Source organism: Rattus norvegicus, chromosome 1 (genome assembly GCF_036323735.1).
Source record: "Rattus norvegicus strain BN/NHsdMcwi chromosome 1, GRCr8, whole genome shotgun sequence".
Taxonomy (NCBI): domain Eukaryota; kingdom Metazoa; phylum Chordata; class Mammalia; order Rodentia; family Muridae; genus Rattus; species Rattus norvegicus.
In genome coordinates, this window is record NC_086019.1 from 57932051 (window position 1) to 58220408 (window position 288358).

The 288358-nt window shown below is 43.5% G+C and overlaps 2 protein-coding genes, 2 long non-coding RNA genes, 1 other non-coding gene and 1 pseudogene across 45 annotated transcripts in view; 4 read left to right on the forward strand and 2 right to left on the reverse strand.

Moving 5' to 3' along the window:
- Window positions 1-10758: 10758 nt before the first annotated feature.
- On the forward strand, window positions 10759-10862 carry Rnu6-395 (RNA, U6 small nuclear 395). Its single transcript, XR_005499988.1, has one exon. It is a non-coding gene; the product is annotated as a U6 spliceosomal RNA (small nuclear RNA).
- Window positions 10863-18350: 7488 nt separating this feature from the next.
- On the reverse strand, window positions 18351-24969 carry LOC134482820 (uncharacterized). The gene is made up of 2 exons (XR_010059400.1): window positions 22874-24969; window positions 18351-20121 (listed from the first exon to the last, which is right to left on the reverse strand). It is a non-coding gene; the product is annotated as an uncharacterized LOC134482820 (long non-coding RNA).
- Window positions 24970-37416: 12447 nt separating this feature from the next.
- On the forward strand, window positions 37417-38107 carry LOC108348481 (high mobility group protein B1 pseudogene; annotated as a pseudogene).
- Window positions 38108-57760: 19653 nt separating this feature from the next.
- LOC120100106 (uncharacterized) lies at window positions 57761-113456 on the reverse strand. 2 transcript variants are annotated; one of them, XR_005499870.2, is made up of 5 exons: window positions 110297-113456; window positions 89775-89928; window positions 70764-70948; window positions 66585-66842; window positions 57761-61788 (listed from the first exon to the last, which is right to left on the reverse strand). It is a non-coding gene; the product is annotated as an uncharacterized LOC120100106 (long non-coding RNA). The 2 variants fall into 2 exon arrangements; XR_005499873.2 differs by lacking the exon at window positions 57761-61788 and having other exon boundaries at window positions 61799-70948.
- Window positions 109015-238455, forward strand: Afdn (afadin, adherens junction formation factor). Of its 38 annotated transcripts, none has more exons than XM_063282476.1 (35): window positions 109015-109823; window positions 148219-148414; window positions 151196-151311; window positions 152899-153062; window positions 154583-154743; window positions 162898-163055; window positions 167025-167136; window positions 168388-168555; window positions 171045-171089; window positions 173914-174008; window positions 174714-174976; window positions 177130-177199; window positions 179929-180047; window positions 183946-184007; window positions 184104-184309; window positions 185986-186006; window positions 186731-186876; window positions 187172-187266; window positions 188604-188869; window positions 190177-190320; window positions 192466-192664; window positions 195865-195968; window positions 197715-197801; window positions 214160-214225; window positions 214559-214632; window positions 215089-215207; window positions 216464-216658; window positions 217256-217347; window positions 217814-218011; window positions 220286-221281; window positions 223258-223293; window positions 229015-229143; window positions 231864-232383; window positions 235176-235260; window positions 236478-238451. In XM_063282476.1, the coding sequence occupies exons 1-35, from the start codon at window positions 109719-109721 to the stop codon at window positions 236629-236631; spliced, it is 5766 nt and encodes a 1921-aa protein (XP_063138546.1). In that variant the 5' UTR covers window positions 109015-109718; the 3' UTR covers window positions 236632-238451. The 38 variants fall into 38 exon arrangements, with proteins under 38 accessions (XP_063138546.1, XP_063138551.1, XP_063138525.1 ...); XM_063282455.1 differs by having other exon boundaries at window positions 109016-109823; window positions 229009-229143; XM_063282461.1 differs by having other exon boundaries at window positions 109016-109823; window positions 152902-153062; window positions 229009-229143.
- Window positions 238456-286375: 47920 nt separating this feature from the next.
- LOC120100104 (sperm motility kinase Y-like) overlaps window positions 286376-288358 on the forward strand; it is an 8294-nt gene continuing 6311 nt past the window's right edge. For all 3 annotated transcript variants that reach the window (XR_010059411.1, XR_005499845.2, XR_005499844.2), the window contains exons 1-2: window positions 286376-287022; window positions 288170-288358. The exon at window positions 288170-288358 is cut by the window's right edge and continues 1404 nt beyond it. The gene's annotated coding sequence lies outside the window, so the exon portion shown is untranslated. The remainder of the gene's footprint in view (window positions 287023-288169) is intronic.

Sequence of the window (288358 nt, forward strand, 5' to 3'; positions counted from 1 at the left end):
ACAGCATGATGCAATGGGAGGGCCCATGGTGACAGTCTACTATAAAATGAAATTTATTTGAGGGCATGAGAAGGGGGGTTGAGAAGAGAGTAGAGGCAGAAAAAGAGGAGAGAGAGAGAGAGAGAGAGAGAGAGAGAGAGAGAGAGAGAGAGACCACCTGGGACTATATGAAGAGATGGGGTGGGGGTAGTGGGCAGAGAGGGAAGGAAAGAGAGAGGCCAGAGAGAGGATGAGAGAGGCCAAACAGTCCTGTTAGAACAAGCCAGGCTCCTTACCTGACTGTTGCTAGGTAATTGTTGGGCAGAGCCTAAAAGAAATGCTAACACCTAGTTCTGGCCCTGCCACACTCAGATTTAGGAGGGGCTTCCCAACACTCCAGTAGGGTTATATATTCATTTGGAAGCTCTGTAGCTGGGGAAGTTGCTCCTCATTGTAAATACCATGTTTCCCTAGATCTTCTCTGGACCCCTCCTCAGTCACTGCAAAGTCTTTGCTTGGCTCTCCCGGAAGACACCACTTGTCTCCAATGCTGGAATTCTGTGGACGCTTGTCTGCAGTTTCACATGTATTTCTCCAAACGCACAGCACATATCTCCTCCTGTTAAGATATCAGAGTTCCTTGTAGTCTGGCAAGGCCTGTAGAGGATTGAACTCCGTTGCAGAAGGTCTGAACTTGTTTCACACTGAGCTCAGAAGGTGGTGAGCCAGCCAGGCATCAGATGCGCGTGTACACTTGACTGAAGATTTCATCCTAGGCAGCCTTACACAACTCACACAATAGTGGCCACAACCTCTGGGATAGGCTGCTCACAGAGAAGACGAAAGATCCTGAATAATGTGTGTGTGTGTGTGTGTGTGTGTGTGTGTGTGTGTGTGTGTGTGTGTGTGTAGGTATTGGTGTGTGTATACATATGCATAGAGGCTAGAGGTCAACCTTAGGTCTCGTTCTTCAGGGGACGTTTATTGAGGTCTCACTGGCCTAGGGCTCCCTGATTAGACTGGCTGTCCAGGAAACCCCAGGTATCTGCCTGACTATCTGCACCTCGCAAGTGCTGGGGTTACAGGCACACAGCACCACACCCAGCTTTTACACAGGTGCTTGGGGTCAAACTCAGGCCTTCATACTTGCACATCAAGCACTTTACAGACTGAACTATGTCCGGAGTCCCGTGATGTGTTACTCTCTGCTGATCCTGGGTGTTCTCTGTCATACTCTAATGTTTCTGGGGGAAGAGGGCCTCTCATACACAGTGGAAGGGTTTGGGTTTTGTTTCCCTAAAAAGGAATTATTTAATCAGGGCACACCTTGCATCTATGATGGGAGGGTGTTGATAGTAACAGTGTAGCAAGACAAAGACTCCACCTGAGATCCCTCTCAAGATTGACGGTCCTTAGAATTGGCCACACCCAAAAGCTGTGCATCTTTCATCAGTAAAAGATCTTCGTGGCTTCCTTCCTTGAGTTTCTGCTTACAGAGTCCCAGGGGGTTGCTGTGGGATTCCCAGTCCCCGCTCTTGAAGGATGAGAAAAGCCAGGTAGACAGATCCCTATAGCCCCCGCCACCTATGTTCCTCTGCTATCCCAGTCTGTGAGCATACACACTGTCAGTGCTGTCTTAGCGCCAGCTGTGCGTGGGTGCGTGAGTACGTGTGGTCTGTGAACTGTGCCCTCACTCCGCCCAAGGAAACAGTGGGGACACTATAGGGACATGGAGACCTGGAGGCTAATCCAACCTTTAGAATGGTAAAGAACTTGCAACCTCCTGTGCAAACAGTGGGTTCTAATGAAGGGGGGATTCAGGATCCTCCGATCTGAACTTTCATTTCACAGCTTTATGAAGACAGTTGCTACCTTGTTGCAATTTCCCAATGAGCTCTTCTGACTGCTCTGGAGAACATTTAAGGAGGATTAAACAGAGTTACTTCTGTGTGGCTTCATCAAGGCTTAGAGGAGCCCTCTGGTCCCTTGTCTTTCTTTCCTTTCCTTCCCTTTCCTTTGAAGAGTCTAGGCAGGTGTGGAACAGAAAGCCTTTTCTCTGTGATGCCTCACCCTACCCTGACCCTGTGCTGTGTCCTAGTCTGCCAAGGGTACACTCCAATTATTCTGTGCTGTCCTCCACAGACTGGTAGGATTAAAGCCTGAGCCTGTGTCCCTGGATGCAATAGCTACTGGAACAGCTATAGGACAAAGAGCCAGCATGCTCACTAAGGTGGAAACACAAAGGCTGGGTTCCATCTCCCGGGACTGTCACAGAAGCATCGGCTCTGCCAAAATGGCCACAGATGAACCCACAAGGCAGGGAACTGAAGCGCTGTCCTGCTGGAGCCTGGGGCTTTATCAGATGCATGTCCACAGCTCTGCATCCAAGCTGAGAACACAGAGCCTGAAGGGACCTCCCCACCACACACATGTACATACCAAGTCTCCAGGAGCAAGTCTCCCTCTGTGAGGTATTCTACTGTGGCTCCCCTCTCCTCCCCAGGCCGGCCTTGATTTTCATGCATAGGCAACGCTTATGCTGCCCAGGAATCCAAAGGGAAGTCTTAGGCTGGTGATGGAGGCAGAAATTGAGAGCACAGACCTCATTTAACTTGGAGCTACTGTCTGAAATTGCATTTAGACATCATTTATCACAGAAGTAAAGCATGGCTCAAGAAACTGAGAGTCTTGTCCAAAGTCTCCAAACCAGGAAGCTGTCAGAAAACCAGCTGTGGCCAGGCCTCATGGCCCCCTCCCTGTCCCAGAGCTGAAAGTACAAATGTCTCACTTGCCTTCGGCTACCTGAGTGGAGGAGCCTGATGGCTACAAACTACCCACTAGGCTTCCTAACATCGCACCTGAAACACAGCACAGGGAGTTCACTATGGAATGTACCTTTTCTTTACAAGGAGGTCTCCCCTCCTCCCTCCCTCCCTCTCTTTCTCTCTCTTCTACTTCTCTCCACCCACACAGTCCACACACTCATACACCACACATACAGACTCATATCACACACGCTTACACACACACACACAAACACACACACACTCACATACACTCCAACACTCTCACTCACCACACACACAAACGCACACACACAAACTCACATACAACACACACATACACAAACTCACCTCTCTCTCTCTCTACACACACACACACTCACCACATACACACATATACACATACTCATTACACATACAAACTCACATACCACACACACACACCTTCACCACACACACATACACGCACTTACCACATACCCACATACACACACTCACCACACACACACAAACTCACATACCACACACACACACACGCCCTCACCATACACACATACACATACTCTCACCACACACACATACACACACACACACACTCAACACATACATGCAGGTCAGAAAGCCTCTTCATTGCTGTTTTATAAATGAACTTATATGACCCATACATAGGCAATGGTTTCCAAAACCTAGACTCGCACCAAGAGTAGTCAACCCTCCCAGATCCTGTTCTCAGAGCCTCTTGGACAGGAGCTGACTGTGGTCACTCCAGCTAAGAAGAGGCTAAATTCATTTGACTAAGCTTGGCCAGCACCCAAGCAAGGCTGGCCCAGAGGCTGGCCTGGTAAAGCACCATGCTTCCCTGCTTCCATAGCTCCAATACGGAAAGTCTTAGCACTGTGTAGACCTTTCTACCCTCATTTAGGATCCCTTCCTAGAGCCCAGGCCCAAAGCCAGGGAGAAAGGGAAACAGGGCTAGAGGAGGCTTTCCCCGACCTCAAACCTGCTTCCCACAGAGAGCCTCTGTCTCCCCTCTCCACAAGAGTCCACAGCAACCATCATGAAAGGCTAAGCATTTTCACAAAAGGGTGGAGCAGGCATTTCTTTACGGGGAAGGGTCCAGGGACACTGACGCTGAGCTCTGGGGTCTGAAGTCCTCTCTGATTTAACCCGGTAGCCTGGCGCCCCACCCCCTTCCCCATTCCCAGGCCGCCCACACCCCCTCCCCCAGTCACTGGCCCGGCTCTCAGCCTTTGGGCAGCATTTCCCTGCCGGGCTTATTTTTAAACACTATTCATGCGAGTATCCCACCGTGCACAGTGTGGGCCTCAGGCAGCTGCAAGCTTCCCTCTCGCACCAATTAAAGCCGAATTTGATGCTCCTTAGCATATGAATCAAGGCACCAGGCAGTACGTTTATTGCTTGCTCAAGCCCTTCTCAGCTCTGCAACCCCAGTCTCCGCTCCACCCCCAGCCCTGAGCCCGGGGTTGGCCCATTGCACCTGCATCTTCCTCGTGCCACGCCCCTCTGTCCAGAATGCCTAGGTCGCAGAAAATATATATAGCCTTCCCTGGGTCGAATTAGCTTTTGTGAATGCTCCAGGGCACCGGGGATCTAGACCAGTTGTAAGAAAGATATTTTTGATGAAATATCAAGATGAATGGGAAATACAGGGATTCAGCTGACTGGTGGGCAGGGCACCATCGAATTTGAATTCTAAACTAAGAAACCATTGAAGGGATTTTGAGATTTATGCGGGTCAGGAGACATGAGGAATTCTCCTAATGAATGCACTGCTCCTGTGTTTTCCATTTCCTGATTTAAAAAAAAAAAGAAAAATCTCGAGGCCAACACTGCCTATCATGATTTTAAGAGATTAAGGAAGATCTTTTCTCTGTGAATATGGATGCTGCGGGCTACTGGGAGGAAGTGGCTGGGTGTGCTCTAAAATGCAGTGACTGTATTCTCTGAGCACGCATGGCATCACAGGCTGGCAGCAAGCCCGGGGCCTTTGATATTGATCAATCCACAGGAATTAGTCAGTGGAGACAGAGGGTGCTACATGATAATTCTGAGATCCACAAACCCCCTAGCACAGGCTTTGCCTTTCTGTAAGAGGCTCAGAAACTGAAAGAGTCTGGCGGCTGTGTTATCTGAAGTCTACAGGACTTTTGGACAGTCCTTGTGTGTTTGCATGGTGTGTGTGTGCACGTGCGCATGCAAATGTGTTGTGGGTCACACACATGAATGTGTAGGTGCATGCTCCCACAGAGGACAGAGAAAGACACAGGATCTCTCCCTCTGTCGTTCTCTGCTTTATTCCCTTGGAACTGAACTGGAAGCTCACCCCCTTGGTGAGGCTGACTGGCTCTCCCAAAGCTGGGGTGCAGGCACACATAGTTGCAGTCATCTTTCTGTGTGGGAGCTGCACAACAAGCACTCTTCCCTAAGGAGCCATCTCCCCAGGCTTGTTTCACATTGTTGTACTTTTCACAAGCCAGGAGGACCTTTTAGAGACCCTGAACAGAATCTAAACTGAGCCCTTGGTTTGTCCGTGTGCTTTGATGTTTCTGCTCATTGTTTACCTGGCATCTCACCCAGCTCTGAGCCTTTTGTCCCCAGACTCTGCAGAGGTACTTAGAGTTACTGGAGAAACACTACAGGACCCTAATGGTACTAAACACCTCCCCTGTGTTAGGAGTCGGAAAGGGTGCCTTATGAACCTCCAGCCCTCCAGGTAAAATGCCCTCCAGGCAGATGAAGCAGGGGGCCCTCTCTGCCTGCTAGACCCTTCAACAGTGAAAGGAAACCAAGGACAGGACGGACCAGCTGGCCACCCGTCCCCCACACTGCTCTGACTGATACACAACCCTGATATGCTTGAACGGCAGAGTCAGCACTAATGAATGTCCACCAAGCTTCAACAGATGAGATTGGACACCCCGTGTGCCGGGACAGGGTCACTGACAGAGTCCTTCAGAAGTGTGTGTGAACTGTTCTGCTCTGCTGGGGGGGAGGGGTGGTTTAGAGAGAAATGCAGGACATCAAACCATCACTCTTTCCAGGGATAGGTTGTCCCCAGTCAGAATCAGGAGTCAGATAAATAGGTGTGGTGGGGACCCAAACAGAATGTTTTGGACAAACCTAATGAAGACATTGGCACAGCGTTGTCGGAGAGCAGTGGTTCAGCATTCTAATGTGGGGGTGGGGGTGGGGGGAGGGGCAGGGCTGTACTTGCTCTTTCCTCCTTGCTTGTCCATCAGCACTAATAAATACCTGTGTGATGGATGGATTGATGGTATTTAGTCCTCAGGGAGCAAAATCCCACAACTACTCAGGTGGAAGAAGGGAGTATTGGTTTTATCATTGCATCATCACCACCACCACCACCCCCCCCCGCATCCCCCAAAGGCTTGTTCTTCAAGCTGTCGATGCAGGAGGCAGGGTCTTGGGTAGTATGGTCAGATCAAAATCACCACAGAGCCCTTACGATGCGACTAGGGCCCAGATGATATGGGAAAGGGGGAATGGTTGGCCAAAGGAGGGCACAGGGAGGAAGCGCCCTCTGCATGCCAGCACAGGCTCCCCAGACATCAGCCAGGTGCTTCTCACCCTTAAACAAACAAATCCATAAACTGCCCAGCCTCTGACTTTTGTTGCAGCAGCCTCAGTGGGCTGAACCCATATGACGGCTTTCTATTCCACCAGAGTCTTAAAGGATCTGATTTCAAATCCCTAGTGCCCACATAGCAAGTCCAATGTGGCCAAGAACTGCCTGTACAGAGAGTCGGGAGTCAGAGACAGGAGGAGCATGAGGCTTGCTGACAACCAGCCTAATTCCAGGTTTAGGGAGAGACCCTGTCTGAAGGAGTTAAGTGGACTTCCTCCTATGGCCTGTATGGGGACATGGGTGCACACACCTCCATGCATGCACATGCAGAGGTAAGGATGAACAAAACTAATGAATAAATAAAGTTTTTAAAACAAAGAAAGGGCATAATGACTTCATGATATTAAATTAACTTTAAAAGCATAAATGTAGTGAACAGACAGCATTAGGGCCCACAGAAAAGAACTTGTGGCCAGGAAGGGTTTAGCACTCTGGGGACATTGGCCTGCGTATCCGCCTGGGTCAGCGTAGCAGCAGAAGAAGGCCATGTTCCTTCAAGCCAACTTGCCCTACTCCAAGGTCCACAGCTGGAGTAAACCCTGCCCTCTTTCCCTGGGATCCAGGACTGGAGGTGGCTTCGCCCACACTCCCTCCCTCTGGCTATGTTTGTTAAGTCACTGCCTGCTGGAGGACAAGAGAGCTTTGTTTCTTGTTGGCTTGGGAGGTCAAGGTCCACTGCAGTTTGCATGTGGCTTCTCTATGTGGGACAACTTTGCCATGAACATTTTCCCTCTGAGTAGATGCCAATCTCCCATCCCCATTTTGTGTGGGTGATGTCTGTGCCACATTATAGCAGCCAATCTGAGGTCCAGTGGCTCCTGTGAACAGCGTAGACACCAGTGACAGTCTGCTGACCCTCAGCAAAGACTCCAGGCCCTTAGGAACAAGTCGTTGCAGCAGAGCCTCTTGTCAGCTCTGGCTCAGGCATTGGTGAGGGAGCCTGTCCCAGCACCCATTAAAATTCATGCCTCAGAATGCATGTGTGTTTATATTCAAATAGTTCAGGTGGCAGGAAGTACGGCTGAGTTTATGTGGGTACAAAGCAGGAACTACATAGGTGTATGCATGCCAGTGTGTGTCAGTGTGCATATGGGAGTTAGAGGAGTAGCCGTCTTGCCCTTTTGTTCCCAGTGCTGGTGGAGAATGGCTGTGGTGTTTTTTCTAGCTCTTCTGCTGGCCATCAAAGAGAAACCAGACTCAGCATCTGTCCTCCTGCCTCTGGGCCCCTGCTTCAGTATGCTGCCGTGTGGATTTCACCATTAGGTGTGAAGCAGATTTCTCTCCTGGGAGTGAGAGAAATAAGCTGCAGAATTCATTTGGATATCTATTGGGAGTCCCGCTGCCCCCAACATGGCAGGAGCCTGAGACAGGAGAGCTGTGATTGATATCTTGGGATCCCATGCTGGAGAATTCATCCAGAAGCAGGAGGGATCCCTGACCCTTCCTGAAGTAAGGTCACATTCTCCTATGAGGGCAGCAGTGTGAGGTGAAGACAGACTTGGGGTAGAGCAATAGATGGTACACAAGCTCATCGTTATTTGGTGCTAGAAGAATCTGGAAGGTTTCAGAAAGTAGTGTCAGCAATCTGAAAACAAGCTCCGAATAAAAACGTTTATCATACGCAGCAAAAGTCCCCAAGGGTAGCCCTCTCCTAAAACCCTGGCATTTAAAAACTGTATGTATATATGTGTAGGTATGGGTGAGTGCAGCAGAAGGTCAGAGATCAACTTCCGCTGTGCATCTTTGAGTCCTGTCGACCTTGTTTTTTGTGACAAGGTTTCTCATTGACCTGAAGTTCACAGAGTTAAGTCTTGGACTGGCCAGCAACAAGTCCAGAGATCCTCCTGTCCCTTGCCTTCCTAGCGCTGATATTAGATGTGAGCACCCCTATGCCAGGTTCTCTTTTTTGGTTTTAGGGGTTGGGGGAAACAACGGCAGCGGCAGCAGGGGTGGGGTTGAGCTCAGGTTGCCATGTTTGCATGATGAGTGCTTTACTATTCATCCCTTGTCTTAGGGCTTTACTGCTGTAAACAGACACCATGACCAAGGCAACTCTTATAAGGACAACATTTATTGGGGCTGGCTTACAGGTTTGGAAGTTCAGTCCATTATTGTAAGGCTCGAAGTGAGTCTTAACTACTGGGAGACCCCTCAAGTGAGACATGAGAACGGAGTTCGATGCAAACGCAAGAGGTTTATTTTCTGGAGCGTCAGGGTCGACCTTCAATCACCCCCTTGTGTGTGGAAGACGACCTTGAATAGCTATAACCAGCAGTTTTTATGTTTTTTAGAGGTACAGGTTACATCAGCAAGGTTACAGTTTAAACTTATTGGCTAAAATATTGACCTTCAAATCTATTGGCTAGCAAGCATGTGACATGCATTCAAACTCTATCTGGGACCAGAGGGTCAGGTCATTCTATGGATTTTCAAGAATGTCCTTGCTCCTCCCAAGAACTGTGGGTAGAAAATGGAACTTGGCATAGCCTTGACCCAAGTGGGGGTGGTGGAAGCTGGTACTTGGTATAATCATGACTCGAGGTGGTGGGTGTAAAGCTGGTGAAAGCCCTTGGGGTCTCCATAACCTACTTACTTTCTACCAGGCCAAGCCTCTTAATAGCTCTTATGCTTCATTAAGAACTAGGGTCCTTTATTATCATCAAGGCAGGAACATGGCATCATCCAGGCAAGCATGATGCAGGAGGAGCTTAAAGTTTTACATCTTCATCTGAAGGCTTCTAGAAAAAGACTGGCTTCTAGGCAGCTAGGGCAAGGGTATGAAAGCCCACGCCCACAGTAACACACCTACTCCAACTAGGCCACATCTCCTAATAGTGCCACGCCCTAGGCCAAGCATAAACAAACCATCCTAGCCCTTCGGTTATCCTTTCAGCCCACACTTGGCTTCTAAACACAATCTGCTCCAAACTAGAACTCTTTATTCTGTTGTGCATGCTGCTTCCTACAATGAATGAGGTCTGCACATATATGAATGATTCCTGTGCACATAGGAATGAGGCATGTTCATGCTGTTGCCATGTGTACAAAGGCTCTAGGGGATTCTCTGATCAGAACTGTGAGTTTCTGAAAGAAGTGGTCCACGATCACGATCACGAACATAGCCTATTATAGGCCTCATTGAGTCTGACACTGCAACTCCTTGCTCCACCTTCCTCTCCAGAAAAGCACTGTGCACATGTCCCTCAGAGGTGTCTATGTGAGGCAGAATCTTCACCTCTGAGTGAGGGGCCTCTGTGGGCTCTTAGCCCTCTGAGCTGTTGGCCATGGACATACACATCCATATACAGTGGGTAGAAGGGCTTGTGTTAACCTTTTCTCCGTGACAATAGCTGTAGGCTCACGTTCACTGGAGACTCAAAGCTGTCAGGCAGCCTGGTATCAGAAGCTCCTGCTGCATACCTGGCACTTGGCTGCATTCAAGCCATCCGTCCTGCACGGAGGAAGAGGGATGTTGCTTGGCCAGGCATCTCTCTGTCCCTCCTGAGTTAGCTCAGGTTCTTCAGGTACCTTGAAGCATTGCTCCCAATGGTGGCTTATCTCACCAACACATACATGTGTTACCAGGTGGCACTCACATTCTCCAGCCACAGGACATTGTTTGTGAAGGAGCCACACAGAGCAAGAGGCTTTGGGTCGTAACATGATGTAATCTGGAAGAATAAGGTATACAAGAGCAATAGTTCTTAAAAGGGAGAGGAATGAGGCAGGTCTGGCCACAACTTCTCCATGACACCCATCATCTGGTACTGGGAGACATCTGTCACATATTCTTTAGGAGGGATGGTATATGGAGGTGGGATTTATGAGTTTCGGTGGCTCCCACCTTCCTGCTCATCCCAGCTTCCTGTCTGATTGTCTCCCAGTTGCCACTGTGTTTCCTCGACACAAAAAAATCCAGACATTTAGCTGAATGTTGTGGTTTGCATCCGAAATTTCCCATAGGTTCATGTTTGAAGACTTGGTCCCCAGCCTGTGGTGCTGTCTGGTAAGGTTATGGAATCTCTAGGAAATGGAGCCTTCTTTGCTGGAGAAAGTGGGTCACTGGGCACAGGTCTTGAAGTTTAACAGGCCAGACCACAATCCTGTTCACTCTTTGCTGATAAACTACAGTTAAGTGTGATCAGGCTGGCTCATCTCCTGCCTTTTCCACCATCAAGGTTTGTGTCTCCTCTAACTGTGAAACTAAAGTAAACCTTTCTTTCTTAAGTCACTTTTGAGTGTTTTTCTCATAGCAAGAAGAAAGGAAACTGATACATCACGCTTCCTTCCCCTCCATCCAAGCTCTGATCCTGAGGCCAGAATCCAGGGGTGCTCACTTTGGGAGAATATATTCTAAATTTGGAACAGTGCAGAGATTAGCCTGGCCCCTGTAGAAGGAAGACTTGCAAATTCCTGGAGTGTTCCATAAACACACACACGAACAACCAGAATCCAGTGTTAGAAAGCAGATTCAGAGAGGGGATCCCCCAGATCTTTGCTTGTGCCCCATGGACACCTCATTCCTCTCAAGTTGGCCTCTATCCATGGGAAGCTCCTAAAAGCCTCAGAAACAGAAAAGGGGCATTGTCCCAGACAATGTGATCTTCACCTGGGGGTGACTACTCTCCTAGTGATAGGCATGGCCTCTGTGCAGCGTGAGCTCTCTGCTCTTCTTCAAATCCTCAGTGCTGTGCTTAGCGCAAGAACACAGGGTTGCCGTTCGCTAGCAAGGCTAGAGGTCAAGATACAAAATCCCTCGGCACAGGCCAGCAATTCTCCAGGGAGCAACAAGCTGTCACTTGCTAGATACCAAAGTATAGTGTGACCGCAAACAGGGGCTGAAGGCAGGGCAGTCTTATGCGGCTCAGGGCTCTGTGCCCAGAAATAATGTCCTGGCCATGGTCCCACAGGGGACAATAGCACGCCCACAGAAAACCACAGTCCCCAAGGGGTTGCTGTCTGCCCTTAAGCCTTCTCCTGTGGGTCTAACATGGGTCAGTCTCCAGCCTGTAGATGTAGGCTACTTATTGTATGGGTGTGGGCACCCACTGCTGCTGTCATGACATGGGAACGATTTTTCAAACTTGTCCCATGGATCACTTACCACTCACCAGATTTCTGGGTCACTTATGAGTGAGTGACTTTAAATAGGAAACAGCTTCCTGTGTTGTTTGGAGGACAAAGTATTGTCCCAAGTTTAAATGAGCTATCTATTTTGACATCTCACCCATCTGGCAGAGAATGGAGTTGTGGGGTGCATTGGGGCTCACCTTCTCCCACCTTTCCCCAGCTGTGCGTTTAGGTGAAGATGGTTTGTTAAGTCTTCCTTCCACACTGGATAATGTGGGTGCTGCTCATGGGGGGGAGTGAAGTGTAATTTTGCAGGCTCCCACCTGTAGGAGCCAGGGAACAGATTTAAAGACTCAAAATAGACTGCAGTTTGCAGCATCACGGTGCACTGGCTGAAGCTGCTGTGTGCATAAGGTCCAGCTATACGCTTAAAGAGAGCACCAAATCTGAAAGGAGAATCTGTGATCGAACTTTCCCACCAACATCCATTGGCCAAAGTTCAGACCTAAACAACACACACCATGGTGGTCTGTAATCATTCTGTCGGCCCGAGACCTCAGTGTCGGCCCGAGATCTCGTTAATAAAGCTGCCTCTTGTTGTTACATCAAGATCGGCTTCTCGAGTTTCCTGGGGCACGCCGCCATCCCGAGACTGGAGTGAGAGTCTCCCCATTTTGGGGTTCTTTCACATTCACACACCTTTTATAGGAATAACGTTGGGTCATTCATTCTAGATTCAAAGTTTAGCTATGAGGAGAGAAGACCCTAATGTTTTGCCTCACCTATAGCTCTGGTTTTGTTTTCTAAACTTCATTTGATCTTTGAGATGGCCTTCAGTCACCAAATTCATCTCTTTCTTTATCTGTGGTACTAGGGATTGAACCTGGAACTTCATGTATGCCAAGCATGTTCCAAGCATGTGTTCTAGACTGAACTACACCCCCCCACACACCCTTTAACTCTTTATTCTGAGACAGGGTCTCATTAAGTTACCCAAGTTGGCTGTGAACTTGACTATACTCTTGTCTTGTCTTCCCATGTAGCTGGACGACAGAGACATTCCACAAAACCCAGATAAATCCATTTTGAAATACCAAGTACACTGAATCTCAGAAATTGTGGGAAGAATGACTCCAGAGTCTATTTGCAGAGACAAGTGTGAAGGAAGAGAGGAAGTGTAATGTTAAGGCAGAAAAGGAAAGAAAAAAAAAATCTGGATTTGGGCCTCAGGTGATCTGGATTCCAGGAGGAGGAATGTCAAACCCAGAAGCACCTGCTGCTGTCCTGTGACAGAAGGGGAGGTGCCACCAAAGCTTCCCAAGAGTAACTCCAAACACAGCTTTACAAGTTACTATGAACTGAGCCTTCAGACCATGGTTTAAAGTGATAGTCTCAGAAGAATAGAAGCCATTATGTTGATGTTGACAATTGTCTTCTTAACTGAGGTGGGGTGGGGCTGTGTGGCGGGGGCTCAGAAGAGTAAAAACACACAGAAGAGGCAAGAAAAACATGACCTGTTCTGAATAGGTGTGGCTCAGTGGCAAAGTGCTTAACTAACTGGGTGAGTCCCTGGGTTCAATGCCCAATACCACACGAAAGAGCGAGCAAGCGAGAGAGAGAGAGAGAGAGAGAGAGAGAGAGAGAGAGAGAGAGAGAGAGAGAGAGAAGAAAGCAAGAGGGGAAAGGGAGAGAAACTGAGAGGGGAAGGGGTGGTGGAAGAGGGAGAAGGAGTACAAAGGGAAGCAGAAGAGGACAAAGGGAGGAGGCTAAAATCAGGAAAGGAAAGGAACAAAGAGGGTGTGAACCACCAGAAACAAAGATCCTCACTTCACAGTAAGAGTCCTGGCAACGGAGCAGTTCGATTTTTCAACCCTGCAAAGACAGGCATCAGCATAAAGGGCTGGCACAACAGTTTGGTACAAAGCAGTGTTTCCTGTGCTCCTAACTCTACTTCCCTGGCCCCTGAGTTCTTCACTGAGCATTTCAGGGAGGGACTAGATACCAGGTAGACTGCACCTCCTGGAAATTTCCAGGTTTGGAATGTAAAGCCTTATTTGTTGTAATTTCAGAGACTGGAGACTCCCTCCCTTTCTGACTCCTGATGTTCAGCAGACCTCTGGTAACTTTTCAGCCTAGGCTGAACTGAGAGCACCAGGACAGGACCCGTGCCGGCTGGGGAAGGCAGAGGCCTGGTGTCTCCTGCTTATTTGTGATACTGATAACCATCAATGTGCCTCATTTTGAGAGTGGACCATAATGTTTTTTTTATTTATTTTTAGTATAAACACAACAAGGCTAACCCAGCAGGCAGGTAGGTGAAGGGAAGAAAAGATGTCTTAGGATGATGAAAACACAGGCATAACAAGAAACTGAGCCTTGGGTTTAACCCTAGTGGTAGGCAAAGAAAACACTATATAGAGAAACAAGGAACAGAAAGTCCTCAAATTGCATACCTTGCCTCATGCTGTTCACAAGTCAGAGCAGAAGAAATGGTTCTGTCAATTAAACACAAATTGTCAATTATATATAAATAAATAAATACTTATGAAGCCTTCCTCTAAAGTCCCCTTAACTTCAGTCATAAGTTCAGATGAGCACAAGGAACACACGTTCCCCCCTCCTCCTCCTCCTCTTCCTCTCCTCCTCCTTCTTCTCTCTCTATCTCTCACTCAATTTACTTATTTTATGTATGTGAGTACACTGTCTCTCTCTTCAGACACACCAGAAGAGGGCATTGGATCCCATTACAGATGGTTGTGAGCCACCACATGGTTATTGGGATTTGAACCCAGGACCTCTGGAAGAGCAGTCAGTGCTCTTAACCACTGAGCCATCTCTCCAGCTCATGTTTCCCTTTTTCTTTTTTTTTTTATTGGACATTTTAAAATTTTCATTTCAAATGTTATCCCCTTTCCCAGTTTCCCATCCATAAACCCCCTATCCTATCACACCTTCCCCTGCTTCTATGAAGGTGTTCCCCCTCCCTCCCACCCTCCCACCCTCCCACCCCTTCTCTTGTCCCTGCCCTGACATTCTCCTACACTGGGGCATCAAGCCTTGGCAGGACCAACGGCTATATAAGAAGCTATATGTGCAGCTGGAGCCATAGGTTTGTCCATGTGTATACTTTGGATGGTGGTTTAATCCCTGGGATCTCTGGTTGGTTGGTATTATTCTTATGGGGTTGCAAACCCCATTCAGCTCCTTCAATTCTATCTCTAACTCCTCCATTGAGGACCCCATTCTCAGTTCAATGGTTGGCTGTGAGCATCTGCCTCTGTATTTGTCATGCTCTGGTACAGCCTATCAGGAGACAACTAGATCAGGCTCCTGTCAGCATGCACTTCTTGGTATCGGCGATATTGTCTGGGTTTGGTTGGCTGTATGTATATGGGCTGGATCCCCAGGAGGGGCAGGCTCTGAATGGCCATTCCTTCTGTCTCTGCTCCAAACTTTGTCTCCATATCTCCTCCTATGAATATTTTTGTTCCCCCTTCTAAGAAGGATCGAAGCATCTGCACTTTGGTCATCCTTCTTCTTGAGCGTCATGTGGTCTGTGGATTGTATCTTGGGTAATCTGAGCTTTTGGGCTAATTTCCACTTATCAGTGAGAGTATACCATGTGTATTTTTTTGTGATTGGGTTACCTCACTCAGGATGATATTTTCTAGTTCAATCCATTTGCCTATGAATTTCATGAGGTCATTGTTTTTGATAGCTGAGTAATATTCCATTGTGTAGATGTACTACATTTTCTGTATCCATTCCTCTGTTGAGGGACATCTGGGTTCTTTCCAGCTTCTGGCTATTATAAATAAGGCTGCTATGAACCTAGTGGAGCATGGGTCTTTGTTATATGTTGGAGCATCTTTTAGGTATATGCCCAGGAGTGATATAGCTGAGTCTTTTTTCTTAAAAGTGTAAATTATCTTGGTTTAGGGTTAGAAGAAATAATACTTTTTAGAGTGTCTACACTACCCAGTACAAAACCACCATCATAGTCAATGCATTTTCTATTGAATTTCAAATAATATTTTTATAGAAATATTAAGTCATAAAATTCATAGGGGACCATTTTTTTAGAAGTTCAATAGATAAAGTGCTTAAACCCAAAAGAATAAAATTGGATAGCAATACTGTGCTTAAGGATATATTACAAAATTATAATAATACAAATAGCTTGAGAGTGATATTAAGACGGACAGATCAAACAAACAGAATAGAATCCCTAAATATCAAATACACAAGTTCATTAGCTTTTAAGAACTTTTCTCATCTTCGATTGTCTTTAAATAAATTAATTAATTTATATTTTTTCCTTCCTTTCTCTTTCTTGAGACAGTCAAGGAAGAGAAAGGGCAGTAAAGTCAGAGCGAGGAGTCAGGTCTTCGGAGAAGATCCCTAGCTTAGCAGACATCCAGAAGAACTGCATTGTGGGAAAGTGTCCACAGCTGCTAGCAACCACAACCTCCTTTGCTGGGGTAGAGAGCTGGGAGCAGAGGGCAGACGCAGACCCGGGAAGAAGCTGCTTTTTCCAAACCTTGGCTGCCAGGAGTGACCACAGACCACATTCTTGCCGTGACATGTGTGAACACTGTACAGCCTGTCCTCGTGGGCTAGGTGAAGCACGTGGGGTTGGCATGTCCTTCCTTTCCAGCTACTGGACAACAGTCCTCTGTGACTCTCAAGGAACAGAAAGCCCGGCCGCTGGAAATAGCAGAGCTCGCCTGGGCTCATCACTGGTGTGCAGACTTTGCAGCTGCTCTTTCAGTCTTGATGGTGTTGGATCCTTTAGTATACAGCCACAGCCTTCTGCCGTACAGATAAAGCAAGATCATGTGCCTTTCAGAATCATCCCTTAACCCCAGGGAAAGGCCACTAGGAGAATGTCTGTGGGTGGAAGAAGAGCCCTATCTCTCCACTCTTAGCCTCCTTTCGCTATAACCAGGATTACATTCTTCCCTGAGTTTTGTCCCAGAACCATGCGGAAAAACTGGGCGTGGCCAAACATGCACATGCAGAGACAGGAGAATCCCTGGGGCTTGCTGGCTGCCCCCCTCATCTCTGTGTTCAGTGATAGAATCAGACAGATAAAGCCAGACACCTGATATCCTCTTGTGGAGATACATATGCAACACACATACATACCAGGCATACACCTACACACACACACACACACACACACACACACACACACACACACACACGTGCACCCACCCACATACATACAAAAGGAGATGTCTGAAACAACTCACCATGGGTCCTGAGGGGTGAAGCAAGTAATACCATTAAGAAAACATTAGCAGAGGCACACGTGGGGTGTGATTCACCTCATGCTGCTGTGCTCTGTGTTGACAGAGGGCCACACACAAATGGCACTCCCAACGGGATGGGGTCTCTGGACCAAACACAGGCAGGAGGCAGAAATAATAGCTTTTAATTTTTCTAATTTTTTCCCACTTCCCTATTGTTTGGGGCTTTCATTTTAATAAGACTGTATTTACTTTGCAGACATGAGGAAAAGCAATAAAGTGAGTTTTTTTTAATGTAACATTGTCTTCAAATGAGTTTTAAAATTGCTATTGTTCCTTGTAATAAGATACCACTCCAATTCTGGCCTGTTTACCTACTCAGTCCCCATCTTCAGGGTTATCACCCAGTTAACACAATTCTTTCCTCCTTCCCTCCTCTCCCTCCCTTATCCATCTCAACCTTCAAAGCATGGACTATGAAGGACATTTTGGCAAAGGAGTCCTTTTATTTTGACAGAGGGTTGTGTTTCTATTCACACGAAAACATTCTGAAAAGCCAACGCAGATTTCTCTCTCCGGTGCACTTGTCTATGAATCATTTTTACTCTGGCGGAATAAACTGATGAAACCATTTAAGTGAGTTCTCTGCAATCCTTGTGACCTGTACACCGTGTCCGCGACTTTGAAAGACGTGTGCTTAAATGAACGACAGTGAGAGAGGCATCAGCTAAGATGGCGGGTCCAGGAACACTGACAGCCCTTGCCTCAGCAGGCAGTGTTGCTGGCAACTGTCCCCAAATGGCTGGCTTGGTCCCCCTCTCCACAAATCCATCTGCTGAGAGGAGCATCTGCTCCAAGCAGCAGCCCCAAGGCCTCACCCGTCAGATGGAGGTTCCATGTTTCCTATTTCTAACAGAAAGAGCCTTTGGCTTTTCTTCGATTCTGAGAAATGAGCTAGCCATTAAGGACAGAACGTTCTTTTTAAAATTTATTTTTGATTTTACACACACACACACACACACACACACTCTGAGTGGGCGTACATGCTTGTGAGTGCAGGTACCCTTGGAATCCAGAAGAGGGCACTACATTTCCTAGCACTGGAGTGACAGGCAGTAGTAAACTACCTGACAAGGTTGCTAGGAACTGAACTACATCTCTAAGTCCCAGGCTGCTTAAATGGCTCAGTCAGTAAGACCTTGCCTCACCAGCTTGAAAGCCCGACTTTGTACCTCCAACACCTATGTAAAACCTGAGTACTGTAGCGCATGTCTGCAAACCCATTTGCGGGCAAGTTAGAGACAGGAGGATTCCCATAGCTTGCTGTCCTGCTGTCCTAGCAGCTTAATTAGTAAGTGCAAGACTCAGTCAGGGTAAGTACTGACTTTAAAAATAAGGCGGAAAATGTGAGGGGGAGACAAACATGGTCCCCTGACTGATAATCCTGACTGCAGGATTATTGTGTGCACACGAACACACACACATGCACGTACACGACAACAGGACGATTTGTTCTTAGGTTTGAGCCTGAAAGATCCCACGCAGAGAGACCCTTACTCAAGTCTTGGGAAATCGCGGACCCCAGACACAGAGAGACCATTTTGGATGTAATAAGCAAAGGCGAGGTTTATTACGGAGACCTATTACAGAGATCTCCGGGCCGACACATATCCCGCGCAGGAGACAGAGGTGTCGGCCCCGAGAGGCTGGGAAAAAGAGTATTTAAAGGCAGAGGCTGTGAGCACCAGGGGATGGGGGATGTCAAAGGGGAATGCACCACAAGTTACAGGATTGTTTTATGGCTCCAGGAGATAAGGGGACGCCAGAAGGTTTTATGGCCCCCTGGTTCCTGGAACAGAGCTACTAAATCAGGAGAAGGGTAGGGTCTTCAGGTCCTCATTATTTTTAAACGTTTGTCAAAACTGATGGAGCATTTGTATTTGAAACACCTCTGGTTAGGCTTGGGCTGTCCGGTTTCCTGGAATGCTCTCTGTAGGACACAATGGCTGAAAAGCACAAGTAGGGGCTTATCAGGGTCTGGAGGACATCTGGTTAAAGTATGACTCTGAGTAAGCTGGGGGGATGTCTTTGGATGGTTTATGGCTCAGTCCTCGATAGCCTGAGCTGGTTCTTGTATTCCTTTTCTTTATCTTTATGGCCTGCTATTCCTGGCGGCAGGGCTTAGCCCTGAGTTTGTGGCTTTTGGGGCTAACTCTTTTAATTTTATATTTTTAAACCTAGAATTCGTATAATTTTCTTTTCATTCCCGTCTTCTCCTACTAAATAATTCTAATCTTAGAATTTTGATATCAAGTCTCGTATTTGGTCTCACCAGTTGTCCTAACTGACTGGTACTGTTGTCTCACAACATCAACCGCACAGCACCCACTCGATTTTTAACAAAAGTAATTAACCTGTTTGTCACGCAGGAGCCAAAAACTAAAACCAAGAAAATTATTAATAATGGCCCACCTGTAGCAGAGAGTAGGGTAGTCATCCAGGGAGATCTACTAAACTAGCTCTCGAACTATCTCTGATGTGTTTTTCTGTCTGTCTTTTGTCTAACCTTTTTCTAAGTTTATTTATGGAGTCTTTAATTACTCCTGAATGGTCTGTATAGAAGCAACATTTTTCTTTTAGTATAGCACACAGACTCTTTCTTTAAGGAATATCAGGTCTAATCTTTTTTTATTTTGAAGGACTACCTCTGAGAGGGAGGTTAGGTATTCTTGGAGGTCAGCTAAAAAGTCTTTTACTCTTTTTATATCTGAGTCAATGGCAGTTCTGAATTCTCTATAAGCCTTGTATTGTAGGGCAACAGCAGATGTCCTTGTGCTGCCCTTGTAGCACCTAGATAGCCCTAGCCCTAAGTAATTCTCAACTCTTTTTTTTTTGTCTCTTACTAAGTCTTTAGCATCAGGATTTCAATCTGGACACTATCTGAACCTATACACCAAGGTCATGACTGTCTTTCAGAACTTCTAAACTTATATAGGTTGTGATCCCTGAGGCACAGTCCCAAGAAGTGTTAGGAGTACTAACATATGTAATGTTACATCATTTGTAATAGAAATCAAGCCTATCCCCACACCTATCTCGATGGAACCCAGGACAAACATGACTGAATTTCTCTCTAGGTCCCAGCTCTCAGCCCTAACAGCTAGTACACGGCTGGTGAGGGCTGAGAATTGACGGCTGTCAGGGTGGTCAGCAGCACCAGGTATGGTCCTTTCCAGCGAGGATCGAGTGTCTGGGCTCAGTGTAGCTGCTTCCGACCTGGAACTGATGGGATGTCTCAGGGGTCTCCGGGGCATAGGCTGCTGTCAGCTGTGAGCAGATTTCTTTCTGTATCACCTGTAGGTCTTTTAGCCTGGCACACAAATCATTATTACTATGACATGTTGGTTCAGTAACATCATCTAATACAGTCAGGGGAGCTGAGGCCCCATATAAGATCTCAAAGGGGGTAAGGCTGAATCTGGAAGGGGTATTTCTTGCTCTGAAGAGAGCAAGAGGGAAGGAGTGTCACCCAGTCTGTGCCAGTCTCCATGGTCAATTTGTTTAGGGTCTCTTTTAGAGTTCTGTTTATTTACTCTACCTGTCTTGAACTTTGAGGTCTGTAAATATAATGTAATTTCCAATCGACCTCTAAATATTTGGCCACACCCTGGCTTACCTTGGCAACGAAAGTAGGACCGTTGTCTGACCAGATTACCTTGGGCATTCCAGACCTGGGGAAGATTTCTTTCAGTATCTTCTTGATGATTGTAGAGGCCGTCTCTCGTTTGGTGAGGAAAGCTTCTATCTATTCTTGAAAAAGTATCTACAAGCACTAGGAGATACTTGTGATTATATTTTTTTGGTTTTATCTCAGTGAAGTTCACTTCGACTTTTCACTAAACTCTCTAGGTCTCTTTGCCCTGTTTGTTTGTTAAGCATTTATTTATTGACATATCTTATACTTTTTACTGTCTCTCTTGGCTAAAATCTTAAAGTCTATTATATATATTTTAACTATTTGGACAAACTTCTTATCTCTTAAATGAGTCTATTTTTTAATTTGGCAAAGTGAGTCTTTTGTTTGTTCTTTGGGGAGTATAGCTTCCCCTCAAGTGTGCCATTGTCCTTTATCTTTTAAGCAATTTGGGCCTTTTCTAAGTGAGGCCATCCCTTAGTCTAATCCTAGTTCTCAGTGGCTGTCTCTTGCAGGCCTGTAACCAGGATAGGCTCCTGTATAGCCATTTCCCGAGCCACTTTATCTGTTTTGTCACTGCCCCATGTCACTGAATCTCTTCCCTCCTGTTTTCCTGGGCAATGAATAGTACTCACAGTTGTTGGCTTCATCCGGGCATCTAAGAGATGGCAAAGGCATCTGTGGCGCTGATGTGCTGGGGGGGGTAGAGGTTCAGCCATTCTAGATGACATTGTGTTGTCCACCATGGCAGCACCCACTTGTCTCTGACCTTCATTCATGAAGAGAACTGTTCCCATCTGTGGACAAGGTCCTCGGCTTTCAGCAGGGGTCAATCAGCCAGTCGCAGAGGTCTTTCCTCCACCCATGTGCTTCTGTCAGTGTTTGACACTCGTGCTGTGGTGGCTCCAGGTCCGGATTGGGCAGCAAGGTGACCAGATTGTCCCCAACCGGTGGAGAATCTAGTCCATGGCAGCTGACCAGTGGTCCCATCTTTGGACACTCTATCAGCCACTCTATCACAGTTTAAGTCCTGGATTGGGTGATAATTGTTAGTGCCCGGCTGGCAGGAACGGTGTGTTTCAGGCAGAAAAGCACTAAGCCATTCAACTCCCAGCATCAGTTACTGGTGTACTGAGACATGTCTTAAGCTCCACATACACAGTCTATAGATATGTATACACATGGCCTCATCCAGCCATTTCAGCCCACGCAAGCCAATTTGGAGAGCAATTTTCTCATGAGCAAGGGATGGGGGCAGTCAGGGATGACTATGAACTAGTGGGTTATCCGGCCCACGCCAAGGTCCACTGTTCTTCGGGCAGTCCATAAGTATTGTTCGTTGTCAGTAGCTCCTTGTACTCAAGGTCTTTGGATATTGGCCCACAGGGGGGCATAGGAGCACAGAGCATTGGGTCCCTGTATCCACAAAACAACTGGGCGGGCTTCCCTTCTATCTCTGTGTATAGCCAGCACCAAGAGGCTCTCCAGTGTCCCCTCTTGTTCTTTCTGGGGCAGTCCCTGACCCAATATCCTTTTTCTTCGTATTAGGCACACTGATCTTTAGTCAGGAATTCTCTTCTGTTGCCAGGTACTATCTTCCTAGGTTCCCTAACTACTGTGGCCAGTATATGTTCCTCTCTCGTCTTTTATCTCTCTAACTTCTTCTTCTTTTTGTCTCTTTTTTTTTTTTTAGCTTTCTGTTTTTTTTACCTCTTTCTCTGTAACTTGTACTAACTCTCAGCAACTTAACTTAACCCTTTAAATTTTTGTAACTTTTTCTTCATATCCTTTCTTTATCTTAGCCAGATTGGTGGGGCATTTTTTAGCCCCTCAGAGACCCACCCTTGGAGCCTGGCGGCAGACCTGGCACTCCCTACCTTTAGGCGTCTGAAAAGAGCAGGCAGAAGTGAGGGCCTTCCATCCATCTCTGGAACACTTTTTCTGGCCTCTAGTAGGATTTTGTCTTTCCTCGGTGGTAAAGAAGACCTGTAACAGTTACTAACAAGCATCTCAAATGGGATGGTGAGAAAACAAGAGAATCTTGAGAATAGAGGTCCACTGAAGAGGGCAAATAGCATTTAGTCACACAGCTAAGCCAGGAGGCTTTCTTGGGACAAAAAGACCTTGTGTCTGTGAAACAGAAAAGTGAGCAGAGGGGCAGTCTATCTGTTACCGGTTGTCTCTCTGGACTTAGATTTTCTCTTAAGGAGTACCTTCCTTTAGTGCCAGCTCAGTGGCTTTATCACTCAAGAGACCCATCCTCTAAATGGCACTAGGCTTTCAGTAACAACTAATAATAAAAGGATGGAGAGACGATAGAACCTGAGTGTTAGATACTAAGCAGCTGACAAAAGAATTGTAACCAGTTCACCTGGGGCTTCTTGTCTCTTATATCTAATAAAGAGATTGTTAATACTATAGTACCAACCTTTAATAAAAAAACTATAGCTCTCTCCATGTCTCTGAATATCAGGACTGTAGTAGTAGTCCTTTACCAAACTGTCTCAGTGGGCTAAGGGCCCATGGAAACGAAAACATTAATCCTGACCTCGGCCACAGCCAAAGCCTGAATTCTAAATTCAAACTGGCAAAACAAAACAAAGTTCTTTACAGTTTGTTGTAGATTCTTTGAAACTATTTTAGGGGCTTCTCTGCCCCCCAACCTGGGACATTTCTACCACAGGGGCAGGAACTGGCTGCTGTGGGGATAGGATCAAAGGCATTCTCCATGCTAATGATGACCAGTGAGAAAAGTAATTTAATGTTGGAGACTGACTCCTCTCTTGGAATAGGGCCAGCAGATAAGGCAGGCTCCCTAAAGAACTTTTCTTAATGAGCACTCTCTTTCTGTGAGCAAGAGTTGAAGGTCTGGCCACTAAAAGCAGAAATTCTTTTCTTGTTCTTGTTTTCTTTAGAGTCCTCTCCCACCTCACTCTCAGCCTTTTTAGATTATTCTTTATGTAGCATTTTTAACACAGCCTGTCCCTTTTTTATAGCCTGTTGACAGCATTTCTGATCTTTTAGGCAGCTATGTACTAAGTGTCATACCGGCTGAAACTCTACCTTTAAGATTCTTTGTTTCTAAGCAAAATTTAAATCCTTTTCTAGCTTATCTCAGCTGTCCACCATGAGATTCCCAGAGATCGCAAACCAAGGTGTAGTAATTCACTAAGAAATCTTTTTATAGTGTTTCTTTTTACCTTAAGCCTTTTTCTTTTAAACAGCTCCTGAAGAGCCAGAAAAATTGGGAGAGACTTGAGAAGTCCCCATGCTCGCTGCAGCAGCTCCGCAGCTAATTTCGCTCCCCCCTACTGTGTGTTTCAAGCACAAGCACAGATAAAACACTATGTTTTAAAAACTTAACATTGGCTATCAACCAACACACCGCCACTAGAGCGGGGTCCATAAAATTAAGTTTCTTACTCACTACACTTGTTTTATACCGGAGGCCTAATCTGGGGAACTTTTTTATTTACGAGCAGTTTTGTCCTCAAGGTTTTTGTTAATGTCTGTTTACACAACTGTTAACAGCAGCTAGGCTGATCAAGGGGAGTAAAGGGTGGCGCCTCTCTCCTTGGAGAGGAGGCTCAAGAGAGAAAGACAAAACTCCCTGGCAGAAAACAATTTTTCTCAAACAAATTATTTTTAACTCTTAACTTAAGCACCAAGAGGACCAAGTAAAACTCTTTGACGAACAAAGCAAACAGTTTCATGATTTCAAACACAGTCATCAGTCCAAGATTTTAAACACAGTCGTCAGTCCAAATTCGAACACAGTCGTCAGTCCAAAATTCAAAAACGAAACAAAAGCCAAAAAGACACTCGACAATACCACAGAAAACAAGCCAGACAAACAATATCAAGACAAAGCATCTTATAACCAACTTTCACAGATGCCTGGTACCTTCAGTACGTGGCCCAAACTGCAGCTTAACCTTAGCTGCTTTTGGGATGAGATGGACCATCTGATTCCACCTCCCAACAGGATTCCAGAGTGTCCTCTTGTCCTAACGACTAAGCACACTTGTCCGTGCCTATATTTAAATAGGCAGCCGAACTCGACCTCTGACGGAGTGGGATTCTTCGTCCACTTCCGCCTAGGTAAAAGGAGCATTCCATCTCCTTTGTTCCAGAAAACCAGAGTCAGGTCCTCCTGACTGTCCATAGCCGGGCTCTCCCGACTGTTCTCCGCCCGTGGAACGTCTTCCAGGGGCTGCAGCCTTGCGGGCCCGGGGCGTCCCCCCTTCCGCAGCCAGGGGGTCCTCACGGACCACAAAGGCAGCTGCACTGAGTGGGGATACACATCCACTCTCCTACAGGGCAGGAATACACATCCACCCTCTTACCACAGGGCAGGAATACCCATCTGCCCTCTTACCACAGGGCAGGAATACCCATCTGCCCTCTTACCACAGACCAGTACTAAGACACACATATATACACACACGGCGGAACCAAAACAGAGACAGACACAGACTGACAAATGCGGCGCCGCTCACACAGAAACACTCAGACAAACATCCAACTCACCTCCAAGGGGTCTTCGGAGTCTGGGGTAGTCGCGCAGATCCCGGACGAGCCCCCATAAATATGAAAGATCCCACGCAGAGAGACCCTTACTCAAGTCTTGGGAAATCGCGGACCCCAGACACAGAGAGACCATTTTGGATGTAATAAGCAAAGGCGAGGTTTATTACGGAGACCTATTACAGAGATCTCCGGGCCGACACATATCCCGCGCAGGAGACAGAGGTGTCGGCCCCGAGAGGCTGGGAAAAAGAGTATTTAAAGGCAGAGGCTGTGAGCACCAGGGGATGGGGGATGTCAAAGGGGAATGCACCACAAGTTACAGGATTGTTTTATGGCTCCAGGAGATAAGGGGACGCCAGAAGGTTTTATGGCCCCCTGGTTCCTGGAACAGAGCTACTAAATCAGGAGAAGGGTAGGGTCTTCAGGTCCTCATTATTTTTAAACGTTTGTCAAAACTGATGGAGCATTTGTATTTGAAACACCTCTGGTTAGGCTTGGGCTGTCCGGTTTCCTGGAATGCTCTCTGTAGGACACAATGGCTGAAAAGCACAAGTAGGGGCTTATCAGGGTCTGGAGGACATCTGGTTAAAGTATGACTCTGAGTAAGCTGGGGGGATGTCTTTGGATGGTTTATGGCTCAGTCCTCGATAGCCTGAGCTGGTTCTTGTATTCCTTTTCTTTATCTTTATGGCCTGCTATTCCTGGCGGCAGGGCTTAGCCCTGAGTTTGTGGCTTTTGGGGCTAACTCTTTTAATTTTATATTTTTAAACCTAGAATTCGTATAATTTTCTTTTCAAGCCAAGATGGCTGCATATTTCTCCCATCCCCTATCTCTGACAGGTGGGTCAAGCTCTCTGCATGCTGTCAAGGCACAGAGCCTTCTCAGGATCCTTGGTCTACCTTGATCAGCCTGTGACTGTGCCCATCTCAGGTGATCCAGGGAGTAGGCAACTCTCTCACAAGTCTCAGCTGCCAGGCAGCTATGATTTAATCTGAGGCTCACCACAAAACCACAAGAGAATTGAGATGTGGGTCGATGACGTGGCTGCCTGCGTCACATGGCCAGGTACACTAGTTGAGATCCGCACACACTGTCCTCTCTGGAAAATGGCTAGCTGTTCAGTTCCACAATACTCCAGAGCATAGGTCACCTTGGGGGAGACAGGAGGTAAAGCACATTCCATGGCAGATGAGCCACTAGCCAGATACTGCCTGAAATCCGTCAGGAATGTCTGCAATGCCTCCGGGCAGAAATAAAAAAAAAAAAGGCCTCCCAGGCAAAGCCACAGGGCAGAGGAAGGAAGAAGCTTGTGAACTGAGGGTAGGGTAAACCCTGGGGAGCAGAAGTGAGAGGGAGCATGTGGGAGTGGAGAGAACTGCTGAAGAACCGGTGGTTTGGATATTAGAAGAGCTTGCCCACACTGGGAAGCCTAGCAGTGTGTCTGAGACACTCACTCCCCATCTTGTCCCCACGCTCAGCACCCACAGCAACCAGAATCCTCTGCTGTTCTGAGGCTAAAGGAGAAGCCTGCTGGGCCCTGGCCTAAGATAGCCACATTCAGGAGTCTGTGTGCCCTGTATGCAGGAGAGGTGTTGCCTGAATTCGCCCTTTCTGCTCCTCCCCCTGCTACGAGGGATCCCAGCAGGGTCTAAGCCCCATGCCTCCCGGTTCTGGACTACCCTCCCACTGTCTCTACCTTACCTTGGATCACAGTCCAGCCCATACTCTGTCCTTGAGATATGTTGGGTTCCAAAAACAGCTACTGGACTCTGCACTTTGCCCAGAACCTCTGAGTCCTAGCATTGAAAGACGGTGGAGGCTCTGAACTCGGGCGCCACCCCCATTCCCACAGCCAATTTAGCCCCCCGGGTCTTTCCTGTACCTCAGAGGCTTGAGCGCCTCCATTAGGTCTCCTTGTGGCTCTTTTTCCCCCTCTTCTCCAATTAAAGGCAAAAGAGGAAGTGAGAATCTGCCTCAATGCTAACCAGAGACTTGTCTTGCTACACAGACAAAACCAGTTTTGTTCAGAGTTTTATTTGCCCCCTCCCCCTGTTTTTTTTTTTTTTTTCCCTCTAGGTTTCAGGGGTGGATCTGATTGGTCTCACCACAACGTTGACGAACATCAGACACCAGACACTCTGAGGATTGGTTAATTACAGCAGGCCAGCCCACCCCAGGGTGGGGCTGCCTATACTACTTACAAGTTGAATCCTTTCAGGACCTCTGCCCTGGGAGGGGGCAGAGTATAAGCCAATCTCTCACCGCAGAGGGTCATACCCATGACTGGGAATTGGGTCCACCACGGCAGCTGGTGCAACCAAGGACCCCACCCTGTATCTGCTTAGAAGTGAGGGCAGGCTTAGGCCAAAGCTCCCACTGGGGCAGCCTGGGGAAGAACAGAAAGCCTACCCAACCCGTCCAGTGCCTTTGTTAAAAGTTGATTCATCCCACTGGCAGGCCACACCTGCCCCACACTTCCTTTTTCCTGAAGTGTGAGGTGATCCATTTCCTCTTTAGGTTAAAGCCGGCTTGAGTCAGAGTTTCTGCCTCTCTAGCTGGGAGCACCACCTATTTCCTCCCATTCAGCACAGACCTAGAACCGCACAGTCGAGTGTGACGCAGCCAGACAGAGCCTGGGGTCAGTGACCTTGCAGGCCAGAGGGCCACATCTTCAAGGGACAGAGCACTACAGGCCATCTTAAAGTTTTGATTGGAATATTCTGCTTGCAGATCATTGGTGCAGACAAATGCTGTGTTGTAGGCCTATAACATTTTAAGTCTATGATTATAGGGCTCCCTAACACTGAGATTAGGAGGTTGAAAAAAAGGATATGTCAAAACACACCCTGTCTACCCTTAGAATAGCCAATCCAGATAGGCCAAAGAGTAAAGTCAAAACATTAACTTTTAGAAGAAACGCGTGCTCACACACACACACACACACACACACACACACACACACACACACAGAGGCACGTGTACACAAGTACACACCATGCACATGCACACATGCACTAGAATGCACTCACCCACGCACATGCTCAAACGCATGCCCAGAAAGGAAAGAGAAACAAGCAAGATGACCTCTGATCCTGCCCTCTCAGGCTGGCCATGGGGTCACAGCACTAGGTTTGAGATGAAAGCTGCCTCCGAGTCTAATCATGATTCTAAGTTTTAGTGAAGCAAAGTAAATATTGGAATCGCATAGCAGAAAAACAGCACTGAGTAGCAACCGAGTTGTGACCATGCAGCCTAAACCTTCCTTCCAGAAATCCAAACTGCTCCAGAGAGGATGGCTCAGCTGGCAAGGGCAACCATTGCTCCTCAGAGGATTGGGCTTCACTTCCCAGCACCCACTCGGCAGCTCGCAGACATCTCTAACTCGAGTTCCAGGGGACCCGAAGTCATCTTCTGGCTTCTGAGGGTACTAGGTACCTACGTGGCACACAGACACACAAGCAGGCAAATGGCCCCTACCCATAAAATAAACAAAACAAGTTCATGTTGTATATTTCAAAAACGAGAGTTAATAATTATTTTTGAAAAACCCAAGTATTCCACTGTAGTATAATCTAAAATCAGATGTCACTTTGTCAAATCCAGATATCACGACTGCCAAGATTCATCTGTGCACAGTTAAGAGAATCAGATGATGCTGCATTGTGCCATGGAGAGCAACAGGAAAAAGATGTGTGGTGTGGAGAAGCTCCTCATCTGGGAGACTTGTTTAGCTCATGTCGTGCAGCTTCCAAACTTTGGTAATTCATTTCCATCATCATAATCTTCTTTCTTTTTTAAAAAAAAAAACCTTTTATTGGATTGCTTGCTTTATAAATTGACATTTTTGTTTGCTTGTTTTTGTTGGTTTTTAGACAGGGTTTCTTCATTGTAGCCCTGGCCTGGAACTCATTTCTGCCTCCCAAATGCTGACTAAAGTGTTTGACACCAGTGGCCGGGCCTGACTCAATTTTTTTTTAACTGCAAAACAAAAGCACACACACACACACACACACACACACACACACACACACACACACACACACACACACGAGGGAGGAAAAGGAAAGAGAATCCTTTATCTTAAGTATAAACAGTTTCCAAACCAAGGGTCTGTAGGACAATCTCTTTTCCTACACATATGAAAATACCCTTCCTGAAGTTATTCCCAGGCACGCCATGGATATAAATGTAATATAACCAACCTCCCCCTGCCTCTCCCCCCCAGCATTTTGTAAAGATTTGGTCAGTGTCATTTATTTTCATTCTATTCATGGTAAGTAAAAAAGAACATGGATGGCTTTTGTAATCTTGTGGTTTTGAAATTTAAAGTTTTATTGTCAGACCCATAATCAACCATTAAGAATTACACACCAAGAAGGTATGGAGACCTTTGTATAAACCAAGAACAAGGGGCTGGTGGGTGGTTCCATCAGTAAAATGCTTGCTGCCCAAGCATGAGGACTCTTGGATCCACAGCACATGCCTAACACTGCAGCACGTGCCTAACAGATGCTGCAGCACCATGCCTAACAAACACCGTATTACACGCCTAACACTAAAGCACATGCCTAACATGGGAGCGCATGCCTAACACTGCATTACATACCTAACACTGCAACACATATCTAACACTGAAGCACATGCCTAACACCGCAGCACATACCTATAACCCAAGTATTGGGGAAATAGGGTCAGGAAGACCCTTAGAGATATTTGGCCAGCCATTCTAACTAAATGGTTCAGTTCCAGGTTCAGTGAGAGACCTTGTCTGAAAAATAAGGCAGAGCAGCTACGTGTGGTATTGCATTCCTTGATTCCAGCACTTAAGCAGAGGCGGGTGGATCCCCTGTGAGTTTGAAGCTAAAATGGTCTACATAGTTCCTGGTTCCAGAGCTATACAGTGTGGCCTTGTCTCAAAACAAATAAACAAACATACAAACAAACAAGACAGAGAATAATTGAAGCTACCTATCATGGACCTCTGACATCAACTCACACATGTATGCACATGTACAAAAACATACAAAGTCTCAATAAACCGAAAATAATAATCTCTGTCATAATTAGCTTCAACTGTCAACACACTAGGAAACTTCAATCAAGGAATTGCCTTTATCAGATTAACCTATAGGCATATCTGAGAGGTATTTTCTTGACTGCTAATTGATGTAGGAGGGCCCAGTCCACTGTGGGTGGTATCATCCCTAGGCAGGTAAGCCTGGGCTGTATAAGAAAGATAATTTAGAAGCAAATCAGTAAGCAGCACCCCTCCATGGTCTCTTCTTGAGTTCCTGCCTCCAGGTTCCTGTCTTGAGCTACCATCCTGGTTCCTCTTGATGTGAGAACATAACCCTTTCGTCTGCAAGGGCCATCTTTAGCACAGTAACAGAACACAAACTAGGACAGTCATTAGTTTCCTTCTGTTTCTGCCAGCCATGGAGCGTGTGATACCAAGACCTTGTCCACAGTGAATTGTGGTCAAGGCCCAGCCCACAGCACTAGTCCCGCCCCATCCTCTCATTACAGGTCCCATGTCTCTCCTGGGCTGTCTTTGAGTCATCCTTACCATTTTATTCCCTTTACAGGAAATTCTCTTCCTCTTTTGTCAACCCACAGAGCTTAGAATAGCGCCAGCCATGCTTCTCATCACGGTGTCCTCAAGGTCACGAGGCAGAGGTGGGTCAGAAACCATCAACCCAATTGTAGGCTCACTCCTTTTTCTTATTCGTTAGTGTTGCATTTCAGACCCGTGGACTATGAGGACTGTTCGCTCTCTCAGGCAGAGGCAGAGCGCATCTTCCAGTCTGAGCTACAGATTCAGTTTCCCAGTGGCTGATGGCAGGCTGATGGGAGAAAGACCCTGGACATATGACTGGCAGGAGGGCTTCAAAGCCAGCAGGGGCATGCGGTAGATCAGCAGTATGCCCTAGCTGCAGCAGATGCTTGCCCTAAACTGACTTAAACACTAGAAGCCATGAGCCCGTGAATAACCAAGAGCAGGCCATGTGAATCCCACAGGTAGGTGGTTTGGGGGTTTCAAGGCATCCTCAGGATCTTAGGCCCCTCAATGATGAGATTGTCTTATCCAAAGAGGACAATGCTCAGGGGGAAAGCACTCCTCCCCTTGAACAGTCTTCTTAACCCGGCCTTCCCAGGTCTGTCCTATGTAAAATATGCCCAGTATGTGCCAGAGCCTAAGAGGAAGTAAGTAGCACTTGTAACTGGTGAGATCCGCACCTGACTGTAGCATCAGAGCCCCCTACATTACTCAAGTACTCTCTCCATTCAATGTTGAGGGCAGCCCCTGCTGTAAGTGCTCCTTCCCAGTGCTCAAGCCCAGAGACATGAGTGAGGTCAAACTCCCCTGAGCCCAGGGGGAGCCTTGGTACTTGCATGAAATAGCCACAAAACCTCAGTGTATTAGCCTTGCTGAGCCCTCCCTACATCTGGAACAAGCCTCAGGCCTTAGAGGGCTCAGCAAGGCTCACTAGAGCCCCTTGTCAGAGCTGGCTGGTTTAGATATAGGAGTCTCCCCAGGGCTCCATTACAGACCCTCCAGAGAGCACCCAACCTGGAAATTAAAAGCCCCACGGTCTACACTGCCATTGAGGTTTTATGGTTGTTTGATATGTAAAACTTGGCTGGGCTCTGTAGACATGCTGCGACATGCTCTGTGGCTATTTTCCATGGTGCCCATGTTGCATGACCATGCCCCATGGCTATGCTCCATGGACACACTCTATAGTCATAGTTCAAAACTATGAGCATTGCTATGCTCCAGAGGAATGTTCTGTGGACTTAATTCATGGCCACGCTGTGTAGACATGCTCTGTGGGCATGGATTATTGGCTATGCTCCATGACTGTTGGGCACCCCACCTCCTACTGCAAACAAATCAAGACACAGGGACTCCAGAAGTAGAAGGAAGCACCATGATACACCAAGCTACATTGGAGCACAACCTGGAGCCACACAGCTCAGATTCCATGAGGGCAGGCATGTGGCCAGCTACGAATAACAAACCCAAGGAGAAGAGAGAAGAGAGTGACCCTGGAAACTCATTATTCCTCCTGAGTCACCAAGACAGATGCTACCCCCATGCATCCCCTCCATGCATTGCATCAGTACCATGGCCCTGTGTCCCTGATTGGAGGTACAGTTGGGGAAGTTAGGGCACACTGCCTGGCAGCACCCTTTGCAATGTCTTTGGAGTAGAAGGCAAGTGGTTCACTGCACAGTGAGCATGTTCTGCCAGCAGCCATCCAGGACCTGCTGCATTTCCTCCAGGGAAAGAACAGCAAAGGGTTAAGGCATGAAAATGCAGGGTGAGATTGCATATGTCATCCTTCAAGAGGACCTTCTAAATGGCCGCAGCATGACACAGAAGCTGCAGGCAGGGTGGGCTCCTCCCCAGTGCTGTTGACTGCCACAATGACTCTGAACCTTCAGGAAACTGCTGCTGAGGGCCCAGGCGGTTGGCGTGGGCTCTTCTGAAGCCACCTGTGCACAGGCATAAGCTGGGAACCTCAACACCTGGTCCCAACAGGACCTTCAGAGCTGGTGTCCTCAGGAACTGTGCTGTATGGGCTCAGTATTTCTTTCCTTCTGGGACAACAGTGTCTGCACTTTTCCTTGGCCTGGGTTCAAGAATGGATTAAGTGGCCCGTGCCCAGTGGTGTCTGAAAGGCCTTTATGTCTTCTATCATCCCATGAGGACTCCACCTCCCTGCAGGATGTTGGCCACGGGCAGGACACTTGCATGCACACCCAGAAATCTCCCAAATGCCCATCAGTCACAATCTTTGTGCCACAACTGGGAAGGGAGAGTCAATAGGAGTCAATCTCTGTCATTCACCCACGCCCATAAATTGTCCTTTGAACATGAGCTCTCCCCCACAAACACATAAATAAATATTTAAAAAAATTTTTTTTTTGTTTTTCAAGACAGGGTTTCTCTATGTAACAATCCCAGTTGTCCTGGAACTCACTTTCTAGACCAGCCTGGCCTTGAACTCACAGAGTTCTGCTGCCTCTGCCTCCTGAGTGCTGGGATTAAAGACATGTGCCACCATGCTCAGCTTTAAAATAATTTTTGTAAAAGGGAAATTCCAGAGTGTGAGCTGAGACCCATCTGGGGTAAGGGTTGTAGGTATAGCTTTGGAAGATGGAAGAAACTTGTGCCAGCCTTACTCCTCAGATTCCAAGTGGGAGGCATGGCTGTAGACACCAGAGAACCACATGACAAATACCATTTATTCGGAGAAAAAAACGAAACAAAACAAAAAACATGGTACCACATTTCTTAGACACTGGTTCCCGTTATAGGCATTTCCTGGAAATAATCTAAGAGGCTGGCATGGAATTAGTCAATGACTACCATTCCACAGAAAGACAGCTTTCAAGAGGCGTATGTCCTTTGCACTAAAGGGGCCAAGAAATATGTGGGGGAAAAAATCCAAAACCAACCCAAACATGGTCACCCACCCAATGCACAAACCAGACCTGGGTTTCTGAGGCCTGTAGGGAAAAGCCTCCCAGGAGAGGCAGCGGTCACAGGCCTATTCCTTTCCACCCTGAGCTCCAAGTAAGTTCATCAGCCCTCACTGGCCACCCCAACTCCTGTATGAGGGATTGGCTGAAGTGCCCAGTAGAATTATTCAAGTAGTTCGCACCTCAGAGTCTACAACAAACAGCCTAGAAAGAGGGTGGCACACATGTATATTTAATGTAAGCTTTATTTATGTAGCCTGGGTACCTTTCTGAGGAACAAGAATCCAAAGAAGCAGTTAGGTGCCCTCCTTTACCCTCTTCATCACTTCATTAGGGGACCTCAGTTACTGAAACAATATGAGGAGAGATTTCTTTCTTTTTTTTTTTTTTTCTTTTTTTCGGAGCTGGGGACCGAACCCAGGGCCTTGCGCTTGCTAGGCGAGTGCTCTACCACTGAGCTAAATCCCCAAACCCTTCTTTTCTTTTTTAAATGTCCTTTGGCCTGGGCATGGTGGTTTGAATACGTTTGGCCCAGGAAGTAGCACCATTAGGAGGTATGGCCTTGTTGGAGGAAGTGTGTCACTGTGGGAGTGGGCTTTGAGACCATCATCACAGATGTCTGAAGACAGTCTGCTTCTGGCTTCCTTTGGATGGAGATGTAAAACTCTCAGCTCCTCCAACACCATGGTTGCCTGGATGCTACCATACTCCTGCCTTGATGATAATATACTGGACCTCTGAATCTGTAAGCCAGCCCCAATGAAATGTTGTCCTTGTAAGAGTTGCTTTGGTCATGGTGTCTGTGCACAGCAATGGAAAGCCTAGCTAAGACGGTGATAAACACGTTTGATCCCAACACCCAGTCCACAGAGGCAGGAGGATTACTACATGACCAAGGCCAGCCTAATCTGCAGAATGAGTCTCAGACTAGCCAGGGCTACATAGTAAGACTATCTCAAAAACAGATGGGGCGGGGGAATCCTTTGGTTTGAGCAGAAGCTGGTCATTACAGCAATGGACTTTAATCAGGAAAGTGATCATCTGGCTAAATTGCAGGGTGTAGAACAAAACAGAAGGATGTGGGTAATGCAGTTGTGATTCTTGATTCCTCCCCCACTCCCAACGGCCTTCTCCCTTCTTTCCGCCCTCATATATCCTGGAACTTGCTTGGGAAGATACCTACATAGGTAAGGGAATACATGTGTGCTAATCCTTCATTTTTCCCTCATATTATACTTATTCTTCATCTCTCCACTATGTGTTCTCTCTCTCTCTCTCTCTCTCTCTCTCTCTCTCTCTCTCTCACACACACACACACACACACACACACACACACACACACACACACACACACACACACACAGAGTCCAGGTTAGCAGTGTGGACATCACAGCAAATGAGGTCATCAACCAACCAATCAGATGCGTAAGCTTCAGTGTGGAAAATGTCACACAGTGGCTGTGGCCCGAGGTGATATGGGAAAGGGACAGGGCACAGAGACAGACACTGTGTACCTCACTCACGGTTACAGGATCAGGTCTGTGTAACTAACAGTCATTCCTGTCCCTCTGGAATAAATCTGTCCTGTAGTCATAAGTCTCCTGGGTACCAGAGCAGCAACGTGCCCTTGTGTGAAGCAGTTGAGCTGTAAGGGGGAGACTTCCAAGACAGTCCTTTAAGGGAGGAAGGTGGAGTGTAGATAAATGGCTGCAGATGCCAGGAGGAAATAAAATATAGGGGTCAAAAGCTATGTGCTGGGGACTCTCGGCCTGAAAGAAAGAAAGGACCTGAGCCCTAGAGACAGAGAGCAATCAGCTGCTGGACTTGCAGTTTGGCTTCATGTAGGAGACATACCTCAGACGTGCCTGGTGCATAGGCTCTGCAAACCTTGAGGGACAGCTGGAGCCCCGTAGTAGTTGACTCTTAAACAAGATGGTAATTTTTCTTCTTCTAGGCCCTTCCAGAATTTATGTGTGTGCTAAATAATTTAGCAGAGAGCTACATGAGTATTTACTGTTTTCTGGCAAGCTGTGTGATAGATCACTCACTGCCCCCCTTTACCACAGGATCCTAACCCCAGGCATGGAAAAGAACATAATTCAATGCTCAACATTGGATGGGAGTTCTGGGTGAGACAAACCTCCCTCCCCCTTTCTGTGTGCATGGTCATGATGTCATGCTCAGAGAGAAACCGAGTCCCAAGGTTTGCTCTAGAATAAGAGAGGTCACAGGCCAAAGCCCTACCCCCAAACCAATTAGGATGAGCTTTGAGCTCACTAATGAGTGACTCCCAGTAGTGCCACCCATCCTGCCTTGTCACTGGATGCCACAGAACCCAAAGCCCTTTGGTCACCAGTTTCTATGAAAAAGAACAGTACTGGGTGTGATGTTTTTGAAAAGGCATAACAGTTAAAATAAACGTCTACTTTGTTCCCTTCTGTCAGATCTGAAGTGGGTATAAACCGGTTAACTCCCTCCTGATGCAGCTGCCTTCAGGGGGAACCAGAAAACAGAGTCCCTGTTCTGTGTTTCTTTGTAGCATGAGGGTCAGCAGGCCATAGGCTGACTCAGCCTTCCTCCCTGTTCCCTCAAGACTTATCCCTGGAGGAGGATAGAAGCTCATTGGTCCCTACATTCTCAGACAGACTAGCTGGAGGTCATCTCTGAGCATCTGCAGTTCTCATGCAGGGGTGTGGCAGTGGGATGGACAGGAAGTATTTCCCACATTCCAGCCCAGACAAGAGGCCAAGGGGACAAAAGGGACCATGGCTCCTGGGTGCCCTGCACTCGCCTCTTGAGAAGACTTGTTCCTGACCAACATTGTCTTTGTAGCCTGTGGTTCCTTCCACCCAGCCTTGCTCTACCCTCCTGCTTGCTCTCTGTGCTAAAAACTTCTAAAGACAAGTCATTTTGTCCTTGTGTGGCCACACCCGGCCATCCATCCCAGTGTTCTCTTTGTGTGTTGGCTCTGCAAGCCTCTAACCCCTGTGCCTAACGTTGCCACCTCCTAGGGCACCTGGGTTTTGTCAACGCCCAGAGCTAGCTATTTCTCTGCTAATGAGGACCTTCTCCACATCCTCCCTGATGACTGGTACGGACTTTCCATCTTTAGAGCCCACCCATTGGGCTCTCCTCTCTCCAGGCCTATAGCAGATTGACAAATCAGAAACGAGGTCACTCAAGGTGCTGCAGAATTCCCTTTGAACCCAAGGAAAGGACAAAGATGAACATACCCTCGCAGCAGGAACCTGAGTGCTGCCGGACCAGGGCACCCTGTGGTTTTTCCCTGGGAGAGCTTGCAGCTCCATCCGCCAACCCCACCTCAGAATGCCCTCCAAAGTTCCACACTGCCTATGAAGCTGGTGTACATCCTCACCACAGCCAGGTGCTTGGGACCACACAAGTGACCAGAGGTTCAGAGTGGAGACATATACCCAGGCCCCTAACATTTGCCCTGTAGTCCTCCCTCAAGTCAGGAGGCCTCACATGGGAAGGAAGTAACAGGGCAATCCAAGGAGGACGTTTACAGAATGCAACCAACAAACACAGATAAGGACAGCACGGTGCATTATTGTTTTCTGAGCCTTCCAAGAAACACAAGATAATCCAGTTCAATTCCAATTCCAGATAAGAACAGTTAGAAGGCATACTTAAGGGATGTCCTGTTTTGTTTTGTTTTGTTGTAAAAGTATGTCTGGCCTGGCTTATCCTGGATCCAACTATCCCTAAACCAGCTCCCAGGAAAGAGCTGGGATCCTGGCATCCTATTTGGTCCTCTGGAGACAGTCCACACTCCACCAACACAGGAGGTCATGTCTTTTTTTTTTTTTTAATTAACAGTACGTTTGGAAGTGGATAAGGCAGTATGTCTGTATGGTTGCTAGCATTTTCCCAGGATCAAGAAGCCACCTTGGTTGTTTTAAGATCTTCTGACCCATTGCAGTACATTGAGCTCCATAGAGACAGCGCCGGGGCAAGCGGGAGCCGGATGGGCCCTGGGTGACTCTGCCTCTCGGAGGAAAAGCAACTAAACGTGGGCAAAGGCGATCCTAAGAAGCCGAGAGGCAAAATGTCCTCACATGCATTCTTTGTGCAAACCTGCCGGGAGGAGCACAAGAAGAAGCACCCGGATGCTTCTGTCAACTTCTCAGAGTTCTCCAAGAAGCGCTCAGAGAGGTGGAAGACCATGTCTGCTAAAGAAGAGGGGAAATTTGAGGATATGGCAAAGGCTGACAAGGCTCGTTATGAAAGAGAAATGAAAACCTACATCCCCCCCAAAGGGGAGACCAAAAAGAAGTTCAAGGACCCCAATGCCCCCAAGAGGCCTCCTTCGGCCTTCTTGTTTTGTTCTGAGTACCGCCCAAAAATCGAGCATCCTGGCTTATCCATTGGTGATGTTGCGAAGAAACTAGGAGAGATGTGGAACAGCACTGCCTGGATGACAAGCAGCCGTATGGGAAGATGGCCGCCAAGCTGAAGGAGAAGTACGAAAAGGATACAGCTGCCTACACAGCTAAAGGAAAACCTGATGCAGCGAAAAAGGGGGTGGTCAAGGCTGAGAAGAGCAAGAAAAAGAAGGAAGAGGAAGATGATGAGGAGGACGAGGAAGAGGAAGGCAAAGATGAAGAAGATGATGAATAAGTTGGTTTTAGTGCAGTTTTTTTCTTGTCTGTAAAGCATTTAACCCCTTGTACACAACTCAGTCCTTTTAAAGAAAAAAATTGAAATGTAAGGCTGTGTGAGATTTGTTTTTAAACTGTACAGTGTCTTTTTTGTATAGTTAACACACTCCCGAATGTTTCTTTAGATAGCCCTGTCCTGGTGGTATTCTCAATAGCCACTAACCTTGCCTGGTACAGTCTAGGGGTTGTAAATTGGCATGGAAACTAAAGCAGGTTCTTGTTGGTACACAGCACAAATTAGTTATATATGGGGACAGTAGTTTGGTTTTTGGTCTTCTTCTTCCTCTTCTTCTTCTTCCTCTCTTCTTCTTCTTCTTCTTCTTCTTCTTCTTCTTCTTCTTCTTCTTCTTCTTCTTCTTCTTCTTCTTCTTCTTCTTCTTCTTCTTCTTCTTCTTCTTCTTCTTCTTTTTTCCATCTTCAGGTATCTCTGATGCAGCTTATAGGACAATAACTGTTGTTCTGTTAACTGAATATTACTCTGTAATTGCAAAAGAAAAAATGGCAGCTGTTTTGTTGACATTCTGAATGCTTCTAAGTAAATACAATTTTTTTTTTATTAAAAAAAAAAAAAAAAGATCTTCTGAGCCCTGTCCTCCCCGGCCATAGGCACCATCCCTGGGGTTTTATCACGATCTTCTTACAAACGGCAGACCTGGCTCAGTTGGACAGTCAAATAATCTCACTACTCACTACTTGTAAGACTTAAATGTCTAAGGCCAAATATGGTCAAGGACTTGAGTTTAGGAAGGATTCGCTGTTCATAAAGGTGTATAAAAACCACCTTTTGTTAGAACCAAATGATGGAAGCATGCTTTTTTTTAAAATTGATATTTATTTTTTAAGATCGAGTCTTGCTAGGTAGCCCAGGTTGGCCTTGTGTCAGACATTCCTGGCTCCTGGATTGTTTAGATGGCTCCATCAGACTGGATTCTCTAGAAGCCTCCATCAGACTACTTTATCATTGTATTTCCCAGTTTGCTGAGGGTAAGCGGCAGTCTCTGGCCTGCTGTGGCATATGCCACCACTGCATTTTAAACTTTTAAATTTCTTTAAATATTCCCATCAAGGCCTTGTGGCCTCTGAGATTGATTTACTGTTTGCCCAATTATCTAAACCTCTCTACATTCCTTCCTGGTTTAATATTGCTATGAAAAGACAATGTGTAGAAGTAAAAAGGAGGGGGCTGGAGAGATGGCTCAGCAGTTAAGAGCACTGACTGCTCTTCCAGAGGTCCTGAGTTCAAATCCCAGCAACCACATGGTGGCTCACAACCATCTGTAATGAGATCCGATGCCCTCTTCTGGTGTGTCTGAAGACAGCTACAGTGTACTCATATATAATAAATAAATAAAAAAAAAGAAGTAAAAAGGATATACTATTTACAGGCATAAAGCTTTCTTTGACCTTACCAAGGGTTATGCAATTCATTTGCATTTGGTTAGATGGTATGCAGATCTGTTACTCTGATATGTGAAAGTTCATCTATCTCAGATGGTTATATTCTTCAGTTATAATCATCCGATGAAGTAAATGTTCCCTATAAGTTCAAGGTCCAGAAACAAAGTGTTTAAGTTTAGGCATTGGCTGTTTTCTTCCACTAGAAGTCCTGGGTTGTTTTTCTGTGACTTCCCTGAACTGCAGTTCAGGGCTGATCTGCAGCCTGCTGGAAAAAGCAAGGTTGAACACCTGCCTGCAGCTGGGAGCTCAGGGCTTTCAGCCTGCATGGCTCAGGATTTCCCACAGCTTGCTCCTGTGAGAGCATATTCTGAACACCTGCTTCTCTTGGTCTGGTTCTGCAGGTTCCAGGATAACACTCAGGTGCCGACCTGCCAGTCAAAGCAAAACACTGGTTTGAGCTTTTGTGTGCATGTGTTTGGACTGTACACTATCCCTGGTTAGCCTAGAACTCACTATTCAGAGTAGGATGGCCACCTGGTGAGAGAGAACTCAGAGTAAAGGCCTAGGTCACCATGCCTAGCCAAAATTTTATTAAGAAAGAATTCAAATGGGGCTGGGGATTTAGCTCAGTGGTAGAGCGCTTACCTAGGAAGCTCGAGGCCCTGGGTTCGGTCCCCAGCTCCGAAAAAAAGAACCAAAAAAAAAAAAAAAAAAAAAAAAAGAAAGAATTCAAATATCAAAATCATCATCAAATATATCAGTCCTCCATGTCCTCACTTTCGTGGGGAGTGTGTGTTGCTTTAAAAACCATTTCCAGCTGGACGGTGGTGGCAGACTTTTAATCCCAGCACATGGGAGCCAGAGGCAGGCAGAGATTCGAGGCCAGCCTGGTCTGCAGAATGAGTTCCAGGACAACCAGGGCTACACAGGAAAAACCCTGTCTCAGACAAACGTAAAAACAAACAAGTTAAAAAAAATAAACGAATGAAACATGAAAACCATTTCTTATCCTGAGAATTAAAATATAACTTCAGGTGTTAATTTTGAACGTCTATAACAATGGTGTTTGTTTTTTTTTCCAGGTCTCTTCAAAATGTATTTGTTACATGGGGAATAGAAAGGAAGATGGAACAAAATCATTGATTAAAGGGACACAAAGACATGAACAATTACAAATTTTGGACATGTTAAAGAACATGGGTTAGGTGGCAAACAGGCAAAATAAAAAAAAAAAATCATGGCGTTTATGAAACCTGATAGCCTGGGGCTCTGGGCAAGCTCGCCCTCATGACAGCTTCAGTCTTGCCAGCCTTTGTCCGGCTTGGCTGAGCTGCTTCAGTTAGTGGAATGCTCACCGCAAACCTCTGCCTGGCTGAGTTGATATCTGCTGTGATGTCCGCTACTCTTTAGGTATCAGGGCTGCGGTGGGAGTTCAGACTCCAAGGCCCTGGCTCCAGTCTGTTATTCCCATGGGGGTTTGTCTGACACTGCTGGATGATTTGAGACACTACTCTGGGAAAGGGGCTCCAGGGACCTGTAGTTTGTGCTCCGTTTCCATCCACACAGAAGAAGTGGGACCATGTGGCTCCTGTTGACACTGAGGGTCCCTGAGCCAGCACTGAAAGTTGCTCAACTGTAGTAAATCTGCCTGTCTCTGGGGCAATGCAGAGAGAAAACCTGAGGTGATTGACAGAGCAAATTGGATCCCCACTCTCCAATTCTTTCCTCATTTGCAAATATATTAGTAAGAACCTGCTGTGGGCCACTGCCAGGAAGCCAGCAGCCTAACAAAGACCATGCCACCCCTTAAGACAATAAATGTAGAGGGTGCTGGCTCCCCAGCTACTGGCTTGGCAGGATTTTACCCAGTTGTGGAGAAAATAAATCCAGGATAAAGAGCCAAGATCTACACAGAGAGCTCCTGCCCACTGGGACAGGACAAGATGCTACTGACCTGGTTTGAGGTAACACCAGACTCCCAGCTTTCCCAGTTAAGAGTGACACAGAATTGTGCTGAGGAGTCATGTAGGAGAGACATCTGTGAACCCCTCTCTACTCTCTGTCAAGATTTCAGACTCAAACAGGATATAGTAACATAACTTCCTTAGTGTGGTTTCTAAACAGTAGTAGTGACTCCTTAGTCATCAGTAGACTGGGAGAGAGTAGTGTTCATGAACAGTTTCTGTGTCCACAACTGTTATGGCACCAACTAGTTACAGGAGACCATACCAGGTCACCTGAGCACTCAGGAGGGGACCTCTTCTACCCCATCTCTCACTCTCAGAATTGTCTCAAGAGAAACAGAGCATTTGAAAAGCATTTCTCATAAATTGTGGCATTACCTGCTTTCCCTGAGGGTCTCTGGGGTCCAGAGCTAGGCTGAGCTCACACATAGGTGGCAGTCAATAGGCCCAAAGCCAGCTGCTGGGACCTTAGCACCACGGTGAGTTTCTTAGAGTCCATAGCAGCCTTACTCTGGGGTCCCATCAGATAGCAGACACCTACACTCCTTCCTCCCAACCCCACTGGAGGAATTTCTCCTGAAGAAACTTGGAAAGAAAGACCTATTGGTGTACTGGGCTCCAATCCCAAGTCAGCTCTTTGTAGCCTTTGGTTGGGTTTCCTCTCACAAGGACACATGAAGTGTTGCTCAGAATGCTGGGAATGTTCTTGACATGAGCACCTTTTACCAGCTCTGAGTGTGAACTCTCCTTAACCCTTTCTTGCTCAGCTACGAAAATATCAGCTCCCTGCCCCTAGAGAACGAGGCATGGAAGGGAACTTCCCTGACTTAGTAAAGGATTCCTCCAGGAAGCCAAAGCTGCAGACCTAATGCTGAGGAAACCGTGAGCTCTGATTCCAAAGGAGTCGGAACTTATCAAGCTTCACTGGGCGCTCATGTAGTTTTATTCATAATCAAAAGTAACCCTGACGTTCTTCAGACAAATAAGCAAAACTGTGGTACGCCAAACCATGGGATATCATTGGATACTAAAAAGCAATGATCTCTCAAGGCATGACAGGAAATAAAAATCTCCCACGGTGAAAGAAGCAATCTTAACTTTAGCTATACAGTGTTTGGGCCTTAGTGAGGCCAGTGACTATCTGCTATTACATGGGAGGGAGTACCATGGCTCGGTTCTGCAAAAGCGTAGGTGTTGAAGGCATGGTCCTTGGCTTGGTGCTATGATGAGTCAGGCCTGGTGGGGAAAAGTTTGAGATTTGGCAGTGTGGAATGACTGAGGAATATTAGGACTTTAGGTTCTTGTCCGTGTCTTTGCTCCTGATGGGAGTAAGGTAAACAAACTTCCTCTGATACGTGGCCCCACCACAAGATGCCACCTTTGCAAAAACCATAGCTATCATCTTGAAGGAAATAAGAGATAGTTTGTTCTGGAGCTGTTTTGAGTGACCATAGTTCAGGAACACAGAATTAGGTAACTCCAAATTCCAACTTTCAACATGGAAGCAGTCTCATCAAGTCTTACAGTTTTACAAAAAAAAAAAAAAAATCATGAAAAAGATAGTCATAAATCAAGGCGACTTTAAAAATACATTGGTGGGGACATCAGTGAGGTGGTAACAGCAAGACGGGGAAGCTTTTCTGTTGGCCCAAAATGCTATGTGATGTCAGTCTTAGCTGTGGGGTTGGTGGAAGCTAGTAGTCTGTTAATAGATTTCAAAAGGTTCTTTTTTTTTTTTTTTAAATCTATTAGGCATAGGCTTTTTAGATCTTACACAGAAGTGGACAAGAAATGGTTGGCTGTTCCAGAGAGCTAAAGCTAGCCCAAGATACAGTGGTTGGCCTCTGGACCTGCAACATTCTAGTTCTGCCACAGTACTCTAAGCTTTAATCCATCAAGCAGTCTCTGCAGACACAGCTTCTTCTCATGAGTTCCTGTTCACAGCCCTCAATCAGCTGGGGACTCAAATCTCTAACCCTATGAGCCCAAGGAACCCTTTTCTTCCTTCCTAATATGATAATTGCAGGTAGTTTGTTACTGTTCAGGGCAGTGAGAATTTGCATATGCATAGACAAGTCTTTGTGCTCGAGAGAGACACCACGGGAAACCCTAAGCAAATGTGGACTGTGGGTGGATGCTCATTGCGCAGCAAGTGTACTAATTGGTTAGATTGTATTAGATTGGTTCTAATGCTTTGATTCAGTCAGGAATCTGCACATCCAAACATTAAGGGTCCTTGTCCCCACTAGTTTTTTTTATCAATCAATAGAGATGCCAGCAGCCAGTGGTTGGACAAAGGAACCCGGGGCAGGACCCTGAGAGTTGCAAGGGCTAGAATGGAGTTCGGAGGAGATGTGGGATCGCCATGACTCAGAAGGACGGGACGCAGGAGCTGCAGGAGAAAAAGCCAACCAGCCATGTGAGAATCCAACGGGGTAGCCACCGGCCACTTTCCCAACTGGACTTGTGGTGGGGCACAGGGAAGGTTTATGAGTGCCTAACCTTTGAGATAGCAAAGGTATTTCAAAAATAAACAAGGGGGGGCTGGGGATTTAGCTCAGTGGTAGGGTGCTTGCCTAGGAAGCGCAAGGCCCTGGGTTCGGTCCCCAGCTCCGAAAAAAAGAACCAAAAGAAAAATAAACAAGGTTGTGTGTGTGTGTGTGTGTGTGTGTGTGTGTGTGTGTGTGTGTGTGTTTCATTCTAGAATTCAAAGATTCCCTGGGGTGGGCAGCGGAAAGCTCCACCCACCAGGAACATAAAATGTTATAGCAAAAACTCGCCGCTACAACTGGGACGTTTGGGAAATGTCTTGGCTTTGCCTGAAGGAGTAGGTCCATGGGAAATTTCTACATCCTCCTCTCAAGTTTCTTTGGGAGACTAAAAGTGCTCCAAGAGAACGAAGTCATTTTAAAAGAGCACAGCCCAAGAGATGGCTTATTGGCTCTAGGCATATGCTGCCAAGCTTAACAGCCTGAGCTCAATCCCTTGGTCGTGGAAAGAGAGAATGGACTCCCACAGGTTGCCCTCTGACGTCATACACGTCATGGCACACATACACGAGTGCATGTAATTTGCTGGATGAGTAAGTATAATTAAAAACATATTTAGTGATAGCTGCCATTTACTGGGGACTATTTTGTGACAGACACAGGAACAGAAGTATATTGTCTCAAATCATATCCAATTAAATATGAAGTCTGAGTGTATTTTAGAGACTGGGAAACTGAGGGGCATTTGTGTCTGAGTGTAGCTGTGTCTCAACCCTCTCTCCGTGTAGAGAAGTCCTTCCTCTGTCTCGGCTGAGCCGTCCTTCATGTGGCCTGTCATTCCTCTTCCCTACTAGAGATCGGACAGGCAATACCCAGAAAGACCACTGTAGAGACTGTCCCAGGGGGGCTGTGTTGACTCTCTGCCATGTAGAACAAGGGGACAAAGCCAAAGTGGAAGAGAGGCAGGACAGGACACACAGCTTTCCTCAGTGGCTCTCCCGTGGCACGGTGTGTCTGAAAGAAACAGCTCACCAGTTTTACAACCCAGCACACGAACTCATGAGTTCAACTTTACCTCATTCGCTTGCCTGTCAGCCCCTCTACCTGCTCAATCCCACAGTCCTTCCTCCTGGGCAGACCATTCTGTCTCACCCTGGTTACCTTGTCATTCGTTCTAGGAGCTGCTCCCACATTTGTCCACCTGTGTGGGGAACTCCGGCTTGGAAACTGTCCCCAGGCTGTTGAGCAAACACAGCTCAGGGCGGGGATTCCCGTTGCATTCCCTGAGCAAGGAAGGAAATCCTGTGTGGACACACAAGCCTTCCTTAAACCTCTGACCCATATCCAGCCCCACTGTTTGATCCTCTTCCTCTGAAGTAAGGCATTTTTCAAAGAATACGACGAGGAATTGATACAAGAATTTTCCATGCTCCACAGTGGACTCGGCCTCTCTCTCGGTGTTTGCACAAGTGTGGGCTTTCTGGCCAAACAGCTCATTTTAGACAAAGGCCTAAATTCATCCAAAGAGGCTGACATTCAACCTACTCCACTCTATCTTTTTGAACTCTACTGTGTCCTGGACTCAGATTTGACATTGTGCAACTTCCTGACAGTGTCTGGCCATTATCCTGGAGGGAAAAGGCTATTTAAGTCCCTACTCACAGCCATACCCATTAGCCACAACAAAAACAGGCCTTTCAGTGCCCAGGATGGTGCCCTGAACTTGCAATGCCCTTGTGATCTGGGTTAAATTACAGTGCTTTCAAAGCTACTCCCCAGTGAGCTTGCAAAATGTGGAGCCTGCTGGCTCCGCCCTCTTCTATGGTTCACAGCGGCAGCTCCAATCCACTTGGATGAAAGCTGAGTGAATGCCAAGGGTGTGACCCAGTGCCTGGGGCCTTAGACCTAGAGGCAGTCTCCATAGAGCCCAACACCGAAAGGCTGTGGAAGATCCAATGGCGTTGGCGGAGACCTGAGCTACACTGAACCTTGAGGTGTCTGGAGCCGTCCAACTCCCCTCAGGACACAGCATGCAGAGATGGAGCTCCTAGAGGTTGCTCCAGGGCCCTCTGTCCAACACATATACCCGTGAAGCTAGTGAACAGGACGTCCTCATTTCACATGTAAGAGAACCCCAGAGAGTTTCTGTAAATTCCTTGGGATTCCAAAAGAGTGAGACAGCAGTTTACACCTTCTGCTGGCATCCAGCCCAGCCATGATGTCAGGGTCTGAAGAGACAAAAAAGTACCGTGAAAAACTCCTCAGAGCCCTCCTGGTTGACCCCTGGCTGCTCTGATCTCATGTCTACGAGCCCCTCCTGGGCAGACCCTGCTCTCAGTCCTACAGAGCCCTGGAACTGCCTACAAAGCAAAGGCCTGCCTGCAGCAGGCAAAGCAGGCTTTCTCCTGCTCAGGTGTCATCTGGTTACTCATCTCCCCTCTGATGTTAGACGTGAATGTGCCGTCCTCCACGTCTGCCCAGAAGGCAACTGGAAGTCCATGCTTCTTGGCTAAAAGAGCCCATCCTGGAGAAAGTCCAATGCACCAAGCACATAGGAGACAAAGTGAGGTGGGCTCCTTGAACCCTGGCTTGGGGTCTCACTGGGGAAGCTAGATTGTCCCCGTGCTGGGTACCAGACACAGATGGAGGTCAGAGCTGAGCTGGCAGCTATGCTAAGGACCTTCTCCACCAACGCTTGCTGCTGCACAGATGGAGGGTCCATGGGTTGTGTTTGTTTTAAGACTTAATTATTTATGTATATCAGTACATTGTCACTGTCTTCAGACACACAAAAGGGTATTGGATCCCATTACAGATGGTTGTGAGCCATGCCATGGTGGCTGGGACCTGATCTCAGGACCTCTGGAAGAAGAGCAGTCAGTGCTCTCAACCGCTGAGCCCCACCATCAACCATCTTTCTAGCCCCTGAGAATCTGTGTTTTAAACTGAGCAAATATTCTTCCCCTACTATTCCTCTGAAAAGATGGGCGACCTGAAGAGGCCCTCATACTTCTCTAGGGATTGAGTGGTGTGGGTGGCCCAAAGCCACTACTCAAACCAAGAAAGACTGTTGCCAGCATAGTCTGGGGAGGCAAGGATGTAAAAGCTCCCCACAGCCACGCCAAGAAAGGTCATTTGTAACTTGAATTGAAAAGGGAATTGTGGGTTCTGCCTGAACAGATACCACAGCTGTTACATGGACCCCATGGTCCTCCCAGCAACCCATTCTATATCAGTAAAGAGGACAAGGTGGAATGCAGTGCCTCGGAGTGGTACCCACAATATCTGCACTGCTTTGGCCAGATATTCATCTGGGGCGAGATGGATTCATTGCAAAGATTAAGGAGACTGCTACCTTCTGTACGATATACCATGCCAGCAAGTCTGCCTGCCTTGCTTTGTTTCAAGCCCCTCTGGTCAGCAGAACACCTATCCTGCCACGCTGACCAGAACAGCAGACGCCATTAAGTCAGAGCAGCAACACTATAGTTTGCGTTACTAATCAGCAGCGTCATCTCACAAGGTATAATTATGTTTGTGTGTGTAGAGGTGATATATATATACATGTTCATGTATGTTTGCATGTGCCTATGTGTGCATGCATGTGTACGGTCCAGAGGTTAAAATGGTTAGTCACTGTATACCTTATTGTTTGAGATAGAGTCTCTCACTGAACCTGGATTTTACCAAGGAAACTAGGATGGCTAGCCAGTGAGCTCTAGCTGTCTCCATTCCCTATGCCCCACAGCCAGCTTTTGGGTCACACACACACACACACACACACACACACACACACACACCCCACATAGCCATGCCTGGCTTTTACATGGATACTGGGAATCTAAACTCAGGGCCTCATTCGAGCACAGCAAGTACTTTACTGACTGAGCCATCAACCTAGCCCCTAAAAAAATCGATTGTTTGAATAGATTTTTCAAAATAAAATGTCCTGCCAGGAAAGTCTCCTCTGTCTAAGACACTGTCTGCCAGTGAATGAAGGGACCACAGCGACTGCTGGTAGCTGTTTGGTTCCCAAGTTTTGATGCCAATTCTCCTTGGGTTCTCCTAGCTACGCTTTCCTTGGAAGCCGCCAGGCTGTCCCTCTCTCGGGTCACCCTGAAAGGCATCTCCACGCTTGGGAGACGTTGGGAAAATACCTACCAGCACAAATGCTCAAGATCTTACAAAGTGTGGAGAGATTTTCCAATAACACACCCCCGTTTTCGTAAATGGTGGTACCTTCATAAGACGGAATTGCCATGCAGTACTTAAGCCTTGCACTGCAAAACAATACTCATTGCATATATCCTTTTTGGTATGTATTAATTATAAATATGTCGACATGGAATATACACTATAATCACAATTCTGAAGAAGGTATACTAGCAAGGAGCAGGAACCCAGGGATGACAATTGAAGTCATATTGGTTCATTTCCTTCATACACTTTTGTACACATTAAACATTTTTTTCTGCAACAAATTTGCATCCTAGAAGAATGGGGGTGATGAGTGCATGACAGGAGAAGCAGAACCTATTGAGCTATTTGCTGGTCCATGCTCACCCGGCTCTTTGGGTGTGAGCAACAGCCTCATATCTGGTATGTGAAGGACTGGCCTAGCCTGTATGTCACAGTTCGTGTACCTTGCTGCAGTTCTTCTCCTAAAGTCTATCTGTGAATCATGCTACCCAAGAGCTCATGAGAGGCTGGCAGCCCACAGCTGTGCTGCCTGTCCACCGCTGAAAGGGCTCCTGCCTTCCACAGGAGAAAAGTGGCCCAAGCTGAAGACAAGACGAAAAAGAAAAGGAGTCAAGCACTTCCCCATTTTCTCTCTTTGATTTATGTATCCTCCATGCAAGATAAACACAGAGGTCCTGCATGTTCCTTGGATTATCACTCTCCTGTATATCAACTCCAAACTCTATTACATCTTTGCAATCAAACCTTCCTCTGCTCTGTCCTCACAGCTCAGGCCTCTATGCGGATGCCCCACCCTGTCTAGCTCTCCACCTTAGGCTTCTCTGGTGCCCAGTGATGCTGTTGTTTATCGTTGCCATCTGTTACTTTGTTACTAAATGGTGTCCTACTGCTCCGAGCACCATGCTATTGGTAACTCACTTCCTGATTACTGGACATTTTGTTTCCCATTTGGGAATGTTTCCAGTTTGCTCTGCCTTGTAAATTCCAGAACAAGCCTTTGAGTGGATGCAGATTTCTCTGTCTCCTTGGGAGAAGGGGGGAATCGTTAGATCATAGGGAGGATGTATGTTGGGTTTTGGGGGACCTTTGGTTTGGGGAGATAGGAGTTGAACATGAGGCTTTGTGTGTGCTACGTGTTAGGCTGGAACCCCTGCTTGCCCCTGAGTTTCTTCCCTTACCCCCAACCCCTCCCTCACAAAGAAAACTCCAGGCTAACAGGCCATCCCTCCTCATCTCCAAGTTTCGAGCAATCCACCCTAGAGTGCCCACCCAGGGTCTCAGTTTTTGACCACATATGGGCACAATCCCAGCTCCTAGCTGATAAGTTATTAGTCCTCACCTAAGCTCTATAAAACCCCCTTGCTTTAGCCTGGATGTGTGACTTCACCTCTACCTGTGAGATCAGAGAACCCACAGAGAGCTGCCTCCTAATAAACCTGCCTTTATCTATGTTTGACTGAAGCTACAAAGAGTTCTCCCAAGCAGCTGCTGCATGCAGGCTCTCATCAATGTGACTATCATCCTAACGATGCTTGCCTCAGCTTTAATGGGTACCTCTGTGTTGACAGGAGATGCCAAGTGTCTTTTGTCTTCTTGGCTTGCTGTATGGTGTCCACGGCCTGTCTTGTAATGTGATTGATTTGGAGTTCTTCGGCCTGGATCCAAGTCTTGCAGTCGTGTGTGCTGAAGAGCTTTCCTCTCAGTCTTGCCTTGCCTCTTAATCTTCTTAATCTTTTGAGGTGAAAACAATGTTCATTTTCCATGAAGTTCAAAATCTATTTATCACCCCCCTCACATACACCTCTTGTCACCCAGTTGTACCCTGTGTGTCAAGGTGAATAACACCAGAGATAGTTACATGCCTGGTTTACAAGGATAACCCCTACACCTAGAAAAGTGCTCAGAAAATTGTTTTTTTTTTCTTTCTTTCCACTTGTTAAATAAGTAAATGAATGAAAGAAGGCTGAATGAGCAGATGCTGGGATGTGTGGATGACTTAGTAACTAAATGAATGAGACATTATGTGGGTGAAATGCAAATGTAAAAGAATAGATTCCAATCGTGTGTGTGTGTGTGTGTGTGTGTGTGTGTGTGTGTGTGTGTGTGTGTGCGTGCGCGCGCGCGCATGCTGCTGGGGTGGGCACAGTAGAAAAGCAGAAGAAGAGCAGATTCCAGAGGCTCTGCACAACCCCTTGGCTTTGCAATGCCCACATTCCTAATATTTTTGTTATTCCATTTGTTTCTTTATGACAAAAAAAAGGTCAAATGTGTTTATATTCATCCATAGCAAGAAAACACGGGCTACTTCCTTGTCTCGCTGCTAAAGAGTCAAAGAGTTGGCTCACTCTCCATTGCCTCTAGGGAGTCACTAACAAAATATTTGCTTCCTAGCTTCTTGACCTTGGCTCCGTTAGGACAGAGGCCTTGGGTCCATGGGGAGGAGTGCTTCCACCAGGGAGCAATGACAACAATGACTTCATTGAGCTGGAAGCTAAGATGTCATCTGGCTGCTCAGGGGTCCTCACGCATCTGAGTCAACAGGCAGAGAATGGGGGGACTGTGCTGGCTGTGAAATGATGAGGGTGGTGCCAGGGAAAGTTGGGATGCTTCTCCAGTATGACCAGGAAAAGTGAGCCTGGAATACAGCAGCTCCCTGCAGACAGCTCTTGCTACTACCATGTCTTGAGTTATAGATTATTGAAAAGCTAGACTTTAATTCAGTAGTGTAGCCAATGGCCTAGATACTTTAGAAATTTAACAGACAGCCAAGAAAGGTGCCTGATGAGAGCACAGGGAGCAACATGGTAGACTGCAGAAGAGAGGACGTCTTCTACTTATACCAGGAAGAGGGTGTTACCTCAACAAATCTATCATTAGTTCAAAACATTGGAAGTCAAAAAATACATTTATCTCAATGGTAGGGTACTTGCCTCTAGTATGTATGAGGGCCAATATTCAATACCAACATCAAAATAAATAATGAATAATTCACAAAGGTGACTAGGAAGCTGAATCATAGATCTTAGAAGGCTGAGGGAGGAGGATTGTGATTTTACTAAGTAGCCTGAGCTACTTAGTGTTACTGTGTGTGGAGATCAGGCTGTGCCCTGCTCTAAATTAGTTCATGTGCATAATGTACTCAGGGGCTTTCTGACTGAGTTGCAGCTAGGTGGCTGACTCCATTTAACATAGTAGTACACAATGACTGCATCTCATGGTGTACTGTGCACTGCCTGTCCAAGCACCAGCTATTATGAAGCACAGACTGACAAATAATATTCCTATCATTTAAAAGGGTACCACCCTATAAACTTATCACAGCTAGCCTGGGAACATATGAATATATGATATATTAAAATTATATCAGAAAAGTCAGGTCCAAGAAATTATCAAACACACCAAACCAACAACGGCTGTGACACCCTCACTTGGACCCAACTAAGAAAAACCCCCCAGCACTGGTGGTGACCTAGGTCTATCTCACCACCTGGTGTGTGTCTGCTCAGTGTGGTTTCTGTGATTCATGTGGTCCACTTGAACTGTCAAGATTGGCAATTAAAGGAGATTGCAACTTATAAATTACAACACCAGAAACCAACATAGCACATGAATTTATTGTAAATTCAATAAATTCTGACATTGGAGAAGAACACAAATGCTTCTAAGTCTCCTGGCACAGAACAGTCATAAGACTTTGTCTCAATAATCACAATAAGATAATAACACGCCTAACACACTGAGCATCAGGCTTAGCAACAACATGTTGGCTCTTCCTTTGTATCCATGCATGGCTGGCCACTGCACTGCAAAGCATGATAGGAAGATACCATAGCAATTATTCCCAGGCTTAGGAAAGGTCCTAAGACTCAAAGTGCAATTTCCACTGACCATCGAATGAAAATGGGGACATGAAGTTTTCAATGTATGGCTGAGGAGATTTTTAACATAGATATGAGGAAGCAAACAGCCAGTGGCATCTGGAACAGTCCAAATGGAATACGGCCAGCAGAATAGACCAGGCCATGGAAGGAGAGAAGAGAGGGGGACATAAGAGGGGACTAGGAGAAGGAGAACCAAGAGAATGAGGAGCTAGAGGCCACAAGAAAACCAAGAGAGCATGTAGCCAAAATGGCTGAGATATATAGAAATCAGAAGCTAGGGAAAGGGAAGCAAAGTTCAGTGGATGGAGGGCAGACTGCAGGGGTAAGAAGTCCTGAGAGGAGCCAGGACTCTATTTCAGGTACTTGAGATGCTGACAGAGCCTGGCCCCAGTGTCCTCTTTGATATCTTAATAGGCACCTCAGTTAGCCATTTGTCCTGGCTAACTTAACCACTTTCACACCAATCAAAAGTTGACTGGTCATGAGTCGGTGTAAGTCATGCACAATCTGTAGCTATAAATACTGATTTGAACCCCAAGACCAGTTAGTTATACTTGTGGGACTGCACTGTCATGGGACTTCTTCCTGATTTTGTTCTTAATGTTGGTATCTACACCACTCTTCATCTTTCCTGAGATGAATTGACAGCAAGCAACTATTGATGACAGTTTGTGACACACAGGCTGTCAAAGGGAAGAGCGACTCTCAGTCAATGTTTGGTGTGCTCCTAGAAGGAATGGTTAACTGTGTGTTTGGTTATAAATGATAGAACCATTGGGGACAGAAGAATGGCTTTGTCATTGATGTTGACTTGTCAAGGGCAGGCTGTGAGAGCTAGTTCATGTGTCATCTAGGTTGGGTTCAGCTCCTATCACTTGGGCAGACACTCTATAGATGCAGCCAACATTGGGAAAGCAACTACTTCAAATAACATCCATCATCATTGAGCTTTAGTGAGGTGCTTGGATCATCAGTTGAAGACATTCAAGCATGGACAGTTCCCAAGTAATAATGTCCTCCATCAACAGTTGTTCCACATTGTGACAATGGTCCAGCCTATCCTGTCTGGTGGCTTGCCCTGTAGAATTGCCCATCCCCAACACCACATAAACTAATTTCTTGCACTGTATCATGTCATATATGTCTACTGCCTCCTTTTCTCTGATTGTTGATCAACATGATTTTGTTTCCAGAAATGCAGGAAAACCAAAATGGCTAAAAGCTGAGAACAAAGGAAAGAGGGGGGGAACTGATCCTGTGTCACAGCTGCAAAACCATCTGTGAGCAGAAGGGCTCTGCAGCACGGGGTTCAGCCATGCCTCAGTTGCCCTATTACTGAGTATGGGGATCAACAGCATGGAGTCCTATGGACCTGAACTTGAACTTCAGCTCCGAGGACTGAAGAGTAAAGCATCTCTGGGTGGGAACATTGTTGTGGAAATCACAGCACAATGGTCACAATGTCTCTGGCAGGTGAGAACTCCTCGGACTGAGCTCTCTTAACTCCAGAGGCTGTCTACTCTCCATGAGAAGTAGCAGAAGACTCGTGAGTTGTCACCCACAGTTAGACCTCTGTCTTCAGGAGAGTTTGCTACAGCAATCATAGCTTCTGCCTGAACTTACTTCCTGCAGTTTCTAAGCTATAAACTATCCTAAGGCTGCATAGACAAGGCTAAAGCTAAGACTATTCTAGCATGAATTCCCAACATCTGTGATTGAATGAAGAAATTGGCATGAATTAGGCAGGCCTCTTTCTGGGGACTGGTTATGGGGAGGAAGGGGTTGCTGGCTGGTTGTTGTTGTAGTTGTTGCTGTGAGACAGGGTGACAGGATCTCTGTGCTGTCCTGGAACAAACAATGTAGACAAATTGGCCTTAACCTCACTGAGATCTACCTACCTCGGCCTTCCAAGTGTTGGGATTATAGACATGTGCCACCTTGCTCCGTTGTCAGTGGTGTTTTTCAACTCTGTTCTTAATGGAGCTGTAAAGTTCCTCCACGCTTTCCCCTTCCAGGGGTGAAGGGTTAAGAACCATCTTTGCTTATTTAAAGAAGCCTGAGCCCCTCAGCTCCTACCCACAACCTCTGCATCCCCCACCCTCACCCCCAGCCTATGGCCTCCACTTTGAACTGCCAATGTTTCCAGACAGTTTGGGACTTCAGACATTGAGTAATTTCAAAATGTTGGTCTTCCAGTTGCCAGGTTGCATCATAGGTAGTTTTTTGGTGATCCCCTTTTGTCTAAAGACATCACCAGCTAATGGAGACACCTCTGGGGCGGGGAAGAGTGCCTGCCTAGGAATGCTAGCTTATCTCCTCAAAGGCTTGCCTCCAAAGATAAGAAAGGCAAAAACCCAGAAGTGTTAAACAGCCTGCCATGGACAGAGGGCAGAGGGCAGGCCCTAAACCTGAGATCTGAGACCAGGTCTTGGATTCCAGAGATTACAAGGCTTTGGACCCAGGAGATAAAAGTGCAAACTTCTCATTGTGGAAATTAAAGGCTGATAAAATGGGAGGGGAGACACCTCTTCATTTGGCACACACACACCCCTCCAGCGCTGAGAAGTTTCAGTAGTGTTGCCCCCAAGCCTTGGGACAGGAAGTTCGTGTGGATCACACTTAGATGTGCTAAATTCCAAGCATTTTGTGAGGCTTCCACTTACCCTGTTCTGGAAGGCTAGCTGGCTTACCCTGTCAAGTACAATGATGAAAGTCTCCTCTGTATCCTGCTGGGGAAATCCCATGCTGTTTCTGATTCACCTCAGATAAGATAGACTTGGGTCTGGGCAGGATGGGAGGACTTCAGGATTCATGAGGCATGATTTCCCTGTGTAAGTGTGGCTGGCACTGATATAGACAGATATGGGGCTGTGGCAGCACCCTTCCCTACCAGGGAGCACTGGATTTTGAGCACTACTGTCACACGGCTTTGTAAATTTGGGGACTTAGAGTCAAGACCCTGAGTCAGAGGAAGCACAATGGACTTTACACACTACCCTTCTCTCACCATGGAGCAGTGGATTCCCACAAAATTGTCACATAGCATTGTGGGTTTAAATTCTAAACCCAGTTTCTCTTTAAATGGTGGGGTGATTGCATAGGCTCCTCTCTGTCAAACAGGGGGCTGTGTTCAAGACAGAAGCTAGAAATTATATCCCAAGGGACTGCTGGTGAGCTCCAACTGAACCAGATTTCATTTAAAATTCCAGGTTACTCATCTAGGTGGTGGCGCATGACTTTAATCCCTGTACTCTGGAGGCAGAGGCAGGCAGATCTTTGAATTCAAGGCCAGCCTGATCTACAAGGTGAATTCTAGGAGAGCCAGGGCCACACCAAGAAACCCTGGGTCAAAAAAGAAAGGAAGGAAGGAAGGAAGGAAGGAGGGAGGGGGGGAGGGAGGGGAGAGAAGGAGAGAAGGAGAGAGGGAGGAAAAGAAGAGAGGAAGGAAAGGAGGAAGGAAGGAAAAAGGGAAAGGAGGAAGGAAGGAAGGAAGGAAGAAGGAGGAAGGAAGAAGGAGGAAGGAAGGAAAGGAGGAAGGAGGGAAAGAAGGAAGGAGGAAAGCAAGGGAGGAAGTTTGAATGGTTTAAATGATGGACAGTGTGATCATGCATGCTTATTTTAAATGAAATAGAGAGCCAATTCTTACTTCAAACATTTCTTCTTGTACTGTTATTAGGTTGATTGGTGTCCTTGCTTGGGGAGGTTACAAAATCATGAAATCCTTCCTTCCTTCTTTCCTTCCTTCCTTCTTTTTTTAAGAAGCAGCCTAGGCTCTGCTTCCTGAACTACTGGCCTGTTAGCTGCTCCTGGGTTCACATTTTAGCCCAGGCCTGGAGATATTTCTGACCTAACAAAGCTGGTTTTCATGCCCTGGCTCTAGATGGGCCTGGCCCCTGCCACACTGTCTGGCTGAAGAAGATGGCCTTGTGTCATGGGACATGGAAAGGAACAGCTGGGGAAGCCTGTGCTATCTCCACAAAGACCGACAGCCACCTCCTGCTGAACCTGGAAAGGAACACGGGATTCTGGGCCCACATAAGCCAGGAGGGCCAGCCTGAAAAGTCTCCTCCCCTTGCTCACCTCATCTTCGGATGTGAGGAGGCACAGGCAGAGGTAGTCTGTGGAGTGAGGCCTATGTCGCCTGGGTGTTGGTTGGGTCTAAAGGAGGGTCTCGCAGAGGTTTCTTAAGACCATCAGAAATGTTTACATTACAATTCACAACAGCAGCAAAGTTACAGTTATGAAGTAGCAGTGAAGTAACTTTGTGGTTGGGGGTCACTACAGCATGAGGGAACTGTACTGAAGGGCCGCAGTGTTCAGAAGGTTGAACCACTGGTCTAGAGGGTGAGGCAGAGCTGTTAGACCCCACAGGATCTTATTAATGCCTGGTCAGACCATGGAGGAGTGTTAATGGTTAGACTTGCAAGACCTGTGCTCTGGGGATTTTTGTGAAGAGCAACTTCAAGTCAAATTGGGGGAGCTCCTTCCTGGAAGGTGAAGAAACACTCTGTGTCTGGTTCTTCCCTCTCTCCACAGTCAGTGACTGGTGTGTTCCTGGGAACAGGTCCCTGCAACACTCCCACAGCTCCTAATCCCTCAGCAGCTGGTTTTGCAAACTTCAGACTCCAACAGAATAACAAAGTCTTTAGGTCTGGGGTTTACCACAAGCCAAGAGCAGTGACGTGGACACGGACAAGGCCCTGGGCTGCCTCACTACCTCAGTAGGCAGAGGTGGAATATCCCTCCTCCTCTGGCCACTTGGCTGCCAGTTTCTCACACAGGCCAGTTTGACCAGGAGTGGCTATAACAGGGAATGAAGGCGGAGCCCTCAGGTGAGGTATGTCCTGAAGTGAGTTTGCATTCTCCTGTGAGTTACATTATTGATGAGCACACTATAAATTTTTTAACAAAATAAATAATGCATTTAGAGCAGGGCCAGTGTGTGCCAATTTACTAGTTTGAGTGGTTTAAACGATGAACAGTGTGACCGGGCTTATTTTAAATGGAATAGAGAGAGCCCAATTCTTACTTTCAAACATTTCTTCTTGTACTGTTATTAGGCTGACTGGTGTCCTTGCTTGGGGAGGTTACGAAATCATGTTTATTTAATACCTGTATCAGACGTGTTGGTAGTGTGTGCATGTGCTTGTGTCTGTGCACGTACATACTGGAAGGGGAGGGATGGGCTATGAGAAAAGTCACCACAAGGTTGTGTGTCCTTAGTCAGGTGGAAAACAGTACACACCTGTGCCCTAATGGGCTCTGTTACTCGGAAGAAAACCAGAAAGGATCCTGTGCTCTTGGCTAGAAGATCCATCAATTCCTGACCTAGGGAGCCCCCCCCCCCGCAATACCTATTCACAGAAGAGGGATCCACTGGTTCCCAGCCTACCTCTGAAGCTGAAGTTCCAGTGCAGATGGGGTACCCCATGAACTTCCCTGTAAAAGGTCCCCCAAATGAACAGTCCTGTCACCCAGGCACAGAACCTTCTTTCTGCAGTGAGAACACGCTCAAGCTGCAGCTGTAGAACATGGCTGTTTACAAGCTGCAGCTGCTGTAATTCATGTGTTGAGCAGATGCATCTCAGCACTTTGCTTCCTCTTCTACCCGTCCTCCAAGCTGAAGAAAAGCCATCGACCTGTAGCCCTTAGATTTTCAGTCACCTAAAGGAAACAGGTACAGACTGTGTCAATGGCTGGGTCTCCTGCTCCCGATGCCATTGGTCACCTAGAAGAGGGGCCCGCCCTTTGGTGAATCAAGTCACTTTCGGTGCTGTGGAAAAGAATGTTGCCCCTTAGTTTGACTTGACTGCTTAAAACACTGGCAGCAAGGCATGGCTGTTTACAAAATTCTGGCCGCTTGTTAATGGTTGCAAGCCATCGCCCTTAACCAGGGAGGCATGCCCGAGCAGAATCCACAGGGATAGCACCTAGGCCGCAGATGGATGGCTGTGAACATGGGGCTCCCGAACAGGGTTCAGGGCTAGGGCACCAATGAACATGAAATTCTTGTGGCTTGGGCCTATCTCAGTTGGTATAGTGCTTGCCTAGCATGTACAAAGCTCTGGGGTTCACACCACCTGTTCTGTCATAGCCACAATCTCAAAGACTATGGATCACAGAATGGAGCTTAGAGCAGCTCGGGAGCAGCACAATGTACCAGGCAGAGTGGTGCCATGTCTACAATCCCGGTCCTCAGTAGGTGGAGGTAGGGAGATCCTTAGCTACATACTAAGTCTGAGGCCAGCCTAGACTAAATGAGACCTTGCCTCGAAATAAATAAATACATAAATTAAAAAAGACAAAAACCCCTCTGAATCCTGCAGTACTGCTGTGGGGATTTTGTTTGCAGGCACATGCTTCGAGGGAAGACGTTTGGAACTTTTCTGGTCTTTAGGATTCTTCATCCTGGATTGATGAGGACTCTGGTGGAGAAAGACCTTAGATTTACTGCAACTCGGGACTTTTTCGAAGACAGAGGTAATGTAGGTTTTGAAGATGGAGAAAGCTTGGTGTGGGGAGGGTCTTGTCACTCTTCCCTGGGGAAGGAAACACTGGCAGCATTTATTTTTAAATGTGCCTCAGATTGTATCCAAGAGGAAAAGCTCACCACTTAATGTATTTTAAAAACAGAGATGCTTAGCATTTAACCTCACCCTCACGGGGCACTCCAGGTTCCAGAACACTCTGTTTCTTCCCTTGTACTGGGACTTCGATCTCTCACCCACTTTTCTGACTCCCACATGTCCTGTAAAACCTGTTTCTCTGTGTTCAGTGCAGTGCTGTCTGTTGGTGACTGCTCAAGTCGGTCTCAGTGCCTTTGGTATGTGAAGCACATAATATTCAACAACATGCAGCCTGGAGGTCCTGGGATAGTCAGTCCCTTCTCCTTGGTGGACATGCTTCCTGAAGTGTCAGGCAACATGCTGCTGTCCACTCAGGGAAAAAGGTCAGGGTGACTCAGACAGCAGCCTTACAGAAGCCTCACAGAAGGTAATCGGGCAGTTACCATTTTCCTTGATGACCATGAATGGTTTTCTATCGTTTTCTCCAGGAATCAAAAGCCTCCATCTTGGGAACTCCTAAGCCTTCTGCCTGCTATAAGATTGAAATTCCAGGCTCTCTCGGCTTCCTGTAGTAGCCTAGCCTGGTACTCAGAACCAATCACAGATGCTACTCTGGGTTTCTCATAGACAGAGAGGCCCAGTGGCACCCCTGAGAGAACAACCTGCATATTGCCAGAGAGCCTGGAAGAATTCTGCCTCCACAGAAAGGTTAGGGGTCCTGGACCTTCTTCTCCAGAGACAGCTCAGGGCTTCCCGACTCCCTTTTTTCCAAGTACATTACATCACCCTACTAGATTCCAGGGCCAGGTCCCAGGGGAACCTGTTGGTCTGCTTACAGCCTGGCCCTGGGAAGCCAAGCTAGTTTGTGATTTCAGTAGTAAGTTACATAACAGGCCCCGGCTGGCTGTTTGGCTTGTCAGGTGCACCTATCTGGATTCGTGCAGGGATTGTAACCTTGAGAGCATGGCTTCAAGGAGGATTTGTAGATCTGTTTATCCAAAATTAGGGTGCACAGGGTTGATCAAAAGCATGACAGTTGGGCCCATGCCCAGAGATTGATAATGGGACACTTGTGTCTGAGTCCTGGGGCTCCCTCAACCTCTCTGTCACCATCTTCTTTCCTGGAACATCCCTCATCTGTCATATCTACCTAGCTTCCCTACTTTAGCTGATCCAGAAGCCCCAGCGAAGGCTGTGGCTTCAACCCCCATAGCTTTGTAAAATGCAGGTACCTGGGTACAGCATACTCTCTGTGGTGCAGTGACCCTAAAACCCAGCAAGTACACTGGATGCTCTGGCAGATCATCATAGCTCTGACACTACTCGTCTCGGGCACTTGGGACAAGTTCTCCTGCCCCATGAGTAAATGGTCAAGCTTTCCCCTCTAAGTAGTGATTAAGAAAAGTAATTGAGATCCCAGCCCATCTCGAGAATCAATGAGGAGAAGGCCAAGTGGCCGTGGCTCTGGCACCAGTGCCAAGGAAGCCATCTTACCATCAATGATTGTGCTCAGCTAACCACACCACCTGTTACATCATAGCCACAACCTCAGACTATGAACCACAGAACTGGGGCTTAGAGTAGCTCAGAAGCAGTGTCCTGAAGTGGGTATGTGGCTCAGGGCAGGACCCATGTCAGCAGAGCAGGGTGGGCCTGGAGTCTGCTTTCCTGCCAGCTCCAGAGGCTGCCACAGTACAAACCATGTTGGGACGGCCCAGGGTGCCTCAGGGGCCTGGCTCTTGCTTTACACAAGGTGAAATAAGGACACCTCTGGAGCCACCCCAGGTATGACAAACATCTGGTCACCACAGTCCAGTCCCAGATGCCAGCTCCTCTAACATCTGTTAAATCTTATAATGACTTCAGTTGTTTTTCAAATTTAAAGCAAAACTCAGGTAAGTGTCCAGAAATCATTTTCTCTTTCAAAAAGGTCAGGATACTAAAGGTAGATGCAATGTTTTGTTTGGGGGTGAGCCACTGCCGTGTGTGGCACTTTCCACTCACTGGCTGTGTGTTTTCTGAGCCCAGTGACTTAATTTTTCTGTGTTTCTTTACTGCTCCTATGAAATGTGGAGTGCAGTGGAGCCTGCCTAGAGAGTTTCTGGGGAAATTAAACTTACAGGTACATGCAGTCAAGCATACACTGTAGAAGCTTCCTGTGAACATCACTGGTCAGGTTACTGCCTCTTTCTGCTTCTTCTCTAGGTTGTGGGAGGAGACATGCATACAAACACACTGAGCTTCATCAGCATGGGTCAGAGACTTGTGTGAGCAGGAACTGGGATATATCTTGGTAATGGTGGCAAATTTAAAGATTGGCACCAGGGTGAAAGGTCCCTGCTCTCACCTGAAAGCCATCTGGATCTCAAATGGTCAGTGTCCCACGAGTTACCGAGAGTAGAGAGTCCATGTCTGTGCTTCCTTCAGCTTCCCATAGAAGAGACCATGGTTTTACAGGGCTGTGAACCCAATTCCTTAAGGTTTCGAGTAGACGGAAGCTGAAATGGAATCTGGTGCCCGCCAGCTGTCTGCTTTCTGCTTTGAGGTCTCAAGCTGAGCAGCACTGCTGGAATGCTGTGTGACATCACCGAACATCATAAATCTTAGCACTAGCAGCCTGAGGTAACCTCAGCACTTCAGCTCATCCACACAGTCTCACCTGCCTGGGGTAAAGATGCTAACCTGTGTCTCCACTCTGCTCACACGGTTATCTCATCCACGTGGTCATTTCACGTGTCTCTGTGGCTGAGAATAGAAAGGCATTAATTAAAGTTCCATAATTAGTACCTCCGTCTACATGGCCTTCTGTGGACAAGGAGGGAGAGGGCAATGAAGATGGCTAGCCCGATGTCGGGACACCAAGGTTGCTGTTCTCTGGGACCAACGCAGGACAGATGTCACAGTGGAGAATGCCTGAGTGAACGTGACGCTTTAGTCCATGCAGAGACGGTGTTTGTTCCCATAGGTCTTGAGCACCCCAGTTTCTCCTAGACAATCTCAGTCACTAACCAGACTGCCAAGCCTCCTAGTGGCCTTCTCGAAATCCCCTAAATTATTCATCCATTCAGCAGATGTTAGTTGAGTTACTCGGTGCCAAGTGCTCTGATGAGTCACATTGAAGACTTCCCGGAGCGTGGTATCACTGAGGGGAGACAAGCAGGTTAATGACTGTTATATAAGCTGTGTGAAACAGACACTGTAGTAAACGTGCAGACTCTGGGTTAGAGGCTAGGACCACAGCTCGCTCTGATTAGAAGCTTCTGGAGGAGCCAGCATGAGAACAAGCCTTCAAAGACAGTCAGCAGAGGACACACGACCAGGACCTCAGGAGTTGTCTAATCTCTAGCCTTCTGCTGACCTAGATGTTACTTCACATTGTCCAAATTCTCATAGGGAGTTGAAAGATGCATGCGGCAAGAGGCCTCACTTCCAAGGACCCCCGATCTGTGCAACTCCCCCATTCCTTTGTCACCCTTGGTCCTCAATGCTTGCCTTTCTATCTTGTCACATAAATGCAAGCAGATGCTAATGCATTATTATCCCCCACTTTCTGCGTAGTTTTGAGCTTACTCCTTCCCTTCAAGTCCCAGGGCTTTCCACCTGCATGTGTATAGACCTCTCTCTTCATTCTTCTCTGTCAGCTCCGTATTCTTCAAGCAGACCTGGGGAGGGGGGGTTATATCTGAGTTGCCCTCAATCTTTCGTGCTCACGAGCTATGCCACCATGAGTGCTCCTGTGTACATGTCTGTCCGTAGGTGTACTGATCTCACGTTAAAGGGCTGGGGCTGCAGAGATGCGTGTATCACTGACGGTAGTCACCACGCCACCTGTCCTGCTGAGGTGTCCTGCCACCTCATCTGTCTGTCAGCAGCTGTGAAAGCTCTGGTTTCCAGACCACCTGAACTCATGCCTTCTGCCTTCCCACTGTGTGTCTGTCTACTAGGAAAGTGTTACTGCTTATTATTTGAGAGTTTCTTATTGGGGTGAAGAAAGCCCACCAATCAGGCCACCCACTCTGGGTCCACATAAAGCAACCAACATCTATAGAAACTGGGGTAACATCAATCACAAGATGTGGCTCTTTAACTGGGTTTTCCTTTCTGTTGAGCTTTGGATGGAGCAGCTCCTTTGGGGGTCGTGGGGAGTTGGTAGTACACTTGACAGGTGGTATAGTAACAAAGAGAAGCCTTTGAGACTTTCAGGAACAACAGACTCCGGTCCCAAGGCTGACAGTAGTACATGACATATGTGGGTCCCTTGAACACAACCTGGACCATAGGATCTCTCTTCTCTCTAATAGGCTTTCTCTGTATTCAGGCCCCAGGCAAGGCTCTGAGTGAATTGGCACAAGAAGACTCATCGACCCTTTATTGTGGGATCTGAAATCTTGTCCTCTGCTCACTCACTTCAGAGAACTCAGAAGAAGCCTGAAGCTAGGCCTAAGGATTGATGTCAGGTGCCCAGAGTTAAAAATAAGAAGATCCTTGTAACAGAATTGAGGATGGGTAAGTGGGACCCGCCATAGAGACAAGGCCTCTGTTCAGAGGGCATGCACCTCTGAGGCAAGTTGAACACAGATCCCTGAGGTGACCATGCAGAGTGAGTCCTGGCTTCCTTACATTCCACTGTTACAGCCCGTTCTTGCCCCTTTTGTGCAGATCAGTGAGGGGAGTGTGAATGGCAATCCTTTCAGTGACTTAACTATAGACCCAGCCATGGGTCCCACAGTAGGACCTATAGCATTCTCTGTCATCTACATGACCTGCCAGCATCTGTTCTGGATGCCTTTTGAGAGCTACACATATATCCTGGAACAAAGACACAAAACTCTCTTGAAAATACATCCCTTCATTTGGATCGCTGGGGGTGGATGGGTGTGTGCCCAAACAGCTGCCCTTGTAGAATAACAGCCTGGGAAGGGGAGTGAAAGATGAGAAGTGGGCTGCACAAGGGTCTTTTGCTTCTCCTCCCTGCTCACACAGAGGCTTAAAACTTCATAAAGCAATATCCTTTCTTTTGCTTTACTGTTTGTCCCAGGCAATGAAGAGGCCAGGGCCAGTGAAGTCTTGGCGTTGGTCCATTCTCGTGGCATTGTCCCACAGCGACCACAGACTCCCAGCCATCCCTGGAGGCTGGTACGTCTCTTTTGCATCTATCCAGTTGGGATTTTGTGGATATTGAACTCCATAAACACAAAGAGGCTGCTTGTGCTCCATTCTAGGTGTTTTCTGAAGTCACCAACATGGCTGATGGGCTGGACATGGAGGTAAAAGACAAGAATTTCAAGAATTTCAGGGTAGAGGGATGTATGGCTGGCACATCTGGGACATAGAGTAGGCTTCATCTGGGAAGGGAAGGATTCCATTCCAGGAACACAGTGTCGAAGGGTGTGCAGGCATCTGTACCCAGTGTGCCCTGCAGACATCCCTGTGGGTCTTGGAACAGAGAGGTGGGGCTGGAGCTGGAATGGATGGGGAGCACAGAGGTGGGGCTCAAAACCACAGATCTGGAGGTGCAAGGTAGAGAAGAGACCTGATCTAGAGCCAAGCCCTGAGATGGCCTGATGAGAGGTAGGCTGAGGAGTCCAGAAGACGAGATGGAGAAGTAGCTGCCTCACCAGGTATGAAGCAATCAGAACCCAGAGCCAATGAAGGATGGCCGCAGAAGAGAAGTCACCGTGACCCTCAGAATATGGATGGGAGGCATGAAATGAGCCCAATGAGTTCATGATCCTTTGGGGGGCAGATAAGAGATCACAACACTTCCATACATGAGCTAGACAGAATTAGCAATGAGGGGACAGACCCAGGACAGAAGGACAGGGACCCAGAGGAGAGGGATAGGGAAGGCAGACTTCTGTGGTCCTGTCTGAGACGATGACTGAGCATACAAATGAAGACAGTGGAGCAGACACTCTGCAGGGTCAGCATAATGACAGGTTCGATACAAGGACATCCACAGTGCAGGTGGGCACATATAAAAGGCCATCCCTTCCCAACCTGCCTGGCCATGGACCAGCGGTCTGCAGGTGTGTCATGGCTCCCAGGAGACCATGTTTTCTAGGATATGAGGTGACAAGGTGCGAACATGTGCAGGTATGAAGAGCCAAGCTAGGGCAACTGGCTGTGAGCTGGTGGAAGACACTCTGCCCCCACTTACTGTGGATTTCCTGGCACAGATGTGATGGCTTGTGGCCATTTCACGGCCCTTGCAGTTGTTTTCAGGCTGCCTCTGACCCCATACCTCTGTGTAAAGGAGATGCTGGTACCTCTTATTCTGAGACAGAAAATATCTAAGGGCACAGCCCAAGAAATAAAGATCTGAAGTAGGAAGACCTCCCATGTAGGGGTTCCTTATCCCCCTACTTCAGATCAGTTCATGTCAAACCCAAGAGGGCTGTCACAGTCCTCAGGGATGTCTGATCAAAAACCTGTTTACTTTAGCTGCTGGTCACGGCCTTGTATCCACTGTTGCCTCTGTCCTTCCCTCTATACAGGAGGACAGCCCTCCTTTCTGACCACAGTCAGGCTGCCTACTGATCTCCATGGAGTAGTCAAGTTTGGCTTCTGAAACCATCCATAGGAAGGTTCACCAGGTCTAGAATTTAGGAAACACACTGGAGTTGGGTCTGAGAAAGAGGAGGACAGAAGGAAGGGGAACAGCTATGTTAAATACCCACTGTTGCCTACAGCGCTATTCAATATTATGGTAGTTTCTCAGCTTATATTTGCTAAACACAAACCTGATTGCAGAACAGAAAACCAAACACCTTCTCAGGGTAGGATCTCAGGGTAGGAAAGCAAAGAGATGAACCCAGAGCTGTAGCAGGACATAGTAAGTTGAGAACTATTTTTGGGCAAGCAGCAAGGGCTTAGCAATCCTTTTCTGCAAGGATACTTGAGTGAGCACAGAGGAAGCTATGTGGGACAATGCTGGCCATGCAGTTTGAGGACTTTGGACTTGTGAGCCAAAGTCACACCAGAATGGGAAAAGCAGCTGGATGGAGTCCTCAAAACTTCATTCACCCCCCGCCAAGACCATAGTGCTCCATGAGGTTTCTTGTCAGCCAGGGTCAAAGGTGAGGAAACATTTTGAAACTATGAAAAAAAAATGCTGACTCTATCCCTGGCTTCCTAGGCCTCTGTCCAGAGGCTCTGTGATCTATGTCCTCGGAAAGCACATAGGAATTTTCTTCTGCCCTAGAAGCCAAGCAGCTGGGGGTTGTACCACTTAGTTAATGAGAGCAGGGATGGTCACAGATGCTGGGCATGCATCTAAGACTGGTGTTAATGCCTTGAGTCCTTTCCACAGCCTATCTTTATCCACTGTTCAGTTGGGAACACCAAGGAAGGTCCAGGTCTTACAAGGCTACATACTGAATGTGCTGGTCACTAGAACTTAAAACATCAGAAGAATATCACAGAGCTGGTTGCCATCCCTGGCTGTCCTTACTCCCTTGATGCTGTCTATCTTAGAGCCATTCACTGAATGTCCTTCCTTCTCTTCCTCTTTCCCTCCCTCCATAGACTCACTAAACCACTCACCACCTATGTATGCAGTTCTGGCACTAATGAATCTTGTGTGTTGCTACTGGTGGGGCAACAGTCCAACGAAGGCACTAGCAAAGGGAAGAAAGACATGGAGACACGATATCCACCAGACTGCCATGCAGATTAGACAGATATCCAGAGAAGGCAGGGACAGATGACTGAGATTGGTTAGGCCCTCTATGGCGTGGACGTCCCCTAGATGGCTTCCCTGCTGCTTCTTTGCTGACCCCAGGCATCATGCCACACTGGCATTACCTGGGGAAGCCCATCTCCTCTGAGTTGTCCTTTCCCCAAATGTCACGTTAGTTTTAGAGAAAACTACGTCCTTTCCAAAGTACAAATTTGATTTATGGAAGAAAAGCAATTGGGTTTCCCGTGACAAATTACCTGGACCAGAATGACATAAGGCCTTGATCACGCTGATTAAGGAATTACAGCCAGACACATCCCATCTTCCACAAGCTTAGTTAAGCACACACTGTATGATGAGGGAAGCCTGCTTCTGAGACAGCCTCTGTTGTAAATTTGCAAACTCTGAGCTCTTTCTTGATCTTGTTGTCACCAGCATAAAATCAAATGTCAGCACACGAGCTGCTGCCGGGAGACCATTCGAGTGCCTACATAATGCAGTCTTTGTGTTCCTATCTGGGGCAGGAGAAAAGAGAGTGGCTTTGATCAATAAATAATATGCACGGCAGTTGGGGGCTTTCCAAAACAGCTAATGTACACAGCCCTAAGACTGAGCTATGCAAAGCCACACTTGCTCAGTATTTCTTCTTACTGCATCTGATCTATCTAAGTTTCTATAGAGTTGCAAAAGCAGAGTTGAAGGCCCAAAACCAGAAGGAAAGAAATGAAAAGGCAAGCTTGATTTCTTCCAGAGCCTGATGCCCAGATACTGTAGCACCTATTGAGAACTCATGCCCAGGGAGTTCTTTCTTTGCTTTAGGATAGGAGTGGTCAGCTGGATGTTCTGGGACAAAACCAGCTAAGACTTAGGAATGAGGAACCATGGCAGTAGTTAGCATTGACATCCATTGTGGGCTCTCTGCATCTCAGGAAGGATTGGCTTTCCAGCCCTTTGTTATGGGAATTCCCATATGGAGAGGCCCCAGCTTGGAATGGCTACAATATCTATGCTGAACATGATGTGCTAATCTTAGACCCTTCGTTTTGTCCCCTCCTCTGGTGACCTGCTTTACCTGTCCTGGTCCTGGAATGAGAGCAAAGGAAACTACAGAACTCATGATGAACTCAGAAGACATGCTGGACAAGCAGGAGTCAAGTGAGTGAGACTTTCTTGGGCTCTGCAGTGTCCATCAAGTGCCTGGGCCTACTCTAGACACCCACTGTGTTACTAGGTGATTCTCAAATCTTCAGCCACGGGAAGGAACTCTTTCTATGCTCAGAACAACCACTGAGGTCAAGCCTACTCACCCCCATGGGACGGGTCCAGATACTAAGGCAGAAAATAAGGAGTGGCAGGAAGCAGAGCAGGGGACCATGAACATGTGTCCACCAACAGGAAGTAGAGTAGGGGGACCATGAACATGTGTCCACCAACAGGAAGTAGAGTAGGGGACCATGAATGTATGTCCACCAACTTTCTATCACTATGGAAAAAAACTTGAGATTCAAAGAGGAGAAATCAACTTTGGTTCAGTCTGGGTGGTTTCAGTCCATAGTTAGTTGGCACCATTGTTTTGGGGCTTGCAGAGGCATAGCATAGCCTAATGAGAGCATGTGGCAGAGGGGGGTACTTACGTTGTAGCAGCCTGAAGACAAAAGGAGAAGAGAGGAGATCTAGAATGGAAGAGGGGAGATCTAGTGTCTTGAAGGACACCTCGTCTGAACTCATGACTGGGATGATATTGTCAATTTGACACGATCTAAATAATGTAGGAAACAAAATTCTTATCATGCCTGTGAAGAAATCTCTAGACCGGGTTAAGTAAGGTAGGAAGATCCACTCTAAATGTGGGTGTCTCCATTCTATGCCCTGGGGTCCCAGGGTGAATTAAATGGGAGCTCAACACCAGAACTCATTTCTCTCTTCTTCCTGACTGGAAATTCAATGTGACCAGGCGCCTCATGCTCCTGCTTCCATCCTTACCCCTCCTAGACCCTCCCCACACACCATGGTGGACTGCACAGCAGTGGGAAACAACTAGAATGTCTCACTTCCTTCCACCAGGTCACACCTCTTGAAGGATCCGTTATGTTCAGTAGTGCCACTGGCTAGAACTGTGTGAGACTTGGATGCTTACTGCCCAGTAAGAGCGCTGGAGACTCCAAGTAGACGGAAGGAGGCAGCTTGTTTTATGGCTTTGCAAAGCAAGGCTTCAGGTCAAAGTGATTGAACACAGAACACAGTTTTTATAGCCCTAATGTAGGTCCCTTCTTCCCTCTCTTCATTGACTGAGTCATCAGGAGAATACTATCTTGCATGTTGTCTGGGTCTTATCTTTTGCCTTCCTTGTGTTTGTTTCTTAACAGAGACCCTGTGGGTTCACCCCAACACTTTGCATCCTGTTTACTTTTATCAGGCACACGCAGGCATTACAGGCAAGCATGGTTGTTAATTTTTTAATCTGAATGTTTAGTTTGGGTTGGGGGTGACTAGGCTAGCATAGATTGGGAGGTAGCTTGTGTTCGGTTCTCTGTAAGGATCCCTAAGCTGACTCTAACCACCTTTGAAAATGGATTAATATTTCACTTAATATATGGAGCAGGAGTTTAACACATGGATCTTTGAGGAGCATTCAAGATTCATGCTGTGATCTTAAATATTGTTTTATATTCGTAATTGAGCACCGTGATAGCAAAGTAATTTCTATGCTCCTAGAAACTGGCATGTGTTGGGAAATGTGACCATATGTCCAACAGTAAGCTGGGGACAGGCAAAGTACACTCATCTCTGGAGAGTTTAAAAGAGCACATGAGCCCCGGAGGTTCCTGACTGTGTCCTGGGTTTCCAGGAGCCGGGACTGGGAACAACACTGCCCTGGCATCCAAAAAGGCTGTCATCTGGGGACAGTACATGGTTCAAATTGCATACTAGAAGCCCTAGGTGTCCAAGGTACCATGAAAGGCATGCACAAGACCTGGCTCCACTCGCCAGAGTACTCCTGCTTCCTGGCTGTAGAGAATGGACCTGTAATTTACAATCAACTCTGGCTCTGTCTAAACCCTTCCATGCCATGTGCTGAGCCTCCACTGAGTTCTGGCCCCTACTCTCCTCATCTTAACTGCATCTATTTGGACAAAGGGTCTAATATCTCCTATTTTTGTTCTTTTTGGTGTTTTGTTTTATTTTGAAAAAGGATTTTCTACATAGCTCTGGCTGTCCTGGAACTTGCTCTGTAGACCAGGCTATCCTTAAACTCACAGAGATCCACCTGCCTCTGTTGAGATTAAAGGCATGCTGCACCACCACCACCACCACCACCACCACCACCACCACCACCACCACCACCACCACTGCAGGCCGGCATCCTCCTTGTTCTTGAAAGGCTGACAGTGTAAGGAATCTGGAGAGAGAGCAAGTCTATTTTCCTTATCTTTAAGATGAGTGGTGGGTAGATACTGCTATGCTCCTGGCCAGGCTGTACACAGACCAACCCTTTGTGAATGAGAAAGAGAGCCATGGGTGCCATGGGTGTCAACTTGGGACAGTTGACAGCTGTCCTGGAAGAGGTCACATCTGGACACAGCAAACATAAGAAAATTTGCTTGTTCAAATTCGGGTGGGTTTCTTCTTGGGGTCCCAGAGAGTAGACAGCAGTGTGTCTCCAGGAAAATAGACTTCCAATCTGATGTACTCTGGTGGCAGCATTTCTGCCTCGCCTTTTCCCAGTCCCAATGGATTCTGACTCTTTCGTCACTTACCTCAAGGACAGTCATCTCCAAAGGCATTCACTAGCCAAGGATATTTGAATTAATCATACATTTACACATCCTGGGCTCATCCTCATGCCCCAGGCTTTAAAGCACAGCTCCACACTTGGGAATGAGACCAAAGTATAAAAGCACACATGTCTTCCATGAAAGGGTATTTGCACACAAAAACTGAGCTGAATTGAATCAGGATTTTTCTGTCTTCACCTCTCTCACAAGGGCAATTTGGGCATGAATGTAAACTCCAAGAGTAAAATCTGAGGCTGGGCATATATTGTCATTACGGGTGCTTTGCTTCTATTCTGACCCAGAGATGAAAGCAGGCTTCTTTAATACTGAGTGTCCCAGTTTTTGCATCTTTCTATGCTTTCTCCTCCTTAAAGGCTGAAGCACAGCATCAATGTCGTGCTAGAGATGTGCTCAGAGCATTAGCTTCTGAGGTCAGCTGGAGCCAGGAGGAGCCAGAAAGACACTGATGGACATCTGGGGGCGGTGGACTCCAGGAAAGAGGTTCACATCTGGAATACCTGGCACCTTTGAGATTTGTAGGGTTAGATTTTTCAAGAACCTCTTTAATTATGGTTCTTTAATGATTCAACCTCTCTTCTAACCTACCACCCACCAGAGGTAGGAAAAGAGAAAAATGGATAGGAAATGGGGGTTATGGACCTGTTTAGAAGTAGTTCTTTGGGGGCACTGTCAGTAGTCCAGTCCACTCAGCAATCACCAAACACAAATCAGTATCAGCTGTTTGATCCAGAAGAAACCACGAGGCTCTGCTGATGCGGTGCAAGTCCACAGAAGCAGCATGAAGCAGTTGAAATACCACCGGAGGTTCCCTGGTATGTTTCTCCCTGTGAAGTCACGACAAGCCAAGATCAGCAAAGAAAGCAAAGCAAACCAATGCAAGGATGTCATCATCAAAGCCCAACAAAGACCAGCAAGGTGAACCAATGCCAGAGCCTTGTCTACCGTCCATTGGGTTATTACTTAAACCCTTTCCAAACATCACGTGCCTCTCAGGAGTCTGCTCCAGTAAATCACCACATGCCCTTTCACCAGGCAACTTCCCGAAATATACTACATGTCTATTCTCAGCTAAACATACTCCCAAATGCCTGCTTCAGCAAAAACACCCTCTCATATGACAGTTTCCAGAAGAACATCACATGACACAACTGAGTCTTCAACAAAACTAGAAATTCCCACTTTAGAGCCTTGCCACACTTTGTTGCACTCACTGAGTAAAGCTGGGCCCTCACTCTTCAGTTCCAATACTGACGAGGTTTAACGTTTTCACCTGGTGGCTTGGGTGCAGTTATCTGATAGAGAATCGATCGACTGATTCCACCAACTGGGGGCTGTAATTCTCTTTGGGGGAGGTTCTCTGTTTTGGTTTGAGTTATTGTTATTGTTGTTGTTTGACCACTGTAGTAGTTTGAATAGGTTTGGCTCCCATAGATTCATGTGTTTGAATGCTTGCCCATAGGGAGTGAGGCTATTAGGAGGTGTGGCCTTGTTGTAGAGGAAGTGCCTCACTGTGGAGGTGGGCTTTGAGGTCTTATACTCAAGCTATGTTCAGTGTGGACACAGACTCTCCTTGATGCCCGTAGATCAAGATGTAGAACTCTCAGCTTTGTCCTCAGCATCATGTCTGCTGCACACTATCATGCTTCCTGTTACGATGGTAATGGACTAAACCTCTGAAACTGCAAGCCAGCCTCACTTAAATGTTTACCTTTATAAGAGGTGCTGTGGTAACGGTTTCTTCACAGCAATATAACCCTGAGACAACAACCCTACTGTGCGCTCCTTCAGCTGTGCTCCAAGATGCTTTTAGACTCAAGTCAGCACAGAACTTTCTTCCCAGAGAGGCTGGAGGGGCTTCCATCTTGTGCCCTGTCAAGAAGAGGCAGACAGACCTCAGCTAGCTCTTTAGGCTGGCCCTCAGCTCCCTGTGGCCAGGCGCACCTGCCATATATATTGCTTAGCAGTTTGAAACCTCAGATCTTCTCCAAAAGTAGTGGGAGGTTTTCTGTGCTGTGGTTGTATGGGTGAAGTGTAAAGTGGCAGACAGCACCCAGTAGGTGCTTTAATTGCTATTGTGATTTCCTGGGAAGTTGGTTTATGTCACCCTTCATTTGGTCCTTGATGATCTTTACCTGTTAAGTGTTTATGGTGCTATGTGGTAACCTACCCACCCTGCTTTCCACATGGGATTTGTGATGGGGTGGGAACCTGCAGGGGTTCAGGAGTTCTCTCCCATGAGTGACTCCCAAGAGTGGCTAGATTGTCTGTCTTATGGAGAGAAATGCACAACTCCTACTAACCTGTGGAGAACCGACCACTGTCTCCGGGGCAGTCAGCATCCACCTCCCCATCCCCCAGCAAAGACTAGACTTTGTGATGTTTAATCTTTACTGCCAATTTGAGTAGGTCAAGAATCCCAGGGGAAACACACCTCTAGGTGATCTTTGAGGGTGTTCACTGAGAAGGGAAGACCCACCCTGAAACTGGGTAATAGAGCCCAGAGAAATACAAAGGAGAAAGCATGGGTGAGCACAGCATGGGTGGGCACAGCAGCACACACCTTTTAATCCCAGCCCTCAGGAGGCAGAGGAAGAAGGGTTTTAGTAAGACCTGTTTAAAAAACAAACAAAACAAAACAAAACAAACCCCAAACCCCAAACCAAACCAAACCACACCAAAACAACAACAAAAAAACCTAACCCAAAAACCAAAAGCAAAAAAGGGGGAAAAGCAGAACAGAGCACAGTGCTCTCTCAGTGTTCCATGAGTGGCTTGTGATCAGCCACATCCCATCCCTGCCTCACTTGCCCCTTCCAAAGCCACACCTGTGAGAAAAATGCAGATGAGTTGGCTTACTGCCAGGAGTGGCTTCCTTCCCTCCATCACATCTGACCTGGGCGTCAGTATCAGAGTCAGCAGTGGCAGCACCATTAATGTGAAAAGGATCATGGGATTGACCCCAGAGTTCCTGCCAGAGCAGTTACAGAGACCACAGATGAAGGTCTCTGAAGCATTCGCAGACCACACATGTCTGAGCAGATGGTCCATGGGGAAGGACAGGCCGCAGTGCCCATGTAATCCACACACAAGACAGACGCTGGCTCATTACCATCTTTCCACACCCAGGGTTCCCTGTGCCTTTCTGTCGGTGGCTGGGCATTTCCTCTCAGTTTTATTAAAATGGCCTTTAAATGCACACATTATTTTTCCATTTTCATTTCTTTTCTTCTCCAGGTTAAATTATGGCTCTCTAATTAGAACATGGACATATTTGAAACAATCCTCAGGGAAATTTTATTGCTATCATTTTCAGTGAAATGGCCTTATTTTTCAAGAGAGAGAGAGAGTGTGTGAGTTTCTCCACACCCGGTCTCCCTCGGTGATCATCAGCGTTGTATGCCAAGGTTCTATTTAGTTCTGCATGGGGACCAAATTTTAGCTGAAGGAAGAGAATGGTTGACCAAACTCAGACTAGGAAAATATAAGATTCAGGCTCATTTTTAACAAACATACAAGTTGTAACAAAACACAAACAAACAAACAAAAAGTCGTTTGTCAGGCGTTTCATTTCCAGTGTTGCTCCTGAGCTTGATGAAGATTTATTTTCTCCATCCTATTGAAACATCTTATATTTAAAACACATTGACCACGCTTATGTGGTAACCGTGAGAGAGACCCATATACATCTCATGGGCTTCACATAATGCTTCACCAAGACTAATGTGGAATGTTGATTTAGCTCAGTGGTAGAGCGCTTACCTAGGAAGCGCAAGGCCCTGGGTTCAGTCCCCAGCTCCGAAAAAAAGAACCAAAAAAAAAAAAAAAAAAAAAAGGAATGTTGAACAACAACAAAGAGAGGCAAACAGAAACCAAGGGAGGTCAGGCTCAGCTTTGGATCCAGAGAAGCCACACGAGACACAACCAAGATGCTAACAACACATTGGCAGATTTTCTGGGCAGAAGTTAGCATTCAGGAAAACAACAGCAACTTGCTGTAGGAGAAGGAACCACAGAGAAGGCAAGACCCTCAGGATTGACATCTCACAGGCGCCACGGTGCACGGGTCATCAGCGATGCTCCCTTTCCCACTTCTATTCTACCCCGTTAAAGGGGACAGTCCACAGTCAGGTTCTCTCATGTGAAATGGGATCCCATTGTCATAGGGGTGCCTGATACGGATGAAGCAGCAAGCACCTCTGCCTTTGCCAGCACGCACGCACGCACGCACGCACGCACGCACGCACGCACGCACCCACGCACAGAGCATTTCCCAGGAGATGGGACTCGCTGCGCATCAAGACTGTGATGTACAGCACCGGCTTTCCTCCAATGGCACCCCTAGACCATGATTCATATTCCCTCTTGGGAGAACCAGAAAGGTTCCAAGTACGCACACTCACAACTACAGCTGAGGGATGATGCTCCCTGGTCCCTCCCCAGAGCAGGACCTGAGGCCCGACTTTCCTCGGTGAGACTTTCCAACACTTGGCTTTAGCTCTGCTATTCAGACTCCAGCTTGAGCTGAAGCATGGCGCCTTAAAGACTCCACTTTGTATTCTGTTTTTCTGGACTTCACCTCTTCCTCCAGAGAGGAACCACAGCCCCGCCCCAGTCTCTAACATTTGCCAAGACCTATAGAGTTCAGACTTAAGCACATCACCCAGACGCATCTCCTCGCCTTTTATCATAGCATCAGCCTGAATGCTGTGTGGGTCCTTATTGTCTACTCCTTCCTTTCAGCTTCAGTTTCCATTCTGAAAAGCACTCTGAAGAGTTCCGTCTTCACACATCCCTGTTCCTAAGGTGCTAGGAGGCCCCATCTCCGTGTGAGCCCTCACCATCTTTTTGTCATCAGCACCTCCAACGCACATGCTCCGGTTTTGGCCTCCTGCCCAGCTGCCTTAGCCATTTGGTGTTGCTATAACAGAATACCTGGAGCTGGGTACTTTATTTTAAGAAAAGGTTTATTTATCCCATGATTGGTTCTAGAGATTTCAGGGCATGGTGCAGGCATCTACTAGCTGTGGTGAGGGCCTCCTGGCAAATGATGTCATATAAGTCAGGATTGTGTGTCAAACAGATCACACAGCAAGATAGGAAGCTACAGCCTCTGGCAAGGCCAGACTCTTTTTTTCTCACATTGGAACCAGTTCACCCTTGTGTGAACCAGTTCATCCTAGGAGAGAGATAGAATCAGTCGACTCCTAAGAACAGAGCCCAGCCCACAGGACCCAGTGTCTCCCACTAGGCTCGTGCCTTCTTAAAGATCCAGCTGTCTTATCACCACCACATTGCAGGTTGAGCTTTGCTTCCAACACAAGAACCTCGGGAGATCGTCCCAAACATATCATAACCAAACCCCAATCTCAATTCACATTAGCCTATCTTTCTAGAATGCCCACACTCCTCCAACATCTGCAGAGGAGTCGAACTCCAGCCTCAGCTGGTATCCTAGCACTCTGGCCTGTTGCATGCCTCACAACTGAAAGAAGCTGCCCCATGCATGTTTTCTGTGTACTCCCATCCCTGCACTGCCCTCACGGATTTCAGTCACACACCCCATCCCACTGCATCCCACTCCGTCCCACCCCATTCCACTCGACACCGCCCAACACACCCCATCACATCACATCGCACCCCATCGTACTGAGCCTCACCTGTTCTACCCCGACCCACCCTGACACATGCAGTCCCACCCCATCACACCCTGTGGCACCACAATCAGCCTATGCCCTGACTCTAATCCCTTAAATACCTTCCACTTGCCTCTGTGTTTAAGACACCTTCCCTTCTCCAGACCTTGAACGTGTCTAGCCACAGTAGCTGCTATCTCCTTTTGGTCTGGGTACTGTGGTGGGTTCTGTTGTAAACTTGGTACTAGGTCTCCCAGCATGAAGTGCCTGAAGGGAAGATGCAAATGCCTTGAGAACCTAGGAGCTGGGAAGCCCACTCCCAGCTACAGTACAAAACCAGGAGTAAAATTAGTTGACTTCACAAGCAAATAGACAAAGGAACCGATACTTGCTTAAAAACTGTTGGCCAGCTTTACAGTCCACAAAACCTTTCTCTGGGACTTCCTCCAAACCTCACCCTACTGTTAAAGCACCATACGTAATTCAATTAGAAGTATATTCATCAGACCAGAGGGATGGCTCAGTAGTTAAGAGTTTAACTTCTGGGGCTGGAGAGATGGCTCAGCGATTAAGAGCACTGACTGCTCTTCCAGAGGCCTTGAGCTCAATTCCCAGCAACCACGTGGTGGCTCACAACCATTTGTAATGGGATCCGATGCCCTCTTTGGTCTGTCTGAAGAGAGTGGCACTGTACTCATATACATAAAATAAATATTTTTAAAAGTATATTTATCAACATTAAATAATAAACACTTTAAGCATGGATAAAAAAAAAAAAACTCTTGTGTGTAGCTGGGCATGGTGGTGCACATCTTGAATCCTAGTACTTGGGAGGCAGAGGCAGGTGGAGCTCTATGAATCTGAAACCAGTCTGCTTTATAAAGCAGGTTCCAGGCCAGTCAAGGCTACATGGTAAGACTATAATATTAATAATAGTTGATGTCATATAGAGGGGAAAAATATTAATAATAGCTGTCAGGCTTATTTCCCTGAGCTTCCAAAACTACAGTGATTATGCAAACTCATACATAGCCACTGGCCAATACATATGCGTTATAATATATATTTTCCACCAAATTATCCTAATAATCTTCAAATTGTTTACAAATACCTGGGTTGGGGATTTAGCTCAGTGGTAGAGCGCTTGCCTAGCAAGCACAAGGCCCTGGGTTCGGTCCTCAGCTCTGGAAAAAAAAAAAAAGACAAAATAACAAATACCTAAAATGCTCATGACCTCTGCTTGGCTTTGTTGAGATGTCTTTGTATGAGCTATGGTTTAACATGGGCTATCCAGAAATATTTCCTGCCACCTTCCCTCTTATTACATAGTTGCTAGGTGACATCAGCCTGAAGAAAGACTGTCAGGTCATCATTGCTATCCTCGACAGTGCAGAAACACTTGAACACAAATTAAGGAGAGTGTTCCAGCCTTGGTCAGACTGTTTGCTAACAGCCAAATCATGCAACTGTTTATTGAGAAGTCACATTTAATTATTTGGCTGAACTTTATCTACAGAGGTCTATCTAAGCCCTTTGATCTAGTTTCAGGATTCAAAGTGTTTAACGACCTTTATATTTTGCTTCATTTATTTACTCTCTTCACCAAACTGCAAGAACATTTTCATATAATCCAATGGAAAAATTGATGGTTTTCCCTCTTAAAGGGGCTACTTTATGTTTTACATCTTGCCCAAATTTCTAATTTGCCTTCATTGCTCTACCTATTTATTCTATATGACTCTGTTGACTCGGAAATAGTGATTGAGCATCTATTCAGAGCGAGGTACCCTGCCTGTTAGATAGGGATCAAAATCAGCAATAACAAATATCTCTGCTCTTCCTGGACTTGCAATGTAGAAGAAAGGAAACAATAACAGAAAAGACATTGTGTGTGATGTAAAGGTAATGAAGGCTGCTGACCAAGGACTGGTCCAGCGCAGGGATGTCAGGCAGAGCCCTTCTCCTCCTAACAAGACTGCATATCTCCTGCTCTAGAGAACTTCTTCACCTTTGGGGCAGAAAAAAATGTTTATTAAAGTGAGTTCTCTGCTGTTTAATCCCTTTCGTGGCGTATATCTGTTAGAGGATATATTTAGACATGGTGTATATCTGTTAGAGTATGTGCAGACATGGTGTATATCTGTTAGAGTATGTGCAGACATGGTGTATATCTGTTAGAGTATGTGCAGACATGGTGTATATCTGTTAGGGTATGTGCAGACATGGTGTATATCTGTTAGAATATGTGCAGACATGGTGTATATCTGTTAGAGTATGTGCAGACATGGTGTATATCTGTTAGAGTATGTACAGACATGGTGTATATCTGTTAGAGTATGTGCAGACATGGTGTATATCTGTTAGAGTATGTGCAGACATGGTGTATATCTGTTAGGGGACACGTGCAGATCTGCATGCACTTGATAAAGTGCCCCCCACAGCTGAGTGCAGAGCAGCCCTTGCATCTGAACATGGTACCAGTTTTTACTTTTCATAGCACTACATTCTCTCCTGTTCATCCATCTGATGTATATTACAAAGAGACTGGTGTGCAGATTTTATATACACATCTATTCTTATATTTGTTGTATTTTATTATATCCAGACATAATTAATTATGATCATTTTAGGTCATCTCCATCAAAACATCTGGAAACTTCCCAATGGCAGAAAGACATACTTTCTCTGTAGATTTATAGTGACACTGTAGATATTAAACGTGTGTCATGTATGTGCAGACATATGTCTTAGAACCAATGTTCCCAGCCTAGGGGGTGTGTGGCTGGAGGCTAGAGTACTTACTTGTCATGCGTAAGGTACTAGGTTCTAGCCCCTGCACTGCAAAGAACGAAACCTTTTTCAACCACTCACATTGTGACCACTGTGTACATACATACTCGCACCATATCCACACGACATACAATACCATTGAACTATCTTTAGAGTCCTCAATTTTGCTTTTCAAATCAATTATCTTATGAGATAATTATCACTATCTTGTGCGAAAGAAACGAAGTGGGATTGATAATGATTGAAATTTGACTTCCTTGATTTGCAGGTTTTTTTTACAAGTTTCAATAGATGCATACTTTGAATTAAAGTAAAAGAAAAATCTAGATGACAATGACCCAACCAAGAGGGTCACACCAATGTTATCTTGTGCTAGAAGTTCTAGAAGACATCATCAGAATAGAAAGCAGTGAGGAATTGGATTGTTCTTTCTGCTTGTGTCTTATTGAAAACTATCAGCTAGGCAGTGGTGGTGCAGGCCTTTAATCTCAGCACTAGAGAGGCAGAGGCAGGTGGCAGAGGAGTTCAAGGCTGGCCCGGTCTACAGATCAATTTCCAGAACAACCAGAGCTACTACACACAGAAACCCTGTCTTGAAAAAACAAAAACTTATCCTCCACCTCATCATGCCCAGCTTCTGTGACTACCATGATTTATATCCAGGCTTCACCGCAGACTTGCTTCTGGGTGGAACCCTTCTTGCCTGCTTATCTCACACAGAAGACTAGAAACCTTTTCCATATTCCCCCTTGACCCTGGTCAGGAGCCCTGGGCAACTCTTAGTTAATGGTTCTTGCACTGCTGTCATGGGTCATCATCCCTTGATGAGGAAACAGGAGTCTCTTAAATCATTATCCTCACTCAAGGTCAGACTGCAGGCCCCTTACCTCATGCTCTACTGCTATGCCCAGCCACCCTAGCCCAGAAGGCAGCCAGCCATTCTTTGGTAACATTCCCTTCACTGTGCCCTACCACCACCACCACCACCACCACCACACAGACATTGTCCACAGTGACCCTAAAGCCCTGGGGTTCCCAATGCATGCTGCCTGCTCTCTAGGTACCACCCCACAATCCTCACTTTCTTGTCTCTTCTGAATTATCAGTTCCCAATCTGTATCTCCCTACTGTGTTCTCACAGACATCATGCCTGCCCGCCTGCCCCAGTGTCTTCTCCCTTCTACATTCCTGTCTGCCCCAGATGGTGCCTCAGTGGCTCCAGCTATGCTCAAGGATGTAGGAGGCTAGTAATTACTGTCCTCAGCAGACTGTCTGCTTCTGTCTATCCCTGAGAACTTCTGTGTGCCTGGTCTGCCCTTTTTGCTTGGGCCTCCTCTGAGCCTCCTCTGCCTTTTTTCTACCTCTAGGCTGCAGCTCCAGAATGCTTCCTCAGCTCAAAGCAAGCTTTGCTTCTGGAGGAAGGTCCCTGGGAACAGGAAGTTTGTGCCGTGCCTCCCCTCCCAACCCTCACCAGTACCTTGGTTCCATTTCATAAACTGTCAAGCCCTTTACTTAGGATCACGGGGCTACGGTGAGACCAGAATAGGACTCCAGCCAGCTGCCTTCACTTAGAACCCAAGACTCTTTAGAAACTTAAACAACCCAATTCAAAGGCGGCCTGACCTGCCCTTTCTTCCAGTTTCTGAACCAGCTATAACTGTCCAGGATGTGCAGCAAGTTATTTGAAATAATGAGGCAGCACATGCGGAACAAGACCCTGAATTCATCCCTCAGCACCCTAGAAAATAAAAGTGTCCTCCATCCACTGTACTCTGTCCTCTAAGTCCTCTAAGTAGACTCTGCCTTGACCTTGCAGAACAAGCTGACAATCCAACACAAGGAAGGGCATGCTCAATTACTGACCAAGCTGCCAACTTGCCCCTCGGTCTCCTATCAAGTAGGGGTGCTCAAAAGCCAGGGTAGGAAGCAAAAGGTGCCCCGCAGCCTTTCAGGGCTCATCTGTTTCCCATAAAAACAGAAAGGGTGGAAAGTGTCTGGAGAGCCGAAATCGAAGTCCTCTAATGCTTTAGAATGAACAAGTGGCTGGAGACTTGGCGTGCCTTCTCACCACTTACGAATGTACTTTTAGTTGCTTACCTACAAGGCGTTTGTTTCCCAGCCTAGCCTAGGAATCACTTGCTTTTCCTGAGACTGGCTCATTCCCTCTTGGTCCATCCTTCCTATGTTATGTCCCTGGAGAGGCGAAAAGAACCTGAGCTAGCAGTCTCCATAGTCCTTGGGGAGAGTATGCAAAGTGGGAAGCTGTGTTCTGATAACGAAGTCTATCTACAGCAGCTGCCTAGGCGTGGCCGCCGTGCCACGGCCCAAGCTGTGGGATGAAGTGAATGCTGGCAGCTTCAAGCTAGCAGATGAGCTCACCACCTCCATCTTGGAAGCAAAGCTCACAGATGGCTTGTTCTCTGCACACCTGAAGCCCGCCTCACTCAGCACCTATCACAACCCCCTTGTGTGTCTGTACCCATAGTCCTGCTCATACAGTTCTACTTCTTCTGCCCCGGTAACGAACCCAAAACAGACCATTGTTATCCGCATCCTCAGGAACAGGCAGTGTTTACGCCAAACTCCTCAGCCTTCTTGTTTCAGGAATATTTCTACTCTCAGAACTTACCAGAGTTTTTGCCAGTGTAGGTCATTTCTCTTCACTTTATTAGAAATAAAAACCGGGGCCTGGAGAGATGGCTCAGTGGTTAAGAGCACTGACTGCTCTTCCAGAGGACCCGAGTTCAAGTCCCAGCAACTACAATGGTGGCTCACAACCATCTGCAGTGAGATCTGATGCCCTCTTCTGGTGTGCATGAAGACAGCAACACTGTACTCATGAATAAAATCTTAAAAAAAAAAAAAAAAAAGAAAGAAACAAAGAAAAACCGGGAATTTCCAATGATAGCAAGTCACTCAAAAACAGCAACAGAGAACCTATCACATATTAAAGTGAGTGATATTTTTAAAAATAAAAACAGCCACATTTTCTACATTTTCTAAGAAGAAGAAGAAGAAGAACAACAACAACAACAACAACAAAAAAACCCCAAAAAACAAAAAACAGGTGCACATAGAACAAAAGGTACACTTTTGCAAATATCTTTAAGGCGTGGTTTTAGTGCGTTCGAAGTCAGCCTCAGGTCTGCCGCTGTGTTCAGCCCACTGTGATAGGTTGCTATGGTTAGACACAGACGAGTTGCTTTCGCAGCCTTTACTGATAATTGTGGCTCTTCTGTGAAACTATTCTGCAGTCAGACAAAAGGTCATTTCTTAAAGGCTAGTTGCACCTTAGAATCTGAAATCAGAGCTTTTCACAGTCCACGTTAGAATCTGCCGGCCACGCTCACAGTCCGCTGGACTTACCCTTGGACATTTGGATTCCCTGAATCTTGCAGACCTTCTGTATTGGGAATGTCTCTTTTGACACTGAAAACTCTCCTTCAGTAGATGCTGCCCTTGATCTCACCAAACAGCCTCCAGGTGCTGAGGAACTGACAGGCTCGTTCTGCTGAACACGCGTTTTTCAAAGTTCCGAATTCCACACAGAATCTTGAATGTCATTACAAAGCAACAGTGCCAGCTTTTGTTGTTGTTGTTGTTGTTGTGTTTTGTTTTTTTTTTTTTAGGAGAGTTTCTTTGTTAGACTATGTGCCTATCCAAGCACCAAAACCTGGAGGACCATAATTTACCTGCTACTTGGTGATGGTCCATGGAGAAAGTAACCAGAACATCCATGAAGTAAAGCCTACCTTGCTTCAAGGCTGGACAAAAGACCTGTGTTCACATTTTCCGTTTTGTGCCACAGAAAAGCAACAAGGATGTGTAGTCCAGAGTAGAGACCTGCTGGGGTTAGTAGCTGGCACTGCTTTCCATCTGTAGTGGCACCAGCATTTGCACACTCAGGGTGCTTCCTGGTGGAGACTGGAGCAGCTACTGCACCGAGCGGGAAAGAACACTTGCATCTTCGATGGACTGCTCTGTATTCAGCCCGGTAGTCATGGCTAAGTAGTGTTAATGCTGACACCAGTTTGATCTTGCAGACCTCAGGAAGGACCTTAGGGATCTCCTCCAGATCCACTGACCACACTTTGGAACTGCTGGGAGGCGCATGGCAGTCCTGGTGGCGATCTGTGCTGGGCGGTGTGACACCCTGTCTGTCACGTCTCTACAGAGCATATCACATTAAATTAACTTGAAGGTCATCCACACCTCTCTGATAGCGCTTGCTCTGTTCTGGCTCTAAAGTCTGGGAAAGGTTGACAAACCTTTAGCAACTTCAGTTTTCCTCATCAGTAAATGAGCAAAAGTATCTAACGTACCTATAGTTAATGACTAATAGTTCTCAGCCTCTGCTCCGGAAAGGATCTGGTCCTCAGGAACTCCCTCAGGCAGACTTGTTTTCCCTTGGAGTCAATTCCCAACCTATAATGCAAGGGGTTGGTCACTAAGGCAGAATTTAACAAAATTCTATTACTTTTTTTTCTCCTTGAATGGAAATGTAATTTTATCATTTGAAACTGATATTGCACTTCAAGCTCAAAAAAAAAAAAATCTAGGAATGAGGATATCCAAGCAAACCAAGAAGAGTGGCTGACTAGGACATTTGCCATGGGTTTCGCCATTAACCTTCAGCTACCCTTCTGGTGAAGCAGGATAGAAGGTAGAGCCTAAGTGGAACACAGGCTTGGAGCTCAGAAGGCTGCCACCAGGAGCTGTGGCAGCAACCAAACGCAGCCCTGGAGTTGATCTTGTCTTTGAATCTTTTGTCTGTAGATTTTCCCTTTCCCTTTTGATGAGATAATCTGCACGTTTAAAGGAAGGTAATGCTTTGTACAGGTGGCAGGCCGGTTCAAACAAGCAAAGTTGGCAGCATTCTTGTACTCTTGTGATCACAGTACACTTCACTACTTGAAGTCCACACCTTCTTGTAGAGTCCCCGACCACTACAAAGTACCAAGTGAGAGGACTTTGGTCACCCTCTAGTCCAGCTGGTAGGGACCAAGGTGCAAAAGGGCATCGTTCAAGCAATGCTACTATCTTACCTGTGTGCTTCCACAGGCAGAACTGTGCCCGTGTGCACCCAGCTAGGGCAAAGACAGCATTTCTCACTCGGTTAGACTCAATAGTGACTTACAGAGAGGCTGGTCTGATTTATAAAGAGGTTAAAAAGAGCTTTGGAAACACAAACAGGAGAGGCATCAGAAGGCCTGGCTTGTGGCTGGTCCCACTCTTATTAGTAATGCTTAGCATGGAGAGATTCTTAAATATTGAGTGGGTTCTTAGCTCATTTCTAAACTCTTCTTAGACTTGGTTTCCATATTTACAAAATAAGAGATTTCAGACAACTACCATAATAATAACAATGTTTTGATTTGACATGCCTCTTTTTTTTCTATTATCTACTTTGATGCACAACGAAAATAAATTCCAATCAAGCTTCAGAGTTGAGAGTAACGGGAGTAGGCACACCAAGTTCATCAAAAATCAGAATCATGCTCTTAGCCACGGGGATATCTCTAAGGTCTGCCCTGCGCAGGACAGCAGACAGTGTGGGCTTCTACATACAGCCTTTCCCCCAAGCCTCTGAATAAAGTGCTTTAGCAACAACAGCAACAACCACAAAAATTAGAATCATAAAACTTCAAGAGGAATGTAATTTACTTTCTTTCTTTTTTTTTTTTTTCTTTGGTTCTTTTTTTCGGAGCTGGGGACCGAACTCAGGGCCTTGTGCTTCCTAGGTAAGCGCTCTACCACTGAGCTAAATCCCCAGCCCCATTCACTTTCTTTCTTAAAAGTTCAGGAAGGAGTGCATGGGAGGAACTCAGTCCAACCTGGTCAGCATCCAGCATAACACCTGACCCCCGCTGCCTTGACCCCCGCTGCCTCTACAGAATTGTGTTGGGGGAAGGGATGGCACTCATCTCAGTGTTCCTGAGAAGGGAGCTGTTTTCATTCAGCCTGGGCTCTTGCAGCTGGTCACAGGCCTGGTGGGTGCTCATGGATGAGGGCTCCCCTGGGAAGGGATGAGGTGCTAAGCACAGACCCACCCTCCTCCTCCCCTCAGTCACAGGCAAGAGGACAGCTGTACGCCCTGCCCTGCGAATGATGCATTTCTTATTAACCCTTTGAAAACTGTGCTCTAAACTAACGGGTATCTTAGCAACCAGGCCACAGAGATTTTTGCCATAGCCTTAGGAAGTAGGCCTGCAGATGCAAACAACAGGCAATCCGAAACTGCAATGCAGGCTTATGAGTATGAGGGAAAGCTGCGGGGAACAGTTGTGAGGTGCTGATGTGGGAATTTGGGGTTCTATGTAGGCTAGAATTTCATGTAAAGGATGACAACACTTTCTGATGGGCTAGGATTGTTTTAAACGCAGTGCCCAAAGAGCAGAGAATGGTTGTGTTTGGTCTTTCATGTCCCTCTCTTGTTGCTATGGCTTACATGAAGCACTGCCAAAATTCATGTGTTGGAAGCATAAGCCCTAAATTCACCCGTTGATGGTATGCTGAGGTAAAGTGCTTCAGGAAGTCCTTAGGGTTACTGAAGGTATGATAGACTGCCCTTCCCTCCCTCTCCACCATGGCATTTGTTGATATATATAAAGAGGTTGAGAGACTAGAGCAGGCAAGAGCTCCATCTCTCATCTTGTGATAACTTCTCCCATGCTCCTCATCCCAAGGATGCTGGCTTCTAAATCTTGGACTCCCCAGCCTACAGTACCATTAACAGTCAATGTATTTTCAATATAAATTATGGTTTATATGTAGTATGATGCTACAGCACTGAGAAACAGACTAAGGCACTTTTTTAGGATACAACTAAACACAGTCTTAGGGCTGACTTCTTTTATGTGCAATGAACTTGTCAAATATCTTTGTGGTTTGAACCTAGCCTCCTCTAAAAGATGACATACAGTCTAGCCTTGCTACACATTCTTTTCCCCTATCTCTGGGAGTGTCAGGCCCAGGCCCTTCCACTCAGCCTCAGTGTAGTTCTGCAGGCCTCTAACATGGGTATTCACAAATATCAGGGGACACAGGTACCCTAAGTTCAACTTTGATGCTAGAGTATCTCGTGAATCAGGCCTCTCTCTGTGTTAACCGGTCTGCCATCCCTGGTAGATCTTGTGTCTAAAACCCTGGAATCCTTGGCCTCTTCCCAGACTAATTCATTCATGTAAGTAGTTTTTTTTTTTTTTTTCCCCGGAGCTGGGGACCGAACCCAGGGCCTTGCGCTTGCTAGGCAAGCGCTCTACCACTGAGCTAAATCCCCAACCCCCACGTAAGTAGTTTTAAAACTATCCAGTCTCTGGGGCTGATGAGATCACTCAGCAGGTAAAGGTGCTTGCCACAGAAGCCTGGCAGTCTGAGTTCAATCTCTGGGACCCATAGAAATGCAGAAGAAAACTAACTCCACAAAGACAGACAGACAGACAGAGACGGATGGACAGTAGGGTACACAGTAAATTAAAAAAAAAAAACACCTCTCGTTTCTGACAACTCTCATATTTCCACATTCACTAAAGTCCTCTCTTGATTGCACCAAGTGAACAGTACCTCCCATTCCCAGCTACTACATCCTTATCGTCCCATGATTCATATTAATATTTCATAAGTGATACAGCTTTTCCTGAGAGTGTTGGAAACTATGGCATGCTTGGGGTCAGAAGATGTTAGAATAAAGACTAGCCAGTGCTTGGGAGGGAGGCAAGGAGGGAGGGAGGGAGGGAGGGAGGGAGGGAGGGAGAGAGAGAGAGAGAGAGAGAGAGAGAGAGAGAGAGAGAGAGAGAACTGTCACAGCTGTGGTAGATATTTGCAATGAGTTACCCAGAAACTGAGTCTCCAACAAGTGGGTCAAATCACATCCCTCCATGCTGCATGGAAGACTCTGGAAAAAACTGGGCAGAAGCAGTAGCCAAGAAGCCCACAGAGAGCAGCAACCTTCACAGTGCCTCTCCGTGTGCTGGTGTGTTCAGGGGTATCCATGTTTCTTGCAGTGTTTGACACTCCTGACTTGCTGGGTTAGGATCATGTCTGCCACACAGGACTGAGTCAGTCTAGGTCTAAGCTATTGCCTGCCTCTGCTTAGAGCTTGGCTGAGCCATGTCTATATGCTGGCAGCTGCCCCCTCACCAGCTCTGGCTGGCCTCTCCCCACACAATGAGAGGATACAGTGCATTTCCAGGCATTGAGAGCCAGGGCAGCGAGTCTCAGCCCAGACATTTTCTCAATAGCCCAATAGCCTTACACTTCCAAGCTGAGCAGAAATGAGAAAACAGGCAAGGGAGGCTCTCTAGGACTCACTCTCCTGTCACCTCACCGAGTCACCTTAGCTACAGAGGTGAGGCTTTCTCACCATCAGCTTTCTGCCTGGGCCTCAGCAGCAATGATAGGCTGTTCCCTGGAGAGTGCCCAAATGCTGCCAAGGCTGTTGTGTTTTATTAACATGCATAGATCTCAGGTGCAGTGATGGTTTTCATACGTGAGGTAGGAGATCATCCAAAGAAGGACAAGGTTATTACCATTTCCTTCTTAGCGGTCAGTCTCCTTCAGCTGGGTTCTCGCCAGTCCAAGTTTGCTAAGGATGGAGGTGGGCTGCACTGAAGACTTGAAATTGGCAGTGTGAAGCAGGAACTGCCTCACCACTCTTTCTGCTGGGCCTCTATTTTACCATAGGCTTCGATTCAAGGACCTGTGTCTCTGAAGGATTTCTCAAAAGTGTGGGCCTTGTTAATAGGAAAATCAGTATCACAATGGAGTCTGCCATCCAGGGATAGTAAGAGGGAAGTTGAGGGGTGGGGGAGGGAGCCTGTTCCTTATCAGTCTCCACATGCACTTCCACACTGCAGGTGCCAGCTGCACAGCACACAGCAATGCAAAGCAATGCAAGGGCTGCCCCAGTGGAACACTAAGAGACGCTGATCTCGTACTGTGTTCTGGCTCCTCCTGTTCTTGTGGACCCGTGGTCTCTGGCGGCCCATCCTTCTCAGCGACATTCTTCAAGATGGACTGTGTTTCAGATTTGCAATTCCTTAAATATCTTTCCTGCTGACCCTCCCCAGTGCCTGGATGCTGTTACCTAAGAAACCGGCACAACAAAGATGCTCGAGGGACAGGGAGTTAAAGCATTAGGTATAAAGGGTTTGGTTCCGGCAGCAGCTGGTCATTATCTCAGTGTCAAGATGACTCACAGCCAGGTCAGGGTCTGTCAGCGAATGGTCAAGAGGTGGCACATCCTGAGCTACGGATCCAAAAAGATAATGCTGTGGGGAGCATGTGTCTATCACCTCAATGTGCATCCCCTGATTGTTTTTATGATCGTCGAGACAGTCTCCTTCTCAGAGGAGACACAAACCTGTGATTCCCCTGCCTCAGACTATTGAGTGCTGGGGTCACTGGCATAAGGCCCATTCCTTGTTATTCAGGAAACAGAAATGGACCATGGTCTATAATAGTGTCCTGCACTGTGCTGTATGGGCCAATGTGGTTCTTGTTATCCAACTGGAAAGGAAAATTTTAATTAAGGTGTTCTGGAAATTTCCAGAAACCACTGAAGAATATCAGCCCTCAGTGAAACTAGGTAGCTCCTTGTTTCTCAAGTGACTGCAGTATCGTGGTAATCCATGATTACAAAGTAGACAGTCCAGACCTCCCCAGAGAACATGCCACTCAGACACGGCTTTGGATATGCTGATCCTCCAAAATGTTACAATGATGTAAAGGCAGGGACTCTCCAAGAACCTAGGTTAGAATGAACTAAGACACACAGGATTGAAATATAGACCCAATTTCAAAGGCTTTGTTACAAGGAGAGTGTAAAATACTTTACTGGCAATTTTTGCGTTAAACATATGCCAGACTATAGTATTTTCTATATATGGGGCAAAATGTAGTATGCAATTAAAACAATTTTGATCTGTTTCTTTTTATTGCTGCAAGGTAGCTAAAGGAAGGTTTAAATTACATAAGTGGTTGTGTTATATTCCTGTTGGACAATACTAGCTTTTGCCACTTCAAAATACCTGTCGGTTTCAGTCAGGTTTTATGTATTGTTTCAAGTCAGGGTTTCTCTGTATATCCTTGGCTGTCCTGGAACTGGACACTGGGCTGGACACCAGACGGGCCTCTAATTCAGAGACCGTCCTGTCTCTACTTCTTGAGTGCTGGGATTAAAGTTATGCCCACCACACCCTGGTCCTCAATCAGGTTTCTTTTACTTAGTATGCTGGCAAAGAAAAATGATTTTTCTGAAGCTTATAGATTGCTTTAATGGAGTTATGGCCATTGTTCTTTTTCATTTGATTGTAAAACAAGAGGCTGAAGGTTGTCTTTAGTGGCTTCCGAGGTCCTCTGAGCTGCACTGTTCTGTGACACTGAACTTGGTGAAAAAGATCCCAGGATATTTCTAGAGGACAGGTTCTAACTGGAGACTCACCCAGCAGTTAGGTCCAGCTCCCAACCTGCTCAGGTGAGGCTTGAGTTTCAGAGGTGGGAGGTGTGGGCCTGCCTCCCCCGTACTCGTGAGCTTGAGCTGTCATTCAAGGGCTTTGTCACTGACTTTCCCATTGTGCAGAAGAAGAGCAATAGTCCTTCGTTAAAGATATCAAAGGTTTATGATGTAGGAGGCTAGAAGCACAAATCCTCTCCATGTTATCTTTGTGGGCTGCGACATAAGGCCTCCTCTTGACAGGGAGCAATGGGAGAACATGGTCCAAAACTGGATAAAAATTATTAATTCAATTAAGAGAGACAGACAGGTTTCTGACAGTAAATGAAATTTTCACAGGCTGTAGTATTTTTTTTCCCCCTAAAAACCCATATTTATCTCAAAACGAAACAAACTATCAGAAGCCCAACCTAGCACTTAAGGCTGTGAAAGCCGCCCTCTGACAACGCTGTCTTGCTGGCTGTGTGTGCTGCGGACTACAATTATTTAATATCTGCCCTTCACTTATATAAATGGGCCAGCATGTAAACCTGTTTATGAGGGGTGTGGCTCATGTTAATAATGCGGCTTTAAAAAAAAGTGTTTGGAATGAATCCCATCAAGTTCTACCCTTCTTGGTGACTCAGGACGCAGTAGCTGACAACAGAGTAAGACTTCCTGGTTTCCTGTTCCACAAGAACAACAGCTCAGGGCTCATGCTGAACACCCTTAAGATTGTGCCACAGGCCAGGAAGCAAGAGGAAGGGAGGTAGATGCCTCCCCTGGAATACTTACATCCCAAACAGGAAGTGCATTTGCCAGAAAGCACAGGAAGTGAAATCCACCAGACAGAAAGCAGACTGGGGCAGGCTGAAGACACTTCTGAGGGAGGAAGCTTATCCCAGCTTGTTGACCTAGGGTCTCTTCCATGTCTCATTTCTCCTCAGGCCTACCAATACACAGAGGAAAACCATTAATACTGGGTATGAAACAATTATAGTATTTAGGAACAAGTCAATCCAAGTTAAAAGTTCTGCTGGTCCTGTGCCCAACCCCTTCTTCTCCAGCCGGTGCCCTCATTATCTTCCATGGCCCCTACTTTACCATCAACATTCCTGACTTCTGCTTTCTCCATCCCACATCCCTCCTCCTTCCTTCTCTGTCGAACTTCTCCACAGAGAAGCCACAGTTTCCTTTCTCCTTACCAACTTCCTAGTGGTGGTTTAACAGGACTAAAATGAGACATCCCACCCTTCACCTCCTACCCCCGACCAGGTCTCTGAAGAGAAAAGCAATCTTCCAAGACCACCTTCCGGGAGAGATGTCCTTGGTGAAGCTCCTTATACCCTACCAGTGGATGAACCCAGATAATGCCAATATCTCTGTCTTCCAAAGTCTCTACCCCAAAATCTCCTTCTCAAGTTCTAGAAACGGTCCTCTCTCTAAATTTCTGTGACTCTTGGTCACTCCCTTGCCTGAGTTTCCCTTCTCCCACCTGCCCGTCACACACTGGTATTCCCTCAAGGCCATCTGGAGCTTTCCCTTAGCAACATGCATAGCAGATAATGCTTTGTATACACACCAGGCCCTGGAGGAAGTCAAGGCACCATTTACATGACTCTCAGCTCTAGTTTACCTCCTTGGGTCCATTAAAGATAGCCTCCTGTTGTATTGGACATGGTGATTGACGGGATTAGACGGACAGCAAGAATACAGATTTGGAAATGCTCCGAAGATACAATGAAGTGGCCTGTGGGGGAGGGATCAAAGCTGGCAGGAGTGTGGAGTTCTCTAGAAGGCCTATGGACACATGTATGCCCTTATCACATCCAAAAGTGCATTTGAAGGCCTGGGGTCCTTATCTGGAGCTTGAGTCTAAGGCGGAAGCACAGAAGGGATGCTTAGAGCATACCCTCTTGGTGGCTACAGTCTTCTGCACCTCAGTGCCTGTTGGACATTCTTCCCCAGGGCTCTGCAAGCAAGTTAATCTAATACCCCAAAGGGCAGCCTTGGTCCCCCTCAGTTTCCACAATGCCCAAATTCTATGCTTTTCATCATGTTTTTTGCTCTATTTATGACCCATAGCCACTGCCAGGGATCCTTAGCTGTGCCTGCTCTTCCTGCTTTTTGTTCACTGTCCTCTCTTCTCAATCTCTGACTGGTAAACAAGTCTAAACTGAGGGTCCCAGGAAGACAAAGTGCCCTTTACGGGGTTAATTGGAGGGAGCCCTATGGAGGGATTGTTTACACAGGTGTGGGCGACATTAAGGGAGCTCAGAAGGATGAAGAATGTCACCTGACCCCTTCACAGGGGATCTCCAGAGCAGGCAGTTCTGTAGGCACAGCAATGACAGTTGGGGATCCCTGAGTGCTGGAGGTACTGAGGGAAATGAGGAAGGACTGTGAACAGGCATCAGGTCTTTTTGAGTTTAAAATGTTCCAAAACTGATCATAGTGATGTCTAGTCAACTCCCCATGTTCCAGAAGCCACCCACTATCAGGCTTTGTGAATTAAATATCAGTGAAGCAAATAGACAGGCAAAAAAAAAAAAAAAAAAGTCACTAGCTATCAAGGGAAGCTGTTGGTTTTACCAGGAGTCTTCCAGATGGGGGAGGAGCCAGAGGTATGAGCCTACAATTGGCTCTGAAGGGGTCACCTAACAAGGCTACTGCCTGACCTGGTATAGTAAGGGACAGCAGAAGGTGGTTCTTGTTTTACCCAGACTGCATTTTACCCAGGCTGCAGTGTTTCCTGCTGCTCAAACCCAGCAGAGCAGGCAGCAGCCTGCTGGGCACAGGCCAGGTGCAGCAGGACAGAGGACAACTAGAAAGCTTTGTTGGTACTGCTGGAATATACAGTCTCCTTCCTTCCTTCCTTCGACCTTAGAACTTGCCTAAGCCTCACTGGGCTCCTCCTTAGCTCCTGGACTGTAAAACTTTGCAGCTTGTCATGTACAGTGTCCCTAGACTCAAGCTTCCTGGGGACCCAGGGCTACAGGGTCCCCACTTGCTTCTTGCACAGCTCTTTGACCCTTGCTGGTCCTCCATGACTAGCCTTGTATCTTGTTAGTAAGAGAAATCAACGTCCGACGTCCGACGGTGCTTACCATCCAGGAAGATAGGGATTTGAAAGGGGGTGGGGGGTGGGTGGCAGCGTGCATGCTGGCTTCCACAAGCACAGAGGTCACTCCTCTTTCCTCTTCCACAGGCATCATCTGCATGACCCACAGAAATCACAAGGGCTGCCCACCAAGTGGTACTCTAGGAACACTGACCTTGCGCTTAGTGTGGGAAAGGGTGAGAAAATGTGCTCTCTTAACAGGGCCCATCCCTTAGCTGTGTTTGTCACTTGCTGCTTCCAGTGCTTCCCCTCGAGGTGAAGGCACGTGATGATGACAGGGAGGAGGTGAGAGAGGAGCTTCCCACAAGCCAAGCCTGCCTTTATGAGGCGTCTGTGTGGTTCTCACAGTGCCAGAAGTAGGTGTTACGGCCTCTGTTTACAGATGAAGATATGGCCTCAGTGTTGGGAAATAGTCACACCAGAGGAATGCGCCAGCAGCAGGCCTGCCTGCTTTTCCAGCTTGCTGTGCCAGGGAGCCCGGAGTCATCAAGAAGTCAGATTTACATCTCTTTGCAGCTACTGGTCATGCACTTGTGTGGTATGGCTGAGGGACCGCTTTTGGTCACAGAAGGTGTGTGCTTTAAATTTCCCAATCCTGCTAATGACAGCCCAATAAATACATCACAAATGGAAGAAGGCATAGGGGCGGGCGGTACAGACTGGGAACTGTATTATAAACTGAAAAGGAAGTTGGAGGCTGCCTCCTGAAAACTAAGGATCTCAGGCAAGGATGCACCGTCTGGCAGTGGTACCTCAAGGATGAATCCCCAGAAATACTGTACAGAGGCCTTTCCAGCTAACATAAGCAGCACACAGGGCTGGTCCTGATTTTTTCTTAGGCAGAAGTTCTAATAACACGGTTCAACAAAGGCCTGTTTCACTCACCCTGTGAAACTTTTACAAGAAACTCTGCTGTGATTCCCTAGCATGAAAGACTTCTCCATGGTTGACTTGCCTTGTATGATCGCTGCTGTGTTGGCAGAGGGTACGCACACTGGATGATTGGAGATGGGTAAGAGAGTGGGAGTGGGGTCAAGACAGTCTTCATTGAAGACACTACAGGGCCATGAGATCCTTAAGCGGGATCTACTGTTGGAAAAGTATTTGACATCTTCAGCACAGACCTACTGCTCTGGGGCTAGCACGTGTGCAGGGGACTGTTCTTATTAAGAATGGTCACTCGCTTTGCTTCACATTATCTATTCACAATCTATCCCCTATCCACTATAAAACACAGTAGGACAGAACCACTGGACAAACAGTGCTATCTACCTGCTTACAGCATGTGCTGTACTATGCCAGATACCTATGGGATTGATGACATTGTTGTTAAGCGCTGGAAGCTCGGATCCATTGTATGGGAGGATCTGGTAAAGGTGAAAAAGTGTACCCACTTTCACCTCTCAGTCTGTCCTGCAGCTCTCCCCACTACGAGGCATTTGGATCTGTTAATAATTACCCATCCCCAATCGAAACCTGAACAAAACCTGGTGGACTCACACTCACATGGTGTCAGATCTCGGTCTCAGGGAAGGAGGCTTCCTAGGCGTAGCTGCTCATGTCAGAGCCATTCTCAGTCATCCTGGAACTTGGCACCCTGCCCTGGTGTCATGCTTTCAGCGAAGGACTTGAGCTTCCTGACTCAGAAGCGAAGACTCCCTTCCACTTGCCACAGTCTTCAGTTTGTATTTCTAGTTTGTGACAGCTCCCTTTACTGGACAAGTCCCCTGGGAGGGTGACACACAACCTCCCAGGGGGCTGTTGCAGGCAAGATGGGTTTGTGTTACAGCTGTGTCCAAGCTCAGGAAACCCCTATCTTTCATAATATACTACAAGCAAATCTGACTTGTGCCCACCTTTTCTATTTCGAGACTGTTCAACCTATTGATACAAGTGTTAGAGTGGGAGCCAATGACCACAGCTGTCAGTGCATGGGAGAATTCTCTCCCAACGGGGACCAGTGTCATTTTTCTTAGTAGGTCAGTAAGAAGATAGTTCAAAGGGTAATCAGCTTGCCAAAGGTCAGCCTGTCTACTAAAATGAAGAATCTGAGTTCACCTCTATAGAGCTCTGACTCTAGAACTCAGTCCCCTGAGCCATACAACAGAGCTGCACCAGACAGGACTAATCAACCGGTACATGAAAGACACACTCTACCACACTGCTGAGCTTACCCTTCCAACATCCTGAAGACAGACATTTGCAGTGGCAGGCCTATTCCCATTGACTTGCCAGTACTATGCTGCTGAATGAGAAAGCAGAATGAGAAAGCAGAAAGCCAGTTAGGGGCCTGGAGGGACAGCTCAGTGGTTAAGAGTGCACACTGCTCTCCCAGAGGACCCTGCTTTCATTCCCAGGACTTAACACAGCTCACAGCTGCCTGCAGCACTCTAGAGGAATCCAGGACTTCTGGCCTCAGAGGGAGGCACACACCTCAGACACAGACATACTAAAAAGTATCTTTAAAAAGGAAAGGAAAAGAAAGGAGAGCAAACTGGCAGAAAAGTGAGCACCCAGGTCACCACTGTGTTAATCTCATGCTCTCTTTGGAATATAAGGCCAGGCAGGGGCTGCCACATGCTTGGGCCCTGCCATATATGGTATGTGACACTTCAATTTGGATACTATAAATATTCTTTTTTTTTTTTTCCCCTGAGACAGGGTTTTTGTGTAGCCCTGGTTGATCTGGAACTCACTATGTAGACAAGGCTGGCCTTGAACTCGAGATCCTCCTGCCTCCGCCTCCAGAGTGCTAGGATTAAAGGTGTGTGCCATTACCACCTTTTAAATGTTGGTTTTATGTGTAATTCTGCAGAGATTTCCTACCAGGAAACATTTTTTATTTGGAAGAAAATTTAAGAAAGGTGTTTGGCAATTGACTACTCTTTATTGTCAATGTCTCTACCTGCTTACATTTATACCATATACGATTGTTGTCAAGGGGTGGGAATCAGGGAAAAAGTCTCTCAAATTCAATATCTGAAAAGGGCCAGGATGAAGCCACGTGTTTTGCTTAAATCTAACCACTTCAAGAAGTGAAAACCACAACAGGAAGTCACTTTGGTCAAACAGTGACAAGTATTGCATCTGGAGGAGAGGAATCTTTTCTTCCAGCTTTACTGAGAGACTGTTTTAGGCCAGCCTGGTTGGACATGCCCATAATCCAGTATGTAGGAGACTGAAGCAAGGGCATGTAAATGCAAGGCAGCTTGGTCTATCTCATTTTCTTCTCCTTAAAAAGTACTGGGGGAGGGGTTGGGGATTTAGCTCAGTGGTAGAGCGCTTGCCTAGGAAGCGCAAGGCCCTGGGTTCGGTCCCCAGCTCTGAAAAAAAGAAAAAAAAAAAAAGTACTGGGGGAGCCACTTGTGTAGATGATGTATGTGTGAGCATAGGCATGCTCGCATGAGAGTGTGGAGGCCAGAGAAAAACCATCTGGACCAGTTCTCTTCTTCCACGGCCATGGAGCAGGGATTGGACTCAGGCCATCAGGAAGTGTTTTTACCTCCCGTACTATTTCACCGGTCAAAACTTTCTTTCTGGATAAAACTGCTTATTTAGAGAGTACACTGTACTGTTCTTATTTTTTGAAAAGCATAAATCATTTTATTTATGTGGCTACAATGGGAAGAGAAAGGTCCAGTGGCCACGCCAATGAAGACGTCAAGAGCATCAGAACAGTACCTCGTGGCTCTGGAATACCCTTTCCTCCCCTCTCCTTGATACATGCTTTGCAAATATTTTCTTCTGACAATCTTGATAAGTCACAAAATTCAAACATAAGTATTTCCAAATCAAAACTTCTTGGATTGGCTTGGAAGTGTCTTATTACTAATTCATGTAGAAAAGCAAGGATATTTTACTCTATTTTGTCCCCATTTGTTTGAAACAGGATCTCATTTCTTATCATCCAGGCCAGCCTTCAACCTCCCCATCTTCTGCTCCCACCCTAGGCAGGCCTAAGCTGGCTCTTTGAAAAGATAAACAAAAATCACCAACCTCAAGATGACCAGCAAATATCAGGAGTGAACTGAGGGATCACTGTGAATTCCTGACATGGAAATCATTTTGAAACTCATGCTGCTAGATTTGAAATTTTAAAAAAGTTGCCGAAAATTTCAGACAAATGAAAATACCAATATGAATAGCAGAAAAAAAAATACAGGATTTCAATGTCAATAGATTTGTAAGGATTCCAGAAATCAGATCAGTACGTAAAGTTCTTTTTCCCTGACCTTGTCTGTAAAAGTTCAAGGGAAGTGGGGAAGGTCACAGAATAAAAAGGAGACACTTCCGAATGCTTTTTCACCAAAATCTAATAAAGATATCGCAGGGAAGACAAACAATAATCCAACCTTCCAGAGAGGGGGAGAGCAGGAGAGGGTGGAGGGTGGAGGAGAGGAGGAGGGAAAGGGGGAGGGGAAGGGAGAACCTAGGGAAGTGGCTGAGTTGTGTAGGGGGTCAGGGTAGGGGGTGTGGCGAGGAGTGAAGGGAGGAGCCACAGACGCAGAAGTATTGGAAAGCTGGCCCGCATCAGTTAAGATATGTTAATAGACAGGGTTTGCTCTGTGGACCAGGCTGGCCTCAAACTCAGACGCCCCCACCTCCCGAATGCTGAGATTAAAGGCGTGTGCTACCACATGGTCCCCTGGGTTTTGTCCCTTGGTTTCTTTGAGACCTAACATTAACATGTTTATACATGTAAGAAACAAAAATTAGTAGAATTAAAAGTGAGTTTTGTTTAACAAGATTGTTAGTCGCAATATACTTACTTTAGCAATCATCTATGTTTCTGTGTAATAACTGGAAAGTAAAACAGTAAAGCACACATCATGTATACAAGAGAATAAGGTATCAGAGACTGAAGATGAAATCTAAAAACATACCTAAGGGTTATACAGACAAATTACCCAACGTTATTAACAAAAATTAAAGATAATCTTACTAAATGGGGATATTCTATGGATTAGGAATGTTATTGTGATAAATGTTGCCATTCTCCTCGGAGAGATCTAGAAACACAAGGTGGGTTCAAGGGAAACCACAGCAGAATTTTCTGTGATAATTAACAAGCCAATTTTAAAATTAATAAGGAGCAGGTAGAGCCGTTAAGAGTCATAGAAACACAATGATCTTTCATAGAAAGAACAAGGTAGAAAAAACCACCCTTCGAGGCATAAGACTATGCATGTGTCTGCCAGTGATCAAGACAGTGCCTTGCTAGACTATGGCAAATAGGCCAAAGGAAGGCAAATTGGTGTGGGCTATGCAGACATTCAGGGAGGAGAGAGTCACCCTGCATGACATTACTGTCTTCAACAAAGGCCGCTTAGAAAAAACACAAGCTGAACTGAAACCCAAAGAAATATTTGGTGTACAATCTAAGTGTGAAGGGTCTAATAAAAAGACTTGCGGAATTGGAAATGAAACGTTTATGATTCTGAGAAGGAGAAAATTTCTCAAATAGCTTGTGAAAGAGCCCTAATCATAAAGGAAGAGACGAATAGATAAGAATGTAGATCTAAGAAGAAAGGGTGACGCTTTGAGGGCAAGAAGACAAGATGCTGAGGGACAGACCGGCTGTGACAGAGTAAAAAAAATGTCATATTCAGAATGCATCAGCATCTCCTCCAGATAATGAAGACAGACGACCCAGTGGGTAGGAAGACGGCTCAGCCCATAAAGTGCTTACTGTATAAGCAGGAGGGCCTGGGTATTATGTCCAGAGCCCTAGTAAAAGCTGTGCTTGTTTATAAGCCAGTAGTGGGGAGGCAGAAGCAGGAGGATCCAGAGGGCTTGGCCAGACAGCCTGACCTGCTTGGCCAGACAGGCTGACCTACTTGGCAAACTCCAAGCCAATGAGAGAATCCCTCACAAAACAAGGTGGCAGCCCTTGAAAATTCACACCGAAGTTGACTGCTAGCCTTCACATATAAGTGTACACAGGTACATACACACTCGTGTGTGTGTGTGCATGCACACCTGCACACTGAGGGGCTTTGAGACAGCATAAAAGGTAGTATCCAGGGCTGGAGAGATGGCTCAGCAGTTAAGAGCAGACTGCTCTTCCAGAGGTCCTGAGTTCAATTCCCAGCAACCACGTGATGGCTCACAACCCTCTGTAATGGGATCTGATGACCTCTTCTGGAGTGTCTGAAGACAGCTACAGTGTACTCACATACATAAAATAAATAAATCCTTTTTAAAAAAAGTAGTATCCAAACAATCACTGTGTGGGAAAATATTTTCATTAAAAATGAGAAAAATAAAAAAAAAATTAAAAAAAAAAAAAGGGCTGGGGATTTAGCTCAGTGGTAGAGCGCTTACCTAGGAAGCGCAAGGCCCTGGGTTTGGTCCCCAGCTCCAAAAAAAAAAAAAAAAAAAAAAATTTAAAAAAAAATGAGAAAAATGAGAAAAATGAAAAAATGTGAATTAAGGCATTAAAATCTCAGTATATTCCCACCAGACTTAATGGCTTAAGACTGACATTGTCCACTCTATGACACTGCTGACAGAGACATAAATGGATTCATTCAGGTCTTGGAAACCTGAACACATGTAGACCTCTGCTCCAGCATCTCCTTCATTCAGATCCAAATGACACGTGTGCCCAGACTACACATGAGGACTTCTGGAACTTTTCAGGAAAGGGTGGAAAGCAGGAACCACTGGACAGCAGTAGTCACTCCTAGAACGTTGCATGACAGTTCATGTAGAAAGACTGCTGTCTCTAACACATGATTTGAGCAACAGGAAAACCAAGCATGCAACACAGACAGAACTTATATGATTCTATCTTCACAAACGTCAAAAGTAAGAGGATTTCACCTATGATGTCAGAAGTCAGGACCCTGCTTACCTTTGTCAGAAGATGGAGGGGAGGATTGGGGAGAGACGAGAGCAAGGCTTCTGGGGTGGGGATGGTGTTCTTCCGAATGCTTGGCAAGTTAATTGAGCTGTACAATTGTGGGGTGTAATCATTTCTGTATGTGGTTCACATAAAGAGGTGCATCAGTTCAATCCTTGCAGAAATGTAGTGTTAAGGGGCAAATGGGTGATTTAGAAACCAATATTGCAAGAGTGCAGAGGACAGAATATGACCTGCTACAGTGCGTGATAAACTAGGGTGCTTCTTGGCAATGAAGAAATAAAGAAACACAATAGTTAACTGAAAAACACTGATGTGAAATTGCGAAAGGAGATTCCAGTGTGACAGAAGGTAGGTACAGTCAGTCTGGAGTGGAGCGAGCTTTCGCCTGCATCCCCAGGGCCCTCACACTGTCTTCTTATCTGAAGACAGGGTATGTGGATTAGTCTGCTCCTGTGTTTACTTACAGGGCGCGCGCACACACACACACACACACACACACACACACACACACACACACACACACACACACACACGGTGGCATTTCTGGTTTGTCCTCCGAACCCTCTGCCTGGGTCAGCTGAGGGTACTCATTAATTAATCTGTGTGCTTTTGCAAAAACAGATAGAGGTGCATTCATAATTATTGTCTATCTGCAGCTAAGAAAATATAATTGCAAAGTAAAAAATAACAATCTTCCCTAGAGCTGCTTCCTCAGACAATCTAATTAGGGATTAAAGTTCTTCCCCAGAGGCCTGTCTGTGAACTCTGCAAGGGATTTTAGAGGGATTCTGGGTAAAATGGCTCCTGATGTTTCTGACTTAAAATGTCAGTGTCATTTGGATTCTGATACTTTCTTTGGATTTGCCACTGTCCTCTGAGAAATATTTAAAAGCAAGTTCATAGTGATATGTATTTTCAAGAATCGGCCACTTTCCTTCTGTCTTGCTTCTTCTATAACTTTGTATCTATTAGCTTTTATCTTACATATCTAGCCTTTAAAATCGGTATTTTGTGATTTGTTGTGACTCATTCTGATTTTTTCCTTTTTAAAATTTATTTATTTTTAATTTATGTGCATTAATGTTTTGCCAACATGTTTGTCTGTGTGAAGATGTCAGATCCCTTGGAACTGGAGTTACAGACAGTTGTAAGCTGTCATGTAGGTGCTAGGAACTGAACCCAGGTTCATCTTGAAGAATAGTCGGTGCTATTATTCACTGAGCCATCTCTCCAGCCCAACTCACTTGGTGTTTTTCAACCACTTAAAAATGTAAGCATGCCTATAGTCCTAGCCATTGTGGGGCTAAGGTAAGGGGTGCAAAAGTTCAAAATCAGCCTGTCTTAGAAAGGAAGGAAGGAAGAAAAAAGTAAGGAAGAAAAGAAGGAAGGAAGGCAGAAAAATAAAAATCAACCAAACAGTCAGCTACCCTAAATCTACAAAAACTCTGAGGTAGGCCATATCCAGCCCATTTGTAGACTCTTGTTAAGAACACTCACATTTGGGGGGAGGATTGGGAGGGGAACACCTGAATGAGAGGGGGAGGGGTTAGGGGGATGTTGGCATGGAAACCGGGAAAGGGAATAACATTTGAAATGTAAATAAGAAATACCCAATTTAATAAAGATGGAAAAAAAAAAGAAAAAAAAAGAACATTCATGTTTGCTTTTACATATTAATCCACAGTCATGACCAGCTACTTGGGAGAAGGCAAATTTGTGGTGGAAAAAAAACCCTAAATTATACTATATGTCTTTTCTAAAATGCCATTTTTAATTTTACTGTTATTTCAACATTCCAATTCAACCTGTAATACTGTCTTCTTTGTACTGTATGAAGAATTAAGATTTAAATATTACCCTCTTGGGGAAAAAAAATCTTAATATTAAGCCAGAAGGGGTTGGGGATTTAGCTCAGTGGTAGAGCGCTTGCCTAGGAAGCGCAAGGCCCTGGGTTCGGTCCCCAGCTCCGGGAAAAAAAAAAAAAATTAAGCCAGAAAATTTATTTTTTGGAATCCCAGTTCAAGGTAACCTCTAGAATCACATAAAACTCTCTCATAAGCAGATGCTGAGATTAATGCTTTTAAACATGCTAATGACATGCTAAATTTCTTATAGAAATTACAACCACAAATTACTGTAGCTGCCAAGTGCCAGATTTCATTGATGATGTATTTTTGGCCACAGTGCACCTTATGCCTGCTGAAACTATGGTAGTCATAGTGTGTTATGACACAGTCATTTTAAAGGATTTGGTATCTAAATGATGATTGGTTTCTTACTGTCAAAATACTTGAGTCAATCTACAATAAACATACATTTTACCACCATTGTTTACTTAAATCTCTCATGAGCCAAAAAAGAGCTTTAAATCAGGAATTTTCATACATTTTAAGGTAGATACCTAGGCCACAGGTAATTTAAGACTGGTATGAATAACTTTAAAGTTTTCGTTTCAATGTGTTTAACTTTTCTTATAATTGATTGGTTTTCTTAAATTGCCTTTTCTTGTGAGCATCCAATTAAAATTCACTTTAAGATGCAGGTGTGTGTGCCGGTCTGTGCCTATAATCTGAGTACCTGAGAAGCTGTGGCAGAAGGACTAGGCGTTAAAGGCCATTTTCTGCTACACGTGAGGCTGACGCTGGGCTACAGGATGCTGTTTTAAAAAAACAAACCAAATGTTAAAAGGTATTTTCTATGGTAATTAAGATTTACTTTTAGTTGTGTGTGTGTGTGTGTGTGTGTGTGTGTGTGTGTGTGTCTCTCCAAGTGTGGGTTTGGACATGTGGGTATAATGCTGAAAGAGGGGGTGCTAGATCCCCTGAAGCTGGAACTACAGGGAGTTGTGAGGCTCCCGGCCACTCCCCCTATATGGGTGTTGGGAACTGAACTTGGGAACTCAGATTTATTTATTTATTTATTTATTGACTGTGTTGTTCTTTGCTGGCTGGCCTGTAACTGTGTAGACTAGGCTGGTCTATAAATCACAGAGATCCACCTGCCTCAGCCTCCCTAGTGCTCTGATTAAGGGTGTGCACCATCACACTCGGCTCATCCTTGATGATTTAGTGAAACTATATACTTGTGTTTTACCATGTTAACTATCATGGCTGGGCATCTGCACCTTGAGAAAGTACACGTGGGTGAACATATTAAGTGGAGATATTTGTCTATGTATGTAACTGTCCTATAATTCACAAATAAAAATATTCTTTGAGCATGTTCTTAGGTTTCATAACCTTTTTTTAACCCCAAGGAGAGACAACAAAATCTATGTTGAACACCTTAATAACTGTGAAAATTGCACACATAATCCTGATGTGGGTTTTTGTTGTTAAACAGTGCTACAAGGAACGACATCAATTATTCAGGTAAGAGAACTGAGTTTCAGAAAGACAGTTGGGCATTAAATGACCATTAAATTGGGCATTAAATTCAGCTAGATGAATTCAGGACTTTACAACTCTAAAGTCATATTGACTTCATCATTTTGAGATACAATTTTCAAGAAAAAGAGACAAAAAGCTCTGGGTTTCTGGAGGAAGGGGTGGTAGGAGCCCTGATTGGCAGAGGGCACTTCAGCTGGGTCTATGGAGGGAGACATTTGAGTCCAGCTGGGCCACATTATCTTGCTTCTAGAAGGAACCTCAAATCTCAGCTCTGGGCTTATTAGAACAGAACTTGCTTTTTGTAAATATCACTGTGGGGGTGTGTTGGCTTTCCAGAGCTGATGTCTTGTGGCTGTGACTGAGCCCTAGCTCCTGGGCACTGTGACATTTCTAATGTCTCTTTTCCCAGTCTCTGCAGCAAGGTTAGAGAGGGCAGGACACCACTTACACCAGAAGTGACTTGCTAGTTCTTCAAGGCTCACTGACCAAAACAAGTCACATGGCTATGCTTATTTTACAGGGTGGAAAGTGAAATTCTGTGAGCTCAGCAGTGCAAAGTTTAAGCTTGTAAACAACAGAGGTGGTCAGAATTTCATCTGGTGAGTTTGGAAAGGGCGCTTGCACACAGAGAGAAGTGGAGATATGAAGCTGGAGGGGTACAGGGATGGAAATATTGGGAGACGGTTACTCTGCTTAGAATTCACATGTGCCACTGTAGGGGAAAAAAAGCTACAGAAATAACTGGATGGTTGGCTTTAATGCAAGGGTCTTACTGGTTGTGAACACAAGTGGAACATTATGGGAGCTGTGTGTGCGGAGGCCCGGTTTGCGATGAGAGAACGAAAACTAAATGCTTGTGTGACAGGCAGAACTGCCGGGATTAGACAAAGGGGGTGGGCTTCGAGCAAGAAGGGAGTGTTCAGGGAGACACCAGGGTCAAAGAGATGAGTCATTAAATCAAGCACTTAGAGAAAAGTCAGCAGGCCAGTGGCAGCATGGCAGAAGGTGACTTCGAAGTGAGCCCAGGTACTCAGGGTTGGAGATTGCCCGGTCTGGGTAAGGCTAGGTGAGAACTGGTTTCATTCCACTGAGAATATACAGTTTAAAAAGGTACGATATACACCAAGCCAAATTCATGAAACTTACTGGAGTGAAAACAATTAGGGTAACACAGCGCTCTCCTTTCCAAAACAGAAACACACAAGATATTGCAAGATATTACTGCCTTCTAAGGCTTAAAGTCCTACAAAGACTTCAGAACTTGACTGAACTCTTCTGAACAAATGGAAGTTCTAATGCAGTGCCTTTTAATAATTAAAATGAAATGGTAAGTTAAACTTTAATGATTTTTCTCCTTCTTCTGCACAATTTCCCTCACCATACACTGCAGTGCTCTTCAGAACTTCCCTCAAGCTGCCAATGTTTAAATCTTGAACAAGAGCTTATGAGCACTGCATTTCAAACAGATTCTTGGAAAACAATTTGTAAGCCTTCATTGGCTTTGACCCTAGGAGCAGCTCAGCAAGGGCAGTTAAGGTCTGTTGACCTCCATGGTTATTTCCTTCCTGAGACTTAGACTCAGACAGCTACAAGATCTGTTTACAGCCCTAGACACAGTCTCAGAGGTGGATCGAAAACCTGGGCACTGTGGCTGTTGGCCAGTGTTGTTCCTGTGATCACACGCATGTTCTGTGTTGGAGTGGAGACAGGCTCACCAGCCTGGAAGAAGTGTGACCTTGGAAAAGAGACCCAGTTTCAAACTCAAATGGAACCTGGAGATCTATTTCAGCCAATGATTATTATTTTCTTTTTCCATCTTTATTAACTTGAGTATTTCTCATTTACATTTCGATTGTTATTCCCCTTCCCGGTTTCCGGGCCAACATCCCCCTAACCTCTCCCCCTCCCCTTCTATATGGGTGTTCCCCTCCCCATCCTCCCCCCATTACTGCCCACCCCCCAACAATCACATTCACTGGGGGTTCAGTCTTGGCAGGAGCAAGGGCTTCCCCTTCCACTGGTGCTCTTACTAGGCTATTCATTGCTACCTATGAGGTCAGAGTCCAGGGTCTGTCCATGTATAGTCTTTGGGTAGTGGCTTAGTCCCTGGAAGCTCTGGTTGCTTGGCATTGTTGTTCATATGGGGTCTCAAGCCCCTTCAAACTCTTTCAGTCCTTTCTAAGATTCCTTTAATGGGGGTCCCGTTCTCAGTTCAGTGGTTTTCAGCCAATGATTATTAATCCCAAACCAGCAGCAGACTCACTAAGGGAGACTTACAGACACAGATTACTGGCCTCTTCCTGAGAGTCTGACTTGCTGGGTTTGGGGTTGGATTGAAGGCATATTTGTTAGATTTAAGCTACTTGAAATCAAATACCATATATCTATATATCTATATGTGTGCATAATATACATATATAAGATTACACACCACACACACACACACACACACACACACAAACCTAGTGCAGGGATTAAAGGTATTTATCACCATTGCCCTAACTTGCTTCTTTTTGACAGTAGTCTGGGCTGGTACTCCTAAGTGTGCCCCACTATTCATTACCAGCTTGCCCGATACCTTACAATTCTTAGACTCCACATTATCTTCTCATACATTTCTTTAAGGTTCCTAAAACACATTTACTTTTAAGGTCTTTTCAGAATATTATTTTTATGCCTCTGGAAAGAATTTCTCTCTAGGTTGCAGAGTGTGAAGGTCTTTGGCACCCAGTCTCTTCATGCACTTTAGGAATTCCTGGTCTGTTAGCTTGTGTTATGCTTAGTACTCTCTTTGCTCAGCTTTTTCTTGCTATAAGGAGGGCTGTGACTAAGGGAGCATCCTGTTGACATGGATGGATGAATCAGATCCCTTCACTGGATGGGCTAACATAGTTACTGGTTACAAGTCTGCATTGGTGGCTTCTCTTCTGGTACACAGCTTTATGTAAATAACACCTGCATGCTATTCTTGGCAGTAGCTTTCTCCCCTCGACAGCATTCCTAGCCATCATTCTCCACCCAAGAACCTAGCCTGTGCAGGATTTGTTTGCTACAGGTTGCAAGGTCCAGCAGGACTTGATCCTCCGAGCACCTTCTTGCTGTTGTGTATACCCTTTCTGACAGGGGTGCCCAGCTACATCCCAGCTGTTTCCATTACTGGACACCCACATTTCCCCCTTATTCCTGGTGTATATTAGGGCAGATATGTGGCAGTGGCAGGGCACTTCAGCGCACATACTCACACCACCATCTTAACAGAAGGCCAGACAGAGCCAAGCTTCCACTTCTCATGGCATTAAAAATGTCAACAGCATATTTAAAATGTCTAAGTGGCACTGAATTTTCAAAAGCAAGTAAAACCCTTCATTTTTTATCTAGTTTATTTATAGATACCCAAGTAGATAAAGAAGAGGTTTCTCTTAGGAAACATTCATATACAAGGCATTTTTTCAACACTGCTTTTTGTTTCTCTTGTTTTTATTGTTGGTGAGGCATTGTAAAATGGCATTTTCTTTTCAGTTGATGTGTAGTTTACTTCTAAAATAAAATTTGTGGATTGTTGTGGCTCATGCCAGTAGAATATGCTGGAAAGGTGGAGGCCAGCCAGGTGTGGTGCTGCATACTTCCAATCCCCACATCCAGGAGGCAGGGGCAGGGGCAGGGGCAGGGGCAGGGGCAGGGGCAGGGGCAGGGGCAGGGGCAGGGGCAGGGGCAGGGGCAGGGGCAGGGGCAGGAAGGGGCTGGAGCAATCTCTAAGACTTGGAGATGAGTCTTGTCTACATAGTGCGTTTCAGATCACTCAGGGCCTAGTGTTTGCTAGAATTCATACAGAGACTTTTTATTTTTTTTTAAAAAAAAGATTTAATGGGAATTTATATTTTAGAGTATTAGTTTTCTAGCAAAATTATACATACATATACATTCTTTTTTTTTTTTTTTTTTTTTTTCCGGAGCTGGGGACCGAACCCAGGGCCTTGTGCTTGCTAGGCAAGCGCTTTATGGCTCAGCTAAATCCCCAACCCATATACATTCTTTATGTAGCCTATGTTAACTATTACACATATGTAGGTTTTTAAAATTAGGGGCATGAAAACATACAAAATAAGTTGATAAATTTGGTTTGTTTTTATAATATCCATTACAGATGGCTGTGAGCCACCATGTAGTTGCTGGGAATTGAACTCAGGACCTCTGGAAGAGCAGACAAAATTCTTAACCTGTGAGTCATCTCTCCAGCTTCAGTGATTTGGTTTTTTTAAATTACTTTACTGAACATAAATTTCAAAGGGGATATAGTTCAGTTGGTAGAGTACTTGCCTCGCATTCAGGAAGCCAAGTGTTCAAACCCCCAGTACAGCATAAGCTGGAAGTGGTACGTAGCCCCCAACCCCAACAGCCCCCACCATAGCCCTGTTACTCAGGAGGTACAGGGGAGGATCAGAGTTCAAGGTCATTTTTGGCTACAGAGTAAATACAAGGCCAGTCCGAGAAACATAAGACTGTCAAAAAAAAGGAGGAAAGGAAAACTAACATCTTGTAATTTACTTGTTCTCATATATTTCCCCCACCATACTAGTACTGATGTTTTTGTTTTTCTGTTTGTTTGGTTTTCAAGACAGGGGTTCTCTCTGTGTAGTCCTGGCTGTCTTTGAATTCACGGAAATTCACCTGCTTCTGCCTCCTGAGCTCTGGGAATAAAGGCGTGCGTACCCACTGCCTGGCTCAGTACTGATAGTTCTTACTGTTTAATAGGCCACTAACATTTTAATATCTTGAAAAGGGAAGATCTGGACTGAAGTATCAAGTGGGAACTTAAATGTTCACAACTGACTAACTGGATTACAGTCGGCCTCACCTAGTGCAGCCTTGTTGGACTTCACATACACTCTTTCACTAGATCTGTTTCTGGACTGGACGTGGTTAATGAAGCTCACTGAGGTTTTGGGCTTTTCTTCTTTTTCCACATCACACTGTCAGGTGTGACCAGTCACCATGCTTAAGGACAAAAGGGTCAGGGTTTTATCCTCACGTGTCATTTGAACATCTGTAAGCATAATTCTCTTTATGGTGCTGGTGACAGAACCCGGGGCCTCATGCACATTGGGAACCTCTGTACCACTGACTTGCAGCCCCAGTGAGCCCTTGGCTTAAGCACCTGTCCCCCTCAAATTCAGGACACAGGCTGTATCACCATGGCTACCCTATGCCCCTTTCTTCTTTTATGGTCATCACGACACATGACTCAGAACATTGTTTTGGTTCCCTATGCTTCTTCTTGAACTTCTAGCTCACTCTGAAGGATGGCCTTCAATTCCTCATCTTCCTGCCACGCCTCCCTGTTCTTAGAACACAGGCCTGGCCTACCACTCCTCATTTATCTTTTCGTCTCAAACAATGAGGATTGGAATAATGGGCCAGCCTAAAGCTCTCCTTGGCTGAACACAGAATAGTTCTTTGAGTCCTGGTTGTGAGAGAATCACAGGTATTCTGTAGATTTCGAGTTGCTTTTAAGCCTTTATCAATATACTAATAACTTACAATGATTTATACTTTGGGAACTGATTCACTGGTCAAGATGATACAGATGGAGCTTTTTAAAGTAAACCAGAAACCAATGGTAGCTGACATGGATTTGAAGCCTTGCACTGTATGGCGGCTTCTCTCCATACACATTTCTTCCCATAAAAACAACACTGCAGAGTCCATTTTCAGTTTCTAGCAATACTGAATTTTCCCTTTAGCAACACAGTGCCATGGGTGTTCATTGTCTAATTGCTAGCTTGGCAACCTAATTCTGTAAAAGCCAGTTCTTCAGCAGGAATACAGCTCATGCTGTGAAAACCAGTTTACACGGGCTCTAGAAGGGGGAACTATGAGTGTGGAGGCTAGTGAGGGTCTTGAGCTACACTGACAGTGGAGTCCACACAAAAGCACAAGAACTTAAAGGCACAAAGGAACAGAATGCTAGGACAGGAAGACACATTCATACACATATGCTTTTCTTTTTTTTTTTTTCTTTCTTTTTTTTTTTTTTGCAAATCACCCCTCCTTTAACTTGCAGAAGAGGACGAGGGGTCTATAGAAGAATTCATTCCCTATGGCACGAGTTCAACACCAGGCTCCTCTGCTGAAAGGCCCCCTTATGTAGCCTTGCTGTGCTAGTGCAGTCGCAAAGCAAAGGAAGACAAAGCCCAGCCTGGGGGACAGATGCTCTTCTTTCCTACAAAAGAAGAAATCCAACTGGTAGAGAGACAAACATAGCTTCTCACTGGAAGAGGGAGATAGCAGAAGTAAAGAGGTCGTGTTAAATACAGTGTATTACTCTTTTAGCTCCTAAGGCTTTCCCTTAGAGCATGCCACAGAGCATGCCAAACACCAGTTTTACCTGGATGAACAGGGGAAAACAGCTCTTTCCGGATGTGTTCTCCAGCGAACAGATATTTTTGGCACGGAAGAGGCAATGAAAAAAGACAAAGAAACAAACGTCTGTAAAACCCAGAGCATTTGCTGTTCAAGTTAATTTTTGGGTTTCTAGGTTCACCGGGGCGCTTTAAAAGATTAAAAATCTCACGCTAGGGGAAGCTATGTCTCTCCCCGTTCTAACTCGGGTTCGCTGTTTCCCCCGAGGTGGCGTGCGCTCCCCGGAGACACAAAGAGCGCCGCCGCTCCCTGCCAGGGGCTGAGGAATGCGGGGGATCCAAAAGTCACCCTGAGCCGGAGGAGGACTCGGAAAACATTTGCACTGACGCTCACACACAACCATAATAATTTATCTTTCCTCGGGAGAAAGGTCAGCTGGGACTTGACCCTAGCAGCCAGCGCAGCCCAGGCGTCAGGGCCGCGGCGGGATGGCCGGCCAGTTCCGCCGGCCGCGCAGCCCACGCCCACCTGTCCACCCGGCTAGGCAGCTCCCGGCCGCCCCGCCCGTCAGGGTGCCGCCCGGCCGCTCGCTGGCAAGTTCGTCACACCTCAGCCTACCCAGGGCGGACCCAACGCGGTCTCAGGACCAAGCGGTTCCAGTCTAGACTCACAGCGCCGGCACAGAGCAAGTACTGCCCGCAGACACCCGGCGCGCCCCCTGCACGCACGCGCGCGCGACCACGGGGCAGCACCTAGCGGCGCGGCGGTGCGCAGCGCGCTCTCACGGGGACGCGCACGGCGGGCGGGCGCGCACGGCGGCGGGAGGGCGGGGGGCGGCGCTCGGCGCACCGGCCGCGGCTGAGGCGGGCTGAGGCGGCGCGGGCCGGACGCGGGCCGAGCCTGGCGGAGGACGCGCGGCGGCTGCGGCGGCGGCGGTGGTGGTGGTGAGGCGGCCTGAGGTGTTCCGGCCCAGCGGGTCGCGGAGAGGAGCCGCCGCGATCATGTCGGCGGGCGGCCGCGACGAAGAGCGGCGGAAGCTGGCCGACATCATTCACCACTGGAACGCCAACCGGCTGGACCTGTTCGAGATCAGCCAGCCGACCGAGGTGAGCGCCGCCGCCGGGGCGTGAGGGGAGGGGGCGCGCGCGGGCCGGCGACGCGGAGGCCGCGGGAGGCAGAGCGCGGTAGGGTCCCGCGGCCGCCCCTCCCCCGCCCGCCTGCCTGCCGGCCCGCGGACCCGCCCTCGCCCGCGGCCCTGTCCCCTCGGCCTCCGCCCACCGTGCTGGCCAGCGGGGTCCCTAGGGGCGCTCGTCCTTGTCGCCTCCTGCCGCGCCCCGCCGCTCGGGCGGGGTCCAGGGCGACTTGGTAGCCCTTGCAGCGGGCGGGCCGGCCACCTGCGTGCGGAGACGCACCTGGACGTGCACTTGTGTCCCCCGGACCCCGCCTGGCCACCCACGTGTGTCCTCAGACCCCCACCTGTGTCACGGGGACCCTTTTCAGGACACGCACTTGTGTCCTCAGGCCCCGCTCGCGCCCACAGGACTGCACCTGGCCGCCCACCTGTGCCCGCACGACCCACCTGTGCTTCCGGGCCCCCACCTGGCAACGCACCGGTCCCCCACGCGGACCGTGCGGGCCGTGGGCCTTCCCCTGCGGGATGCGCTCATCGCGGCCGGTTTCTTTGATGGCGTCTTCCTACAGTCGGGACGCGGATCTCGGCCCCTCCGAGGCCACGTGACCGGCCGGTGCCCGCGGTGGTGTGAGCCCCGTGCGCTCCACGGCGCTCGTGCATCCGGGCCTGGCGGGGCACGGTGGCGCGCAGCGGGCGGACCGATAACCCCTGCTCCAGCCCGGTGCTCTGGCAGTACGCAACGGGAGTGCGGGAAGAGTTCTGGACTATCTTGTGGGTGGGGTGAGGGCAAGTATCCAGCCGGCTGGTACCCGGGAGACTGCGGGCGGAGCTGCGTGGCTGGCGGGGACCCCGGGGAAGCCTCCTGTGACAGCGGGCCCAAGGGCCTTTGGTTAAGTTGTGGCTGGGCAGACTTGCTCCATGCGACCCCACACTTTACCCTAGACTTGTGCCAGATCTGGAAATAGCTCTGGCTTTGAATTGTTGTAAGAGGGGCTGACTAAAGCACAGCAGCCAGCGCTTAGCTGCGAACACACTCTTGGTAGATCTGAGCTATCTCTTCGAATTGACTCTCATGCATGACCCTTTTGACTTAATTTTGCCTGTGGAGGAAGGCAGGTTTCCCTCTCCTTTCCTCTCACCTTCTTGTGAGCATACTTGACCTAGTTAGAACCCTTTCTCTCGAGCCCTATTTGACAAGCTAAGGTAAATTATTAGGTTCTCGTTGCCAATTTGAACACCGGTGTTAAGTTACTCCTGATTCATAATTCATCTTCTGTAACGATTTTACGAGTTGTATTTTAGTAAGCAAATTTACTGTGTAGTTAGTGTTCATTCAAAGCCTTACAAGCGATTCTTTAGAAAGGAGCTGTCAACCAATTTAAAGTCTCAGCATTATCTTGTCTTTCAAAATAATTAGCTTGATTTTTTTTTTTTTAATGGTAGGATAAACTTTGGAAGTAAACTATTGCTAGTCAGGTGAATTCTCCTGTCGCCCCCCCCCCCCCCGAGTTTTTGTCTCTGTTGAGAAGTAACATTCAGCCTAGTGTTTTAGTCTTAAAGTGAGGTGTTAACTTTAAAACATTATAAATTAAATATTTTAGATTTGAATGGATTTTATTTTATAAGCATCTATTTGGAACTTTTTATCTATCACTTTGGAGAGGTGAACAGTTATTAAAGTTGCATGTTTTGGGGGATGCTTCCCCCTTCCCGCAGTTTTCTGCAGGTAAAGAGTTGTGTAGACAATGAAAAAAATTAAAGGTGAAATTGCCTTTTTCATGCTAGATTATCCTCCCTTACATCTGAACATTGCTATTTTTAGAAACAACTTGTGATTGAAAGCCTTTCATGATGAAATTAATTTGTTTTCAAAATGTCTTTTTATGATGTAATGACTAGCTCACATTTTCTATTTTGTATTTTAGAGAATCTTTGGGTACTATTAAAATTATTCTGTTCTTCAGTTTGAAGCTAAGTTTATTAGCACACTGCATCATAAAAGTAAGCCGAGTTCTGAGTTCTCCAAAGCAGTAGTGTAAGGCCAGTGGCTGCAGCCTGCTTTATCCAAGCTGAATCTGAACAGTTTTACCACCCTCTGTTTGTTTTTTATTCCATTCGGCTGTTAAAAGTCAAGCAGTTTTCTACAAGAGGATACGAATTACACCAACCCCTGTAGATGTTCACTAACCATTGAAAAGATTCACTGCAGAAGTTGATCTGTCGAAGATTGAAGCCTTGTATTTGTTTAATTGGGAAGTCTTCTATGCATGTTTGTAAGAGTGTGATGAGTGTTTTATTTTGGTACAGTGTTCAGTGTCAATTGCCACATTTTAAACTCCACTAGTCACCTGTGACTTGGTTGTGTCTGGCAGCTGTGATAACCACTGATAATTCTTTGCTTTCTATATTGAGCAAGATGATAAACATGGATTAGATTTACCCTTAAAGAAAAGTAGAGTATGTTTAGTCCTCATCCTGGTTAAGGTTGCACTTTCTTGTATGTTCACATTTCTGTGTAAAGGGAGCACGTTCTGTGAACCAGCAAGTTGTTGTTGAGCAATTTTCAGTCAGCCCTTTACTTGGGTCTTGTGTACTTCTTAAAAATGAAAGTTAATGATCCAAACTCAGTGTGAACATTTTATGACTGGGAGATTGATGTTAAGCTGAATCAATACCTTTGCCACTATAGAAACTAATACACATTTTTTCAAAGCGTTATGGGACTCTCTTTTCCTTTTAAAATTAGGGATTTCTGATGATTTATAATGAAATTAGGATTTCTGAGGATTTATAACGAAATCAGGGATTTCTGATGATTTTTAATGGGAGAGTGCCCCTTCGAAGCTTTTAAATTTCCTAGTACATTTAAGAAGAAGGCTTCTCTGCTCATCCATAGGTCTTACCAAGACTTGTCATCAGAATCACTGTTTTTTCTCCCTCTCATTACACAAATGCAAGAAATTTAAGATTTATTCTGGCAAAATTGCTGTCTCTCACAATTGGTACTTAGTAAGCATAAAGAAATATTGAATATAGTTTACTTTGTGTATGTCTTTCTTCCTGGCAAAGAACTTATACAAGTTCATTGAAAGTTGTTCGTACTTCTGTAAAGGTTATGCTGATAAACTTTGCTACGTTATTGACGTTAGTTTTATGAGGTACTTTTCAGTCATTCATTATTTAATTCATTGTTGCCTTTTTGCCTCTGGGGAGAAATAACCCAGAATCTGTGTATACACCCACATGTGTTTTATTATAGGTGAACATGATTCATTCTAATTTCTTGGTTAATCTTGAGAAGTCATGTGATGATATTATAAAAGATGTGTGCAAAAAACAACGTGGAGGACTAGGTGGACTAGGACTAAGAGGTGGACTAGGAAGTGTTCAGGAGAAGAGGTGGTAACTGCATAGCTTATTTTAACTACATCCTTTTTCCAGACTGACACTTAGGGTGTAATGATGCTGTGTCATGCAACCTTATTATATTTGAAAACTTTGAAGGTAACAGTTGTAGTTTAAGTATTGGTCCTGATGAAAATCTTTCTGTGACCGTAGATGAAACAGGTGGTAGTTATTGGTGAGATTTAATTTTCATAGGCATCCTGTTCCCTTCCTTCCTTCCTTTCTTCCTTCCTTTTTATTTCTTTTTTTGTTTTTTATTTCTTTTTTTTTGTTTGTTTGTTTTTTTTTTTTTTTGTTTTTTTTCTCGTGACAGAGTTTCTCTGTTTAACAGCCTTGGCTGTCCTGGAAATCACTTTGTAAATCACTTTGTAGACTAGTCTGGCCTTAAACTTTCAGAAATCTGCCTGCCTCTGCTTCTCAAGTGCTCCTGTACCACTATGCTCAGCCATTCTGTCGTTTATTTACTTTTATTGTTATTGTTTGAGACAGAGTCTTCCTGAGTAGCACAGACCAGCCTTCAGCCAGTGCTTCTTCCTCCTGCCCCCCCTTATTGACCTGTAGTGATTGTTGTAATTCTCTGCAGTCCTTATGTCCTGTAATAACTGATGTAAATTTTTGTGTTTATATAGCTCTTGTCTACATTTACGTACTTAATTTCAGATGGTGGCATTGTCCAGAAATATTTTAACAGGTTAATGTGTAATTGTTAGATGGTTGAACTGCTGAAACCAGTTTTCCCAAACATCTGACTTCTGTAAATTCTCTATATCCTGCATTTCTGTTTGAAGTTCACACATAGTGGAACTAGGAGAACTGCCAATGCCTGTAACTTTAATTTTTTTAAATCTTATTTTAATGATGGTTCTTAAATGCTTTAACCTTCTCTTACAGCCCACCACCCACCAGATGTAGTAGAAAAGAAAGGATATGGGGGAAGTGGACCTGTTTAGAAAGGTTCTTTGGAGCACTTCCCATCTGTGTTGTCTGGAAATTGACCGTTAAGTTCACAGGTTAGCAGGCAGTGGCAGCTTGCAAACGCTTCATGGATACACCAGCAGTCTAGCTCAGTAGAGTCGGGAGAGCAAACACAAATCAGCAGCGGTGGCACTACCTAGCAGAGACAGCTAGGCTTTAGCCTTGGCTCCAGTCAGCAGGAGGAACCAGCAGGAACACCAGAATTTCTCAGCTGTGCCTCTCTCAGGAAAGTGAAGATCAGACCCACAGCTAGCTGTACCAGCAAGTTAAGCTCTGTCTCTGTCACTGAAGAGTTCTATTTATACCCTCCAAACATCACTTGTCCTCCACGTGCCTTGCTTCAGCACGTGTCTTACCTCAACACATCCATCCATCCAATCAGCCTGAGTCTGAGTAGCAAGAAACTAGAGCACACCACCAGAAGTTTGTTTTTTTTTGTTTTTGTTTTTTTTTCCGGAGCTGGGGACCGAACCCAGGGCCTTGCGCTTGCTAGGCAAGCGCTCTACCACTGAGCTAAATCCCCAACCCCCCACCAGAAGTTTTTTGGTGAATTTCTCTCTATTGTGTCCTGACAAATGCAGCTCAACCACACAGTGTAAAGTGAACCAATGCATTCATGTCACTAGCAAAGACTCCTTCATCTTGTGTTCGTTCACATGCTTGCTTTAGAAGAGCATCCCCTCTCCTGTGTCTGCCTCAGTGAAACGTTCCTTCATGGGTCGGCCTGAGCCTTTCACACCTGTGTCCACTTTAATGAAATGTTCCTTCACTTCAACATGGAGAGAGTGAACTGTTCTGTCAGTGGTTTCTGTAGCTCCTTGTTTTCTGGGTGCTTTGTCTTTGTTGGTAAGTTTGCACACAGTCATGTGGTCATGGAGCAGAGACTTGACTTACCCCCTCGTCAGCTGAGGCTTGGCCACCTAGATACAGTACTGGTATTAGTGCTAATTACTTCATTTAGACCAGTTTTAATTCATTAATTCACTTTCCTGTGCCAATGAAAATAACTTTATGCAGTTTGTTGGCCCAGTGGAATATACATTTTGTAGCTGTAGATTTTTATGGAATTTTAATTGTGATTAAATGACAAGAGTAGAATAACAGTAGAAGTGTCTTAAACATTGGAAAAAAGGAACCATATTAGGATATGGTGCCAGGTTGGTGGAAGCTTAAGAAACAAGTTTATTAAGTTATCATGGGTGAATTGAGTAGTTGTCATCTGAGGATCACTGCTAAACATTAGTTACTGCTCTGGTGGCATAGGCTTAACTTGTTTTTAAATAATTTTGCCAGACTTGAACTCTGGGAAAGAAATGAAATGAATGTCAGAAAATGAAGCAACTCTTTAGATATAAACTTACTTTCCTTTCTTATGAATAAGATGGAAATTGCTAAAAAACTACCATGATTTAATATTTGAGAGTTGTGCTCACATTAGGGAAAGTATTGATTGTGTTTTGTTCAGAAAATTGGGATTTCTGTTAGTTTCCCAGCAGAGGCTATGTCCAGATGCAGCTCAACTATGTAGATGATGCTTGCTTGGGACAAGGATCAGTGTATGTACTTGTCTTGCGTTTATACTTGAAAGATAGTACTAAGAGTGTGCTGCGTACATCACATTGATTCTTTATCAGTTCTGGATGGATTAAATGTTAGCACTGACATTCTATTAAGGCCGAAAAATCCCCAGGTAGTCTGCCTGCTGCTGCCTTTTGACAACAAGTGGGTTGACTGCAGGAGTGTGCATGTTATCAGTGATGGACTTTCTTTATTCATGAGCACATTTTTTCTTATCTTTGCTCAATTTGAAATCTAAAGTCCAAAATGGTGCAGAATCCAAAATAGTCTTATCACAAGTGGAAAAGTCAACAAATGACCTCATATGACAGGTTGCAGTAAAAATATGAGCACAATAACAATGTTATATAGAATTACAAGTATGTTCTGTTTATAAGGTGTAACATAAATTGAACAAATAAATTTGATGTTTAAATTCATGCCCTATCCTCAAGACACCTTCTTCTGTACATGCAGATACTATGAAACCCGGAAAAATGTGAGTTCTGGAAATAGCTTTGATCCCAAGCTTGTAGGAATTTAAAAGTGGGTTAAAGTAGTCAGAGTTAGCAAGGGCACTTGACTATGTTTGCTGGTCTCAGGTTATCTGGCTTAGATTTCTTTCCCCCTATTCCTAGTTTGGATTTTGTTCTAGTAACAGTGACAACAAAAATCACTCTGTTTGCATATGTGAATGACCCACATAATGGTACTAAGATAGGCACTAAGAATTGTGTTATGTACATCCCGTTGATGCTCTATCAGTTCCAGGTGGGTTAAATGTAGAGAGGGAATGTCTTAATAAAGTGAAAATAGACATACAGACAAAAGGCTTACTTACAGTACTGGAGAATAGTTTCCTAATGGAAATTGAGCCTAAAAGTTGAAAGATAGGAGATTGCATTACTCAAGTTTATAAGTCTGTGACAGGAATGAAGTTATTTGGAGACTTGGAAATTGATTATACTGACAAGTTTTTACTTTGGATATATCTATCTATCTAATATTCTTTCCTTGTAAATGCAACTACATTGAAGTTAGAGCAACCATTCTGCACACCGTGGCTTAGGCTGGATGTTAGTTGCAGCAGGCATGCACTGGCATTGTTTCTGTTAGCTCTTAAGTAGTTTCTGAGTGGACCGGGTGGATCTGTCTTTATTTATTGTCCTTTTGAACTTGCTGGAGTTTGCTAGCCTTTTCACAGACTACTCAGTCTGTGTGTGTCTGTGTCTCTGTGTGTGTCTTTAAAACCAGCTTGCATCTTGGTAAGGGAAAAAGCTGAGAATGTGCTCTGGAGGAACCCAGCTCCGTGCTGAGGAATGTGCACAGGTTGTTTCCAGGCTGGGAAGAACTGTTGCGGAGAATGCAACACAACATCTCTGACTTTCAAGTTAGCAGAGTTTGAGTTGATGACCAGAGAAAAGCATGCCCATTTGCTGTTTGGCTGTTTTATTGGTTAGCATCTCCTGGTTCTCTCCTGCTTGGTTTCATGTGCTCTTTTAGAGGAAATCAAGCAGGGGCTGGAGAGACAGACACCTAGTGGTTAAGAGCCTTGGTTGCCCTTTTAAAGGACCTGGGTTTGATTCCCAGCACCTACCTATGTGGCAGCTCTCAACTGTCTGTAACTCCAGTTCTAAGGGATCTTATGCCCTCCTCTGGCCCCTGCATGCACTGCAGATATGGAGTGCACAGACATAGGTGCAAGCATAAGATCTATAACAAAATATGTACACGTAAAAATCATAAAGTAAAAACAAAGGAAATCTTGAAAAAAAAAAAAAACAAAGGAAATCAGGTAAATGCTGCCCTATGCCTGTTAACCCTTAGAGCACTTGTGTCTTTCTTGTGTCCTTTAGAAAGCAGCTTTGCCTGAAGACCCACTGTTTTCTTTTTCTTTATGTTTTAGTGATCTTTATTATAAAAAATCTTGTAAATAAGTACAAATATCACACACCCAAATAAATCAGGCCCAAATTCTATACAGCTTACTGATGTTAATATTCAGTTAGAATTGGCATGTGAAACAGATGCGAGGCTTCACATTAATTTTTACACTTTTAGTATTGAATATATTTTATGTACTTAGTCACCACCAAACCCATAACAGATTTAGAACTAGAAAAATAATTAGCTTCTATCTTCTCCCATAGCTTGTGTTCATTATCTGCACTCCTGCACTGTCCCTTCATCCCACACGCAGCCTTTCTTGTTCTCTTTCCTGCATGGTGTACCTATCCCCACAGATATATCTGCTTACACAGACACATATCCTTGTCTAGAGGCTATATTTGAGGGAGAACATTTGTTTTATTTCTTTCTGAGAATACTTGGCCTTATTTAGTATTCTAATTCCATTCAACTTTTCTACAAAATTTTAAATTTTTCTCTAGAACTGAGAAATGTCCTGTTTTCATGTATCCAGTATTTCTATTATTCACTCACTTGCTGATCGGACAGCTGTGTTGTCCCATTTCCTTGATATAGTGAATAAGGCAGCAGCAGGAAAAGCCAGGGTGCAGATATTTCTGTGGTAGAGTGTGAACCTCTCTGGGTACATGCCCAGGAATGAAATAGCTGGGCCCCATAGTATTCTATTTTTACTTTTTTGAGTAATTTCCAAACTGATTTCTTCATTGGCTGTATTAGTGTGTACCCCTACCATTAGCGATAAGGGTTCTTTTCTCCACATGCTCTCCAACACTTATCAGATTTGTTAATGACGCCATTCTGACTGGGGAAGCAGTATCTCAGTTTTAATTTGTATTTCTTTGATGACTAGAGATATTGGACATTGTCAAAAATAGTTATCGGCCACTTGTATTTCTTTTCTTTTTTTGAAAACCATCTTGTCTTCATTTGCTTATTTGTTGATTGGAGATTTTATTTCCTCAGTATTTAATTTTTACAATTCTTCGTAAATTCTGGGTATTAGGTCCTTGTCTGAAGTGTAGCAGGTCATGATTTTCTCCCATTCTATGGGCTGTCTGTTAACTCTGTTTATTTTTGCCTTTGCTGAACAGAAACTTTTATATATATATATATATATATATATATATATATATATATATATATATATATGAGTACACTATAGCTGTCTTCAGACACATGAGAAGAGGCACCAGATCTCATTACAGATGGTTGTGAGCCACCATGTGGTTGCTGGGAATTGAACTCTGGACCTCTGGAAGAGCAGCCAGTGCTCTTAACTGCTGAGCCATCTCGTCAGCCCCCGCTGAACAGAAACTTAATTTCTATGTAGTTACTAGGGGTTATTTTCTGTACCATTGGTGTTGTATTTAAAAAGTCCTTGCCAACCCTGATACCTTGAAGTTATGTGATAGCATCACTCTGCACAAAAGCCTGAGCTTGCTGCTTTGCTCCTCTTGATTTGTGTGTAGTTTCTTTGATGCAATTAGTAGAGGAAGCAACAACATGGCCACTGTAGGAAATTTTCCATATTAAAAGCTCATTTCATTTTGAAATTGTATAACCTCATACCAACATGATGTGTATAAAATCCAAGTTACTGTCACTTTTATTCATTGTAAGTTTTAACCACCTGTGTAAATGCCAACACACGGGAGAGGCTAATACTGTTTAACTATTATTACAAAAATATCATTCAGATGACCTGAAAAAGCCACAGAATACTTCAAGGTTTGAGGCAAGGTTATAATTTATAAGCTATGCTCTAAAATATTCAGAGATGGCTTTAATTTTTTTTGTCTTGGGGGCTAGACATATAGCTCAGTGATTAAAGTACTTGCCTATCCTCCACAAAGTCCTTAGATTTAATCACTAGCACTACAGCAATGATGAGGATGAAGATGAAGAAGAGGAGGAAGAGGAAGAGGAGGAAGAAAAGGAGGAAGAAGAAGAAGAGGAGGAGGAGGAAAATAAGTAGTATTCTAAAGTTTGATCTCTGCATGAAAATTTTAGATGGGGCTATAGCATAATTTTTAATATTTTTAAATGGACATAGGACTTAAAAGACAGTAGATGTCAATGTTAATTTTAGACAAGTTTCCTCATTTTCTATGTTTTAAAATACTCTTAATTTTTAGTTATCAGTGATATAAACATTTTTTAACATTTTTGTTATTCAGTATTGCTGGCCACACCTAGCCATAGTAGTGACCATCAAATTTTATTATTCTAACCCATTTGTAGATATGATACAAGCAGTCCTATGTGTGTAATTGCTAGTTCAAGTCTTCTAGTCCCAGACCACAGTATAGTGTAAGGAGGATGCCACATATCCTTGTCTAATGTAGACTGTGTCTTAGATACCTGGTTGACCTTTATTTTTTGAGAATATTTCTTTTTATACAATATATTCTGATCATGCTTTTCCTCCCCCAACTCCTCTCAGATCCTTCCTACCTCCCCACACACTCAAATCCACACCTTTTTTTCTCCCTCTCATTAGAAAACAGGTAACTAAACACACACACACACACACACACACACACACACACACACACACACACAAATAGGACAAAACAGACCTTTTTTCTCTTCTAAACAGAGAAGCTTAGTGCCCACTTGTGGCATTTTTTTCTCTCCCTTGGAGTAAAATTTGAGAAAAAGACAAGCACAGACAGCTTTTATATGTCCAAACCTATCATGCGCATTTGGAATTGTAATACTTCAATTTCTGACTGGCAGCATTTAAGATCCCCTTGCTTTTAATCTAGTGGCAACTTGTTTCACAACATTATATTATACTGTTAATTCCTGGGTGTATATAAGTTTCTTTGGCTCTTCATGTCCTTGTTATATTTAATATTATAGACAGCATTATTGAACTGTTCTGACTATGTACTATTTTTAACCTTTTAGTGAAATAAGCTTATTATTTAGCATTAATTTATAAGGGTAATACAATTCAGACAAGGGATTCTAATTTCTAAGCACATGAATTTGTAATAAGATCTCTTTAGATCTAACAAGCCCTGTTTATCTGAGAGGAGGAGCCAGCCATGAGTACCATGGACAGTGATTTCACTGTTTCTAATGTTGAGGCCTTCCACTGTTTAAAAATGTTTGGCAAAGATGACCTTGGTGAGTTCATTGTACAGTTAATGTGATTTTATTCTATATTTGCTGATCATTACAGTTTAAATTTTAAAATATTCTATTCATGAAATTGTTGTTTTGGGGAATATTATTGTTGGTTTTGTTTTGGCTGTTTGTTAGTATTCTTGAATACTGTTAGACCTGAAAGGGTTAGTTGTAGTAAATTATGTATTTTAAAGGTGCATGTTTTTTCTATTGTAAAATCATGTTTTAGATATTTGGAAAATAATATTAGAAGCAAAGGTAACAAAGTATTCAGTGGTATGCTGTCTGAAGAATTCTTAAGCCTTTTCTGATTTTCTTGTAGGATTTTATTTTACTTAGGGATAGGAGAGTACATGTTGTATCTGGTTAATCATTTCCATTTTAGCCAGTAATGAATCATATTTCTTAGCTGCTTCTCTGCCAAGAATTTAGTTACTAAAACCGATCCAGGTTATTCTGGTAACAACGCTCCACACTTCCTGAGGCCCACTGTTTGTCTGATGTTTGTGTGAGTGCTTTCTCTGTGTTCCCTCCTTCAGTGTTCCTGACAACCCTGGGAGGTAGGGCTCTTGCTATTTGCATCTGTGAATGGAAGAGAAAGTAGAGTAAGAGTAGATTAGATAATTTGTGAGGGAATACAGCCAGTCAGTTGTGTTGCACAGATTTGTGGGCAGGTAGTCTGATGACATTTGGCTGTTAACTATGTTTGTAATCCACTCCTGGCTGAGTGTATTGATTTTTAAAATTTTGTTTGTTTATTTACTCTGTGTGTGTGTGTATATATGTGTGTGTGTGTGTGTGTGTGTGTGTGTGTGTGTGTGTGTGTGTGTGTGTGTATGTGTATGTGGCAGTCACACGTTTGAATTAGAGGACAACTTGCAGGAGGCAGTTCTCCTTTGATCATGTGGATTCCAGGAATTGAACTTAGGTCATTCAGTTGATGGCAGTCAGTCTGTAGTTTATTGATTTTTATCTTGACTTGTAAAGCTCTGTTACAGTCTTTATTTGAGATAGATGGTTCTGTCTTTAGCCCAGATGATACATGCCATATTTTAATAACTCAGGCAGAGTATAGAAGTTACTTTGTTTCCTATACAGCAGCCAGAATTGCATGAGTGCTGGATGTGTGAGGGAAACTTTGTAGCTTTACTGAAACTCCCTATGCTCATGGAACAGGGAGAAAGAGAAAATAAATATGAGATAAGGAGTCTGACAGTGCTGTGGGACAGTGTCTGACATCCGCTGTAATGACTCCCTTCTTCCTTCCCTCGTACTGCTACACCGGAAACAAGATACCCTCTTTCTTCTGTGACTCTTAGTCCCTGATTATTTTTTCTGTTAAAATTTGACTTCATAAAATTTGTGTGTGTGTGTGTGTGTGTGTGTGTGTGTGTGTGTGTGTGTATCAGTTTTCTCCAGGTAGCACTTGAATTCTAGAAAAGTTGTTCGTAGGCAGTATTTGATTGTGACTAGCAGATTCTTACTATATACAGATGAATATGAGTGGTTCCAAAAGAGGAGGGAATTTCATACACTGGGCAGGCGAGTGGTGAGCTGCTGAAACTTAAGCCCACTGATGAGCTTTTGTTGTTTTCTTTGTGTAAGATTAGTAAAGCTTGGTGAGAAAACTTCTAGGTGGGAAGCTAAACCAGTTGGCTTCCCTGGTTGGTAGGGGTTCATTAAGAATTTATTCATTCAGTGGAAGCCTAAAGCCAGGGATAGTACCAAACCTATATATATTAACTTTTTATAACACATCTCTATGGTAAAGTTTAATTTATAGATTGGGAACAGAAATTAGCAACAATTCTAAAAAAATATGTAGTACATTAATTAAAAATCTATATTTTGAGGTCATTAGGAACTAAAATTAGTATTATTTACCATAACAGTCCATTTGATAATAGCCATGGCTACTAAATGACAGGCAAAAACCAGATGCCTTGTGGGAACTCAAGACAAAGAGAGTTCAGGTCCTGGACAGGACCCAGAGTCACATGCAATTTAAAAATTATGATTTGGGCAGGGGAGTCAGCTCGGTTGGTGAAGTAACGACCTGTTGCAAAAGCCTGAGGAAGTGAGTTGAATGTCTAGTACCCATGTAAAAGCTGACCTGTACATTTGCAACCCTGATGCTGCGGTGCAAGGGTGGACAGGCAGATCCTGATGCTCATTGACCACTCAGTGCAGCTGGAGTTGTAAGCTCCAGATTCAGTGCTTCAGTGCCAGACTGTGTCTCAAAATAAGTAGGGATTGAGGAAAATATTGACCTACTAGCCTATATGCAGGCATGCAGCACACATATGCACACAGAAATAAACCATAACACATATTAAACATCACACATACACACAAAAACCAAAACCTTAGAGCTGTTTACTTCTGCAGTTAGTTGGACTGCAGTCTACAGAGGCCACTGAAGTGGTAGAAATTGTAATTGCAGAAATGCAGGGCCTTCTCCATGCCTTTCTTTTATAAATAAGAGGCCTTTTCTTAAGTATTCTAAGAATAACATATTTGCAGATTTAATTTTACCCCAAGAACAAATCTCACTAAATAAGTGTTAAAAGAATGTTCTTAGTATTGTTTTAGGGTTTTGTCACTGTGAAGAGTGATAAAGGGCAGCATGTAATCAGGGCTGGCTTACAGGTTCAGAGTTCAGACCATTATCATCAAGGAGGGAATATGGTAGCCTCCAGGCAGGCCTGGTACAAGAGGAGCTGAGAGCTCTTTCTACATCTTCATCTGAAGGCTGCTAAAGAAGACTGGCTTCCATGCAGCTGGGAGGAGGGTCTCAAAGCCCACCCACACAGTGACACATTTCTTCCAACAAGGCCACACCTATTCAAAAGGCACCTCTTAATGGTGCCACTCCCTGGGCCAAGCATATTCAAACCACAGTCTTGTGGTTTGTATTCTTGAATAAAGTTCTATTTTTAACGTAAATTTTGTATTTATTTATTTATCTAATGAAGTGGCACATAGCGGTCAGCACTGCTTCTTCCCAGGTTGCAGCTTTGGAACGAGTTTCTAATGCTTTAGGTGCATCACCATTTTATTATTCAGTGACGTCTTAGGCTTTGATTGTTAGTGTTTGATTACTAATGTAGGTAGTTGGTATCACCTGCTCAGTTCTAGAGATGTACTGCAGATTGTACTTTACAGTGCTCATTTATTTACATCATGAGCTGATGTGTGTAAGCAGCAGAAAGTTTAGATGTAGTTGGTGCCTAGATCATAGACTGAGTTCCTACAGTGAGGAAGCGTTTGTTCCCTTTTCTTTGATTTGTTTTGTAATGGCCCAGCTCTGCTAAAAAAAAAAAAAATGAATATTTAAAGGTTACCTTCAGATTATGGGGAGTTGTCGTAGGTGCAGGAGTCTTTGTTCATTCAGACAGACTGATTGAGAACCTGTTCTTGTCAGGCTTTGTTAGAGGCTGTTTACTCAGATGAAAGCCTGTGGTCTCAGAGGAGAGAGTGAGAAGTGTACCCTGCCCAATAATAAATGGAGTAGTAGCAGAACAGATCTGGGTGCCACCCCTAACACACGGGCCTCACTTAGTTTCTATTTTCATATTTACTTATTTAGTAGTCACACATAGTAGACAGGTTGCTACTGTACGCTACTGTACAAGTGAGACTGTGACACTTGACACATGATCCTTTTCTTGTGGAGCTTGATTTTAGTATGGCTACCCACAAAAAGTTCCTTCATGTAGGTAGTGGGGTGTGGGATATGTTTATAAACCGGGTTTTCAGATGAGATTGGGATAGTTGTGGGGATTAGGCAGAAGGCACTTACTGCTGTGACTTACCTGCACTGTCATGCTCTCTCAGCATTGTGGGGACTGTGTGTGGGAGAGCACAATGCGTTCAGGTGAGTTCACTTTGGACTGAGGGGCATTGGAGAACTGTGTGACAGGTATTCACAGTTGTTGAGTTCATGTAGGTCCGTGATTGTTCATAGTGAGTGATTTGCTTTTCTCCCTGTAAAAGGATTTTTTCTTTTTTAAGATTTACTTTATTTATATGAGTACACGGTAGCTATCTTTAGACACACCAGAAGAGGGCATTCAATCCCATTACAGATGGCTGGGAGCCACCATGTGGTTGCTGGGAATTGAACTCAGGACCTCTGGAAGAGCAGTCAGTGCTCTTAACCGCTGGGCCATCTCTCCAGCCCCCTGTAAAAGGATTTTAAATGTTTCTCTGTGGGTATCAGGCTTTACTAAGTTATTTCTGTTACTTCCCGGGAAAGAGCAGAAGTGTCGAGTCTCATGCAATGCTTCCCTTTCTTTGTCTTCCAAGAATTAGGATGTTCTAGGTAGGCCTTATCCTTTCAGCCTTGGTCCCAGCTCCCAGAGTGAGGCATTATTTTAAGAAAGAAACAGGGCTGGTTGTTGTTGGCCTATGTTTTTAACCCAGCACTTGGCAGGCAGAGGCACTCTGGGTTCGAGGCCACCCTGGTCTACAGAGTGAGGTACAGGACAATTAAGGCCACACAGAGAAACTGTCTGGAAAAACAAAAACAAACAAAAAGAAGCACCGCTGTGAGAGCATCTATTGCCTTGGGCCACTTGTTTTCACAGTATAAGTTAGAGATGAAATGTTACTTACCTGTATGTGACTGTGGCTGTACTACTCTAGTTGGGCTGAGGAGACTGGTGCTAGCTAAGACACTGGAGTGTATAGCTGGCAGGAGCTCTTCAGGCTGGAGGCAGGAGACCTGGGCCACGTCGCACCTGTCTGAGTGAGACAGTGGCCTGAATGAGTTGAGGTAATATAGTTCACGTGGAAGGAGAAAATGAAGGTTATGAAGAAGTAAATTTAGACTCTATGAGATATGAGAAAATGTTTGACAGAAAGGAGTTTATGGAAATCGCAGCTATGCAATGACATTGTTAACCATAGCAGAAAGTATAGATGGTACATTAGAATTGGGGGTGGGAAAGAGTTCTTTTCAGCATTTATCTAATTTGAGTACTTGTGAGTTTCCTAGACACTTCCGACTCAGTTAAGAGTAATGGGAGCCAGGAATTCAGGGTGACTGTCAGGGAGCTATAGCCAAGGTGTAGTTGAGAGTGAAATGATGGCCCCGAGACTAGAAACCCAGGACAGCAAACTCAGGAGTTTCCAATGAGCTGAAAGGGTGGGGCTGTTGAGTCCCTGCTGTTCTTCAGGCAAGGTAGGCATACCTCCCAAGATCTCCTCCTTGCTGCTGAGTTAAGTCAAGTTTCTTTAATACTCTGGGAAGCCCTCGCTTTCTGGCTCCCTGGTGGTACTGTTTATTAGAATTTGTTATGTTTCAGTGAAATCTGTTGTGGTTAGACTTGGTTGTCAACTTGACTGGATCTGGTATCAGCTAAAAGACAAACTGCTGGGCATCCTTGTCATGGCTTTTCTTCATAGGTTATGTAAGATAGAAAATCTACACTAAATGTGGGCAGTATCATCTAGTGGCAGCCCAAATAAGAGGAGGTGAGAGAAAGAAACTTGCTTTTTTACCTGCTTGCTGTCACTTTTGCTGGCAAATTCATCTACTGTGCTGCTGTTGCTGCTTCTGCTGCTGCTGCTGCTGCTGCTGCTTCTGCTTTTGCATTCCTTTGGTGATAATCACCGCCCAGCTTCTTTGGATTTCCAATGTAGACTGAAAACTGACAACTCTCCAGGAATGCACCAGGCCTTTAGTTCCTTAAGCTTGCTACTCCTGCGGTGCTAAGCCTGTCAGATTGAGCAGATCTGGTGTATTTGAGCCATTGTTGGGCTACCCTTTAAATACATACTACTTTTATTGGTTTTGTTCCTCTAGAGAACTGTAGTGCATATATTCCTAACATTCTTTTGTCCTGTGTATGATCTGTTTTATTCCTTTAAGAGTATTTTCACTAGTGCCTTTTATAGAATCAGGCACTCCTGACCTCACACTTAGAATCCTCCTACCTCAGCCTTCTGAGTACTGGATTTACAGGTGTATGTTACCCTGGCACCAGGCTGGCCTTTTGAGTTTTGTTTTTTAAAGATTTATTTATTTGTGTAGCTGTCTTCAGACACACCAGAAGAGGGCATCAGATCTCATTACAGATGGTCGTGAGCCACCATGTGATTGCTGGGATTTGCAGGACCTCTGGAAGAGCAGTCAGTGCTCTTAACTATTGAGCCATCTCTCCAGCCCTGGCCTTTTGGTTTTGAAGTGTTGTGCTCATGGAACTTTCCTGCCATTCTTGATTTCTCCCTGGGTTACGTTCTCTTCCCTCTTCCCTACTTCCATTCATTTCCACTCATTCTTTGTTGTTGTTGTTGTTGTTGTTGTTGTTGTTTTGTTCCTATTCTCTTGAGAGGCAGTCAGGGTAGGCTTTTTCTTTCAGGAGCTCTGGGATTGAATCTCAGTGCTGCTCACCATTCTAGAGGTGGATGCTTGAGAATCATGACTTCATGTTAGGCCTTAGTCAGCTAGAGGTGCATCTGGACTCTGTTAGAGCTTGTCTCAAAACAACAAATGGAAACCTACATCAGGGGTAAGGTCTTGTTCATTTGTTATTATTTTTAATAGGTTTTTTTGATATAGGTTTTCTTAGTCAAGGCTGAAACTCTTGATCCTTTTGTCTCTGCATCTGAATTTGTAGCATTACTGACTTACCTTACCTGGCTGTATTTTATTATTGTTTTTTAGTTTTAAAGTTTTTGTTCTGTTTTGTTTGCTTTTTGTTTTTGCCGAATCCCACCACCACTACAATATCGATTTCTACCCTGACCTTTGAAGAAGTCCCCTTTTCTTTGTGCCTCTGACTCATTTCACTTTTGCTTTTTTCTTGCTTTCAGCCTATCTCATGGTTGCTTTTCCTTTCCTTTTTCTTTTGGTGTTTCAAGGCAGGGTTTCTTTGTGTAGCTGAGGCTGCCTTGGAACTAGCTGCATAGACCAGGAACTCAGAGTCTGTCTGCCTCTGCCTCCCAACTGCAGGGATTAAAGGTGTGCATCTAGGTCAGGCTAATGTTGGCTTTCTTGAGACCCTCCTGTTTCTCCTTGCTGAAACCAGTTGTCCATTGTGCTGCATACAAAAGACTTTGATTATTGCCTTTTTTCCTCCTCGCCCCTCTTACCCCTCTTTCTTCTTCGACCTCCTTTTCCCCTCTTCCTTCCTCACCCCCTCCTTCCTTCCTCATTCTTCCTCTCCCTTTACCCCTCTTTTTCCCTCCTTCCTCTCCTTCTCCTCTTCTCCCTCTCCCTGCCCCCAGGTGACACTTGTCTCTTTCTAGAAATTCTTTCCTGTGCCCTTAGTGGGTTTTCTTTTCTTTCTAGCAATGTGTTCTAGTACTTATTATTATTACCCTTTGTTCATTTCTTTAAGAAAAATAGTTACCTATAGAGCCATTTTCCTGACATGGAGTGGGCACATGATACTGATGGTAGCTGACATAGTGCACATTTGATGTTTACATGTTGACTTTGTGCTACATGTTTACCTGGGGATTTACAGTTATGTTGGCATCCCAGAATCTGCCAGAGGAAAATTCTCAAATGGGAGATTTTTGTGATCAGTAAAACAAAAATAAATCAAAACTATGATTTTGGTGGACAGCCATGGATAAGAATTTTATCATGTTCTAGTAGTGTAGAGGAGAAAGGGAAGTGAACTAACTCTTCGGGTCCAGTGGGATGAAGTGTACATGGTGAGCAAGACCAGAGTTGGGATTTCTAGAGTTCTAGTACTATTGTATTCCAGCACAGATTGGCCAGTGTGAAAATACATGGCCTCGGGCTGGAGAGATGGCTCAGCGGTTAAGAGCACCCAATTGCTCTTCCAGAGGTCATGAGTTCAATTCCCAGCAACCACATGGTGGCTTACAACCATCTGTAAAGAGATCTGATGCCCTCTTCTGGTGTATCTGAAGACAGCTACAGTGTAGTTATATATAATAAATAAATAAATCTTAAAAAAAAAAAGAAAATACATGGCCTCCTTATTATAAACTTGATCAGCTCCTTTGCTTTTAATCATTGTACACTCACAGGTAACAAGAACTCTCAGGGCTGCTCCTCCTCAGTATCCCAGACTCTATCTTTTTAGCAATCTCTGACATTCTCCTGAGTGACAGAGGTGCAGAGGGAATTCTAGTAAGCCAGAGATGTGGCTTACTAAGAGAGAGTGCTTCCTAAGGTAGAGAGTATAAGACAACCATTCATTCTCAAGATTGAAGAATGAAACATTAGTGTCCAAATGTGTCATGCATCCATGGGGGTGGGGTTATAATAAACCTGAACACTTTGAAGACAGGTTCCTGCATTGTGCTTTTCTGAGACTTGAGAGCAAGGGTGTTCATTGTGCACACTGTGACAGTTTTCTGTCAGCCTAATGCAAGCTAGGGGTCTTCTGGGAAGGAGCAGCCTTAATTAAGAAAATGCCTCCATAAGATTGGCCTGTAGGCAAGTCTTGATTAATTGATGTAGAAAGGCCCAGCCCATTGGTTGGTGCTGCTACTGGGTTTGGGGTTGTATAAGAGAACAGGTTGAGCAAGCCAAAGAAGCAAGTAAGCAAGATTTCTTCTTGGTCTCTGCTTCAGTTCTTGCCCTGACTTCCCTCAGTGATGAACTGTGACATGAAAGTGTAAGCTGAAATAAACCCTTCCTTCCCCTTGTTGCTTTTGGTTGGGATGTATCATCACAGCAACAGAAAGCAGAACAGAACATCCATCTTCTCTAAGGAGTATGAGCTTTAGAAAGTGGATTCATGCACAAGCTGCAGTAAACAAAGGCCTTCCATTTAGTGCTTCAGAAATCTGACCCTCATCACTGGACTTGCAGACAGAATTTAGAAGGTGGGTAACTTACACTAGAGCAAAGTGTAGGAAAAGCATGGAGCTTGTATAGACATTAGTGACTTGGTAGCATGTCATGAAAAATACAGATTTGCTCTGGATGTGCTCTCCCACATTACCTGATCTGTTAAGGTTTTACTTTCTGCCCAACCTGAGTAAAATGTTGCAATAGTGGCTACTGAGGGATAATGTAGGCCTTTTTCCAGGAGATAGTAAATGTAAGTCATATAACAAGTGATATAAAAAATTTGTATTTAATGAGTTTTGTGGAGTAAAATTAGTTCATTATTTTTAATCAAATCCTTAGAGTAAAATTAGAAGTCTGTCTGCTTTCTCAGCTGTCCTGAAGTTGCCAGGCAGAATGAGTATTGTTTCAGAGTTTTAGTTTCTTGCTCATTGTTAAGATTGAGCATCTTTTCATGAGTAGTTCTGCCACCTGCACTGCCTTTCTAAGTGAAATGCTTGTTTCTGTCAGGATATGTATTATAATTGTTGAAAATTCTTTTTAGAAAAACATTGATCTCTCTGTGTCTGTGTGTCGGTTTCTTTCTGTTTTCCCTCTCTCCTTCTCCTTGGCTCTGTCTGTCTGAGACAGGGTCTCATTGTGTAGCTCTGGCTCTCCTTGGACTCTATGTAAACTAGGCTGACCTCAAACTTAGGAGAGATTTACCTGCCTCTGCCTCTGCCTCTTGAGTGCTGGGATCAAAGGTGTGCAGCACTACATCTGGCTTAAAAACATTGGCTTCTTACCTACCCTATGTTTACAAATGCGTTTTCCTTCTTAGTAATTTCCTAGTTTTGGTGTTTGCCACCAGTGAAATGTTTTCTCTTATATTTAGGGTACTTGAATGGTACTGGAAAAACTAAGGGAACACTTAATGCTCCAAATATCAGTATCTTAGCTGGAGCTGTAATTGATAGCTTGTACCTTAAAAAAAAATTCCAATAAATACCACATTTATCAGAGCTTGGGTAGCCCCCCTCCCCTTCTCTTTCTCTCTTTAATTGAATTGAAAATGTTACCTGTGTATATGCTGCACTAAGGGAAAACCTATGCAAGTTGTTTCTTTCTTACCATTTGGGTCCCAATGATCAAAATGAGGTGTCAGATTTGGCAGCACCTTTACCAGTGGAGCCGTTTTGCCAGTCTTCTCCTAAGTCAGGCTCCCACCTCTTCAGCTGTGTGTGCTGGCTGCTTCTGTGTCAGCTTGACACAAGCGTAAGTCATTTGTGAGAAGGGTAGCTCTATTGAAAAAAATGTCCCTAACAGATGGCTTGCATGCAAGCTTGTGAGGTGTTTTCTTGGTTGTTTTGAGCAGGGCAAGTGGGTACTCTAAGAAGGCAGGCTGAGTAAGCCAGGAGAAGTACTCCAGTAAGCAGCATGCTCCATGGCTTGAGTGCCCTCACTTCCTTTGGCAAAGTACTCTGATGTGGAACTGTAAGCTGAAATAAACCCTTTGCTTCCCGAGTTGATTTTGGTCATGTGTTATCACAGCAATAGAACCCTAACTGTCACTGTACCACTGTGTTGTTAACATTAGAACAACATTGTTTTGAGATCCTTAAATGTTGACTGATTTTGATACCTTTGATTTTAAGACCCTGTTTTCTATAGAACTACAAAAAAATTAAACTTATTTATACTTTAATGATTTGTTCCTTTATGTACAGTTTTTTTTAAGTGAACTATTGTATATATGTACATACAGGCACATTTTTCTTTTATACTCTTTGTGTGCATGTGTAATAAATGAACTAAAATTTCCCTCAGAATGAAAGCATATATTTGCAAAAGTTTAAAAATAAACAGTGATTGTTATAGAAGGTAGCTAATTGATCAACTATTTTATTGATTAGAAATCATTTACTGGTGATGTAAATATTGTCACATGCCACTTAGTGTGTGGGTTTTAAGACGTATGTTATTTGTCTTGTGAACATGATACTGCTACAAACCTAGGTGGCATAGCCTACCACAGTTGTAGACTATGTCAGGTTTATGTTCATGTTATGTATGTATATGCTTATCTGATTACTTAAAACTACTAATTAGCTTTTTATTTGTTGTGGCACATATATGTATATCTAATGATAAAGTAGCTTTGTTTTTTCAATTTATTTCCACAGACATCATGGTTAAAATATTGGTTTTTGTGAGGCAGGAAGAAGGTCTGTTCAACATGACTCAGTAACTGGTGTTGGTTAAAAAAAAAAAAAGCCTGACACTGGCCAGTTTATTTTAGGTACACTAAAGTTTAGGGAAAGTTTCCTGGTATAACACAGTCCTTTGTGTACAGTAAAGCTTAAGGCAGAATTACATTGAAACTCTTATCAAAGTACACATTGCCTTTTCTGTGAAGATGAGTTCTATAGATAGACTACATGTGTCATCTTGAGAGCCTCAGGGAGGATCTGGAGTGGTCTCTGTCATACAGATAGAAAAGTCACTAGGCCGTTAACTACCTTACGTCCTGTTAGTAAGAGTCTGGGGGAGCCTGAGGGAAGCAGGTGTGGCCAGGCCCTATAGGCAGTGCAGAGGTCACTTAGGCTCTTAGCCACCTCCAAGCCTTCGGGGCAGAAAACAGGTTAAGCATCTCTTCCTCTGAAGAGACAACCCTGTATGTTTAATATTCCTGGTCTCCCTAGAGCTTATCTGTGAGCACAAGGACCTCTGCTCTCACCAGTAAAAATATAAATTAATAGGTTGATTAAAAAATACTACACATGAAAAAACAGGAAAGCATTCTGTTCTCTAGTGTACTTTCAGAATCCTTTATGGGAATGAGGGAGTGGCCAAATATTGGTTGTCTAGTAAGAGCCATTTTCAGAGGAGTTATGCATTATAAAATCCTTAAAGTTCAAGGTCTTATAAAGCTGACATTGATTAGCATATTCTGGCAGAGAGCTGCATTTTGTGAAGATGGCCAGTGATTATATTCTTTTATCTCCTGTGAACGTGTTATATATAAAAGAAGATGGTAAAATGTGTCTGTACTCTGCTCTCAGTTTAAACTTCTTCATTTTCAGGATAGACGATACATTTCTGAACATTTCTCTGCAAGCCATGATGGTCAGGGCCCACACTACCAGCCATCATTCTTGTCTTGTTTATCTTATTCCCAAGCACTTAGTCTATCATCCATGGCACTTTCTTCTCCTGGCACCTGTACTGGGTGGTTTGCGTGTCAAAACTTGACACAAGCTAGAGTCATCAGAGAGGAAGAAGCCTCAGTTGAGGAAATGCTTCCATGAGATCCACCTGTAAGCCATTTTCTCAACTAGTGATCAATGGAGAGGGTCCAGCGCATTGTGGATGGTGTCATCCCTGGGAAGAGGTGGGCCTGGGTTCTATAAGAAAGCAGACTGAGTAAGCCATGTGAAGGCAGCCAGTAAGCAGCATACTTCCATGGTGACTCATTAGTTCCTGCCTATAGGTTTTTGCCCCGTGAGAGTTCCCATCCCATTTTCCTTTGATGATGAACTGTGATGTAGAAATGATCAACCGTTTCCTCCCTAATTTGCCTCTTGATCATGGTGTTTCATAGATGAAATAGAAACCTTAACTAAGACAGCACTCATGATTGGTTTCTTGCTTTGGGCAAATAGGGAAAATACCTGGGGTTTAGTCTGTCTCTTTCTTCACATTTGCCCCTTTGGGAAATCATCCTAATGGCTTACAAACTAGTATGTTTTGAATTTATATTTCTGAGCTTGAGTTTCATCCACATAATTACCGTTCCCTGGACATCTTTAGGTGTGCAATCCAGGACTCGTAGATTAGTCTGGAGCTATCTGCTCCCCCTGCAAGTGCCTGGCATTTACCCAACACCTATCTTCTTTTCCCTTGCACTTCATGCCTAACCTGTCAGCGTGGTCAGCACCACTGCCTTTTTTTTTTTTTTTGGTTCTTTTTTTCCCGGAGCTGGGGACCGAACCCAGGGCCTTGCGCTTCCTAGGTAAGCGCTCTACCACTGAGCTAAATCCCCAGCCCCACCACTGCCTTTTAAAACCACTTTTTACCACTTGCCAGGTTGACTGTTCAAGTCTTATTTTGTATGGTATAGTGTTATATGACATCTTATATTTCTGCTGCATTAGTTTTTTAAAATAAAGATACATACTTCGGATCTTAAATCATGTACTTTTCCTGCCAAACTCTTAAGATTTTTATATTCCTCAAGAGTGCCTCACTTGTAAAGCTTCTAAGGGTTCTCCCCCTTCTCATTCTGTTGTATGTACAGTTTTCCTTGATGCTTCTTCAACATGCCAACTGGATTTGCCTGGGTGCTGTTTCCCTATGGTGAAGCTTCAGCTCCCTAATGTGACAGTGCCCCTTTCTTTCTACCCCCTTGGACTTCAGTCCATTCCTACTGGTCCTATGTGTACTTTCTGCTAGGAGAGCAGCAATTATTTTGTGTTCCCAGTGCCCAGAGGTAAGGGGAGCATGTTTTGCTGGTGATTTAACATTGAATAAAAGTATTCTCTTCAGGTTTAATGTCTCTTTTGAGTACTCTTTAGTTACTAACTTGCAGTGTTCTTTAAAAATTATTATAATTTGTGAAGCTGCCTGCTTCTTTTCTCTCCTGCCTCTCCTTTCTTTTTTCCCTCCCTCCCTCCCTCCCTCCCTCCCTCCTTCCCTCCCTCCCTCCCTCCTTCCCTCCCTCCCTTTCACTTTCTAGAAGGTTTTTCTGTATAGCTCAGGCTGTCCTGGAACTTTTTCTGTAGACCAGGCTGACCTTGAATTCAGAGATCTACCTGCCTTCTCTGTGGCCTAGGAAATATAAAAAGAGAGAACATTCCCTCTCATTGCAGTCTTTCATGTAAGAGCCAGAGGACAGGAGAAGGGCTTAGAGATACTGTCTTCTGGACATGACATGACCATTGTACTTATTAATTCACTGCAGCTAAATTACATGCATACAATCAACCCATTGTCTGTCACTATTTCAATAGGCAGCATTCATTGAACTCAGTGGGCTACCAAAAGAGAGAGGGGGGCGGGACCTGAAGGAGAGAGATGTGTTGGGGGAGGATATGGGAGGAGTAGAAAGGGAAGTTGGGGATGGAGATATATATATATATATATATATATATATATATATATATATATATATATATATATATATATATATATGCATGTATGATGTTGTCAAATAATAAATGAGAGAAATTTATTATGGATTGGCACTCCTGTATTACAGCCAGACTTTTGGCTACATTATAGGTTCCTTTTCCTATCACCCTGCTTCACTAGTATACTTCCCAGCCCCCTATACTGCACAGGAGAGAAAGATGGTTAGAGGGGAAAGGGACTGTCAATCTCATTAGACTACTTCTTGCTGGTTAGGGGCTTTGACTTCCTTGGGATAAGTTTGATCTTCCCAAGCAGCAGCAAACAGGGAGAGGAGCAGATACCCACCCCTCTCAGAGCTTTTATATCCTCTCAACTGATCATAGTGATGGCTGTTTAACTCCCCATGTTGTGAATTAAATAACAGTGAAGCAGATAGACAGCTATAGTCTGGTGTTGTGTCCCCAGAATTCCAAAGTCATACACTTGCAGAAACTCTCTACAGCTGGCAAAATCATGCCCCTGCCAAGGCATGGTGCAAATCATAGTCTGCTGCTGTGGACAATCTGAAGCTGCCCCATATCTAACACCTGAGATTAAAACAAAAATATATTCCAATAACACTTCTGTGTTTAAAGAAACCTCAAGTCTCACTACACTGTATTACTTGATATTTATGATGTTTAAAGTGACATCAAAGAGTCACTATGGAGTGAACTTTACTCCCAGCTTCAAGAATTCTGTTGCTCCTGCCTCACAGGTAGCATCAAGCTCTTTACTATTATTTGTATTTATAGTATTTATAGATACTGGGAATATTTAGAGAGCTCTGGTCCTAAGTATCTTTCAGCTCACTGGATAGACTCATGGCTTTACTTTGAGAGTTCCAGAACATTCAGTCTTCTGAAAGATTTTAACGGTCTGATACTTTCGAAATTGGTTATGTTTTAAATGTACATACCCTGATATTAGTGGAGTTCCAGCTTTCCTGTGTTTGTAGCCATTCTATTTTCTTTGAATTACCTATATTTTGCCCTTATTTTTCATATGAGCTGTTTGTCTTCTAAAATTTAATTTAGAATTAATTTGTAGGACTTCGTTATATAGGTAAATACTATTCTTCTGTCTATAACATATTCTGCAGATACATTATTCTTATTCTTCTTTACATCCAAAACTTAAAAAAAAAATTTCTTAGGTTTGAGCCAGCTGTAGTGTTGCATGCCAACACTCGAGGGAGAGGCAGGCAGGTAGGTCTTTGTGGGTTTGAGGCCATCCTGGTCTGTAGAGCGAGTCCCAGGACAGTCAAGGCTATACAGAGAAACCCTGTCTGAAAAAACAAAGCAAGCAAGCAAACAAACCCAAAACATATTAAACAAAACAAAACAAAAATAACAAGAACAAAACCCCACCCCAAATTAGATTTGTCAATCTTTGACTTTATATGCTTTTTTGTTTAGATGTGTTCATTCCCGATTTCATTCTAAAATTTTTACAGTTTAATTTTTCATACTTAGGTAGTTAGTTGATCTGGACTCTTTAAGATGTGTTTCTTGCCCTATGCCAGTTATTGAAGAACTATACACATAATTTTCCAGCTTTTATTTCCTTTGCATGTGTTCTTGTTTATTTTCACAAACTCAGTTACATATTGGTAGCATGCTTATTCTGCCTGTTAGCTATTGTGTAACAGAGTGATTCCTGACTGTTTAGTCTTATTGCAGAACTGGGTATGTTTACAACCTTAGTTTTGTACATACAACAGGATAAGAGGCAGTTAGCAGGGTGATTATAAAGTATGACTTCTTGTGTCAAAATTGCTCAAGTAGACTCTGGTCCAAGCTATGTGACCATGATCAAGTTACTATATCTTTGTAAGCCTAGTTTGTTGCTTTGGTTTTCCCCCTGAGACACTGTAATATAAGTTAGTTGTATTAGTAAATTGTCAGGTGTTTTTGTTTGTTGAATGCCGACTTTACAAGAGATGGGTCCCATTCTTCAGATTCCTGAATGTTTATCATGTGGTCTCTGAAGACCCTTTTCTGAGGTAGACTGTCCTGCTTCTGTAACAGGAGAAAGGTAAACAGATAAAGAACATCACATCCTGAGACCAGCTAGAAGTTAAACCATTTCCAACCAGAGCTACTGTTTTATCTCATAATATAAAAATGAAGCAGGTTCTGCTCTGCATGGGACTCTCAGTCGGGAATACCAGTTGGTTGTCACTGGCTTCCCCAGTCAGTTGCTGCTGGATATTGGGTCTGATCAGAAGATGCTATATTTGCTTGCTCTCTCAGACTGTTGTAGTTGTCTCTGCTGGGTCAAGCACCTGACTTGAGGATGTTTTCATGTTTCTGCTCTGTCTGGCTCTATCTGCTGCGTGCTGTTGTCCCTTCACTTTTGCTTGCTACATACTTAGTAAACCCATGCCATCATTAACTCACTCATTTGAAACCTGAAGTACAGAGAGTATAGGTAAATCTCTGTGGAAAAGGCAGCAGTAGGGATAACATCTACCATGTAAGGTTTTAAAAATTGAAGTAGATACATAAAATCTTCTAATATATTATTTGGCACAAGGTAGGCACCTAGTAGTTTCTGATCTGCATTAGTATTTGCATTGTAGTATTGTTTTCTATGTTTTCTTTTGTCCTCCTTTGCTTGCTTTTTGGTAGCAAAACATCTTGCTTTTCTGAGGATGGAAATTCACAACTACGTGTTTAACTGTAGTCTATGTCATTTGTTGGGGAGGCTTCAGGAAGGTACTTAGCTTTTTGGTTGTGTGTTTTAGGTTGACTCTGCATTTCATAATTTAAAGTGAAGAAAGCTGGTTTGTTTATGTTGTGTGTAGTTACAACATAGATATTGTATTATCTATTCCAAAAGTATCCTTAAGGGGCTGACATAAAGATGAGTTGGAAAGGTGCTTGCTGTAAGCCTGACAAGTTGAGTGCAGTTCTAAAATTTACATGGAAGGAGAGAACTGAATTCTGCAAGTTGTCCTCTGATCTCCACATGGGCACTGGCATACTCTTCCTGCATACACACACATATGCTTGAGGGTGCACGTGCAGATGCACATACTAAAATGTGATACAGTTTAAAAATGTATCCTTAAATTAGGTATTATGATTAGCATAGCTTTATGTATGCAGAATCACTGATTGTGGTATTTTTGCATAATGACAACACTTGCTGTATGTCTGTATCCCTGTCTTCAGTGCATTCCAGTGATACATGCCACTGCTAAAGACTGTTCCAGAGCCTACTTTTTCTTTTCTTGGTTTATGCAAGTGTGCACTAGCTTGGTGTGTCAGGTTAACTGTGGAAGTCTGCCTGAACCTGTGTCTCTGGTGCAGCATTTCCCTGTCACTGAGAATCCAGTTCAGTGACTGATTCTGTTCAAAGTAGTTCTGATTTTGTGATAAATGTCAAGAGCACTCATTTTAAAAGTGAGTTATTTGCTTTTGTCTCACTTCTTTGCTTCTTTATTTTTGTAAATAATCACAGTTAGAAACTCTGGAACAACCAGACCTTCTTCCTAAAATGGCTCAGCTGGTTTATCAGCTTACCTTCTTGTTCTCTCCATGCCTGGTACCAAATGACACTCCAGTCTGCTGTGGTCATTTGGTGATGCAAACAGTGAAACAAGAAGATAGGCAGGAGGGGGTACTTGGTGGTACCAGGTACCAACTGTGGTTCAGGATTGCTGCTAATACGGCAAGGAGAATTCTTCAACACTCGAGCAAAGCCGTGAGGGTCTCTGCTGTTTATAAAGTTCCCCACTAGAAACTAGTAACGTTTAAGGCCTAAGGACTACTCAAAACTTACTGTCTCTTGTTTGCTCTTTCCACCTTTTCCCAATTTCTCAACCATACATACCTCTCTTGGGTCACTTGTGAAAGACAGTATAAGAATACTGAAAAAACTGCTCAAATTTAAAACTGTGATTAGAACATTACATGAAAAACTTATTATCAATAAAAAGAAATTAAGCAAATGTTTGCTGATTAATAATAATGAAAAGGGTAGAGTTTTGAAGATACTGTTAAATTCAGATAGGTAGCTTGGAGATTTTTGAAAAATTGAAATAAATTGAGTGCTATGATTTCAGTTTTAGTGTATGGTAAAGATGTAGGGGGGACATTTTTATTATAGAGAATTCTTAGATTAACTTGCCACCGTTTAAAAAGTTATTTTGCATTGATGGGAAAATTAGTACAAACATGGGTGAATGACAGCTTACCAACCTTAGGGCTTATAATTTTTATGGGGCGTTACTCTTGACTAAAATTTAGAAACTTCCTGCTTATATATTATACACAACGAAGGTTATGAAACTAAGTTAATGTTTTTTCTACTTGGGTTTTCTTTAGTATATTAGGAAGCAGAAGCTGAGTTCAGGCACATCGTTATTTGAACAGGAAGACATTTCATGCTTTTATATATGTTAATGTAGGTAGAATCAGTTAAATAGCTGGGGTGATTTGAACCTGTAGAGATAATATATGTGAACCTTAATTTCCAGTTTTTTAGACATAGACTTTAAACGTATATTGTAATTTTACTTTTACTTTGTTACAAATAGGATTTATATATACATATGCATCCTTTCCAACTACTTGTTCACTTGTGAATTTATAGACAGAAAATGATAACAAGTGCCTCAGTTTGTGACAGATGGCTTAATCCTTAGTAAGCACCAGGCCTCATGATGGAGTGTGCAGCAGTTCCCTTCTGCTCTACAGCTGAGGGGTACAGAGTACTTCTATAGAATTGCACTGTTGTAGCTCTGGTTGTCCCTGAACTAACTCCTGATACTCCAGTCTGCCCCTTGAGTGCAGGTGACTTTCATATGAGCATTTATTCATTTATTTCCCTTTATATGTGTTTGTGGGGGCATATGTACTATATAGCACATGTGTGATTCTACCTCATGGGACTGAATTCTTCTACTGTGTGGAGGAACCCTGGGATCAAACTCTGCTTCACCTGCTTAGCCACTCATCAGCCCAACTAGTTTCTTCCTGACTCTGTCTGTCTGTCTGTCTGTCTGTCTGTCTGTCTGTCTGTACCTCTCCCTTTTTTTGTGCGTGCGTGCGTGCGTGCGTGCGTGCGTGTGTGTATGTATGTGTGTGTAGACAGGGTCTTTTCTTACATAGTCCCCACTGTATGGACCAGGCTGATAACTCAAAGAAATCCACCTGCCTCTGCCTCCTGAGTTCTGGGATTAAAAGCATGCACCACCACTTGAAATAACTATTTTACTTTTTAAATGTTAAAATTTTCAAACAGGTAAAAATTCATCTCCCAGATTAGAATTTTCAAAATTAGCCTTAATTGCCTTTTAGTCATAGGGTGCTTTTAAATACTATAGACTTTCTGAGAACACTGGGCTAGTTTTCCTACAGACTGTCTGTCCCACTTCTGGATTTCCTTTGCTGTTTTCCAGAGTGAAGGTGGTTTTGTTGGAGTCTCCAGCTTTAAAGGCTCTGTGGATGCAAGCTTAGCTATGTGGCATATCTGTAACAAGCTAAGCATCTCACACCTATCCCATCAGGTCACGCTGTGTCAGGGTTCTTTACTAGCTTTCATCTAAAGCTGTCATCTGTAGGCTCTTTGTCCAAATCACTTGGGCTCTCAAAATCATGCTTTTCTGATTCCATCACTTTTCATTTCTTGGTTGGAATTCTTTGCAAGTAGACATGGATTTCCATGTCACCCAAGCCACAAATGCTTAGTTTTTCCATTTGGGACTCCTTTTTGCCTAAGGAAAAAAGAATTTTTTAAATGTGTATGTGAGTGTGTGTATGTGTGTGTGTGTGTGTGTGTGCGCGCACGTGTGTGTGTGTGTGTGTGTGTGTGTGTGTGTATGTGTGTGCGTGTTTGTGTCCCAGTGCAGCCTGTGGGGTCAGAACACACATTTGATTCCCAGAAACTAGAGTTACAGTGGTTAGTTTGTCATAGGTGCTTGTGTTTTGTGTTCAGAACCAAAGCTGTGGTGAAGTTCCAAAAGACAACATAAACTGGCAGAAAGACCTCAGATTCATAGATCTATGACACATTTGATTCTGGCTAATATTTAGTTGTGCAGAAGCCTTATTCGGTTCTGGGCTCAGTGACCCATTTCTGTAATTGTGCAGTCCTGGAAGTAGTGGCAGGAGGGTCACTCAGTACAGACTTGCTCATCTGTTCTACATGGCAAGTTCCAGACTAGCCAGGGCTGCATAGTAGGAGTCTTTATCCAAACAGAATATTTCCAGTCTTGATTTAGCCTTTTCTGTTTGTCTTTAGCGTTACCATGAACTTGTGGGGTTTTGTGTATTCTATGATTTAGTAGGTTGCAGTCTTTGTTTCTGCTGTGTACTTCTGAAAGGAGCCAGTCTTGGAGAGCTTCTTACTTTCTTAACGTAACACTGTTGCTGAAACTCATTACTTTTTCTGACCAAGATTTTGACAGTATCTTTTTTACAGCTTTGGTCCCTATACATGAGAAAGGTATGTAAGATGTAGGGTTGGGGTTGCTCGTCTGCTTACCTCTTCAGGTTGACTTCAAAACAAACAAACAGAACAAAAAGTCCCCATCCACTCATTTACTCAAAAAATAGTTATTCAAGAAATACATTGCATATCAGGGATACATGATGAACATAGTGAAAAGAAACAAAATATTTTTATACCAACATATTTTTATTATACTCCTGTTTCTGTGAGTCCATTTAGAAAACAGGAACCACTTTTTCATTAAACTGTGGTTTCTTTTAATTTAACATTAGCTTAAGGAAGGCTTAGTTTTTAGAATCATGGAATTAGCTTTTCATCTCTACACTACAATTTAATTATTCATAAATCTCCAAGCTACCGGCTCAGTACATAATTTTGAAAATGTCTGTATTAGTGGTTCTCAACTTTATAATGCTGCAGCCCATTAATACAGTTTTTCATGTTATGTTGATCCTCCACCATAAAATTATTTTCACTACTTTTTGTTACTCTTATGAATCATAATGTAAATATCTGTGTTTCCCATTCATTTTAGGCGACCCCTGTGGTGATTTGAATAGGAATGACCCATCAAAGACTTACGAGTTTGAAAATGCTTGGCCCATAGGGAGTGTCACTAATTAGTAGGTGTGGCCTTGTTGGAGAAAGTGTGTCACTGTGGAGGTGGGCTTTGAGCTTTTAAGCTAGTATGGGCTTTTGAGCTAGGTGGGCTTTTGAGCTAGTATGGCACACAGTCTTCCACTACCTGTAGATGAAGATGTAGAACTCTTAGATCTTTCTTTAACATGATGTCTGCTTGCATGCTGCCATGCTTCTTGTCATGATGATAATGGATTAAACCTCTGAAATTGTAAACCGACCCAAAGAAACTTTTTCCTTTACAAGAGTTGTCGTGGTCATTGTATCTCTTTCACAGCAATAAAACACAACAAAGACAACCCCTAAAGGGGTCTTGACCCATAGGTTAAGAACCATTGGTCTATAATTGTGAAGTAAAAAACTATTTTATGTACCATTAATGTCTCTTCCTATTCTCATTCTCTGTTTTTGGGTCCACCTTAGAAAGTAAAAATTAAATACAAATGTTGTCAACTCATATTTCATTTTTTAAAAAAAGATTTATTTATTGTATTTATATGAGTACATTGTAGCTGTTTTCAGACACACCAGAAGGAGGACATCAGACCCCATTACAGATGGTTATGAACCACCATGTGGTTGCTGGGATTGAACTCAGGACCTCTGGAAGAGCAGTCAGTGCTCTTAACCGCTGAGCCATCTCTCCAGCCCTGTCAACTCATATTTCAAATGTCAAGATAATTGGTTATTACCCAGTGTTCAATGACTAATTTAACACTCAAAATTGCTACCCGTGTATTTTAAAACTGCACTTTCAAAATGAGTTTTTTGGAGGTGTCACCATAAAGGATGGGAAGAATGTATAATATTGGAAAGTATAAAAATAGGTATGACTACATAAATAAAAGAATTATCTTACTTATCTGACTCTAAATACAGATTGGTGTTATGTATAAATTTGGCTAGACATCTATCTCAAAACAGAAAGGTAGTCTTTTTTTTTTAAGAGTATGTATGTATGTATGTATGTATGTATGTATGTATGTGCGTGCTCTATTTGCATGTATGCCTGCATGACAGAAGAGGGCATCAGATTCCATTGTAGATGGCTATGAGACACTGTAGTTGTTGGGAACTGAACCAGGACTTCTGGAAGAACAGTCAGGCTCTTAACCACTGAGCTATCTCTCCAGCCCAAGGCTGCCTTCTGAGACAAGTTTTACCTAGGAGACCAGGCTGACTTGGAATTTCTTATCTTCCTCAACCAGGAGTATAAACCTAAACTTTGTTTTCTACAATCACTTAGAGATGATTTTCTTTGTGATAATGTGATCTATTTATTATATAGATTCATTTTGGGTTGAAACTTTTAAATGCTTGCATTTTGTTAAAATTTAATTCTTTTGTCTTTCCTTTTAAAAAATAATTTCACAGTTCCCAAAATGAAGCCTTGTAATGAAGTATAATTAGAAAACATGCTTCTCCCCATTGAGGAATACAGTCCAGTGGATGCTGAATATGTTTCCTGAGTTTTTGTAATAGATTTTTGTAATGCTTGCTCTTCTGGTGTGTTTTCTGTTGCCGTGGGAAAACACGGATGAAAAGCTACCTTCACTTCTCGGTTACAGTCCATCTCTGAGGAGTCAGGACTGCTGCTCCTGTCTCCCCATCTGGCTCCCACTTAGCGACTCTTATGAAGGAAAACATTTGACTGAGGCTGGCTTACAGGTTCTCTGTTATTGTCATGGAGCAGGAGCATGGCAGCATGCAGCAGCAAACTTGGTGCTGGAGAAGGAGCTGAGAAGATCTGCATCTGCATCCCTAGGCAGCAGGAAATGAGTGTGACTCTGGGCCAGACTTGAGCTTGTCAAACCCCAAAGCCCACCCCTAATGACACAATCTCTCCAACAAGGCCACACCTCCAAAAATGCCATTCCTTATGAGTCTGGGGGCCATTTTCATTCAAACCACCACATATGCATGTACTGGAATCTGCTCTTTTGGTCCCCAGGCGGGTAACAGTTTTTTGCATTGTCTCCTCTCCTTGATGGTAGGCCCACAACAGTAGGATTGTGACCTTTTTGCAAAATATTGAGTCTGCTCCTTGACTATGCTTTCTTTGTCAGCTCCACTAATAGAGTGTGCTGTTAGAACTTTTGGATGTTTACCAGCTAGGATGTTGAGGAAAGGCTTTTTACTGCTCATTGTATTATCTTGAGATGGTTTTGCCATGAACAGAGTGGTTCATCCTTTTGTCTATTTAAGCGCTTATCTACCATTTTAATAATTCTTGACATGTTTAGTTGTTTTTTTGGGGGGGGTGTTTTTTTTTAGTTGAGTTTTATTTTTTTTAAATAATAAATATACTTCAGTGCAAGTTGGAAATATTTTGTTGTTTGTGTTACAGTATGAGAGGTATGTGTTCAGGACAGGGACTTACTTGGTAGCAATGGCTGGTTTGAACTCAATGTAGTCCAGTCCTTAGCCCCAGTCTCATGTGAGCTTGGGTTTGAGCCAGCTACCACACCTGGTCCATAGGAGTCGTATGTGGATTTTTTATTGTTCCTTTAGTGTTTTTGCCTGACCTTTGAGAAGGTCTTCTCCTAGGTCGTGGTGAGATTTACTATGCTTTCTTATGTTCTCTCTGTGTCTCTCTCTGTGTCTCTCTTTCTGTCTGTCTGTCTGTCTGTCTGTCTGTCTGTCTGTCTGTCTGTCTCTCTCTCTCTCTCTCATTTCTTGCACCTCAGCTAACGAAGTGAAGGGAACCTCAGAAGATATGCCTAGAGGCTGCCTGCTAGGTGGTTCTAGATTTCCCCAAGCTGCCAGTTGAGATTAACCATCACAGGCAGAATACTTGTTGAAGTGAGCCAAAGTTGTCATCTTTCAGAAGTACTAAATAATGAATACTGGAAAATATTTTCTTAATATATAAGATAATAGAAGGCCAGAAGTTAGCAACTTACAACTAACTATAGCCTAACTGGGGAGAGGGCTATGTAAGAAATGACCCTTGACCTCTGTCTGTACTCCTCTCACAGACATGTAATGCATGCACACATATCCTCCACACCCCCCTCCCCCGCATTCTTCCTCCCCCCACCCCAAGTTTATTGAGTAATGGTGGCTGTTTTTCATAGAGTACAGATAGACTGACCTAGAACTTACTACATATAGCCTGCTCAACTCAAACAGCAATCCTTTCCTGCCTCAGCTTTTTGAATGTGGAAATGACAGAAGTACCCTAATATGCCTGGCCACTGTTTTTACAGTATTGAGAATTAAAGTGGATCTTGTACACACTAGGATTTTTTATTTTAATTTTTTTCTGTGCACTGGCGTTTTGCCTGCATGTATGTCTGTGTGAGGGGGTGAAGTCTCCTGGTACTGGAGTTATAGACAGTTGTGAGCTGTCATGTGGGTGCTGGGAATTGAACCAGGTCCTCTGGAAGAATAGCCAAAACTCTTAACTGCTGAGCCCTCTCTCCAGCACCAGGTTATTTGTTTTGTTTTTTAAAACTAAATAAGGAAACTGGAGTGTATAGCTTCTGGGCTCCAGGTGTCTTTTCCCCCATTTATTTGTTTCTTTTGAGACTTTTCTTATATCTAATGTAAGGCCAAAGAAAAATAATTACTATCGTAATTCTATTTAGATGGCATAGTACTTTTGGAAGCAGGGGCAAAAGCTGTGTTTCTGTGATCAGTGCATTTAACCCTTCTGTTTTCCCCTCTTTAATGCTGTTGCTGATAGAACTCAACATTTAGATTGGTGATTAAGTGTAAAATTCTTAATACCCAACATTTAGTAAGCCCTTTATTGTATGCTAATTATAATAAACATTACAGTTTGTCCATTTGGTTACTATAAATTCAATTTTTAGGCTCAAGAATTGATTATCACTTTTAGGTCTGATAAAATTTGTTAGACTTATTGACAGCAGCCAGATTTAGGATTGGCTGAGTAACTGAACAGAATGTTGATCTTAAGTATTACAGGACTATTCTGGTTTTAAGTATACTTGGTTATTCTTGTGGAACATGAAACTAAATTACCAATTAACACTTTACAGTATTAATTGAAGTCATGTCCAAATTTTTTATAGGGTATTATATTTCAGCTTGACAAGACCTTGAGAATTGTTTGACTACAAACATCAGCAGGAGTACCAGGAGTGTGGCTTTGGGGTGAGGACACCAGTGTTTCCTCACTCCCCTGGGGTGTAGCTTTGGGTGAGGACACCAGTATCCCCTCATTCCCCTGGAGTGTGGTTCTGGGATGAGGACACCAGTGTCTCCCTTCACTCTCCTGGGTTTGCTTCTTTTCCTTTTTTTTTTTTTTTTTTTTTTTGTGGCTTTTGGAAGGTTAGTAAGTGAGATATATACTTGAGTTTCCTTTCTCTGTGAAGTGTGGGGCAATTCTTAACAACGTACTGAGAGGACAGTGTAGTGGTTTGTCACTGGTTCTCTGTGTCTGCCCCCATTTAAATAAACCCTTGGTTCTTCTTGGGATGTTAGAGAGCATGCCTTCCCTGCCTACTTACTAGTGACAGCACTGTGTCTGGGTGGGGTTTGTTTTGTTTTGTTTGCTGGGCTTTGGCTCTTTAATACCTGCTAGTTTGGATTACTTGTTGCCAGTTCTCAGAGAAACTGATGGCTTCTTGACTTAGGTACACCTGACTTTTCTATTATTATAAATGGTGCAACACTGCTTTGTAGCAAAATGGTTAAGTACCATGGACATTTACTTGCTTTTATGGTGTGACACCTCTTAGAGCTTTTGGGTACACAGAGCAGTTGTGCAAGTATTTGGGACATTTGAGAGTGATCAGTGTGATATAAATATTTATTCAGGGTGAGAGTAAAGTCTTACAAACTTGGGGTGAAAATATAACTCATTTAGAAACATAACTTTGTGTGTGTGTGTGTGTGTGTGTGTGTGTGTGTGTGTGTGTGTGTGTGTGTCAGGGGGTGGTTCTTTGAAATCTGTAAAGAAGGAACCAAAATCTGAAGTGGAAGATACTTAAATTTTGAGTCCAGTGGGCTAGAGGATGGGAGGGGGTCTGTAGCAGAAGAAAGGTGAGTGAGTACCATTTAAGAGTACTTAGTACAAAGGTTGGTATGTGTTACAAGTTAGTGTTAGAAATGCTCTTTTTCAGGTTCTGGTTCAGGGACTTATTCCACATGTGTTCTGACAGACTTCCAGGGTAATATACCAACAGCAATATTTAGTAGGCATGTTAGCTATGCTCTGTTGATTGTTCCAAACCAAAGAGGCAGTTGCTATAATTTCTAGAAGACCCAGAGCACACAGTTCAAACTAACATTACTTTACTTACAAGGGCTAACTCCTTACACTTTATCAGCCCTCATCCAATACCTGGTGGCCTTCTTTTCCTCAGAGTTAGTGGTCTCCCACTGACATACTAGGAAGGTTACTTGATAGCCTAAGCCTGAACAAGCCCAGGAAAACACTAGGCTAGAAATCCACTTGGCTGCTTCATTTTTTGGCTTCAATTCCTATGTCTATATACTTGTTAACTCCACTTGCTAACTCCATCGAGAGACTCCTGTTTTTGTTCATTACATGAGTAATTAAAAAAAAATTCCTTAATAACTGCAGGAAAGGTTGTGGGTTGTGGAGAACTGGAGAGGCTTATTAGTCATTGAGTGAGAATTTGACTTCTGAGAGAAGGGAAAATCCCTGCAGGTCAAAGAAGGTCAGCGTGTAAGGAAGGGTATTTGGTATTGAGCCTGACAACATAGCTCCATACCAGGAGCATGGGAGAAGGAGAGAACTGACTGAAACAGCAGAAGCTGTCCTCTGGTCTCAACTGTGGCACTGTGCTGTGTATGTGTGACAACACCCCCCACCCCCAACAAATACACAGATAAAACAGACGGGTTTAAGCCTAGTTGGTTTTTTTGTTTAATAATTAGACACAAAGGGTAAACAGAAAGAAGAGAAAGAATGTGATGCTGATAGCACATTTAAGTCTTTATTCCTTTGAGAGACATGTGTGCAACTACACTTAGAAATATTGCTCAGAATTTTGTTGGAAATTATTGGATGTATTAAGAAATTGAAGGAGGATCACAGTTGCGTCCTCTAGCATGACTTAGAGTTAAGAGGAGCATGCGAAAGGAACACCCTGAGCTGGAATTCCACCATGGTCTTTCTCCATAAGATTTTGAGACATATCTGAAATACATTCATTTATTTAGTGTGATAATTCATATATATAGAAAATTAGTTTAAAATGTCATTGACTTTAATTTGTGGCAGGATTGGGAGTTCTAAGATGTTCAGTGGTAACAGAAAACTCATGGACAGATTTTTCATTTTTACTAAAAGTTGAACGTTTCAGAATAAGTTTTCTAATAACATCATTTTGTTTTCTTGTAGGATTTGGAGTTTCATGGAGTCATGAGATTTTATTTTCAAGATAAAGCTGCTGGAAACTTTGCAACAAAATGTATTCGGGTCTCTAGCACAGCAACCACTCAAGATGTCATTGAAACACTGGCAGAGAAGTTCCGCCCTGATATGCGCATGCTCTCCTCTCCCAAGTACTCCCTCTATGAAGTGCATGTCAGTGGAGGTCAGTGAGGGCTGTGTCTGAACCTGGGGTCAACTGCTTGCTACTGTTCATCTCCTTTTCTCTCTTTCCTCTACCCAACAGTGATTGACATGATGACAAACTTTTTCAAGACTTGATGTTTTCAAGTTCTTCTTGCACATAACATTTATTAGAAGTTAGGATGAATGTATTTTATGTATAATTATTTCTTCAAAATAAGTATCATTAACATTTAATTAAAATCCTCCAACAGATCTGAGTGTCTTGTATGTCAGTGGTATTGTGTGCTCCTTGCTTTTGGGAGAAATCTCGGGTGTAGGTAACACTGTTATGACTACTCATAACTCAGATCTGTGCAGATCAGGTCAGGGATCTTACCATCATAGTTCTGCATTCTGTTCACAGCACATTTTTATCATTCCTTGGGAACAGTAGGCCATCTTGATGAAAATCTCTTTATAGATTTTGTAATTTCTACTTGTTTTAACATTAGCAGTTGTTGTGTGAGATTATTACTGGGGAGACATGAAGAAATTTTTATTCACTCTAGATAGAGAATCAATAACAGACCAAAGTACAGACATCACCAAAGTTGAAGTACTTTTGAACCAATGAGTTTTATTGGGACCATTTAGAGGGATATGAGTGAGGGGTTACTTACAGGCACAGAAATGACTCAAAGTCAGCTACATCACAAAAAGCCTATTCCAGCATGACTCTTGAAAGCTGATCTGCAGCAAACCACACATCTCAGCAGATTGGAGGTTGTCCTTTCTGGTCAGCATGGCTGGTCTCTGCTTCTTCCAGGTAGCTCCACTGGTCAGAGCCTTAGCTCAGTTTCTCTGAGAGTATTCTAGCAGTCCTTACTGCTTATGTGCACTTGGGCAGATAGGGAGTTTAGAGATTCTGATTAGCTTTAGGGATTTCCTCAAGTTAACTTATTTACTTCCTGAGCTTAAGGCGCATCCCTGTAGGATGGAATATTTGACATCCCTTTAGCAGATTCTGTGTCTTAATGTGCTTTCCGCTAAGATGGAGATTTTCTGTCAGGAAATTGCTGTCTATCATCAGTTAATAAAAGTGTCTTGCAACTTGATGCTACAAATTGAGCTGACTAGAAATGCAGAAACATAAATATTTTATAGGTTCATTTGGAAATGTGTAGACCATATTAAAAAGTGTGAAGTACAACAAACACCGATAAAAAGGATTATGACCCAACCCCAGTACCTCTTAAATGCCAGCTGTGAAATTTTTAAAAATATAATAGATTTTTCTTCATTTTTATGCACACAGCTTTCTTTGTACATTTGGAATAAGACTGAAATGTTTTTGATGTATAGGATTGTCAAGTGTTGTAATCACCTTTCTTTGGAACATATAAAATGGTCTATATTTATTACTTTATGGTTGTGAGCATATTCCCTGCTAAAATAATACCCAGTCTAAAGTCAATTGTAGAGGGCGTTCCTAGTTTGGATGATTTTCTTGGAGTTGAATTCTTCCTTCCTTTGCAAATCCCTGTTACTAGATCCCAAAGAAAAGGAAGCTGCTGTTTGTGCCCTTTGGTTATTTGAATAACACCAGTAAGGAATTTGGAATCATATGCAAGATTGGTTACATGATTTTGAAAATTACCTGGTTTTGATTTTCCAGAAACCTCTCTGCGCTCTTCATGTGCTCTTTATCTTCTTTCTCCTTGTTCTCTTTGTTTCAAGATGTGGCTGGAAGCCAGGGTCTCTTGTATACTAGGCAAGCTGCCTACCACCCAGCTGTATCCCCAGCCATATTACCTCACTGATCTGTTAATGGTGTATGGATTACTAGGCCAAAGAAATGCATAGACTTTCATTTATTATGTAGATTCAGGTGTTGGTGAGTATTTACATATAAATGTTAAGGAAAGAAAGCTGTTCTCGTTCTTGATCACAATTACTCCTGATGAGCCTGTGCCTCCTGAACTTGGTGAACTTCTGACAGACTCTTTCTCTTCCACATGATACTAACAGGGTTTTCTGTAGACTGCTATAGACCAGGAGCCCACTTGGAGCCAGGGGTTCTTTGTTGTCTAGTCTGGCACTAAAGATAATCCTGCTCCAGTTGGATATCATATGTGGCCAATTGTTGCTGGGCGTCTCTCATGTTTGCTATGTTCTCATGGGCCAAATCCCAGGTCAATCATCAAGAAAACTTTTACTTGTCTGTCTGTCTGTCTAATGATATTGGGGGTAGGGAGCACATGGGTTTGTGTGTGTGTGTGTGTGTGTGTGTGTGTGTGTGTGTACATCAGAGGACAATTTCACTGAAAGGAAGGCTTCAATTACTTGAGACAGGTGATGCTCTGTTGCTCTTTGAAGATAAGGAAAATCTGATTAATCAATGGCTTGTATATACTGTTAACATGATTTCATTTTCTAGTTGTATGTGAAATAGATTGATATATAGAAACCTACATCTACTTTGTTTTCTCAGATCTGAATAAAGGTCCTGGTTAGTGTCTGGTACTGGATCTGTGGTGACAAACACACCCACTAGCAATAAAATGTCCATTAATTAAAACTGGTTTAACATTCTTAACAATACATCTCACCTGGTCAGTGGATCAGCATGGTGGAACTAGCAACAAGGTGCTGAACTAATGAGAACTGATTGAGAACGAGGACAATACATTTCAGTCTTTCAGCAGGTTGTTGAGGCACTAAGGTATTTTATTTGCAAAGAGTTAAATGTATGATGGCCAATATTGTGCTCGTGCCAGGAAATGACCACGGCTTGTTCTTCTTTCCATTTCATGTTTTGAAGAAGAAAGAAGATTGGACATTGATGAGAAACCTCTAGTTGTACAGTTGAATTGGAACAAAGATGATCGGGAGGGTAGATTCGTCCTTAAGAACGAGAATGACGCCATTCCTGCCAAGGTGGGAGCAGTCCCCATGTCTATGCCATCTGTAGCCAAGGGCTGGGTCAGTGGAGTGGACAAGGCTTATTCTCTGTCGTAGGAGCTTCTTGTCTTTGCTTCTCTTCTGTAGTCCCTCAGCTCCTCCTAGCACATATGTGAAAAGCAGCCTGTTGGACCTGTTTCCTCCCTTCTCTCCCCTGGCCACCCAGTCATCCTTCCTCACTTTTCCAAAGGAGAGTTCTAGATGCTGTTGAGACAGAGCTGGTGATGAGCTTGTCATTTTCAGCTTTCTTCCAAATTATAAAATCACAGTGGTTCCTATAGGAAGTGTTGGGGACCTAGTTTCATGTACAGCTTCCTAAGACACATTTAAAGCATTTTCATATTTCATGTTCAAGATTAGGAATCAGAAAACTCCCTTGGACTCTTTAGATAGCATAATAGAATGTGTTGAGGTTCCTTTCCTGATGCTGTGATAAGATAGTCTGACCAAAACAGCTTAAAGGAGAGTTTGTTTTGCCTCACACTTCGATGGGGAAGTACCGGAGGCAGGAGACAGCTGATCTATTACATTGATGTAACTTGAAAATATGTAGTCCTGTGCTAAATTCTGTGCTAAATTGAGTGACATCATCTGCAATATTTTGGTATTAGCAAGTGGCAGCAAATACTGAGGTTGAAAAATCTTCTAAATTTCCCCTTGTGAAAATGCTGCTACTGCATAGCAGCAAGGCGTTCTCTGTTGTCTTGTGTCTGTGGGGTGTGCTATCCTGGATAGCTACACAGTTGTGCTCTTGGCTTTTCCTGCCCCTGAATTCTGGTGGCTGGCTGTACTAGTGGCAAATGTATGTAAGTAGAAAGGGGCCATGGCTTTCCTATCCATGTTTAGTCTTGGTTTCAGCTGCGGCTGCTCCCTCATGTTCATGTATAACATTTATAACCTCCTCTACACTATAACTATTGTTTTTCTTCTTTACTTATTAAGCTACTTAAAAAACAACGTAGCTTTATGTATTAACAGACCAACTTTGTAGGTTGAAATTCAAACTAAAATAAGCAACTAATAAAATCTGGGGAAAAAAATCAGACATTTTTGTAAAAATAAATACAACTTTGGGTCATGAAAACCTGCTTATAGCTGTGGCTAACACTTTTACAGTTTTAGAAAAACACCTATTTATTCAATAGATTTCCTTGCCTCTATATCTCCTTCTCTTAATTACTTGATACTAACATTTTTGACTTTTACTTAGTTAGAATCAGATTTTCTCCTTTGTACTCTTTTTTTAAATTTATTTTTTTAAAAGTTGTATCCTATTTTCAATGTTGAATTTGGTATTTTGTTTTCTTGTTAGTTTTAAATTGAGGTGAAATTTACATGTGAAATACATCCATGTTGCATGTGTGTTCATTTGGTGTGACACTTGGTGTGACAAATGTTATAGTATGACTGTCAGCTTAGTCAAGGTCCCTCCTGGGTCCCTTACCATCTGAATTTGCTTATCTGTTTGTCCCTGGCTTGTGAGGCAGAGGTGGCAGCACAGCCTAAGGAACCTGGTGCAATTCCTGGGTGTGGTCAGTGTGGTGATAATGTTGCTTTTACCAGAAGGCTCAGAGTAATGGACCTGAGAAGCAGGAGAAAGAAGGTGTTATTCAGAACTTCAAAAGAACTCTGTCAAAGAAAGAAAAGAAGGAAAAAAAGAAGAGAGAGAAGGAGGCTTTGAGACAAGCCTCTGATAAGGAAGAAAGGCCTTCTCAAGGGGATGACAGGTAGGTCTTTCTGGAAGTATTTCTGTCACTCTGAGCTACAAACAAGCCAGGTGTGTCTAATATGGCAAACTTATCTCAGTTATTGGTAACTGGTGGCACAGTGACTGAGACTGTCATGTCAGCCTTGCTGTGGAAACCTGAAGCCCTCCAGGGAAACTGGAGGGCCTTGTTTCAACATGGCACCCTGCTCCATTAGCAGTGACCATGTCTTGGGGGAGGATTCTGCTCCCTCTAGGCAAACACTAGTTAACATTGTTTAGCAGACCACCACGTTCAGATGTCTCTTATTTCTTCAGCTAGTCCTTTGAAACTTACTTCTGTGGTTTTGGTCCCAGAGGCAATTGTGGTTCCATATTTACCATATATAAACTGGTCAGAATTGGCAGACTAGGCAGCAAGGCAGATTTTCCTTTTCAAATTCAAATGTACCTTGGACATTCATGTTCTGTGGCAGCAGCCTCATGGTGGATCATCCCCCTAAGGTGATACTTGGGCTGCTTGTGAATAGCAGTAAGTGGGTTTATTTCATACAGTTACCAAAGAGATGGAACACATCCTAGAAATGAGACATTTCCACTCACACTGCATGGCTCGTTCTTCCCTTGGTTTACCTTTACATTATTTGGTATAGAAAATGAACTACTTAGGATGAATCATATCATTTAACCTGATAGTTTAAAGTGCAACTTTTTTTTTTTTCTTTTTTTTGGAGCTGGGGACCGAACCCAGGGCCTTGCGCTTGCTAGGCAAGCGCTCTACCGCTGAGCTAAATCTCCAACCCCGCAACTTATTTTTAAATAATTTTTAAATTACTCTATGGTTATATGTTTATATCATTAAAATTTATTCAAGTATTCAGTTTTTTTCATCATACCTTATATTCAGTTTTCTGCCCGTGACCTTGTACAGTTGATTCCTTTGCAGAAACTGTTGGAGCAGTATACCTATGAAAGTTTAACTTCAGGAAAGTAAATGTTGGTGGATCTTTTAGGTGTTAAAAACAATCATGCTATTTAATTTAGATTCTTTAAGATTTACTATAATTTTAAGTAAGGATTTTCAGTATGGCTTCTTGTATTTGGGATGCTGTGCTGTAATGTTGTTTGCTGTGTTGTAGCACAGCACTACTAGAGACTGAACTGTACAATCCAGCTAGAAACTGAAGTGCATGGTCCAAATGTTTCCCTCCCTCCCTCCCTCCCTCCCTCCCTCCCTCCCTCCCTCCCTCCCTTCCTTCCTTCCTTCCTTCCTTCCTTCCTTCCTTCCTTCCTTCCTTCCTTCCTTCCTTCCTTTTGCTTTGTTCATGAGCACAAGATAGTTGGGTTGTGTAAACTTAAAAGTTTAGTTACAGGTTTCTTAGCCTGTGCATTTATACTTGAGAGAAACTGTTTTTAATCTCATGGTAATTTACATATGGTAACTAGTTACAATAGACCTACAGATGACATTTGCCATTGTGATACTTGTATTTCTAATAGGAAAAGGGTTTAAAATAATGTTGGTGATCTTTTTCCTTTCAGTGAGAATTCTCGTCTGGCTGCTGAAGTTTACAAAGACATGCCTGAAACCAGCTTTACTCGAACGATTTCTAATCCTGAAGTTGTTATGAAACGGCGGCGGCAGCAAAAACTGGAGAAGAGAATGCAAGAGTTTCGGAGCTCAGATGGGCGGCCCGACTCGGGTACATAGAGCTGTTTTTCTGAATAGTCATTGTAAAATGTATTGCATTGCACTCTTTTATATATGTGTTTCTTAAACTAAGAAAGTGTGTGAAGTAGCCTTTTAATAGCAGATATGTTCGTGTATGGCTTATGTAGAATTCTTTTCACTTAGAGTTAAGTTAGCATTTGTTAAGTAGACGCACCAGTAAGGCTCTTCTTCTCCCACTGCCTTCAACCCAGAAAATATTAAATATATACAAAAGGTAACTACCACAGTTTTGAAAATCATTAGCTCGTATTCTCTTTTCCAGTATGCATTGCCCTCTCAGTCCCAAACTGTTGAAGCAGATTGAAAACTTACTAGTTCACCTTTAAGTATTTTAATGCATTTTCATGAAGGGCAAAGACTCATAATAAACTTTAGGACCACCATCACATACAAAGCACCCAACAGCTGCTCCTTCAGCCATGTTTACCCATTGTTTAAACTTTCATGATTGCTTTTGATATTCTTTTCTTCACACATGCACGCATGTACACACATGTACACACACATGTGATCAAGATTGAGTCATAAATGTAAGTCTCTCATTCTAGAGTTTCCTTTAGGATTTTATTTTTTTTGTTGGCTTGTCTTTTAAAATTTAGCTGTGTTGGTTGGCTTTTGTCAACTTGACACAAACCTGGAGGTATTTGGGAAAAGGTAATCTTAATAGAGAAAAGACTGTGTAAGATTGGCCTGTTGGTTAGTCTGTTGGGTATTGTCTTGATTAATGATTGATGTGGGAGGGCCTAGCTTGCTGTGGGTGTTGTCACCCCTGGGCAGTAGTCCTGTGTTGTGTAGGAAAGTAGGCTCTGAGCAAAGCCATAAGAAGTAAGCTGGTAAGTAGCATTCTTCATAGAATCTGGTTTTGCTGTCGGGTTCCTGCCCTGACTACCCTTCAGTAGTTGATTGACAACTGTTAAGCTGACATTGGTTTTCTTTACAACAGTAGAGACCCTAAGACATTAGGTTATTTGTCCTATAGAGTCTGGTGACATCCTTTGGTGTTCATTGCTGCGTTTCTGTCTATTTTCTTGATTAGGATGTAGATGCAGATGCAGATGAAGCTGTTGATGTGGCAGGAATATTTATTTTAGTGTCCTCTAAAGTTGGCCAGTGATGATTATAACTTTCTCATCAACTCCTGGGTTTAACCCTCACCAGCACTTTTCAGCCCACTGCAGCTGTTTCCTTTCTGTTAATGGTGGTCATACCTGGAGCCAGGCGGCGTCCCTTGGTCTCTGCTGGCTTTGTTTCATGGGGAAACACTCCTGTGTCTCCTTTGCCTGGGAGATACTTCTCAAGTAGTCCTTCTTTCTTTAAACTATTATGACTTTAGGGAGTCTTCTGCAATTACATACTTACTTTCTAATGATCTTAATAAAGAATAATAGTGTTTTAAGTGTGGTGTCACCTTTCTTTGGTCCCAGCAGAGGCAAGTGGACCTCTGTGAGGTTGAGGCCAGCCAGGGTTATGCAGTAAAACCCCCCTCCCCTTCCCTTTTGTTTTTTATTATTAGTAATATGATTCTGAAAATTTTCTAAGAGTTTATGGAATTGTGTGTGTGTGCTTTAAAAGACATGTACCTGAAGTTGTTTTGAGTTGTTTTAGCATAGTTAATTCCTCCTTACATGGCAGCATTGCATGTTGGTTTATATTTGGGTTTTATTTTCTTTAGAGTTTGCCACTTCACAGATGAAGTACATTTAAAGGAGTTTGGCTTCTGTTGCTGTACAAGGCAATGCAGGCCAGAGAGCGCAGGGCTCTCCTGCCTTATTTCCTTCAAAGTACCTGACAGTTGCTTCGTGTCTATGTAAGAAGTAGATATGATAAAGAGAGCTGAAATAGTTAGCAGTACTGTTTGAACTATATATTGCTTCTGTGTATTTTTAACTGTTTGATAAAACTTTGACTTATAACTAACTGGAAATTGTGTTAAGCAGAGAAAATACTTGTTACAAAGCAGACATTTATGATGAGGCAGTTTCACTTCTTAAAAAGTAATAGGATAACCATTTTGAGTTTCAGAGAGAAATAAGTTTATTAGAGTTATATTGTTAATCTTGCGTTACCCCGAAAGTTTAGTGTAATGTTGTAATGTAGTTAGCTGTGTCTCTCTTCAGCACCCTCCAGGTGCTCGGCTCTTGGTTACTGCAGTTCCATCTTCCGTGTACACGGAGACTAGCTTACGTGATAGCGAAAAGATTCTGATGTTAGGATGTACAGAATTTTTTTTAAACAATAGCTCAAGTTGAGAAAACTCACTTTATTATAGACCTTTTCTTTCAAATCCAAGTCTGAGTGAAAGGATTTTACGCTCATCCAGGTTATTGTTTCAGTAGTCATCTAATGTGCACTGTGTTGTGTTTTGTCATGGTCTCATTTAAGGAGTAGGCTCCACAGACTGTCCTCCAATGCAGGACCACCTGCTTCTGCCCAGTGACTGTGAAGTCTACTTGATTGCAAGGTTTCTCTTGCCTGGAGCTGTGGTGGGAAGTAGGCCTCTTGCTGCCTCAGCACTGTATACTTGATTCAGCCTTCAATGCTGTGCTGGTTTGAATAGGCGTGGGCCTCATAGGTTCATGTGTTTGAATGGTTGGCCATAGGGAGTGGCACTATTAGGAGGTATGACCTTGTTGGAGGATGTATGTCACTGTGGAAGTGGGCTTTGAGGCCTCAGATATATGTTCAAGCTCCTCCCAGTGTGGCACACAGTTTCTTTTTGCTGCCTGTGGATCAAGATGTAGAATAGAGCACTCAGCTGCTTCTCCAGCCCCATGTCTGATTGAATGCTGCCATGCTTCCCACCATGATGGTAATGGACTTAAACGTCTGAAAAAAAAAAAGCCCTAATTAAATGTTTTCCTTTTTAAGAGCTGCCTTGGTCATGGTTTCTCTTTAGAGTAATAAAACACTAACTAAGACAAGTGTCTTGAAACTGAGTCTTTGTTGTATATTTTATAGGAATGTAGTGTTAATGATTGTAAAAGAAAACAAAAAACCAAAAACTACAAGCCAGATATGGAAGTGCATATCAGATCATAGTTACTCCCACATTGCTGTGATAAAATACCTTGTTGGAAGCAACTTAAGGAAAAAGGAATTTATTTTAACCTACAGTTCCAAAGATACAGAGTGTATCATGGTGAGGAACACATGGCAGTAGTCAGTATAGTGTGAATAGGGGGACAAACTGGTCCTGTTGCATCTGCACTTGGGAAGCAGAGAATGAACAGAAACTAGGGAGGGGCCTCTAGAGCCTCAATGCTCTGTCCAGAGATCAGTTTCCTCCAGTGAAAGTCCATTTTCTTAAAGGTTCGGCAACATTGCCTAGCAACACTATTAGCCACCTAGTGACCGAAGTATCCAAACACCCGAGACACTTCACACTCAAACCACAGCAGAGGCTGAGACAGTTTTAGGTCTTAAGGACGACATACTAAAATCTGCTCAGAAACACACATACAGAATTGAGAAGAATGAGGGCTTCTTGTTTTCATAACTATTCTGGCAAAGGATTTTGTTTAAGGATTCTGTATACTATCTTATTCTGTCATGTTCCAAAATTTATGTATAGAAAAAGAAAAAAAGAGGTGCATGCCTTTAATTCCAGCACTTGCGAGGCAGAGACAGGCGAATCTCTGAATCTGAGGCATTCTGGTCTACAGAGAAACCCTGTCTTGAGAAAAAAACACTTAAAAAAGATTTTGAGGGCCAGAGAAAAATAAAGAAGAGTACAGGTAACAAAGGGAGTGCTCAGAAATAACTCATGCATCTAACCACGTACCACGTCTGGATACTTCTGCTCTGTAGGAAGGACCTAGCATTGTTATCTAATGAGCTTTGGAAAATGAAACCATAGTTCTACCTGAGAAATATTCATTCAGGTAAGAGCTCAGGAGTGTGTGAATCATGAAGAAGACAGTGGCTCAGAGTATTAGTTTTTAACTCGATTGATAAAACATTCCTGGAGACAAAGTATTTTGTAATGTGGGCTTGAATGCAGCATTGAGATATAGCTTCAAGAAAATGGTAAGCTTGTTGAGTGTCAGATGGCCTGTTTCCACAGTATGTATTTTTCATAGTCATTGGCAGTATTGATGGGAATCTTCTTTATATTTTGTAATAAGCTGCCAAGGAGCTTTAAGGTTGGGGCATAGCAACCTTTCTATTTAGCCTCAGCCTCAGATTTGGAGAGATGAGTATAGGATGCTTGTGGGGGAACTGTGCTAAAACCCAACATAATTTATGGAAGTACTACACCACCCACATAAAGCATGACCTCTGACCTCTTGCCCCACACTGACAGGCCATACAGAGAAAGCTGAAGAACACTGTGAGGTACATGAGCTTGGGATGGATAGTAGACTGGCTGTTACTGAAGGTCAGCTTGGATAGATAATGATTGTCTCTAGAGTGAGCGGTAATGCCAGATGTAAATGGGAGGGAGGGGGACCTGTGTGGTAGGGAGGTATCATCAAGTGTGAGATGTCATTGGGTAGGAAGTACTGCAGGTCAGACAGAGTCTTAAGCCATCATAAGAGAAGTTAACCAGGCACTGTGGTGTGTGCTTATGTTCCCAAACTCAGGAGACTGAGGCAGGAGGATTGTTAGTTTGAGGCCAGGCCCAGCTACAAAATTAGACCATATCTCAAAAATCAAACAAAAACTGATATTTACTATGGACAGTTACTTTTTAGAAGGTTTCAAATTGTAAAGAAAATATAAAGATTCAAATACTTGAACTAAGCTCACATAGTGTTGAACACATGCCTCCTGTAGTGCGAATAAGTCCAAATTTTAAAAATAAAAAATTGGTTCAAGAAGTTTTGCCAGCATAGTGGCACATGCCTATAATTCCAGCACCTGGAAGCCTGAGGCAGGAGGATTGCCACAAGCCTGTGTCCAGCCTGGGAAGTAGAGTTAGTTCTAGGCTAGTCTGAGCTACAAACTATGACCACGTCTTAAAGCAAAACAAAGCAAAAGGAGAATAAGCAAAGAAAAAATCTCTAATATAAGGAGGAGAAGTATTATAAAATCAAAGCAGAACTTGCTTATTAAAGGAATGGTTGGAAGTCAAACCATTTTTATGTATTTATAATACCCAAGAAATTCTAGTAAACTAAATACTATCAGAAAAGTAGCAGTTTGCCAAGGAAGTAAATATTCATTTATTAGGTTCAACATTTTTGTCAGTTAAAAAAAATGTTTGTAGTGCATTCGTGCACGCATACATATGTGTGGAGGCCAGAAGAGGGAGCTGAGGCCTTTCAGAGCCATGAGTAGCCCTGTGTGATGCTGGGAAATGAACTTGGATGTTCTGAAAGAGCTACAAGAGAGCTCTTAACCACTGAGACATCTCTCCCACCCTATTCTTGTTTGATTTAATAAATGCCTGAGAGAAGTGCACACTGATAGCTAGCCTACTATGGCTGTGTCCTAGTGCAGTGGTTGAGCCTATGAATGAAACTGGGAACAGCATGACAGTGGAAGCTGTAATTTCCTAGGACCTGATGCAACTGTCATACCCTTGGCTGTGTTTTGGAAGCTGATCAGGCATCAAAGCTCACACAGGGTTTGCTCCTGGTCATGCAAAGCTAGTGTTTAAAAACAACACTACTCAGTGATGTCTCCAAAGCGTAGCTGATCCAAAAAGTGCCTGATAATTTCAGCTAGTTGATTTTTTTTTTAAATTGCAATTTTCTTGCTGAATTTCTCTTGTTTTGCTGACTCTTATTTTTAAGTTTTACTTACTTGATTTTGCAAATGCACATGTGAGTTCAGGAGCACACATGTCTCAGAACATGTGAAGGTCAGAAGTCATGGATTTAAGTTTGCTTGCATGTGCCCCTACTCCTGAGCCATTTTACCAGTCCGTGGCCCTGTTTTACGTTGCTGTCCTCTTTTACAGCTTGAATTGATTTCCTTCCTTTGTTTGTCTGCTAGTTTGTTTCCTCTTGAAATCATTTTTATATGTAGACCTTTGATGTCAAGTCTTTCGGTCTTTTCATTGTCTTCAGATTTAGTAGCTGAGCAGTTAAGTCTTCTGTAGGCATGGCATTGCCTGCTTGGCCATACTGTCATGTTTCCGTTCTGCAGTCTGCACATACTTCTTCTAGGGCTCCTTCTCGTCCCCTTCTTTTTCCTCCTCCGCCTTCTCTTCCTCTTCTTCCCTTTTCTTCTCTTCTTCCTCCTTTTCTTCCTCCTTTCTTTTCTTTCTTTGCCTTCTCCTCCACCTCCCTCCTTTCTTTCTACTCTTTCCTTTCTTTGACAGGGTTTCACTATGTAGTCACTATGTAGTCCTGGCTCTCCTGGAACTCACTATGCAGCTTTGAACTCACAGAGATCCACCTGCCTCTGCTGGAGTGCTGGGATTAAAGGCATGTGCCACTGCTCCTGCTTTGTTTCAGGGCTTCTTAACCATGAAGGTATAATGGAAAATAGATTAAGAGAGTCAAATCAACAGTAATGTGGCATATGTGTATTTCCACTAAGAAGGGAACATACAAACAACAGAACACCTGAGGAAATCTAAATTACCCTTCTTACTTACAGGCCCCTTAGATTGACTGTATACCTGTATCTAACAATTAGTTCGTAGTGCCTACGATTGAAATAGCCCCACTGTGGTAGCAAATGCCTCAGAAGTCTTTGGATTAAGTACCTGAGGTCTTCTGTTTCCTAGCTCACTTTTTTTTTTTTTTTTTTTAAGTGAACCAATGACTTTTATTAAGGTTACTTATTTTTTCTAAATTATATTGTTCTTGGATATTTTATGTATTTACATTTTAAATGTTATACCCTTTTCCCACTCTCCCATATACCCTGCCCCTTGCTCTGCTTGTATGAGGATGCTACCACTCCTGCCCACCCATTCCTACAATGCCATGGCATTTCCCTACATTGGGGAAAAGAGCCTTAACAGGACCAAGGGCTTTTCCTCGTATTGATGCTGGACAATGCCATCCTCTGCTACATACGTGTTTGGAGTCATGGGTCTCTCCATGTGTACTCATTGGTTGGTGATTTAGTCCTGGAAGCTCTGGTGGGGTCTGGTTAGTTGATATTGTTGGTCTTCCTATGGGGCTGCAAATGCCTTCAGCTCCTTCAGTTTTTTTCTCTAACTCCTCCATTGGGGGGGGGGTCCCCTTTTTCAGTCAAATGGTTAGCTGTAAGCATTGTCATCTGTATCAGTAGGGCTCTGGCAGAGCCTCTCAGGAGACACCCATATTGGACTCCCATCAGCCAGCACTTCTTGGCATCAGCAATAGTGACTGGGTTTGGTGGTTGCACATGGGATAAATCCCGAGGTGGGGCAGTCTCCGGACGAACTTTTCTTCAGTCCCTGATCCACTCTTTGTCCCTGTGAGTATTTTGTTCTTCCTGCTAAGAAAGAATGTAGCATCCACGTTTCAGTCTTCCTTCTTTTTTTCCCCCATTGGATAATTTTTATTTACATTTCAAATGTTATCCCCTTTCTTGATTTCCCCTATATAAACTCCCTATACCATCCCCTCCCCCTTCTTCTATGAGGATGTTCCCTCACCCATCCACATAACCATTCCTGCCTCCTCATCCTGACATTCACTTACACTGCGGGGAGTGAGGTTGAGACTTGGCAGGACCAAGGGTTTCTTCTCACATTGGTGCCCCATAAGGCCATCCTCTGCTACTTATGCAGCAGGAGCCATGAGTCTGTCTACGTGTACTCTTTGGATGGTGGTTTAATCCCTGTGAGTTTTGGTTGGTTGGTATCATTGTTCTTATTGGGTTGCAAATGGCTCTAGCTCTTCTAATCCTTTCTCTAACTCCTCCAATGCTAGCTCACTTTTAAAATACTGGTTTGGTTAATGGAACTGATTCTTGATGTATTTGGGCTGTTTGCTTCAAATGAAAGCTTCAAAAGTAGAACTGGAGGAAACAGGTCTTGTGGTTACAGGGTTGAGGAAGGTGGGAACAGGGAAAGAGCACTGCACCACAGTTCTTCCCTGTGGTAGAAGCCAGCCCCAGGTCTGTACTGGATACATTTGTACCACTGTTGTTGGTGCCTCCTAGTGATGGTCAGTGTCAGCAGCCTCTGTCATTGACCTAAAATGAAGATGTACTCAAAGGTGCACAATTCTTTCTTCAGGTGGAACACTGAGAATCTATGCAGACAGTTTAAAACCAAATATTCCATACAAGACAATCCTGCTGTCTACTACAGATCCTGCAGACTTTGCTGTAGCAGAGTCCTTAGAGAAGTATGGTCTGGAAAAAGAGAACCCCAAGGACTACTGCATTGCTCGGGTACGTAACTACAAGTTGACTTCTCCCCAGGATTGTTCATGATAAGGTCTAGCATTTAAAGGAAAGATTGTTTTTTTGAGACAGGCCGGTGCCGGTGCTGGTGCCGGTGGCGCACGTCTTTTTTTTTTTTTTTTTTTTTTTTCTTTTCTTTTCTTTTGTTCGGAGCTGGGGACCGAACCCAGGGCCTTGCGCTTGCTAGGCAAGTGCTCTACCACTGAGCTAAATCCCCAACCCCGGAAAGATTGTTTTTTAAAAAATTTTGGTGTATATTCACTCATATTCATGACCCCACCCCCATACACAGAGGAATAGTAAACAAATGTAATAAAAACAAATTTGTGTTCTTAAAAGTTAAGTTGAATAAAATGTAGCCCAAAGTTATTTTACCAAAGTTAACTTCATCATTAAAGTTTTGATAGGCATTCCTCCAATTTTTATTTTGTGCATATGTTATATGAGTCAAGAGGAGTATAACCAATCTATGTATTTGTAATAGTCTCAGCAGTGCTGCACAGTGGAGAATGAGAGAACCATGTGGCTGTTCGGTCTAAGGTGTGGGCATCACGTGCATAGTGGTCCAGTCGTGCTGCAGTCCTGGTGTGAAGCTGAAGGTCTGGTAGCTCCCTGGAGAGTCACTACTGTGATCCTCTGTTGAAAGACTTGAAGAAGCATAGGAGTAATGTCCACGGCAGCCATGGAAGTGTAGGGCTTGCACATGCTGCTGCTTTCCTCTGCTTCCTTCCTTTTGTCTTGTTTAAGCCCCCAGTCTGTTGGTGCTGCATCCAGGGCTGATCTTCCCCACGTCAGTTATTAGGCCAGCCAACATTAAACACAGTCCAGTGTGGTTGGCATTCAAGATCAGCCATCATAGGCAGCATAATTGTATTAATACTAAAATCTCCTTTCATGATCACCTGCAGCTTCTCAGAGGTACTCTACTTGTGACACTAGTTATCAAGGAATATAGTGACTGTTTGTAAAATGAAATTGATCTGTAGGAGTAAGTAAAACAGATTTTCTATTTAGCCATAAACCAGTTAGGAATTCTTAGCCTCTGAGTCAGTTATAACTAACAGTAGCTTGTTTTTTGCTTTGGAAGGAAGGATTTGTTTCAGTGCTTTGAAGGTTTGGTCCATTGTGGTAGGAATCCATGGCAGCTGGACTGTGAGGCAGCTGCTCACATTCTATCCATGGTCAGGAAGCAGAGAGAGAAATGAATTATAATAGATTTTAAAACAAAGATAGCTGGTGTTTTATTACAGTAAGTGACTTAAAAAGAAAAATTTTTCACCTGTGTGTGGGTGTGGGTGACATGGTACCTTCATCACTCTCTACTTTATTTTTGAGCAGGCTCTCTCTCTCTCTTTTTTTTTTTTTTTTTTCTTTTTCTTTTTTTTCGGAGCTGGGGACTGAACCCAGGATCTTGCGCTTGCTAGGCAAGCGCTCTACCACTGAGCTAAATCCCCAACCCCAAGCAGGCTCTCTCTTAACTGAGCCTGGAGCTTGCTGCTTTGGCTGGCCTCTGAGCTTCAGGACCTTGTCTCCTCTCCCCCAGCAGTGAGGTTATAGGTTTAGGTCTTCTTTGTTGTTAGTGTTTTCATTCTTTGAGCATTTCATATGTGCACACAATGTACTTTGATCATATTCACTTCTAACTCTTCCTCCAGCTTTCCCCCAGCCCCCGCTCAACTTTATGTTCCCTTTCAGTTCAGCTTCAAATATATTTATTCATGGGCGTGGAACCATCAACTAAGCATGGTCAGTCTACCAATGACCACCCTCCCTCCTGCAGAAGTCACCAGCTGTGTGTAGCTCCTTAGCTATGGGGTGGGGCTTGGGAGCCTTTCACTGCTCTGCGATGGGATGCTGACTGACCAGATCTTGTGCTGGTCTTATGCAGGCAACAACAGCTCCTGCTGAGTTAGTGGTCCTGTGCTATTCAGAAGACACTTTTTCAACTCTCTCTCAGGCACCTCTACCCACTGAACCATCTTGTTGGCCCATTCTTTTTAATGTTAATTTTAGCTTCTATATAAATCAGTATGTTCATTTTAAGTTAATGTTGCTATCTTTTCCATTATTGAGATACCCAGTTGACCCAGCATTGTTTGAAAGCCTGTTACCTCTCTCTGAATGCTTTGATCAGTCACCTTCATTTGTGTGAGTCAGTTTATACATTCTGCTCTTTGCTGATCTCTGTATTTCTCTTGCCTGCACTTTAAATGTTGTGCATCTTTCATGAAATGTGGTGTTGCTAAATTGTATGACAAGGGGAGATTTTTATATAAACCAAATATTAATGTTCTATGGAGCTACACAGCTTGATCTATGATAATGAACTTTGTAACATCTTCATCTTTTTAACTAAGTGATTTGTTTTTGCTATGAAAATTAGAAAGTAAAGTAACCGTTTCTCAGGGACCTAAAGTTACAGAAGCAGACCATGAGCTTCATTGACAGTCCTTTTTGAGCTTGTTTGATTCCTCTGGAGAAATTCTGGTACTTTGGCCTTTTGCTTAGTCTGAGCAGCTTTCTTGAGCAAATTTAGGCAACCTGGTTAATGATTTTACTCAAATTAGATTTGCCTTATATTCCCAGCTTGCCATAGTAAACTATAGCTGTTTCATATTTTTCTTTCATAGTCACATGATCATTTGTTGAGTATTTTAAGTTTTTTTTTTCTGTTAGCTCTCATGCTAGAATACAAAGTTAGGAGCTGCCCCTAAAAGAGCTTATAATGAAAAAGACCAAAGGTCAAATGGAACAGAGACAGTTTCTTCCAACTAGAGAGTGCTCTGTGACGTACCACACAGGCGGCCTGGACTGTGGGCTCTTAGTACACCCAGGCCTGTGACCTAGAAATGAGTGGCACAAAGAGAGCCTGAGGAGGGTCAAGGTCTGGAAGGTGCAGGATATAGAATTTAATAAAAAGTGCTAATGAAGAATGATGAGTTTTGCATGGGGATGTTGTTATTCTCTTTTATTTTTTTTAAGGCTAATTTGAAGCCTTGTACAAAGGAATGATAGGTTTCCCCAGAATTGTTTAAAATGTGTGTGTAAGCATGATGGAAGGTTTGCATGGTAAAGTCTGTTGCACTCAGACCCTTTTGTTTAAGAAGTTGAAAGTGGCTCGGCTTCTCATGTTTCTTTGCACTGAATCAGAGAGTGTAAACTACGAGTGTCTGTAGAGGCATGAACCACATTCCTCTCCCCTTGGAGTCCTGAGGGAACGGGAAGTAGACAAGCATAAGAAATAGTAACAGCACTGTTAAGAGTACAGTGAGCACAAGATTATCAAACATTTGCCTGAAAACAGTTGAGTAGTTCTGTAATATACCTAAACAGTATACTTAAAATTACACCATGCAGTTATCTTCAATAAAAACTATTTTGAGTTGTGGTTTAAGATTTCAGATCATGTGACTGACTTCATAAATACTTGCGTGAATGTGAAAGATGGCGTCAGTACTGCGGAGGACTGTAGTGAGGAGTTACCTTCCTTTAAGAGATGATTTGAAGGCTGGCTATTCTCTGTGGTTTTCCATGTGGAAATTTGTAATAAATGCAAATACTTAGTATAACTTTTCTGAAGAGACAAGTGAATAATTGCCAAATTGGCTATCTATATAAGCTTTTGTTTGAAACAATTTCCTATATACTTTATTAACCTTTTTTTTCAGTGACCAGCGGAAATTTTTTATAGTGCTTGATAGGTTTGATTCTCTCTCTCTCTCTCTCTCTCTCTCTCTCTCTTTCCCTCTCTCTCTCTCTCTCTCTCTCTCTCTCTCTCTCTCTCTCTCTCTCCTCATTCAGAACAGTGCTTTGAAGGTAGGTAGGTACAGGAGTGCACCAGTAAGTATTCAGGAGGCCAGCCTGGCCTGCAGAGTGAAACCAAAGGCTGCAGAGCTTCCCCTGAGCAGTTGCTGATTTGCTTTTGTGGTATATTCACTGTAAATTATGGTTTTTTAGGTTATGCTTCCTCCTGGAGCCCAGCATTCTGATGAGAGAGGTGCTAAGGAAATAATTCTTGATGACGATGAATGCCCTTTACAAATCTTCAGGGAATGGCCAAGTGACAAAGGTAGAGAGTACACTTTGTTAGTCCACCAATCAGATTCTGCTACCTCTTTTTCATCCGGTGACATGGAAAATGTGGGTGTGAATGTGCGTTTGTGATGGCTTTTGGCTCTAGTCTCAAGCTGTTTCTTAGACTTGCTGAACAACTCCTCTGTGGTACCTTGGCCAGCGGGGCCACACTCAGCTCATTGGAGTGTCCTGTGCAGATGACATGGCAGGTGTGATGGGCCTGACTGTGATGTCGTGGAAAGCCATCATTAAAGATGACCTGGGAAACTGTGTCCATACTGAAGATACGGGCTACGTGGTGTTTGAGCAAGTTTGTTGGGACCTGGACAGTAACCTGCACCCCTGAGGACTGTCTAGTAATAGTCCCTTCAGATACAGGCTGAGTAATCTGAACTCAGAACTTAGAATACAGAAGTGTTTGAGATACTTTGAGGATGGTGCCAAGTCGTAAGCATGACATTTTCTTATATTTAACATATATTGTACACATAGCCTGCATATAATTTGGCACATAATTTTTCATGAGTTGATGTTGTTTGTGCAGCCTGTCATGAGGTTTGGTTTTGGATAATGTAGCATTTTGGATTCAGGTGTTGGATTTAGGGATGCTCAACTTGTAATGGGTTCACACTTGCTGCTGTTGAGACATTTCCCTCTACTTCATAAGATTGATATAGTTGACTTTCTAGGTGAGTACCTTCATCTTAATGAAGACATAATAATCCTCCCTTCTCAAGTCAATATTGCATGTAGATGGATAGTTTAAAATACATAGCCCCCAAAACCCCCAAGAGTAAGTGCATTTCTAGTTTCATACTCATTCTGCAGTATTCTAGACAGTTAAAACAGTTTATTTTGAAAATTGTTTTGAATTTTGAATTAATTCATTTGAATTAAATAAAAATCTGGTCAGCTGAGATATTTGTATCTGTGTATTTGTGTGTGAATGTGTGCCGATAAGGCTATCTACAAGTGCAAGTTCATTTATGTTTAAGCTAATGTGCCATTTACTAGTATATGCGGTCCTTGGTAGCTCTCTTGCTTCTTTAGGGTTTTTCTGAGCACACAGACTAGACTAGGTCATTCTTCACTGAGTAAGATATCAATTGGGTAAGCTTGGCTCTGCTACTCCTTGAAAGATGTTATTAAAATATGTCTTCTTGGTTTTGTTTGGGCCAATGGTTGCCAGTCAATAATCATCCCCCCTGGTTTGCTTGGCTGATAATTGCCACTGTCACTCTTCCAGGGATTTTAGTCTTTCAGTTGAAGAGGAGACCACCGGACTACATTCCAAAGAAAATGAAGAAACATGTTGAAGGCAAGCCATTGAAGGGGAAAGATAGAGCTGACGGGTCTGGCTACGGCTCTGCTCTTCCTCCTGAGAAGCTGCCCTACTTAGTAGAGCTCAGCCCAGGTGAGAAAGCTGGGTAGAGTAGGAAGTGTGCTTTTTAGCATAAATGTTTCTACTTTTTAATGTATTAAGTGTCTATTTACTCAAGAAATCAAACAATCATAAAATGACATTTTTCAAAAAGCTTAAAAAAAACCCTTAAGGCCATAGAATTAATTAATTCATGAATAAAAATTAAGTTCACATGAACAAAAATAAATATAACACATACTTTAAAGTAATAAGTAGTATTTAAAAGTTTTAAATAATTAGTTCCTCTTAAGAAAACTTTTCCAAAGTAACTTTAGTTAATGTACTAGAAACAAATTGAAATTTATTCTTCCTGGAGTCAACCTCTGTGTATGTGTGTGAGAGAGAAAGGGAGAGATTATACTACTTTTGTATGACCTATGTACAGTGTTTAGTAGATTTAACAATGTCTTTGAAACCTATCATAGTAACTATAACTAGTAGGCTGCTTTAAAATAACAAGTTTACTTTCATATTAGTCTTCTAATTGTATCACAGAATTCTTGCAAGCTGAAGCTGTTATCATAAGTTTGTCACTAGGCAGACAAATACACTGACATTCCGTAAGTATGTTACAGATACACATATCCCCATGTAGTATGTCTTTAGCATTTATGTGCTCTATGTGACTTGTTTATCAGTCAGCGAAAATGACATAACTTCCAATTTAGTTAAAGTGGCAATATGTGGCCTGTATTATTAAATATTGTGAAGATATTTTATCTACTTTCTTCTAGTTAGGAACTAAAAGTAATTACAGAAAAATAGGATTAAAAAGAATATATTACGTAAATAATATGTGATTCCTTGGGCAGGTTTTTTTTCCCTCCCTCCTTCAGGTTTCAGTGTTCATTTTTATTTCTAAGGTTGCTACAGTTTCTCCCAGCTGGCTATTATAATTAACTGGAGATTAAATATGTTTTTTGTGGTTCAACAGTCTTAGGAGATAGCTGAGTTACACTGATGCAGAATAGAATAGTAATGTTTGAAAGCCACTCTAATTTATGGTCAAGGCAGTGTGCTTCCTTGGGTAGTAGTTTCATATTTATTTATGTTTGAGGATCTGTATTCATTATTAAGCAGTTTGTGAAAAATTATTGGTGCTACTTTGTCCTGCCTAGGAGTTCACGGTTAGTCAGACATCCTATGTTCCTGTTTGTGATGTAAAGACATGGTACCTGTTTACCTCAAGAAAGGAGGAGAAATGGTGAAAATGCCATTGGGTTTTAGCTGGAAACTTTGAGGCTTTTTCAAGGATGGGTCTGTCCATTGCAATTTGCATTGGATGTAGAACTTACATTTGGTAGTTGAAGAGTTTAAATGTATAGTAGAAAATAGACTTTGGAAGACAGCAGAGAGGCTGCATCAGACACCATTCTGGACTTCAGACATAGAGCGATAATAGCACAGATTGACCCAGACCTCATATCTAACGACTGCTTCCATGGTTTGCGTAGTTACTACTTGTCTCTCAGATAACCACATGCATCTAATATTGTTTTGTTTTTAAAAAGATGGTAGACCCTGGATAAAGAGCAGTTCTGTGCTACTTTTCATTAAATACTAGCAACAACACGATTGCATATTCTCTAGTACCTTTCTTAGCACTCTGTTACCTTTAGGCAATATTTATTGAGTTCCTTATGTAGACAGATCAATGGATATGAAGATGACTAAAACTGTCCCTGATACCAGGTAATAAACTGAGTTCTATTTCAGTGCCTCTCCAGATCCACACTCCCTTCCAAGGTCTCTGGGCTGCTTGTAAGAGCTGCCTTTATATCCAAGATGAGGAAACATAGGTTTCGTGAGGAAACATAGGTTTCGTGAGGAAACATAGCTCTCGTCATAAAGGTTTGCTGGCAGGTCTGAGTGCTAGAATAAGGTCTTTGTTGCCTGGGAACTGTGTCACGACACCTGAGTGAATATTTTCCTTGATGAGAAATATTCATGTGTATTGATATGTTATGGGTGGATATGGACTATATTTGCATTAGGCACATTGTCAGTCAAGTATGTGCCTCAGTGTGGAAGACTGTGAGATACTGGCAGGAGTTTTCTGAGGTGCAGGTGTGTTCACAGGTTTACAGAAGATTGGAAGTCAGGGTGCTGATTCTGTTGTGTATTGAATTTGAATGTGCCCTTTAGACAGAGGGAGCCAGCCAAGTGGGGTGGTACCCTGTCAGGTTAACTCACTGTTAATTTAACACAAGCTGTCCTGCTGCTTGGTGACTCACCTGTTATCCTGCTGTTTTCCTTAACAGTCTGCACTGGTTTCTAAAACACTGACTGGGTCTACTGTAGTCTTTCCCCCACAGCTCTGAATGCTGCTGGGTAAAATGTGCTAGTTCTTCCTTTGAAGCATCTCACTGAAGCTCACCCTTTGCGTCTCTTCTCCTCCTTCCCTCTCCCACCTGTTCTGCATGGTCTCTGTCCTGCTGATGCTGCCTTCACCTGGGTCCTGGCATGTCTCTTAATCCCAGGGAGAAGGAATCACTTTGCCTACTACAGCTATCACACTTACGAAGGTAATGCTATGCTTAATACTACTTTTGTAATTGGGGCACTCACAGGACCTCCTAGGTGAACAATGTGGACTGAGCAGACACTGTATGTGTAAGAAGTGTAACATGCTGGCTTTCTAGTCATATCTATTTAGTGTTCCATGTCTAGAGTCCAGATAATTTATTGGAATCCCCCCTTTTTAGTTGTTTATCTTTCCCAAGTTCCCTCTGGGTAGTGGATGCAGACAGAGGATTGATTGCAGACTTGTAGCTTGCAAGCAAAGGACCATTAAGTGATTTTGGGCTATGTTATGACCTGTGTCCCTTTCATACTTACAGAACAAGATAAGCATCCCTCATCCCCAAATTTGGAATGTTTTAAGTGCTGATGTGAAGCCAGAAGGGAAAGTGGCTAATGTACTGGATGACCTCATGTAATGGATGTAGTTGTCACCCAGGCACCCGAAATATGTTGGGTGCAGTTTCCTGTAAGGGTGTGTGTTCAGCTATCTATTATATGGTCATAGAATTCATATTTAAATATGGGTTCCACCCCCACAATATGTAGTATATTAAATATGTGTGTTTTTGTGAAAATCTGAGGGAAAGTTGCATTATGAAATGTGGCAAGGGCTTTGGTAGCCTGTTGTGACTGCCATGAGTCTGATTATGGCTGACCTATAATTAGGATATTTCTGATATCCTAATTTTCCAGTGGAGAGGCACTCAGGTGCTGTGGACAGTTGGCTATGTAGAGTGCTCCCTGGAGGTGGAGGACAGGTGGAATGGAGGTTGAAGGAACATCCATAACAATCTCGCTTGTGATCATCAGCTTCCAGCCCAGAGCTGGAGGTGGGTTGCCATGGGGAGAGAGGTCAGAGGCACCAAACTCTTCCAGCCATTCTTACTTGCCAGCCTCCCTCTGCTTGGATGGTCACCCACTGGTCCTGTAGTCATTAGCTTCTCTGTACTCTACACAAGGCTGTCTCTGGCTTTCTGCTGTAGTGAAGTAAGAAGAAAGGAGAGACTGGGAAAGCAGCCCTGTCTGTTGGTGTCACAATGTAGTGACCCATTGTTAGCTGCAGAAGAATGGCAATGTAAACACTGCTCCTAATAGACATGTCTTTCGTGTTCTTGTGGTTTTTAACTCACATGGTTACTATTTGATTCCTTGTAATTTATTTGTGTGGTTTGTGTACTGTATTGCATTATACTTTTAGTTTTAGTGTAACTGTTTGCTCTAGAACTGTAATTATTAAAGAAGGTCAGTAGGCCTAGCTACCAAGGAACTTGTAACTTTTAGGGGCCTATTCAGTGAGAATCTTTGTAATACAAGGTTCCTGTGCTCCGAATGTAGGAGAGGTATAGTTTGTGACCTGCCTGTGACAGTTGAGAAAACATAAAACATCCTAGGAGGGGAGGAGTCCATGACCAGAAAACCACAAGGCCACAAGCCTTGGTTTTGTTTTTGAGGCAGGGTCTTAATGTATAGCTGACTTTACACTTCTTTTCCTTCGAATTCAGCCTCCAAAGTGCTGAAATTAGTCATGCACCACAATGTTTAGCTTCTCTGATTTTGAAGTCTCATTGAAATCCAGAGTTTATGAGAACAGTTAGAGATGGGAATATCCTAACCTTAAGGGAAACAACACAGACAGTCCATTTTGGGAGGTCCATATTAGGCATTATGTCTCTGACATACCCTGGTTTCCTCTTACCTTCACCCAGTTGTTACAGATTTTGATAATTCAGAAATAGAAAATTATATCAGTGGAATGCTATTTCGTGTACTCCAAAACTAAAGTTAGATCTAGAGAACTAGGTATGTATTTATGGTGTCTTTTATTTTTAAGAGTTCAGACTACATCACAGCTGAGAGACTTTTAACAGTCTTTGAATACACACCAAAATCCCTCTAAACGCCTGAACCTCTCATTAGCTAACATTTGATTCCAATGACTTAAGATTTGAATAAGTGACTGAAGATTACTTAGGCAGTCATGAAAGTCTTACTTTTTAAAGGAAACCTTTGCAACTGACATTAAATGTTGGGCTGTGGCCTGGTATACACTAACTGCCGTGTTCTGTGAGGTCATATGTTAACTCTGAAAACACGTCTTCTGCCTCCTGTTCCTCTAGCCCTTTCCCCATCACAGAGAGTCAGGCTTATGGCAATTTCAATACACATTTTCTTTAAAGGACACAAAGTTGCATGGGTACAAAAGCTGGGTAGATCTGGAGGGGTTGAGGTATGGTGTAAACATCATCAAAACATGTATGAAATTCTAAAAAAAACAACTATTAAAAAATAAAAAGCAAAAAAAAAATCTTTTTTGGCCTTTTTGACACCAGTTCATCTCAAGGGAGTTAAACATTTCATTAGCATTTATTATCACATGAGATGGACTCCTAAGACTGTGGTTTAGGAGATCTGGGTGAGCTGGAGGGTTGCACAGTTAAAAGCCCCATTATAACCCACCAGCTATATGATGCTGTGAACTGTTAAGGTGCATGGTACTTCTGCTCTACAAAGGCACTTGAAGTAATGGCTTATGTGGTCTTACTCTATATTCTCAGTCCATCTTCAGAGTCAGTAAGGGGATATTAGGGGAGCATGCAGGAAAACTCATAATCAGAAAGTGTTAGAACCAGTGACACTATACATTCTATTCGAGCAGAAGCTACTTGGCTTCTGTGTCTGGTTAAGTTTTATTGGAACATCAACTCCAAGGAAAGAAATCCTGAGAAGTAAAACTGTGCCTATCCTTAGTAAGATAAACTCATTTGTCAAGTCTGATGTTCTTGTGCTTGAAACAAACAGCTCTGTGCCTTCTCTTCCCTCTTGCAGATGGCTCTGACTCCAGAGACAAGCCAAAGTTATACCGCCTTCAGTTAAGTGTGACTGAAGTTGGGACAGAGAAGTTCGATGACAATTCTATTCAGGTACTTGATCATGCCTGCCGCCTAAACCTTTTATGGTAGTTCCTCCTGTCAATAATTAGTAAGCACTCACCCAGGAACCAGCTGCAAGGGAATGAATGAAGGTGACAGACAGAATTGTATTTGAATGTGTCACTCATCCTCTGACTCACTTTTCTCTGATTTAATGTAGAGAGAACATGGCTTGTTTATATCTACACACACATGGACTAACAGCTTATAGGTCTGTTTCAGGATGGTAGAGAAACAATGGGAATGTTGCTACCTGTGTGTGTGTGTGTGTGTGTGTGTGTGTGTGTGTGTGTGTGTGTGTGTGTGTTTGGAACTTGGGACCTCATACAAATTGCCAAGGACTGAACTGCTTTCCCAGGCCATTATCTGATTAGTAAAACAGAGTTACAATGTGCATGACAACGGTCTTTAGATGTTAACAGCATCCAGCTGTCCTGACATGGTGTTACACTATTAGAGAGAAATCCACTTAAAACAGAGTATGGAGGGTTGGGGATTTAGCTCAGTGGTAGAGCGCTTGCCTAGCAAACGCAAGGCCCTGGGTTCGGTCCCCAGCTCTGAAAAAAAAAACAAAACAAACAAACAAACAAACAAAAAAAACAGAGAATGGAGGGCTTCTTAGACTGCATTCATCATAACCAAACTCTTAAATACTGTGTGCTTCATGATAGAACTCTCTGTTCCTTCCCTTCATAGCTGTTTGGTCCTGGAATTCAGCCCCATCACTGTGATCTCACCAACATGGATGGAGTGGTCACTGTGACACCCAGAAGTATGGATGCAGAGACCTATGTGGATGGTCAGCGCATCTCAGAGACCACAATGCTACAGAGTGGCATGAGACTGCAGTTTGGCACCTCGCATGTGTTTAAGTTTGTGGACCCCATCCAGGACCACGTTCTTTCCAAGAGATCTGTGGATGGAGGCCTGATGGTCAAGGGCCCAAGACATAAACCTGGGTGAATGTGATAGATCACCTTAAGGATTTTAGAGTGTTTTGACTATAAAGTAATCTCAAGTAGATGTAAATATCTTTATTTACAGTTTATTACATTAGTTTTAAAATTTCTGTGTATCTGTTTGTTCTTTTTCTGGAGTTGAGAAGACATCTCACAGGAGTAGGTTCTCCTGCTTGTGGGTCCTGTGGATCAAACTCAGATTGTCAGACTGCCATTTTTCCCATCGTTAAATTTTCAGTTTTAAAAGATCAAAGTGAAGAGAGGCTTAGTGCTTAAAATCAATTGCTGATCTTAGAGAGGAACCCAGTTTGGCTCTCAGCGCCTGAATCAGGCAGTTCCTATCTGTCTGTAATGCCAGTTCTAGGGAGTCCTGATGTGGGCATTATACACACACATGTTGCACATATATACACGCAGATAAAACACTCACCCATTTAAAATAATCTTTAAAGATGAAAAGTATTCTATGCAATGGGAGTTTATCACAAGTTTGGCTGAGCTTTGGAGCAAAAAAGTAGATTCTGACTCTATCTTGAAGTTGGTTTTAAAGTCATTTACTGGTAAGGTTACTCACTGGTAAAGTTACTTACTGGTAAAGATGATGGTTCTTTTGTGGGCTATCACCCATATTCTCCCTGAAAGCTATGGTAATGCTAGGGGATCTGGTTAGGAATTCAGAGCATTTTAGCTCCACCTAGTGTTTCCCTGAGGTCTTGCAGTGTGGTCTACTAATGAGTTTTCTTTTAAAGAGTGACTTTTCCTTTAGTGATAATTTTGAAAATATATACTGCTTAGCTATGTTGTTATCTATTTTATAGTTTAATAAAGTATATTTTGGAAAGTAGGTGCCATAACTCCTCATGGTATTTAGAATAAGCTTCTAAGTTCACAGAAGTGTAACTTTCTGCCAAAGAGTATACAAATAAACCAACCTATGCACCCATTTGGCATGGCCCTGGCCTGGAACTCAACTGTGTAGCTCAGGCTGTCTTCAGATTCACAGAGGTCCACCTACTTCACAGACCACTGGGCACCTTCACAGATAGGACACTTTGGACCAGCTTTTCACCTCTAATTGTTTGTTTATTTATTAATAATTTTTGTAATGTGTGTTCTTGGGTATGTGTACCAATGTAGGCAGGAATCTAGCCCAAGTCCAGAGTGACTTTATACTGACTTAGATGCTATCATGTTATAACCTTTGGCTATAAGAATCATACCTTTCCTAGGATTCAGAACACGATAATAACGTAGATGCTTGATGGATAATGACTAGATAGGTAAATAATTTACAAATCAGTGTATTATCACATAGCCCTCACACCCCAAACTGATATCTTACAGACAGTTACATGCAGAAAGTGAGTGATTATTTAGCTGTTAGTAAAAATGCTTTAACCTCTTAGAAGTTACTCTTCAGAGTGTGGTACTGCTTTAAATAACGATATATTTTATTTTCTTAGAGAATTGTATAGAGGAATTTTTAATAAAAAATGGCTTGAATTTCTCCATCCTTAAGTTTTCAAATTAAACTATGATGCAGTTCTTAGATGTTCGAACAATCCAGAAATTGCTCTTGGTGGTTTATAGGGACTTTAGGCTCCTTCTCCCCTTAGGTTGGGAACAGGGTGTTGTATTTACTCTGTTTGTGCCAAAGAATATCTTGTTGCTTGCGTTATCTCTGTTCCTATTGAAAATGTGATTTTTGTTTGTATTATTTAAATTTTATTATTATTTTATGTGTAAGTGTTTTGCCTATGCACATGTACAGCATGTGTGTGCTTGATGCACACAGAAGCCAGAAGACTGTATTAGATCCCCTGAAACTATAGTTACAGATTGTTGTGATCTACCATGTGGGTGCTGGAAACCCAACTCAGCAGATGCTCTTAACCTTAGAGCCATCTCTCTAGTCACAATATTTTGTTTTTGTTATTAACATATAGTTTTAAAAATAGGACCATAAGAGTTTTTGATGTATCTCCTAATAAGAAAAGTTCACATATTTACTGTTACTTTTTAAAAGCTGTATGCCAAAGTAAATGAATTTATTAGTGATACTTGAATATTGGAATACTCCTCTGTTCTTGCTGTATTACAAGTACTATCTTGCCAGTTGAAATTTAATTTTCGTTTCTTTTTCATTTCAATAGAGCCGTTCAAGAGACAACCTTTGAATTGGGAGGAGATATCCACAGTGGGACAGCATTGCCGGCAAGCAGGGTAAGTATTTACAGACTCATGACCTGAACACCCTGTGGGTTCGATGTTATAGGACAGTCAAGATCAGAGCCTCCTTTATAAAGACGACTTCACAGTGACTGCTCTCTGCTGCATCCCACTCTGCTCTATCTGTTCACACAGTGATGCATGAATGGAAGGTAGCTAGCTCTTCCTTTTGTCCTGAGGTCAGAATCTAGTGCTTTCTCTTTCACTTGGAGTATGTGCATTGCCTGTGCTCGGTGTGCAGCTAACCTCTGTGACCAGATCATGCTGAGGATAATGGGCTTTTGCTACTTTATTCACTGGGTGTAAACCCAAATCTCCACTGGGCACTCACCTCCCACAGTCATCCTTTGCTCTCGTATAGACAAGTCATTTCTCTCTTCATTTTGGTGATCTATTCTTGGGTTGCAGTCACTGCAAAACTTGTTGAGCTAAAACAGCAGCCCCTTCATTTACTGACAAATTGGCTTGAGTTTACTAGGGCAGTTGGTTTACTGGTCTTGTTATTGGGCCCTCATGTGAGTGTAGTGAACTAGCAGGTGAATCAGAGGACACACTGTGGGACTATCCACCCTGCCTCTCTGTAGTTGAGTAGTGCTCTGTAGGACCTTGAATTCACAGGCATTTTCATGGGTTAGGCTCAGGGCTGGCATAGCACCATTTTCTCTGCCTTTTATTGATTGAAGCAAGATTTAAAGGGAAGAAGTCTCCTTGAGCAGCTTTCTTGTTTTTTTGAGACCATAATGCAATTAAGTTTGGAACATTCTCATCAGTGTCAAAAAGGCACAGGATCTCTTGATTTAGCCTATTGTATTCCTCCAGTTGCTGACCCCATTCTGCTACTCTGGTTCTCAGCATAATTTCTTGAAGACATGGTCTGAGGTGGCTGTTTGTATATTCTAGGTTTGTGGCATCCACCAGATTCCTTTGTTTTCTGTGTTCTTGTTATAAAAGTACAAAAATAACCACTATTTGAGACCTATCTTTCTACTTCCAGGGTAACTCTGTCTTTATCTCCGAGTCATGGCTTGGTGGCTCTTTCTAGGTGGATTTTTGGTACTCCTTTCTCAGATATACTTAATTTCTGAAAATTGGAGAGCTAAGCTGTCAGCTCCAGGGCTCTGTCTCTTGTATTTATGCATGGTCCCTGGAGACCTTGCCATGTTGCCTATGATTACACCATTTGTTGTTATCTATGATCCCTAATGTATGCCATTGACCCTGGTCTCTTGAAACTGACATCCTCAGAGGCTTGACTGATTTCCTGTATCATTTTTATGCTATAATGTTTGATGGGAACTTCAAGTTTAACATAGCAAATCAAGCGTGGCTTTTGTTTTTTGTTCTTAAACTTAATTCTTACTCATCGTCTTTGTTTTAGTAAGTTATACCACCAACCATGGCTTTGCCCCACGGAAGCTGACTTTGACTTCTTACTTTTGCACAACTCCTACATGAGGACTGTTGTGTCCTGGTTTCTGGCTGTAAAATGTCTGGATGCCTCTGCCTTCCTCATAGCAGTTTTGTGAGCCACAGCTCCTCCCTCGTGCTCCTGGTCAACCCTTGCTGGTTGTCGTTGCTCTCAAATTTTAGAGACATGCTATTGGTTCTGTTGGCTCTGCTGTCAAAGCTACCCGAATCTTCTGAACTCACAGACAGCTGTTACTACTGTGGTTTCCACGTCTCTGGGAGTGTTGTAAGTTGTGTCTGCTCTCCTCATTTACACTCTTCCTGGGCGTTCCGCTTGGTTCTCTGAAGCTCTTTTTACCTTGTGCTTGGTCTCATTCTTTGTTTTCATATGATTGGCCCCTTTTTGTTTTAGCCCACCCTCCTGATGGGTTGTTCTTGGGCATCATCTAGTCATACTATTCCATGTAAGACTTTTATATAACTATTAATGCTGCTGCTCTCTTTGCTTGCTAATTGATGATGTGGTCTGAGCTCTAGACCCTTCTTCTTCAATTACTCATGCCTCTATTGCTTTGAGTAGTGCCATGCTGCAACAGAAATCGAGTAAAGACTTGAGAGGTCAAGCAGAACTTTGCTCATCACAATGTATACTCAACACAGAAGACTTGGTATACAGAGGGAGAATGGAGATCTGTTATCCATAGGATATAGATGAGCCTTTTCAGCATTGTGGACCCTTTCCACAGTGCTTGTGTCATAGGGAGATGTGTGCCTGTGCCTTTGTATGCACTCACACGTTTCAACTCCATTAGGCTTTGTCTGTCAATGTATTATTAGGTTGTGAGCAAGTTTTGTTTTCATAAGTCACTTAAGAACAATTCTTTAGTGGATAAACACATAAAAATGTCCTAATTTACTTTTCCATTGCTCACCATATATAAGCTTATTTTTAGAAAGTTTTAAAACCTAAAAGTTGTGCCATTTGTTGGCTAATTTGATTTTGTGAATGTAACTTTGGGAAGTAAAATGACTAATCTCTGAAAATCATTTTGTCTTTATATTTTGTTGATAAAGTTTATTCCTTGCCCTTTGAAAATCAACATGGTAGTGTTTTTCATGCTGTTGTGTTCAGTGCTGTGAGCTTCTGGGCAGGACCTTGGGCAGCATGTCCTGCGTGTCTCTGAGTTACTATCTGGTCTGTGTCCTTACCTGACCTGTGTAGCAACTGCACATCAGATTACTGCCTGGAGTGCTAAGTGTAAAGCTGACGGCTGGGGTGTGAGCGTTCTAACACACTCTGGCTTCCCTTGTCACAGAGCACTACTAGATTGGACAGTGACAGGGTGTCCTCTGCCTCTAGCACAGCTGAGCGAGGGATGGTGAAGCCAATGATCCGACTGGACCAGGAGCAGGACTACCGGCGAAGAGAAAGCAGGTAACTCATGTTGACTAGCCGAGAGAAGAGAGCAGTTGGGAAAAATGAATGTTTAGTAGGTGCATTCCTTACTTGCCACAGTGTAGGCATGCTGACACAGGCATGTTGGGTTACACTGCTCCTTTACGTTGGCTGCTTTATACACACAGAGAGGAAGGATGTCTTTATAGTATGCCATCAGTTTTATAGATTGTGTTCATTTGTAGAGATGTAAAGACACAAATGATTTTGGAGAAACATTTTCCCTGTGCAGACCCCGTGATATGTCTCTCTGTTGAGGCAAGTAGAGGGTGAATTGGTTTTCTTATATTGTTGCTTCATTTCTTGTAACACAGGGCTCCTTTGCTTTCTGTAGTCTTTTATACTTTCTAGTATGTTACCTTAATAAATCAGGATTCCATATCTGGTAATCTCCGAAGTTGTTTTAAGTGCTATAGCAGGCCGTGTCCCACATGCTCACTGTTAGTGACACCATAGTAGTCAGGTGCTGAGTGAATGTGTTGTTGTTGGCAGGATCTGAAGACACTAACCTGACTCAGTGTTTTGAAGGAGACATTCTTTGTGTTCTTGTCCGAGATCCAGAACAGATGGTTGGCAGAAGCAGGGGATATGCCTAGGGTTAGAGTTGACTGTCAACCTAAGACATCCTTTATTACTTTACTGTCGCCCAGCAGAGGGTGCTGTGCACAAGATTATTAATAACTTCAGTCCAGAAATGAAATATGTAGTTATCAGCAAATATCAGGGTACTTTTATTGTGTGCTTTTGACTGTTTATGTAAGAATTTTTTGGCTGTGTGATTATTAGGTGGTATACATGTAGTACTCTTTCCCTGTTTGCACTTGTATTGGGTGGAGTAGAGTAAATATGTTGTCCCTCATAGTGGAGTGGAGTTGCTTTTGTTGTTGTTGTTTGTTTGAGATGGGCTTCAGTATATAACCCTGGCTGTCCTTGGTCCTCATTATGAGGCTGGCATTGGACTCAAAGAGATCCTCCTGCCTCCACCTCCGAAGTGCTGGGAATTAATGTTTCCACGCCCAGCATGAGTTGGTATTGTAATGAGCACAACCATACATCTAAGATATGGTGATGGAGAGGTGTGACTGCGAATCTTAAGTGGGAAAAGGAGAGACGGAACATGTAAGCAAGTAAATACACTCTTGCTATATCAAAGTAGCCATGGCTAATTATGAATTATTCCTTATAAGAACACTTATTGACAATATTTTGCAAGGTAAGCCTAGTGTGTTTTGCAAATACTACTATGTTGTTTTACTATGTTTATAACTATGTTGTTTGTTGATATTAAATGGAAACATAAACCTTCTAATTCTTACTACAGTTTTCACATTGACAATGGTGAAATTAGCAATGCTTAATTTAAATGGTGTACCTTAAAATAGGAGTCATTTTAGGCTTAAACTTAGAAGTTTAGGCAAGTATAAGCATCCTTTAGAGTGATGGGAATGATTTTTCTTAAATCAAGTTTTTTTTCTTTTTCCAGTTTATATAAACTCTTTACTAAACTTGTTAAAACAACCAAATGAATAGTTTACAGAGTTTATCCAAGCTATTTCATTTAAGCATTGGAAGCTGCTGGCCAGGCATGATAGTGCACACCTTTAATCCTGGAGGCAAGCAGATCTCTGATTTTATGAGTTTGAGGCTAGCCTGGTCTACATAGTCACTTCCAGTCAGCCAGAGTATTATGGTGAGACCCTGTCTCAAAAATGGATACTTAGTATAAGATCCTTATTGAAATAATTGTGAATTTAAATCATATTGTTTTCTTAAAATCTTAAGTTAAACTTAAATTGTTATAGACTGGAGTAAACTTTGACTAATATAATTTAATGGAAATAATTTTGCTTTTAAAATGATAAATAGTGTGTGTTAACATTGTGGTTCTTTTCTTTTTTTTTTAAAGATTTATTTATTTATTATATATAAGTACACTGTAGCTGTCTTCAGACACACCAGAAGAGGGCATCAGAACTCTTTACAGATGGTTGTGAGCCACCATGTGGTTGCTGGGAATTGAACTCAGCACCTCTAGAAGAGCAGTCGGGTGCTCTTAACCACTGAGCCATCTCTCCAGCCCATGTGGTTCTTTTCTTTACATTTATTTGTGTATAATGTGTTTAGTGTGCATGTGCGTGCATATGTGTGTGCGTCTGTGTGTGTGTGTGTGCGCGCGCATGAGTGTGGGTACATAGCAGTCTCTTGAGTGTTGAGCACTTCTCCAATCCATTGTGGTTTTTTTTTTTTTTTTTTCCTCATCTTTCCATGCTTGGCAGAGGTGAGACTAAGGAAAAGGGAGCTATTTGCTATTGGGAAAGAATTAGTTCAGCTAGTCATCTGTAAATTATTAGAAATCTATCCCAAACTATCTTTTTTTACTTCCAAACAATGTTATTTGGCATTTGTATTAACTTGCTGTGAGGGGGCCAGTGATCCTGTGTACTTGGATCTGGCAGTTTATCACCTCTGCCTGTGCTTAGTGTAATGAGATAGTATTAGAGACAGGGATCCTCACTATAAAGCCATTAGCAAGTAGTTCTGCTTCAGGAATCTTGGCCTGGAATGATATTCCATCTCCGTTTAGGTCTGTCTTTAACTTAATGTTTCTAATCTACTATGCCATTATAATTCACAATGAATTTTGCAGAAAGGGAGAACATATGTTTCTAGGCTTATGCTGGGATGGGGAGCAGTTTTCTAATTTTAAGAATTATTCCTAATTATTTCTGTAACATTGAACTAAAGTGAAAAAGATATTGAAACATTAACAAAGTTACTGGTCTGTTTATTTAGTAGCAAACTACCTTAAAACAACTATGGTCCTAATTGTATCTCAAAAGGAAAGGGTATTTGAGGGGAATGTTTGCCATTAAGGTAAGGAGAGCTACAGTGGACTGATAATTGTGTATTTTACACATTTCTGTAAGGACTTCGTAACTTTCAAATGTTTTCTGGCCATAGTCACAGCATATGAGGTATATGCAACTTGTTGGATGTACTTAGGCATGTGTACAGGTTTACAACTGAGGAGGAGTTAGTGAGGTAGAATGGTGTTGAGCTCTCTTTCCTCAGCTCTGGGCTGTGAGCCATCTTCTGAAGACCTCTGTTGCAGAACTAGACATGTCCTTAGCCTGATATTTCATTTGTTCCCGAGTACCTAGAGATGGATAAACAGTAGCACCGTACTTAGCTAGCTCTTAGAAATGTTTCCAATTATTTACGTTTTTGGTGGTTCCTTATAGGCAAAATGGTAGAAAGCACCTGGAATTTATGTGACCTTGAGGAAGACAAGTAGATAGAACGACAGTTTTTGTTGTTGTTGTTGGTGGTGTTTAAAGCATGCCTTATTGTGAGCTTTGAAAGAGGAAATACTGTGTTATTTAAAACAAAACCCGAGGAGCTCAAAACATGCTCATCAGTTAAGAGCACCTGTCTTGCTTGCAGAGGACCCTGGTTCAGCTCCCAGCATGTGTTTAATCTGTGTCTGTGGGGATGGAATGCTGCCTGCCTCTTAGGACATGCTTGCTTCCATTTGGAAATGCCCAGTTTCTAGCTCACTGTGCTGTCTCCCAGCAGTGTCTTTTCACTGTTACCTGAGCTGGGTGGTTTAGATCCTTGTCTTTAACATGTCGCACTCATTAATAATCCAGGCTTGTGTTATATCTGCACGGTAGCTACTTCGAGGGATCAGGCTTCTGTTTGTTCATCTGAATGTTTGACTAGGTAGCTGAGGAGGCTGAGTTTGTACTGTTATGTCACACTTCGAAACTCTGTGATACAAACTAGCTTAGAGGTGCACATAGCAGTGAGGAATGGTGATATCAGCTGTTGATCCCACCTTAAGGCAGGTTCAATAATGTCAGGTTTTTTCTTTCAGGACTCAGGATGCTGCTGGGCCTGAACTGATGCTGCCTGCCAGCATTGAATTCCGGGAAAGCTGTGAGTGATATTAGATTCTACTGTCAGTGGATGAGCTCTTGTTCCATTTTCTCCAGTTGACTTTCATACTTTATGTGCATTTTTCTTTTTCTACAGCTGAAGACTCTTTTTTATCTGCCATTATAAACTATACCAATAGCTCTACAGTTCATTTTAAGTTGTCACCTACATATGTGTTATACATGGCATGCCGGTATGTATTGTCCAGCCAGCACAGGCCCGACATCAGTCCTACAGAGCGGACACATAAGGCCATTGCTGTTGTGAACAAGATGGTGAGCATGATGGAAGGGGTCATCCAGGTGAGTGGCAGCCCAGCAAGTGCTGGGATGATGGTGGCCATCTTGTTAGCTTCTTGTGATCTGGTTACAAGTTTTACCTGGGTTCTTTTGTTTTTGTTTTTGTTCTTTAAATAAAAATGCATAGTAGCTTTTAAAGTTGAAAGAAAATAAAAACTTGTCTTTTCTGTAATTATAGAGTAAATGAAGATAAACTGTATATGTTGTAACACAACAATTGTGAAAAATACCCTGAAATTATAGTATGTGTGAGAGAGTGCTGATCGGGTAGTCAATTTTCTTTGAATTTTCTTTAATTATTGAAATGAAATTCACACAGTGTACAGTCATCTGCATTCTGATGTGTGCAGCTCTACTCTGAAAGTGTTTCTCCAGTGCAGCAAGGATAGCCATCCTCCCTCCCACCCACCCTAGTGTCTGTCCACTTTCTTAGACTTTTGTTTTAGTGCGAGGCACTTGCTTCTTTGTGATGAGCCTATGGTGTTGGGTGCATTTGCATGTATGGATTCTTGACAGGTGTGTCTGTAGGGTTGATGACTGGAGGGTAAACTCAGTAAGGTGGAATTCTCTCACCCTGGTAAGAATTCTCTGGTGATGGTTTGGTTCCCTTAACTCTCCAGTCTACAGTTCATAAACTTGGTGCAGATGTTTTCTATTTTTACAGGTAGTTTGAAGATTTCATTATAAGGTTATTATAAGTAAATTTAAAGACTTTAGAAAAGTTTTCTTAATTCAGCTAAGAAACTAAAAGTGCAGTGTTAAATACTTTAGTTAAATGGTTTAAGGAGTTAAAAAATTTCTAACAGTATAATTTGAAGGTAAGTGAGATGGCTTTTCTTTCTGAGTTATTTTTAAAAGCTAGAAGTTCTCCACGAGTATTTTTTCACATTTAACTGATTAGCATAGTAAGATTTTGATGAGCTTATTTAAGCTAAAGAATAGATGAAAGGAAAGACTGTTTTATCTGGATACTTCATTATTCTGTTATCATTTTATGTATAAAATGTCATTCAAAGCCATTGCTTGTCTCTTGCCATGTGTGGACTTGAGGCCTTCGTCATTCAGACTGTGATATTTTTGTCACCAAACTGCCTTTGAGAATTTATCCTCATTGTCCGCTAGTGGGAACTTTCGCTACTGGCTAGAAAAAGCTTTTTAAAGTTCACAGTAGATTCATTGTAAAATTGGATCACTCATTGATGATGGAAAAGAATTACCACAGTAGAAAATTTTAGATTCTACTGCCAAAAACATCATTCCCTTTAGTTTAGGTGTAGATGAAACCACTTTAGAAATTGTCAGCTTTTATTTTGATTGTTTCAGTGTTTTCATTTTCATCCTCATAGTTAATCCAGGGGAGTGCACCCTTTCCCCCTCACATAGTAAGCTCACAGTATCATTTCAAAGTGTTTGGAAGTCCCTCCTTTGTGTTATTTTTCAAAGAGATCAGTATGTTTATTTGTGTTTTATTATGACATCATCTTTATAAACTGTAAAACTGTTGTGCTGATGTTAAGAACATGAACCTAACCCTTTGTGTCAGATACTTTGGGAATAACTAAGTGTTGTGCTCATGTCGTACCTTCATGTTAGTGTTTTGATTTTTTTAAATTATCATGATTGTTTACAAGTTTCTTTCTCTCGTTCTGCTTGATTTCCCCTCGTCTGTTTTTCTCCAGGAAGTAGACCAGGTTGATCAGGTAGGACATACTGCTGGGAACTGGTCCTAGCTGTGTTGGCTTAGCTGAGTTTCTCATGCTGCTTCCATTACAAATATGAGCCTACAAAAACTGGACTGAACAGTTCATAACACTCATTCAGCAACTGAAACATGCAACACTAAAATCCTTTTTGACTGCGCAACTTTTATCAGCATTTCATAATTTCTGCTTAATGCACTTCAGTATGGATATGAAATGACAAAAGTTCTGTTTCTTCTCTATTATTTATCCTTGGTTCCTATTCTTTGGATCTCATCTAAGGTTGCCTGGCCTGCAAATGTGGTCGGGAGAGGACATGATAGATCAGTACTTGATACTGAGTTGCATGGTGTCCAAGCCAGTGACTACAAGTATCAGGGTGGCTGTGGGTAACCATGGATACCTGTGTGTATGCTACGCAGATTACCAGATAATGCATAATCTACAATTTGGTTTGCTAATACCCACTATCTCCATTTCTCTACTGACTCTGCAAATTAGACCAGTATGTCTGTGTATCTGAATCCTCAGACACTGCATTGGTTATTTGCTTCCCATTGCTCTGCGTGTACCTAAATTTCTGTGCAAGTATCTGGTATCTGTGGTAACTACCTGGTAGAGATGGGAAGGTACTGGTCTATCTTCAGCTTCTCAGGAGCATCCCTGTTTATTTGTAATTTTTCTAATGTCTTGCATTGTTTATGGAAATGTTTTCTGTCCACAGAAACAGAAGAACATTGCAGGAGCACTTGCTTTCTGGATGGCAAATGCATCTGAGCTTCTCAACTTCATCAAGCAGGACCGAGACCTTAGTCGGATTACTCTGGATGCCCAGGATGTTCTAGCACACTTGGTTCAGATGGCATTTAAGTAAGAAGCACATTCTGGAAAGAGTAAATTTATATGCTTTATGTTCTGTTTTCAAAGCCAGTGTTAAAGATTTTACTTACCTTAATTGAAGACACGTGCCAAGAAGCCTAGGAGACTGCGTTGACTTGAGAGCAGTGAGCTCTGGAACAACTGCAGTGTTGCGAGTGTTCCAGTGTGTGATTTTTGTTAATTTTTAATGGAAAATATTCTTAAATCAGATTGTCTCAAATGGCAAAAGATCTAACACTGTCTGTGCAACCTGATCAGGTGATTAAAATTGTTTATTTATTTTCAGGTACTTGGTTCACTGCCTTCAGTCAGAACTTAATAACTACATGCCAGCCTTTCTGGATGATCCCGAGGAGAACAGTCTGCAGAGACCAAAAATAGGTTAGGGTCTTGTATGCCTCCCCTAACATTTAACATGGATTTATTTTTGTCTTTTTTTTTTTTTAAAGATTTATTTATTATGTATGAGTGCACTGTAACCTGTCTTCAGACACACCAGAAGACAGCATCAGATCTCATTACAGATGGTTGTGAGATATCATGTGGTTGCTGGAATTTGAACTTAGGTCCTCTGGAAGAGAGGTCGGTGCTCTTAACCACTAAGCCATCTCTCCAGCCCTATTTTTAAGTCTTTACTTTTATTTTAAATGTATGTGTGTTCTGACTGCATATTTGTGTGTGTGTGTGTGTGTGTGTGTGTGTGTGTATATGTATGTGTGTATATATGTATGTGTGTATGTGTGTGTGTGTGTGTATCATGTATGAGCAGAGAAGCCAGAAGAAGGTGTCAGATTGCATGGGACTGGAATTAAAGACTGTTGTGAACCACCATGTGGGTGCTGGGAATTGAACTTGGGCCTTTTGAAAGAGCAGCCAGTGTTCTTAATCACTGAACCATTTCTCTATTTCCTAGTTTTATTAATCTCTTGGTGCCACTGACCTCTCTTTGGGTTATAGGCCCATCAAGCTTCAGCTGCGCCACTCTCCTAAGGGCCTTTATTTTAGAGTTTTGATTACTTGTATGTGTGTATCTAGTATCCATCAAAGGCCATAAAAGGTCATGGGATTTCCTGGAAATAGAGTTATATAGAGATGGTTCTTACGCCATATCGGTGCAAGTGCAGCAGTTTCCAAGCTACCTCTCCAGCCCTAAGTTTATCTATGTTCAGTATATTGTAAGGAATGTCTTTCTTTTTTTAAGATTTATTTTTACTTATATTATGTATTTGTGTGAGTATATGCTGTGGGCACCCAAGAAGGCCAGAAGAGGACATCATAGTCCATAGAGTTGGAGTATAAGCAGCTAGGAGACAAATTCAGGTCTTGCGGAAGAGCAGTGCTGCCATGCTGCAGCAAATGCTCTTAGCTGTGAAACTGCCCTTCCAGCCCCAGAGTTGTTTCTTAGATGAGTGCCTTATTGTATCTTTGAGATGACTTCCAAGGAGCTGTCTGTCTGTCAGACTTATGAGTAATTTTCACTTTTGCTTTGCTATCTTGGTAATACTTCCTTAAAACTCTTTTAGGTAAATTTATCTGAATAGTGGTTAGTAACTGAATGTGTTTGAGTCCACACCCCTGCTTTCTCTTTGAATTTGGTATTTGTAGCTGGCTTGGCACCTTTGTTAATTGCTATAATTACCTTTGTTTAAAGTTGGTGTGACTCAGAAGGTTCTGCAGTGATATGTGGCCCCTGACATTTTGTTTCATGTCCTGAACAGATGATGTGCTGCATACGCTCACAGGAGCCATGTCCTTGTTGCGGCGCTGCAGAGTCAATGCCGCCTTGACCATCCAGCTGTTCTCTCAGCTTTTCCACTTCATCAATATGTGGCTATTCAACAGACTGGTGACTGACCCAGATTCAGGCCTGTGTTCCCACTACTGGGGCGCAATTATCCGCCAGCAGCTGGGGCATATTGAAGCTTGGGCAGAGAAGCAGGGACTAGAGTTGGCAGCTGACTGTCACTTGAGCAGGATCGTGCAGGTGTGTACAATTTTTGTACCCCATCCTCTTTGCTTCTCCCTCTTCCCTGCCAGTACATTTTGTGATAAATTTTAGATTCATATGATGAGTGAGAACTTGGGGTGATAGAGCCCCAGTGTTTTTGCTTTTGCTTTTGTTTTCATATGCATACAGTCAAATAGCTCTGTGGTAGGTAGCCTCTGGGCTGCTGTAACAAGCCAGCTAAAACTAAATGTCTCAGCAGAGGTTTATTATCTCCCTCTTCTGGGAACCAGAGGTTAATATCAAGGTGCTGGCCTCAGAGGGACTTGAATATAAATTGGTTTTTCCAGCCCCTGGGGGTTTACACCCAACTTAGGCATTCTTTGGCCAGTCTTTGCCACAGACTTAATGTGGCATTCTTGGGTACATGTCTGTCCAAGTGTCTGGTTTGTACAGGGCATCAGTAAACTGGCCTCCTTTAAACCACTTGTATGCCCAAGGCCACTCCTCTGTAGTATTCTGGCCTCCAGCATTAGAATCTCAAGGACATGGTTCATTCTATTACAAGGTGTGTAGACAGTAGGACAGAAATGTTACTGACATGTTCTTTTTTATGAGAGCAGCAAAATAGGTGTTACTGAAGGATAAAATGATGATTTTAAAATGGGCAGAGGTTAACTCTTTAGATGCTACTATTTTAACAGCTCTCAGGGAAAGCTTTAGATATCAACATCTAGGAACTGGTGTTTAAAATTAAGGACATGAGTTATATGCAGCCTCAAAACTTACAACAATTTAAAACATTTATTTTAAATGTATTTATTAACTTTTGTTTTTATGCCTTCATCTCCTCTAAAGATATTTAGTAACGCAAGAATCTGGTTAGCTCTCAACTTTTAACAAAAATTCATATTATCAAAACTACCAGATTCCTATAATCATCTGGATTGCCGTATAAAATTTCAAAGAGACTGTTTAAAAGACTGTATAAACATTGGTAATTGTATCAAATTATATGAAAAACATAAAAACTAAAATAAAACCCAACAGTCTGTTTAAAAGCTACAAAAGTATGCTTGTAGTTTACCATATGTAGCTAAATGTTAATGCCTTTTAAAAAGCATCTTGTGTTTCGAAACCCAGTTAGAAAGTTTCTGGCTTTACAGTAGTTACAAATGGATTTTACTTTTTGTTTTGTGGTGCTGGGGATTTGAACCTAGGACTTCACACATGATAACTGAGTGTGAGGTCTTTTACAAACTACACTCTCAGCTTTTCAAAGAATGTGTTTCAAAGAAAAAAAAAGTTTAACTATATTACTGCATGGTATTTGTTCTTTTAAATAGGCTACTACGTTGCTTACAATGGATAAGTATGTACCTGATGACATTCCAAATATAAACAGCACATGCTTTAAGTTAAATTCTCTGCAGCTTCAAGCCCTCTTACAGAATTACCACTGTGCACCTGATGAGCCTTTTATTCCTACGGTATGTGAGTATGTATTGTACCACAAAGTGTGGGTATGTCTGCTCAGGAGACTTGGGATGAGGGTGGGAAAAAAGGAAAAAATGCTCTCTAATGTGTCAGTAGTTAACTTACCTGGAAGGAACTATCTCATGAGGTCATTTTACTTTGAAACTTTAGCTGTCCAGTGCTAAGACTAGAGACTGTATATAGATCTTAAGTAAGAAATGGTTTGATTCAGGGCATTGCTTCTTGGCAAGTCTTCGGAAGGACTAGAGGAGAGGAGGTTGAGTTGAAGTTCATACCATCATGCCTGAGTACCAGAGAGCCAGAGCTGCTACTGAAGCTACGAGGCTACTTTTTATATGACATAGGTATACTACTCCTATCAGGAACAGCATGAGTCCTCACTAGATAGCAGCCTTCTTGATTTCAGTGTCTGATTGGTAACAACCAAAGTCTCATCCAGAAGAAAGTCTGGAACTGTGGGAATTCTGATCTCCCTCTGTAGTAAGGACTTCAGGGTGAGAAACCCAGTGTGTGTGTGTGTGTGTATGTACATACACAGAGACAGAGAGCTGTGCTCTAGTTGCTGCCATCTCAAGTCAATACCTGATAGTTTGAAAGAGGAAAGATTTGGACTCAGGGTTTCTGAGTTTTAGTCCACGATCAACTGACTTCATGGTTATGGGTTGTAGTAAGGCAGAGAGCATGCTTGCAGATGCTGTGGAGTAGAGCTGCTTCCTTCCTGCAGTCAGTGAACAGAAATTGCAGTAGTGTGTCCTTTGGTCATGACATAGTGCTGCCATCTTAAAATTAGAGCAACTGAGAACTCATCCTAGAATCTCAGGACACAGGGTGAGCTCACTCCCCTTCTGCAGTGGGATCAAGGAGGACTGAAAGGACTTGTTTTCCTGCAGAATATATAAGCAGATGGCATGGGGGTTGGGAAACTCTCCTTTGCTGGGATATCTGCCTGTAAGTTGCCCATGTTCCTCTAAGTAACCCCTTTTAATTATTTACTGTGCTAGGCTTGGGTAGAATCGTCTCTTTTGACCCTCTTTATACAGGGATAGTAGATATATGGACTCCTCGGGGTGGGGGTGGGGGATCATTCAAAGACAAAGGGGCCATGGCAAGATACAGTCTTTAAAGATGGACACCCCCATCCTCTGTGACCTTTTTCTAATTAGACCCAATTTTCCCTAGTCCCACCACTTTGCAGTAACCTATTCAAAGTTTGAATTCCACAAGTATTAATCCACTGGTGAAGACAAGAGCCCTGTGGATGTAATTGTTGCCTCAAAGCCTTATCTCTAAGCATAGGGTAGCAAGCCCCTCTGTCAGTACACAGACCTTTAGGAGAATGCGCCAGCTCCACACCATAGCATCCGCCATCCCAGCCAGCTGTGTTGAGAAGATTATGCTAGTTGGTGGACAAATGAAGCTCATGCTGAGTTTCAACAAAAGGCAGGTACAGAATAAATAGCCAAACATTGGAAACCACCCTGTTAGCAGTACACTGCACCAGAAAGTCATGTTACAGCGATGGGAAGGAATTGTGGTTGTCATGACAACATGAGTGAGTGTTATGATGCACTTGTTGTAGAAGAAACCATATGCAAAATACATACAGTGGCTTCTGATGGTTAATTTCAATGGTAGACAAAACTCTCTGTGACATTGTTACTAAGCCTAGACTTTTGTTCCCTACGTGGGAAAGGAAACAGTGGTAGAGCCCAGGGCTGCCTCCACAGGCTGCTGTGCTCTCCAGATGGAAGTCACAGGGAAGTGTGCGGGGATGTTCATGTTGACGAGTCTCAGAATGAAGAGCTTGGCGTGTTGCTTTCTTTCTCGCCACACTCCCACTCCCAGATATGATGTGTGTGTTAATAACATACCTTGGAATGTAAATCATCCACAGACCCCCAATTCAGCAGTTCTTCTAGTGATAGACTTCCAAATCAGCTTTGACAAAAAATAACCTCAGATGTTAAACCAGTGTTGTAAAGCCTTCTGTTGTCTGTAAGTGGTGTTGTTTGGCATGCAGGCACTTTGTGAAACCAGCTCTACATGTCCTCTTGCTCCCCTGAGGTCACATCTGTGATATAGTGAGGTACTTCCCATTGCTGAGCATCTCATGATGAGTCCACATTTATTTTCTGCAGGATCTCATAGAAAATGTCGTGGCTGTTGCTGAGAACACAGCTGATGAGCTTGCCCGCAGTGATGGCAGAGATGTGCAGTTAGAGGAGGACCCTGATCTACAACTGCCCTTTCTTCTGCCAGAAGATGGCTATTCCTGTGATGTTGTCAGAAACATTCCAAATGGTTTACAAGAATTTTTAGACCCTCTGTGCCAGAGAGGTAAATACTACTTGTTATACCTCAGTTGAAGCTCCCACTGGGTTCAAGTGTGCTTTGCACTGACTCTCTGAATAACAGGCCTGTGGGATTGTGCCAGGTCTCCTGAGGAAGCTGTGTTCTGTGACTCAAAGAGAGTTTCACTGCGATGAAAGATCTTGCATGTCTAGGCAGGACCATGTGGGTGTGTGGTCTCTCATTTGAATGTGCACCTGCTCTCTTCCCACGTGGCGCCGTAACACAAAACATCTTTGGCCACACCTTTCTCCTGGATAGAATGGAGAGCAGCACAAGGACCCTGGGTTCTGAGGGATTCAGCTCACTGCCAGCCGGCTGGACTGTCAGGGCAGGTCACCCCTTGCCTTAGTGTCTTCCTTATAAATCAGACCAAGAGGCCAGAGAACTCAACAGGTTGCCTTTAGGGAGAGCGCTCTGTGTAGATTCTGAGACTACCACACCATGCAGACTAGTATCAATCTCTAGCTTTTCCCTGACTGCTTCTTTCCCTGTTTTGCTGGTATATTTCAATTAAAAAAAAAAAAAAAAAAAAAAAAAACACCAGTTTTTCTTTAAAGCATAGCTTTTGAAACAAACCAAATTTTAATTGTACTCTGCTATATATATATATGTGTGGAGAATAACAGATGAGTAGGAAAAATATACCCAAAGTACAGGAGCTCGTTAAATAACAAATAGTAAGGCCGGTAAAGGTGCTGTGGCCATAGACAATTGTTTTACTTCAGTGACTATTCACTTACTACAATACATGTGTTTTATATCTTCAAAAGTATAGTGAAAAAAGATCATTTTATTGTGTTGCTGGCAAAGCAGTTTGTGCTTTAGTCTTCTTAGCAGGTCTACTGTTCTCAAAGACACGAAGTCCAGGGTCAGGGAAGCAGAGGTGATGTCATTTAAGAAAACCGTGAAGTTTGAAGGAGTGTGAATAGGTTTAGACCTGAAGGGTCCTCATTTATGGCACAGGTAAACCTGTGGCCAGATGGTGAGACTATGGCCAGACTGAAATAGCCTCGAACATTCTAGGTACCCCTCTCTAATGGAAGAATTCAAGCCCATTGAAGGCCCCTGGTCACAGCATTGGGAATGCAGTAAAGCTATTTGACTTCTTGATGTGGAGTTGCTTAAAGGTGTATTTTCATGTGCATGTCTCAGGAAATCAGGTTGAAGCCATGGCCTTCAAGCTAGGCACAATCCTCCTATTGTATCCTCATACTGAGAGTGAGCACCCTGGCGTCACAGTGCTGGGCTATTGGAGCTTAGGTTTGGCTGGGCTTCCTCACTCCTGCCTATACTCACTGAGGCATGTTTGATGCTGAATGCTCAGAAAGGCTTTAATTAATATCTTATAAATAAATAAGCCAGGAGACTACAGTCTGCTATGACTTTGGCGGTGGACATAATTTATAGTGTGCCAGTTTTGTCATGTGTGCCATAGGTATTTGCCAGCATGGAAACAGTGAGCACTTAACCTGATGAAGAGCTTCCTTCATACTTTCCCCCAGGCTCTCTTGGATAAGTAGTGTTAGGCCATGTGATATTTGATTCTGGTCTTGGCATCCATACATTGTTTTGTACATGTTGGGTGTTTATAGTTCATGTAGCCTAGCACACAGATGCCTGTAGAGGTATAGAGTGGGTTAAGTGTTATGACATCAGTGTTTGTTAATTCTCTGCGCTCTTTCTTTGTAAGCTGATTAAAGAACTACTGTGTACTGCCAATCCCCCTCCACCCGCAGTACAAAGCAGTTCTGTCAAAGACTATAAAACCAGCCCAGACTAATGCCTGGGTTGTGATGAGTACCTCAAGGTATGACAGATCAGTTCCCATTAGCAGTATAGGGCAGAGCTTGTCATGGAAATCTGATATTTGAAAACATAAAACATTGTTTACAATTGTTGAAATTCAAATTTTTGATAATTATAATTCTTTAAAACATGAAGAAAAGCAAAGTCAGATTATATAGTTATATATCAGTGAAACTGGATTGAAACATTTATAAAAGTGAAATTACATGTTTTTTGCTTTAATGTTTTTTATTCCTCTCCCACAAATATGTCTGATAGCAGCAATGTACATTATACTACATTGCTAAAGTGCTAGACCAGGGAAGCCTCCCTAGGGTGTCTGTTCTAGACATCAGGCATGTCCACAGGAGTGCCATCTTGAGTAGCATTGGCTATTCAGGACAAGAAGACAGCAGCAGCCCTGTAGCATAGTCACAGTTCCGGAAAACTTGTGTAATATGGTCTTGTCAAAAAAGAACCCCGAGGAGTACAAAGTAAACCTTGACTAAGTGAAAGTGACATGGCTTTGCATATGAGTCTTAGTGCTTTAAGTGTGTCCATAATCAGGCATCATACATACTTGGGTGGGAGTATCAGGGGGTCTAGCTAGTAAGGACCTTGCACATTCTAGATAAAATGCTCCACACTTAGCTATAACAGAAAACTAAGGCAGGAGGATCATGAGTTTGCAGCCAGTCTAGGCTACAAAGTAAGTTCAAAGTCCCTGTCTCAGAAAACAACAAAGCAGAACTCTTCTATAACAATTATTTGTTAGTAATTTAAGCGCATATGAACTTAGAAAAAAATTGGACATAATATTGTAAGAATGGGCCCTCCCAACCCAGGATGTACATGCTAAATGGTCTATAGTGTGAGAATTTAATCCAGCATGTTGTAGTAGACTGTGTCTGTGCCATTCTCTGGTTCTTTGTGCCTGTCTTTTGCTAAACAAATATGTGTGTTATTAATGGTTCCTTTAGGGTGGAATGCATAGTTCTGCAAGAACGTAGTTACAGAGCAATTTACTAATATTCATAATAAAAGAAAATAGTTCTTTGGGGTACAGGGAGAGGAAACCCAGCAACTTTATTTCAAAGTTACTGGATCAAAACAAGTACATGGTTTTAAACAGTTTCCAGAGAGAATAAAGGAATAGAATGTGAAAGATAAGAATGTTCATTAAGTTATTAAACCTTCAGATGAGTGTGGTGTCATATCCCTGTAAATGCCAGGGATGAGAAGCTGAGGCAGAAGCATAGATCCAGACAAGTCTCGGATACATAATTAGACCCTGTCACAAAATACCTATCCCAGTTCCCAATATAAATTGATACTCTGTCTTTGTTCCTTGGTGAAAATTGTATGGGTCAGGTATGTTTTAATTACTGTTTTCTTCTTAGGATTTTGCAGGTTGGTTCCTCACACACGTTCTCCAGGTACCTGGACAATATATTTTGAAGGAGCAGATTATGAAAGTCACCTCATGCGTGAGAACACAGAACTGGCAAGTATTTGAGGTTTGGATGGATTAGAACATCGGATGTGTTTCTAATGAGTTGGAGCTGTGATAAAATCTTTTCTTACACGTGGTATTATGGACATTTAAAATGATTCTCTTATACCAGACTGATTCAAACATTTTAAAACCTTGATTTGTGAAAACACGTATGTTTGCTCCTTGAGACAGGTCTGTAGAGTTTGCACTCACAGTTATGGCTGCCTGCGCGCACGCGTACACACACACACACGCAGACACATGAAACGTATGGTAACTTTGAAAGATATTACTAGAAAACTATTTTTCATTTGCAAAAATAATTTATTTTTTATACTCATTTCTGCCTTATCTTAAATGTATGTTACACAACTCACTATTTTGAGATAGTAAAGAGTTTGATCTATCATAAGAAAAATTATACCTTGCTTCAAATATATAGTTTCAAAATGAATACTTTTTTGTATATTAAATTCAGAGTGGTAGTTGTGGCTTCATTCATACTTTAGATTTGAACACACATCAGAGCTGTCTCCTAAAATTGAATTGATAGTCGTCATTACACCAAACATATGGCTTACAACTAACAGTAACCATTCCTTTTTCTTGACTTCCTTTGTTTATTTTTGGTCAAATTCAAAGTAATAACAGCAGCAACTGACAAGCAGATCTTAGCAGGAAAACAAGTACTTCTTGTGCTCATTGGTTGGTCATCTTTCAGATTTATTCTCAGAGTCCTCAGGAGATAGATTTTTGCTGTCACATGACTGTGTTTTCTCCTGGTCCTTCACTGGTTATACCTTTACTTGCCTTTGTTTAAACACCACCTTCTGTAACATGTATCTTAGGAGTTAAGTTTTCATCAGCACATACTCGGTGTTCATTTTGCTTTTTAATTGTGCTCATATTTTGGTTTGAAGTCTGGCATGAGTGTAACATGTGACTTAAATAATGTTTTCCTTTAAAAAAAAAAAAACCATGACCAACAAGCCTCCTTTGACTGTGTCTAAGCTCTGACTGCTCGGTGGTTACACTGTGCTCAGTCTCTCTGTAATGAATGCCCAGCTCAGGTTACATTTCTTGGCAAAGTGCTGGGAATACTTCTAATGCATCCTTTAGTTCCTTTATGACCATCATTTTAAATAAAACAGCTCTCAGTTTTCCAAGAGACAAAGATACTAGTTCATCTCTGCTAGAGACATTTTCTGCGATCTTCCCAGACAAGGTGAAATAATTCTAAACTTTTCTCAGTAGAGGACAAAACAAGCTTAACTGTTTATTTTAAAAGATCATAAAGCCAAAAATTGCATTTTGTTTTTATGGTTGTGTTTTCTAACCTGATAGGTTTAATTTTGTTCCATATATTAAATTCTTAACATTTAAATGGCATTGGTAACTAGACTGACCTTCTAGATTATGGTCAAACTATTCAGTATTTTGACTATCAAATGAAAAGTACCTGAAGGGGCTGGAGAGATGGCTCAGTGGTTAAGAGCACTTAACTGCTCTTCTAGGAGTCCTGGATTCAGTTCCCAGCAACCACATGATGGGTAACATGCATGTGTAATGAGATCCAATGCCCTCTTCTGGTGTGTCCGAAGTACAGCTACAGTGTAACTCATATAAGTAAAATAAATCTTTTACCCGAGACAGTGAACCTTTTATATACCCTTCCTCATTCTCTAACAAACAGCTATTTTTCTAACCGTGTGAAAGCAGTTCGTATTAGTCATGAGGCTTCTTTTGTCACCTTAGACCCAGCCTCTGAGGAAGGAGCCTGAGGTAATCACTGTGACCCTGAAGAAGCAGAATGGAATGGGCCTCAGCATTGTTGCAGCAAAGGTACGACTGAGGGAGCCCAGGAGCATCTTCTCCCATCCGTGACAATTGAAGAGTGATCTCTGTGTGAGAGTGTGGCTACAGGAAATGGTACCTTGACATGGAATAGGCAGTTTCAGAGGAAGTAGTGTAAAGGCTTGGCAGTCACGGTGTGAAAAACACAAGAGAAACAATTGCATCTGCCACTTTATGATAGCAGGTAACAGCTCTTTTCAGCTCTGTGTGTGACGTTCATAGGGACCACACAACCATTCTAATCTCAAGGCATTTGCTACTGGAAAATAGACTGGAGCTTAAATACAGCTGTGTATCCATTGCAGGCATTGACAGCTCTTTCACCTTCCCTGTTCTCTTGGCATATCAATCCCTTCATCTATTAGTCTTCTAAAGGAAGATTTTCTTTCTTTCAGTTAAAAGAAATTAATAGTATGACTAGAAATTAGGTTTTTTTTTTCTTTATTAAATTGGGTATTTCTTATTTACATTTAAAATGTTATTCCCTTTCCTGGTTTCCAGGCCAACAGCCCCCTCCCCCTCCCCTTCAGTATGGGTGTTCCCTTCCCCATCCTTCCCCCATTACCGCCCTCTCCTCAAGAATCCTGTTCACTGGGGGTCCAACATTGACAGGACCAAGGGCTTAGCCATTCTCACTGGTGTGAGGTGAAATCTCAGGGTTGTTTTGATTTGCATTTCCCTTATGACTAAAGATGTTGAACATTTCTTTAGGTGTTTCTCAGCCATTCGGCATTCCTCAGCTGTGAATTCTTTGTTTAGCTCTGAGCCCCATTTTTTAATAGGGTTATTTGTTTCCCTGCGGTCTAACTTCTTGAGTTCTTTGTATATTTTGGATATAAGGCCTCTATCTGTTGTAGGACTGGTAAAGATCTTTTCCCAATCTGTTGGTTGCCGTTTTGTCCTAACCACAGTGTCCTTTGCCTTACAGAAGCTTTGCAGTTTTATGAGATCCCATTTGTCGATTCTTGATCTTAGAGCGTAAGCCATTAGTGTTTTGTTCAGGAAATTTTTTCCAGTGCCCACGTGTTCGAGATGCTTCCCCACTTTTTCTTCTGTTAGTTTGAGTGTAGCTGGTTTGATGTGGAGGTCCTTGATCCACTTGGACTTAAGCTTTGTACAGGGTGATAAGCATGGATCGATCTGCATTCTTCTACATGTTGACCTCCAGTTGAACCAGCACCATTTGCTGAAAATGCTATCTTTTTTCCATTGGATGGTTTTGGCTCCTTTGTCAAAAATCAAGTGACCATAGGTGTGTGGGTTCATTTCTGGGTCTTCAATTCTATTCCACTGGTCTACCTGCCTGTCTCTGTACCAATACCATGCAGTTTTATCACTGTTGCTCTGTAATACTGCTTGAGTTCAGGTATAGTGATTTCCCCCAGAAGTCCTTTTATTGTTGAGGATAGTTTTAGCTATCCTGGGTTTTTTGTTATTCCAGATGAATTTGCAAATTGTTCTGTCCTATAGACCTGTGTGTCAGGAGTGTTGTAGACCTGTTTTTCTGTTCTTTTCAGCCAGTTACGGGAACAGATGGTTCTGCTTTCAGGTGTGTAGTCCTTCCTGTCCACTGGCTTTCAGTGGTTCCTTTGGGAGTGTGTCGTGAGTCCATGAGGCAGGTCACTTGGAGCAGAAAAGTTGGTCTTACCTCTGTCTCGGGCCTGAAGTCGCTCCTCGGGACTGGCTTTCAGCTGTCTGTGAGGGCAGCAACCAGAAGGGCCTAACTCCTACTTCTGGGTCCCTGTGCACAGGGGGCCCTGACGGCGCTAGGTGATTTCCTCTAGAGTCAGAAATGTGGGCAGAGAATAGTCTCCTCTGGTTTCCCAGGCATGTCTGCCCATCTGAATAAAGGTCTCCTCTTCCTCCCACGGGATTTGGGTGCAGGGAGCTGTTTGACCGGGTCCATTCAGATCCAGGCGCAGTCTGGACTGCAGAGCTCCTGCAGCTTGACTGCCCCTATCTTCTTGTTTCTAGAGGCCCTATACAGTTTCCTCTTGGGCCAGGGATGTGGGCAAAGGTAGGCAGAAGTGGTGGTTTCTCCTGCCCTGCAGGCTCAGGATTGCCCACACGTCTGGGCGATGACTCTCTCTCCCATGGGGTTTGGGAGCAGGGAGCTGTGGGCCTTGATCAGTGAGGTTCGGGCACCAGCTAGAAACTGAAAGTGTCCGGTCCCAGAGGAATTTTGCCTTTGTGTGTCCAGGTCATTTGGTGCAGAAAAGTTGGTCTTACCTCTGGTCTCGGGCCTGAAGTTGCTCTTTGGGGCTTGGTTTAGGTCTCCATGAGGGCGGCAACCAGATGCTAGAAATTAGTTTTTTAAAAAAAGCTTCCACAATTATAGTCACATACTTTTAGTAGAACAAATGATTTTGTGTGTGAATCTCAGTCATTCTCCTCTGCCACAAATATTCTCCACTCTACTTTCACATCACGTATGTTATTGCCTTTTCCTTTCCAAATATAAGTTTTTTAGCTAATATTTAACAAGGTACTCTGTTGAGCTGTAATAATATTATGTCTCAAATAATATAATACTTTGTCAGCTGAAGTTGTAACCTTTGTGTTATTCCCGGAGAATATTTGAAAAGCTTGCAAATGCTGTACATCATTATGAAGGAGCATCCTAAATGTCATGATGCAGTGCATTCTGAGAAATGTTATAAATTGGTGCTAGTGATTTTTATACATCAGTTATGATAAATAGTAGTTGGAGGTTGATATTTGAAGCCTCATCATTCCCTTGTGTTGTTTTAAAGGCTGCCTAAGTCCCCTACCCTTTCCCACTGATTTACATATGATACCTATGGCATGAGGTGTAGGGGCAGACTGTGAGGACAGTATTTCTTCATTTAGAAGGATGAGCACCTCACCAAAGTTGTGGCTCTTGACTGGGAGTGGATTGTAAGTATGTTTGCCATTCCTCCTTCTTTGATATTTGTCCTTCTTGCTTATATTCAGGAAGAGGCATGTTGGTATGTGCTTGCAATCCCAGCTTTTAGCAGGCAGGATCAGTAAGATGGAGAGTAGACTAGACTGGCCTGGGATACATAGCTAATCCTGTCTCAACGGACAAGACAGTGCCAAAAAGCTAAAGCACATAGTTAATGGCCTACTTTCCAGCATCTTACTAGCAGCTCATTGGTCCTGAATTTGTCCTTGAGCCAAGGCATATCTTTGTGTGATTCTAATCCTCCACAGCACTGGAGTCTGAGCATTAGGAGTTGGCTTGTATTGCCAGTGATAACCAACCAACATTTTTCTCTCTAGTGCTGTTTCCTAGGTCTGCTGCTGGGATGTGGTAAACAAAATTACTTGTTAGTCAGAATGAGAACTTGTTTTTTTTCTTTTAAAGTATGCATGTCTTAGTTTTCTCTCTGCTGCTGTGATAAGGACTGTGAGCACTGCCAGCTTGCAGAGGCAGTCTGTTACCAAGGTCAGGAACCTGGACACGGGAACTGAACCAGAAACTGTGGAGGAGTACTGACTATTGACTTCCTTTCAATGCTTGCTCGTACTGTTTTCTAATACTACTTAGCACCCCCTGCCTGGGGTGACAATACCCACAATGGGCTGGTTCCATCTACATTAATCCAGAAAACCCTCCACAGACATACCTACAGGCCAGGCTCATAGAGACAGTTCCTAAATTGAAGTTCCCTCTTCCCAAGTGACTTTAAATTATTCCAAGTTGACAAAGATTGCTAACACAATGTGCCACTCCTTTATTTCATTAACTTAACTAATCAGTATACTAAATTGTTAACTGAATAGTGTTATCTGAGTTTACTCTGAAGAAACTTGTTGCCCATAATGTTAAACACACTAAGGTTCAATGTAGATACTTGACACTGTATTTTGAGCTTTTTAAAAGTTAAGAAATAAGTAGATTAATGAGTATGAAAGTACTCATCCAAGCATTGTGGGATATTAGCTGTTCTTTGGAATTAAGAAATTGGAAAGATGGCCCAGCAGAGGTATATGTTATAGGTAGAAGTGAAGACATGGCAGGAGAGAGCAAACCAGTACTGTGTACCAGGTTTGAGCAGCCTGCATCTCTAAGGAGACCAGGGAAGATGGGGAAAGTCATGCTATGCTGTATTGGAGTTGTGGCTGGGAGAGGGAGGAGTCTTTTTGCCTTGTTGGCCACACAACAAAATGAAGGGCTTGGAGGAGGATAGACAGTGGTGTCTAAGACGTGGTGACATGCCAAGCAGAAGGCTAGAGGCTTTGGACAAGTCTGTTCAGAACTAGGTTGGGTGAGCCTGTGGTGGGGAAAGTTGCTTATCTCTCAAGCTCAAGTCTGAAATCACTGTGACAAAGTAGAGATCCTGAGCCTCTGAGCCCACTTTATAGTTCAAAATTCCTGCTTACTGCATGTGGCCCAGATCACACAGTACACTTCTAGACTATTATCATAATCTTGACCCAAGCTCAGGGCATTTGGAAATATGAAAGGAACATGTTGTGTTGCCGTGGGACATTTTCCTTCTTACAGCTGAATTACTGCCCATTTCTAGGGGGAACCAGAAGTTCAAGGGCAGTCTGCCATACTCAAATGTGCAGGAAGACTCAGTTCCCGAGGAGGGCTATGCTCAGTGGTGAAATAGCCTCTCAGCACTTGGAAAGCTCTGCGCTGGCTCCTGTGTACTGCAAAGAAAAACAAAAGCAGAGAAGCCTTAGGTTCTGTATTTCCTGTTGTGGACATAATCTTTTCACCTGATACCGGTCTGCTAGAGAGTAACTTTTATTTCTAGTTGAAAAAGTCTTACAGTGCAGTATGATTTACTTTCTCTTGACTCTAGTCTGACTTAGGTTTGATCTCCTGGAGTGGTGTCTTGTTGCAAAAGACCTTGCATTTTGTTGTACTAGGCTCAGGCTCCATCTTGCATCCTTGTTCACTCGTATCCTCTGTCAGGTATCATGTGGAGTAATAGGGCATCAAGCCAAGCTGAAAGTCATAGTACAGCCTGTGTTCCCTTAAACTTGATTTACTAGAATAGGCTTATTCAGCCCTGAGATTCAACCTTGTGAAGGTGCATCTTGTCAAAACTGTACTTTTTATTATAGGTGAGAGAAAGAGGGCTTTGACTTAAGGTATAGTTTGGTAAGGTATACTATACTACCTCACTGTGGGGTAGGGATTGTAGGCTTTGATGATAAACTTTTATTGTCATTATGACTGGATTTAGAATCACCAGGAGACACCCAGACCCCTTTGTGTTGTCTAAGGATGTTTCCAGAGAGATTTAACTGAGAAGGGAAGACCCACCTCGGTGACTACACTGTCCCCTTGACTAGGTTCCTAAAGTTGAACAAAAAAGGAAAGGGAAGGAACCAGCTGAGCACCAGCATTTGTCTCCCTTTGCTTCTTATCTGTGGATTCAGTGTGACCAGGTACCTCATATTCCTGCTGCCACATCTTTTTAACCATGATGGACTTAATCTTCTCGAACCATGAGATACAAACAAAAACTTACCAGTTTTTCTTTTTTGGGGGTGGTGGTGGTTGCTTTGGTTTTTTGGTCTTTCTTTTTATAGTGGGAGAAAAGTAACTAGTTTTCAGTTACAGGGTTTCTAGTAACAGGGTTTCTGTACTCATTTTCCAGTGAAAGATCTTAGTAGCTGGGGTGGCAGAAGGTAAACAGTAACAGAAATGTACCAGACCCTTGTGAGGGAGCTTGCTTTATCCCCTGCCTTGTTGAGGGGTTGTTCCTTGGTCATGGTCAGTAGTGATATTTACTTCCTGGATGACAGTGTTCAGGTGAGTGTAGTAGGACAAAGGGGGAAAACAAAGAATCCTGGTTCTGACTTGAGCCATTGGGTCCTGAAGGTAGGACTGTCAAGAAGAACAGGAAGGAGTTGGTGGAGGGGAATTGTGAGTTCAGGATTGAACATGTCACACTTAAAATTTTGGGAGCCTGGTAAGATAAAATAATGTTTTTTAGCAGGGGATTGGATAATGGAGCTCAGAAAGTTACAGACAGAGATAAAATTTAATAATTGGTATGTGGGCACTCTGAATGCAATAACTAAAATGCTTTGTCACCTGGACAGTGTGCCATTTTTAATATATAAATAATAGTAACCTAACATTTGTTTTCTAAATGATACAGACGAATAGCAATTCACTGTGCCTATTCTATTCTATTCTATTCTATTCTATTCTATTCTATTCTATTCTATTCTATTCTATTCTATTCTATTCTATTCTATTCTATTCTATTCTACACTGTATATGCCATGTTTAAGTATAGGAAGGAAGGCTCTGCCAAAGAAAAACAGGTCACCTCAGGACCGGCTGGACAGCACAGCACAGGCGAGAAGTGTTCAGGTCTCTGTAGATAATAGTGATGGAGTCAACTTACAGTAAAGATTCCAGGGTACATTCTGAATGTTCAGACCTCTGGTACAAGTTGGGATGGTCAGCCCTGCCTCCTGCTAAGCCACTTGTAGGCTGTCCTCAGCCTGCTGGCACTGCAGGCTGTGGGCATGTCTCTGTGCCTTTAAGACTAGGATGACTGTGTTCCCTCATGATTGAGTAAGAAGCCATGGGAAACATTGGCAGTAGCTGCTTATTTCTTGTAGCTCTTGCTTCCACCCAGCCCGCTGTTTTCCTGTCACCCCAAACACCTTCATTCTGTTGTCTGCTGCGAGTCTAAGTGTTTAACTCAGGCCTCTTCCCTGTTTTTATTGCTGCGAGGCTCCGTTGCTGTAACCCAGAACCATGTTTTGATATTAAGTTCTTCTCCTTGCCCTCCACATGGTGGTTAAACGTTATGAAATCCAGATGATTTGGAAATGATGTGGGTTTGCAGTTTACTTTTTTGAGACATTGCTTTTGGAGAATACAGCTTACTACTTCTTACTCATCTGTGGGACAGCACTGTGCCAACACTTCCTGTTTAATTTGGATTTTAAAAATATAAACAATTCCCATTCATTTTTATAACCCTTTAAAGTTTAATAAAGGACAAAGGGAATGAAAATCAGAGTGGCTGGGTTGCATAAGAACCTGAGCATTGCGTTGGCTCCAGTTCCTGTTGATAAATGCCATGCAGTGTCACAGCACCCAGGCAGTGTTGTGGCCAGCCATTCCCGAAAAGGCATCTGGGCTGCTTGCTGTGGAAACTGAGACACGTAGACAGTTAGTCTCCAGCTCAAGGCTGTTGTCCTAGAGATAACATGTGGTTCTCTGTTGTTGGAAGGACAGAATCAGCGGTGAGTTTCTTCAGGGTATTGTCCTGAATGTTCTTGTGCAAACTGATCCTTAAAGAATGCTTCCTCCTCCACTATGTCTTGTTCAAACCTGTTAATAATTAACTTGCTCATGGAGAGTGAAGATCGTAACGTAGCTTGTAATTACAGACTGAGAGAGTTGTTGTTCTCTGTTTATGTTACAAATACTTAAGGTTCATAAGAATGTAAAGTTCTTACGATTTTTTTATTCAGAAAACCCCATAAGATTTAGCTTTTCTAGTTATAGTATGGTGGAAATGGCTTTAAATGGTAACTACTGCAGTATAATTTGCAAAAGCAGGCATAGGCAGGTGCTCATAAAAACTTACTTTCGGGTACATTCGATAGCTTCAGAGTAGACTTTCCATATCTTTTTGATGTGCTCTTCCTTTTGATAACATAAAACGTCAATTTATAGTTTAAATATGTTACAATATTTACTATTGTGTTAATTTTATTACTATATATTACAATATATTTTTACTATATATTGCAATATTTTATGTAGAAACAAATGGTTAATTGCTGCCTTAAAGGTATTACAGTTTGTTCTTTTAAACTAAATAACTGAGTTTTAAGTTTTTAAATCTTAGCTTAAATCATAAGGTTCCTATACTTTAAAAAAAGAGACAACACAGTGTTAACATGCTGCCTTTTCTCTTGAAGAGCAAGTTCCTTCCATAGACTATAATTTAGGCCTTTGACGAATCTGAGACCTTCCTATTGTGTTCTTTAATGGTCTGATAACCCTTTATGGGAAAGACCTGGTTAAAGAAGTGAGCTGAGGATTTTGGTTCCCCTTAAAGCCTAGCTGGAGAGCTGACTCAAGATTGAGAGCACAGAGTCTGTTCCAGAGGACCCAGGTTGCTCCCATTACCCAGGCCAGACAGCTCACAGCTGCTTCTGTGTCCAGGAGACCCACTGCCATCTTCAAGACTCCTGCGGCGTGCATGAATACAGATAAAATGATACTTAAAAATTATTTTTGTTCCAGAGTACCTTATGTGACTGGAAAGTGTCTTCCACAGAGATAGCCAAAAGTATCTTTCTCTTGTTATGTGAAATAGCACAGTGTCCTTTATGACTGGTTTATGAGTTTGTAACACTATTATGTATGTTTTTGCTAAAAAGAAAATAGTGAATTACATGAAAGGTAGTTTTTTAGGATTATTACCTTAGTACTTATTTCCGGGATTGATTGAAATATTGAATTCCATTGTAGTATTAATTACACAAATTGTTAGTCTTCTGAAGAACCATTTTTTACTGTGTGGTGACAGAAACAGAACAACGCCTACCTTGCACCTCACCCTCATTTAAGGCCTAGGGATCTGGGTGTGTACATACTCTGTAGTCACACCTTAGGCGGCTTCCGGGCGCTCTCATGTTTGAGACTCTTAGCATGTTCTGCATAATCTCTTCTGTTGAAATACCTCCTCCCACATTGGATACCGACGTGAGAGGTTGATAGACCAACTATATCTGTGAATCTCAGTTCAGAATCTTCTGGCTGGGTCATCTCCTTTATTTCAGAGAGACAGAAAAGATGGATGGTTTGGTAAATGTTGTGTTGGTGCTGTTGGTATTGATGTAAAAGGTAAAGGAATGCCATTGAGGTTAGAGTTCAGTTATTTTACCACCCTATTACAATAACATTTATTTTGATAATTGCTGCAGGTGAAATTCGTTGTGAAGAAACCATTTTAGAACCAATTTAAAATTAAGTTAGAAAGATGTTTAGAGAGTTTTAAAGACCCTTTGAGCTTTGATAGTTTGTTGCACTGAAAGAGCAACTGAACTGAAAGGTGTGAGGAGGTGCCAGCACTTACCTAAGGCATGAGAGTTTCATCTGGGCTGCTCATGGTCTTAAGTCATCCAGCCAGGATTGATTGGGGTTCCAGCTGAGGAGTTCAGGCTGGGCCTCCACCTTAGAACAATAGCCTAAGCCCTGTGGTACTTGGCAGACACATCTTCCTCCCCCACCCCCACCCCCATTGTGTTTAATGATGTTTTTATGCTGTTACTGAGGCATACTCCCACACACTGTTTGCAGCCAAGCTGTCTGGAGCACAGGCTCCTTGTGGTAGTGACTCCCTACTGAAGAGCCCTTCCAGCTTCTGAGAAAAGAACAGAGAGAGGCAGCTTTCTCTCTGGGCATCATTTCTCCAGAGGCTGAGGCAGCTAAGAGGTTTGTAGGAGTCTCAGTCTCTCTCTCTCTCTCTCTCTCTCTCTCTCTCTCTCTCTCTCTCTCTCCCCCCCCCCCCCTTTGGAGCACTAGCCTTCTGTTTTCAGATTTTGTTTATTTCTGTCTTTCTTTGCTAACGTTTTTTATACATAACGTGCAGTTAGTCATCTTTTTTCCTCCCTTATTAGTGCCAGCTCCCCCGGCCTCACACTTTTCCTCTTAAACAGAAGTATCCACCTGTGGGATGCGGTGTGAAGGTTAGGGTGTCGATGGTGCAAGTGTAAGGAGGTGTCCAGATCTTTGCCTGCCTTCTCTGGGCATCAGCTGCTTGCTTGCTTCTTAGGCACTCTAGGAAAGGCACAAGGCTGAGCCCGGCCGACTGGATGTGAGCGTGATGCTTTGGACATGGATCTCAGGTGCTTCTAGGAGGGAAAAATGAGTTTATGCCTTTTATTTAAGTTTGCTCAAATAATTTCAGAACTGGTACTGCATGTTGTGTTTACTAATGTGTAACTGTTTTCTGAAAGATCTTCTTTTAATTCAAGGGATTGACTTATGAAATGAGAAGTTCTTAGTAGTTATGTTTAATCTTTTAATTTCATAACTAAGTAGAACAAACAACATTTTAGCTACATTTAGTTTTTTTTAAAAATTATTTAGCCATAAATATTTATCTCAATATTATTCTCATTGTTGGAAATCAGGATATGTGATGTTAATATATGTGTTACAGTAATGTGATATTTTGACAGTTTTGTGCATAATTATGAATTTATTGTTAGTAATAGTGATGACTGAGAAACTACAATACATGCCATAAAATGCTTTCTTGAAGAAGTGCTAGTCACCAAAAATACTGTGTGTCACATGGGCAACTTCAATTTAATGTTTTTGAAATGTTGCCTTAAAACATAATTATCATAAAAGATTAATGAGATGTTTTCTGTTCTTTTTTCATACTCTGCCTTTGAAGTCAAGATATTTCATTGTGAATGAGCCACATTTTACATACTGTAATCACATGTGGCCAGTGACTATGATATTGAACAGCAGGGTTGGTTGTGTAAGTAGTTAGTACCATTTGACCAATGCCCTTATACTGTTGTTCTATGCTCTACTGTTGGCTTCTAGTGAGTGCTTAAAATGGCCATGCATGTAACCTCAGTGACTGCTATACCATACATACACTGACATGCGCCGTGCATGTAACCCTCAGTGACTGCTATACCATACATACACTGACATGCGCCGTGCATGTAACCCTCAGTGACTGCTATACCATACATACACTGACATGCGCCGTGCATGTAACCCTCAGTGACTGCTATACCATACATACACTGACATGCGCCATGCATGTAACCCTCAGTGACTGCTATACCATACATACACTGACATGCAGTAGCAATTAAGAGATAACTTCTACACTCTATTTTTCTTTAATTAAGAAATGAGTAGAACTATCATAAAATATGTTTTAGTTATTATATGTATACGGGTGCTGTGTATGTATGCATGTGTACCATATGTGTGCCTGGTGCCTAAGGAGGTCAGAAGAGGGCATTATATCCCCTGGGACTTGAGTTACAGACTACTGTGCCACCATGTAGATGCTGAGAACCAAATCGGTCTTCTCTGCAAGAGCAATCAGTGTTCTTAACTGCTGAACCCTGGAATTCTGGCCCCTAGAATTTGATTGTATGTAGTACTTCTTTAAATCTTAGACTAATTAACATGTTGATATGATAAAAGAGAGAGTTCTCAAAATCATAAGGAATATTTGTGATGCAACAGATGACAGGTTTTCTAGGAAAAAAGTGGGGGGCTCTTTATTACTGTAATTGAAAAGAGAGGCCATCTCACTTACACAAAAGCTGTAAGGCAAGATATTATTCTTCTTTCCTCAGGGGAACAAAGAAAATTCCATATGAACATAGAAAAAGGTAGCATGTCTTCTGGGAGAACAGGACAGAAGTGTGGTTGGTAAGTCTAGAGACTGACTGATGGAGGCCTATGGCTGAGCCCAAATCCAGTTGAGAATGCTATGTTGGGAAGTTATACCTGAACATCAGGAAGGAGAAAGTGTGTGCTGTGCAAGCAGCAGGCAGATAGTGATAGCCGGTGTGGTATTCACATGTGCTTTACAAGAGGTAATTTCTCTAGTTAGGAGCGATGTAGAGAGATGAGCATATGAGACAGCCATCGCTGCGTCTTTTTGCCAGAATGTTTCTGGCACTGAAGATGTATTCATGACTGCTTTAAGATTCATAGCAATACCATTAAATACTTGACACATGACCAGTTTTGCTTGAGTATTTAAATTTATGTTTATTAAAATTTCTCATTATATATGCTTGTGTGGCAAATTATCTAACTTGAAATACCCAGGATTTGAAATTATTTAAATAACTGCTTACAGTTAGTTCATATTACGTCTTCAGCATGAGCTTATGTAGTTAGTAGGTGTCTTGAATGTAGAGTATCTGTGAGTGAAGGAGCCTAACAGTTGTTTCAGGAGATTGAGCACTGAAGACATTAAGAGGTTAGGACAGTGCTGCAGGAAGCAGTCACAGAGGCAGCAAGCTGCAGGTGGCAGGCTGTGTGCTGCTAGTCTCCTGCAGGCAGCAGCAGTGTGTTCAGGAAAGCCAGGTTGGCTGCCTTCATTCCATGTCCATCCATTTCATGACTTTAAAAAGTATTCGCACTAGAGATTGTCAGGTGTGAGAGAGATTATTTTGGGGTTTATTAGTAATATTCTGAAACACCAGAAATGACACATGATCCATTTATTGTTCTAAACTTTATACTTGGTGTTGTTTATAGCAATGCTCCTAAAATATATTACTTATTATTGCTAAATGTTTTTCTTGCTATAGATGAAGTAGTTGGTTTGTATTTAAAGGAGAAACTTTTACAATTTAAATTATAAGGTTGGGCTGGAGTAAGGACTCAGCAGTTAAGAAGCATATACTGCTCCTTCAGAGGCGGAGTTCAGTTCCCAGCCCCCACGTTGTGAGAGTAGCTCAAAACTATCAGTAGGTCTAGCTCCAGGGTCTCTGTGGGTCTCTGTGGATGTACTCTAAAAATACACAAAAGCTGTAATTGAACATGATGTAATTCAACATAAAACTTTAATAAATTATAAGGTCTGTGGTGCATTACCAGAAACTGCCGTGTGGAAGTGTAGCTCTTGTTCATACTACCAGCAGTGGTGCTCTGGCATCAAGCAGCCACTGTTTCTTTGTCAGTCAGTGGGAAGCAGACGAAATTGAACTTGGGGGGCGGGGGGACGGGGGGACGGGAGTGGGAATAAATGTTAGTACTGTCTAGGATCACAGTCAGAAAGGAATCGGTCATGCAGCTCTCTAGAAGGAGACAAGACAGGATGCAGCTGTTGGGTTATCCCAGAGCACCTATTCAAAGAGATTAGGGCATCATGATAGCATCATAGATGTTTACTGGGAAAATTGAATGATTTCAAAGCTGTGGAATTACATAGCCTTAAAAAAATAAATCTATGCAGTGGTTAATACAAAGTTATGAAATAACTTACAGCTTGATTAATCAGAACTATAAATTTCCAGTCTAGCACATGGATGCTGAGGGAAACTGTGATTTCAAGGTCATTTCCAATCACCTATATTAAGTGTTTTGACTCAAGAAAACTGGTATTGCCATAGACGAAATCAGGTAAAGGCATATTTATTTCTGTTTTGCCAAGAAACTTGACAAAGTTCAAAAAGTTGCCATTATTGAGTGTACTTTTTTTGTTCCACCCAGTTATTTTGTATATATAGTAATTTATTTTAAAATTTCATGCTTGTATACAGTAAAATATGATCACATCCACCCTTGGTTCTGTCCTCCAACTCCTTAAAGATTCCTCTCAGAATGCCCCCTCTTGACTCTATAGCCCTGGTTAGTCTTGGATAAATCAGACTAGCCTAGAACTCACAGAGGTCCACCTGCATCTGCTTCTTGGGATTAAAAGCGCAAATGCATATCTTTGTATTTCATTAAGCCCAGTTAGTTCTACTCATAAGTGCATACAGTGTGTACAGCCATTCATTGGAGTATGGGAAACCTACCAGTTGCCATACTGATTTCCTATCAGCTGCTGTTAATGCAGCTTCTCATGGGTGGGGCAAGCTCTTCTCCCACCCATGCTGGAATTATGTCTGGCTTCATCTTGCTCAGGTAACTGCAGCTGCTGTGAGTGTGGAGATGTGATGGTCTTATTACATTCGGGTGTCTTAGATGTAATGGCCAGGTCACATCTAGACGTCATGGATGCAATCACCATGTCACATCCAGACATCATGGATGCTGTGGTCACGTCACATCTGGAGCAGCATTTCACAGCACTTCTCCCTCCTCCAGCTCTTTCTACAAGGTCTGAGAAATGCTCCATTTGGGACTCAGCTCTTCTCTTTCATTTACCTTCAGCATTTGACTAAGTGTGAGTCTTTTCATCAGCTGCTGCCCACTGCATAAAGAAGTTTCTTGGACCAAGATTGAGAGCAGTAGGTCTCTGAATATAAACAAGTGCTTAGAAGGAAAATTGAGGTCATAACCATTTAGTAAAAGAACAGTAAGTTCCCAAGTAGGAGCTCTATGAACTCCGAGCAGTGGGCTTTTGACGAGTCACTAAATTTCCTCTTGTGGAGCAGATTGCAGATATAGTCAGAAAGTATTTAGTTACCTCAGTCACAGGCATGTCACTGTTGCTGCATTTGTGCATCTTTCTTGGCAGGTCTGTATTCTAGCAAGCCAGAGTCCAGCACTAATAAGACCATAGGTATGGTTTCTCCCCCAGCAGCCTATATTGTACCCTCTGACACTGAACAAGGAAAAAAATTCTTATTTTGGTTTGAGATTGTTTTTCATCCTGTAAGCAGAGTATGGTACTTGTAGCATAATTGTAGTTATGGTGGTGACTGAGAGCAATGCTAATAGCCTGTGTCATTCTAGAGACTTCTGGACCCTTCTTAACCAGCAGGAAGGTCTCCCATGACTGCCCTGCACTTTCATTTACCCGTGTCATCTAGGGATGGCATCCTGCATCATGCAGAGAGCCTCTGTTCAAACCCCTTGACCATCATCAACACTGTTACATGTCAAAGTTAGCTTTCTAATCTTTGGGTTTCCCTGAGGCCTTTCCTAATCCTGAGCTTTGATTAACCCATACATTTCTCTTCCCCATTTCCTCACCCTGCCTCTGCTTAACCCTTTAACATATTCCATAACAGATATGTTGTACTATTATCCCCTCCAGTTCCATTTTTAAATTGGGTTGGAATTTCTTAAGTTCCCGTCTGGCTCTTTCATACCGTCTTCCTTTAGGTTGATCCCCTCATCTCCTGATTGCCTCCTGACTTCCAGTTTGCTCTTGTATTTATCTGTGATTTTCTTTGGCATTGCCAGCTGTCCAAGTTGTGGTTTTGTGGTTGCTGTTAAGTGTTGACAGTACCCACTGGCCTCACAGTTGAGAGCCCAGGGCTGGTAAGACATGTGCAGTATGTTACACAGGAGGGAGTATAGACAGAAACAGGAGGAGGCTGTGGTGACAAACTGGAAAACCTTCATCCTTCATGTTAGGGGCAAAGAGTTCCGGATGGAGAAGCACTCAGTCTGTCTCTGTACTTAGTTCACAGCTGTGCAGAGTCTGCATGGCCTGCAGACAAATGCCACAGTCTCATCTGCCATTTTACTCAGTTAACATATACTAATGAAGTGGTCTGCTGTTTTCAATTATATATATATATATGTATATATATATATATGTATGTATGTATGTATGTATATGTATGTATAATGATATATAATATATACCAGGTTTTTAAATTTTATATCATTTCTATTATTATAAATACATATTTACTTTTAATTTATTTTATAACATACATAATTTATTATATATTTATATATATACACCTATATGTATATATCCATAAAACACAGGTTGTATGCCTGTGAAACTGTAACATATTGCATAGCTGGTGACTGCCTCCCTGTCCCACCTCTCAAATGCAGAGGAGAGAAGGGAGCCGTGTCACCAGTGAAAACTGTAAACTAGAATGGTAACTAATGGAGGAGATGGGGATAGTTTGTACAGACACTTACATCATCCAGATTATTATTGCTTTAAAAAATTATCTTAACGTATTAAAATCACTTTTTATACTACATTATTATATGATATGATATCTCATAATTATTAAGGTAAGTTATTTTTATTGTTGGTACAAAAGTATATACACTCAGTTGTGCAGCTTCCAGTAATATCCGGGTAAGGCTTCATGCACATGACTACATTGTTTAATGCTTCCCTATGTGATCCAAAGCTCTTTTGTTGTTATATTATGATCTCTAAGCAGAATATTGATGATCCTGAAATTATATACCATACCTAAGATTTTTCTCAAACATTTCATTAGCTTTTTATAGACTGCTAATGTGATTGTGTTTGAGTCTTCCATTACAGAGTATGAATTCTAGTACAGTATTTCTGGATAATATTTTCTTACAAAGCACTCTTAACTGCTTGCTACAAGAAGTTAATTTCTTGTTTTGAAATTTAAGCCATATGTTTAAAGAGAAGATGGAGAAGGCAGATGCTTGATTATACGGTACCACAGCTTATGATACTGTCTGTCCTGATCTGATTAAGGGCTGGTCACTTGAAGAGTTTCTTATTCCTTTGCATTTCTAGCTGTTTTAAACTTAATAACCATTTTGAGTATTCCAAGTCTATGTGCATATTCTCACCAAATTGTCCATTTTTAAAGGAATATTTTTCTTATAAGTTTGGGTTCATAAAATAGAAACATTCCTAACTAGTCAAGCTACCAGTGTGTATGTGGGCAGGATTTTGTTCATTTCCTGCTGTGTGATTTCATTGTGTTGTTCTGGCCTTGTTTTTGCATAGGGTGCTGGCCAGGATAAACTGGGAATCTACGTTAAGTCCGTTGTCAAAGGAGGTGCTGCAGATGTGGTCAGTATTTGTTTTAAAGGAAACAATGAAGGGCATTCTGCACTCGAGCTTTGTGAAAAACTGTGCAGATGCTTATAGCTGTGGATGCTGTGTGGTGTGAAGAATGCTGCTGTTCATTGAATATGGTGTGAGGAATGCTGCTGTGCACTGACTGTGTGGTGTGAGGAATGCTGCTGTGCACTGACTGTGTGGTGTGCAGAATGCTGCTGTGCACTGACTGTGTGGTGTGAGGAATGCTGCTGTGCACTGACTGTGTGGTGTGAGGAATGCTGCTGTGCATTGACACTGCCTTTTTTCTTTTCTCCCTACACCTGCATCCTTCTGGTGGCTCAGGATGGACGCCTAGCTGCTGGTGACCAACTCCTTAGTGTGGATGGACGAAGTCTGGTTGGACTTTCTCAGGAAAGGTATGACTAATTGGTTACTTTAAAGCTTAGTCTTAATGTATTGTTATTTTGAATTTAATTTTGAAATTTGGATTCAAAAAGTAGTTCTGTAAAAGCTTTTTGTGGTTACTCATCTTTACCTATAATGCTAGCTCCTAGAGCACATGAATCTCATTTTCAGTTCACTCACAAATATGTATTTTAGTATAGAGTATTTCCTTAAGTAATTATATAAATATGTGCACATATACTTAGAACTTATAAAATCTTTATATCTTAATATTAGAGCATAGAATATATTTACATGTTTTTATAATTAATCTTAAAAAAGTGATGTGGACAGGACATAATCTTCTGAAAGCCTGACTTACTTCGCCAAACAGCAATGAGGCTTCGGATCCTAAGCACAAGTGTTCTGAGACAGCTTCTCTTGGGACAGTGAGTGTTCAGTTTCTTTATACTCTATTCTGTTCCTAGGGCAGCAGAACTCATGACAAGAACCAGTTCCGTGGTAACACTGGAAGTTGCAAAGCAAGGCGCTATCTATCACGGACTGGCCACTCTCCTTAACCAGCCATCACCCATGATGCAGAGAAGTAAGTGACTGAAGGCAGGGTAGCCATCCTAGAGTGATCCTATGTTGGATGTGACTCATTTTAAATGTTATCAAAAGCTGGGGCCGGAAGGATGGTTCAGTATTTCACAGCACCAATGTTAGTTTACTACTGTCTGAAATCGCAGTTTCAGGGGTTTTGAAGCCCTCTTCTAAGTTCTTTGGACACTAGTCAAGCATGCATGTGCACACATGCAGGCAAAACACTCATCCACATAGAATAAATTATTTTTATAAAAAGAGGCACTAACAGTCCCATGGAGTAGCTCCTACCACAGCTCTTGCTCAGCTCTTCAAGGAAGAAGTTAGTTGAGACTGAGTGCATGATGCTGAGAAATACTTCTGGATCATGATTCAGATCAGATCTAATGGTACGGTTTCCTAGATATATATTCATAGTCTGTTAAGTGCAGTATTGTGAACCCTCTTCTGACCCTGCCTCAGCTGTGGAACCTGCACACCCTAGCCCTGACCTTTGTAGCTGGAGTATCAACAACAGTATCAGTATCTGACAGCCTAGAATCCTGTTTACTAAAGCGTAGAACAGGAAACAATCCTGGCTAGACCGTGTTGGCATGTTAAAGCAGAACACCATTTACTAACTCAAAGAGGGATGTGGGTAACAAATGAGTCCCAGGTGAGCAGACAGGAAGACTAAACTGTGAACAGGTGTGGATAATCACACCGGGTGACAGCACCATGTGATGCTGTCATTCTGATGGATAATAATATGTGTGTTATCAAGTGAGAGAAGAGAACTTGAGTGCTTTTTAAAAAATACTCTAAAAAAGGTTACTTTGTTATTTACAAATTCCAGTTCAGCGGTTGAGAAAGTAATGTCAATTTCTTCCATAGGTACATACCAAGAAAACGAAAATTTTTCTAGGTACAATATATTTTAAAGCTTTGAGAATATTTATATAAAGCTATTTGTGGTGGCATGTAACTTTAATGCCAGCGCTAAGGATGCAGAAGGATGCAGATTTCTATGGATTTGGGGTAGCCTGGACTATGAATTCCAAACCCGCCATGACTATCTAGTGAGCTCTTGGGTTCTATTTTGTTCTGATTGCTTGCTTGTTTTTTTTTTTTTTTAAGCTATTTAAAGAATGTATATGAGAATCACCTTATTATACCAAGAGCAGTTATTAAATATAAGAATTTTAGATGCATCCTTTGAAACTCTTCAGCTCTTAGGACCAGTGAGGGGGAGAATGAATAAGTCTGCTTTGTTTTCAGTTTCAGATCGTCGTGGCTCAGGTAAACCCAGACCAAAGAGCGAAGGTTTTGAGCTCTATAATAATTCAGCTCAAAACGGCTCCCCAGAGAGTCCTCAGATGCCTTGGACAGAGTACAGTGAGCCAAAGAAGCTGCCTGGTGACGACAGGCTGATGAAAAACAGAGCTGACCACCGTTCCAGCCCCAATGTGGCAAGTAAGAGGAATCATTCTCTAAGTCACCTTGTCACCCAGAAGCCAGTGAGGCACTTTGTACTTTGATCATTGTTGTTTGTGTCTCTTGGCCTGCTAGAGTACTGTTTTCAGAGAGGTCTCAAATTAGTCCAAAATTAGGGTTTTATTTAGAAAACCCTTGACCTTATAGATCAGAATGCATTTTAAATGTGTCTTCAAAAAGGTGTCAGGTTTCCAACTTAGTGAAGATCATTTTTACACTTAAAAGAGTTGCTAACAAAGAAGTGAAGATGAAGGTTATTGAATAGAGACCCCAACCTCCAAAAGGCTTCAAGTATTTACTCTTATGTCTCTACCAAGGATTTCAGCTAGGTCCTGGTCCTGAGAAAGTCCTTCTCTTGGGCTGTGGTGTCAGGAGACTTGTAGGGGTTTGTGAAGCTGGCTTCTGGTACTTCTTTGTCTCTGGCTCAGTGATAAACATCCTGCCATCAATGTTTGGTGGATACGATGGGGCTCCTGCTTTTAAAGGAATGTTGTTATGTATATATTTTACTTGTTATTTAATGTGAAACTTGGGTTTTTTTTTTTTGTTTGTTTTGTTTTTTATTGTTTTCAACAGATCAGCCCCCTAGTCCTGGAGGGAAGAGTCCATATACCTCTGGAACAGCAGCTAAAATAACATCTGTCTCTACTGGAAACCTCTGCACTGAGGTCTGATATGAGCTGGAACACTTTCTTACTTGTGAAATATCTGACTCGTTTGATACAGTTCTCAACAAATTACATTAACTATCACTCCTGAATTTTGTTCATTCAGTTTTTAAATTTTTATTATACTCATCAAATAATTTAATATTAAATTAATAAATCTGTAAAAAATGAGAATTAGTTTAAATAAGTAAATCTGGAAAATTAAAATGTTTCTCATTATTCAAAGCATAGGGTCAGTCAAATTTTCAATTTTTAAGACAGCATTTAATATATATGCTTTTCTTAAAAACCACATTTATTCACTTTATAATCCAATATTAGCCCTTTGTCTCATCCTAGTATCTGTAAGTCCTGTTCCCTTATATGCTTTTTTAAAGGATTGTAAACCAGATCCCTGAGTATTAAGTTAGCGTTTGGTACAATATTAAGCATCTCTTTTTCTTTTTCTTTTTCTTTACATTTACAGGAGCAGACCCCTCCACCTAGACCTGAAGCCTATCCTATCCCTACTCAGACATATACCAGAGAGTATTTTACCTTTCCAGCTTCAAAGTCGCAGGATCGGATGGCTCCTGTTCAAAACCAGTGGCCAAATTATGAGGAAAAACCACACATGCACACAGAAAGTGATCATGCCAGTATTGCAATCCAGGTTAGGAATAAGGTGCTCACAAAGATTTCTCATCTCTCAGAGGAGTATGGTAGACTAGATTGGCAGGATAAAGATGGTGACTGTCTTTTTCTTTAAAAAAATTTATTTGTATTTTGTGTGTGAGAGTATGGGGCACAGGAACAGAGGTCAGAGGACAGTTTCCAAAAATCAACTGTCACCTTCAATGATATGGGATCCTGGGATCAGATTGTGACAGCAACCACCCTCTTCCCAGCTGAAGGGCGTGAGTTTTGAGACACAGTCGGTAACTTCAAATTGCTAGGTTGTCGTCTTAGTTTTGCATGTGTGTTTTTAAGTCTGAGGCACAAAGAAGTAGGTTCAACTTCAGAACATCTTAAACAAGTTCTGCGCAATGTTGGGTTGATGAAATGCTGGTAATGTAGGGCATAGTTACAGCATTGAAGGCAAGGCTTTTACTGATTCTAGGAGTGAAAGATGAAGTCTAGTGACTGGCATAGCTAGCACTTGATTCTTTCTCTGCCAGTGATTCTTGAGGTAGGGCTGAGAACTGAGACATACAGAAACCATATAATACTGAGAGTGGTTGAAAAGGTGGGTTTGACCAGGGGTATCAGTTGGGAAAGAATCTCTCCTCCCTGGATTCTATCCCTGGTGCTCGTATGGAGTCTTGCTCTGGCTCTGGCTTTCTGACTGAAGTTAAAGTTCTGGACATCAGAGGGCAAGGCTGGAGCCTGAAGGCAAGCAGCCTCATTGGAGAGCTGTGGGTGCTAGCTAACGAGTTTGGACTTCTGTCCAAATTTTAAAGGTAGAGATGTCAGTCTGGGGTATTAAACTATCAGATGTGACTAGAAGAAGAAACCAGCAGTGTGCTTTAAAGAGAAAACTCCTCTAGACCACATAAAACAGATATGTGTCCTGGTAAGTAAATGATGTAGAGTCCTGAAAACAGTCATTCCTCTATAGAGCTGTCACAGAGGACATGGGAATGGATCACTACAGTGGTGACAAAAGGCGTGGGAATTGAGCTGAGCCTTACAGGTTGAGAGAAATAGGCAGACAGCAGAAGGCTGTACTCACAGGATATGTGCATTAAGTTAATAGGAAACTTCCTTTGGCAAAAAGTGATCCTCTGGTGTGTTCCCTGTCTCATTTCCCCTCTCCTAAGTGGACCTCTTGACCGCTAGCAGCTGGGCTTTCTAAGCGTTTGTTGTCTTCCTCATCTGCACACACCATCTCTCTTCTAGTAATAACCAGTGACATATGACAGAGGGTGCAGTTAGCTTTATAGCAGGGCCAGGTCTCTGTCCTACCTAACTTAATGATGCTCTGTGTGGTTTGTAGATTGTGAGAGCATGTGACTTCATGGTGCTTTTGTGTGGTTTGTAGATTGTGAGATTGTGTGAACATGTGACTTCATGATGTTATTGTGTGGTGTGTAGATTGTGTGCCACCATGATGAGGAAGCTGCTCAAAGTTGAGCTGTACTTAAATATTGGGAGTTAATGTCAAGCTTCCTGTTATGGCTATTTTTTTTTTTAAGTGGTAGTTCTTGTTTTTGTTAAAGGGAAAAGAAATAGTTTAATTTTCAGGTTTCTTTATTCAATTTCTGTTCACTGTCAAGGTGGCATAAGGATAACTGATTCACATATCATAGTCATTGTTTTTATCAGGATATACTGCTTCCATAAATGCCACTTGGCAGGCTTCATTGTACCGTTGTGGAAGAAAATAGTTCTTTGTATCTCTTTCCTCATAACCTTAAAAATTGTTATGCCGAGCAAAGTACACTATTGCCTCCTTTCATTGAAAACAGTACAGCTAAAACATCTCTGATGAATGGAAATTGCCCTTGCATGCTTGGCTTAATAGGAGAAAACGAAGCTAGAACTGAGCTTTATAAGTCATTTGGAATCAAGCCATGGTTGCATGCAATGTGTACTTGTAATAGTTAGACTTAGGTAACAGAAGGTGTTGTTGCTCCTCTTAGATTATACTGTGCTTACTCATCTATGGAAGTCAGGTGTGATTCAGCCCCCTGGAGCCTGAGCAGGTCCCCTCACCTGCTAGGCAGCAGTTACAATGCTAGAAACAGCATGCATCAGTATATAGAAAAGTCTTTTTATTCTTTTGTAGACACAGGTACAGTTGACTACTTGGCCAGTGAGCCATAAAGCAGTGTCAGGTCTGGTTATTTATGCCCATTCCACAGTTTTTGTTGTCTCCTCTTTTAAGATGTGACTTACTTGTATGTAATGTCTCTGATGAGTCTCTGAAGTATGATAGCTTCCTCTTTTCTTTTCTCAGCGTGTTACCCGTTCCCAGGAAGAGCTTCGGGAAGAGAAGGTTTACCAACTTGAGCGTCATCGAGTAGAGTCAGGCATGGATCGCAAGTGTGACAGTGATATGTGGATCAATCAGAGCTCCTCAGTGGAATCTAGCACGTCTAGCCAGGAGCACCTGAACCATTCCTCCAAGTCAGTTACCCCTGCTTCCACTCTGACCAAGAGTGGTCCTGGTCGTTGGAAAACCCCAGCAGCTGTGCTCCCCACCCCTGTGGCTGTCTCCCAACCCATTCGAACAGACCTCCCTCCACCACCACCTCCACCACCTGCCCACTACACCAGTGATTTTGATGGTATTTCAATGGATTTGCCCCTCCCACCTCCTCCTGCCAACCAAGCAGCTCCCCAGTCTGCTCAGGTGGCTGCTGCAGAGAGGAAAAAGAGAGAGGAGCATCAGAGGTGGTATGAAAAAGAGAAGGCCCGCCTGGAGGAGGAACGAGAGAGAAAGCGCAGGGAGCAAGAGAGGAAGTTGGGGCAGATGCGCACTCAGTCCCTGAACCCTGCTTCCTTCTCTCCTTTGGCCACACAGGCCAAGCCAGAAAAGCCTTCCACACTGCAGAGGCCCCAAGAAACGGTCATTCGGGAGCTGCAGCCCCAGCAGCAGCCCCGTACTATTGAGCGCAGGGATCTGCAGTACATAACCATCAGTAAAGAGGAGCTGTCCTCTGGGGATAGTCTGTCTCCAGACCCATGGAAACGAGATGCCAGGGAGAAGCTGGAGAAGCAACAGCAAATGCACATTGTAGACATGCTAAGCAAGGAGATCCATGAGCTGCAAAACAAGGGGGACCGTACTGCAGAGGAGAGTGACCGCCTGCGGAAGCTTATGCTGGAGTGGCAGTTCCAGAAGAGACTACAGGAGTCCAAGCAGAAGGATGAGGATGATGATGAAGAGGAAGATGATGATGTTGACACCATGCTGATCATGCAGCGACTGGAGGCGGAGCGGAGAGCCAGGGTAAAGGGGAAAGGCCTCGGTTGTGCGTATCTGTGTTCCCTATGCTATCTTCTGGGTGACTCTGTGCAGACAGCTATTTTTACAGTCACAAGGAAGAGTTAAGAGGCCCCTGGTTTCTCTACCTCACTCTTGACTGACACTTTGCAGGGATGAGCCAGGCTCCTAGGGTTTCATTGTTTTAATTAGCAGCCTCATTTTAGCTACACTTAAGTTGAGAAAACAAGCTCTTAGAAATGACCACTCACAGTGATGATCAGGGCACAGGGCCAGATGGTAAATCCCTGAGATTTGGTGGGCTATGTAAAGTATAATTGTCACATGGCTCCGCTGTGAGCAGAATATTCAGAGTTGTTGCAAACACTGAGCTTGGCTGACTCAACAAGGATGCACACAGAAAGCTTCTGGTCCTGACACGCATGATGAGCAAAGGACTTTAGGACATCAGTTTTAAAGTGCAGGGTCATTACCTCAAGTAGGACTATGCAGCTATTTTACTGTTAATACTTTAAGTTTTTATTAAGTTAATAACTGCAGTTGTAACAAAAAGATGCTGACTACTTTTGATAGAATTTAAACTCTCCATATTATAAAAATAATTTTATTATGTTCATTTCAAATAAAAATTTAAATTAGCCTAATGCAAATAAGTTCTTAAAATACCAAATTTTGGGTGAAAACGATTCTTGCTCCTTAACAGGCATGATTGTTCAGAGGCATTTATTTTTACTAACCTGGGCACTTGATATTAACTTGCTGAAAGTGCTATTGTCTGTCGTGTTAGTGAGTTTTATCGATATTTTTATCAGTGTAGTTTTTTCTTATTTCTTTTCTTTTTCTTCTTTTTACTTTATTTTTTATTTTTTTTTATGCTGCACATGAAAGGGGTTGTTAAATAGTTAGCTGCTAGGTCAGACATCTTACTTCAAGGGCATAATGAAATTTAACCTTTGTTGATATTGTTAACAGTCCAGTAGTATGATTAGTCTCTTTTCAGTGAGTTTTTCCTGAAGACTGTCACACATAGACTTCTTCATGCTTCAGCATATACAGTGCTCTGATTCATTTTGAATCCATTTTAGAGACTGGCTTTCTTAAATGAGACCAGAATATAAATCTTAACAATTACATTATACTAGTATTTTTTAGTATCCTTAGTACACATCCTTAAAAATAACAGTGTCTGCCACTTCAAATATTTTATCTGAAAGGGCAGACAATGACTGAGACTTCTATAATAAGGATGCATTGAATAGTTTCCACTGTGCTCATGCTCAGGACTCTCAGACATACTGGTATAGCGCTTGTCTACACTGGCCAGCACTGGTATGTTCCTCTCTGCCCTGACTGACTAGGGATAGATATAGTGATTTGTGGCTTTGTAATGCCCTCACCCCAAGATCCACGAAGAGGAGGATTTCCCCTCCCCTGCACTCCAGTTCATACTCTGAATGTCCAGCTGGTATTCATAGCCACTGGTCACACAGCATCAGCATTAGCATTATTTCCTTTGACAGCAGGAATTTAAGTTAGCTACTATGTTGGAACATCTCAGTCTTTTCTGTGAGGATGAAATATTTATTGAAGATTTGTCATGGTTTTTCAAAATTGATACTTTGAATATTTTAAAGCCTCTTAGTATGGATTATGATGCTTGGATAAATTTTGATATGTAGTAAAGAGTAATTTCATTATAATAATATTTAGTTTAATCTCTTAGTCTCCAAATAAACACTAAGGAAAATTTTGCTTTTTTATTATGTCTTTTAATGTTGAAACTCAAAATATTAATGCCATGTGGACATTTTTCTATTTCTGAATGTTAGAAGTTAGCCTGTGGTTTTATAGTTTTTCATCAAGTTGTCTAAAACCAGATGACGCATGACAGCAACAAAGATGCCGGTGGCGGAATACAGGTCTAAACCTAACTTTTTCGTTGACACTTCATCTTTCTTTTTTCCCTTCTCTGTTACCTGCAGCAGACTGCTATGCCAGCAATCTCTGTTCTAGATTTGGTATGTTCTTGTTTCTTTCCCTTTGGTACTTTTTTTTCTGTCTTGATTTTCTTTCTTCCTTTGGTGATGGCTGTTCTGTGTTCTCAGTAGTCACTTCTCCCTAGCACCTCCTGAGTCAGGAGGCAAGCTCTGTGATTAGAAGCATGCCTCTGAATGTTACTAGACTAGTTACTCTTAACTCCTTGTTAACCTTGATTGTCACTGTTTGTTTATGGGTTTGACTTTTCTACAGTGTTAGTCATAATCTGATTCTGTCTCATAGCTAGCCTCGTGTATATGAACAAATGAAATAGGTTTTGCATTGGATAACTATTACTTGTTGCATTAGAAATAGATTTTAAGGATGTTGTTCACTGTGAACTCAGTTGAAAGGGCATTGCCACTACTCCCACTGTTTGTAGTAAAATAAGAGATTTCCTGTGAACCAACATCCTATTTTTCTTGACACCATGTGCATTATCAAACAAATTTGATCATTTAATGTGTTTAAGCTTCAGTAATGCATTTGTTACTTCATACTTAAATTCGGGGACACACACACACACACACACACACACACACACACACACACACACACATTTATCCTTATCCTAGGTTAACTTCTAAATCATTAAAAAGCCAGCTCTTTAAAGTTTAACTTCAGTGGCCATCTCATCAAATGCTAGTCCTCCTGTTTTGTGTTGTAGCTTAAGGATAGGATACTCAGATAACCCTGTTTATAAACATTTCCCATTCTTGGTGAAGAGAGGACTATTTCTGACTTCCATGTCTTCCTTCTTTATATGAATCAAGGATAATAAACATGCACCCCCCCACAGAAACTTTAGATATGAAGTTCTATATTAGGGTAGTTAAAATTTTTCTTCTGTTACTTTGTTTGTTTTGAAAAATGATTACACTGCATAAGCCAGGATAGCCCCAATCTCAGATCCTTCAAGGCTTACAGGTGTGTACCATGATACGCAGCTTAAGAGCTATTCATTATTTAGCAAGTATTTATCAGTATTCCTTACAGAGCAAGCACTGACCATTGGTTTTCCCATAGGCTCTAAGCAACTCTTGGTCCAAGAATAGCTTTCTGCTGTGAAGTTATTTGTGCTAAGTAATGTTTGCATTTAATTTTTATTTCTAGTCAACAATTCTCAGTTTTTTTTATGTTAAAGGGATAAATATTTTGATTATTATCAATTAATAATTAATAAAAGATTAAAAATTTATTAACCACTGTTTATAAGCACTTCTTATCCCAGTTCCCTAGTATCAATTATTAATATTAATAGCATCATTAAATATTAATATGAGTATTAAGTACTAATGTTATTAACAGCAATGCATTATTCATAGAACTCTTAACCTGTCAGAATTGGGAGATTATCTTGGGATCCTCTTCCTAAGAATTAGTGGGTAGTAGCAAATGTGTGTCTCTGGGTAGCAGTTTGCTCTATAGACTTAAGACATATTCTTGGCATTATCATAGGATGGATTTGGGTGACTCACGGGATAAATGAGGCAGGTTTTACCTTGTTAGGAGCAGCTGAGTTCCATAAGGTTGGATGACTGCCTAACTGATTTCCAGTCTTCCCTTAGGCGGCCTAATGGCCGGATGCCACCATTGATCCAAGGCTTGCTGCCTGCTGCCTCTTTCTGCTTGTCCTCGATCCATAACTCTGAGACAGTATTGATGCCAGTGACATTTTATTCATGGCTCTAGTTTTGCCCTCTTGCACCATAAGATTGGTTAGCGACATATCTGTATCCTATCTCCTCCAGCTTTCCAAATTCAGCCAGTGCAAAATGAAATCCCTCCTCCTTCTGTGCCCCTTGCACTGCAGCTTACTCTACCTCCACCCCTGCCCCATGCTTCCTAGTTTCCAAGATATACTTGTACTCATTTGAGCTTTACAGCCTTATATGACCCACTTCACTCTTCAGAAGCTACTACCCTGCCCACATTGCTGCCCTGGCTGATTCACCGCCCCTTCCTGCTGTCTTTACCAGTTGAGGTGTAAAAACTGGTCATTGTAGACTTAGTGATAACTGTGTTTAGACTTCATGATTATATTGTATTTCTTTATAACAAATCTTCCATTATCAAGGAAAACTCCAGACCCAATGTGTTAACCTTAATCCTCTGTCACACAGAGTCAGCATGAGTTTGCTTTCTGGCCAGCATGGCCTGTCCCATTATCTATATTTCTGCTTCATCAAAAGTACTTCCTTTTGATTAAATGTCACTCTGCGCTATCAACTATATACTCCCTGGACCTGTTTGTCCCTCAAAAGCTTGTCAAAGCTGTGTCCTCTCACCACATGTGAATGGGTCACATTGTTCCATGGGAAACATAAATGCTCACAGGATTGAGCTTCTACATGGGGTGAGACACATGAAAACTTGTTTCCAGAGATTTCAGTGGCTCTTCTAATTAGTCAAAACACTGCTAGGCCTCCCCTCATGGGCTACACTGCTGTCTTGACCTTTGTACAGTGCTCAGACATAAGATTTTGAGTCTTCAAAGTGTGCAAAGGTTGAATCAAGAGGTGTCCTACGTACCTCAAGGCCAAGTAGAGTATTAACCCTCAAAGAATGGATTCAGATATGTCCTGGACTTCTTAGACTTTCTGCTTTGTCTTTTAGCATTAGAGTTTAGAATTCAAATTTCTTTAAAAAAAAAAAAACTGCTAAGAGAAATTACTGAGTGCTGTTGTAGGTGTTCTTTTTTTTTTTTTTTTTAAATGTAGTTTGCCACTGTTAGAGGCATCATTGTTTCCTAAAGAACTCTGATGCCACACATAGAGCTTTTTTTTCTCATGCAGGAATATTGCAGGCCTAGGCTCTAAACCCAGGTCTTAGAGGACTGATTGCAAGCAGTTCAAAACATCTTTAGTAATAATCTAACTATTTCAAGTTTTTTTATACTTTTGTCTCAAAATTGGCTCAATTTTAGAAAAAAAAATCTATACCTATACTGGAAAAGGATTTTTAAAAATGCTTTAGGCTCTAGCAGACTTCGGATGTTAAAAAGGAAAGGCTGTCATGATCCTGTTTTAAATGGCTGATAATTTAATAACAGTACCATTCTTAGTGTGTTTTTGTGACATTATAAACACACAAATCTCAACCTGCAGCGTTTGTTTGACCTGAAATCACCTTTTAGAAATACAGACTGGTGCAGAGCCTGCCAGGCTTCTCTGCTGGCCTTGCTCAGATCAGAGATGCCAGAAGCTCAGTTTCCATGCCTGGGGCAGCTTGTTACTGGGCTACAGAACAGTGAGACTGGTGTCGAAGAAGATTCCCCTCCTCTGTTATTGGATGCTTGTATGCCTTACAGCTCAGTGTCCTGTCTTCAGTTGTACTTTTGAAGAAATTAAGAAACTCCCTTCCTCTCCAACTAATGTTCATGGAAAGGAGAGAGGGGAAAAATATATTAAAGGAACAAAACAAAATATTTCAGAGTAAGAAGTATAGAATTTACTAAATAGTAGAAAAAATGTTTTAGTTATAATACCTCTAGTTAATTTGTATTTTTTAACAAATAGTAACCTGTGAACTACACATACACAGAAGACCCTTTGTCAACCACCTCACCAGCTAGGAGAATGTAGAACCATAACTTTTAGAGCAATGTCTCTTTCCACATTTGTTAGCCTGAAATTGTACTTGGAATTATGAGCTCTGGAATTTAACTAGTCACCTAAACCGTAGTTAAGTGCTTCTCCTGCCAAGTAACACAAAGAGCTCAGTTGTGGAGAATGGCAAGTTTAGCTTTCATTTTGCCCTTAAGTTGCCTTTTCTCAGCACTTGATGGTTCCTGGGCTTTTTTATTTTGTTGCTTTTGTGGGGTTCTGCCTCTTCTGGGTTTTCCTAACCATGCTCTTTTGTTTTGACATTGGCTCTTCTGGGGTGTGCACAGTTGGCTGCAGCACCATCACTGAAGTTCTCAAGGAAGACCTTTGCTCCCCTCCCTGTCTCTTTGTATCATGGCTCTTCATTAGCAGTGTCGATGCCTGCTATAAAACCCACCCTAAATCTCAACCTCTGTTTGGACTTGGACCTACTTTATGTTTAAAACAAAAAACGAAAAACAAACTTAACTTGGTTTTTCTTTTTTAGAAGACAGTGTTTATGGGATGTTTTATTATTAATGGCATCAATAACCCCAACTCACAAGATAATCTTTTCTGCTGGATATAGTGGAGTTTTGAAATTTTTATTTTATATGTTTGAATATTTTGACTGCATGTATGTTTATGCCTGTTGCCCTCAGAGACTGGAAGAGGGCATCAGATCCACCGAGACTGGAGTTATAGATGATTTTGAGTTTTGTGGGAATCAAACTTGGAGCCTTTAGGAGAGCATCCAGGGTTCATGACTGCTGAAAGTCACTCCAGCCCTAGACCTAGTGTTTTATTTCACTGAAAATATGGAACAACATTTTTAGATAGTTTTTGTGTGTGTTTTTTAAAAGCATACACATACAATCTAAATTCAGAAGTTTAAATAGTTTTTCTATAAACAGTGTGTAGGAAACCTGGCGATTTTATGGAACTTGAACTGTATCTCACAGGAATCTCTTTACTATAAAGAATTTCTGCAGTAGCTAGCAGTCATAATTTTGGGATTTAAATTATGAAGACTTTGAATCAGTCCTCCTGGTGACATACCACAGTGTTTGTGTAGGTTTTCCCCTACAGCACAGGTCTGTGCAGCATTTCAGTGTCACCACTGTCTGCGACAAAATAGCAGACATAGCTATAGGTCAGGATGGATAATGGGGAGTCTTTATCCTACCCTAGAACTTGTGATGCTGAGGAATATGGTCAGGAGGCTGAGCCAAAACAAGCAAGGAGACGCATATCACCAGCAGGTGAAGGTGGCCAGTAGTGTTGGACACTGGGAATAGAAGGTATTGGGTCTTTTGTTGTTTCAGAAAGGTAGAACTTAATGACTAGAAATAGAGAAGCATCAGCTGATGGATTTGGCTGGGACTAGCATATGAGCTTTTAAACTAGCTGTCACATTCTATGTAGTAGAGCGCCCTCTACAGTGGTCCCCATATGTGTCATAGTCAGAAATGAGGCAAAATGAGTCCCAACTCTTACCTCTAAGTCTGAGGTCATGTCAGGTTAGGAAGAGACTCCCAGAGTCCGGGTTGGCATAAAGGGAATGGGATTGCTAGAAGGCAAGGAGTTCTAGACTTGTACTCTACTCCCAAGTAAGTGTATGCTATTTATTACAGCTGCCAACAGAGCTTGGGTTCTGGAGAGGCAGCCTTGTGCTTATGTGCAAGTCCCATCCACATCTCAGGAGAAAGAGGGATTTCTTAACATTTGGGGTGGTTATCGTTATGCAGTTCTTAAAGTGGAATCTGTTGGTGATTTGTAGGAGGTAGCTCACAAATCTATTCTAGCTGAAGACTCACACTTGATTAATGCATGAATGTGTGGAATAATTTGTTTCTTTGAGTCATGATTGATGGAAGAATAACACTGGGACTTGGAGACAAAGGTTTTAGGTAACTTGCTTTGAAATAAATGGTAAGAGCTAATTAATACATGAGCTTTACCAGCCTCCAACAGTGATTTAGCCTGGTGTTTTCTACTTGACTGTCTGTGTCTGTGTGTGTGTGTGTCTGTGTCTGCTTGTCTCAGGATGTGCTTTTTGTATCTGTGCTGGTGGGGTTGACTGGGTGAAAATTAAATTCTATTTGTTGTTAGTTGCAGGATGAAGAGCGCAGGCGCCAGCAACAGTTGGAAGAGATGCGGAAACGAGAAGTTGAAGACAGAGTAAGACAAGAGGAAGATGGACGCCATCAGGAGGAGGAGCGAGTAAAGAGAGATGCTGAAGAAAAGGTTATGGTCCTCTAAAGGCCTCTAGTTTTTACCAAATTAGCCTGAACACAAATGATTGGCTAGGGCAAAGGGGGCTAAAAATTATGTGTATCTAGGATGCATAAGACAGAACAGGGCTGCATCTTCCAAATTTTGCTATCGGACCAAAAACTCTAGCCCCATCTGGCCTGCCTACCTCTCTTCTGGACTGTCTTCAGGCTCCCTTGCCTTCTGAGCTGACCGCCCTCAAATTCTTGAGCACTATGTCCCTGAGGAAAGGGTATGGGGTATGATTCTGCTCTGGTTTTCCCAGGCAGGGTTCAGGTGGCTTTTATGAAGTGTTACAGTTATTCTGAGAATTGAGAGTGAGTTCTGTGGGAGGCAGTAGTGACATGGAAGGCAATCAGTTCTCTTTAGCCATTTCAAATAGATAATCTACTAAAATCCCTTCATTCTGGTTGATGATAAAGAGTGTAGATGACTTGTAAAAAACTCACATTAATAATGCAACCCACAAGCATTCTGGTTATTTTTACATGTGGATTTTAACTCAGATACTTTCCATAGTTGAATTTTAAAATGACAACTGATTTTGACATTCAGCAAAGCAGGAAGTTAAGGTGTAGTTTTAGGATCTCTCACATCTGCGTCTGAGGCTGAGGTTCTCCTGGGTAAGGAGGCTGCTACCCTGAGTCCAGGTCTGCTCTGTCCTACCCTAGGGATTGTATGATGTTGTGTGGTTTGAGAGAAGCTATTTTTCTCTGTTACTTCCCTTCCGTGAAGGTAGAAGCTCTGAGTGTCACTACTGGTGGGAAAAGTTTAGTTTTTATTAATAGTTATTGCCTTGATAGTCCCAGTGAACTATGTAAATAATAGCACTCCCCCAAAAAGAGTTAAAAAATTTTAAGGAGGTTCTTTTTAATGAAAGCAATGATTTGGTCATAAGACAATCTAAGAGTATGATTGATACACATGGTGTGGCTCATTTAAATGAACGTAGAGTGGATGGTGTGAGGCCACACATTTGCATCAGAAGCAGTGACTCTGTTACAACAAAGTAGTTCTGGAGACTTTGAGTTTTTAGGATGAGCTTACCATGAGTCTTTAATGTGCATAATGTAAATGGAAAGTGATGCTCTCTCTAGGAAGTCAGGAAGTACCCAGCACAGGAGCCGTGTGGTTTTTAAGTTATGGTGGTCTTGCTTTGCTGTTTATGCTGAGAGTCCTCAGGCTGTGGAGAGAGGTGCTTTCCCAGGTCAGGGCTGGACAGCTACCCAGATGAAGCACACTGGTCATTGCATCAGAGTTGTATGCACAGAGAGATACAGGCTGTGCTTTCTGTGTTGAGAAACTCTCGGTTATTTAATTTTTCCAGTATGTGTTCTCATAACTGATAATTATGTTACATATCCTTGTGTTTTAGTAACTGTTTCTATAATTGAGTAGTCAATGTAAAAAAAGAAACTGAAATACTATTTTTACTACAGAATGTCCTCAATTAATGAGTTTCATCTGTTATGGAAATATGTGCATTCATTTTCTGGATAAAGTCACCATGGTCATTTAATTGTATCTGCTCTTGGTGTAATTGAACAAGGTTTGTTTGGTCTCTTCCTACAGTGTTATCCAAGCTACTGTTTTTCATGTAATTTTAACATTCTTGATAGTGCCACTTAAAAGCCACAGGAATCATCGTAGTTTAATTGCCCAGCCTTAGATAGTACTGATTTTGTATAGTCAAGAAGATAAAAATTCTTTCCTTTAGGATTTTATAACATAAAACAAGAAGTAAAGGGGAAATTGGGGCCAGGGTAATGAACGGGGCTGGATCTTAGTTTTCCCCTTTCTCTCTCAGAATATGAAGCAGGGAGCATTGTGTGTTCACTGTGTGTGCTTGTGTGCAGCTCTAGAGGGGCCATGGGAAGAATGTGGCTTAGTAGGGACCAAGAAACACGATGCCAGCACAGTCCCTGGGATCAGTTCTCTGTGTGGCTGTACTTGAGCACTTGCTTAAGGCAAGGCAGATTGTTTTGTTCCCTCTGTCGTCCCTTTTCATATTTACTTCCTTCTTGTGCTCTAAAACTTTTGTCAATCCTTAACAAAACTGTGTTCTTGCCTTTTTAAATGTTAAAAGAATTTCAATATTGTCAACTGTAGTTTGCCTGTATGAAAATGTACAGTGTGTGTCAATATATCTGCTAATACTATTAATGCTTGGCTCTCATTTTCTGTTCCTCAGAGAGTTTATTAAGATTTGAGACATACATTAACTGTGGAAAGCATGCTTGTTAGATTGTGGCTATGGGAAAATGAGTGATATTTCTTACTGTTTATGGTTTCCTCTAGAAACACAGCAGAAACAGGTAAGTTAATATCCTGTCCAAACAGAAGAGAGAAAAGGTTCCAGGAAAAGAGGAGGAATAAAGAATGTAGATGATTTTAAGCCTAATTTTGCAAGTGAAAGCTCCTAAGATTTGACTTATCCTGTGCTTCCCCCACCTCCAGTTCTTGTCAGTGTCATGCAGTGTGGTGTTCTCCTAAGTACTGAGACAAGAGGCTCTCAGGATTGGCCTGACTCTTCAGTTATAGTAACTGTGACACTGAAACATGTCCTGTGGGCATGTCCATGTGGTGATGGATAGTGATGATCAGGGTACCTTCATTCCCTGTAAAGGCACAAAGGGTCCACTGATGCCCCCTGATCCTTGACCTTTTGCACTCTTGTCTATTCCGGGCTGCAGAGGCGACAGGAAGAAGGGTATTACAGCCGCCTAGAAGCTGAGAGGCGCAGACAGCATGAAGAGGCAGCACGCAGGTTGCTGGAGCCCGAAGAACCCGGGCTGAGCCGACCTCCACTTCCACAGGACTACGAGCCCCCATCCCAGTCCTCAGCACCCAGTGCCCCTCCTCCCCCACCTCAGCGAAATGCCTCCTACCTCAAAACACAGGTCCTCTCCCCAGACTCGCTGTTCACTGCCAAGTTTGTTGCGTATGATGATGATGATGAGGAGGAGAACTACGTCCCAGCAGGTCAGGATAAGTACCCCAGCACAAGGAAGTCTTATGGGCACCTTCCTCTTGCCACTCATAAGCCGCAGCAGCCCCCCTGCCAGCCACGCCCAGCCTCGGATGGCATCTCTCTCTGCAACTCGTTCCAGCCACCCTTGGCCAAAGCCCACAGTACTGCTTACAAAGCAGGCCAGCCCCCTCCCCCGCCAGGCAAACCAAGCCTGTATGGTCCTGGCCACTGGAAAGGTCGAGGTAAAAGAGGGAATAATGAATCAGACCTCTCTGTCCTTGATGATTGAGCCTGGAATCTCTGTACCCCTGCCTCTTGGCAAGGTGCATGGAGACCATGCCTGCCTTGGTGCTGGGTTTTATCTGATCACTCTCAGCATGTGATCTCCCTTTGCCTCTGATTGTTTGTGCTGATCCTCTCTTAATTTAGCCTTTCTTCTCCAATTTCTTTTATACTTAAAGTTATTCCATCTCACAACAGTCAGTCCTCCACTGTCACCAAATTATGTAAAGTACCGTTGGCCTTGGCTTTTTTACTGTTCCTATAAAACAATTCTTACCTTTGTTCAAACAAGTGCCTTTTCAAACATGATCTGTAAAGGCAGAGTACCGGGTACCAGCTGCATTTTAAATTTACATTATTTAATGTGAGTAGAACATGTGTTTCTATTCCTGAGGCCCTTGCAGTGGCTCAAACTCCTTGTAGAAGCTTGGTGGGATATTGGGACATACACTGAAGTAGCTAACAGTAAGGCTTCATTGCCCAAGGCAGGCAAGCCCTCCTCACAGATGTCGTCTTGAAATTCTTCCTCTGTCCCTCTCACTTGCTCCATTCTGTTTTATTATCCTGCTCTCTTGCACCTCCTACACTAGTATCTAGGCCTTTGTAGGATTGTCGTTTCTGGTAATTAAATCCTTCTGACTGACTCTTTTAATCTATTTTGGAGAATTGGTATGCAATATTATTCAATCATTCTGAAAGCCCAATTCTATTCTTTATAAAATTTCTCTTATAAATCTTGAGAATTTGATGGTCTTTCAAGCATTTCTGGAATAGCAATACATTTTGAAGCAAATTGCTGTTGATCGTATATCAGGTTTTGTAGTTGGATTATATATATATCTTATGAATGTCAGGACAAACTGGATAGTCTCATTGTAGTTAGGAACCACGCCTGTGGACGTCAAACCCAATCATACCACCAACCCTTACTTCACATCACACCTAAAGCACCACTATGCACACATGCAGCAGCACTGTGCCTTCCCTTGTCCACCTCCTTCATGTGCTGTGTCTGGCCTTTCTCTGATGAAGCATGCTTCTGCAGGTGGAACTTGGCCTCTTCCAAGGGCTCACATGAGACCCAGAGCTCATGCAGTTCGAAAGATGAAGACTCAATTTTGGTGATAGGATATCTTTAAAAGATGTGCTTGTTTCACTAAAGCTTTTGGGAAAATAGTTATAAATGGATATATATATATATATATATATATATATATATATATATGTAGATACATATATATATCATAATATATATGTGTATATATATATTATAATAGCTCCAAGTTTTAGTGTTATAGCCAACTCTTAAATACTCTGAAAGATTTGCCCATGGAAGAAGCCAGTGTCACTCTCAGCAAAGCACAAAAGTACAATGCACTGTTCTTAATTACAGACAAAATGAATATACAGTTGGGAATTGAGACCAACTACATAAATACCATGTTAGATCCCACTGAAGATTGCCAGGAGATAGAAGACAGTCTTTGCTGGAGATGACACCTTCTGAGATGACTTCAAAGCCTAAATTCTGGTGCTTGAACTTGCAGTTTGAAGACCACTGTAGTCTGTCGAAATACATCCGAAAAATCCTAACCATATAGGCTCTTTATATGGAAGAAAATTTGTTCTCCTTTGTCTTGTCTAAAACGGAGTAGAGTTTTATAATCTGAAAACATGCTGATAATTTTGTGACCTATTTAATCCAATCTTGTCCATGTTTGCCAAATATTCAGTCTTTTGTACCCTATACATTATATACTGGTTTTTCAGATATGAGTATGATTTTACAAAATTTTTGTCTGCATGTATGTCTGAATCACCAAGAACTTGAGATAGTTGTAAGTTGGGAACCTAGCCTTGGGCTTCTGCAAGTGCAACAAGTACTCTTAACTGCTGAGCCCCTTACTGTATTTTGTGATGTTACAGTAGGTAAAGTAATAACAGTGAGGTATTCTTTAATAGAGCATTACTGTAGACTTGGATACATGGTAAAGGTTTATTTGCATCATGTTTCAATGCCTCCTGAAAGTCTTGGCAAATGCTGGCCAACTGGTAGGTGTTAAGTCAGCTGCGGTTTCTTGGTTAAGACAGATGTGCGCTTGCCCAGGGCCACCTCAGTTTTGCCTTCACTTTGTTTTTTGATGGGAATTTTTTATCACCAGCAGTAATGTGGAATGTTACGAATTTTATTTTAGTTTGGTTATGGAAGCCCATCCGTTTCAAAGGCTTTATTTTACTTTTAATAATTAGATCTATCTTGAAAAAGAAATCTAATAGTTACCCTGTACAAAGGCACTTTAATTATAGATGTAGGTTTGCCTCTTGAACTTTGGGGTTACATTTGCTCTCAGTGATTGTATAAGAAAACTACAGTGTGTCAGTATGTCTAAACATTTTTGTTTTCTCTCCCATGTAAGTAAGTCTTTTGTGAGTTTTTCTTTTGTATTTGTGGTTATTGTGCCTTGTTTTTGAGTCAGGAGTTTTATTGTTTTTATTTTGATTTGATTGGTTTTTAAAGAATATATTACAGCTTTTCCATTCTAAGTTATTAAACATAATGATTGGATTACCTAGGCCTTTAAGAGTAATGAATTTTATTAACGAATCTTTGAACATATAAAGAGCCTTTGATTTCTTGGGTTTTTCTTCAGTAATTAAGGGAATCTTGTTTTTCTGAAGACACTCTAACATGAGTAAAGTTTAAGAGATAATTAAATACCTTAACGTGGACTTTTTTTCCCCTGTGAAAAAGGACCAAACTCTTATTCGGGATCTGCTGGCACAACTGCTGGAACTTATGATGCTCCTCGGGACACAAGAGAAAAACTCAGTAGAAGGTACTAAGGGCAGAGCTGGTCCTAACGTGTGCTGGCTTACCCTCATGTTCATGTTATTGATGAATTGTATCAGACTTTTATCAGGAATCGAGTATTTGTTATTATACAAAATCACATGAGAATGTAGACTGTCTGTCTATAACTCTTTCTCTCTTTTTCTCCCTAACTTCTCTGCACCCTCTGTAGGTCTAGGACCTACTGTGTAGCCAGACTGGCCTCAAACTTTCGGTAGGCCCTATTCTAAGGTGTCCCTAGTACGTTGGTGTGAGGTGTGAGTCACACAGGTGCATGTAGGCTTTCTTTAAGTTAATGTGGCTAACCTTGGGTCAGTTTGAGGTGGTGGTAAAGAACACGCTGTAAGAAAAAAGCACTGGAGGCATGAAGGCAGGCCTGCTGGTGTAGGCAGAATTCTTGTTAGCACAGGCTAATCCCCTCTGTGGTTAGCTAGACGTGTTAGTCATCTTAGATGTCCTCTGCTGTTATAACACTGAATTACATTAATCAGGGCTGGTCTGACTCTCGGTATTAGATTGGGGAAAGTTTGTGGAAATGCTGTACTTTTAAACTACCCCCATTGCTAAACTTGCTTAGGTGGCAAGAATTGCCTGCTTACTGAAATTGAGTACACTGGCTTTGTTACTTTCTTTCTCCATCTTTAGTGTGGGTGGGTTGCACCAGGCTTATAAACACATCTGTGCATGTTCCTCTGTGTGGAGGCCTGAGAAATTGTCCTCAAATTACTCTTCCTTGAAAGAGGTTCTCTCAGTCTCTACGCTGGCTGCCTGGTCTTCCTAGTATTTATATGATCTCCAGTTAGCCACTAAGCTGTCTCTAGTCCCCTTATTCATTTCTGGAAGTCATTGTCAAGAGAATATTTTGCCCCCCTTTCTACATGGAATTGTTTCTTGGTTTATTACTCTTTCGATTTATTTTAAGTTGTACTCATAATTGTTTGGAAAAGTTGGTTATAGGGCTATGCCACAGACCCTGCCCTTTTCTTTGAACTTGATTTAGTTGTATGAGCACAGATTGGGTTTTAAAGTTCTACTCAGACCATAGCGTAGGTTTCGTTTGTCTCAGCCGCAGTACATAAAATTACTGAAATAATGTGCAAAAATGAACACGTCTCACTGAAACGCTATACTTCTTATGAAAGTTTAGTTAGGCTGATGACTTGTATTTTTATGCATAATCTTTTGTGTTTTCCTCTTGTCCAGCCAAGATGCAGACTTACCTGGCAGTTCTGGAGCCCCTGAAAACCTGACATTTAGAGAGCGTCAGCGCCTCTTTTCACAAGGTCAAGATGTGTCAGACAAAGTGAAAGCTTCTCGTAAATTAACAGAGCTTGAGAATGAACTCAACACCAAGTGAGAAGAGAGAGGTCACCTGTACTCAAGCAGGTCTGACCTTGGCAGTGGATTTGTGGGGTGGGCCTGAAGAGGAAGGAACAATTGTACTTCTAAGTGATGTTTAATTTCTTTCTGAAATGGTTGCAATTGAGAGATGTTCCAAATCCAAGAAACTTTGTTTTACTTTACCAAGAAAAATCCTGCCTTGTTCTTAGTGATCGGACTTCGTGAAGTTACCTGTTCTTGTTAGTTTTAGGGAGTCTTGGACTCAAAGGGCAGAATGAAGGGCTGTAAAGATGACAGGGTGTTTCCTTTACCCTATCTTCTCCATTGTCATTCCAAGGGCAGTAGGCCTAGAAATTATCTTTCCATTCTTTCTCCAAACTCCATTCAGCTACGCAATAGTGACAGCTGAGCATTTCAGAGCACTACTGTGTCATAGTGGACCCTGTCTGCAGGAGACAGACCTCTCAGCACAGGTGAAATGTTGCCTTTATCTTCTGTAATTTGCATGAGGTGGTCTGAAGGAGTCTTTTTATGTAAGGTGCACAACACAACATTCTTGACAAGTAAGAGCCTCCTGATCAATTCTAAATGTTTGAGATTGAATATCTTATTAATAATTCAATTTTGAAAATTCTAAAGAAACATTTGTGAATTTAATCCTAGGGATTTTATAAATACAAATCATCATTAGACTAATCACTGGTGGAAATTAAAGATGACAGTTCTGTTAGAAAGTTACCTAGGTTCCAAAGTCTCTAGGGCGCTCTAATTACAGCGCTTTCTTGCAGGTAGGAGCAAAGACGTCCGAGAAGAATGGGAGCTCATGGGTGGCAGTCAAACACAGCTATCTCAGAAGTTATAAATTTAGTAAAGAGATTTAGAAACACTGTCAGGAAAGGAAGAAGCGTGTTGCTGTGCCTCCTGTGACTTAAGTGCTATAAGAACACTTGTGTCAGTTGAGTCTGCATCTCTTTCTCAGCGTAATAGAGTTATTTAATTTTAATTACTCAATTTTGCACTGTCATTCCTCAGCTGAGTTATGGGAGAAAGAACTCAGTTTGCTTATTTTGTGGTAATGTTGACTTTATTATTTCAAGCACATTTTCTCTTTGAGAATCCTCTAATGTGGGTCCAGATAATCTTTCTGTATCATACTATTCTCTTACAAATCTGTGCATCAGGAAAATATGCACACTTTCAAGTAGAACAGAGGTATTTGCAACCCAAAAAACCACTTTTAATAAGAGCTGTATGATAAAATGTTGAAATACAAGTGTAAATATTTTTTATGTTTATCCAGTTTCCTATTTGAAAGTGTGTCTTTGCTTTTTCCTCTGTAAGAGAATAGAATGTCCCAGAGAGCTGATGAAGGATTTGCACACTTGTCTTGCCCAGGAAGTGCATTCTCCTTGTGTCTGCAGCACATGGGCAGCCTTTGATATCATAAAAATACCTCCCGAAGAAGAGCAGGTACCTGCTGTCCCTAGTCCATGGGAAGACAGATGCACTCAAGAACCTGCAAGCATCTGCAAACTCTGCATGTGTGTTTGTGAGACCTGTAGTGAAGTAGACATGGCCATCCCTGCACAGTGAGGTCAGATGTGAATAAGTGTTGCAAGAACACATTGAATAGTGTGTATTACTGTGGGGAAATACCCAAACTGCTGTTTCCATTTCTACTGTATTTCAGTTGCAGCCTATTTTTAATAAACTTTGTATCTATTTAAGTGTATTTGCTATTGTTTTCAAAGTGCTGACAAAGTTTATATTTGTAATGCCAGCATTCCTTTTTCCCATTTCCATCTTTCACTCCTTCATTAAACTGCTGAGTCATTCCTTCCTTTGTCCCTTGATTATTTTTCTGTCTGTGGGAAAGTGCTCTTTGATGACTCAGCCAGCAGAAGACTAGGGTGGCACTTTCACAAGAGTCCCTTGTGAAGGTTTGGTCACCTCTGTTTTCATGACTGTTCCTTATGAATTCAACATCCCAAAAACCACTGGGATGATGTCTTCTTTCTCTGCTCCAAATGACCACTGGGTCCATGTCTCATTTCACTCCCCTGTCCTGGTTCCAGGACTCCCAAACTACGCACTGATAAGCCCATTGCCTAAAAGGTCTTCTGGTCATTCACGTTTCAAATGTAAGTGGCCACTCAGTACTGATGGAAGGAAGGTATGTTTTATTATCATAGTACAGGATACACTGATCAGTTCCAGCAGGCTGAAGGGTCAGTGGGATGTTGGGTCCCCTCACCCTCATGACTACTGTGCTTTAGCAGGGGGAGCAGGACAGTGTCCAAATCTCAGGGTTTGGGTGAAATGTAAGGATGGAGTTGGGAAGTTGCTGGTCAAAGGATGTAAAGTTCAGATGAACAGGGAATGACTTTGAGTACTGTTACCTGTAGCCTATGACACTCAGCAGTGTCCTATAAATAATGCAAAGGAACTTTAAGAAAGGGGAAGCATGTTTGAGGGTTTAAAAAGCTTGTGGGGAACTTTTGTGGAAGAACAGAACTTATATATTGGGATTAGTGTTTGTGTTTCTATATTGTAGTTTGCTATGTTTTTTAAATATGTAGAGACATCCCATATAAGATTTGGTGCTGACTCAGGACCATGTGTTCTTATGCACCCTACTCTGTTAGGGAGATTGTGGCTCTGGCCTACTGTGCCCCCTGGTCTCTGTACCACTTCATTTTCTTCCAAACCCAACATAAGACTTCCTCTGTCCATTCCCAGGTAATAAAGTGATTTCAGAAACACTTATACTCATGAATTTATGATACAATTAAGCAGAATAGGGTGGTTCATTGACTTGGCAGAAGAAATTTTCATCTCCTAAAGTGTCAGGTGATTGTGTTTGTATACAACGTTTTTCAACCTGTTTACTCACAGCATTGGGAGTTAAGTGCCAGTCTTGAGATTGCCTAAACCTTTTAAGCAGTGTACAGATAGTATTGCCCCTACTCACCCCATGATTCCAGGCAGTCACATAGAGGGTAGGTTGGGGGATCAGAATGCAGACCATATATGTTTATAACATTTAACAATGTGAGAAATGAACATAGAACCTTTGGAGGTTGATTGAAGGACCCTACAAGACATTATCTGTAACGTAGGCTCTCCAGATGGTAGAGGGGAAGAGGAAGAGCCTCCTCAATGTGAAGGCTTAGGCTGGATCCTGAGTGGGCTGGGAAAGTGATGCCTCCAGGTGAGGTGAATATTCAAGGCCACAGTAAGGTAATACGTATTCTACAAGTGCCATGGGGATCTGCTGTTCTTGAGAAGGCAGGAGCAATGTCCCACATCCCATGAGCCATTAAGCTAGCCTGGGAAAAGCTAATGTTGGTAGACATAGTGCATGTGCACATGAGCAGTTGATGAAAGGTACCCCCAGGACTTAGCCATGCCCTTCAGTCTTCAGGTCTTCAGAAGCAGGGAAGTGCCTGAGAACCTTAGGTTACTGTGGTACTTAGCATCAAATGAAGGTGAATGTGAAGGGAGCCCAGGAATTTTGAAACCACCCTTCTCTGTTCTCAGGGATGTGGGGAACCTAGCATAATTGGGGTTGGCTTTGTAGCACTGTGTTGTGGGTCTCATCTTGAGGTCCCTTGCGATGGAGACCAACTTGGTCTGGTTTGTTTTCAGAATCTTATGGAAGTTGACCTGTTTTCTCCCATCTGCTCTTAAGGCTCCTTCCTCCAACTCTCACTTGGGGCCTCTCTGACCTCTGATTTGCCGTGTGAGCACATCAGAGTCTCCTGACTTAGCACCTCCTTCAGCTCTGCTGAACATTGCATACTGAGCAAGTTTTGGGAGTACAGTTGTTAACAACCAGTAATTATGTAATCCTAGTCCTTCCCCTCTTAGAGAACAGATCAGAGCAAATAGATCGATAAAATGAACAAAACTATAAATACCATGAGTGGAAATGGCTACCAAGCAGAATTTCTGAACCTTACATGATGATTTCAAATCAGCTTCACCCAAAAGTTAAAAAGTACATGACTGGGCTGCAGGGACAGGAAACTCCTGTTAACAGGGGGGTCTGAGGGCTTAGAAGACAGAGGTCTCTGTGGAAAGGAATATGTGACCAACCAGGGCTGTGTGGTATACTGGAAATAACATAGTGGCTGAGGGAATGGGAGCTTAGGCCAGACAAGGCTCATGGCCAACACCCAAAGACTGTTTTACCAGTTATGGAGACACTACAGAATGACCATAACCAGAAAGAAGATCTGATCTGCCTCTTAAAAGTGAGTTTGTAGCAGGTAGTATTTCATGACCAGAGAGATCAGATGACTACATACGCAGCCCGTTATCAGACAAGGCTTGGCTTCCCAGTAGAAGACAAGGAAGTCTGTGGGCATGCTCCAAGGGAAACTGGTGAGAGCCACAGGCAGCATTTGCCTGAGTATACATGAAGGAAGAATTGTTCCGGCAACAAGTGATAAGTTCCTTGAAGACAGCACAGCTCTGCCTGCTTCAAGCCTTAGCTTAGCTATATCCTAGGACTGCTTTACACCTAACACAGGACCACTTTATCTCACCTTGAGAGACAAATCTTAGTACTTGTCATTTAGTCCCATCCACCCCAAGATCGACCTGGGCTTACATCATGAGTTGCAGACTCAAGGGCACACCAAATCTGCTCACTGTAATCTTGGTGGTCTGACCCCAGAACTGAGCAGAGATTTCTGTGGGCTTGAGACTGGAAGTCTTGGGCCCAATAGTTGGCCCCAAGTCTCTTCTTGGTTATTAGGTAGCTGCTTCCCCATGGTGTCTTGTGGTCTTCCCTCTGCACATCCTTGAAGTGTCTGTGGCTTTGGGGATCCCTTCAGAAGAACACTAATGACATTATAAGAAAATTCACCCTTAAAGCTCCTTTGAATCGATCACCTTGAAGGCACTGTCTTCACATGTCACCTGCTGAGTAATATTTGGGTTACACATTGGCCAAGCTAAGGCACGGAAGAGAGACTTGAAGTCAGAGCAAACCTGACAGAACTGCCTCACAGTGCCTTATTCTAATTGGACCAGACATTGGAAATGTTTGCATCTCAGGATTGTGGTGAACAGTTCTTTCTGGCACTGCTACACAGCATTGTTCTAGTGGTATAACTGTGTCAATTTGGGGTGAAAACTGAGAAAAAGGTATTCCATGAGAAAGGAAGAACAAGGCAGTCTACTCGTTCTATATTTTAAATAGAAGAGACCCTAAGGAATCTACTAAAACCTTTGCACTATACAAGACCAATGAATATAAGCTCTGTCAACAGAAATAAAGTATTTCTATATCCTAGCAGTAAACAAAAGAAAAATCAAGGAAATTCCATATAGAACAAAACCAAAAATATTTTGAAATAAATTTGACCAAATACATACTAAACTTATACCTACAGCTGCTATTGCTTGAAATCTAGAAATTAAATAAATTTCATTAAAATATTAGATATTTTCATAATAAACTGAAGAAATTTAGCAATTAACACTATATAACTCCTGGGTACTGGGCTTCCATTACCAATCAGTTTAGAAGTGCAGAAAATGCTGTCTCCAGGTGATCACCCATACTCTGTGAGAAGATTTAGAGAGTTAATCCCCTAACAGGAGGGTCCGCATCCCAATCTGGAGACAGAATTTCCTTCAAGAGGGTCTATATCCCCTGCAGGTATGAGCAACCCCATAAAAGGAAGGACTGAAGCTCCTGCAGGAGAGAATGACAAAAATGAGAAGATCCCAGAAGAAGGGACTTAATTTCTTCTCTGATGAGACTGGAGCACCAGCAGGAATTTGACTCTTTAGTCTGAGAGATTATTTTCATCACGATGTTCTGAGTTCCCTGAATACACAGCTGGAACACTGAACCACCATCAGGAACACTGCACCTGGACCAGTTGTCTAAGGGAATTAAATACGAATTTCACTTCTTTGGCTTATAAAATCCCACCATGCTCTAGCTTCCTTCCAACATCCACCCTTCATTCCCCACCATCTCAGCTTCTCAAAAAACCTTCCTCTCCTTGATGTTCCAAGACTACCTATGTCTTCTGAGCCCCTACACACACACACACACACACACACACACACACACACACAAACCCCTACCTGGCTTTGAAGGGGTCTGGTTTTGTTTTTTAATGCTGAAATGTTTCTATGGCTTTTTCTGTAAACTGCTTCCCAGCTAGGCTTTCTGGCACCTTACTGACCAAAGGATAAAAGAGTCTGGAGTCTAAGGCTTGCATCCCTGTAGTCCTCAGGTCTGGAGCTGATGGGCTCAGAGCTATGGTGTGTGTGTGGGTAGCCGATCAAGCCTTGCTGAGGCTGGCTTGTCTTGCCTCTGCAGTATGTGAAGGAGTCTTCACAACCTGACAGTTGGCTTTCTCCTTGCTGAGACTGTTTCTACCATTTCTTGCACTCTGTTCAATCATGGTATTTCAGAGTGAGCAGGTAAGTGATGCATTTTCCGTTTGGATCCTTGGCTGTAGTTTAATGAAGAAAGGTAGTTGAACTGGAAACAGAAAATGCTGTTCTGTCCCTGAGATTGGCAGAGGTAATGTCCTGTAGGCTGATTGACCAACAAGCCACATGTGAGTGGTTGCTACTGCAGTTGCAAAAGATGTTAAGGATGGCAGGTTTCCTTTGGCCATTGTCCCCTTCAGTGAGGTGGACACTTAGTGTGTCATCCTATACTGGAACAGAGATGAATCCTAAATTATTTATCTTTGTGCTCCCAAGTATTTAAGGAGTAATTCATTAATGATACACCCAACAGCTGTTTCTTGACAGCCGTGCTGTACAATTTACACATCTCTCCCTGTGTTACGATCAGTAACTTCCTTTTCTTTGAAGAATTTCAAGGTTTTAAAACTTTGTGTTTTCTTTCTTTCTATACAGTACCAGGGAAGGATGAACAGAAGCAGCTGTGAGGCCTGGCACTGTGCTCTGGTCCGGATGAGTCAGTGTCAGTAACCAAGTACTCATTCAGCCTTCTTCCAGCTTGGCTACAGCTAGGGTCAAAGTTGCCTCCTCAGCACTCCCAAAATGTTTATGCTTGGGATGTTGAGTGACATGGGGCTCAGGAGAGCCTGGCTCTGTCAGAGTGGGGCTTGTCTCAGGTCACTGAGAGAGGTTCATTCCAACGCTCACTAAATAAAACTAAGCCCCAATGCACTTAATGACTGACATCTAAGCAAAAACAAGATGTAGGTAGTTTTAGCCAGTAGACAAATGGCTTGAGATAGGAGCAATGGAATCTCAGTCTCCTAAGTCACAGCTATCTTCATTTCTATTTGTGCGACTGTTTTGCCTATATGAAAGTCTGTACCACATGCATGTTGTTGCCCTCAGATCAGAGAGGGCATCCTATCGCCTGGGACTGGAGTTACAGAGAGTTATGAACTGCCACATGAATGCTGGCAATTGAACCCAGGCTACTCTGAACTGCTGTTATTTTAACGTTTAATAGAACATATTTGTGTATGTCAGATGTGTTAGGCATTTCTTGCTCCAGCATCATATTCAAGCAATCCTTAGGGTGTCGGTGGCTTCTAAAGGGAAAGGCCAGGAAAACAGCTATTTCACTTAATGTATTTGGCAAATCTCCAACATGAGATTGTGGTGGATATTTTTATATTGTTAATTAAAAACATTGTTCTACCTTGTGTTAAAAACAATGTGGTCAGCATGGGAAACAGGAAAAAAATGATTTTAACAGTATAAGCACCATCTGCAAACAGGATTAACCTGTCACATTCAGATGTGATGCCTTAAACTATGTCCATTCAGAATAGATTTATGTAGAACTCATTTTAAATTCTCTTCCACCTTAGTGGAAGATCAGCCTATCTTTGAATATGCCATATAACTGCCTATGTTCTATATAGTAAAAGTTTGATTCAGCTTAGCTTTGCCATTTTATTAACATGTTTCCCAAGTGGGGAAGAATTTCCATTATTCATAACTAATGAGACAAAAACCATATGTTTCAGCTCAACTAATATGTTATGATGTGTTATTGATAGTAAATATTAAACCAGGCTACATCCTTTCAACTATTCATTGTCAAGTCATCAAGCTGAAAGTCCCTGGGCTAATTGCTGAGTTTGGACAGGGAGCATGTGTGACGCACAGGAAATCAGCTGCATTGTTCCCAAAGTTCCTGAGCACTCCAGTGCCTACTGTTTCTGGAACTATGTCACGCATGTGGATATGACAGTTGCTTCTTACTGGCATGAGCTCATGGTAATGAAGCCTCCAGAAGTTGGTCTGGACAACCCATCAGGGTTTTGCTCCTGCTTAACACAGCCTGGTGCACCACCAACATCACCAGGTTGTTAAATGGGTCAGAAGGCTGTCCACATCGACAGTGAGCTGTACTACAGAAACTGGTTGAAAAACTTGTCCTGTTTCCTACGAATCTTAATAATATGGAATGTGTGAGATCATGACTTGCTCTCAAATCAACCAAGTCGAAACAAAAAGAACTATACAAAGAATCAACAAAATGAGGATCTGGTTCTTTGAGAAAATCAACAAGTTAGATAAACCCATAGCCAAATTAACCAGAGGGCACAGAGAGTATCCAAATTAACAAAATCAGAAATGAAAACGGAGACTAAGAAAATCCAAAAAATCATCAGATCCTACTAGAAAACCTATATTCAACAAAACTGGAAAATCTGGAAGAAATGGACAATTTTCTAGACAGATACCAGGTACCAAAGTTAACTTAGGATCATATAAACCATCTAAACAGTTCTATAAGCCCTAAAGAAATAGAAGCAATCCTTAAAAATCTCCCAACCAAAAAATTCCCAGGACCAGATGGGTTTAGTGCATAATTATATCAGACTCTCCAAACTATTCCATAAAATAGAAACAGAAGGAACACTACCAAGTTCCTTTTATGAAACCAGAATTACCCTTATACCTAAGCCACACAAAGACCCAACAAAGAAAAAAACTTGAGACCAATTTCCCCCCTGAATATCGATGCAAAATTACTCAGTAAAATTCTCACAAACTGAATCCAAAAACACATCAAAACGATCTTCCATCATGATCAATTAGGCTCTATCCCAGGGATACAGGAATGGTTCAATATACAGAAATCCATCAATGTAATCCACTATATAAACAAACTCAAAGGAAAAAAAACATCATCTCATTAAATACTAACAAGGCATTTGACAAAATTCACACCTTCATGTTAAAAGTCTTGGAAAGATCAGGAATTCAAGGCCCAGACTTAAACACAGTAAAAATAATGCATAGCAAACAAGTAGCCAACATCAAACTAAATGGAGAGAAAGTTGAAGCAATCCCACTAAAATCGGACTAGACAAGGCTGCCCATTCTCTCCCTACTTATTCAATATAGTACTGGAAGCCCTAGCCAGAGCAATCAGACAAGGTGGTCAAAGGGATACAAATTGAGAAGGAAGAAGTCAAAATATCATTATTTGCAGATGATATGATAGTATACTTAAGTGACCCCAAAAGTTCCACCAGAGAACTACTAAGCCTGATAAACAACTTCAACAACGTGGCTGGGTATAAAATTAACTCAAACAAATCAGTAGCCTTCCTCTACTCAAAGGATAAACAGGCTGAGAAAGAAATTAGGGAAATGACACCCTTCACAATAGTCACACATAACATAAAATACCTCGGTGTGACTCTAACCAAACAAGTGAAAGATCTGTATTACAAGAACTTCAAGTCTCTGAAAAAAGAAATTGAAGATCTCAGAAGATGGAAAGACCTTCCATGTTTATGGATTGGCAGGATTAATAGAGTAAAAATGGCCATTTTGCCAAAAGCGATCTACAGATTCAATGCAATCCCCATCAAACAACTCAGTTCTTCATAGAGTTAGAGCAATTTGCAAATTCATTTGGAATAACAAAAAACTCAGGATAGCAAAAACTATACTCAACAGTAAAGGAACTTCAGGGGGAATCACTATCTCTGACCTCAAGGTGTATTACAGAACAATAGTGATAAAATCTGTATGGTATTGGTATAGAGACAGGCAGGTAGATCAGTGGAATAGAACTGAAGACCCAGAAATGACCCGGCATACGTATAGTCACTTGATATTTAACAAAGGAGCTAAATCCATCCAGCAGAAAAAAGACAGCATTTTCAAGAAATGGTGCTGGTTCACCTGGCGGACAGCATGGAGAAGAATGCAAATTGATCCATTCTTATCCCTCCCCCCCCATATAAAACTCAAGTCTAAGTGGATCAAGGACTCCACATAAAACCGCATACACTCAAACTAATAGAAGAAAAAGTGCGGAAGAACCTGGAACACATGGACACTGGAGAAAATTTCCTGAACAAAACACTAATGGCTTATGCTCTAAGATCAAGAATCAACAAATGGGATCTCATAAAACTGCAAAGCTTCTGTAAGGCAAAGGACACTGTCAATAGGACAAAACAGCAACCAACAGGTTGGGAAAAGGTCTATACCAATCCTGCATCCAATAGAAGGCTAATATCCAATATATACGAAGAACGCAAGAAGTTAGATTCTTGAGACTCAAATAACCCTATTTTAAAAAATGGGGTATGAGCTAAACAAATAATGCTCAACTGAGGAATATCCAATGGCTGAGAAGTACCTAAAGAAATGTTCAACATCCTTAGTCATCAGGGAAATGTAATTCAAAACAACCCTGAGATTACACCTCACACCAGTAAGAATGGCTAAGATTAAAAACTCAGGAGACAACAGATGCTGGCAAAGATGTGGAGAAAGAGGAACACTCCTCCATTGTTCATGGGATTGCAAGTGACTACAACCACTCTTGAAATCAGTCTGGCTGTTCTTCAGAAAATTGGACATGGTACTACCTGAGGACCCAACTATACCACTCCTGGGCATATACCCAAAAGATGCCCCAACATATAAAAAAAGACACGTGCTCCACTATGTTCATAGCAGCCTTATTTATAACAGCTAGAAGCGCGAAAGAACCCAGATGTCTCTCAACAGAAGAATGGATACAGAAAATGTGGTATACCTACACAATGGAGTACTTTTCAGCTATTAAAAACAATGACTTCATGAAATTCATAGGCAAATGGATGGAACTAGAAAATATTGTGCTGAGTGAGGTAACCCAATCACAAAAGAAACTACACATGTAATGCACTCACTTATATGTGGATATTAGTCCAAAAGCTTGAATTACCCAAGATACAATCCACAGACCGCATGAAACTCAAGAAGAAGGACAACCAAAGTGCAGATGCTTCCGTCCTTCTTAAAAGGGGGAACAAAAATATTCACAGGAAGATATTTGGAGACAAAGTATGGAGCACAGACTGAAGGAATGGCCATTCAGAGCCTGCCCCACCTGGCCATCCAGCCCATATACATACAGCCACCAAACCCAGACAGTGTTGCTGATGCCAAGAAGTGCATGCCGACAGGAGCCTGATATAGCTGTCTCCTGAGAGGCTCTGCCAGATCATGACAAATACAAGAGGAATTCCCATACTAGCAGCCAACCATTGAAGTAAGTAGGTGGTCTCCTTTGAAGGAGTTAGAGCAAAGACTGAATGAGCTGAAGGGGCTTGCAACTCCATAAGGACAACAATACCAACCATACCAACCAACCAGAGTTCCTCGGGACTAAACCATCACCCAAAGAGTTCACATAGAGAGACCCATGGCTCCAGCTGCATATGTTGCAGAGCATAACCTTGTTGGGCACTAATGGGAAGAGAAGCCCTTGGTCCTGCCAAGGCTGGACCCCCCAGTGTAGGGGAATGTCAGTGTGGGGAGGCGGAAAGGGCTGGGTGGGCAGGTTGGGGAATATCCTCATAGAAGCAGGGGGAGAGGGCCTGGGAGAGGGGGTTTATTGACTGGAAACCGGGAAAGGGATAACATTTGAAATGTAAATTTAAAAATCCAATTAAAAAAAGACGTTGAAAAAAATCAGACACTAATAATAATTAAAAACTAAAGAAGGCTAAGGAGATGACATGGCAGTTAAGAACACTTAATGCTCCTGCAGAGGTCCCGCAATCTTCCCAGCACCCACACGGTGATTCATAACCACCTGTATCTTCGCTTCCGGGGTATCCAATTCTTTTGGACCTCTGTAAGGGACTGCACACAATGAGGTGCACATGCTTTCCACTCAAGCACTCACATATATGTATTAAACAATTTTTTTTTTTTTTTTTGGAGCTCAGGGCCTTGCGCTTCCTAGGTAAGCGCTCTACCACTGAGCTAAATCCCCAGCCCCAACAAATATTTTTAAAAGAATGAAGGGATGCTAGTTTGCAGAAAACACTGACAGTATGGGAAGTGCTTATTGTTTTTATTCTACCTTAAAAGCATGAACAGGCTGTAAACGTCTTTATCTTTGTACATTTTCTCTAGTGGAAACCATCCAGTTGGACTGTTCTAGATTATCCGACAATGATCCAGCTGTCCAAAGCCAGGAGAAACAGTGCTTTGTGATCCCAGCTGCTACAGGATGGAGAAGTCTTGTTCTGCCACCATCAAAATTTTTATTCACGGGAAGTCCCACACCCGCGGATCCCGGCCCGCAGCAGCTCTCTGCTCCCAAACCCCGTGGGAGAGAGACCTCACCGCCTGATCAGGTGGGCACTCCTGAGGCTGCAGAGCGGAGGAGACCACCAACACTGCCCACCCCTGCCCACATCCCTGGCCCAAGAGGCAACTGTATAAGGCCTCTGGGTTCCCGTAGGGGAGGGCCCAGGAGCGGCAGGACCCCTGCGCCTGAGACACCGCCGGAACCTGAAGGAAACAGACTGGATAAACAGTTCTCTGCACCCAAATCCCGTGGGAGGGAGAGCTAAACCTTCAGAGAGGCGGACACGCCTGGGAAACCAGAAGAGACTGCACTCTGTGCACATCCAGACGCCAGAGGAAAACACCAAACGTCATCTGGAACCCTGGTGCACGGAGGCTCCCGGAAAGAGCGGCGCAGATCTTCCCGGTTGCTGCCGCCGCGGAGAGGACTTAGGCAGTACCCCACGAGCAAACTTGAACCTTGGAACCACAGGTAGGACCAACTTTTCCCCTGCAAGAAACCTGCCTGATGAACTCAAGACACGGGCCCACAGGAACAGCTGAAGACCTGTAGAGAGGAAAAACTACACGCCCGAAAGCAGAACACTCTGTCCCCATAACTGGCTGAAAGAAAACAGGAAAACAGGTCTACAGCACTCCTGACACACAGGCTTATAGGACAGTCTAGCCACGGTCAGAAATAGCAGAACAAAGTAACACTAGAGATAATCTGATGGCGAGAGGCAAGCGCAGGAACCCGAGCAACAGAAACCAAGACTACATGGCATCATCGGAGCCCAATTCTCCCACCAAAGCAAACACGGAATATCCAAACACACCAGAAAAACAAGATCTAGTTTCAAAATCATATTTGATCATGATGCTGGAGGACTTCAAGAAAGACATAAAGAACTCCCTTAGAGAACAAGTAGAAGCCTACAGAGAGGAATCGCAAAAATCCCTGAAAGAATTCCAGGAAAACACAATCAAACAGTTGAAGGAATTAAAAATGCAAATAGATGCAATCAAGAAAGAACACATGGAAACAACCCTGGACATAGAAAATCAAAAGAAAAGACAAGGAGCTGTAGATACAAGCTTCACCAACAGAATACAAGAGATGGAAGAGAGAATCTCGGGAGCAGAAGATTCCATAGAAATCATTGACTCAACTGTCAAAGATAGTGTAAAGCAGAAAAAGCTACTGGTCCAAAACATACAGGAAATCCAGGACTCACTGAGAAGATCAAACCTAAGGATAATAGGTATAGAAGAGAGTGAAGACTCCCACCTCAAAGGACCAGTAAATATCTTCAACAAAATCATAGAAGAAAACTTCCCTAACCTAAAAAAAGAGATACCCATAGGCATACAAGAAGCCTACAGAACTCCAAATAGATTGGACCAGAAAAGAAACACCTCCCGTCACATAATTGTCAAAACACCAAACGCACAAAATAAAGAAAGAATATTAAAAGCAGTAAGGGAAAAAGGTCAAGTAACATTTAAAGGCAGACCTATCAGAATCACACCAGACTTTTCGCCAGAAACTATGAAGGCCAGAAGATCCTGGACAGATGTCATACAGACCCTAAGAGAACACAAATGCCAGCCCAGGTTACTGTATCCTGCAAAACTCTCAATTAACATAGATGGAGAAACCAAGATATTCCATGACAAAACCAAATTTACACAATACCTTTCTACAAATCCAGCACTACAAAGGATAATAAAGTGTAAAGCCCAACATAAGGAGGCAAGCTATACCCTAGAAGAAGCAAGAAACTAATCATCTTGGCAACAAAACAAAGAGAAGAAAAGCACACAAACATAACCTCACATCCAAATATGAATATAACAGGAAGCAATAATCACTATTCCTTAATATCTTTCAACATCAATGGCCTCAACTCCCCAATAAAAAGACATAGATTAACAAACTGGATACTCAATGAGGACCCTACATTCTGCTGCCTACAGGAAACACACCTCAGAGACAAAGACAGACACTACCTCAGAGTGAAAGGCTGGAAAACAACTTTCCAAGCAAATGGTCAGAAGAAGCAAGCTGGAGTAGCCATTCTAATATCAAATAAAATCAATTTCCAACTAAAAGTCATCAAAAAAGACAAGGAAGGACACTTCATATTCATCAAAGGAAAAATCCACCAAGATGAACTCTCAATCCTCATCTTCGGTTGGTTTATATACAAGTGTGCAATTTCTAGGCTTGAAAGTAAAATGATGCTATCTGGTGCTGGATAGAGGAGCCTTATTTTTTATTATGGCAGCTTGCTATTTTTGTAACATGGTGATTTGATTGAACACAATAAAGTACAGTAGTAACTGATCTCCCCTTCTTCCTGGATGAGTGAGGAGATGATTAAATGTTGATGTCAGCATCCTTGAGCATATTCAGATGAGCTTCTGCTTCTGTTGAAAAGGATGCTGTGTTTGATTGTGGTCCGAAGCTTTGAAGCACTACTTGGCATCTCCTTCCTTGGAGGTCTCACTGTTTAAACATAACAGATTTGATAGCTTGTTGGTAAGGTGAGGTCCAGCTTGTCTCCACTAGGTCATCTTCATGTGAATCCGGTGGTTATACGGTTTTGTTCTAGGGATATTTCATTTTTTTAATAACGGTTTTAGCTGACATTCATGGAGAGAATGAATCCTTAGAACTGTGCCACTAGTGAAAGGAAATCCTGTCTAGAGTATGTTTCTTTACAAAGCTGTGTCACACTATCCTTTGGGCCCTCTGCTGGAAAAGTAGAATCAAGTCTCAAATAATGCCTTTTAAATTGTATCCTCTAGTATTATAGATGTAGGACAGTACTGTATCATACCTCTGTGGATGTAAAATAGCTTGTACCTGCTTTATGATACGTAGTAGTGACCGTGCTTTATCAGAGCTGTTTTTAATGATGTTGCTCAGAATGTTTTCTTTCCAGATGATGATTGAGAAGCTGATTTAAAAAAAAATGGTGCCAGGTACCACAAGAGTAACAGAACTGTGCTGTTTTCTCGGGTTTTGTTTTTTTTACTTTTTTTTTTTTAATGGAGTGTGCTGGATGTCTCTACAGTTTTGTTCAGATGACTGCAGAACCTGGAAAAGCTGTTGCTGCTGTTGATGCATAACACACTGCTGTTATTGGTCTTTTTATATAAATATAAATATATATATACAGATATATAATTTGAATTTTTTGAAACTTTAGCTGTGCTGTCAACTTTGGAAAAAAGTATCCCCGTTTACTGAGTTGAGTTGGCACTGTACAGAAATTAACAGCCATATTGGTCTAGAAATGTTGAACTTAAGTTTTTTCCATTTGTACAGGGGTAACACACTGTATTAAATATGTAAGGTCTTATCTACGTGGGTTTGATTACAAAAACTAATAAAGTATTCTCTAAATTTACAAAAAAAAAAAAAAAGAGACCCTGACCAAATTAAATTGACCATGGAGACTGGCGCAGACTGGGTGATACTCCTTCCCTCTTGCTCTCTTCAGAGCAAGAAATACCCCTTCCAGATTCAGCCTTACCCCCTTTGAGATCTTATACGGGGCCTCAGCTCCCTTGACTGTATTAGATGATGTTACTGAACCAACATGTCATAGTGCCATAGTAATAATGATTTGTGTGCCAGGCTAAAAGACCTACAGGTGATACAGAAAGAAATCTGCTCACAGCTGACAGTAGCCTATGCCCTGGAGACCCCTGAGAGATCCCATCAGTTCCAGGTCGGAGACTGCAGCTACACTGAGCCCAGACACTCGAGCCTCGCTAGAAAGGACTGTACCTGGTGCTGCTGACCACCCTGACAGCCATCAACTCTCAGCCCTCACCAGCCGTGTACTAGCTGTTGGGGCTGAGAGCTGGGACCTAGAGGGAAATTCAGTCATGTTTGTCCTGGGTTCTATCAAGATAGGTGTGAGGATAGGCTTGATTTCTATTACAAATGATGTAACATTACATACCTTAGTACTCCTAATAGTTCTTGGGACTGTGCCTCAGGGATCACAGTCTGTATAAGTTTAGAAGTTCTAAAAGCTAGTCATGACCTTGGTGGATAGGCTTGGATAGTGTCCAGATTAGAATCCTCATGTTAAGACAACAATACCAAGCTCTTATGCTAGATGAAGCTAAGTTCTCCATGTAGTTCTAAGATTAGAACTACTAACAAAAAAGAAGAAGGGAATGTAGAACTAGAGTTTTAAAAAGGTTACTCATTGTCAGAGTCCGGATGTGCCTGAGGGAGAGCCAGAGATAGGACTTGCCAAACCAGCTATCAGCCCCAAGGACATTGACCATCTGTAGCCACCCCCTCCCCTTCCTTCACCCCCGAGTGAGATGACCCACCCTACCTGCCTGCCGAGCTGCTAGAGAGCATGTACACCTTGCTGATGTAATTTCGCACCGAAAGTAACTGTGCACAATTTGAATTGACCAATCATGTGTAACCACTCGAATGCCCCTATATAAACCCCCGAGTTTGGAAGCTTGGGGTCAATTCCTCTGTCTCCTGTGTGGGATACGTATCGACCCGGGATCCTGCTAATAGGGATCTCGTTAATAAAAGCTACCTCTTGCTGTTACAAAAAAAATTTTTTTTTATTCACTAAAGGAGCTTCAAACCTGTGAATGGATCTAGACCACGGGCAACCAGAAATGAAGAGGCTCTAAAAACTTAAAGCTTGAGGAAGTCCAGATTGAGTTGAGTCTATTGTAAAGAGAAAATGACTGTCGTTCCTTTCTATTTTGTTGTTCTTGTTGTTATGTCCTGAATTTCCCCAGTGATATGAATAACTGCCTTAGCTTATTTAATAGCTTTGGCTAAAGGAAATTAATGCAAAACCATGATAAGTTAATCAAAATCTTAGCCAGACCTCTGTTTTCCCACTGAGACAAGCTGTGATCTGTGGTCTCTCAGTGCACATGCAGTAGAATAAGATATGAGTGGATTGGGAGATCTTCAATAAAGTGCCTGCCTTCTTCAGAGGAGAGAGAGAGAGAGAGAGAGAGAGAGAGAGAGAGAGAGAGAGAGAGAGAGAGGTCAACAGGATGTCTAGGAGTTTCCAAATCCTTTCTGGTACTCTTTCCCCCCCCCCCCCCCGGAGCTGAGGACCAAACCCAGGATCTTGTGCTTTCTAGGCAAGCGCTCTACCACTGAACTAAATCCCCAACCCTCCTTTCTGGTACTCTTATGGTGCTGTCAGGATGAGTACCAGAACTGCCTTTCTGATGCAATGACTGGTGTGCAGAGGGCACAGCTGGGCAGTGAGATCTGCAAGGTGAGAGCATGTATTTGTGCACACTTAGGAGAAACCTCTATGAACAGTGACCAGCCCGGGACTCCAACCCTGTTTCCTTTCACTCCTGGCCTATCCCTAATGCGATGGCAGTATTTACTGTGCTGTTCACACAGTGATTCAATGCCCCCTCGCATCCAGTGTTTGGTCTGCCCACCTCCCCTGTAGCTCATCTTGCCAAAGGTCCCCTCTTCCCCTCTGACACCCACATAACAGGTCCAGGGACGTGAGCTTTCTGGGTCAGATTTCCTCCAAAAGTTGAGGTGAATAGGGAATTGGTAGGGTTCTGATCTACCAGTTCAGTGTTGTCATTTCCAGGAATCTGCTAGTAGCTGTCCTGATGTGGAGCAAGAGTGAGCTTGTTAGATTATGCCAGCCTTACACCTGTGCCAGAAGGCTCCTGTGCTCCCGCTTACATCCCCCAGTGACACTGAGCGTGCAAGAGCCCCAGTTATTCTCCAGTGCCCTGCAGTCCATTCCTGTGACAAGTCCTAGGGAAGTCTGTCATCACTGTGTTATCTCTAAAGAGTTTCATCAAAACTTAACAGCCTTTTACTGTTTTGAGGGTAGGTTAGCCTTTTATTTTAGATAATGGTGACCAGGTATTTCACAGTAGTCTCCATAGTAAGATGCAGTTCAGTAAGGTCTTGGAGGTTCCTGAGGTTTTTGTGGGTGTGAGCATGTATGGGTGTGTTTGTATGGCATGTATACATGTACACATGTGTGTGTGTATGTCTGTGAGGTGTATGTATGTGTATGTATATACATATGGTTTATAGTATATTTATGTGTATGCGTTTACATGTATGATACGGTTATATGTGATATATTTACATGTGTACATAAGCTCATGTGTATGGTGTTCCTGGTAGGACAGAGAAAATGTTGGGTCCCAGATTTATAGGAAGAACTAGAAGTCAGCCCCAACTTCTGCCATGTGGTCTCATTCTACACAGGAGGGGCCTCATGAAAATGTTTCATACTTGAACCAGCTCAGGGGTGGGTGCATTCTAGTCCACAGTAGGTGGTCCCAGAGCCAGGATTTCTTGTGGTCTTAGTTACCATGAGCATGGAGCACCTAGAACCTTTGTTGTAGAATACACTGTGCCCCAAAGCCTATTCCACCAACCTACTTGTGGTTTAAATCTTGCTTGCACAGGAGACTATAGCGTCTCCTCATAAGGACTGGACTGTAACCTGGGTGGACTGTCCTTGCAGCTTGCCTGTCAGAGGCTACACATCAACCACAGCGCTTGCAGGAGCTGGATTCACGTTATCACCTGGAGCAGCAGAAGAGGTGAGCCCTCCATAACAGCCTGGGGTCGAGTGCCTGCATTGTCACCACAGTGCTCCCTCAGCTCAGTGTATACCAAAGGATGACTGTGAGGCCACAGCTGAGTGTGAGTTGACTGAAAGTGTTATGATCCTGCGGGAGTGCTTAGCGGCAGGATTCACAGCTGGGGTAGGGCAGAGGATGTCAGAGCTGAGCTGTGAACTGTCAGGATCAAGCATACTCATCACTGGAGGCCACTGGCCACTCTGCTCAGCCAGGAGACATAATGGGGAGGAAGAGATTTGCCCTAGTACTGGGGTTAAGAAGCACCAATAGCTGTGTTTATTATAGTTAATGCGATCATACCAAGATACCTAAGACTGACGGTTAAACTGATGTGAGATGTGGGACAAAAGTGAGTAGGGGGTGTTTTTTCAGGATAGGAGAACCCCAGAAGTTTCCCACAGGCAGAAGCTCAGGGTCCCTGAGGCCTTGCTTCCTTCCTCAACGCCTTGTGTTGCTTTTCCACCACAGAGAAGGCTCCAAGGATCTCTTGCCTTCCTAAGAGGCATAAAACCTAAGGTCCCTGCAAGATCAGAAGGCCTAGCTCAGGCCTCCACACAGCAACATGAACAGTGAAAACCTAGGGTTCATTTGGCCAGCTCACGTCTCAAAGACAGGGTTCCATGGGTGTGTTTTTTCTAGTTTCTCTGAACCCTGTCTGCTAATTTCCCAGAACCTGTGTGTCTGCCCCTCGTGACACAGCTCCACTGGACTTGAGCCAGGCCTGAGAACCACCTGCTTTTCAGCTCATCTATCACCTGTGTCATTGTTCAGAACACTGACCTGACAGGATAGATATTCTGGGTGCTCAAAGCATAACAAGAACTGACATACAACACTTAAGGGAATTCTCTCTCTCCCCCTCCCCCCTTTCCCCCTCTCCCCCCTCCCCCCCTCTGTTTATCTCTCTGTCTCTCAAGTGTTTTCTCTCTCTAAGTGTTTTCAGCTGAGAAATGCACGCCTTTAATCCCAGCACTTGGGAGGCAGAGGCAGGTGGATCTCTGGGTTCAAGGTTAGCCTGGACTATAGAGTGAGTTCTAGGACAGCCAGGGTTTCACAGAGAAACCCTGTCTTGAAAAGATTAAACAAAACAAAAAAAAAAACACCCACTAAAACATTTTAATCTTCACAGCACAGCTGGTTTTAAAGGGAAAACAAGCGCCCCTCCCTGAGAACCCGGGTAAAAGTTCGTGAGAACAAAGGACTCCCACTGAGAAGATGCACGGTGCTTAACTGCAGGCATTTGAGAAAGTACCTCATGGCATACAGAAAATGGGCCGGTTTCAGATGTGCTGAGGTGTACCACCATAGGAAATTGAAAGGGAACAATGGCTAAGAGTATCACAACCTGTCTTAACAGGCAGTGTTGATAGACTGGGTCTGCTTAGACACAGAGAGCCAGAAGAGTGTGAGTGATAGATGCTGGAGAACACAGGGTCCCCACAGCAATGATGACAGTCCCTGACCACAGCAGCCATGTCTGAATAGCTACTGGTATTACCAGGTCACCGACAAATGCAGGCAGCAGTCTTGGCTTTGGTTACAGCATCTTAGTTGCTGGGTTCCTCTGCCTATCCCTGTCTTTCCTAACCCTTCTCAATGATGGCGACAACCTCATCCACAGGATTAGCAGAGGGCCCAGCTCTGTCTCTCAGGCTAGCATCCATGCTCTGCAGATGGGTGGGTCTGTTGGGTCCCACCTCCTGTCTCAGGTTTCTTGCACTTGCCCACACCCCAGCCCTCTTTTGTGGGAGCATTAAAGGGCTGCGTTCCCATGTGAACCTTTCCTGTTCACCTGCATGTTCACTCCTGTGCTAGTGGTCCTTCTCCAGCATCCCTGAGTGTGCTTTTGTAGTCTGAGGGGCTGGGTGCAACCGAGGCTGTCTGAATGAGGCATCCGATTGCATTTGGGTATGGTACGTCAGGCTGTATCAAGCCAAGTCAGCGATATGGGTCAGAGCTGGCAGGCAGGAGAAGGCTCCCCGACAGCCTGTGCTGACTGGAGGCCTGCTGAGTTAGGACTGCCTCAAGCCTAATCTCTGTGCAACGGCCCCATCTGGAGAGGGAAGAAACTAGATGATACAGGCTGGAGCCATCTCAGGACAGTGGTGGTACTAAGCTGACTAAATGGAAGACAGGATCTCAGCTGAACTCGGGATGCCTTCAGGCTGGGAAGAAGATGGATGGGCTTCTTCAGGGCAGCACTCCAGGTGTCCAAAACTGTGCACTGGGTTTGTCACCCAAGCCTGAGGCACAGGCTTGGACTGTTCCTTGGAGTCAGCAGGGATCACCAGTGTTTCAACCCAGTTTGGCAGAAGGGACACCAAGCAAGCTGCCTGGCAGTGTAGAATCCTACATTGACAGTATCTGATAAGTTGTTTCTTGGCCAGTGAAATGAGCCAATCCAAGCCAGATTAGATTATATGAAATGCAGGTTTACTGGGAAGCCGTGAGTTCACCTCAGCCCCAAGGACAGAAGTTGCCATGGGAAGGAAGAGAGAGGGGGAGGGGAAGAGAAAGACAGAAAGAATACATGCTCAGAGAGACAGGGGGTGGGGAGAAAGAGGGTAGGAAGAGACCCAAATGTCTGGATTATGTAGGGAGGAGCCCTTTGTAAGGAAAGGGCAGTCCAACCTTGGGTTGGAAAGTTCATGGTTGGGGGCAGGGTGTGACTGAGGGATGCTGGGAGAACTTGGAGGCCAGGTCTGCTTTCATATGTAACATATCCACTTCAGTCCCTTGTTCTGGGATCTGAAACCAAACAGTATCCACAAAATCCTTCTGCTCCTTCTGCCCAGGAGACTGGCCTTCTGACTCTATGAGCACAGCTCACGTTGATGGAGACAGCATCCAGATGACCCCAGGGAGGGTGAGGATAACGAACCACAGGTGGGATTCTTGAAATTCCTCCTAAAATGCCCACTATCCCAGGAACTGGATCTTCGTTCCAACTCAGTGAACAAATCTGTTATGATTGAATAAAAAAACCTGAGTGGCGCTAAGCTGGCTGCCCTGCTCAGATTTCAGGGGTCAGGGTGGGTCTGCTGCTGAGCTGGCTTCTGTGTGGATGACCGAAAGCTCTGAAAGCTGTCGCATCAGTCCCTTCCTGTCACTTGATAGAAAGTTGGGTGTTTCAGCATCACAAAGATGGTCATTTAATTTCACATTCAGTCTGTAAATGGCTTGTTTTGGGAACACGTCTGAAGAGAGGATAATGGCAGGCATTGCAGGGACCCTGCATTCCTGGCCCTGGACCCTGGAATAGCTCCTGGTGCCCAGGCGAAGCTGTCTTTCAGGGTGGCGCTCCTTCATGACACAGAGCAGGACCAACAGGATTGGGCTTGAATGTGACCAGAGTATTATCTGTGTTAACATACCCATCAGCTAACGCTCTGTCCTGTCCAGGATCCCCCCACCCCCAACTCAGCCTCCCCTTTCAGTTTTACCAAAGACAGCATCTTTCCACCCTTTCTTCTTCCAGAGGCTAAGGGGTGTTGAGTTTTGACTGTTGATATTTTTGACATGCAGGAAATCTTGGTGGTGAGACTCCAGTGAGCCTTGATCCCCAGGCTCAGCAGGACATCGGCCATGCTCCTAAGAAGACCCTGATCCTCTGCTTCTTCCTCTTTTCTTTCCTGTCTGCTCCTACCCTCTAACCTCCCTATCTGGGCTAGGCTCGTCTCCTTGGGATTTGCAGTGGGTGACTCCCTGGCCAGATCCATGCTTGGGGTCCTGTTGTCCCATCCCATAACAGCCTCCTTGATACTTTTGTCTTTATGCTCTACACTCCTTGTATGGCACACACCATTTCTGTCCTTTTTGTGTGTGTATGTGAGTATGGTATGTGCATATGTGTGTATGTGTATGTGTTTGTATAGTTGCACACACACAGGCTAGAGGAGGGTGCTAGGGGGCAGTCCTCATCTGTCATTCCTCACTATATTCTTTCCTGGCAGCATCTCTCCCTGATCCTGGAACTTGATTTTTTCATCGAGGTCAGTAGCCAATAACCCCTACTAATCCTCCCACCTCTGCCCCAACACACATCATAGGTGCACCTAGCATATACTCATGCTAGGATCCATACTCTCCTCTTGAAGTGCCCTTAACCATTGGGCCATATTGCCAAGTCCCAAATACTGCTATGCTCTTAGTGATGGCTGACATGTTTTCTTCTCAAATCTTTGAGTCTTCCGTTCTGCTAGCCATGCTGCACAGAATGCTTTCAAGCCCATACCCATGGTCCTTTGTCCAAGGCTGCAGCTGGGGAGAGCACTGTCCTGTCAGACTTAGTTCCGAGGAGCAGTTCTCACAGGCATGTGCTCCTCATAGGCTTGATCTGTTCCACTGTTAGTCCATTCCCATCTGCAGGGTAGAGCAGTCACCTCTCACCCCCAAATACTTGGTCTGAATGGGTGCAAACTCAGGTGATGAGATATGGTTTCTCAGACACCCCCACAGCATGCCACACTGCAGGGTGCATGCTGAACAGTTCAGGTTCAGACGTTTCCAGTGTGGCTGGGTGTTCAGTGTGCCCTTCACCTTCTCACAGGCTCTTCTGACACTCTTCTGACACAACCTCCACTGACACTCCAGTTGTTTATTTTCCTTGGATTTTTGTTTTGAAGTGTAGTGCTCTTTTTTCAGGGTCCCAGTTCTTGAAGGCATTGGATCCCCTGCAGACACACTGTCTTGTCTTAAACTGGTACGTGTGTGTGTGTGTGTGTGTGTATGTGTGTGTGTGTGTGTGTGTGTGTAGAGTCACATATTTCATGATCCACCCCATAGCTGATCCATTCAGAACACACCCAGGAAGTGGAAACATGAAATAAAAATAAAGAAGTAAAAAACTGTGGTACAAGGCAGGGACTTCAGACCAGAGCATCCGAGAAGTAAGAATGCAGAGTTCATGGAAGCAGAGTGTGAAAATACAGCAGCAGCTTAAAGGCCTTGCCAGTTCTTAGGGTGTGGGGATCAGGTGTGTTAGGAGCACAGGAAGAAGTTGAATGTGATGAGCTTTCAGGTTTAACTACTGTCTGATCTCTGCAGTGCCATCCCTGGAAAAGTGATGTAAGTAGTCCCTAGTGCCCTAGTCAAATCACAGACACTTTCACTGTCAGATCCCAGTGTGCTGGGGACCCCTACCCTGGGAAGTCCTCAGGGGTGTAAGGAGCATGCACTGGTTCCCTTTGAATTGTACTCACCATGAGTGAGGAAATATGTATCTGCACCTCTTCTGGAAGCAGAGATAGTAAACATGGGTGACATTCCTGATAGCCTGTCTGTATAAAGATTTTGCTTCAGCAGTGTTAGCTCTCTGGCTCAAAGATCTAATCTAACAAGTGCTAAGATTTCACCCACTAGTTCACCCACTAGGGAAATATGAAAGCAGTTAACTGAAATACATACTCTGCTATTCTGAATTTGAAACAGGCCTCAACCTGACTCTGTTCCTCCTTACCCTCCTCAGATATCTTAGTTTTGTCTACATACATTCCTGGTGGCAGCTCTGAGGACCCAATTCCAACCTGTGACTGGGCCTGGGTCATGTTCATGGGCTGGGGAAGTACCAGATGACCACCTGTAGTCCCTGTATCCATGTAGTTAATGGAGTTCCACAGACCATGACTATAACTCATGATGTAGAACCAATTGCAACAGATGATTGACTGAAAACATGGAACTCAGGAGGGACTAAAGACAGCTGACATGCAACATGATGCTAATCTTTCTAAGCTGCTCAACTTTTCACCAAATACCTATAAAGATAGAGTACCCCAGCACACACTGAGAAATGTGGAGAGAATGAATTTCATGTCTATGGTCCTCTGCCCATGAAAAATAGATTTCAGGACAGTAAATAGTTTTGGAAGGGAAGTTTCTTTTTCATTAACACCAGTCTCTCTCTCTTATATACTACTTTAAAATTATTTATTTTTATTTCACATGTATTGGTGTTTTACCTGTATGTGCATCTGTATGTGGCTGTCAGATATCCTAGGAAGTTTGTTGTGTGTGGGCAATTCCATTTAAAATAGTCAGAACAAAGAGGAAATGCAACATCAACAGTAGCAATCAGGTCTCTGTCCTTAGGCCCCTGTGGATGTAGCTGCCCTTGGGACTGACAGTCTTCTTTGTGAATGCATGCCATGCATGCACTGAACTACAGCTGTGATGGCTCATGTCCTATGGCTACCAGAGAACCTGCATCTTGCCCTGTCTCCAGAATACCTGCATCCAGCCCTGTCTCCAGGCAAGCATGCTGAGGAAGAAACATTAGCCACATGTAAACAATGTGAGATTTGTCACTACACAAAGAATATAATTTCCCTATCAAATCTGCATTATAAAAGGAGGGTAGTGTGAAGGAGAGAGATACTATAGACTAGGACTCCAGTTACACCGTGGTCTCCATGTGGATTTGTCAGACATGACTAAGAAGGGTGTCGGGGACTTGTGTAGACTTGAGCAACATAGATGCCTTTCTGTGATGGGAGCCAAGAGGAAAGCAGGGACAGATGAAAACTCCTTATTCAAGGCTGACCTCTTCAGTGAGAAGACCAGAATTATGTGTCGCTTCCATCTCCAGATCACAGGAGGGCAGTGAGGTCAGGTGTCCTCATGCCTGCTGTTTTCACTGCTTTTAACAAGAAGGCATCCTCCTTCAAATGGCATGCTTGAGGGTGGCAACGTCTGTCCCTGTCATCGTTTGATTATGTATGTCCCCAAAAGGCCTTGTGCTGGAAGCTCATGTAAGAACCGTTAGCACTAACCAGCTGTGACTGTGTATGCCCATAATCCTAGAACTGGGGGGCAGTGGAATACCAGCATATTCTTGTAGTCTAGCTGAGATGACAGACTTGTGTTTCTGTGAGTGGCTTGACTTGAGTTCCTAAGAGAGAGTGATGAAAAAATTACCTAATCTTTTCATTTGGCCTTTTCATGTTCACATACAGATGCATTTGCTCAACATGCACACACACACACACACACACACACACACACACACACACACACACACACACAGAGAGAGAGAGAGAGAGAGACAGAAGCATATATACACGTATGCACATATGACACACATATATGCACATATACACACATGCAGCACATATGCCATGCCGCACACATGCACATACACACACTCAAATGGAACACACATATTTATATACATTTATGTACATACACAAAAAGAGATGCACACACATGAATAATGCATATATACCACACTACACACATCATGCCATATCACATACAAACACACATACCTCCTACCATACCACACACACCATATACACACAAGCACACGCACACACAAAGATGGTGCCAACTGCAAGATGATTAGGTCATGTCTAGAGGGAGCCTGTGTAGCAAAACCTGGTTGCTATGAAAACCAAACTCTTTCCAAACCCTCTCACTTCTCATCATGTCATGGGATCTTTCTTTCTAGCACACACTCCAACCATGATGTCACATGGTACTATGACCATAGCTGAGCCAGTGAGGTCATCCCAGCTTTCAATAACAAAACTGTCCCAAACAAACCTCTTCATGCATAAGCCAGCTTCAGTCATTTTGTTCTTGCAACAGAAAGTGGACTTTCTCAGGCACCCTTAAAACAACACTCATTTCACAGTGTGACTACTGTCATGGGGTTATGTTTTAAGAGTGCTTGTGAGAGGAGGACCAGGCTGCAGCTGTAGAGGTGGACTGAGATGTCTTTAGCTTCAGTTTAGTATATTTCAGAAGAGAGAAGTTGGTTTGTGCAGGAATATCTTCAGAGTGGAGAGGCTCACTGTTTGATGTTGGGAAATGGTCCTAATAGCCCTGTCACTTCTGAGTTTTTACATGTCAGAAAGTCTGCAGGAAGGAAGGTACATTGAGTTGGGTTGGGTTTATATTTTGCTCTAACTTATTGCAGACATCACAAAATTAATTTAGAAAGCCACTGACTGCTAATATTGGCAGTTTTGAACTTAACTTGAAGTCTCAGGACACATGTTTTGGTGTGGCCACTCTCTTAGGTCATAAGAATTTCTATGTCTACTCTGGTGATGAGGGTTCGTTAATGCAGCTGCTCTCCCATGTTAAAAGAAAGAAGATAGCCATTATCTCAAGTTCAAGAGTCAGTGTGGCCACTTGAGTAGCATGAGGCTGTTTGGCTGCCCTAAAGAATTTTCTTTTAGATTCATTTTTTATTTTGTGTTTATGTGTGCTTTGCATACATGCGTGTATGTGCACTGTGTGCATTATGTAGTGCCCCCATGTCAGTGGAGGGTAAGATATGTTAGGTCTTGAGTTGCAGATGGCTGGGAGCTGACGTATAAGTGCTGGAAAACATGTGCAGGCCCTCTGCAGGGCAGCCAGTGCTCTGAAACCGTGAGCCATACTGTCTGCTCTACTAGCCTATTCCACAGGAATCAGTCTTATGATTGTGTAGTATCACAACACGAAAAATATTTAATCCCTAACTGGATGTCTGTACTGATTTTTACAAAGGATAAAAATTGACTATAATTGTTTTTGAAAGTGAACAGTGCCTCTGGCACTAAACTCGGATTGTCAGTGAGTTTCTTTCACCTCTGATCTATCTCACAAACCAACACAGTATGTTCTGTTCTGTCCCCAGTGTACCATGTATTGCCTCAAGATCTAGCATTGTTAAGACAAGCAAAAGGAAAATTATAAAATCTAAAGATTTGAGGTTTAAAGACACCCATAGCTGGTGCTACACACCATTAATCCCACCACTTCGGAGGCAGAGGCACTTTGTGCCATCCAATCCAGTCTGATCTACATGGCAAGTTTTAGGACAGCCAGAGCTTTGTGGTGATACTCTGTCTCAAAAAAAGCCAACAAAGCAAAAACAACCCCACTACACACACACACACACACACACACACACACACACACACACACACAGAAACACATGCACACATATGCACACACGCACATACACACTCACACAAAACATCCATTCACCAATTGCTACCCTTCTCATTCCTCAAATGAGCTTGCACTGTAACCATATCTGAACCTCATCTACCTCAGCTCTTACAGTCTACAGGCTTGTGTTCATTCCTCAGGAATTGGCCACTGACATCAGGTCAGTTTCTGCTTGCTGTTGTGGAAGTTGGGTTGTGCTGATTTGTTATTCTGTACTCCCTAAGCCAGTGTCCGCAGGCCTTGACAAGATTCCATTCACCTCTGTCAGAGGTCTTTGTAGGGTTGTGGGTACGGCGTCTGCTCTGCCACAGGGCACGGCCACTCACTATGCAGGAAGTTGACTGTATACCCAGTGTCATTGCAGGGTGGGTGTTGGGCCATAGGGAAGCACTGGTTCCAGGCCTGAGAAAAGGCAGGGACTGTGGAGTTTCCAGGCTCTTTGACATCCAGAATCCACTGGAAGTCGCAACAGAGCTGAGAACAGAAGCTGGGCCTGCTGGGCTGGATCTGGCCCTGGACAGGGGGCAAAGAAGGGAGCTCCGGCTGGTCCCGTGGGGGTAGTCCTTGACTTGATGGCCACAGACATGGGCTTGGCTTGGTGATAGTGTGGCTAGGAGTGCAGAGAAATCTTGTACTGGAGATTAGACAGAGGCTCTCTTACAGAAGGCCTTCTCCATGGCTCCCTACAGTGGATCCTGATGAAAAGAGACAGTCTTTGGTTCCAAATCATTTATTGCTCTGGACACTAGATGTGTGACACCATGCCCCACTTCTCAGGATGGGCCTGAGATTAAATACCTTTTGCAGGGATGAGTGTCTGTGAAGGAAAGCTTACTGGCTAAGCCCTCCAGGCCTCTATGTATCTCATTAGCATATCTTGAGTCTACATGACCGATGGTCACATCCTTTTGTACTTATGGGAGGCATTGTGGTTACATGACTGATGGCCACAAATCTATGGGGGGCTGCTGCCAGTGACTGGGGCCTGGGGGCTGGGAACAGGCAAAGTTACCCTTCTTGGCCTCTGGAGCTTCTAGCCTTAGCTCAACTGGGAACCAGGCGGCCTTTCATGGCCCCACAGGTTCTTGGTGTTTTCAAGTAATAGTCAACAAAATACCATACCATTTGTTTTGATTGTAGCATTTAGGATTGTGTTGAAGGGGTACTGGTGGAATGAAAGTGGTTTAACAAGTAGGATTATGAGTTAGGACTAGGTTCAATCTTATCTACAGAGTGAGTGATGTTTGGTTCATAACCTTGCCCCTTTTGACTTCTGTGGTATATTTATTCCTGAAATCTGAAGGGTTTGTGTTTGTGTTGGTTCCTCCTGTGATTTCAGTGTCCAGAGTCTCTGGACTTAATCTGGAAGTATGACCAGATTAACAGGGCTGTTGATTTTCCATGGAGATGCTTGTTTACATTTTTACTTAATCCACATCTTATGTTCAAGAGGAGGGAGAGCAGCTTGCTGGCTCTGCAGCAACACACAGTGACCCAGAGTGAAGGTTCTCTCTGTTACTGATTCGAATTCCTGAATCACCATGACATTTTGAATGAGTTATCCTCCACTGTCTCGGGCATTTGAGTACTCCTTTCCCAGTTGGTGACTCTGTTTGGGAAGACTCAGGAGGTGTGCCCTTGCTGGAGAAAGAATGCCAGTGGGGCTGGGCTTTGAGGTTTTAGTGCTCTGCACCACTCCCTGTGCACTCTCTGCTTTGTACTTGTGATTCTAGATTGAGCCCTCTGCTTCCTGCTCCTTCCACCATGCCTTGCAGTCATGGAACGTAACCATGGTAACACGTGGTCTCTGGAACATGAGCCCCAATAGACTCGTTGTTTTATAGGTTGCTTTGCTCATGGCATTTCTGTCAAAGGAATCCAAGGATAATGAATTCACAGGATGATGTAAGGGAGTGAACACCTGACCATGCTGATTTGTACTTGTTTCCTTTGGTGTTTGTTTTGAGGTGTTTGTTTAGAAGACTTTGGAACTTTGAACTAGAAGTGGCTCAGTGCTCTAAAAAGAGCTTAATGGACTATACTGGCAGGAGCTTGGGAGTCAGGAATGCCAAGGGCTATTCAGACTGTGCAAGCCCAGGACAAGGGCATTCAGCAGGGAATGATGTTTGCGACTGGTCTAGCATAATTCCTATGATGCTTCCACAGAAATGTGGGTTTCTTCTGCCCACATCCTAACAACTTACCTGAGGCTAAATTTACAATTAATAAACAAATTTATTCAGTACAGATTTCAAGAGAGCCCAGGATGGCATATGTAATGTGGTTATTAGTAATTACTCTTAATGGGTCTTCGATGAAAAAGAACAATTGGGGCAGAAAGAAATAGAAAATGTATAGTTTGGAGAGAAAAAGGACACTGGCAAGATTAATATTATAGCCAATGCCTATGCCAGATGAGACACTGAAATTGTTTAGGAGATTAACACTATTAATAAGAGTCCATGTCTCTTTAAGGCAGGACCTCTCATTTAAGTAATCTGTGATAGGGACTGTCTTAGTTAGGGTATTACTGTTGTGAACAGACACTATGACCAAAGCAACTCTTTTTTTTTTCTTTTCTTCTCTTTTTTTCGGAGCTGGGACCGAACCCAGGGCCTTGCGCTTCCTAGGCAAGCGCTCTACCACTGAGTTAAATCCCCAACCCCCCAAAGCAACTCTTATAAGGACAACATTTATTTGGATCTGGTTTACAGGTTCAGAGGTTCAGTTCATTATTATCAAGGTGGGAACACGGCAGCATCCAGGCAGGCTTGGTGCAGGAGGAGCTGAGAGTTCTACATCTTCATCTGAACACTGCTGGGAGAAAACTGATTTCCAAGCAGCAAGGACAAGGAACATAAGGATCAGATCTACAGTGACACACTTCCTCCATCAAGGCTACACCTATCCAACGAGGACTCATCTGCAAATAGTCCCACTCCCTGGGCTCAGCATATTCAAATCAACACAGGAACATTAGGCATTTTCAGTTCCTGAAATCACCTGTGATCAGAAGCTGCTGCTACTGTGGTTCATGGGGTCCAGGTCTTTCCAGGAATCAGGCATCTTCTCATGTACTCTCATCAGTCACTGGGAGTAAGGAAGCTCAGCAAAGGACTGCTGTGTGGGCTGAGACAGCTGAGAAAGTGTGCTTGGGAAGGTGTGTCAATTTTCATCTCTACATAGAGACAGTTTAGGGTGACTTGAGCTTACCACACTTGGCAGTGTGACCCCTGGACAATGTTTATTTTCCCGTAGGCAAGTGTCTTTTGGCATTCAATGTCATGTTGTGCTTGCAGTGTACCCACTGTTGATAGATGACCTAAGAAAGTAAGATTAAAAGGTATGTTGTTCCTAATCTGGGAAGAACAACAGGCCTGAGAGGAACAGGCTTCATGTGCAGAGGGAGATACCATCTATATAGGGGTGTGAGGGGAAGCTCAGAGAAGGGTAGTCTAATCTGGCCAGATAGTGGAGCCCAGTTAACTGTGCCCCCAATTAACAATAGTTAAGGTAACTTCCAACTTGGAAGAAGAGGTTTGTTTCCACTGTTTGCAGACCATGCTTCAGAGATGATGAGATACAGAGAAGCTCTGTCTTGGGTTCCTGGCACTGAGCATGCTAGCTGAGCACTTCACATCTTCAGTTCTGTATGTTGTCAGGGCCCTTACACAAATGTTATCACCTTATCTACCGCCAGCCTTTTGCTTTACTTGTAACAGTCACATGAATTTAAATTTCCTACTTGTTTGTGTTCTTAAAATCTTACTGATTAGTTTTAGCTGAGGGTTCTGGGGGTTTTTGCTATTACACACTGTGATTTTTAAAGATTATTTGATTAACATAAATAATTATTCATAGGTCAATACAGGGCCCACACTGACCTCACCTTGCTATCTGGAGCTGTTAACTTATGGGCCAAAGTTCTCATTGTCTCTGCCTCAGAAAGAAATGTGTTAAAGTGATTTCATATTTTACCTACATTCATTGTGTGACCCAGGACATCTGCTAGAATGAGGGAATCCTGCCCCTTGCAGGTACAATATATATACTGCTCCCCCAGTAGGAGTGAAAGGGCCACTTCCTGCCTCTGAGGTGCAGTCCCTGGTATTCACTATAATGTTACCCAACAATTTCACCTTGAATCTGCTGTTGCACTGGAGCATGGAGCCTCCACTTTGTGCTGGGAGATGAGCAGGTGTCTCCAGCTAGGAACAGATGTTCAAATCTGAGCTTAAGTGAGGGCAGTAAGAACTGTGTGCACACATTGAGGGTTTCAGGTTGCATGATACTGAAGTTCATGAACTTTCTACTAGAGTCATCTGTGAGTGACATGTGAGCGTTGTATTAAAATTTACCTTTAGGTCCAAGATTCCATGGTAGATCAATGCCCTACTTGCTTTTAAAGATGTCCTAGAAATTGGATCTAAAAGAGAAAATACAAAGCAGAAAAAGTTCCTCAGTGTACAGCACTAGTTTACATGTGCAAGTCCCTGTGCTCAACTCCAAGAGCACACATTATGCCGTAGAAATAGATGATAAGCTCTCTCTCTCTCTCTCTCTCTCTCTCTCTCTCTCTGTGCTTGTATGTGTTTGTGTGCGTCTGTGTTTGTGTCCTTGTAGGTGAGCCCAGAAACTGCCGAAGCCCAGTTGGGACAAGGATCCCACACTAGGTGAGCAGTCTAGCATCAACTAAGCTCATGGCTGCAAGCTGTGCTGCATCCACCATGTTCCCTGTCAGCCTGGAGAAGTTTTCTTCACCACAAGAGTCTTTTTAGAAAGGCATATACCCACAGGCACAGGGACACGCACATGCACATGCTCACACACTCACACTGTTGGTCCCCATCATCTTATTCTCCTCCTACTTCTGACAGCTGCTGCTTTTCTGTTAGCCTCTTTTTGATGTTTATGCCTTTGCTTTGTTCGTGACCTGCTAAGTTTAACCTGGACCATGTGTATGACAGTGGGTTTGAAGTAGCCAATGGAGCTAGTGGGCTCAGCAATGGGCCCACAACTGAAAACAAACACTCAGCCTTGAATCCAGCGGTAGCTGACAGTTCAGCAGAGAGGGTGGGCTCACTGAGTCCTCCCCAGGCCATGTCTGCCAGTGACTTAAAGGCTCAGTCTCCTGTAGGCCTGGTGTAGGCAACTGCAGTCTGGTCATGATCCCGATGGCTACATCATGCTTAGAATACAGTTCACAGGCCTCCCGTCCACCCCCACAACACTTTTCTTCCTTCTATTTTCTTTCCCAGGATGTTCCTTGAACCTCAGAGGGGGTGGTATAAATGTTCTGGTTAAGGCTAAGTGTGCTACCACTGTCTTCTGGAAAGAAACTTTAAAAGCCATGAGGCCTCAGAAACAATGTTCTTCAAGTTCTGAGAGACTATAGATGACAACCCAGTCAAGTCACTCTGCCCTGTAAAACTGTATCTGTAATAAGTGAGGGAGAAAGTAAAACATCCCACAATAAGGGAATTTATGACCACCTTATGTCAATCCCACAGAGTTTTGGAAGGAATACCTAGAGCCAGATATAAGGGTGGGCATAGCCACAAGACTACAAGTGAAAGAGAAAAAGGGCTTGGATAGTTGTTAAGTGAAGAAGGCCTGAGAAGACAAACACCATACTGTCAGTAAGGGACCACAAGGAACACATGTCTTTTAGTAGTGACCTCGAATATTAATAACCTCAATTCCTCATCCAGAAATTCAGGCTAGCATAGTGGATTAGAAAATAGGATCCTGTTGTTGTTGCTTACAAGAAATAAACCTCACCTTCAAGGACAGACAGCACCTTAGAGAAAAGGTATGGGAAAGAATTGCAGACAAAGGGGCCCAGTAAGCAAGCAGGTATTGTCTGTTGTAATACCCAGGAGATTAGAAGCTAAAACTAATCAGAAGAAAGAAGGAAGCAGTTCACTAAGAACATTACATATGCCTGAACTTGGATGCACTCAACTTCATACAAATATGTGAAACAAACACTGTTAGTCATAGAGCTTCAGATCAGCCAGGACCCAGAAATAGCAGATGACTTTAATAATTCACTTTTTCTAGCATACAGGCCATCCAGACACCCCTCCCCACAAAATGGGGAAAATTAGGGTTAAATTATATCACAGATCCAACATCTCTAACGAAACAGGTACTTGCAGAGCATTCCACCCACGTTCTTTTAGAATTCTTAACCAATTTAGAAACTATTGGCAACAACAGTGCCTTGTTGGGGATCTGTATTCTTTGGGAACTATTCTTCTAATCTTGCCCATAGACAAGAGGCAGTGGTCAGAGCTGTGGGTCAGAGAATGAATTGCAGCTCTGTAAGCCAAGACTTCTAGAAGACTTTTGTGGGCATTTTGAGAAGTTCAGTTTTGTAGAGAGTCTCCTAAAACTCCCCAGAAGAGACTTTCCTAGCAAAGTAGAAACTCTGCCACCACATTTTCTTTTAGCCAGAGCTGTGTGGCCAGAGCCCTGCAATCTGCAAAGTCCATTTTGGGAGACCCATATCCTCCCCACTGACACTTGTCTATGGGCCAATCTTCCCTTTCTCTGGGATGCATTTCCAGCTTTAGGTCTGTTTTTGCATCTGTGCAAAATAGATTCTCCACCAGAAATGACAAGGGATGACCTGACCAACATCCATTCTTTAACTTAGGGCGTACAGTGGTCAGACCACCTCCCAGACTTGCCTTTCATGGCAGCCATGGCACCATTTCGAGTGCTGTCTTTCCTCCAACCACATGTCTAGTGGCTTCACCCTGTGAGGAGCCTGTCTTGGTTGCAGTTGAAGGGACCCCTCTTGGGACAAGTACACAGCCATGTTTCTGGAAGGTAACAGAAGTGTGGGATGTGGTACAAACAGGGTATGGTAGCAACTGGGGCGATAGCTTAAACACCCCTTGCCCACTCTGTTCTCTTCAGTGTCCCAGTGTCCCAGGAGAAAGGAGTGAGAAGTCTTTGATTTGGTTCTTTTGATCTCCCTCTAGTGGCTCCATATGTGACACAGATGCTCACCAATCAGGACCCTTGCATGAAGCCATTTATCAAAGAGTGACACACACTTGTTTAACTTGCAAGTCTAGACAGATAATTCTGACTTGAGGTAATGAGGTTGGATTTCTCTATTCAGGAGTTTATGAGCTGTTGCACATTGCCATGTGACTCCAAGCTGTCATTGAGGTTCTCTGCAGGATGCATGGACAGGAGGTAGGGCCTGGAGGCCTGCTTCCTTACAGCCAAGAAAAACTTTAAGTTTAAATATAATTTCAATTCATAAGCAATTGCAAATACTCTTTAAAAGTTCCCAGTCCTCTGGTGTTTTGGTGATATGATAAAATAGCTAGAAAGAAAGAAATCCATCAATAAGTCTGGGCTTATATGACGTAATCATGTCATAAAACAGCAAATCAGAGGACTGTGCAGAAGCACATGCTGTCTATATGAGTGGGCCACAGTACTCCTGTGTCCTCTGTGAGGATGAAGCCACAGACATTCAGATGACAATTCATTTTAAAAATGGCTCTTGGGTTGGCAAGATGACTCAGTGGGTAAAGATGATTGCTGAAAATCCTGAGAACTGAAGTTTGATCCCTAGAACCCACGTGGTGGAGGGAGAGAACCAACTTCTGTAGGGTGTCCTTGGACCTCTACATGTATGCTGTGACACACACGCCATGAAACAGAATGTGAAATGTTAAAACAGAAACCAATGAAAACACGGCTGTGCGCACAACAGTACCCACTGTGCTGCGACTGTTGTGCACACTTTCTAAGGACACTGTGCAAGCTTTACTCCAATCAGATGGCACAAGCCTGACTTAGGAAAACAGATCCATGTAAGGTGACTCTGTAACCACTGAATGCCAATAATGTGATAACTGGCAGCGCCGTGTAGTGGCCCTGGGAAGGCTGTCTGAGCTCATGATGAGAACCTGGGGAGGAGTGTTTTGATTAAGCTTACCTTAATCAGAGTTCACAAGAGGTCCAGCAGATGGAGGACAGAAATAACAGTGTGGGCAAATGAAAACCTGATCTACAAGGACCAGAGATGCAGGGGAGCATTTCCAATCTGTAAGTCAGGTAAAACTCTCTGTACTTAATTGCCCCAGACACCATTTACATTTTGGTATCCTAAATACTTTTGAATTTCAGGTACAATGTGTGCATTGTGGCATATGGACAGACTGGAATTGAGAAGAGCTACACCATGCTTGAACTGCACTTTGAGGAGGAATCTGGGTTGCTCTCAGGTGTTGAGGAAGATTCTGGATCATCCCCAGAGCAGCTGAGAAACTCTTCAGGTATACCCTGTGGTGAGCACTCAGGGCAGGCACAAGGGAACTGTGCAAAGTCATGAATCAGGCAGAGTGAGCGCTGAGAAAACAAGCCCTCATGGAGGCTGGACAGAGCTGCTGCCCCTGTCAGAGGCTACTTAGCCAACGCTAGCAGCAGCAGCCTGCTTCTGGGTGTTCCTGACACACACGCTGCCCCTTCTTCCCATGGGTTTACATGGGAAGAGCTCCCAAGAAAGCTCCAAGTAAATCTGGTCACAGTAGAAGGGGTGGGTAGGGTTGAGTTTGGAGAGGGCGGGCAGAGCAGATACACCTCTCTTCCTGATGGAAGCATCGTAAAGCATGGAGGGAGTATCGTAAAGGTTTCCATATAGGAAACCATCAAGGTCCCCGTTTCATTTGCACATCCCCATAGGATGTATGCTGCTACTGCTAATCATTTTACCAAACAAAGTCCTAGAAGGAAGGCTGCAAGATGGTCTTCAGTAGACTGTCTCAGTGGGACAGCCTGGACACTGTGGCCTTTGCGAGCTGTCCTGTGGCTGTCGCTGGAGCCCCTTTGGAAGGTCACTTTCTTGGCTTCCCATCTCATCCTCCACATAGACCTGAGGCTGGATATTCTATATCTCTAGTGGAATTGCTCGTTCGTGGGGTCACACGCTGAAGGCAGCTATCCCATGGAGAAGTGAGATCATACCTGCAGGCAGCAATCTCACAGAGAAGTGAGGTTGGTTCCTTTAGGCTTCTGTCCCCGAGAGTGGTTTTGTTTTGGGGATTCCTCCGGTTGTGTTGCCCTTTCATGTCCTAAACACAAGAGCCTGACAAATGACATAAGGACAGAGCCAGGCAATGACATAAGGACGCCCACCTCAGCCCCTTCAAGCCAGTGTTCATTAAATATTTGTGCAAATGAACAGATGTGTTCATCAATTTGCATTGACTAACTGCTTCTGGAAAACAATGTTGCAAATCTTTGCTAATTCTCCATGGCTGTTGTTCCCAGAAGACCTGCCAGCTTAGGCCTCTGTGCTGCATGGACAGGCACTCTGTAAGCTTCAGAGATGTGTAGTAGCCTTGAGGGTGAGAGTGGTCCCTCAGGACATGCACCCACAACCATAGGCTTGCTTCTTATCTATCAACAGTGAAAGAATCTTCATAGATGTATAAACCTGTCTTCATAACATTCTGCATTTAGCTTCATCATATTCCAAGGGGCCGAGACCTTCCTTAAAAGACTCAGTTGTTCATCCTTAACGTGTATGTTAAGGTGCATCACAGTGAGTCTGAATCAAGCAGTCATATTCAGTAGATCACGTTTCTGCACACAAACTTCAGTTTATGATCAGGGTAGCAAAGGAACTCAGATATATCCCAAGACCCTGGATCTGAGAAGTCCTGAAAGACCTGTTGGCTTTCAGAAAACTTAGGGAACTATCTAGAAAGGAGATCACCAACTTTGCCTCATGGTGGTCACAGTACTTACCAGCATGCATTTGTGGTCATAGTCCTTCAGGATGGAAAATATTTGGTGGCTGGGACAAGACCTGGTCATGTGGCTTTGGCAGAAGGCACCTGTCAGGAAGCAGGGATCTCAGGCCAGAGAGGGCCTGGGCTATAATTCTCAACACCCACCCCTGTTAGCCTACATCTACCAACCAGGCTACTCCTCTAAAACTGCTCCATCAGTTGAGGAGAACTGTTCAAACACAGGAGCCACTGGGGGACATTATAGCAAAAGCAATGCCTGCCTCATGGTGCTTAGGGAGTCTCAGTTGTATGCAAAGGGACCATCAGTCTTTCAGATCCATGTGAGGCTGGGCAAACCTTTGTGCCACTTCTGTTTCCCACTCTCCTGTCCCCAGCCCTAAAGTCCAGCTGAGCTTCCCTCTATGAGAAAGCGAGTGGGCATGATCTCTGCAAACCATTCCAGCGGATTCTGCAGACCATGCTGGGCAGCTCCTGGTCAGGTTGCAGGTCATGGACTGGGTCAGCAGGGAGCGTGTAGATGAGCAGGGAACTAGGTGTGCCTTAGCATGAATGCCAGCATCACCAAAGGGCAACAGAGTAGAGGGAGATTGTGAGCTGGCACAGAAGACCATGTTATACCCCTGTTACCTTCTGACGGGCCTTCATGCTTCTGGTCTATGCCTAGATGAATGGCTACCCAAAATTAAAAGGACTGTGTTAACAAACTAGGTAACTCAATGGCTACCAGGTCATGGTGTCTCCTCGGAAACTGGGTGGGCCCCATGGCCGCTCCCAAAAATCATCTCTGCTTCTATTCCTGATGGCATGCTCACAGGTGACTGGTCTGCGTACTTTACAGCTGTGTCTGGGGTCATTAGATTGAAACTGAAGAGAACTTTATTAACTGGAGTCTGGCTGCCCTAGCGGATGTCCTTGCGGCCTTGTCAGAGTACTGTGACCAAATCCCACATCTGAACAGCAAGCTAACTAACCTATTTAAGGAGTCCATTAATTTGTCTTCCTCAGAGACCCCAAAATATAAGGGGCAGAGGGCCAGCTTTAGGGAGATACCACAGCCATGGTTGTTCTTTTGTCCAAGCCACACAACCTTTGGCCAAGTGACCTCTCTGCCAGGCCCTGCCATGTCCTGTCTTCAGCGTCATCATGTTAGTGCAGCTTGCACTGTATATGAACTGTGCTGCAGGTTGGCCTAGATGCAGACCTTTCCTCTTGCCTTTCCAGTCAGACTACAGAGTTCCTGGGGGAGACTGTCATGGCTGTCCTCAGTCTGAGAGGCAGTCTGTGGATGTCTCTAAGGGATTGGAGATCGGACCTCACTGAGGGGTGAATGGCTTTCAGTGTCCTACAGACCCAGGGCCTGTACATGATGGATTTTATTACGTGTTTGGTAGCATGTATGCTCTGCTCCAAGTGTAGACAGACACTTCCCATGCCTGTAGTCCCTGCTTGGAGTAGACTCTCTCCATACAGACATCTCTCTCCACACTCAAAGATGCCATTTTCATGATTTACACCTGTCATCTTCGATGTTTCTTTTAAAGGCAGTCATGTAAAGTTACTGTGATTTTGTGGTGGCTTTCTTTCCCCAGCCCCATAGTTGAATATAGGAAGGAGACTCTGGGATCTGCCTGGGATCCTTATGCCCTCACTTTGACCCCATTGCACCCTCTGGGGCAGAGGCATGGCAGAGCCTGGCCTGTAATTGTCCTGTCCATTCCCTATGGATTGTGACCACAGTCTGCAGCTGTGCACAGCCTGGCATCCAAAGAAATTGGCATAGTTCCCCACAATGTCACCACAGGCCCAGAGGAAGGACATAAATAGAATCTTTATGAGACCCAAGTGGCTTCTCAGGGTCAGCCAATGCTCTTGGCTCCTTCTTGTCTCTGAAGACACAGGGCACAGGTCCTGACCTGCATGCACCTGTAGCTGCTGCACACACTAAGGATGACTTGTGCTGGCCTCTGATGCTTCTGGGAGTCCTGAAAACCACAATCCCTGGGCCAAGGGGACTAGTGAGGGACAAGTGAGCACAAGGCCCCTGCCTGCTCCCTGGAGACCAGAAGCCCCAGAGGGTTCTCACTGCTGTGTTCCCCAAGATAATGACAAGCACCTGTTACAACAGGCCATGCTCTGGTGGAAAGGCAGACAGGCACATCCAGGCCCAGAGACGTGTACTGTTGCTGTGCTGGGCCTGTCTGCTCTTCACAGGCATACTCAGCCATGCCACCCAGCATTTCCCAAGTTCTGTCTGGAGTGCTTTGGTCCCACAGGAACTCTGTGGTCATGGAGAGACTGACAAACTAAGGACCAAGACCCTGCCAAGTACCCGTCCACACTTGACTCCTGCCAGGAGCCAGCAGTATGGGCAACCATGTAAAAATGGAGACATGGGTTACTTTCTTCTTTGCGAGCACTTGTAAACCCCAGGGTCAGGTGACAAGCATGAGGCCAGGCAAACACAAGGAGGAGCAGAGTGACCTCACCTGAACCTGAGGGATAGGGAACCTAGAAAGGGGAGTGACCACCCCTGGGTCACATTCTTCAGGGACATACGTGGTGGGGGGAAGTTAAGGCGAGTCAGGCAGGACACACCCCATGGTAGCAGGTGATGTGTGTGTGTGTGTGTGTGTGTGTGTGTGTGTGTGTGTGCGCGCACCTCAATATGTGCCTGTGTATGTGTGTGGGCAGGCATGTCCTGACACCAGTCCTGACCGATGCCAGGCACCCACAGTTGGCACAGACCCCACATAACACTTGGGTTTTTGTTCCCAAAGGTTTTCTAATGGAAGGTAATATGCTTCTTGGTCAGGGCTAGTTCATCACATTTTGTATGAATGGGGAACACTGATCTTTGGGGATTGTAGCCTGAGCTAGCCTTGTGGGCCCTCCTCTTCCCACTGTTCCCAGTCTGTTCTGTGTCACAACGTCCAGGAAACAGAATCCTCAGGTCTGCCAGCACCTCTGTGTGAGGCATTGCATCAGCTGACATCCTGAATGGTTGTTCCAACTCCACATGTTCAGGCTGAGCTCAAGATGCACACAAGAAGGCCTAGATGAGGAGGTACTGCCCCACCCAGCCAGGCAGACTTCAGTTCCACTCTGACAAATGTTAGGAAGAGGTGCAGATGTGACTCACAAAAATGCATCCACTATTGGGCTCAACTACCAAGAACCTGTGAGCAGCAGTGACATTCAAGTCTCCACTTATTCAAGTAAAGGGACATCAAATACTTCTTTGGACCCTGGGCAGTAAAGAAATCTTGAGGGCTCCGTGGGTAGATAACGTACCATGAACCTTCCCAGAGCCCAAGGACTGCACCTGCTTGATGGTCCTGGATCTCCTTGGCTAAGGTAAGGAGAGGAGACCCAAACAGCCCTTTACCAGTGCCCCAACAACACTGTCATGCCAGGTGGAGGCAGCTTCCACAGTCTGAGGTGTGCATAAGGGTTCTTTTCCATTTCGTGCAATGATGTCTTGTTTGCAGAGTCTCATATGGAACTGAGACATACTGCAAGGGAGGCTTTGTATTGGGTAGTTAAAAGCAAGACATGGGAAGAGGAACTGCAGAGTTGTGATCTAGCAAATCCTGCAGCAGCCAGCTCTGGGTTCTTGGAGCCTAGGCAGGCTTTGCAGTCATAGACTGCCCTCTACTGCCCATGTCCCTTCTCGACACCTTCTCTAGCAGATAAGACAAGAGCCCAACCTGCTTCAGGGCTAACACAGACACTTGTTCCTCTCATACACTTTTGCTTTTGAGAATCCTAGGAGCTTAGAGCCAGAAACAGGAAAAATAGGGTCAATCCCAACCCCTAGCCTCCTGTCAGAGCTGGGTCCCCCTGTCTCCTACAAGTGGGCAGGGAAAGGAGACTGATGTGGTGGGCAGAAGTGTTGAGGGCCAACAACTGACTTGCTGGAGGCTGGAGGCTGGTCATGCTGGAATGCTCACAAACCACCTTCAAGACAGGGCTGTTGTATGGCTCTTGCCTAGACCACAATGTCCTCCCGGGTTCTGTCTTCACCAGGCAAGTATAGGAAGAGGTAGCTCCTGAACTTCATGCCATTGAGAGAGCTAAGATCTTGAGGAACCAGCTGGTCCACCAGTGTTCAGTCTCAGGTTTTGCTGGGTGAGATAGTCATGAGCTGTCTGTATTATTGAGCAGACACTTGTTCTCTAGGCTGAGGACATAATGGTCACCTCTGTGGATGGTGTCTGCCTCTTCAAGGTGCAGGGAGATAGAGCAACGTGGTGGTAGTTCTCACCCTGACTTTTAGTGCCTTCTATGCTCCTACAATCCCAGGACTCCAGCGTCTAATTCTGGCCTTGTTGATCTGTCCTGGGTCTGATAGGCCATCCTGTTGGTTGGTCTGTCTTAGCTCTCACAACACACTTCCCTCTTTGTTATCTTAGGCTGTATCCTCCAAGCATCCCACCATGCATCAGCTCCATATCCTGACGAACCTACCTTAGGGTCCCTGATAATTCTACATACTTTAATGTTCTCCCAGGATGGACTGTGGGCTCTTGTGTGGCTCACATTCATTCTAAAGTTCTTGGGAGCCTCCATGCCATGGCATATGACGTCCTTGGGTCCACACTGGGGCGAGTGATCCCATCCAGTGCAGGATTCTCTCCCTATTGTTAAATTTTGGCTCTTATGTCTTTCAGGAAGGGCTCTGAATGTGGTCACCACACACTACCCTGGAAGACCAGAGAGTTCAAGGACGGCCAACTTTCACTTAAGCAAACTTTTTCACAGACTGTGTGGGTCCCATCAGCTGAGAGTAGCCTCCATATTGCAGTGATGTGCAAACTTCTGCTTTTCAGTCATGATGGACTTTAGGATCTCCCCTAGGACCCTACACAAGCCACAGGTAGGAGATGTGTAAATGGGGCATGTTACTGGGTCACTTCTTCAGTGCAGTGTCTTAAGCTGACAGCCTTTTGGGAGGGCATATGCTTCTCTATTAAATGAGCTGGCTCCGCTGTTGGCCTGGACTCCACTGTGACTGCTGCTCATGCTCTCTCCTCCAAGTCTCTAACTGTCTCAAACTCTCTGTGTCTGGCTGGTCAGTCAGCCTTCATGCCAGTCCAGGGCAAGTCTAGAAACACAGAGCCCACACTGTCCTCTGCCGAAGTTTCACAGGGCTGCTGGTTTAGTCTCTCACGTGCCCTATGGGGGTGCAAACTCAAGTTTCTGAGGTCCCTAGGGGTCTGGTAGAAAGCCTTTAGAACAAGGTAGAGGTAAAGAAATAGGGAAATAAACGCCTGCAGTACTTCATGTCCGCCACTGGAGGGCTCTATACTTTTCTGGTCCTGGTGTGCCACTCAGCGTTCCCTCTCACTCACTATAAGGCTCTGACCACTGCTAAACCCAGTGTTACCAAGAAACTGGCTGTATCTGCAGGGCGGCCTGTAGAAGATTCTCCACGACCATAAGGACCCAATTTGGAAATCTCAGGTAGGCAGGGTGTGTGTGTGAGCCACCAGGACTGGATGGAGACCTTACCCAAAATTTGATCTCCAGCCCTGCATTCTGATTAGCGTGACCCACACTCCTGCGAAGGTCTCTGGGTGGCTCCTGAAATGAGGTGGAGGAGGAAGAGGATGAGAAGGAGGATAAGGATGAGAAGGAGGGAGAGGAGAAGGAGGAGGAGAAAGAGGTGGAGGAGAAAGAGGTGGAGGAGGAAGAAGGAGAGGAGGAAGAGGAAGAGGAGGAGGAGGAGGAGGAGGAGGAGGAGGAGGAGGAGGAGGAGGAGGAGGAGGAGGAGGAGGAGGAGGAGGAGGAAACCAGTAAGCAGGGCCAAGACAGGAGCACTGCTCATACTCACTGCGGTGGTCCATCGTGTCCTAGGCTTGTTCCTGCCCTAACTGTGAGGCAGGAACCAAACACCACTCCTCATGGGACTGTCTGAGATGAGGCCAGCTGAGGGTCTGAACTGTCAGCAAGAAACACAGGAGCTGTCTGTGACACATACCAGAGCACAGTGTCCCACATAAGCCCATCTCACAAGTGATGCCATCTCCTCCCCAGAGTGGCTCCAGTCAGGGTTAGGAGTGGCTCATGAATGCCAAGCTCTCCCCTACTCCTGCAGAGCCAGGGATGGTGCCTTCTCAGGGCTCATCTATCCTGAGTCCAGGGAGCAGCCAGAGGTCATACTCATGCGATTTCATACTCAGGTCAATCTGCTATCCTGTAGCCCATGAGTCTGGACTCAACTTCAGTGCCAAGGCCAGTTTTTTCTGGACAAGACTTTGAGAATATGGCCACACACTGTGTTAGTGACACACTGTATGCCCTTGACTGACCTTCAATGTAGCCCTGAGTGACCATCCCAGCCAGCACCAGGGATTCAGACTAGCATTGGCTAGATCAGGCTCTTTGCTACCTGTTCCTATAGCTCACCTCCACTGTAGTTCATGTGTCCTGGCTGCTGCAGCTGCTCCAGAAGCTACCAGATGTCTTCCCACAGAATCCTGTAGTCCCTGTGGGCTCATCCACAGACATCTCACACTCTCCCTGCTGGGAGTTAGGCTGGATGCCTGCTGTGTGGGAGCTGCCTTGGCTTGTGGAGCAGAGTCAGAAGCAGTGGAGGAGATGTTGTCTGCTGCTCTTATTGTCCTCAGTGCCTACGGTATCCCTGTGGTGCGGGTCCAGCTCCAGCTCCAGTGAATCATTGATATAAATTCAGCTCCAGACACCATGAGGCACAGGGAAGCCCATGACTGAGGGGGAACCAAGCAATCCAGGGCCCTGTGGGGACCAGGAAAGACAATATTCCAGGTTACCTCTCAGGCAGGATGCAAGGACAGGAGCTCTGTGTGCCCTGACAGAGGTGGAGGGACCCTGACTCCCATAAAATGCTCCTTCAGACCTATTACTTCATCAGCTTCATCCTCATTAAGAACATTCCACACACCTTGACTCTACCATCTGGCTCTATCTTCCAGGGGTGAACCCTCTCAGGAATATTTTTGTGTCTTCTATGAATGTTAATATTCTGTTAAATCATTTTCATAAACAGTGCTCATATATCTGTCTCCAGAAGAAGTCATTCAGCAATTCTCTCAGGACAGGGAAGCTAAATCTTCCTCCTCCTCCTCCTCCTCCTCCTCCTCCTCCTCCTCCTCCTCTTCCTCCTCCTCCTCCTCCTCCTCATGTTTCTTTTCCTCCTTCTCCTCCTCCTCCTGCTCCTCCTCCTGCTCCTCCTTCTGCTGCTGCTAATGTTGCTGTTCCATTGCTGCTACTCCTGTGGGTGCTGTAGCTTCTGCTGGTGTCTTTTCCTTGGCCATGTGTTTGAAATCACCTACTGTTTATACTCAGGAAATGACAGAATTTCCAGATGGCACTGTGAAAGAGACAAGACAATTTATTCCAAGCAAAAAAAATATTAATGAGATAGAATTCTTAGATTACCATTTGGGGCCTTGATTGCCTTACTCTTTTATTACTTCTTTTTTTTTCTACTTCCCAGGTGAGATCTTTGAAAGAAATCATTTAGGAATGTTAGTTATAAAATTCTATTTATCACTAAGTCTTAGGAACAAAAAAAATCAATATACAAAAACTATGCATTCATGCAAGATTCTGACCATCAACAATAATCAGCAACCTAGACTGTTGATACTTATTCAATGACAAACCTTGTTATTAGTTTTGAGGCTTAATGGAATGGGATGTTACATTTGAAAACATAAGACTCTGTTCTGCAGCACTTGTGATTGATGACCACATGTGAAAGGACCAGTAGCCCATGGAGGAGTCCATGAGCCCATGAATCTCTAGTCCTCACCCTATGGGAGCTATTGGCCTAAGGGGGAGCTGGAGTCCATCTGAAGGGATGGGTCAACAAGACAACTCTGTAGAGTGGGGAACTCATCATTCATATTGGGTCCCTGCTGGGAAGAGGAGAAATCAAGAAGAGGGAGAAGGCTTGGTGTTGGGGAAACCTCATAAAGAACTTAGAGAAGGTACAAGGTAAGAATTGTGGGGAAAATGGAAACCAGAGAGAGAGGAAGGACCAGCACAGAGCAAACTGGGAAGGACAAAGCACAAAGGTACCTGGGCTGTGCCTGCTGCTTGTTCTCTGGACTCTCCCTGGGACTCATTTCCTGTGGGGAGATGCTCTTTCTCCTTGGCAAGCAGCAACAAAGATTTATCAGGGCATTTGCTATATTCCTGGTCCACCCCTTAAATCCTCTGGGCCAGACCCTGCAGGGGATGGGCTTATCCTCTAATGGGGCTCTGTGGGAGTGTAGATTGTCTTATTTTCTTGCTTCTACACATTTCTCACTGAAGATGCTTGTTGGTTGAATGCATGGGACACTCACAGCACATTTGTGATAGTGGTCCTGTGTAGGTGTCATTGGCAGTGGCCTGAGACTACCAGGCACAGTGGCTCTTCTGCCTCCTCTTGGACTAGCCTTCTGGCCATAGTCAGACACCTGACCATGGGAGGATGACACCAGCAAGGTGCCAAGGACTGGTGCACTTCCACTCCTCTTTAGTTGTAATCTGAAAGCAGCAGCATCATAAAGGCTAGGGAATGGGGCTGTAACTGGACTCACTTGCTGTGCCTGGGCTGTGCAGCCATACCCCTGGAGAACCTGCCTTTGCAGGAAGCAATAAGCTGCCATTGCCTCATTATATTTTCGTTTCATTAAAGAGTATTTTATTACAGAGGCTTGGAATCCTATACATTCCATTACATTCAAAATAGCAGGGTCTGGTGTTAGGGGAAGCAGTTCTTCATAAGGACTTGGGAACCCCATCCAGTGTTCTTTGAACTAGGGGTGTTTCATCACCTCTGTGGCTGTTGGTCTATAGCTGGAATTTACTGTCAGTAACAGGCTAAGGAGGTCCTCCAGCTCTTCTGAAACCCCACACGGGGCAGGATACACCCTTGCCACAGCTTGTCTTTGCACCTCTTGGATGATCAGTGAATCTAATTGGAACATTCTCACTATCATATAATACAAGACCACTCCTATTGTCCACATGTCATTCTTTGGCCAGTCTTATAAATGGCCAAGGAAGAGTTCAGGGGCACAAAAAGAGTACACACCACAGTGCTGGTTTAGCATTTATCCCCGTTGAAATTGAGTGCTAAGCCCAAAGTTGATGACTTTGACCTTTTTGTTTTTATCGATCATTATATTGTCCAGTTTGAGGTCTCGGTGAACAATCCCCTTTCCATGGCAGTAGCTCACTGCTGACAATATCTGTTCGAATATTTGCCGGGCCTCATCCTCCTCTATGTGCCCTGACTCTCTGATGTACTGGTAGAGTTCTTGGCCTTCCACCAGCTCCATTATGAGGTATATTCTCGTTTCCTTTTCAATAACTTGTATGAGAGACACTATGTTGGGGTGGTTGATCTTTCTCATTATGTTTGCTTCCATCATGGCTGGCTGGAACCACTGCTTGTCCTTTCGCAGAACTTTGACGACAGTGAAATAGCAAAAGGTGTAAATAGAACCAATTAGTACCTGAGCATGAGGATTGGTTTCATATGAAATGTGTGTGGGTGCAGTGCAGTATCCTCCTCCATGTACCTACATGTTCAGCAACTTCCCTGTTCGATGCTGCTTTACACAGAACCATCTGGAATCCACTCACTGAGGGACTCAAGCCCTGGACTGGTAGAACTTATGTATCCAGGTCTCCCAGCCCAGGGACAGAGATGCATGGATTAAGTGGAGAGAAGCAGACTGGAATGGTGGAGAGATTATCCTGCCAACAGCCCCAAGACCCCAGCAGGGTGAGAATGGGAAACAGCGAGCAGTTTCCCAGCCAACCTCACTCCCCATAGACAGACTTCTTCCAGTCCTTCCCTTTTCCCAAGGAAAGAAAAGTTCAAAAAGCAGGGACAGGGAAAGAAAAACTGCTCTACTCCCAGGAGCCAAGGACAAGCCCCCTCCCACCCTCCTGTCTGACCCCATAACCAGCCACAGCCCAGTCCTGGGCTCATCTCTAGAGGCACAGGGATCCAGGCAGATGAGCCCTTTAATCACAACCGGCTCCTCTACAGCATTCTATGGGTGTCAGTCCTGAGTCTGTGAATCTGAGGTGCTCTGCACAGCTATTCAGAGAAGCCTTTTCTTGATCTCTGTGTTGGATGTCAGAGGAGAGTGTCCACCCAGCATCGGTCCTGTTAGCCCATGTGAACCTCCTCACAGAGCCCCACCTGTCCTTGTGCAACTCCTCCTTGATCGCCTTTTATAGGAAGATATTTAGAGTCCCTTGCAGGAGGCAGGGAAAATGGCACACAGCTGAGGGTGGTAGACAAAGCTGGGAACACATCAAATATTGAGTTGGTGTGAGGCTCCCTAAGCCATGCTTGGGCAGGTCTGTCCACCGATCCCATAAGACCCTTTGATTCTACCCATGTACACAGCAAGAACCAATTACCAGGCCTACCCTCTGCCCAGAGCAAAGGGAGACTGGAACTTGGATTCCAACCCTAGCCCATTCCTGTAATACCTGACCTTGTAACCCTTGCTCCCTTTGGGGCTCAACAGTCCCCCTCAAATGTAGACAGCAATGTCTAGATGTTGTTCACAGCTTTTCTTGCCTGAAACTGTGCTGTGTTTGATACTACAAACCAGGAAGTAGGGACTTGAACTTGAGATCACTGACTCAGGCTAGGGAGGACTCCAGGGCACCTGAGTTCAACTGCAAAGGCAGAAGCTGAACCACAGTGAACAGAGGTGGCACATTTTGCTGTTTCTTTCCTTTTCTGCTCTCAGGCCTTACAATGAACTCTACAGATGAGGATCTTTCCTCCCAGGCTTAGTGTCTGCAGCCATGAGGGTCCTCTACAGGGGACTCAAAACCCCAGAAGAGTCTTCAGAAGGAAAGCGCTACACACTACACTGCCCCCAGCACTCTGAAAAACAGAGACCCTTTCTGGGCTTGGGCCAGTCAGTGCTCAATAGTTAGCTTCTGGCTGCACTGGCTGCTCACAAATAACACAGCTGCCTGGGTCCTGTGACCTGGCTGTCACAGACTGTGATTGAGAATTTATTTCAACTGTGTCAGCATAGCCACTCTGTTCCTTCTGGTCCCAGGTTGCACAGAGCTCCTTGTCATCACACACGCCCCATCCCATCATTGGACCTTAATATTTAAAGGGAGCCCTACACTCAGGATGGACTTAGTTTTCTATACATCATGCCAACCTCTGTGTGAGAGGAAGTGTCTGCCTGTATATGCATACCCCCTTATGTGCCTACCTGTCCATGCATACCACTACCCCATGTCCTGTCAGAGGCCATCCTCTGGACAGGTCCTCATGCCTGCATGTCAGACCACCTGTCTTCAAGCCCCAACCCCTCCCCACTCCACAGATGCTGAGCTTATGGGCTTTGCTGATGCATCCAACATTGATGGGGGTTTTGGGGATTCAAACTTAAGTCCTCACCCGTGGGAGGCAAGTGCTCTGCCTATCCCTGCAGCTTTGTCTCAGGTGTTTGATGATAACCTAGAGCCTTTCTGAGGACTTATGAGAACAGTGTCCTCTTGATGGGTCAGTTTAGAAACACAGCTTTGTCGTTTTTTATTTTTTTAAAACTGTACCATCAGTTTGAGGCTAATCATTCAGAATTCAAAGAAAAAGTGACACAGCGAGCATAGACATGAGGACTTTAAAGCAGGAGGCATAGCAAATATTCAAAACAGAGAACTAAGGAGAGTAAACATCTTACAAGCTTTGATTTCTAAAAGCCTTAAATCTCGCCAGAGCCTTGAAGCCCTTCCCAGCCATGTCATGACAGGTCCTATTGTGACCTCATGAGGAGCGACTGTGAGGCGGTCCAGCCAACAGATGTTAAGCTGTAGCCAGGCCTGGATTTCTTTGAGTGCTTTGAGAGGAGGTGTGGAATGGAGCCCTCTGGGACTTGGTTGTATCTAGTGAGCTGTGTGTGGTTGTATCGGATTTTACTGTACTGTGTATATGTGTATGTATCAGTGTGTTTAGGATGGTGTGTGTTGACAGATTTGCTTGTGTGTGAGTGTGTGTACACTTTCGCCTGTGTGTTTGTCAGTATATGTAGGAGTGTGTGAGTTTACAGGTTTGTTTGTGTGTATGTGTTTGTATGTGTGTACCTCTTGTGCGTGTGTGCATGTATGTGTGTGTGTGTGTCTGTGATATGCATCTTTACAGGTGTGCTTGTGTGTAAGTATGTGTGTATCTGTTCCTATGTGATTGTGTTTTGTGTGAATCTGGGTGTTTGTAAGAGATTGTCTGCGTGAGTATATGTACACTTTTGTGTATTTCTGTGTGTGCCTGTGTGTGCTTCTGTGTGTGCCTGTGTGTGTGTGTGCTGTGTGTCTGTGTGTCTGTGTGTGTGTGTGTGTGTGTACACGCACGTGCCCATCCCCTTTTGCCCCTTGTATCTATATTACCTGCACCTCAGTGCTAGAGAGTGTAGACGCCAGAAGTCAGCCTGGCTGCTGTTCCTGAGGTAGGTCATCAACCTTATTTTCAAGACAGGCTTTCTCACTGGCCTGCAGGTGCCCAAGTACCTGGGCTGGATAACCAGTAGCTCCCAGGGGTTTGATATGCCAACCCCATAATGTCAGATTAAAGGCCTATATAGACGGCTGGGTGCTTATTTACTGATTTTTTTTCTATGTGTTTAAGAGATAGAACTAGGCCATATATTCACAAGACCACTGGCTATTTCCTTATTATGGTTTTGATTTTTATTTATGCTTCCTTCCTTCCTTCCTTCCTTCCTTCCTTCCTTCCTTCCTTCCTTCCTGTCTTTCTTTCTTTCTTTCTTTCTTTCTTTCTTTCTTTCTTTCTTTCTTTCTTTCTTTCTTTCTTTCTTTCTTATGGATTTCTGGATTCTGTTTGGTGGTGGTTTTTATGTTCTCACATGCTATATTATTGCTTTGATTATTTACGTTTCTGCAGTCCGATGATTCACTCTATCTCCATTTTCAATGTCCTGCGGTTTCATCCTTTTACATTATTCCTGTTTCTCTATTGAGTACAAGCAATCATTGGCTTAGACTTGATACAAATTTGCCCTTTGTGACACTTTGACTCTTCGGCCTTTGTTTAAGGTTTACTATTCACTGATATTTAACTGCCTTATTCCTTGTGGTTGGTTAATTTTAATTTTCAGTATTTTGCTCTGGAGAGTTGTGGATTTTTGTGGATCACTAGGTCCTGAAATTCAATGGAGTTTCCCCTTAAGTGTTGGCTTTTTATATTTGTTTATTTTGTCTTATACTCAGTCTTTCTCCTCTCATTTCTTTCATCTGTTTTTTGTTTTCTTCAATGAACATCCATTCACAGTATTGATCATCTTTGGCCGCCCAATCCTATTGTAGTATGACGATTTTTATTTTCATCATTGCATTTAGTATGTGTGTGCTCTTGGCTTTCTCTTTTGGGGTTGGCTATTTGGGTGGCTTTTACTTATGATTCTTCATATTTTCCCCCTTTTCATAATTTTACTCTATTTTTCTAGTCTAGTCTTTTCTTTGTTTTTATTTTTTCTTTTTCTTTTGTTTGTTTCTTTTAGGTACCACATGTGTAATTTTAGTTTCTGAATTGCTCCATCTTTTTCATTACCTGATTCCATTGTTTGTTATTTTTAGGTAGCATTAGTACTGATAAAATGTCTACAGAGACTGAGGAGGAGTTACCACCTCCTAGTCCTGATCCCAGTATCTCTGAGGAGGGAACCTTTCATTCCCAATATAAAGTATTGAAGACTATTGGAAAAGGAAGCCATGCCAAGGTCCTCCTGGCCCACCACCGGCTCACAGGAACCCCGGTGGCCGTCA

Bases quoted from the DNA above. Each gene is read 5' to 3' on its own strand.
- Afdn (XM_063282455.1), top strand. From the start codon at position 109,719: ATGTCGGCGGGCGGCCGCGACGAAGAGCGGCGGAAGCTGGCCGACATC. The intron at 163,056-167,024 runs GTACGTAACTAC...ATGGTTTTTTAG, and splicing joins AGGACTACTGCATTGCTCGG to GTTATGCTTCCTCCTGGAGC. The intron at 218,012-220,285 runs GTGCTCACAAAG...TTCTTTTCTCAG, and splicing joins CAATCCAGGTTAGGAATAAG to CGTGTTACCCGTTCCCAGGA.